Source organism: Patiria miniata, unplaced genomic scaffold (assembly GCF_015706575.1).
Source record: "Patiria miniata isolate m_02_andy unplaced genomic scaffold, ASM1570657v1 HiC_scaffold_7, whole genome shotgun sequence".
In the NCBI taxonomy this organism is placed as follows: domain Eukaryota; kingdom Metazoa; phylum Echinodermata; class Asteroidea; order Valvatida; family Asterinidae; genus Patiria; species Patiria miniata.
This window is the reverse complement of record NW_024037074.1, coordinates 14,320,246-14,593,510: the sequence shown is the minus strand read 5'-3', so window position 1 is coordinate 14,593,510 and position 273,265 is coordinate 14,320,246. Positions and strand designations below refer to the sequence as shown.

Sequence of the window (273,265 nt, the reverse complement as noted above, 5' to 3'; positions counted from 1 at the left end):
TGAAAATACGACGCTCATTAATTACTTATTTTGCGAGCTAATTAAAAAAAAAGGCACGTTTACCACAATTGTTCTGTGAATCGGCATCAGTCATCCGAAACGAAAAACCATTAGACACGATTCCGACTCGGCGATATTTAGCAGAATTGGTATATACCGATGTTTTTAAGCGTTCCGCTAGATGTCGACTCTGACAGTATACAGCCAAGGACAGAGTGGTCATGGTAGCTTTTTTTATTGTTCGTTGCCATGGCTACCCACCAGTTTTTTTATCAATTACATGTATATTCATTCAGGATTACTAAATGTTATATGTACGTCTTTTGAATATTCTCTACTCATGAAATTAAAATCGCATCGAAAATAAGCGAAACAATTTTACTACATGTACCATAAAATCGCGGGTGCATCGTTTGTAATCTTTATTTTGTTCGGTTACATCGAGAAATAAATATCAGGATACATAGAAATCGCATGCAAATATGTGTGTGCATGTGCAATGGCAAAAACGTCAGATGACTCCACAAACATTATTCATGATTGCCTGAAAACATCATCTGAAAATTCGGATTTTATTGTTTTGGAATAATATTTTTGCCTCAAGCGTCGCATTTGATGGCATTAAATAAATGATATATTTTTTTTTCAGGAAAATGAAATGGATACTTTGTTATCCCTTTTCTAAATGTCAAAGTATGAAAAACCCACTGTGCTGAATTTAAAACCAGCCTGAAAATATTCAGTTATGATGGCTTGCAGGTACAATTGTGAAACAAATACTTTAATGCGGTATGTGGGAATTTCGACAGGGAGAATTTCGGATTTATATCAACACATAATAAGCTTTAAATAACGAAAGAAAACCTTCCAATTCAAGCCATGTGAATAATGAAATACGAATTCAGGGAAATCGTAGAAGGGCATGCAAGATGTAAATAAAATCTTTTGTTTCTTTTTCCGACGCGTCCGGGTGTTTTTTTTTTTCATTTTCTTCAACCACATTGTCAATCTGCTCTGAATTAAGAATCAGATGGGTTGTCGAAAACGACCGTCTATATATCAATGCAAATGACACTGGGGTCGAGTTTGAATTACAGCAATTGAAAATGCACAGTGTAAGTCAACCTCGGACCCTTTTAAACCATTGTATGACTCACGAAGCTAGACAATTCGCGGGAAAATATAAAGCCTCAAACGAGGAGACGTTACTCACACCGACGGCCCGGAACACATGCATTGCAAATTTATTGCAATCCCCCTCTTCTAACGCAATTTACTAGTCACTAAAAGACGAGACTCAGCACCGGCTGTTCAAGTGTACAAATATCCTCGAGTTTAAAGGAATAGTTTAATACCTTTGAATAGTGAGATGAAGGTATATTCAACTAAGGAGTACAGTTCAAGACAACGATTGTTTAAATTGATATCGTCTCTATTTTAAGACAGGGACCTTTCATCAAAACTGTCAAAAGACATTGTCATTGAGCAGTTGCGTTCACTGCCCAAGTTCATCAGCCGACACCTTCTTTTTTATGAAAGGATAGGCCTAGGTGCTTTGAGAAATAACATTAAAATATGGTCATTCTTGTTTGATGTCAGAGAAAAATCAAAATGTAGTATGAGGGATTCTAGACTCGGGTTTCAAATGGTTTTGTTTCATGCGGAATCAGCTGATTGCATGTTATTTAGGCCTATAGTTGATCGGAACGAAAACAAAATGGCAAATTGGAAGACCATCAACGACTCAGACAATTCAGGTAGTGACGGGTTATGATCCCGCCCTGGTCATTTTATTCGTTCAAGTAAAGAATTATTGTCTCAGGGTAAGAAACTAATGCAGTGATATATTCCACCCTATAATCTTCAATCTTTCTCTTTTATTTGGTCAGTTTATGCTTTCGTTGTTTCAGTTTTTTATACATGCATATATGATTTTGTGTGCTGTGTTTCTTGGAAGTGTGGGGGCGTGCCTACATGTTTAGATGTTGCCAGTAGCTGGAACGTACTACGCCGAGTGCTTGAAGATATGAGTCGAGTATTGCAGAAAATCATTTCTGAACGCCAAAAGCAGACCAAGCTGTGTTTACGCAGCGATGCTTATCAAGTATCATATCAACCGTGTTTGTACGTTTTTCGACTTTTCTACGGACTGTGTTTTCAGTCTATTTTTGTATTCTTTAAGAAAGCCCAAACACATGACCACACAAACAGGAGCCTACGTCAAACTGGCACCCAAAAGACATCAAATGAAAACAAAGAAATCCGTGGGTAAAAACATTTGACGTGTTTTTCGAAAGAGACTCAAAGAAAGATTTTGCTTCTATAAGTGACAAGGGTAACAATAATGTTAACATTTTGAGAAAAGGGAAACAAACGATGAACAGACTCCAGCAGGAATCAAAATAATGCACTGCTACAAATTCGAATTTCAAATTCAAATGTAATGACGTGTTGGGAATTACATGATAATCGCTTTCCCTTCAAATATAGAGGTGAAAATCCATGCACATCTTGGAAAGAACCTTAAAATCACATGACTTATTAGGATATGAGGCAGGTGGAGAGACTTGTGTGAAAGGGTTGTGCAGGGCGGGGCGGGGATCGATCAGGGGGTACCAGTATTCCGTTACGATGAAAACTTCTCATAAAAAGTCATAGGTTAAATATATAAATATTAAATTTCAAGTTGTGATTCAAAGAATATGACAAAATAGCAACCAGAAAGTACATGATGCCTTGCCTTTCGCAGAACCCTGATTATTCATGCTTTATTAATTTACAAGATTCGTTGCTCAATCACGACAGTCTGAGTTGGCAGGGAGCCAATTAAAGTGATTAAGAAACATTATCTGAAGTGATAAAGAATATGGGCTTGCTCGATGTTGCATGCAGTCAACGGGGAGTTGCATGATACGTAGTATAGCCACTTGGGAACTGTATCAATTACTTTCTAATTATTTGGAAGGAAATCATCGTTTATGATCCAACTGAACGATAAGGTGTTACTTTCACTAGATTTAATATTGCTGTTTGCAACATGATAACATATAAAAACGGTTCTTTGTGCGATAAGGTTCAATGCATTAATGAATCACAGAACATGGATAATTACTGGACTGAATAATATCGAACGGCAGCTGCCCTTCGTCAGTTTAAAAGAAAAGCCATTCTGTCGAATTTTAAATGGATTTGGATATTTGGCATTATGAATGTACAATTTGTTTACTTAAAGACATGTATCTAAACTTCCATTATTTGTCGTGGGACCTAAAGTTAATTGATAATTTAACTTGTCCGATGAATGTTTTTACAACTGGCATTTTGACTTGAAAGTACATGCAACTTTCTCCACAAAGGCCCCACAAGTCCCAACAAATCTTGAGTAGAAAATATTTTGAATGATTGACAGGTCGTGTACAGACCTTGTTTTCTCTCCATGTGACAAAGAATGTTCTGTAAGTGAGACGGGGATTCGATTTTCCAGCCACGTGTTTAGGGAGGGAATATTTAAATTAATGTATACACCGTAAAAGTGTACCGTCACGTAGAGTCGTCTCCAATAGTGAAGTGTGTCTCGTCCGCCATTTTACCATAGGGTTGAAACCTTTCATAGGAATTGCTTCTCAAATGATTTGCTTCTAACTACTTAAAATTATCATTTTCTCAGACATTAAGAATAAGACCGGGATATGGGACGGTGCTTCGTAGCTGACTGCAGTTATCACTCAGAACAAGATGGAGTCCTTTATTTTTCTATTTTATTAAAAGGATGAAAAAATTATGAAAACGTGGGCACCATTGCGTATCGCTACTTAAGGTCAGTCATCTCCTCGGCCAACGCGTGACCTCGGCGGCGTATGATGTAACCACTTCTGCGGCGTGTTCAATCCTCATTCAGTGTTTAAGGAAGTTAACAGTGATGGTGAACTCAAGTTAAGAGAATCGAGTTAAGAAAAATTTTTGTCTTTATTACATACATCCATGTATTGCCAGTAGGTTAACGAACATGGACGTTCCGGATGTTCCATCATTAGATGCACCACCGATGGGACAAGCACACATTCTTAAAGGGCAGTTTTCTACATTGAAGATTGCCTCAAAAAGAACAATAAACCTTTGTTCTTTTCTTCATACATGGTTGTCCTCAGTCTGAATGTGACAAGTCTACAAAATTTTCCAGACGTCTTGTCATCATTCTGATGGCGTCATTCGAACTGTCGAGCAAAAGAAGACGCACGCGCTGCACAACAGAGAGAAAACGAAACGTGGTCAATGAGTGGAAGGGTTCAATGTAATCCATTGTTGGTTCTCATTATAGAACCAGCGATTTCACGCTTTGTTGTTCCGCCCACAGGCAATTTCTGGCACCTACCGACGGCCACTCTTCCTCGCTATCAATTTGCCCATCTCATTAACATTAACATTAACAATGTAATGTCATTTTGTGCTGAATTTCATTTTCTCTCATTTCACCGTGTACTGAGTCAATCTGAATGTACCGTATTCTCCTCGGAGAAAAGAAACACTTCGAGCAACCCCCATGTGAGCCAATACTTTTATCAACAATCGGAATCAGACTTTTAAAAACAAACAAAATTAACAGAATGTTTATTTTTTTTTTTTTTTTTTTTTAATATATCGACGAATGTTTCTCTTCAAACAGTTGAAATGTATGCCCAGAGAATTAATCCAATCAAATAAAAATGACAAATCTGTTGAGCTATTTAGAAATTGTAATAATGGATTGCTCGTACCTGACAGGTGTTGACTGCTCAGTGTGGGAAGGGGCAGGAATTACAGGCCATGGGGACACCCATCCACCCCGATGTGTAGCCCAAGGTGCGATGGGTGCATCCTATAATCCCCAAGGACAAAAATTTAAAAAAAAAGCGTTCAGAAAGTGACCTATGGGTTCCGGGTAAGTTAAAATATGACGGTCGAGCAAAATCTTCACTGCAAGTGATATATGAACACGACGAATTTTGCAATTCAAACAATCAATCAAGTAGCATGTTTGATTCTTTGGGGGGGGGGGGCGATGTTGACAACTTAATCAATCTTGCTGGGTTTTTGCACAGAAACACGAAGTTTTCAACAATCCTTTCTAACAGATATTAATAACGACTTGCCTGAATGGAAGTGTCCGTGTTTGTATCATTGCATGCCATTTTCTGTACCTAATTTTAAACTGTTTTACTGAGAAAAGGGATCAACAAATCTAAAGATATTGTTTACATTATTAGTGGCCTATCACCATGATACATTTGAATAAAATATTATTTCGTAATAATAATTCTTAAATAGTTGCCCTAGTCCAGCCGTAATCCAGTCCACTATGAGCGATGTCACGCTTCATAGTGTATTGTTAGGCTGCTCTTGAATTTCCTGGGGGGACACCACTGACTAAAATAATAAGAATATGCCAAAGGGAATCTTACAGGTTTCCTTAAACCATTGACAGTATGTGTCGCTACAGGTGGTTTCTCTTACTCGAAATTCACCTGTTTTGTCCTGCAAGAACTTAATGCAGATTTGAATTGAAAGTAGAAATGAGGGCAGGTGGTCCCTAGCCTCGGTTTCGTTTTTGGGCTTCGGTTTATCTGAGACTTTATATTAAAGCCTATAACGTCAAACCAAATGAAAGTACTCCAAACTTTGGCCTACTTCAGTTGCAAGATTTAAAGTGATCCTGAAAACAGAAGAAAATGGAAATAGCGTAAGACGGAGTTCCTTCATTGGTGCCCTTAAATTTCATGAAACGCGCCTTCGAACCTATCAACATTATAAACATCTGTAAACGACAGCTGGCCGACCGACCGACAGACCGACCAACCGACCGACCGACCAACTGACCGACCGACTGTCCTTCCTTTGTGATCCGAGCAGTGCTTTCGTGTAGGATTACCCCATTACGTCAAAAAAATATATAATGAATCCATAGCACGCTCTGAAGAACACATGCAGTAAAAGCCTTCCAGCGGATAGCCACTTTGAATCAACTAAATATAATTTGTGGGGTCTGCGACCAGCTTTAATAGACTTGCTAAGTCCTGTTTTAATCTATAGCCCCCCTCCCAAAAAAAAATCAGGTATGAATTCAATGATCATGTAACCCCAACCCATAACTATAACTAGCAGTCTAGCAGCTGTTGTGTGCAAGAAACGACCATGAATAGATAGCATTGAATTCCTTGTAGATTTATTATGCATGGTGAAATGACGGCAAATTAAATACATCAATTTATATCTGGTGATCTGAAAAACCATTAAGCTGTACTTTATCAAGACACGTTTTGAAGGGATCTCATGCTTATTTAATGATTTTGCGCATGCGGCATCGAAGGACTGAATGGACCAGCAACTGGTGAAATTCTTTACCGGCAATTATTAAATTTCCCCGGAGAGGTTTTCAGCTTCACGCCGGTACGAGCACAGTTCCTGGTTAAAACCACTGGTGAATGGCTGATGAAAAGCAAAGAAAAGGGGAAATGTTTAAACACAAATTCCACTTCAATTATCAAGGTGATGTGACCGTGCATTTATTTTTTTTATTTTCATGATCTTGAGGAGTCGAGGTGAATTGGGGTGAGAAGATGGAGATTAGTTCGTTAAGGGGAGCTGATGCGGTAAAAATCAATAATGCCTTGAAGAGGCTGAGTTTTTAATGTTCAAAGCTTACAAGGGAATTATAGCACTACTCTCACAGAGCTGAAAAGGGACTGGCTAAAATTCCTCTCGATTCTGTGATCAGATAGCAAAAGGGTGGTCAATAAACCTCGGGAAGGCCCAAATGTCACACATAATGAAATGAGATAATTCCATAGATCTTTGGGAATCGGAAGCATTCAAAATTAATTTCCGTTCGGCGCCGCACTTCAAGTAACTGGATGCTGGGCTTCATTTCCTAGTGTGAGAGCCCTGAGGACTATCTTCCAATTAACGGCTCTCGGTATCATGAAGCTTTCACTTCTTCACTGAAAACAGAGACAATTTACGTGTGCACACCCTGTTGATAAGGGCCTGTATTCAACATTGTCTGTTTGTACCAACTTTGCGGCCTATCCAAGGGTGCATGTAATGGCGGCGTTTTTCAGTTCCCCATTGATCTGAACAGATTTTGAATCATTCATGTTCTGGTCAAAGTTTTCGCATGCGCAGAACTCGTGCGCACTGATAATGTTACCAACAATGCTCTACGTTTCCTGCACAATATAGCCGAGACTAGGCGTCATAAGCACCCATTTGTGTTGTATTCATAGGCCTACTAGCACATTGACATGCAAGTGACACGTTGTCAGACTGGGCGCACAGTCAATGGGAATGAGGGGGGGGGGGGCATTGATTACTAACGATGAAACGTCTGTCCAGTTGAGGGAATGAGGGTGCTGTACCTGTAAATGTCCCATCTTATCGACGATACAAAAATTGCATGTGCATCCCCGTATAAACATTCCACACTAATGTTAAATCGCCATACTTCAAGATTCTTTTTAAAATACTCAGAACTCTCACAGGTGTTTACGCAGCACCGAAAGATGATGCTCAACATGTGACCTCTCTTTTTCTTTTCAGTTTTTGGTTGGTTGACCAATTACTTTTTTTGGAGAAATTCTCGCCAAAAGACGACCACTTCTAAAACGACTGATGTTTCCCAAACTGGGAAAGTAGTCAGTTTGAAAAAAAATCCCTCCACAACATGGCTAAATATAGCGCCACATTCGGACCCCATTGCCTCCAAATTGCTCAGAATTGGAAGCCCCAGGTTCAGGCCAGAGGTGCATTGCCATAATTATGTCTTCAATTCCCCATTCCATGGCTCTCAAAACTCTCTAATATAGAATTTGAGTGTATAACTTTTATACATCAGATCGGTGGACGGAGTTTTGACCTAGCCTAATTACTTGGGTGTACCCCCCTTAAAATCTTGATGACATGCACCCGTGCCAGTAGCTAAGCCTGAGGGGGTGCGTAGTGCAGTGGCAGAGTAACGCGCCAAAAGATACCTTCAAAGAGAAATCGAGACGCTGATAGAAGCAAAATCGGGACGGCGAAATCGTCGTCCTTCGGCAAAATCGTGTACCGTCGGCAAATTTGCAGGAATGAAGAGCGCCACCACGATATTGTCTTTGATCGTCCACTTTGAACAGCGCCCCCATAAGAAGATTGTGCCCCCTTCAATCCTGCAGGTATTCTGCAACACTAAATATTTGTAAATTGACAAGCTGAGTATCCAGCCTTAAAATGCAATGTAATTCATCCCAATTTGTTTATGTCTTTGTAACAAAAGAACCGTATCCTCTCCGAGTGATCACAGTTTGCTTTTTCCCAGGTGTGCAGCATTGCTAATATTGGTAGTCGTGACTATCTGGACGTGATCCCCGGCTATATACGGGTGTAAAGCTTTTGACTAGCCCCCCTGGAACAAATTAGACATTGACAAACTGGGAACTGCCAATAGAGGGCCGGATAAAGCATCGTTACGGTATTCCGAACGTTGCCAATTCAAGTTCTTTGTTTAACTTCGTATTATGAAGAGTTCTTTAACTTTTGTGTGCGTTATTTTGTACAATTGCAGTTTCCGAATGTAGGCTATAAATTATGATATACGTCACAACTTTTTGTCGAGATCTGGCTCAATTCCTGACATTCAGTTTATAATAAATTTGTTCAGTCCCAGGCCGGCAATTGACTAAATTTGCTAATTCATTAAATCAAATTTGTGCAACGTTTTGTCTCAACTTTCTCTTGTGTGTTGAGACGGTTTAGTGACGGGACAGATTTTGATAGCATGATCATGAGTGATGGCCATGCTTTAAAAATGAAGTAGCTTTTCGCTTGTATCATCATAGAGATGATTAAACCGCGGATAATTAAAAGATACTTTCTAAATATACCATAAATTACATAATACCATATTGACTGAGCTGTTTTCTTGTGATAAGTAACACACGTTTTTGCTATTTAAGCCAATGTTACCTCTTTAACACAATTGGCTTGTCCGAATACTCATAGCAAAATTACCACTGAAATTAGTGGATAGTTGTTGAAGAATCCAAGATGGCTGCCAAGACCATTTTGTACGTGACCTTTCTGCTTAGTTGTAGTCTGGCCTGCATCAGCGGGTCTCTGCTATTTGGAGCATTTAACGTTCAGACTCTGGGCGTGACTAAGATGGGAAAACCGGAGGTGGTAGACTACCTTACTGAGGTAATAATTCCTTATTCTTGGTTGTCTGTTTGTCATGCTCACACTAAACAAGATATTTAGAAAGTAAAAAAGTTAATGTTCTACTGTAGGATAACAGTCGTGGCCTAAGCATTTAATTCGTGACTTTATTTTATTTACAAATATTGAGCCGCATTTTCTGTCTGGGAGTTTTCCCCATGTACGTGTTATCGTCGTTCGTGTATCGTGTAGCCGTGTACTATGACCAAACTGCAAGTGAATCGACAATCCGTGATGTTCGCTGAGTAGTCTCATGCATAGAGATATATTAACATTATTACACATGTATCTCTATGGTTTCACACTGCTTCCGAACGATTAAGCCCGCCGCACACGATCGAGAGCTCTCTGCTGAGCTAACATTCATCCATGGCCGTTTGCTCATCAGCACGTAACTCTGTGTGTGTGGTCAAAGTTTTGCTGAGTTTTCTGCCTCACGAGACCGTGAGGCAAATATTTCCCCTGTTAGAAAAACTCACTGTGTGCCGGCAACCTGAGCTACGTGCTCAGCCTTAAAAAATGACTAGCCAATGAAAGCACATACTCTATTCACGTGATTTCAAGATGGCGGCCCCCAACGAAGGTGCGAGCGACTTTGTCAACGGCTGTATATTCGTCGCTTTGCTCACGAAGTGACAAAAACCTAAAAATTTGACAAAAGTTTATTCTGAGATAATCGCATTTGAAGTTATTCATTTTTTCAAAAGACATTTTTGACCACTTTGCAGTAACAGAATTCGGAAATTTTTGCATTGTCCGATAGGATATGATTTGCTCTTTGTTAATTCATAGTTGTTTGTTAACAATAGTTCGTAATTAAACAGTAATTCATTAATGAAACTTTTTTGCACTTCGTGAGAACATCAAAACTTTGGGTCCCATATTTTGCTAATTACTTTGTACACAGTTTTTGTCACTTCGTGGGATTTTTTTTGACGCAACAAACTTGTTACTTATGCGCGTCACGACAGTTGAGCGCGCGCGCGTCTGTTCTTTTTCAACATCGTTCGCGCGCGCGTGTATGCTCCCATCCTTCCGCGTGTAGACCATTGTATAATTTCTGGCCCTGCTCACGAAGTGACTTTTTGTCACTCGTGAGAACATTTTACACATTTTTACATTTGGTGAAAATGAAAATCACCGATTTCAGGCTTTTTGTCAATTGTTTGTTTACAATAATTAAGAAAGTAAACAATATTTTGCCTTGAAACTTGGTCAAATTGTTCCTTGAGACAACTATAATAAAATGGCTAGTAAAACTCAAAATCGAATAATTATCGATTTTCGAGGTTTTTGTCACTTCGTGAGCAAAGCGATTATTATAGAGGAAAAGCTGGTTGATTTGTGGCCATATTATCCTTGTTTGTCGCTAGCATGATTTCAAAAATAGGGACAAACGCCAGCAGGCTTTAGAAGAAATTGCAAAACAACTGGACCAGACAGGTACTATTTAGTCCGGCACTGCTATCGAGCTCATTGTACCGATTATTGGTACATCATATATATTTACGGTTGGCCAACCATTTATTCAAGGCACACGGCCACGAATGACTTTTTGCTCAGCAGATAGCTCCCGTGTGCGACGGGTTATACGAGCGTCAAACTCTAAAAGCTGAACAACATAAATCAATAACTTAATGAGCCGATTTTTCGTCAATGTAAAGTCGATAACTTTCAAAATGCTACAAAATAAGTCATATTCATGGTCGCTTAACATTGTTCCATGGTATTTTCTTTTAAATACTTTTTGGGTCTATCTCTTTGGTTTTGTTTTTATTAACACCGCCAACTACTAGTCACAAGCTTCTGGAGTCGGCGTTAGATAATGGGGCGACTTGACTTCGAAAAGGAGGAGAAATATAATGTCTATATTTGTTTTATATTTTGTAGATTCTGGCGCGTTACGACGTGGTTCTGATACAAGAGCTACGGGATGCATCTGGCGAAGCTATTGTGGACCTTCTAAACGCACTGAACGAGTAAGACAATTTTACACTTTAAAGTCATCATAATGAAATATTTTGCGCCGGTGATGATGTTTAATCCCTCATTTTTATTAGCATTTTTAGGTTACCATACAGTTTAACTTTGCAATTTATTGTTACCTCACTACCAGCGTTTATAGAAAGAATTAAGAGTCATGAAATGTATTATCCAAATTCAAAAAGGCGGTTACGTTTTCTGTTTTTGTAAGAACTTTATTAGGAAATGAAAGTGCCAGAATTTCATAACCACTATTATAGTAATTCTCCCCACATTAAACCATTGATAAACGAAAAAGCATACATTTATATTTGAACAGCGCCCCCTAGCGTATTGCATGTGAACAAAATGTGAGTTTTTATGAAAGTATAGCTGTGTGAACAGAATTGAGCCAAGGAAAGGATTCGCACAACCTCTCTGTTGCAAAACTGCAGTGTTAAATTTACAAATGGCATTTATATTCAACAACCACTCATTCAATAAACAAACAGTTTTGAGCGTAATAGGTCTATACCTTCATAATTTATACACTGGATTTTTATGCCAGACGCATTGGTTTCATCTTGGGATTGTGTATCGCATGGTGGTTTGTCAGCTGACAGTCTCTCACGCATAATGTTTTCCGGCTTTATCCAGCTCCTGATTACCTCTTAAGCCCTTTCATTTTATCTGATTACGCAGCTCCGTTGATTGACACGTCGACACAATAACGTTAATAGTCACTTCTTTGTGTTTAACATTATTATTGACATATCTGTTTATTTTTGTTATATATTTTATTTTTAATTTAATCGAGTGAGAAAAAAAATAATAAGGTCATGAAATTATGTCAAAGGTTGACGAAGGCTTATTGGATCGGGTTCGCCGGTAATAACGTTCCTCGGCAGTTTTCAAAATCAAACTGTGTGTAGAGCAAATATTTTAGTTTATAATCAAATCGTTTATTGCTGAAGTTCGTCCATTGCCCGAAGATGTCCATACACGGCCATTACCGTCTAACCGTCCGATTAGCCTATGTGAAATTTGTAAACATCCACATGTGGCGGCGGTTTGGGTCCCTGAACACACGTACAACTTGGCTTGTGATTCATTAAATTGTCACCCGCCTTAAATAATTGTAATTTTGGTGTTTTTTTCCTGAGGTCCTCTCAATCTATAAGAACAAATCATATCATAAGTAATGACTATCTTTCCGAAAAATCTAGCCTCACCAAATACGGAAAACACGCGCCAATAACTTTAGCTTGGGCTAGATTCCCGTTCACTGTAGATTTTCCTGACGTGCGATTTATACAATGAGTTTTTGTCACTGCTTTTGAGTTGCATCCACCTGATCTGCAATACCTCGACTGTTTTATTCTCGTCAAATAAATTTGAAGAGTTTACTGCCCTTCTTCTTTTTATTGTATAATTATCCAGTCTTAGGTAAAACTCCATCATAATATATCTGCATTTTCCCTAATGCTGTATTGCAGATACTCCCAACACACATACGACTTCATCATCAGCTCCCGTATGGGTCGATCATCTTACAAGGAGCAGTATGTTTACTTCTACAAGTAAGAGAAGCTCTGTTGTGATCGTTAACTTTGTCGTAGTAGATAACGTACTGTCTGTCTGTCTGTCTGTCGGGCTGTCTATACGTCTGTCTATCAGGAGGGCTGTTCTCTTCAACTGTATTCCATTCAATGTTGTCACAATCCACGACAATGTTACTCTGAAAGTCGTAAAGTTTGAGAGAGATAAAATAAACAACCTGAGGCACAACAGATCAAATAGAAAAGGAAACCTCGAAATCTTCATGTCAATACATTAATATTTTATAGCCTTTACAAAATCTACAAGACTGACAGGCAGAATTTCCAAATTATGTCCTTTAACCGACATAGTTGCGATAAAATTGCATAGATAAAGAACGAAATCCGATATTAAAACCTACATAATTTTGTATCAAGTTTCAACCAGAAGTCACATGACTAATTATTCCCTCAATCAGATTATTCCATCAATCATCCCGATATTTGGTTGGTTTGGCCGATAGAATATTACAAAATCCACGACAAGTCTTCAGTTCTTTAAAATTCTTAAGTTCTTTTAAACCTCACGACTGGACCAAAAAAAGTCATGATGATGCATTTTTTTCTCTCTTAAACAGTCCCAGCAAGGTATCCGTGATTGACGCCTACGAATATCCCGAATCTCACGATGAATTTGAGAGACAACCATTCATTGTTCGATTCCAAAAAATATGCCATTGCTTTGGTGAGTTGCATTTCGCGATTATGGAACATTTTTATGCGGGCTATAAATTAATTCAAATTCCATTTCTCAATGTTTTAGACAGCCAACGGACCCTAGATAGCAAGTGATAGCCTATTCATATCAAACATATTACTCCACTCATAGGCCCTAAGACATCAGCCTACTGCTGTATTACGGCAGACGTTTCGTTAAACCCCGGGGGAAAAGGAGGTTTAATCTAATCCTAAATAATGATCATATTACCACTTTAAAGATGCTTGTTGATTCATTGGTGCAATGTTTGGAGCAGGTCTGTCCGAGTTTGCTGTGGCCGGTATTCATATCAAGCCAGATGATGCAGTCACTGAATTGGACTACCTTAGTGAGGTGTATGACCACATTGTAGACACCTGGGGATTGCAGGTAAGTATTTAGACACAATCATAAGACAATGAAGCAACTACCGGTTTGCACCACCAGAACAAGACAAGGCAAGCCTATAAAGCTGGTCACAGAGCACTCAGAGTAACTGGTGACAGTCATTCAGTGAGTACAAAGAGGACATTCGAACTAAGATCAACAAAAGAAAATGTGAACTCCAATCAAGGGCAAGTGGAGCACTTTGGCCCACTTCTAGACAAAACATTATTCATACACATTATCAATATCATCATCCTAAACAACTTTGAGCAATTTCGGGGCGAAATAAATAGTTAACCACAGTTCGAAGTACTTCGCTCGAACGAAGGATGGTTGAACTATAGTCAACTACATGTATTTGGAACCGGAACATGCGGCACGGTTGCATCGACCATCGTTCGACTAGAGGCGTTCGCGCGTTGCCATCAGTGCGCAGGCGTAATGGTCGACTAATGGTCCTCGCCTCACCTGGCTCATTTGTTAACGTGATCTTTTCCGTCCTATTCTTCTGGTGACCTTTGACCTTCATTTCCAGTCATACTTGGTGTCTTTGTACTCCTTCTATAGGATGTGATGATAGCGGGCGATTTCAATGCTGACTGCAGCTACGTCAGTTCCTCCAAGTGGTCCAACATCCGTCTACGAACTGAGTCTCGCTTCGCCTGGTTGATCTCTGACTCTGCTGACACCACTGTCTCTAGCACGGACTGTGCGTACGATAGGTGCGGATCAGTAGTCTTTACGATTGGAAAAGGATTCGATTTGACGAAAATGGATTACGAACAACAATCTGCACCATATTCATAGGTTTGAATGTCGTAAATAAGTGACTGTATGATGATATTTTTTTTGTGAATGAGATTGGGCGTTCAAATACTAAAACAAACTTACGTGCGTGTTAAGGAATTAACCTTAAACGAGATTGATATGCAATAAAATATTAAATAAATATGCTTATGTCTGAGTAGTAAATACGTAAGCGTTACAAAACAAACAAAATTCTTTTTGAATTACAAGCAAACCATGTGTAAGTAAAGACGTTTCCGTCAAATCGACTTTTCATCCGGTCAAATCTGTATACAGTCCTTTTCCCCCTTTAATTTAGAGTATCATTATAATCAAGTAAATCTTGTTGATTTGTCAGGATTGTTGTGGCAGGATCTGGTATGATCGCTAATTCACGTGCAGCTGCAACCTACTACTTTGATTCCCAGCTTAGGCTGGACCAGACAACGGTCAGTACTGATATTTAGTATTTTTTTAGTGATTATTAAGTGTTTAATTTTAATCTGGGCAATGAACTATTCTGGAAATTGTGAACAAAATACAGTAATTATGAGATCTTACATCAAAGGATACAAACTATAACTTTCATTTTTCAGGGATTCTTTTAAAGTATAAGTCAGTATGCAGATGGGTTCGAACGAATAAACAAACTAAAAAGTGAAAGGATTGATTTTAGAAATCACATTTAGTTGTTTCCTCCAAAACATGACATTTAATGTATTAAATTCCACAGGCCAAGACGGTGAGCGACCATTATCCAGTAGAAGTGGTTATCGAGTAAACATTTCAGCCGGACCCAGAAGATTCTTCCGTTGTTGCACTGTAAATTCTTCGATAATTTCAAATTTGTCGTCAACACAGTTATCTGTTATTATCCTTCAAAGCTGAAGTGAAAACTATTTGCGATGATTATGTTGTACTGGGTTGTCATGGGAATCTGGACTAGCTGTTTCGCACTTCGTTAAAACTTCAGTTCGAAAGAACACCGAGAGAAATTCTTATTTCGAAAAAGACGAAAGCCCTACACGAACAAATCGCCCATAATCAAAAAGATAAGGTAGCATATTCGTGTAAGATGCGAACACCACACGGGCACAGCAATAAAATACAAAGCGGGATATCGTTTGCCACGACCCATTCGTAATATCCTGATATAATTCAATAATATGCTTTTTAAATTAAAAAAAAAATTAACTGACTATCTGTATTAATTTAGCATTATCTTTGCTGACGTAAATTGATAAATTATATATGTTCATGCAACGAATAAAAATGGGGAAAAGGAAATCATCGAATTCTTTGTAAAACTATACTTATCTGAAGTGGTTTTGTCGTCAATCAAATTGGAGTTATTTTTGTAATTCGTGTTGATATCAAAGTAGGCACGAACTTGCTCCGTGCTACATTTATTTATTACCACGCTAGCAGAATATGACAAGAATATCGCCGGATGACCATTACTCCAGATAACCGCAAACGTCGTTTGTAATAAAAGCAGGATACTTGGACCTGACAAGTTCATTCTCTCGCTCAAAACCTGCTCAGTGTCGGGACGACCAAAGGTACAATCAGTTACAACTCACAACTAAATCGTGTTGATTTACGAAAGTAACCAGCGGAAAACAATGCAGTTCCGTACCGTGTTTGGGATGTGTGATTTAGAAAATTTGCTTTAATTTTTTCCCTGACGGAATGTCAGAAAATTTGATGTCCATGAACGAATAATGTGGTTGTTTAGTATGTAAAAGTATATTGTGATAGGCCTATATCGAAGCAAATGCGTAACTGCAAAACCCCCATAGAAGAGCGAGATAGATAGATAAGATAGATAGATAAAACTTTCATAGATCAAAAACTGGAAATGTACATGTTGTCGTCTCTAATTAAAAATGTAAGAAATACTAATATCGTTTGCCCCTCCCCCCACACACACACACTTTTTTCGTCCCCGAATAAAAATTGTAGCCTAGGTTTGATTTTTTAGCGCGAAATGATGTTTAAATGATGATATTTTATTTACAAAAAGAAAGGGTTAAAGTGGTCGAAGGCAGGCCCACCTTGCCCCTGTTTCGTGCTGGCACGCTCATAATGCCCCCCCCCCCTCCCACAACCACCGCGGTGGCACGGTTCAAAAGTGGATATGTGTCTCTCTGCTACCGAACAGGCGGCGCTTATTGCTACACTGGTCGGTATGGGCATACAGAACCTCGCTGTGTTTTTTGTTTTGTTTTGCTTTGTTTTGTTTTTGGTTGGTTAGTTGTGTTATTTCTATTAGATGATAAAAAGCGACAAGATAAACTTGAAAAACAAATTGCGTATAAACGAATAATATGAAGTAACTATTGTACTGAGCTAAGCGCCACGTGCGGGTGTCGCGCGTGTTGTGCAAAGTACCCTGCTTCCATTTAAAGGGATTGTTTTTCATTGGCTACTTATAATTTTAATGTTAGATTCAAGAAATAATTTTGAAAATTACTAGCTGGAAATGTTTTCCTGTCTGACCCGATTTCTCGAGCGTAAACTTCCTCCGTCTCGGGAAATGATTCAAAGGACTTTTCCCTCCAATTCGTGTGTTTTTTTGTTAGCCGATGTTTTTCCCGTTGAGTTCCGTATCCTGAGCTCCAATTGTGGCAATCACTAGTGTGAAGCCTGAGAAATTCTTCATTGCCTGGCTTCGCGCACAAAACGTTCTGTGGATTGGACAGAGATTCGGGCTTACACTGTGATGACGTAACGGCGGGGACGGAGTGACTTGACTTGGAACCCACCATTTTTGGTGGGTACTAGAGTGGCATAGTTGCGTTGTGGAACGTTGAATCTGCTCAGTTTTGTAGCAGAAAAGCAAATGGCCTCTTTTGCTTTTCTGAAAGCAAAGAGGCAGACGTGAACTTTTAAACCACAGTGACAAAAGTTCAAAACTGCTTTTCTGGTAGCAGAAAAGCAGATGTTCCTTTTTGAACCGTCAGGTTTCTGGTAACAGAAAAGCCCCAAAGTAGAAAATGCATGTTAACAAAACGTTCAATCAGCTTGTCTGCTATTTGTTAGAACAAATGCAGATGTCCACTTTTGAACCTCCATGGTTTTAGTATATGTTTGTATTTAGATGAAAGTCTGGGTTTGGACGCTCAGGCTTCAATGTCGTTAATATCACGTGACGTTTCATCTACGGCTACCAGCAAAAACGCGGCAATCAACTAAATAGGCCACTGAATGAAACTCTGGATATAACATGCTCGTATGACTTTCAAATTCAATTACTTTCTAACCCTTGAGTTTAATGAATCGTTGAGGGAAAAAACTCAAAAAGCTCTTCAAAAGAATGAACTCCTTCAGCGATAAACATGTTATTGGATACGTCAGTAAAGATAATAATGGTTTATTATAATTGTCAACTTTAAAGACATTCTTACTGGCCCACATCTTAATACCTACCAGCATCACTAAACACTTCATTGTATACTTGAACTGTTGACGAACTTGAATCGTAGATGCATCTTAATTACATCTTCTGTATGTAGACAAGTTGTGAAATCTAAGAGTGATAATGTATATTCAGTTTAAACAGACACAGTTGCATTGTGAGTTACCCTGAACGATATAGGGCAACCATATTCCCAAAGCATAGCATATGGTGTTTAAAAAAAAATCACGTTGCACTCCATGCGATTGGAAAGTGGAATAGTTTGTAATATGTGAAACACGCGTCTAAGACGGTTCCTCAAACAAACAAAAACTAACATCCCAAACTTTCAACCCCCCCCCCCACGTTCACATATAAAATGTTTTATTTGCTGAAGGAGTTGATGTTTTGAGGTTTTTTTTAACCAATTCATTAAACTCAAGGATTAGAAAGTAAATTGCATTGGAAACTGCCCGAACATGTTATATCCGGAGTCTCATTTGTTAGTTGATTGAAAGATTTTTTTTGCTGGTAGCCTCAGAGGGACAGTAGAAATCACGTGATTTTGACGAGTGCTCAAACCAGAATTTGATCTAAATACAAACATGCTAAAATAATGGAGGTTCAAATGTGGACATCTGCTTTTCTTCTAACAGAAGAGCAGAAATGGTGATTGAACGTTTTGTGATATACTCTACTATAGTGAAACTATGTTTTTATGATGAAACTGTGTTTTATACTGAGGGTCCGGTTTCTACTTTTCTGCAACCCGAAAACTGCGGACGGTTAAAAAATGGACATCTGTTTTTCTACTACCAGAAAAGCAGATTGCACGTTTTGTCACGATGCACCGGCCGGGTGCCACACAGAGCATCTAGAATCCAACATTTTCGGGCCCTTGAGTGGGCCCCGAACCCCACGCCGTAGGGGCTTCGTGCTTTGCCCTCACATTAGTTCTGGTCAAGGTATGCCCCCCCCCCCCCCATTTTTAAGAATCGATTGGCGCCCTTACAACGTAAATTTATCAGAGAACACTTTCCCTACGAACAGTTTTTGTTTGTTTGTTTGGGGTTTTTTATATTGTTTTTTTTTGTAAGTCGCAGAAACAACTGACAGCCATATTTAACGAGTACACCACTATTCGGCATGCTTAAGGAATTGAGAACCTCAGAGGACAGCATTAGAATTGAGCCACCGTGCACCGATGCTATAACGAGTCCTAGTTTCCCCCCCCCCCCCCCCCCTCTTGCTTTTCATATTAAATTTGGGGCGGAAAATATTTGGACCCACTTTTTTCTGGGAACAATAAATGGTTTACCCTCTCCCCCCCCAAAAAAGTATTGTGTTCAGGATCCGCCCTTGGCAATTACTGGTTTTCATCACCACAAACCAGACAAGGCAATGAGCCCAGTATTGTCTAGTCATGTGACAGTCTGTCCGGCACAGAGGCCTTAACGACATTTGCACTTCAGCATCAACCGAACTCAAAAGAAACTTCCGTCATTGCACTATAAATATTTAAATAATTTCAAATTTGTCGTCGATAGAGTTATCCTGTATATGTCCAAGCTAAAGTGAAAAAAATACGATGATTACGTGTTACTGGCTTATAATGGGCATCTGACTGGTGCTCTTAAGCATGTTGTTAAGACGTCAGAGCGAAGGACACCGAGAAAAATTTCTTATTTCGAAAAAGACCAAAGTTCTGCACGAACAAATTGTCCATAATCAAAGAGATAAGGTAGCACACTTGTGCAAGATGCGAACACCACACGGGCACAGTAATTTCATACAAAGTGGGACATCGTTTACCACGACCCATTTGTAATATTTTGATATGCAATACTATGCCTTTTAAATTAAAAACAAAACAACTGACTATCTGTATTGATTTAGCACTATCTTAGCTGACGCAAATTGATAAATTATGCGTGCATGCAACGAATAAAATGGGGAAAAGGAAATCAACGAATTCTTTGTAAAACTATACTTACCTGAAGTGGATTTGTCGTCAATCAAATTGAAGTTATTTTCGTAGTTCGTGCATCAAAGCAGGCACGAACTTGCATGCTCCGTGCTATATTAATTGTTACCACGCTAGCAGAATATAACAAGAATATCGCCGGGTTATGACAATTACTCCAGATAACCGCAAACGATAATGCAGGCTTCCAGGTCAGCTTTTTTCGCATGTCGTTCGAATATCTTTACCGACTGTCTGTGATTTCTTTCCGATTGTCTACGACTGTTGTTTATTTCCTCGACTGATAGCTGCTTATTAGTGACTGCCTGCTGATGACTATGTCTTAGCGCTGTTTACGATCCATGCAGTAACTTCGGTTACTGTTCTGCCAAAACGCCGTTTGTAATAAAAGCAGGATACTTGGACCTGACAAGTTCATTCTCTCGCTCAAAACCTGCTCAGTGTCGGGACGACCAAAGGTACAATCAGTTACAACTCACAACAAAATCGTGTTGATTTACGGAAGTAACCAGCGGAAAACAATGCAGTTCCGTACCGTGTTTGGACTGTGTTTCCTGGCCGCCGTATTGGCGGGCCACGCTATAGCTATCGAAGTGGCGTCGTTCAACATTCAAATACTGGGGGTATCCAAAATGAGCAAACCTGACGTAGTGGCCTATTTGCACCAGGTAAGGTCTTAAAAGATGCATAACAGAAAAAATAGTACATGTATGTAAAATCTTACTATGGAGAGAGTGTATCTACTAGTAATATCCACACTCATGATACCAGCAGAATATTATTAGGATTGTCTTGATGCCCTGTAGGCATATTTGTCACAATTTAAAATCTCTGCATTCATGCATAATTTATGAAACTAAGTCCGTCATGTGTTTTCGTTTGACTTTTTTTTTAAATTTTTTATTTATTCTTCGTAGTCTGTTACGAGGGTCGTCCATTTTAAGTTTTGAAAAGATGATCTTTTATTGAACCAATTTAAAAGGTTCATACGGTGTTTTTTCTTTGGAACACATTTTGTTCAACTTTCTACTCCACGTTAATGTATGAAAACTATTTGACATCACTTTTTGATAACTTTTATTAAAAAGTGCACATTACATATTTTCCGTGCTTTCCGGATAATTGAGGGCGCTGTTGCTGTGATGTCATTCCAGAAAGACACTGTTTAGTTTAGAGGTTTTCTGTTCAAATTGTGAACCCAAAATTTGATCATTGATAACATGTGTGAGAAAGGCAGTCAGAAAAGTATTGCTCATTGGCTTGCTGCCATCACACAACAACAAATCCCAAAAGAAGAGGAAATTTTCGACAGCAAAATATAAAAAAATCTAGCAACTTTTTGTGCAATGTCACATTTCCTGATATGGATAATAATAATAATAATCGGATAACCAATTTGCTTCGGATTTCAGATTTTGAGTCGTTACGACCTCGTCATGGTACAAGAACTACGATCTTCCTCGCCTGACCCCATCAATGAACTCCTGAGTGGACTCAACCAGTAAGTTTTTTTGTGGAAATCTTGTTTTAATGACGTGGATTATACCAGAAACCATTATATTATATTTCACCAATTGCGGGACTATTAAATGACATCCCTAAAATCTTGCATATTCTTAGCGTTATTCCGCATAGTATCGGAACGAGCTCTATCCATGTCACGTATTTTATTGTAAACTGTATTGTTGCCGAGCACTCTCAGATTTTCTACGTGATCGATATTTTTATGATAATTATGTCGATATTGGATTTTTGTTTTCAGATATTCCAGCAAAAATTATGGCATGGTAGTAGGTCCGAGGGAGGGCCGTTCCTCGACCAAGGAGCAGTATGTCTTCTTCTACAGGTAAACAATTATCGGGTTGATTCTTGATCAGCATTTGACAATCCTCAGAAAATCCTAGTAGATATTGCAAACAATGATTCTCAGATCAACAATGCTCGTTTGAAGGGTAAATTTAGTCCAGAACAATTAAAATTCGGACAGTATGAATGAGCTTAAAACAATTTTTCAGTATTTATGTTCATTATAGGTCTATGATGAAGTTCTCTCTAATTAAAAAGTTAAGATATCTGAATTCATTGCGGAAACTACTGATCAAATGGTGGCAATATTGAAATTATGAAGTCATGTACATAAAAAATTATAGCTCGTCAGTTTTTTGTTTATAGGACTGACCTATTCAGAGTGAAGGACCAATATGCGTACGTCGAGAAAAATGATGAATTTGAGCGTGAGCCGTACATCGTGCGTTTCGAATCTTTGACTTCTTCCTGTGAGTATAAACTAATATATTACGAAGTTTGGTTATGCCGGGTTTTTTTTTAATAAACGGTGGAGCTTAAGCTTAAAACATTTCAAATCATTGGACTAGTAAGAGTGAAACTGACTAGATTTACGAATTTTCACTGGCGCCTGTTGAAAAAAAGACACTGAATTTGGGGCAACCATGGCAGAAATTACAGGTTCGATTGCCACTTACAGTCAATTTCTTTGGTCATAATTTACTCCTCGTTCAAACAGCTCTGCCTACGGACTTTGCCGTTGTGAACATCCACACCAAACCTGGCTACAAGTACACTCGTTATGAGGTCGACGCCCTGGCTGATGTCTATGATGATGTAGTCTCCAAGTGGGGTTTAACGGTTCGTTAAACTTTATATAGACCCACAGATATAATGATGCTACTCTGACAAATTGGCTGGGCAGTGATGTAACCAGGGGGCACGCCCCCCCCCCCCCTCCGATCGAGACCTTTTAAACCCCCTACACCCTCTGACTTTGGAGAAGGCAATAAATAGCTTTGTATTGTTTTCAACTAAATAAACCATTGTGTGCATTCCATGAGTGAAACGCACCCCCCCCCCCCCCCCTCCCCCTGCAAATGGGACTCCGTTAAGATATCGGTAATTACAGGTAACGTCCAGGATTGGGAGCTATGTCTCCATGAGAATTTTCGAATTTTCTTGGATAGAGTAATAGCTGGTCGTGACACAGTGAAACAAAAAGTAACAATTGTTGGCAATTTGAATGCTTACTTTTCTTGGAAAGTAAAATTCCTAAGATTATATTGAAATTGGTCAGCCAATGAGGGCGCTGTGCAATATCTTAGGGAATAAATTATGGCACCATGGGGTGAGTAAAACGCTTTTAACAGAAAGTTTCTTTTGTGTGTTTGTCATTCAGGATGTTATAATCACGGGAGACTACAACGCCGACTGCGATTACGTCAAAGCATCCTATTGGCCAACTATCCGGTTGCGAACAGAGAGTCGTTTCTATTGGCTGACGCCTGATGAAGCTGATACGACTGTTTCAAATACAGACTGCGCATACGACAGGTATAGACAATTTCTCTTCGTATATTCCTCAAGTTATAATTGTAACGTTTTCTTTACACCCACGCTTTTATTCCATTAACAGAAATTCGGGGTCTGCCCTGTGCAGGCATCACAGAAAGTTGAGTGTTGACGTCAACGTTGTACGTTCTCAGGCAGCTCTGCCAATCATTTTGATTAATTTAAACATTTAGATTGAGTCATGTGATGTTACGCTCTTTGTCATGGGTAACATCACAACGGTCAATATCTACAACTGCAATAAAATTTAACTAGCTTGACAACTAGCAGGGGCGGATCTACCTTTCAGGAAATGAGGAGGTTGATTAAGGTGGGGGTTAAGTTAAAGGAGTGTCGAAGGCACGCCCTGCCGGGGGGGGGGGGGGGCAGGAAACTGTTGGAGTTGACGACGATTTGTCCTGCATTCTACGATAATTTAGGGATAAATGTTAAAACTGTATATATTTATAATTTTTGCATCAGTTTAATAGTTTCGTACTGTTAGTCAGTGGCTGAACGGGGGTCGGGGTTTGTTTACACCCCCCCCCCCCCGCCTCCCTAGATCCGCTACTGAATAGTAGCTATGCATGCATGCATTAATGTTTGTTCTGTACTTCAATATTCAATTCTCCCTAGATTCGTGCTTGCAGGATCTAAGATGACCGCTAATCTCCCTAGCTCTCGTGTCTTCTACTTTGACAATGCTTACGGCTTGGATCAAGATACCGTAAGTCATCTACATGTGTTTCCCTTTCTCTCGGATTTTTTTCCCATCAGACTAAAGATTTAACGTTTTTAGAAATACAATTCGATACTCAAGCTTCCCTTTTAAGGTCTTTTATGGGACTTTTATCATAAGCCTGAGGTTCAATATGAAATAAGGCGTACCTATCCATTCATGCACCTGTTACCGAAATATCCAGATATAGGTTTTTAGCAAAAGAGGGTTCCTTTTAAATTAGCTGCATGTAATCGTAACACAATGTTGCAAATATTGTTTTTTGTATATTTAATTCTCCATCGCACGATTTCAGAGTTGTAATGACTCGAGTCAATGACTCGACTCGAGTCCGACTCGAGTCACATTTTTTGGCGACTCGACTCGAGTCCCGACGGGTAAATGACTCGACTCGACTCGAGTCACTGCGAGCAAATGACTCGACTCGACTCGAGTCCCTCATCAGAATGACTCGACTCGACTCGAGGAAGGCTAATAAGACTCGAGTCCCAAAATAAAAGCAAAACTTACTTGCGAAAAATATTTGCAATGACTTACGCTGCGCCGTTCGCGTTGCCAGTTTTTGTTCACGTCACGTTAATGTTCGCGAATAATGTACGTTTATATACAGCGGCAGTCTGTTTCCTTCCTCCATAATGAAACAACAAACATACACATAAACATGTGGTTCTATAGCATGTAATGCTAAACCCGGAACCAGACTTAAAACGCATTTCTCAATCCGTGGTTTCATCATTGGTTTCGGGCGATTTTGAAGTTCTTGGTGGAACGCTGGCTAAATTCATGTCCCGATTTCACACAAAAAAATGGATACGGACGGGCCCACCTTTAAATAATCAGAAACAGTTTTGTATAATGCAATTAGGTTTTAAAGTTGTCAGCGATCAGCGAACAACAAAATCTAGACTCGAAGCCAAACCAGTTATAAGACCGAAGTTTCACATCTTCTTATCTGTGACGTGAGCTAGCAATGGAAACTGTTGGTTGGGTACCATACAGCATACTTTATGTCTTTGGATTTCCGTAATAGACTGGTGCCTTGTATTCCTTCTCTCTTGTGTTTGTTGCTTTTTATTGTAATTTAGTGTTCAAATATTTGTGACTCGAATTGATTCGAGCTAAATACTTGACTCGACTCGACTCGACTCGACGACACTCTGTGACTCGACTCGACTCGACTCGACCTTGTTGACCTAATGACTCGACTCGACTCGAGTCACTTCTTTAAAATGACTCGACTCGACTCGAGTCACAAAAATCAGTGACTCGTTACAACTCTGGATTTCAGCTGAGCATTACCAAAAATTATAGTTCAGCTGGTAAACAGCGCCATCTACAGGACGCGTCTACCACTCTCTGATGTCTGATTGCGGACACTGTTTTCATTTACTAATGTTTCAATCTTCAAAATTGAAAAGATTAGCCTAATGTTAAACAAAGCTTTGTATTTCCCCGATTTGATTCGATTTGCAGGCAAAGACGGTCAGTGATCACTATCCTATCGAATTGACATTCTAAGCGTCCATACATCACTTACAGGTATAAAACCATCTCTTCGTCTGAGTTGATCATGAAGTTGTATTGTTTTAATCCAACATCAAGCATGCATGTTGATGGGGTTGTCGTGCCTGATTCTGTGGTTTTTATTCCGGCAAACAAACTTTAAAATATTTTGTTGTATCTTTATTTATGAATGTTTCTCTTTCTTATTTCAGTTTGAATCGATCGAGATGAGGCCACAATTCACTGATGGATGCAAACTGTTTATTGGGCTAGCAATCTTGGTTGTTTCACTGGCATATCGTATAGATGAAGTTTAAATATAGCATAGATTATCTGATCGGTTTTACAGAAATAAATAACGTTTGAATGTATCTATAACAGATCGAAAAAACTGTCAATGTTCTAAATAACAACGGAAGGAACACTTTCCCTTAATAAACTATTTAAAACTCTTCATAGGGATACATAAAACCCATCAAATAGGTGATGTTTTTAGCAAAATATTCGCGATTACGCATACATTTAAAATATGATGTATACAGTTTTAACTGAAATGATAATTATTTTATCAATTGATTTAACTGAAACTTGTTTGTCCAAGAGCAATAGAAATTCTATTTTAACAATGACCAGCCCCATTATAGATAACGTTTATAAATTATGTGTAATTCATTCGGGAAAAAATAATGTTCTCATAAATATGGTATTAAAATGAAGAATTGTGACCAAATTGTTATGATATTTTGTAATCCTTCAATGCAAGAGAAGCGATTCCTTGTCACTACATGGACAAAAGGACTCATTTATTGCGATAATGAGTCAAATTACTCACTTTGGGTTTTCTGTGTAGCAGGCCAACATCAGCAGGTGCAATTCATTATTTTCAATGAAACTGTTGATTTTGTCTACTCCAATATTTACCTTCCATACTAGAACGCAGCACATAACGGTCCTACAAATAAGCGTGTCCATGGAAGCGGCTGCAGAATTTTGAGTGTGTGTGAAGTTGATTCTGCTGTGGAGTGTCAATGCTCGTGATAAACACTAGTTGCAGAAGAATGAAGTTATCTTTTTAACTTAAAAAGAGGAACAAAAGTGATTTTGAGCTAGCTATAGACAAGGGTTTGTCATTTATACGAACTCAGTTCCTAAATATTCCTAAATCAACATTAAGACATTGTCACACCTGTATGGCTATCTTAATGCAATATAAAAAGGCTGTTGATAAGCAAAAACCTGGCCGTGACAAATTATGTAAAACTCTCCAAGGTTGAAAAAAAATTAATTAATCTAATTCAGACCTTAGCGGAATTGCACCTTCTTTTGGGCATTTATCTTCAACATAATCAATTATCATTAAAAATGTGCATTAAGAAAACATAAAATCCTGTTCTGTGACTAATTTTACACACTCCCTCAAAATAACAAGCTTATACCCCTTTCACGAGCTTGGATCCGTATTTAAATGGCTTCAAGTGCATGGCCAAAAAAAACCCGTATGAAATAATGTTGACAGCCGCAGGCAATAATATAGGCCGCCTTAATAGTGATAGGCAGCTATCGGCCCTGCTTCGTGTATTATAACATAGGACTCACATCAAAGCGCTGATAATGAAGGGTGGGAAATCAAGGGTTAAAGGTGTCAAGATAAGGTGTCGTAGATGGGGGCTTTTTGCCAATGGTAAAGTGTTTGGTACACACAACTACACTGGGTAGTTATGTTCTTCTGTGCGACTCGGAAACCAGTCTTTCGGCTCATCGTCATTTCTGCAATAAAACATGGTAAAAAAAAGCAATATTTGTCCAGTGACCGGCCTTTCAAAATCATCAGCTAGAAACAACAGTGATTTATATTTCTGAAGTTGACTAGGCCTTACATTTCAATAAAAGATCTTCATAATCGGACAAGGTATAGTCGAGTCTTGAATTGATAATCAGATCTAAATTTCTTTTACTTTATAATACTTTTTATCAGACAACAGATTTTTTTTTTTTAAGTAACTTTTAAAATCGTGAACGGCTGCATGCACTTAGTGTCAAATGGATCCCTTACGCCCCTTTTCAAATTTCCGACATCCGGAAAGTTCCAGGATTTTTCCATCATCCCCAAGTTGTCGACACAAATCTACCCATTTATAGAAGCAGAAATGTTTACCCTGCAAACACGATCTAAGCACTAATAATGGCAACTACCAACCTCGAGTAAATTTAAACTAGTATACGATCGTGTGCTGAATTTGTACAATTATAGACCAAAACAGAGCAGTTCTCTGTCATTACTTTAAAAGGTTCAAAGTCCCACGAGTGGAACACCTTGTCCATCACGTGAATTTGAAAGCACACAAGTGCTCAGATTTTGATTAAAATTCATTAGGGCGTGAAAGACGAGAATTCTGGAAACTTAATTATTTGTTTAATCATTGATATTTGGCCTATAGTGAATTTTGAGTTAAGGAAAATTGGATTATAGAATAAGAGATTTCTGCTTTGATAAAGGTTGTGAGATTTTGGTTTCCACATCGGACGTAATACATGCTGAAGAGGTCGTGTGTTGTTCCTCATTACATTCCATATCGGGTTTCGTGACGTCATTCCAGTATTTGGCTGCCATTTTGTCAATCATCCAACCGCAAGCAACCAATCTGCTTCGACCAATGTTGACAATAGCGCATAGGGTGTGTGATGCTCATCGAACGTTGTCAAGTGACGGGTATATACGGGGCCTAGCTATTCAAATAATAATTATGCAGCACTCTAACCACTTTTTAACTTATTGACGATTTGACCTGCAATCGGCCGTGTATACACCCCATAACACCTCATAAATTTACTCTAACACCATCATGGCGCAGGGCGGGGGATTGTTACCGATCATTCTACTGTTTCAGGTGAGAAATACGTATTTACAAATAACTGTGATCAAATCTAGCCTACTTAAAAGGTTGAAATGTAGTTTGTTTAGTTTCATCCATATGGTATGATTCGAACATACATGGCATATAATGTAAAGTGATAAAATTGGTACCGAAAATATACCTTGGTGAATTAAAACCGTGCACTGAAAATGATTGACATCTAAAAACCATTTTGAAATTCTATTTTAGCAAGATTGAAGTAACTATAGCGGGAAAGATTCAATGGCAACTTCGGTCTTTGCTTTCCGGAAAATATTAAATTGACACCCGTTTTAACGAAATGATCAAAATAATATCGGGTTGTTTTTTTTTTTCAGTTCCATAACAAAGCACAATTTTAAACTTGATTCAAATTATTATCGGTGATTCAACAATGTTTTAAAGATTTGAACATGAAGACAACATGGTTAAATTTAATTAGTCAACGTCCAACACAATGGAAACGCCTCAGTGGACAATGCCCGTGATTTCAACACCACAGTTATCTGTGAAACAAAGGGGACGCCATAAGCCTTTGGGGAATTGGGACCAAGCTACATAATCTTGCATGGATGAAACATGATCATTGTATACTCTTTGCTTAACATCTGGAGTTAACGTTCACAAATTTACCGTTCGCAAAATTTCATCAAAACACGCTATATGCTTGTTTATTTTTAAAAATATATATATATTACATTTTAGCAATTTATTGGTTGAAGTAGCTTTTAGATTACCGGTACCTTCTGTTTTGCCGCAGTTCATATTTGCAGCATACTCTACCACAGTTGTCTACTTTCGGCCCGTGCAATACGAGGACACAGTGCATGAACTACTAAATGGTAGCTGTTGTGATGCTCCATATGAGGATCCTTGCACAAACCCATGTGATAACCGGTTCTTTATATGCTTGGACTCAAACACGTGAGTTTGTTTGTTGGGTTGTTTGGGTTTTGTTTAATATTACTTAATAATGCAAATGTAATTCTTACTCGCCAAAACGATTAAATGATTCATGTGGACCAATTTATTATGTAACCACTCCCAAAGCCTATTCATGTTCAAACTAGGTTGGATAATGAAACTATTATGAAATGAAGAATCCTAAAACATATTATTGAGAACAAAAGGATAATTCGTGAAGGAGTGGACAGACTATTAATGCACAATCTCTTGGCCGCAATCAAAAAGACAAAGATGGGAAACCCTCGCACATAATTCGGCCCCTTGCGCTCCCTCACTACCAGACACTAGGCTAAGGGATGATGAATATAAATCGCGGTTTCTACTTGTATTCTTTTCTTTCTTTATTATTTTTTTACAGAACATCCGATTCCTTTAAAAATGATTCTTGTGATATTGCCGTCATTAACATCGACCAGATACTATCAGTCGCGGTCAATGGCGTTTTGATTTTCCCGAATGCTCCTCCGAATACACACACGTACACAACTACTTCGTCATGGACGGTGAGTCTTCACTTTGCTTTCATTGTTTTTTGCTGGCATATATATTGTTGACCTTCTTCAAGCATGACATAATCTTTTGGATTACACTTCTAAGCTCGGTTCTGCGATGGGCTGTTAAAACTGTCCTCTACAAACAGTCACTAAACAATATCAATCTTTACTATCCCCATCGATCATCATAGCCCTATTGCCTGTCTTTATCATTATCGACAGAATCAACCAATCGGATGCTTTATCATTTACTGATATTTACTAATTAATTGATATTATCAACGTTACCACCATTTATATCGTACACCGTGTACGGTATGCAATCAGGAACTAAAAAGAGTCATTCAATCATTTCAGGGCAGTTTTCGGGTGAAGGTGCAAGTATGGGATGTGGACGACCCAGGATCAACGGAAGAAAAGGTTGCAGAATTGTTTCGAACAGTGGAACAAGAGGCTGCTCCTAGGCAAGGTGAACCTCCATTCAACAGTCTTAACACCGGTCTAGGATCGCAAAGGTAAGTGAAGACTTCCGCCGAATAATCAAAGCTCAATTAAACTGGGCATGTAACAACCCTCAGATGTAACAACATGCCGCGACATTGAAAGCAAATGTTATAAAGGTTAATACATTTATTTATTACTTTAATGTGTTTCCCTCATCCCATCAACAGCCTCCAGTTTTCGACTACGGTATATTGTGAGGAGACATTCTACGGTAAAGACTGCCTCACTCAGTGCATTGCTCGCGATGATGAAACGGGCCATTACACCTGCAACATGACAACTGGTGAGAAAGTATGTTTGAGTGGTTGGACAGGTGACAATTGTGCTGACGATTATGATGCATGTGTCTCCAATCCCTGCTTAAATGGTGGTCAGTGCTTCAATGGTAGTGATGAATACAACTGTACCTGTCTGGATGGGTATGAAGGTAAGCCACATAATTATACTGTCATAGTTCTTAAAACACGACTAAGCAAGCCTATGCTAAGACTGGCAAAGATCACTCTGTCACAAAGTACACAAAATCGATTCAGAACGGTTGTTCACTAGTCTTTTTTTCATGCAGCGTGTCTACACAATTGGCAAGCTATAATCCTATACGAGAGCACTGCCCGGCTCTCTTCAGCAACATTATACAGACCTAAGTCGCAAGTGCATGGCAGTCAGTAATTCAGGTAGTCAGTCGTTCGGTCAGTCTGCGAGACAGTTACAAAGACGACACTGTGCTAACCAAATGGAAAAATAACTTAAAAACAAAAGTTGTTTAATGAAATTCCCAATGAGTTTGCCCTGACAAGGCTTAAATATCTCCTCAACACGAAAGAGATACTTTTTGCTGACTATCTGTATTATTCTAAAGGTACCGACTGCGAAATAGATGTGGATGAATGTGCGACGATGCCATGTGAGAACAACGCTACTTGCGTGGATCTTATTAACGATTTTAACTGCACATGCGCCCCTGGGTACGAGGGTGACCGATGTGAGGTTGAGATCGACGAGTGTCGGAGCGACCCCTGTCTGAACAATGGAACTTGCGTTGACAAAATAAACTCATTCAACTGCACATGTGTGGATGGTTTTGAAGGGCCAACCTGTGAAGTGGATATTGACGAATGCGCAAGCACTCCTTGTCTGAACAACGGGACTTGTACTGACGAAATCAACATGTTCAACTGCACATGTGTGGATGGTTTTGAGGGGTCGACATGCGAAGTGGATATTGACGAATGCGCAAGCACTCCTTGTCAGAACAACGGGACTTGTACTGACGAAATCAACATGTTCAACTGCACATGTGTGGATGGTTTTGAAGGGCCAACCTGTGAAGTGGATATCGACGAATGCGCAAGCACTCCTTGTCTGAACAACGGGACTTGTACTGACGAAATCAACTCATTCAACTGCATATGTGTGGATGGTTTTGAAGGCTCAACTTGTGCAGTGGATATCGACGAATGCGCAAGCACTCCTTGTCTGAACAACGGGACTTGTACTGACGAAATCAACATGTTCAACTGCACATGTGTGGATGGTTTTGAGGGTTCGACATGTGAAGTGGATATCGACGAATGCGCAAGCAACCCTTGTGAGAAAAACAGAACTTGCATCGACGGAATTAACTCCTTCAACTGCACATGTGTGGATGGTTTTGAGGGGTCAAATTGTGACATTGATATTGACGAGTGCGCAAGCACCCCTTGTCTGAACAATGGGACTTGTACTGACCAAATAAACTCTTTCAACTGCACATGTATAGATGGTTTTGAAGGGTCAACTTGTGAAGTTGATATCGACGAATGCCTAAGCAACCCGTGTGAGAACAGTGGAACTTGCACCGACGACATCAACTCTTTCAACTGCACATGTGTGGATGGTTTTGAGGGATCAACTTGTGGCACTGATATCGACGAATGCGCAAGCACTCCCTGTCAGAACAAAGGGACATGTGTTGACGCAATCAACTCTTTCAACTGCACATGTGTGGATGGTTTTGAAGGCTCAACATGTGCAAAGGACATCGACGAATGCGCAAGCACTCCTTGTCAGAACAACGGGACTTGTACTGACGAAATCAACATGTTCAACTGCACATGTGTGGATGGTTTTGAGGGTTCGACATGCGAAGTGGATATCGATGAATGCGCAAGCAACCCTTGTGAGAAAAACAGAACTTGCATCGACGGAATCAATTTATTCAACTGCACTTGTGTGGATGGTTTTGAGGGATCAAATTGTGACGTTGATATCGACGAATGCGCAAGCAACCCTTGCGAGAATAATGGAACTTGCACCGACAGAATCAATTCATTCAACTGCACATGTGCGGATGGTTTTGAGGGGTCAACTTGTCACACTGATATCGACGAATGCGCAAGCAACCCTTGCGAGAATAATGGAACTTGCATCGACAGAATCAATTCATTCAACTGCACATGTGCGGATGGTTTTGAGGGGTCAACTTGTGACACTAATATCGACGAATGCGCAAGCAACCCTTGCGAGAATAATGGAACTTGCATCGACAGAATCAACTCATTCAACTGCACATGTGTGGATGGTTTTGAGGGGTCAACTTGTCACACTAAATCGACGAATGCGCAAGCAACCCTTGCGAGAATAATGGAACTTGCATCGACAGAATCAACTCATTCAACTGCACATGTGTGGATGGTTTTGAGGGATCAACTTGTGACACTAATATTGACGAATGCGCAAGCAACCCTTGCGAGAATAATGGAACTTGCATCGACAGAATCAACTCATTCAACTGCACATGTGCGGATGGTTTTGAGGGATCAACTTGTGACACTAATATCGACGAATGCGCAAGCAACCCTTGCGAGAATAATGGAACTTGCAGCGACAGAATCAACTCATTCAATTGCACATGTGCGGATGGTTTTGAGGGATCAACTTGTGACACTAATATTGACGAATGCGCAAGCAACCCTTGCGAGAATAATGGAACTTGCATCGACAGAATCAACTCATTCAACTGCACATGTGTGGATGGTTTTGAGGGATCAACTTGTCACACTAATATCGACGAATGCGCAAGCAACCCTTGCGAGAATAATGGAACTTGCAGCGACAGAATCAACTCATTCAACTGCACATGTGCGGATGGTTTTGAGGGATCAACTTGTCATACTGAAATCGACGAATGCGCAAGCAACCCTTGCAAGAATAATGGAACTTGCAGCGACAGAATCAACTCATTCAACTGCACATGTGCGGATGGTTTTGAGGGATCAACTTGTGACACTAATATTGACGAATGCGCAAGCAACCCTTGCGAGAATAATGGAACTTGCATCGACAGAATCAACTCATTCAACTGCACATGTGCGGATGGTTTTGAGGGATCAACTTGTCACACTAATATCGACGAATGCGCAAGCAACCCTTGCGAGAATAATGGAACTTGCATCGACAGAATCAACTCATTCAACTGCACATGTGTGGATGGTTTTGAGGGGTCAACTTGTCACACTAATATCGACGAATGCGCAAGCAACCCTTGCGAGAATAATGGAACTTGCATCGACAGAATCAACTCATTCAACTGCACATGTGCGGATGGTTTTGAGGGATCAACTTGTGACACTAATATCGACGAATGCGCAAGCAACCCTTGCGAGAATAATGGAACTTGCATCGACAGAATCAACTCATTCAACTGCACATGTGCGGATGGTTTTGAGGGGTCAACTTGTCACACTAATATCGACGAATGCGCAAGCAACCCTTGCGAGAATAATGGAACTTGCATCGACAGAATCAACTCATTCAACTGCACATGTGTGGATGGTTTTGAGGGGTCAACTTGTCACACTGAAATCGACGAATGCGCAAGCAACCCTTGCGAGAATAATGGAACTTGCATCGACAGAATCAACTCATTCAACTGCACATGTGTGGATGGTTTTGAGGGGTCAACTTGTCACACTAATATCGACGAATGCGCAAGCAACCCTTGCGAGAATAATGGAACTTGCATCGACAGAATCAACTCATTCAACTGCACATGTGTGGATGGTTTTGAGGGATCAACTTGTCACACTGAAATCGACGAATGCGCAAGCAACCCTTGCGAGAATAATGGAACTTGCATCGACAGAATCAATTCATTCAACTGCACATGTGCGGATGGTTTTGAGGGGTCAACTTGTCACACTAATATCGACGAATGCGCAAGCAACCCTTGCGAGAATAATGGAACTTGCATCGACAGAATCAACTCATTCAACTGCACATGTGTGGATGGTTTTGAGGGATCAACTTGTCACACTAATATCGACGAATGCGCAAGCAACCCTTGCGAGAATAATGGAACTTGCATCGACAGAATCAACTCATTCAACTGCACATGTGTGGATGGTTTTGAGGGATCAACTTGTGACACTAATATCGACGAATGCGCAAGCAACCCTTGCGAGAATAATGGAACTTGCAGCGACAGAATCAACTCATTCAACTGCACATGTGTGGATGGTTTTGAGGGATCAACTTGTCACACTGAAATCGACGAATGCGCAAGCAACCCTTGCGAGAATAATGGAACTTGCAGCGACAGAATCAACTCATTCAACTGCACATGTGTGGATGGTTTTGAGGGGTCAACTTGTCACACTGAAATCGACGAATGCGCAAGCAACCCTTGCGAGAATAATGGAACTTGCATCGACAGAATCAACTCATTCAATTGCACATGTGCGGATGGTTTTGAGGGATCAACTTGTGACACTGATATCGACGAGTGCGCAAGCAACCCTTGCATGAATAATGGAACTTGTGCTGACGAAATCGACTCTTTCAACTGCACATGTGTGGATGGGTTTGAGGGATCAATTTGTGACACTGATATCGACGACTGCGCCCACTCCCATTGTCTCAACGGTTCTACGTGTCAGGACGAGATAGATGGATTCACATGTCACTGTCTGTCAGGATTTGAAGGTGTCTTATGTAACGATGATATGGATGAGTGTGAGAGCGCGCCGTGTTTGAATAACGCCACTTGCGAAGATGTCTTCGATGCTTTTAGATGTCTCTGCGCTCCAGGATTCGGCAACACCACATGTGACGTTGACTTGGATGAGTGTCTGATGGCTCCCTGTCGTAACAATGCCACCTGTTTAGATCTCGTCAATGACTTTCAGTGTCTGTGTGCGGAAGGGTTTGCAGGTGATCTCTGTGACATTGATATCAACGAATGTGCCTCTGCACCTTGTGAAAATGGCGGGCTGTGTGAAGATAAAATTGGCGGCTTTATATGTCACTGCTCGTCTGGATTCGATGGGTACAACTGTAGCATAGAAATAGACGAATGTCAGAATGACCCGTGTATGAATAACGCAACGTGTGTGGATGGTATTGGTAAGTTTACTTGTCTGTGTCTGGATGGATTTCATGGTTGGTTATGCGATAACGAGACTGGCTTCTGCGACAGCGATCCTTGCCAACATGGCGGCGTGTGTCGAGATGACGAGAACGGTACCAGATGCGAATGCACAGCCGGCTACCAAGGACCCAACTGCGAATTGGAAGTTGACGAATGTACCAGCAACCCTTGCGCCAATGACGCAACGTGCGTTGACGAAGTTGGCCGGTTTACTTGCCAATGTCCAAATGGTTACAACGGGACCTTATGTGAGGATGACGTGGACGAATGCCTGGGTGAAATTTGTCAGAACGGTGCTACATGCCAAAACACTGTCGGTGGTTTCAAATGTTTGTGTGCTCCAGGCTATGAGGATACTACGTGTGGAACAGAAACGGATGAATGTGCAAGTAAGCCTTGCATGAACAACTCTACGTGCGTGGATCAGCTTGACGGGTACCAGTGTTTATGTCCACCAGGCTTCAACGGCTTTCAATGCGACATAAACGTGGATGAGTGCGCCTCCACCCCGTGCGCTAACACGGCCACGTGCCAGGACGCAGTGAATGGTTTCACTTGTCACTGTGCTGATGGGTACGAGGGTAAGACATGCAGCGAAGAGATCGATTTCTGCCGGAGTTCGCCTTGCAACACGGGAACGTGCAATCCAGAATTCAATGGATACAGGTAGGCCTATAGTCTAATAAAAAAAAAATATTTGATTCATTTGTCAATTGACCTTATGCGTACCACAGCGGCCATTTCAGAGGGCATCTTTTGTTATTTGAATTCAGTAACAATGAATGCACCAGAGGCTCACCCATGCTTATTCCAGCAAAGCAAAGACATTGCCCTCTAAGATGGCTGCTGCTACGCATAAGGTCTTTTGAGGAGAACAACCGGCGCAACCATTATACCCGTACCAAATGCGTTTAGGCGCGATGCAGATCTATGTAAATGACGTCTTACGTTAAGTAATAGACCTATCAATGAAAGATGCACCCTTTCCAGTGTCATGTTGGCTAAATGTACGCGGTACAACTAAAATCCTTAGTATTTTGTGGGAAACTGCATCACACAGCATATGCGATCCAAAAAGCATCCCCATACCTGTAAAACCGTAGCATGTTATAAGTTAGATTTTGTTGTTAATTAAAACACTGTTTTTCATTGACCAGCTGTGTATGTGACAAACTTCATACTGGCCAACACTGCGAGTCCCTTATTGCCGACCCGTGTTCCGTCAAACCATGCAATCACGGGAAGTGTGAGTTATCTACCGTCGATGACAGAGGCTACACGTGCACGTGTGATGTCGGATACTTCGACAAGGATTGTGACATGGGTAAGAATTTGATCAACCCCCCTTCAAAATCAACCTTCGGCTCAAGCCTCAAGCAGCTTTAATGTCCTTTTGTGACAGCGCTGTAACGATGACATTTGGGGGCCGTATTAAGAGACGCGAATCCGAGATTGACATTAATTTAAATATTGCTGTGATTCAAAAGTTATACTTCTATAATCAAGGGCGGATCCAGAACACAATTTTTGGGGGGGCCAAAAAAATTTGGTCCCCCCAAAAAAAGTGGGTCTCAAAAATTACGGCGTAGGGTTCGGGGCCCGTGAGGGCCCCGAAAAAAATTTGGATTCTAGATGCTCTGTGGTGCGATCTGAGGCAATTTCTGACCACTTTAACCAATTTTTTTTGAGGAAAAGATGGTGGTGTACTCATTGCCTGCCTTTATTGCGATGTCACATTAAAAAAAAAAAAAAATTGGTTTCGTTTTGGGGGGGGCCATGGCCCCCTTTGGCCCCCCCCCCTGGATCCGCCCTTGTCTATAATGTGTAGGCTAATTTTAGATTGAAATGAAATTGCTGAATTGCTTTAACATATCTTGGTTCTGTTTGTAGGGCACACAGGAAATTACGTTTTTATACAACGCTCTCATCGACAAGAAGGCCGGTTAGCCTTACAGAATTACATTACAATAACAATGTTAATGTCATGATTATAATGTTCTCTTTTTACGATCCAAGATCTCAAGATCTACGGCTACATCATCATTATCATCGGCGTCCTGGACAACAAATTGCGCTTCGAGATCGGTATCTCCGTCATACTAGATACAGCCTTGTTGCAACGGAAATCAGCCATCCGCAAACGTGACGTAGTTTCGGTTAATGTTACCGTGGCAACGCTGGAGGACTTAGTAGCAGTGCCGTCTGGGTAGGAAAATACTTTTGAGATAGTCAAAAATATCAATTGTTGTTGAGCACCTGTCAATCCAAAGCACTACATGTGTTTCAAACAATGAAAACATGTTCAACTCTCTATTTCAGCTATACTTGGTGCCACCTTCTCATGGCCCCTTGTAGTTGACAGTGCCTGAGCTGATAGGGAGGCTAGACGATGGTGTTCCAATTTGATGTAGAAAGGTCATGACCATCCCTTAACAAACAACATGCGTAACGACGTGAAAGTTTTGGTTGTGCAGGCCAGTCTCGCATTATAATTCCCATGAGACGGTGCCGTTTTCTTTTTCTTCAACAGAGATAAACTGACTGGTGTGACGTTCGTAGCGTCACGTGACGGCAGCTACATGACATCAGAGAGGATCAGTGAGCTTCTGTCAGGCATATCCAATGAGGCCATCGAAGCCGAAATCGATTATCAGATCTACGAAGGGGAGACGGTTACAGAGATACCTCCTGTGAGTTTGACGTACATTTGACCAAAGGTGGCTTAAGCAGAAATACTAAAGCAGAAATGCAAATTGTCAACTAATTAAGTCCCATTCACATATTTGTTTCGGAATTGGTTTGTGTTTTCAGTGTTTTTTTCTTTTGTTTTTCGAAAACTGGTGTTCCGATCGTTTACTCATCAGTCCAGAATACAAACGTATAGGTTAGGACGAAAGATGAACACAACTCAACTAACTCCTTCATTTGATAAGAATAGGCGTTAATAGCAACACTGTCCTCATAAACGTCTCCGAGTTGAAATGGAACTTGAATAAATTAATTACATTACGGGTTGGATTCATTTTGCAAATAGTAAGTGTTAAGACGAGCCTAACTTCATTTTTTTTGAAGGTTTTGTGAGAGTTTGTTACTGTTTTGTTTCATTTCTTCTCTTTTATGATAGAGTTGGCTGTCCAAGTACTGGTACGTTATCGCAATCGGAATTGCATCAGTGTGCCTATGCACAGCATTCATTGTGTACATCATCAAAAGAATACAGTAAGTGACCCTATTATCATTGGGCGAAAAGGAAAATTTCTTTTTTTTTCTTCAATCTATTAGTGATACTCAAAAACGTTATATCTAAAGGTATATAAGATCAAGGTTAAACTTAATTCATACATTTTATGTTTGTACAACAGATCAAAGAATAAAATTTACACCGTCTTCAGCTTGAAAGGCGGCGTAGAAATGGAAAGGAAAGAAACACATCGCCCTCTTGCGACCGAGGGAACCTTCCCAAGACCTCGACCAATCATCGTGGAGAATCCCAGCTACGCCACGCCCCTCAACCCCGTACAAGGAACCGGTCTGAGGGGTTGCAACAGGGAAACCACGAGTTACATCTACGAAATGCTGTCTGGTGACGATTACACTCCCAAAAATTTGGTATTAGAATCCATAGATGACTACCCTTGAGAGGAGCGACAAGCTTATTAAGCTGTACAAATAATAAACATTCAGAGTTTTTCACATTGCCGACAGAGGGTGAGCTTTGGCCAAGTGTTCCAAAATGTATTTGTTCGAATAAAAAAAAGAGACCTATTTTATATACTTCTTATAAAACGAAGGTGGATTTGAAATTTTCATTTCAATGATTTCAGCTGTAATTTCATTGTGACAAAATATGTTTATTACTTTCAAATCGAGCTCACAATTTAACAAATGTGATTTCGCAAAAATATTATTTAATAATAAACTTTTTTCACTACTTATGCTCACCTACTTTCTATATTTACTTAAAACTTATTTTCAAATGCGTATTAGTTAAGTGCTTAACTTACTGATTTTTAAACAATGTCGAGAATAGCTTATATAACTATTTATTTTTACATTTCAATTAGCTTGATTAGTAAATAGTATACTTACGCATAACACTTCATCTCATTCCTTTTAAGATATATTTTCATACATTATATTCATTTCCTTATGGTGGATTTAAGTTCATTAAAATGTACATATTTCCTAGTTTGTCACCTTTTTAGGTGATTAGAGGAATAATTGCAAAAGACTTCGCTTGTAACCTTGTAAGATGAATATACACAATCATGAGAGCATATAACCGAACCTCTATAGTGATTATTATTCAATGTTGTACTGGCTTAGGAATCCATATGCATGTATTGCAAAATAACAACTTACAAATGCCCAGGGTATTTTTATGAAAGACGTAGGAAATATTTAGTCAATAATCCCCTCTATTATCTTTTGTCCGATTTAAAAAAAAAAAATATTGAGGTATAGAACCGTTTTGAAGAGGAACAATTTGCAATGTTTGTTGTTGCGAAACTATGCAATGAAGATTGTTGAACATAACTTACAGTTCACAATAGCAAAATTTAGTGATTTTGCAAAATAAATTCACAAGTAAAATAATATAGCATCCATGATAAATATATGCATTGTATAAACTAGAAACTTTCACATACCTGTGCGTTATTCTCTAGATTGTACAACCTATGTAACCCTGTCAACCAATCTTGCCCGTGAAATATTTTTTAACGAGATGGTAAATAAAAAATCATGTTTACTAATTTTTTAATAACATAGCACAAGAACCAGTTAGTGTTAAAAACAAATGTGTTCTTAGAAAAAGAAATATTTTCACTATTAAATCTGCATGGCAAGTCATGAATAAATTATAAAAAAATACGTAAAATAGTTGTGTAGGAAAACTCATTAAACCAATATAAAATATGTCATTTGTTAAATTTAAAGTCACTTGTCAATCATTTACATTCAATAAGTTAAATTCAAGTATACATGTTCGGAAGTATATTTTAAACATAAACAGAAATAAGCAAAGTAATGTTAAACTTTCAAAAAACCATGAAAGTCAAATTGCTTATTCTACAATTCATAAGGCATTCGTTAATTTTCGTTTGTACATTTGTAATACAGAACTGCAATCTTTCCATCATTTAGTCACGTTTATGCTCTGGCTTTTTTTAAGAAACTGGTATATTTGTGTTAGTTCAATATTTATCATTTCAAAAGCAAATTATTGAGTTACAGAATTGCGCAAATAGTACTGTGATCATTCATGTACACTATACATCACTTAACTTGCACCATATAATCCAACATAGAATTACAAAAGTACGAAGTACCCTTACTAAATTACCAAACAACGAAGTAACAAGTTTATTTGGAATAAATTCTTCATACCCTGCTATCCCGCAAATACAATTTGGTCCTAGCTACTGAAGATGAACGACAAAAATATAATTGATCCTACCCTGCTAAATTTCACCTGCCTATAAACCAGCCCTAAATACAATCAAGTAACGTAAGTGCTGTGCAATTGTGCATTTTCTAACATTTTCGTATTTGGTTATTCAAACTTGGATTTGAATATTTGAAATGTACACTGGTCAAGATCTGCTGTTGAGAATTGCACCACTTGACAAATAATAAAACCATTCAATTAATAGAATTATAAAAATATATATAAAATCGTCAACATTGTTTTTAAATGTTAAAATCCGAAACTATTATTCAGACATTTGAAGGAATTTTTCCAATACTCAAATATGTGATATAATTTGGCGCACCTGTTTTTATTCAAAATTGAAGCAATGGTCCCAAGACAAATAATAATAATTCATGGTGATCCAAATGTTTCACGTCAATTATTTGTGTTTGATTTATAATGACTAAAATGAGCACACGAGGATCAAGTACCTTGTATGTCTGCATTCACACTGCATGTATCTTCCTCGTCTCGTTTCAAGCGATTGTAGCGCTCTCGATACAACAACAGCATGACTATCGGCAGGCTTGCTGATGCTAATACTACCCAGTTCATCCAGGTCACACCTTGAAAACAAAAACCAAATGAAATTGTGACGCAAGGCTACTGACCCCCTGCATCTGAGGTCATATCCGAGGGCATGTCTGTGTTCCTCTGTGATTCACATCTGAAGACAGTTTGTACTTTCATTTTTTTCTCATGCAATCCTTTAAAATGAACTTTTGTGTCCCATTTAACGTAACTTTCAATTTTTGTTTTGTCATTTTTTTAGGGATATTTTGATCCTTTTTTGTGTTTTATGCTAACTTTCGGAATCACAATTTGAAAAGAAACCCCTAAAATGAATAGTGTCTTACTGTGATGACATCACAGCAACAGCGCCCTCGATTGTCCAAAAAGCATGTAAAATGTTTAATGTCGGAACGAATTGCACTTTTTAACAAAATTTATCAAAAAGGGATGTCAAGTAGTTTTCATATCAAAATCTTTGACAGAGTTTCAAAGTTTTGTCTGTCTGCTCAAAAAAGCGATTGTAATCTGGTCAGCGAATGTGGGTCGTCTCCCATGGAATTCCATTATCACAACTCTAAGAGGGCAGTGCAGTGGCGTCACCAGACTTTTCAGTCTGGGGGGGCACAGGGGGGGCACCAGCATTTGATGGGGGGGGGGCACTTAGGTGGATACGGATCGCCGTCCTGGGGGAGGGGTCTAAGGGGAGGGGGTGCCCCCCTCCCCTTTGGAAAATTTTCGCATACGGAGGATGGGCTAGACGAAAATTGGTGCCACATTTGATGCTAAATTCGATCTGAAGATATCTCAAGAAATTGCTATTTTTGAGGTAATGATTTTAACAACGCGCAGAATTTTGCAGAGGATAGGGGGGCACCAGTATTTGATGGGGGGGCACTCGGGGGGGCACTAGGTTTTCCAGGGGGGGCACGTGCCCCCCCTGGACCCCCCTTGGCGACGCCACTGGGGCAGTGTAGAATTAACCAAAAAGGGATGTCAATGAGTTTTTTATAGTCACTTCAAGGGCCCTTTAAGCAGTGTTATGAAATTGGACCCTGGATTAGGATGCAAGGCCCATAATGTGTCCATCACCTACCTATTCCAGGGAAGAGAGGAGGTACAAGGAACACAAGCCCCATCATGTTATTCATCAGCGTTAACGCCATCGTAGTGATTCCTTCAGCTATTGGGTACATGCCCTCCACAGTAATCTCAAAGTAGATGGGAACGGTACCAGAAATGAAGAAGCCTAATGATATGCAGGAAACATATAGGAACGCTAGAGAGAAAAACCACAAAAATAAGACTTTTATTTCGCACCATATCATTAAATATATCCTGGGAACATGGCAAGATTTTCAGTTTGTAGATATTGTATTTTCAACTTATCTTGCGTTCCATTTATGTGATATTTGATACAATTTAGTTTGTTTTGTCTAATTGATGAGTTGAATAATCTTCACGCTGGGAACTTGGGAGTGTGGTTGAGTTGTTTAAGACGTTCACTTGAAAGTCCTCGGTTCGACTCCTACCCAGTCATCCTCCTATCTTTAGCAGTAAATATGCATTGACAATTTTACAATGACAATCATAGTACTTACACAATTTGTTGATAAAGACCACTAAATTACCTTAATTTGCTAATATGAGATTGATAAGACTGTGCCGAGATTGTGAATGTTACCTATATGGAATGGGATATACTTCATGGACAACAGCAAGCACCAAAGACTGGAGCAAGTGGCAAAAACGGCCAATAGCAGTAGGACTCGCTTCATGATGCCGCCAAAATGATCCACAAACCTAGAAAGAAAGTTTTTTCATTTATTTTACAATATGAAGCTCAAATTATTCTGCATGAGAGAAAATAGTAAGTAAGTCTCAACATAGATTCAAGTTTGAAAAGGGCATATGGGGTTTATTTGAACAAAGGCAGGGGAGAAGTCAAGACCAATACAAGTCAATCTTGATATAGATCATATAGTAACAAGTACCGGAGGATGAGCACTGAAAAAAGGATGGATGCCTTTGTCATAGTTTGCTTGAACAGCATGGCGCTTCATTGGAGACTTAATGACTTGTGAATGACTTTTTTTCTGACTTGTGTTAAGGGATTTAGTGTAACAAGTGTCCACAGTTAGGTCTCCCAAATTTATTTATTTATTTACTTATTACCTTGCAAAGAACAGGCCTGCAAGGCATCCTGCAATGTTAGCATAGAAACCAATCCATCCAACCGTGTCCTAATGCACAGAACAGAACATGACCAACATCAATAAATAGGTTGTGGCATACAAGTATTTCAAGCTCAATTTTTTTCGAAGTCAAAATTATAACCCCCAAAATTTGTTTTTGCATGGTTCTCACAAGGATAATGCAAAAATGCCCAGTTTTTAATGGATGGCTGTGTGGAAGTTTATATCCTACTTTTAAATGCTCTTTCCAATTAATAACATTTTGTTTCAAATGTGTTTTGTAGCCCAATTTGAGACATTCCAGGCCATTATGTCCCTTAATAAGGAAATCATTGAACGTATCAAATCTATATGCACCTGATTGACACCATCTGTGTGTTGAAAAAGCGTGTCTAGCTGAGTACTCCATGAACTGTACACTCCTGTACTGATGCTATAGGCAAGACTTATCAGCCAGAACTGACGATTTCTGCCAACGAAAATAAACACAAGTTGTCATTCTAAGTGTTACACATAAGATTTAAGATCATAACATTACTCAGATAGTTAAAAGACCATAGACAATCACTAACCATTCAAAAATATCCATTTTCACAAAAAGAATAAAATAATCTGCGTCTGGATGAAATGAAAGGGACTGAATATGAACTTTGCAGAAAGTTATGTTCATTAACATCTCATGAAATGTGCAAGAGAGAGACATTTCACTAGAGCTTACTTTGCCAGATGAAAAGCTCCTTTCTTGAAGCTTTCTCTGGACGTTGCTGCTGAGGCACTGGGTGGCGTGGAAGGCTTAGCTGGGTAGTACACCAGGGTACACAAGGCTAAGATGGCCCCTAAACCGCACTCTAAAAGACAATCATTCCAAATGTCATGAAATTTATATTAGCATTGAACAAAAGAAACACGATTCACTACAAAATGGTAAAAATGTCTTCAATCGTTTTTTTTGTACATGTTCACAATGGCTTGTAGAATTCACAGCCACTGATGAATAACAACTTGAGTGAAATGTGGATCTAAACACGGCTATCCAGACTTTATGTTACATTCAAGAAGCTTTCTTACCAATATATATGAGAAGCATAATCTGATTGAAGTGGTGTTGTCGGACTCCTGGATCGAGGGACGTCTCGCAGTCAAACAAACCGTCACTCTTGTTACCTGGATCAATGCTAATAACAAACAAACAATCGAACATTGGCCATCTGGGTTTTCATGAGATATATCAAATCTTAAACTCTCTGAAAAATAGAGTTACGCATTTGGAAATAAAGCATTAATAGAATGTAAGTACAAATTATGAATACAACATCAAATTCACAAATTCCTTTCTCTTACTTTGTCCCATTGGCTGTTCCAATATCAGTCACGATTTGTGGACCAATCAGAAACGAGACTGCAAAACCCAAATAGATGAAGGTTGTAGACACAGCGGTAGCAGTTGTCCGTTGATGAGGAGGGAACCAAGCAGCTGAGAGGATAGTTGGAGCACCATTGAGAACTGGACTGGCAATTCCAATGAATATTTGACCCACGTTTGCTGTCCTGTAGAAACAAAATAACGATCAATGCATAACAAGGTTTTGACGTAATGTACGAGTAATACTGAGAGCTCGTGGGGAGAAAAACAACACTGCTTGTAAGAAACAAATTACAATAGCTTGTGAAAAATTAATGAACATGCTCAGTGGGACTCGCACCCAAGACCCCTACATACTTGTGAGGATGTCTTACTGTATCAAACTTATTATCAAGATCAGTTTGTATAGCTAGATGTGGGTGCTACTTGGATGGCAAAATATGATATCAAAAGTCACAGAATGCTTGCAGGCTTCGCCATAACTTTTTCATTTGTGACATAATACCTTTCAGAACTGCACAACACTATTGGAGTTTTGAGCTTTCTCTGGATCACTTAAGTTGTGTGTAAAATGCTTGTTTGTAAATAGCATACACATGGTTGATGTACAGGATCTGTTAATGAGTGATTTTAAAGTTGTATTTCAAATTAGACTCTTACCATTTAGTGTTGTTGATGCCTACAGGTAAGCATCGTATACCAAGGCCAAGGAAAAGCAGAACTGCAGCAATGACAACTGAGACTCTCAAACCTACAAAAACAAACAAGAAACATATCTCTCTTGACTCCATTAGAAACACATGCAGTTGGAAGTTAAGAGCTGGAATTGGAATCCCCCATGCCTTAAAAAAGTTTATCCAACTACAACAGAAAAGTGTAAAGCCAAATCCAGGGGAAATGAAAAGTAATGAAAAAGTTTACCTTTTGTGTCTAAAACCCAAGAAAAGAGGAGTCCAGTCAGAACATAGGTTATTGGGCCCCAGTTTGTCAGCAGGGCGATGTCGCCATCAGTCCAGTTGAAAACCAACTTGCCTGCAAAAAGTAATATCAGGGAAATTAAAAGCATCAAACCTATTCATGTTTTGCTGATCTGTTTACCAGCTGAATGACACTAACACAATGCACCAAATTTACAATGATAAATTTCTGATTGAATGTTCTCTCTTGATTCCAACAACCCAAAAAAATCATCCCAAAGAGCCTGAATAGACTGAAAACTGGTAGTCTGAGAGGGGCAGGCAGTTAGTACCCCCCCCCCCCCCCAAATAAAAAACTACCACATGGAGGGTTTACATTAAAACACCACAAGCAAAGTTCTGGTTAACAAGATGGTTACTGTCAAGGACTAAGACTTATCTTCTCTTGAAGATGCTAAAGTGAAGATGGTTACTGTCAAGGACTAAGACTTATCTTCTCTTGAAGATGCTAAAGTGAAAGGGTTCACCACTAATTAAGCCAGGATATTGTCTTGAGAGAAGTTGTATTTACTTGTGTCTGCTATAGGTCCCCATGTGTTCCAGCCAACACACTGAACCAAGTTCAGGAGCGCAAAGATGGCTAGGATGTACCAGCGTCTTGTATAGGTGATGTGTTCTACTCTGCCAGAACCTAAAAGAATATAAAAACAAAAAAGCATAATTAACAAGACCAGGCATTGCTCATTAAGCTGGGCTCAGACCAGTCAAACTCAGAATGACTATTCACTAGAAGTCTTTGCATGCACTAGTCTGTACAATGGGCCAGTATAGCCCACTCATTAGCATTACAGGGTAATCCTATACAATAGCACTGCCAGACTCTCTTCGTCAGCCTACAATCAGGCTAATTAGTCACAAGTGCTTATAAGTCGGTCGGTTGGGGAGTCAGTCCGTCAGTCGAGGAGTCCATCAGTCCATGGAGGTAGGAAACGGGGAGTCAGTCAGGGGGTCAGTCAGTCAGTCATTGAGATTTACAAAGGGGGCCCAAGGCTGACCCTTTAGGACCAAGCAAATAATTCTGTTTGATGACATGTAGCAAAAGCCACAGCCTAAAAAGTGATTGTATAGTGAGTAGGCCCACCTGTACTTTGTAATGAAACATGAGCGCCAATGGTAGGATTAATTCCTTTCTCCAACTGTAGTTCTCTTGAATCAAGCAATTGTTCCTGATCGGAATTCTGCTGGAAGGAGTTCTCCACCTGCACAGGATCTTGCATCATGGAGTCGTGAGGGTAGAGGTTGCGTTGCTATGGTAACTGTTGAACTTATTTGCATCCTTACTTTTCTACCTCAAAACTGCTGTATGAAAAACATGAAACAAGGAGGATGAAATGTAACCTATTTTTTTTTATTGTAATATTAACAAGGGGAGTCCATTCAGTTTAAGAAAACTGCTTTCCAGAGGATCCCTCACAAATTAAATGACATTGAGAGTCAGACTAATTGTCAATTTAACTATGCCGGAGCATCAAAAGTGGACAACCCTGTTTTCCCATTTTCTGCTAGTAGAATTTTAGGTATTACTTCCAACACCGTTTTTTTTTTTAATACAATTTCTGCAACCAGTGCAAGCAGAAATTTTGATTTTACTTTGACGACTATCTCAGCACTTCAAAAGTCGATGACTAAAAATCTCAAATTCATTGCCAGCAGTTTATCATTTATTGCATTTGCATGATTACGAAGACATAGGCCTTTCAGTTTCAATCATGATCAGATAATGACTTATTGACATTGGCAATTACAATCCCAAGTTACTTGTAGTTGTACAAGTTGTGATTTAGTTTGTACAGTATTCTGCGCTGTAGCTTTCGTTCGTAATTACCGTCGGCGGCACTAGCTTGAGTTGGTAACTCTCCAGCTCTAATGCCCATCGCATTAGGCATTGCTGATCTGATCATTCATGCCATCATCATCGTGGAGGTATGATGGATGGATGGATGGATGGATGTTTTGTAGATGTGCACAAGTACCGTCAGGCTTAAGATTAAAGATCAAATTAAATAAAGCAAATTAGTCACAAACTACACCGGTCTGTTTTTACCTGTGTTTACACAACATGCACCGTCCGCCGACAATGTCCGTAATATATGATTAGCGCCCTCACTTGTTTTGCGAAGCGCAAGATCGGAAGGGGCGGGGTTAGGGAACAGAAGGACAATATTTTGGTGATGCACCCTGAACGTGATCAGCATAAATATGTATAGGCAGCTGGTCACTGAGTTCCAGTTGCGAAATTATTGTAATCATTTTTGGTGTGTGTGTGGCGGGGGGGGGGGGATAAATGTTCTTGAAAAGGGCACTTGCACATATCCGTGCTGAGTTAGACATTTTTTTCCCTCCGGACACTTGGCCTCCGTGAAATCAAATTATAGGGGAGAGGGGCCTGGTACCGTCAGTCTGTCGCGGGTGGGAAAACCTACGATTCTCCGGGGCAATATAATGCATGCTTTGCAGGGCAATACACTGCGCGAAATTCCAAAAACAAAGGCACCCGTAACGGCCGACGGAACAAAAACAAGGCACAAATTTGTTTTTAAAAAGTTCGCTTGTTCAGAAAAAAAGGCACAGTTGTCAACAAAAGAAGGGCACTCTTTAAAAATATTTATGGGGTGGGGGTAAGCGCTGGTGGAAAAAAAGTGCATGGATAAGGGCAGTCTTTACAAATTATTGGGGGACCCCCCCCCATGCTACGCCTATGCACTTTGTGTAAGCTCTTGTTGATTGCCTTTTTTTGTAACAATTATAGTTGAGAATAGTGCACATCTCGTCTGAGTGGTGCAGTCGGTGTTTTCTATCCCAGTACATGGATGAGCACCCTCGTTTGTTTATGGTGTAAATCCAGATCATTGATCTTTTGTTCATACTCTGTTTTGCAACAGCATTGGATCTGCATATGTGTTCTTATCGAGGACGTCCTCGGTCAGTTGATTCCTGTCGATGTCCTCAATTTAACCGTGCCTTTTCACGTGACTGTTTCACCTCGATTTACACCATAAACAAACCCGCGCACACACATTCAGTTGTTGCCGGGGAAAAAATATGGTCACGCCGGGGCGTCGCCAGAATTTTTGGCAAAGCCGTTTTTCCGAAGGTGCGTAGCCCATCGCCTAGTTAAACATAATAGTTACATGTAAATTAACAGTATGATAATTGACCCCCGTTTCATTTTCTTTTTCTTGGCTTTATCAGGAGCTGTCTCATTTCGGTTGCCCCCCCCCCCCCCCCCGGAGGAGGAAAATGTTTAATGTACATGTATTCTCTCGGCTCACTATACTGCACGCGGGGCTGCAGGTTCGTACTTCGTACAGTATAAGACTAAACATCAATCTTAATTTTTCCTTGGTGCTTTAATAGCCATTTTACCAAATAACCTCTGAATGATATTGAAGTTTACCCAGTCAACTTGTGAACTTTATTAGCAAATATTGATAAGAGTTCACGGGCCATGCATCGCCTCCCCTTTGACTACCTGCTAGCAGGCCGTCACATGCACAACATACAACATCACGAGAACACCATGAGCGCGCCCACAGCCGGCCCCACACACGCAGTGACAACAAACTTATAAACATCGGAATTGATAAAACTGTCAACAATATTAAAATTCGGTTAAGGGTCGGGACGCGACGGGAGTTGACTGTAGCTTTGCGTAAATATTTTAAGAGAATGTACGCGTGCTTATTTTGAAGTCGTTATTTTTTAATTCACCAGCGTATGTCCTTGCAATAAGGTGAATCGTTTTGAACGTAATGAGCTCCTCTGTTTTCATTTATACGGTGATTTACGGCGACTGAGACTGATATGATCAAAAGAGGACCAATGGTGGAAAGTAGGTCAGTCGGGTGTTTTTTTAGCGTGGGCCTTATTTTTTTGAAATATTGAACAAGATAGAACTTTTAGTTTTTTTCTCCATTGCGCGCGAGGGATGGCGCCGGGAGCCTGCTGGGGGAGGCAACATGCATTGTTCAAAATGATTAAACCCGAATAGAAGAGGAATCAGTGGAGACGAGCTGTTTTAAATCGAGGCGACTCGATTCCTTCCTCCATTATAAGACTATGGATTCCTCCCATCCATGCATGGGCGACGGGAGGGGGGCACTCCCCTCCCCCCCCCCCCGGAAAAGAAAAAAAGGAAGAAATAAAAAAGATCAAATTAGGTTTTGCCCTTCACCGACGTTTTGCCCTTCACCGATGAAGGGCAAAACCTAATTTGATTTATATCACCCCGACGCAAAATTCCATCTTATAATAAATAAAAAAGAGGGGGAAAAAAGAAAAAGAGGCGCGAAGTCATAGTGGTGTAAATTCAATGGGTTGGGGTGGGCGGGGGCAAAATGTCCCCGCTGCCCCCCTCTAAAACTGATAAATTGACAACATGTTGAGAAAGACAAGAATTTTTTGGGGAAAAATATGTTTTGCCCCCCTCTAGAAAAATACCTGGCGACGCCCATGCGTCCATATATGGGCAGACCGCAGCGCTGTTCCTTGCTACCTGGGCCAAACTCCTGCAGATAAATTTGCAGCCGTTTTTAGATTTTACGTATGCCTGTCACATGGACATCAGACGCAACATTTGAGTAGTATGTTTGGTCGGGTTCTTTCACGAAGCTAGTCACAACATAAACAAATTTTGGAGGAACTTAACTTTGGGGGAACCCCCTTTTGGACCAGTCCATTCTGCTGGACGCAGATGACATTTTTGGGGGAAATATTCGTTCCATGTATAACACAGTTTTATCACGTTGTATTATTAAAGATAATTGAAATAGATTTTTTCAAGATAATTTCATAATTTGATTTCCCCAAGCAAAGTCAGAAAAGCAACGCAAAAAGTCTTTATGTTTAAGTTATCATTTGCCACCCCTTCAAAAAATGAGACCGCCTTGCCGATCCATCGATTTGCACTACGCGTACTGCGCTAGCACTGCACTGCGTGCACGGCACACGCTGATCATGTGCCTCACATGTGCCCGTTTGTGAATGAACCGTGGGAGAGTTCCGGGCGAGGTATGGTGACGTATCGGAATCGTGCGTTCTGATTGGACGACGGACCAGGATTCCACGTGCATGACGAGCTGGCAAATTTGGAGAAAATACTACGCGCTCTCGGAAAACCGTCAGTTGCAAAAACCATTGAGTAAACGGTAGGTCCATTCGACATTGCTAAGAATAATTTATTAGAAATGGCAAACTTTGACGGCCAACTGCATGTGACACCAGTGCCAGAGAGTCCGTTCACGGGGCCTCCACCGGCCTATGCCCGAGAAGCCGGCCCACAAGAGGAGATCGTTTTGGTTTCCCAAGCCATACCGGTATCGGCGGTAAGTATCTGTTTTTCTCTTTCTCTTCACTTCGGTTTAAAAAGCCGGCTTAAACTTAAGTTAAACATGTTAAATCATTCATTAGGGACTAGGTACTGATATAGCGTTCAACTTTCACCCATCGGTATCATAGGTGGAACCAATGTTGGGCCATATCTGCCCCCATTCCCCACTTGCATTGGAGACAAAGATTGACTTCCCCTTCACGACCGAAGTTCTCGGGCAGACGAAAAAGGGAGGGAATCTGGCGAGACTTGACGCTACACCTGACATGCCTGACCAGATGGTCTTGATGATGGACAGTCAACTAGGGGCACACGAGGCTAAGGGTCATCTGGATGAGGGGGTCGAAGCAATCGATGTGTGGGAACCGCCAGATATTCAGCAACTTGGGGTGAAGTGGTCAGGTAAATTTACCATCATCATCATCAAGATCGACCATTAATCATGTTCATCACCTAATGCATAAAATAGGCCTAGCATTACATCTTTTTTCCTCCACTGTCATGACTGTATCAAAATCCAAATTTGTCCAGTAAACATGGTAAACTGCACTGTTCTAAAAAAAAATTGCACACCGTTTGTCATTGTACTATAATTAAATTGTACTATAGTATTTTCGACGTCGTGCAGCAGCTGCTCGATCATGAGCTTGAACATCACACCACATATCATGCTGACATGCACACACGTGGCCACGTGTGTGCATGATATGTGGTGTGATGTTCAAGCTCATGATCGAGCAGCTGCTGCACGACGGCGCGTGGTGTTCACATGTCAAACCGCAAAAAGTAGTCTGGCATCCAGACTCTTTGAAATTAACACCACACATTCTTTTGTCAATAGTCAGACTTTCTGTTCCTACGTCATGCATGCGATTAACTGGAATTATCGAAACCGGCTCCGGCATAGTGCTGATAAATACTGCATTCGAAGAAAGCCATTTGAGGGGAGTAGAGAGCCGGATATGCTTTTTCATTGAACTGACAGCATGAAATTTTGATGTTAAAAATGATTGTCGGCTCTTAAAAATGAATGTAGCTTGTCCTACCCCGCCAATACACAGTCTAGTCAGTCACACTCACAGGCATGAGATTTTTTATAGGGGGCCTACTTAACTTTTGTCATGTTTGTACTTTTGAATCTGAGAGAAAGACCATGGAAAGACATTGTCAGAAATAGAACGCAACACATCTTTCAGACATTTTATCAAATTTTCAGATCTGTTTAAATTTGACAATCTCATCCCTGAAATGAATAAATATCGGGAAGATGAACATTTTAATTTTTAAAATGAAAAAACAATTGAGCTTGAAGAAACACGAAAAAAAAAACACTCTCAATTGTTGTCTTTTGTTGTTGACTGTTTTTTTTTTTAATTGGTTAAATAGCTCTGGAACAAAATTCTAAATTCTATTACAACATCTTTTTTTGTGGATTAATTCAGGTTTTTTGTTCAAATATATTAAGCCTGGACCTTTTCTCATTTGACTTGATGGTTTGTTTTATTTTTAATTGTACAGATTTGACGACTGGTGGCAAGGCACATCGGGTCCTGGTAGACTGGGTGCTCAAACCTGTCTGTATCCTGGCTCTCCTCTATCTCTTCATCTGCTCTCTAGATCTGATGAGCTCTGCCTTCCGTCTTCTAGGAGGCAAAGAGGCAGGGGAAGTATTGAGCGAGAATGAGCTACTTAGCAACCCCATCTGTGCCCTGATGATTGGCATCCTAGCCACCGTCCTGGTCCAGAGTTCCAGCACTTCAACCTCCATCGTTGTGTCTATCGTAGCTGCAGGAAGTAAGTTCAAAGTCTGATCATTTTGGCCTCCACTTTCCTGAAATTGAATTTTGATTGATAACCATTTCCCTAAGAACATTCCCCCCAAGATTTCAAGTCCACCAGTGTGCAGGAATTGCAAATGGTACAAACTTTTCAATGGGCATCAATGATGTTACGTGTATGTGCCCGAGTCAAAATGATGTTCTGATTTATTGCATCTGGGGTCTTCAAATGAGGAAAGATCTTTTAAATTCACTTTAAAAACCAATACCATGCTTACTTGTTTAAATTTGAAAATTGTGCTTATTTGGTTTTTTTTTTCAATTTCATTTTTCACAGTCCTTGAAGTCAAGCCTGCCATTTTCATCATAATGGGTGCCAACATCGGTACGTCGGTCACCAACACCATCGTCTCACTGACCCAGTCTGGCAACCGCAATGAGTTCCGCCGGGCTTTTGCTGGTGCCACCATTCACGACATGTTCAACTGGCTTTCTGTCATCGTTCTTCTGCCGTTGGAAGTTACCACTCACTACCTGTACCACCTGACCAACGCCATTGTTGAAGGCTTCCATATTCAGGGGACGAGCGGGGCTAAGGTGGAGCTACTGAAGGTGTTGACCAAGCCTTTCTCAAAGCTCATCATCAGTGTAAGTACAAAATATCAGTCTTAACCTCGGTTCTAGTTAGTCTCACTCGATGTAGATACTTTTTTATTTATATTTATTTATCCACATCCTGGTGATGTTTTAACCAACCAAGAAAACCTCATAAAACAAAAAACAATAATAAACACTGCCCTGTATTATAAATACATGTAATGAATAATTTGTTGGGTTTTTTGTTCGAAATTGTTATTTCTGCAGATTGACAGCAAAGTTGTCAGCAAGATTGCTACAGGAGAGTTGAATGCCACTGATGCCAAGCTATTGAAGAAAGGTCAGCATATATTTTTGGTTCATTTCAAAAAATAATTTTTAATTTAGTAGTCTATTTTATTGCTCTAAAAAAGTACTAAAACTTAGATTTGTTAAATGGAAAGAGTTATACATATAATATTATGAGTATACAGTGTTTTCAGTTTACATGTTGGTGAAGGGCAAAACTAATTTGAAAAATTGAAAGAGGTTTTGTCTTATAAGATGGAATTTTTGCGTCGGGGTGATATAAATCAAATTAGGTTTTGCCCTTCACCGACGTTTTTTTAAACACTGTATACTCAGTGTGTTACCTCCCGAGTGAAAGTTGAAAAAAATCACTCGGGTGGGACTCGAACCCACGACCTCCTGCTTTCTAGTACAGATGTCTTACCACTCGACCACCGAGCTAACGGGATCGGTTGGCCGGTTCGAATCTGATGTACATAGCAGCGGGTACCGCTGTTTTGTCTTTTTATAATGGGTTTAGTTTTGGCACTCAACTTTTTTTTTTAAATTCTGTCTTGAAGAAAATGTCTTTCGTTTTGCACTTGTCTTTCAAATACATTTCTTGCTCAAGTACTTATTATTGTTAACCTTTTCTCTTTGCAGGCAATTATTTGTTCCGTTACATCGCTGATGCTGGTCTGTCTGAGAGGGCTGTGGGTGGCATCCTTCTCGTCCTCTCCCTCACCATGCTCTGTATCTGCCTGGTCTTGATGGTCAAACTCCTCCATTCCTGTCTGAAGGGTCGCATCGCTAACATCATCCAGAAGACCATCAACTCGGACCTCCCTGGTCCCTTTGCCTACTTTACTGGCCCCCTGGCCATCATTGTCGGGGCTGGCATCACATTCATCGTTCAGAGCAGTTCCGTCTTCACTTCAGCCATGACCCCTCTGGTTGGACTGGGTGTGATCAAGCTTGACCGCATGTTCCCGTTGACCCTGGGCTCCAACATCGGCACCACTGCTACTGGGATCCTTGCTGCCCTGGCTAGCTCTGGCGACAAGTTGGACAACAGCATCCAGATTGCCCTGTGTCATCTGTTCTTCAACATCAGTGGCATCCTCATCTGGTACCCACTCCCCTTCATGCGTAAGGTGCCCATCAACTTAGCCAAGATGCTGGGCAACACCACGGCCAAGTATCGCTGGTTTGCCATCTTCTACTTGGTCGTGATGTTCTTCTTGCTTCCTCTTCTTGTCTTTGGGTTGTCTCTCATCAGCATCTGGGTCCTAGTGGGCGTTGGGATTCCCTTCCTTCTCCTCATGATCTTTGTCATCATCGTCAATATCCTCCAGCGCAAGAAGAAATCAATCCTGCCCAAGAAGCTGCAGACGTGGGAGGAATTCCCCCATTGGATGCACTCCCTGGAGCCTATCGACAAAGTCTTGACTAAGATCATTGAAATCTCACACGGTTGCTGCCCTTGCAAGAAGCAATCTGTCTCACTGAACTCAAGTTCAAGCAGTGGTAGACCGTTAATGGTTCACTATGACGAACCGAACAATGCAACCAGAACTGAAACTGTACAGCCCATAACCTTAATAAAATGCACAATTGTATAACAAAGGCTTTTTTGGTCATTCTGTACATATTGTGTAATAAATTATAAGTAAAATGCACTCTGTACCTCAACAGTTCCAGTGCAAAAAACTGTGCCAAAAGAAATAATGTACATGTCCTTCCTTTTTTTTTTTTGAGAACCAGATTCTTTGTAAAAGATTGAGGTTACATTATCCCACAACCAAACACTTGCAACGAACCGACTATAAACCATTTGTAAATGTGTTTGAAATTTGATAATGAAATGTGTTTGAGTTTTTACATTGTTCAAGACAAGTTGTATTTTATTAGTATGCATAAGTTGCATTATGTTAACTAATTTATTTATTGATTCAAAGAAGTGCCAAACATGCACAGCTATCTGTCGTGGTTTCACAAACCAGAAATATTATTCATTAAAAAGCTATTCCCACCTGCGCTAGTGTGTCGCTGAAATTATCAAGGCCTCTAAAATATTCTAAGTAAAAGATAAATCAAAGTTCTTAATTCAACAAGAAAAAAACTCAAGTACTGAGTGCAGCCAACACTTCCAGAAACTAAAAGTTACTTGGACATTTCTTTCTGACCGTGAACAAATGAGTGGAATTATTGTGTTGATGGAAAAAAATGTTTAACATTAAAGAATGGTTGTATGATATTAAAATAGTTATAAATCTACAGTTTTCTTCTTGATTTGATCCTTATGTTATGTGAGAAGTCATTTAATAATTCCTTGCATTGAACAATACAATTATAATTTTCTCTTAAACATCTCAGAAAAAGCAACAACATCAGATGTGCAGGCAAAAACTATTTTTTTTTACAATGTGGGGGGTTTTTATGCTCAATTTGGACAAGCCCCTATTTTTGAACCATTCAAATTTACAATGTCGGCCGAAATTTGGTGCTAGCTGTCTAGCAGGGTGGGGTTTAACATTTCTTTTAAATAGGTCGGGGTGTAGAATGCACGATACAAAATGAATAGAGCTTGTGTAGACTACATGTATTATCTCCTTCAGCAGTCCAAAAGTACATGTATTTCATTAAAATTTTAAGTAGGACCTCGCAACATCAGAACTCCTAACAAGATTCTTCATTCCAAATTTTTATGTGCAAAAATTTATTTTTGAATGCAATACATGTACATGTACATGTCAACACGTGGTGCATTATTAAAAGAAGTAAACACGGAGAAAACGTTAATTTTTAATTGTGTTTGTGTTATTTATTTTATTAGGTTATTTTGGCCAGAGGGGGGGGGGGGGCTGGGGTTAAAACAGAGTTCATGCAAGATAAGCTGATACATAAAGGCCGCCCTCTATTGGCTGAGTATCTTCAATCGCTTTATCATAGGGAGGGCGCTGTCTGAATTGGTTTTTTGTCAGAACTGTATCTGGGGACTGTCTGTGACGGACACGTGATACATACTTCTGTACGCATACGATTGAATTGAGGCAGGCCTGATGATACGCCTCGTATTAGGGTCGCTTGGCCCGACAAAAAGATAAAGGCGCATGGTAGAATTCAGTAATAAGGAGAATGGACGAGGAACTGTGGATTCGTGCTAGGAATGTGGAGTCCATTCCTTGCACGATCTACAGTTCCGAGTCTATTCTCCGACTTAACATATTTCTTAAATCTACAATAGTTTATGCAAATACCACTACCACAATCTCCACCTTGTGAATATTAGATTCGTACCATCTATTCAACTTTTTCTGGCCCTGCGCGTGCGCCTACATGCAAGATCCTATTGTTAACCCTTCGGATGGGCGCACATAAAAATTGTTCCATTCTTCACATGCTGCACATAATTTGTCTTATGGAAGTCACACACACATTCACAATCACACATGTTTAGTGCGAACACGCTGTTTGCCCTTACTAGCTCCCAAAGCCAAATGGAGCTTATACATGTACGCTACAGCTGGGATGATATACTGGATTCTGAAATTATCCAATGCTTTGGATGCTGTCTTTTACGGGATTGAGCTGAGGAGATTTTAACACCAACCATGAGAAAAACTTGGCAAGCGCCTCATATGTGCATAGAGCTCTTTGACTGAAGGAACCACATGTCATTGCCCATGGAGTACACATCGGAATATGACCATCTCACTCACCACAGGAAAACAGTTTGTTTGGAAAACACAGTGCTTTGGAATAATTCTGGGAAGCCTTGGGATCGGGTAAGTTTCATTGTATTTCTGTAGTTATTCGTCCATTCTCTTCCAGATTGTGGTCTTATTTGCACAGGCTAGTTCTAGTTAAATAGCACAGGAAATAATGATCAAACAAAAATTAATTGGGTTAAGACTAGATGTGAACATAAACTTTAACAAAGGGATACACATTGATTTTTAATGCAACCTTAGAGACAAACGATAAAGCAGTATGGTAAGTTAAAATGTATAAACAGTAATATACATGTAACTAGATAATCAATGTAAAACATTTAAAATAAGAATTCAAATAAAAACTGGTCTTAAGTTAAAATTAATAATCGCCACCTTACATTAAATTAAAAATATCATCGCGGCATATAGAAAATCTATAGAGAACATTTTGTGTAAAAAATCAAAGCACTAAAATGTTTGTACGCTATAGGCCTTTATCTCTAAAGCAGGTACATATGTACAATGTACATGTCAAATTTTTTCGAAAACAATCTGTTCTTCAGTACAATGATCTATGAACATTCAGACATTCAAACAAATGACATTGCGTGCTTCAAAGTCAGTGGAGGTTTCAGATGAGGTACGAATTTTGGAGAGATAACCGAACTGCAGCTTATATGGATAATATTGTGCAAAGGCAACGTCGAGAAGCTAACTGACTTTTATTTTATGATTATTTGAAGACTGCTGCATACAGTCAAGAGAACATTTCTCAGCGAATCACTCAATTGTTGCGTTTCATTCAACAGGACGGTGTTCTGTCTTCTCTGTTCAATAAATGTGTTGACTTTATTTGAGCGACTTTCCCGTGAAATTCTTTGAATTTTTTTCGGATATTAGCGGAGAATATTTACCGTTAAGTCAAGTCCAAAAGAATTCAGAGGGTTCTGAAGTTCCGGTCTTAGGAAGACCTTCTTCAGAGGCAAGGTCTTGGTAAGACCTGAATATCAGAACCTCTTTATTTTGTTGATTTGTTTATCAGTAAGCAGTTTGCAGCAGTTGAATTCACTCATTTTCGCGTTAAGTTTGGTACAACGCTATAACGACATCTTTCATTCTTGGTGAATATTGCGAATAATGTGGTATTACTGTAAATAGTGCCATGCAAATGCTTTATTTCAAGTGTTGTAACAATGTTTTGTGTGTGTGAATTGCCCATTCTTGAAATTGTAAATAGGACACTTGTCCATTTCGTGGTGTACAGTTGTATGCATGCAATTAGATGTTAAAATAATAATATCAGATGTAGTACCGTGAATAGTGATGTCATCGTCATGGATTTTCTTATCTAAAGTTTCTATCAAGTGCTCCTCAACGGTTCGATTTGTTCTCCTCACGGATTGATTTGTTTAAAGGCCTGTGTTTGATTTATTGGGGAAAATCTCCCCTTAGTTCGTCTGCAACTCCCCGTAAAAAAAGGATTTTATTTTGGGTTGTCTTCGCACCCCTGACGCATAAATTGAAATCCACCTGATTTTTTTTTGTCAGGCAGCAAAAAAATCGTAAGTCGTGATGTTCAGTGATATTTTTTTGAAGGAATTTTGGCACACAGTTATAATTGTAAAATTTAAAGTCGCACTCATCACTCACAAAGAAATCAAGATTTCTTTAAGGACTGGTAAGGTCTATGAGGTTGTCTAGTAGCCATAAGGTGAGGCAGGTATCTCCTTTACGATAATACGTGAGGCGCTGTTCCATCCTGTGTACGCATCATAATTCCCGTACCCTGGGCAGTCGCCTACGGCAAAGCGAACGATGACCTCTCCAGCTCCCACCGTATGGCAATAACCTGATTACATGAGACAAAATAATGCATTTGTCAAATTACTAATAATCGAAAGAAAGGGTCAGTATATTTCTCCTCACGTCAGCATTAACCAAAAACATACCGACTTGGAGCCAAAATGGAAATTTGGTATTATGTGTTATATTTGCCAAGAGTCTGTACAACTATGAACTATATGGGTCCCATTTCCATACAGTCCAAAATCAAAGATTTATGACATTCAGACAAAAATAAAATGATTGCTGTTGGCATGGTTTCCCGGCTCTTGATGGAGAGTGTGGAAATAACTCCACCTTTTAACAATTACCACATTTCAACAATTACATGTGATTTGGTTTTTTTTCTCATGTCGAGCAAGGTTTAAAAAAGAAATTCTTGCCTTCGATGTTGCGGTGTCTATGTAGATTCATATAGTACGTGTTGGTCTGGTAAACAGTGCCATCTATCGGTACAGGCGAGCACTCGTTGTTGTTAAAGGTGAAGTACCATCTCTTGCAACAACCGTCACAACCGTACAGCCGAAGATTGCCCCCAAAGGCGACGTAGAGGGCGCTGTCGGAATAACGCTTCTGGATGGTACACGACTGAAAATGAGCGACGGTATAATTATTGATTGATCATTTTTTATAGTCAATGTGTGTGTTAGGGTAATTTTTGTATTGACATTCTTTTTTTCCTCAAATTTGTTGAAACCATGCCGATCTGTTCCCCATCCCCAAACCCTATTCAACAATGAATGAAGTAGCTGCGATGTGGGGAGGGGAGGCATGTGTGTATTGTTTCCTTGCCCGCTCCCTCAGTTTTCCCCAACACTTTATTTACAAATAAAGTAATTACGTTTATTTTCTTTACTGTTAAGATTCATAACAAGGTGAAGTTAGAGAGTGAGTCATCGGTTCTGAGGACACATTTTGGGCCAATGAAGCATTATAAACATTACTTTGGTAGATAACACGCCACACATGCAAATTTATACAGTTGTACCGTAGATAGTGTGCACCCAAAAAATCGTCTTCGTACTTTTTGTTATACATTTGTTTAACACCATTCATCAGCTTGATTATAGTTTCTCCTTCATAAAAAACGACTACATTTCTATTAAAGTTGCTCTAGTGGCTTATTTCTCTGGACCATTGACTGCCCCCTCCAACAAATATATATATTTTCTGCCCCCCAGTTGCCCCCCCCCCCCCCCCCGGCGCCGCCACTGAGTGTCGAGGAGATTCTTCACCTGATATTTTGTTGGGGGGGACACTAGCTCAAAAAGGCTCTGCATATTACGCGTTAAAAACATGCAACTCTAGTAACATGAAATGAATGAGGCCAAATGCTTGGAGTATTTTCAAGGGATTTGGATATTACAGGCGATGAAACCGAATCAATACCTGCGGTGTAAATGCAACACCGACGGTGTAATGAGACCACTGCTGTAAAACTGAACTCCATATCTAACACAAATGTATCCAAATTAACACCACTGTTTTTTTTTCTTTTCTTTTTAGTGTGTTTATAGACAAAGAAAGGGTTAGGAAAACAACCAAACTCACGTTAATGTTAGTGTCGTAATCGTTGCCGTTAGACGAGTACCAGGCACATTGTCTCCAGTTATTATAGTCTAAGAATTCAGGTGCTCCTGAGTCACCGCTGGGGCCAGGCGGGCCCGGGGGTCCTGGCGGGCCAGGAGAACCCTGGTCGCAGGTCTGTTGAGAATAAGAACAAATATGGAAAGTTGATAATAATCACTGCCGAATAATGCCATTCAAGAATTTTGTTAATTAAATTGACAATGAAGAGGTTAACCAAAGCCCTTAATTACAAAAGCTGGATAGGTGTATACATCAATTAATCATCGGACGTTTCGGTTACGATGCTCTGATCGTCGTCAACAACAACAACAACAACATGAATATCCCCAATGTTCATTCCTCTGATGATGATGGTCAGAGAATACAGGTCGAAATGTCGAGTAAACAAATACGCATTCACCTCCCACAGACTACTGGTAATGGTAAGATAAGAGAGCAATTTAAAGACAGAACAAGTATGGATTGATAATTCTGGGGAAAGAAGGAAAGCCAAACAAAAAATATACATAGAATTTCGGTATTTTTAAGTTTTCATTTTAGCAATGCATGGAGACAAATATTACTCACCGAGCCCCATGTATCGACAAGGGAAAAGTTGAGAAGAGTAATGGCGCCGAAAAATAACAGAAGACCCAAGGTCGCTGTTGAGGTCATTTCTGTTAAAAGCAGACTGTCAACATAAACCGCAAAAACGAAAGCTCACGGACACATGAAAAGCTTCGCCAGCAGGTTATGTTCTGATTATGAAGCTAATTATTGTAAAAGCCTAGAAGCACAAAGGTTGTTCGTTATATTTACGTCGTGCTCACGGAGGGTATAAATCCACCCCAATCGACACCTCTTCATTGATTCCTAGTGCAGTGTCCAGTGTTATTTGCATCGTAATCGATAGGTCTTCCAAAGTGGGCATGAAGATGGCGATCTAGATATCGATCAACGACTTAGTCAGTAGCATTTTGTAGACCCGTATCTTGCGTGGCACCTTGCCAAACTACAAGTTACATAAATTGACAGTGTAGCCAATGTGCAAATGCAGTTTATTCATTATGTACCATGAACGCGTCGTAGTCTTCAATATTATGATGATGGAAATAAACTGTGTAGAGACAAATATTTGCAACAGATTCATTTTATCGCCACTCTTTGAAAACTTCTCAAACTAACTGAACTCTTGGTTCGGTTTATTTGTCGTTAAAGAACATAATAACAGTGTCGAATTTGATATGCCGACACTTGTCACACAGTGAGGTTCCTGCTCAATCTATCCAGCTGATAGGAATCCACTCGACGTGATGTACTCTAGTACTATCTACATGTAGTTAGTGTTATTAAGATCTGCTTGAATGGCCTAGTCAGCTTTCTCGGCTCATGAGGAAAAGGCTGTGCCATATCTAAAATAATGTGAGAATAAACCAATTCAACTACACTGAGGTTCTGATAATTACCGTGCGGTTAGGCAGTGAGGCCGGTGCCTCCCACCCATCAATTGATACCGAGGAGGAACTCTCTAATCCGACGTTTTTCTGTTATGAGGTTAGGTTATGAGGCTCAGTGAGGTTCCGCCCGATCTAGTATCCATAAGGTGTGGCAGGTACCTCCATGCACCAATCAATTGATAACGAGGAGGAACTCTCCAATAACGTTTTTCTGTTATGAGGTTAGGTTATGAAGCTCTGAGGTTCCGCCCGATCTAGTGTCCATAAGGTGTGGCAGGTACCTCCATGCACCCATCAATTGATAACGAGGAGGAACTCTCCAATAACGTTTTTCTGTAATGAGGTTAGGTTATGAGGTTCTGAGGTTCCGCCCGATCTAGTGTCCATAAGGTGTGGCAGGTACCTCCCATGCACCCATCAATTGATAACGAGGAGGAACTCTCCAATAACGTTTTTCTGTTATGAGGTTAGGTTATGAGGTTCTGAGGTTCGGCCCGATCTAGTATCCGTAAGGCGAGGCAGGTACCTCCCTAACGATAATGCGTGAGGCGCTGTTCCATCCTGTGCTGCCGTCTGCATTCCCGTATCCTGGGCAGTCACCTATGGCAAAACGAACGTGGATTTGCCCCGCGCCCAGCGTATGGCAGTAACCTGAGGCGTGGAAATAAAAAAGAATAAGTACTATAATCACAAAATAATACTGTGCTGGCTCACTACGAACAGGATTTTACACTGTGTGTCTTTTCAGGGGGGGGGGGGGGGTTCATAGAGCACATCGTTCTTAACTTGGGCCTCGCCAGGATTTTTTTCTAGAGGGGGCAAAACATATTTTCCCAAAAAAATTCCTGTATTTCCCAACATATTCTCGATTTATCATTTTTAGAGGGGGGCAGGGACAAGGAAAACTATGTTACATCCCTTTTTGGTTAACGTTATCTTTAGACATTTAAAATCTTCCCTGCTTTTGTGGGTAACAGAGGGCGCTGTTGCTGTGATGTCATTTCAGGACGACGGGTTTCTGTTCAAAATTGTGAACCCACAAATTCGCTCAGTAAATACATTTTGTGCGAAAAGTTTACTCTCTAGCTTACTGCCGTGTACTGACAATTTATGACGGCAAAATATCGAAACGTGTGGCAACTTTAGTGCTGAAATAGCTTAAACATTGAGTTTTCTGCCAAATGTAACATCACACTTTTGCTAATATGTAAAATCGCACTAGCATGAACACCAAAAAGGTACAAGACACACTTAAAAATGTCAAAACGAAAATTGAAAATAAGGTTCGGTGAGACACAAAATGTGTATCTAAAAGAAAAACACATTGCATGAGCCCTTTAAGATAATTTAGACCCGGTGATTTGTTGTCATCAGACTATTGAACCGAACTTGAAAAATGAGAAATCCAGCTTTTATGAGACGTGAGGGTATTGCACACGAAGATATTGGAGGTTTACATGGTGACGACGAGAAAGTCGCAGAAATATCTTGTGAATTTGTGAGGTTCTGGGAACAAGCAGTACCAAGTAAGAGTTTATCGTAGTTAATGTTTATAGGAACATTTATTTAGTATTTCTGGAACTGTACGTAAGGCTCCATACAATGACTGAGAACCAATGCCATCATCTTTTGGAAGAGACGGCACAACTTGAACAAACGCGATTCACCTTCGATGTTGCGGTGTCTGTGTAGATTCATATGGTACGTGTTGGTCTGGTAAACAGCGCCATCTATCGGTACAGGCGAGCACTCGTTGTCATTAAAGGTGAAGTACCATCTCTTGCAACAAGCGTCACAACCGTACAGCCGAAGATTGCCCCCGAAGGCGACGTAGAGGGCGCTGTCGGAATAACGCTTCTGGATGGTACACGTCTAATTAGACAGTATAAATTCTCAAAAAATGTTAATATGAATATTGAGCGTACTACGTGGTCACTGTTCAATCCAAGGACAGCAGGACTTTTGGCTGAAGTCATGGGCGTCGCGAGGAGGGCAAGGGGGGAGATTGCCCCCCCCCCTCCCAATGAAAAGCAAAACAAAAACAACAACAACAAAAAAGAGAGAAAAAAAGAAAAGAAAAAGAGGCGGGAAGTCATAGTGGGGTATATTTAATGAGTTTGGGGGGGGGGGCAAAATGTCCCTCCCCCCCCCTTAATTGAGAATTCAAGAATATGCCAGTTGAGAAATACAAGATTTTTTTGGGGGGGGGATATGTTTTGCCCCCCTTTAGAAAAATTCTGGCGACGCCCATGGTTGAAGTAATGTGGCGGGCATTGATTTAAATGATGTTTTCACGCGTACTTAAGAGATGAGATAGGTCTAACGACAGTGCTTACCCCTGGAACACGGCACAGTAAATCCCAAAAATGACAGTTGTGATGGAAGGTATAGAGTGTGAGGAGGGATACTGCATTGATGGACATTTGAAAACAAAGAGATTCTTTGACTTTAATCAAAACACCCCCTCAACGGTGACATTGAGAAAGAGTGCCGATATGGAAGGATGCATTAGCACTCGGCGAGCTTTCTACACAGTGCAATTGTTAATAACCTCATGAATATGGATTCAACTTCTAACACTCCAAAAATGACTTACTGTTGGATAATCGTTTCTCAAATTTAAATACTTTTAACTTCTTGGGAGCTCATTCGGTCGTCAATAGCAAAATAAATGCATGAATAAGTCTACATTGAAATGTACTCACGTTGATATTGCTGTCGTAATCGTTGCCGTTATCCGAGTACCAAGCACATTGTCTCCAGTTAATATAGTCTAAGAATTCAGGTGCTCCTGAGTCACCGCTGGGGCCAGGCGGGCCCGGGGGTCCTGGCGGGCCAGGAGAACCCTGGTCGCAGGTCTGTTGGCGAGGAAAAGGAGAATGTGCCAAGAAATCGAATAGTTTAATCGAACTGAAACGGAACACAGAGGTAACTATAAAGTACAAGTCCATAAAATATTGTGTTCAACCTCACTTTGCTTTCAGATTCTGTTTTTTTTCTAAGATTAAATATTTTATTAACTCTCTACCATATCAATTGTTTTCCCCAAACTATGACTTGGGTTATTGTGACCAACATCCCAAATCGAGGCGGGAGAAGATAGTTTTAGATTTTACGGCGTAGTCAACATGCTTCATTACTTGTAACTTACTCCAATTAAGCACAATGTTTGTTTTGCGTAACAATTCAGCAGTAAAACAAAAAGCCATGTAGTAAATTTGTAAAATCGAACCAGTGACTTACCGAGCCCCAGGCATCTGCGGGTTGAAACTCCAAAACAATCGCCACGAAAAACAGTATTCCTTGGACAGTAATTGTCGCCATTTGGGAGTGTGTTCTTGAGATAGCGGCGGGAAATTAGTGGAACCGTCGGTCCTATCTCGACCGACCTGAGTGGCACTCTGTACAGGCGAGTTTCATGCTAGATCAAGATCGGTCGACCCAATCGGTACTAGGATCCCAACTGTTGACTTATGTTGTCTAGTGAGCCCTATTGTACGTCTAGTTTGGACAAAAAAATATTGACTAATAAACAAAAAGAAATTACAATGAAATGTCTCGATCGATTTCAAGGATGAAGTCATCCGTGACCAACGTCTGCTGATCGCATGTCAATATAATTCTTGGAACTACCTTTCTCTAAGGTATTTTTACTCTTCGCACGGCAAATAGTCTTTTTACTGACTGCATGGTACTAGTTCTTGAGAACTTATTTTAATCCATCTAGTCACTATGGGTATGTATGGATATGAAACAGAACTCTAATTTTCGGCTTTTTCCTGAAGGTGAGTTTTTCGGACCGGTGTCCCTTTGGAAAATAAGCTGGCTTGCTAGCTGGCTCAGAGCCGGTCAGAGCACTAAAAAAACTGAAGCCTTAACTGGTTCCTATCCGTCCAATAGAACCAGCTGATTTGTCGGCTGGCGCCTGGCTCCCCAGCCGGCAACTGTTTGTGCAACCAAATATAGTCAATGACCATAATACACAGGTGTCACTTGGTAACGGAATGGTTCTTCTAGGATTAATTTCCCTTTAAAAACAAATTCGGTAGTTCGAGCAGTTTAATGCGGTTCCTATTTTGTATGCAAGTACACCTTTAAATAAACTTGACCCGACACTGACTCATAACGTGCAGGTGTAATGTTTTATTGTCTCGGCTATTCCACCGAGTTTCTCCGGTAATAAATGCTATGTTCTTTCCTTCTTCCTTGATGGTTAATTAAGTCCCCTCGTATTTTCAGACAACACTAATTTAAATGACTATGGACAAAATCGTATAACTTCAAGACTAGTAAGTGAAGCTTTGTCGCAGCCAACTAAAGCTGCACTCTAATAATTAATACGTTGTATATAATTCGATTGGTGTTAAAAACCTCTTTTTTGAATCTATATAGACAACAACGTAGTGCGTCAAAATATACCTATTCATAATTATTAATTAACATACATTTAGTAAATTCCGTGTAAATGTACCCTTAAGGAGACATTTTCCTCATCAGTTATACCTTAGGGAGACACCGGACATTAAGAAGACATTTCAATGTTTCCCTAATGTCACAGCTCCTATTTAGAGGCAAAAGTTTACCGTCGCAAATAGGCTAGATCGATTGCTCGTGGTCCAAAACATGCATATACCAACTCGTTGGGGTGGGATAAGGGGAAATTGGGGTTAGAGGTCATTTTGTGCACAACATTCCTCGAAATAATAATCACAATTCTTTTTCCACAAACAAAACAAAAAGTAAAGCACACAAAAAAGTATTATTTTGGGATTAACTTATCTGTTGTTCTAACAAAGAAATAAAGTTAAAGCGGAATTGATTCTCTCAACTCAAATGTAGCAAGTTTTGGTATGCGCCTCATCAATGACTCGTATGGGATTCGGGATCGTTTAAAAAGGATCACGTGAGACCATTTTGCGTGAAGACCACCTGATCACATGACTGCGATAATCACTTGGGGAAACGTCAGAGGGCGCACCTTTAGGATGGGGGGGGGGGGGGGGGTCAACTATAGGCTTCGATAGGAATTTCAAGTTATATACGTCCACAACTGAAACAAATCGGCACCACCAGACTACTCTGCCTCCATTTACGCTTAGCCATAAGGGGAGGCAGGAAACTCTTCCACCACTATCCGAGACACACTATTCCATCCCGTGTACAAATCATAACTGCCATAGCCGTTACAGTTGCCCACGTTAAAGGTGACGTCAATCCAACCGGCACTTATTCCATTACAGTACCCTGCAGTGTTTTCAAGTGGAAAGAAAATCGATTAATCGAATGACATAAACCGAACGATGAGTATCGATAAACAAATGACCCACATGACTGTGACATGTCACCTTCGATTCTGAATACTGGTTTCGTTCGTGTGGGAAGTGAACCAAAGACGCTGGCATTTTACAAATATCTCTCTGTTATGTACAGGGTTTTACATGTATCGTTGGTAATCGCCAGTTTGTTTATTGGGGTGTTGGGGCGTTTGTTTGTTTGTTTGTTAGTAGGGCTTTGTGGAATTATTCAGTGGCCATCCTTACCAATTGCAGTGGCGTAGCACGGTCATATTGATTGGGGGGGGGGGGGTAAAACAATTTAAAAGGGGCACTTGCACATCCGTGGTAAAATGTAAGCACTTTTTTCCCGGACACTTGGCCTCCGTAAAATCAAACGGCTTGACATAGCAAAGAAAGGTTCATACTTGCCTTGCACCGTTCGGTGGCGGTGGAGGTCAGCCGCAGTAAAGTGCGCCATATACACGGTCCCATCTATGACTTGAGGATTACTGCATTCAGCACCATTAATGGTGAAGTACCAGCGACCGCAGCAACCGTGGCAGTTGGTTATTCTTGTGTTACCACCGTAGGCCATGAATATGGAAGTACTGTCAAATTTCTTCTCGAACTGACAGGTCTGGTAGACATGTTAATAAAAAATGAAACATTTGACTGTTTAAATTAAAGTTAAAGTTATACTGTTTGTATGAATCATTGGGGGGGGGTCGATCATTTTCCTATCTTCAATTGGCTCTTCTTTTTGCACACTTTTGACCCAGCCCAACAAATCGCGTCAGAGCCTGTTTTGATTGACTTATTGCTAAATCTTAAACAATGAAAGTCAACCTTAACTTTGGCACGTTGGAAGTGAGTGCTTTGAGGCGCACCTCAGGCCTACCGTTAATCGGTCATCACCGGTCTTTGACACTTTCCTGTCAGTTTCCCTTTTCTCTGTTAATAATAACAAGAGTGTATCCTTTCCAAAAGTATCAACTCCGTTTGCTAGTTTTGGGGCTTGCGACCAATTAGGCAGTTTTAACTTGCAGGCCAGTCTGGTAATGGCGCACTGTATAGGCCCCTCCCCTACCTAGCCAGCTGGCTAGCTACCTCCTCGAATGGCTATCCTGCAAGTCTCGTTTTCTCATAACTGGTAACAGGAGTGTCTACATCTAATTTACACAGGTATTAACCCTACTCGCCACTCGCCAGTTCTCCTCTGGCTTTCCATCACTGCTTTTTGGTAGTGTGTGGACTTACGTAAATGACGCCAGAATCTCTACCGTCGCCATAATCCCACGTGCACTGTCGCCAGTTGCGGACGGGCAAGACGTTACGCCAGTCAGCGTCAGTTGAGTCGCCCACACCACCTTTTGGGCCTTGTGGGCCTGGTGCACCCTTTGGGCCGACACACTATATTAACAATTAAAAACCAAACCAAAAATGATTCGATCATTAGCGAAAATACGCGACTCAACATACTTTACAAAATGTGCACACATTTTCGGAATTATTCATATTGGGGAAATCAAGCAGTAGGCAATTTTTTTTATTTAAGTCGATTGCAAGGTTTTATAGAAACTGCAGCGAGGGGTTTGATAGCACTCATTGAATCAAGTTAAGTTACTCTACACAGTAGAACATTGTGGAGGCCTAAAAAAAAACCTTTGTCTTTGCATTCAGGCAGGCGCGCGTTACAAGAGATACACCTATTATAAAGCATGTAGTTTATTTCTGCCTTTATTTTTCTTTTTTTTTAACGTATATTTTAAACTTACCATAGGCCTTTGTATTGAAAGCAATTAATGATCTCTATACGCAATTGGTATGTTTCGATATTATTTTGCTTTTAATATGAAGGTCTTAAGTGAAAAAATGGAGAGAAGTGTGTAACAATACATATTTGCTCTCGTTGATATTACTGTCTGTGAGATTTCACACCACAGCTGCATCATTTTGGGGGTTAATTTAAACATACCTGCAAATCTAGAAGTGGAAGCCAACTCAGTAAGAGTATCGTCGTGAGTGTGATGACATTCGCAGCCATCTTGAAAGATTCTCAGGTGTTTTGGTTTTCAAAGATACCGTGTCGAGCGGTCCCGTACAACCTTTACAAATCGATAGCGGTATCTTGGACCCGTGCCCCTTGGCACCACCGAGGCCTGTCCTCTTGTCAGCAGGCAGGGAATTAACTGATGAATTATTAATTCCTTGTAGACGATCACTGTTATTGGAAATCGATGGAAACTTTCAGCCTTGCGTGCTTTGTGAGACCCCTCTTAACCCGTGATAGTCAGAAACATAACAACATTGCTGGTCAAAACTGTAGTGGTCCAAGATATAAATGAAACTTCCAAATTATATTTGTCTAGGATTACCCATAACAATAAATTGGCATTTGAAAATTCCATAGGTGTATGCCTTAGTAGAAAAGGGTCAAATGACGGCAGATTGCTTTCAAATGGTATTTTAGGCCTACATACATAATTATTAACCATTCTTCCTCGACTGGAAGCTATAACTTATAGTATAAGGATTGTTTTTATAATCTGGAAGGTTTTTTTCTTAAAGTACTGAATTTATTCATCACGTTTTTAAAAAAAAAAACACGATTGTTCAAATTTTGAAGATGGTGGATTTTACGCTTTTATTTTATTGCAAAAGGCAAAGGGTACGCAACTTATACCTCCACTTCATGATCACAGCGCCCTCTGCTGGAATTCCGCACCTAATGTTTTGTAAAGCTCAAGGATGATGAACATCTACAACGTGATTTTTTAAACGATACATGCATTTTGTTTACAAAGTTTTTATAAACCTATAGCAATATCAAATGAGCAAAGAAATCTGGAGTCAAAAGTGATTGATTCCGTCAAAAAGGGTGAAAGTGGGGGGGGGTGTGAGACGGGGTCCTTGACTATTAAAGAAATCATAATAAATCAATAAATTTGGGATTTGTTGAACCCTTTGCGCCGCTATACGGACTCCGTTCACAAAAACAAGTACCCCTTCAACAGTAAGAGAAGGGGAGTTGTGGGAGACCAGTCTTGGAGAGACATTCGAACGCAATGCCGACGACGCCTGACACGCAAAGGCGATATTGCTAGTGCTTTGTGCACATTCAGAATATAGTCGTGCGTACTTCCCGTTATGCGCGCTCGAACCAGTAGGCGCACGGTGTCCGGCCCCCGTCCATTGCAAACAGTCTTCTCCCACGCACTGCCTCACTATGGGACTCCTTACCTGTATCTTGTTTCCAAGTTCAAGCTGATATATTAATGCTTATTTTCTACTTAAAGTATTTTTCCCCCTTTTCTTACAATTCCTTACTTTTTGGTGTAGTCCCCACCTTGAGTGGCCATTGAGTGGGCCACTCTCATAATAGGAATAGGTAATGGAAACAAAGAGGAGGTCAAGTAGGGGCCTTATGTGACACTTCTGGGAACTGCCCCCTCCTTTTCTTGACTCAAAAAGCATGACAAAACCCCAAATAATCAAAGAAACTGTTATAACTAACAAATAAGAAAACTCGAAAGAACACTGAAACATATACATTTAATCCACACCTCTCCACACGACTGAAGAGGTTATAGGTGTAGAATGCTAAGATGTTTCAATGCAGCCTGTTAGCAAGAAATTTATACAGGAATTCTCATTCTCCGCTCTCTCTTGACGACAGAGCAAATGTCTGGACCTTACCCAGCAAGACGTGTGGTTAAATCCAGAATTACCCGCCTCATCTTGATGCATTTATACCGTTCGCTTGCTTGAGCACGCACAGACCTCCCATTAACGCCGTGCCGGCAAATTTGAACCTCCCCCATTAAGTACATTAGAACCTGTAGAAACAGTGCAGTGAAACAACGTATGTTTAACCATCCATCTAAGCTATGTTGACAAACACATTACAAAAGAAAACACACATAAACCATGCCGAATTATAAAACGCCGCCTCATCGTCGACACGCGGTTGTTGCGGGATACGGTTACCATGGGCAACGCCCCGGTGCCAAAGGTCAAATCCATTGGTCGGAGAACCTAAATACAAGCGCGTACTAATCAACAAAAGGGAAATTGCATGGAGAGAGCCAGGCCAAGCGACTGGGTTTTTTTTTCCCGTGAGGAGGAAAGTATGTTATATCGGAGATGGGTGACGTGGAGTCTAATGGCATGACCTATAAGGCCTAGACGTGCTATCATGGTGTTGAACACGGAAGAGCTATCCGTACAGTGTGTGTAGCACTATCGAGCTAGGTGACGGGTGCCGAGGCGAGCATTCTCCGCTCGATGTTTGAGGAAACACCGGTCGGTGTAATTCTAGTTGTGGGATGCTGTAGTAAAAGTCTTTGTCTATAGTGATTGAATCTCTCATAATGTCCGTCCGTGTTATGTAAATGAAGGGTAATTTCAGAGCCACATGTCGTCACCTGGTGTGTTTTACCTATTTGGACTGTTACAACTTCCATCCACGTGGCTTTCTGTGTTTTCTAGAAATCTCGGGAGACCAGTCAGTTCCCGTCCAAACGACGTCAGATTGTGATGAAAATGTGTGATAATCGTCCTTAATTCAGCAAGCGTATGTTACAGGTAAGTTGCTACAAAATAAAATGGCAATAATAATCTGAGGTCACTTCTGTTCCTGGTTATTTATAAAGAAGTCGTCTATGTAGGCTAGCCATCCCTCTCGACGCCTACGGGCAAACTTAAATTGGACACGCCTCCAACGTAGAATCTGCATTTTACACATTTAGTTCTTCAAAGAAGGAAAACTTGGAACGTTATTTTCCTTATATTCCAATGTCTGTTCGATAGTTTCCCGCAAGCAGTGAAATCAAAAATCGGATGCCATTTCCTGAACCGTGTCGAAATAATTGTACCCAATACAGAAATTTTAAATACTTGTAATTTAAAAAAATTTAAAATCTTGTAATTTTTTCGCATCATTTCTGGTTTTATGGTTTCTGTCATGTTCCCTCTCAAACTGCCTGCACGTGTGCTGTAATACACCCGAAAATGCCATAGATGTATATGTATATGTATATAGGCCACTGCTCGGTTCTACATTAGCAAAGAGTTAGTTGTTTTATTGATTTCGAAAAAAAAGTTCTTGGTGGTCCGTTTTGTTTTGTGTCCTGATGGTCCAAAAATACGCTCTTTCATTCCATTTTTTCTTCGCCTTCTCAAATATATTTTGAAATATATTTTGAAGAAATGTTTTTCCAATAAAATGTAACTGCCCATATTCTCGATCGAGTTTCACAAAAAATAAAATAAGATAGATGAAAAATTATTTTTTGTAATAAAAAAAAGCCCGCGCTATGCTCTATTTCTGAATGTAATGCACACGACCCGCACGTGTGCTTTGTTGGGAGAGTTCGTCATAATTGATGAAGTGAGCATCAATTTCAATTATTCACTCCCGTTGTGCATTGTGGGGCGTCTTTTAATGCAATGCTAATTTATTTGCCTCTTATTCAGACCATTTGCATGTTCCGAGAATATCGCAAACTCCTCCTGTATAGGCTGAGCATACGCGCACGCAGGGCGCCCATTTGCACTTGAAACAAGTCACCTGTACAAGTTGATGACTGATAAGTTCAATTTAGTTATCCCTGTGACATTTATTAAAATTTACCTCGCCTGGATGGCTGTGCTGTTCTGCGTTCAGAGAAGTAATATAAACACACGCCGAAGTGTTGAGATGTCTGTTGTCATATGGGCGCCTGGCTCGCAGCGATAGTCCCCAATTCCCGCCATCTGTATAAATTTGAACATCGTGCAGCATGTCATTAGGCTAAGAGGCCTTCAAAATGCACGCATCGATGGTAATGGCTGTCATGCTAAACGTCCAGTTTAGACTGACGAACCAGCTCTCCATGACCGCCGAGGCGCGAATGAATTCGTAGAAGTCACTTACATGTTATTTATACTTTCGTATGAAACAAACGTCTGCCTGCCTCAACAGGTCGGTGTGGTAGAGCGAGGTGTCATTATTAAGCTCGAATTTCAATCGTGATATCAATTGAAAAGAATCCCATTTCTGCGGTTCCGATGTAAGGGTCCATACATACCAAACGAATCTGGTCAAGTTGAAGGTCGATCTCAGCAGTTGTTTTGTCTTTCTACCAAATGCTTTCTAGGCCTAGCTCACGGTCTGCCTTAGAACAAATGATAAGGTTTCATTAATTGACCCGCGTTTTCTGTTTATGTTTCATTTCCATTCAAATACATTGTATATTAAAAGCCAAACATTTAAATTTAAGTACTAGGTCTTGGTTATACTTCAACTTCGAATGTCTAAACTATATATTTCTTTTTTTAAACTGCATTGAGAGTTCCTGACAACACTTTCCCCTCCATAGACTAACATGACTTATTCATGAAAGCGAAAGCTGTGAAATCGTGATGTGCGCATGCGTAGTTAAGCAAGCCTAACGACAACATTCTCGAAATTGAAAGGGTTGATTATAACGTCCTTGTTAGCGCGTCACATATCTGCAGCAAATAAAGTCATTTGCCTACTGGACAGGTTGCAACCTGCGACGCACCTTACATCGTTTAGTTGAACGAAGGCCAGCATCAACGTCATAATTATATCTCGAATAACAACTATGATTGCTTCGAAAACATGTCCAAAAAACAAACATCATTCTCATTTTTGTCTTGCGAAATGAAAACGGTGGCCCATGTGTTTTGTTCATTTAACTGGTGGTGACATTTAGGAGGAATTTGCTAAGGGCTTGGACCTTTCATGTTTACTGATACACAGCGAATTCCACCGCTAATGACTTTCTTTTAATGATTAAAAACACCACACTCAATAAGAGGGAATGTTTCCTTGTTAATTAGGCAAGACGTACGGCGATATGATGCGTAACGTTATTGTTCTCCTCGTTCGTCATACAATCAAACGGGTTGCATCTGTCCACGATTTAATTTGACCTCACCAGGATTTTTCTTGCCCTAGTAACTACACGCAACCATTTGCGTTACTTAATACGTGCCGTATGCTTCAAGCATGAACGTGCATCGCATGTTCAAATCATTTACTAATATTAACTAATTGTATAGAAATGAAAACAAAACTACAAATTAACTTAAAGTTTGTCGTTTTAGCATAATATCAATTGTGACGATTGCGATGGAAACCGACATAACTCAGTTTTGCTTTATTTATGCACTTTTATGAAATTGAAAATATTTCCATAAGACAGCGCACTTATCCGATTCATAAATATTGTCCATTCCAAAACGCCACTCGTCTTAAGCTTTATTTTGAGATATGACTCAAAATCATCCTTGCATTAAATTAATTTATTATTTTAAATAATGAAATTAATGAAAATGTTTTCTGAACATGCACGTAGAAAAAACCACATAGTTTTAAAGAATGTTACTGTATTTAATGATTGGTGAACCCTTCAATTGTGAACGCGGCTTCTTATTGACATTTAAACCCCAAGCACTATAATTACGGGCGTTATTTAAAAACTTTGCTTGTATTACGTTCTCATATGTATCGACACATGTCCTCAACCTTCAAAGTGAAGAGTTTCACAACAGATTTCCTTTCTTTCTCGTGTTGCTTAATATGGGAACATGTTTCTCTACTGAGTGCACTTCCCGTTGGCCGATTCACACGTTGCACTAACTCGCTTAATTTGATAATTATTAGATGCATATAATTGACATTGCAAGGGTTTCATTGGAAAGCCCAGGACTAAAGGGCTAACACCTGTTAGAAATCAGAAGTCTACAGTTTGCCTTCGGTTTTTAGACATTCAAATTCAATAAAATTCCTCATACTTGGTCCCGTAATCAATGTATTGGTGATAAAATGGTAACTGTGGCGCTTCATTTTTCTTATTTAATTCAATGGATATAGCCTCAGGTATGGTTGTGAGGTAAAAAGAAGGGAATATTTTCCAATTTGCAATTTAATTTATCCGCATTGCATAATAGATATCGCACATTGTAATACAATTATAGTATGCCAGCTATACCATTTTTTTATGTTCGCGACTCACAACGCTCTTTCTTACTTTTTTTCTGGCTTTCGTTTTGTACTATACTGAATCAATGCCTGGAATTGTAATAATGAACGCTATATGAAACGGAAGTTCAAGTAGATATTAGGGAAAGAAAACATCTGCTGCCATCGCTGATAGTGAATATGAACATAAATGTAACTCAGTTAACAGGGCTGAAAAAATAACCATCAAAACAAAATACAATCCTTGAATTCTTGAATTCTTTAATTCTTTAATTTAAGTGAAGTGATTCGTTTATAGCCTGCATGTCAACGTGCACACGATTCCAATCAAACCTATGTCGTAACTCTCCATTTTCATACCTTAATATTTAAGGGTATTTATATTTTTTTATGAACTCGAAGTTGTCAGCAAAAGGTTCAGTAAATCAGTCTCAGAACTGTGCCATTTTTAATTCAAGGAGAGAATGGCTTCATGCCTTTTTTTAATTCACTGTTGTATGTGCCTGACTAGGCTGGTACTACGGCTCATTGAAACAAGCACTTAGTGCCTCAGTGGTGTATCCGCTTTTAGCCACGGGCCTTGCAACCGGCCGGGCGAACACGTTTTTAGTGAACCGTGACTTGAAGGGGGAAACAGAGTTAATGTTCAATAATTTTAGTATTTTTGTGTCTTATGGTATTATTATAATGTGATCCATACTAGTCGTAATGGTGTAAGTATTGTGCTATATTTTGTTTTTACAAAGTAACTGTTCTTAAGCCGATATTCTGACCAACAGCTAGCACAATGCTCGAGCCATTACTGGAGGCCATCAACTTTCCAGTGACTTGTTCTCAAGTTTTCATGCGTGGGCCCATGCGGTGATTGTCATCGGTGTTATACAGTTCCGGGTTACAAAGAATACACCTATCTTTACATTAAACACTTGAAGGTACAGGCGCCATACATGCGCTTGATATATACGCACCATAAGAAATCAATGTATACCAAAAATAATGTTAACAACTCCGACTTTTACACGCAAATTTTCCTGTTCGAGAGGTCCGAAAGCGCGCCACCAGGGGACAACTTTCAGGCTCCATCGAGAATTAACAGCATAGCATGTACAGTATTTTCAATACAGAAAGATTGATTTCCGTGCACCAGGGGAACGTAAGGACAAATCGCAGTTCAGTGATGATACATTCTCATGTGTCTTCAATTACAAAGATTTGGGGGATTTGAATGTTATAGCAAATATTGTTAAACTGACGTGTTTCACGTTTTGGGCTTGAAGATGCTGCAAAAACAAACACAACATCATGTTCTTGTAGTCTGGTTCCCTGACCCCAAGTTAAGATGAAACATAGCAGTTTTTAAACTTTGAGGAATTGTAAGGTCAGAGAATCAGTCCGACAGGCTTGTACTCCTTCACAGGTGTGTAATCAATTGCAAAAAAAATGCGGAAAAACTAAGTATGAAAAATTAAGAGCAGCTTTTGAAAAAAAGCCAGTTTTCTCCAACGCCGGTCGGCCGACCGGCGTTGGAAAAATACCAGTTGTCAATGTTCGATTGGAGGAGAGGGTGGTAATGCAATGTAGAATTTAATCAGTTGAAAATTAGATCCCCATAGAAGAGCATTTAGTCCTTGAATTACAGATGAAGCCAAGATAATGAGATTGTTAGACTGATCTCTGTGGGATCATGATGAATCGGTCATCTCCCGCCTGATGCCAGGGTTGTACAGATTCGTTTGTGCATCCAATGTCTTCATTGCAATTGTTAGGCATAATGGTTTTGGTTATATGATTACACGTAGCACTTGTGGTGAATTTGTGTTAGCCATTGTTGTTGTCTGGTCGTGGTCTTTGCTGTAATATCGTATGGTTATATTTGTGGTTATTGAAAGTAGCAGAGAATATAATATGGTCGTGTTGGAAGCATGAATTATTTTCGTGCATGTGGAACAAGTACCTTGTTACGACCTTCCTTTTTGTCTGAAACGAAGTGTAAGATTGGGGAGATTCCACCAATACGTGTCATAGAGGTACACGGTACGAAACTCCGGATGTGAAAGGTCGCAAGTACAATTCCGTAACCCATCTCCAACTGCTTTCTCATCATTTTTTTCTGACGATTACAAGGACGTTATAACAACCCTTATGTTAAGATAAAATTCCAACATGTTTCTCGGAGTGATTACGGTTAGAAAAAATTCTGATAAAACTTATAGCAAGAGAAAGCGCAACCCCTTGAAAATGCATAGAAGGAGGAATCCGGAAGCATCGCGTACTATATCAGGCTCTTTTACGGTGGAAACAATCGTTTCACATAATTATTTTAGGGGTCTAAATGCAAACTGTTTTAGCAGGAAACGTAATGTAATCGTACCAATATCATCTGGCGATTTTTGCATGGCAAAGTGCGCTCGACTTGTATCGGCCCTGGTTTGAATTAATGAACTTTTGTTACACGATAAAAACAAAAAATGTCATGATGTGAATTATGGTCTATGCATTCTACCTTTCCCTGAAGGCTACACATCTGCAAACTATAACTCCATAGAGACAAGTGGATTATGTTATTACGTGGACAAGCGTGCTCTCATTTGCGTTCAACTGTTATAACATTGCTTAACTCGTTGGGTGCCGATGATCTTGTTTTAAAAGAATTTGGAAAACAATTAACGAGGCGTAATTTCGAAATATCGTGGGGGTGTTTTTCCAACACTTTGTGGAGGTTTTTCCGTGACCTGTTTTCACCTACGTTTCTCAACCTTTCTTGATACAAATTAGTAGAAATAAGATCGCATATAGTGTAAAACATGACCAAAGTATTGACCCACCAGAAGTATGCCATGCTGAATGTAGATTGGCCAGCTTCAGGCAGAATGGGGGATCAACTATAGCTTGCCACACAATCATAAATACTGAATGATTAATTTATTCATTTCATATTCCATCTTTTGAACTAGGAAACGTGCAACTAAGCATATAGCATATTGGGAATCGTGATAAAAAACTAATGACTATACCATGCACTGCCGGATGACCTAACAACTGGTCGTAATCTAGTTACGTTTATCAACGAATGCATGATGAGTCGGGTTATTATGGCTGATCTGTGACGCTTCATGCGCCTGCGCATCAACCTCCCAATTCAAACTGGTTGCAGTCGTTTCTGCTACGACGATTAAGTGATGCAACAAACCACGGTTGGGCCACGATTTCAGTAATAGTTTAACACCCTAAAATATATACTTCTGGCGGAACGTTCGTTCCGGTGGTTCGACTTGAATTTGCAAATGCGAAATGATTATCCACAGCGTCTAATATAGTTTCATGCTATAACAGGATTTTGAGAAGGCTTGTATTGTATTTAATGTCTGATAATCATGGAGAGAATGCTATCAGGAGATCACATTCAACTTTAACATACATGTATCCAGTTATATGCGTTTTGTCGGAGCAGCTCGAACCAAAGTGATAACATCGTTCAAGTCAGAATACATGGCATGAGACGCCAACGATACGGTGTGCATGCTAAGCGCATATCAAATTTTTAAAGCATCTCACCGCCCTGTCAGATTGTAAGTAATGAATGAGGAAAACTCGGCGCAGTACGCACAATTGCAAACAGCCATTTGCATTATTAGAAAAGACCGGCGGGCCGGGTCGTGTATGTGCATGATGACTTGTATTATTTACCTGACAACTGCCTATAACAACCGTTGGCAGGTTATGGAAGAGAAACACACGCCGAATGACAAAAGCAACAGTGCATGTTGAATCTAAATGTGGCAACGGCTATTGGATATTATTGTGTTTGGTTAGTATAGAAATTGATGTGCTGCACTACTGATCATCAACATTATTTTGAAAAAGAGGAACATTTTGTTGAAATGATCGACAGTGGTTATTCTTGAGTCACTTCGTTTGACCCTTTGTTTGGGGTAATTTACATACTTGCACCACATTAAACCGTGGAAATCATGCCTGTCAGTCGTCATTTTTACCATTTTTCCCCATGTTTTGAAACATGAAACATAAACAAGACGCAGACAATCTAGCGACGCAACTCCGTTTCATTGGATAATTATTCATATTTAACCCCAAACATAACTAATTCCATAATGTTAACGTGACTTGCATGCTTGAATCATGAGTTATAACAATATGATTCATGCAATATGTCGGGCAGAAATGAATGTACATGTATTTATTACAACCGCGCGTACTAGGCTTTTTAACTTATCAAAAAAGCCCTCAAAATGACCATATGATTGTATGTATGTCGAGAAGTAATACACTGATATAAGCTTGTTTGAGAGACGGACAGTATCAGTACTACAAGTACTGTTTATTATTCCAGTACTACAATTCCCTTTTTCTTATTTTGGGAGCTCTCAAACCCGTATGGGCTTATGTTATCAAAACACGAGTCCCCTTTCGCCTGAATTCCTGACGCCCAGATTGTTGCCACAAATAGATTTGATTCTTTGATCCAGCCAGAAATGCAATATTACATTTCCCGTTTTTTGTGGGTTTTTTTGTACGCTTTCAAAAGCAAGACATGTGTTGTCAACAACACGTGTTGTCAACTGGGGTGGAAAATAGAATCAGAGCAACGGGGCTGGGAAGTGTGACTCCCACGCGGCTGATACAGGTTCCAGCCAAAGAAACGATAACACCTACGTTTTTCAATCGACCTAAACTTGCATTTAGTTCTAACCTTCCTACTTTTTTTTCTAACAGTAGGCCTACGGCAACAAACTGCAACATGAAATAAACTACTCGACGTACTTCACAGTACAATAAAGTCTGTACCTTAGAAGTTCTTTCAAAAGGCACGTTCAATTAGAGACGTGAATTGGCAAAGTGGTGCACTTTGTCTTCGTTCCATCCAAAAGGAGGTTTAGTAATTTTTTTCTTCTTTTGATTGATCGCTTTAATAGCACCGCAAGCGCCGTGTGCATTTTATTTGACAATGTTATTGCAGTAAAAGTGTGTCGAGTCCCCTTAGCATTTATAACTTGTGGCGTGAACCAAATCAGGGTTCTCATTTATTTTATTTTTTTATGTTGTGGAGTCATTTTAAGCTGTTGTGGCTGAGCTGCGAGCGTCTCTTGTCAGCAACTGAGCCCCCCCCCCCCCCTCCTCGGCTTTCCCGGTATCTCTCGCAGTACGGTCGGCACCTGTGTCCGCTGATCCCATGAATCGATTTTCGTATTTTACAAGCGTAGATAGAATTCCTTGAATAAAGGAATGATTCTCTTCGCTTGTACCTTACGCTCCATCCACAATGAAAGCTCAGCAACCTAAAACGAAATAGTCCTCGCCTTTGCTCTAAATGGCGCATCTATACATTCGCAGTTTATACTCGTGGTGGCGCTATACTCCTAAATGTTCATACGGATAATTTTTAAAACAATGTTTCCCTTATTTAAAAAAGAAAAATGTGCATTGTACATCAATTAGTAACATGATGTCACGTCATCGCGATGAAATAAAATCGAATCCTTAAACTCACATAAATCATTTTTGTGATCGTCAAATGGCTTGTCCCGATGTAATGCGGTGCCGGCCATATCAAGTTTCAGCCGATTTTATTTCCGCCCCTCGATGAGTCCTAAGTATATTCTTTGCCTTTCATCGGATACCTTAACATAACGAAGGCGGATAACGTTAAAAGACTTAGTCTATAAAAAAATAATGTTTGCATATCCTTGTCTATTACCCAGGTGGACATGGGAATTTGGGATGAATTGGTGATATGAATCACAAGGATTCTGGCAAGACGTGAATGCTTTATACCAAGCCGGATGTAAGAATTGTTTTCATTAAGTGAGATAGCATTGTCTTGTAAAAGTCCCCGATGTCGTTTTAATACATATTTCAGTAACTATTTGTCGTGGTTGTCACTGTTCTCGTCAGTCGTTTTTTCCATAGCTCTTAGTTAAAGTAACTGTTAAAATGCTCAATATAAAAAGTCTGGACAATGTTATCATTTAATACAAAAAATATAAACATGTAAACTTGATTACTTCAAGTTTACCAAGTTAGCCCTTTTGATAGTGAGGCATAAACATAGGCCTTTGTCTATGGTTTTACAAATATACGAAGTTGGGGATATCCTGAAAAGTTCCAGCTCGTCTACTGGGGCTCTCGGGACTTCACTGCTCTTCCTGTTTTGGTCTCTGTTATGTACTATACATACATCTGTATCGAATTACAAGTTAATTTATTTTGACATTAAATGAGCTTCTTAATTCTTTCAGCCCGGCGTAAATCCCTCACGGATCAGCGAGGATTTTTGTGAAATCCTTCCGTGCTTTTGTCGCTCAGGAAAAGACTCGGAAATGTCACGAACAACGAGAATAATGGCCGTACGTGTATGCCCCTATAGCAGAAGTAAAGTCGTTGTATTTTCTTACACGTATCTTTTCTTCCCGTTGGGGGATTCATGAGAGATCAACGTCTGTTTATTTGTCGTTGATAAAGCATTCTGAAAAAAAATGACCGTACTGTTTTCATGAATGTTATCGAACTTCTTAATATTTGAAGCGTATAAGCTAAAATTCACGCGCGTGCCAAATGGCAAAGGTTATATGGCAGCTACCGTTACATAATATTAGCGAATTGGTCTATTGAATTCGATGCCAAATTTACAGAAAAATAAGCACACAAAATTTTTCAGAAATGTTTAGTCCCCGAGTCATACCCACTTTTTTATTACCTTGCTAACCGTGGCTGCAATCGCCGAGCTATCGGAAGCCCGAATTCGGCCTATCAATAATGTCAATGTCCGCTCAGTATTATTTGCTCATTTCCGAGCAAACAAACGCCCTCTACCGGCAGAACTGTTCAAACACGTCTCCCAACACAGCGTGGCTTCCGTACAAATAGTGGATTACTGCTATCCGGAGTAAAGCCCCAAGAGTCAACAAAATGAATGCAGTGATGACGGTTGCAGTCGGCGAATAAAATTTGCGCAGGCATTAGTATTGAGATGGTGGCATATAAAATCGGGCTTATTGTACAATTCCGTCTCTTGCATCATTATGGTATCTCACCTGCGAGTGCACCCTTGCCCTTTCACTAGCACATGCGTGATACGGTCAGAGAAACCGTTTTGTATGGCTTATCAGCATTTCATACAACACCGATTCTGGCTTAGGGATTGCATTTAACCTAATAATACAAACAAAATAATGCTAAAATAAACGGAGAAAACAAACCACGTAAAGAACATTATTTTCATTTCAAATATCTTTTTTGTTACGCACTCACGTGAATTCGGATTAAAGGCGATCGGATGTGTATTGCGCCAAGTGTATTTTTTTGTGCCTCCACCTACTTTATTTTCTTCAATCATCATACCTTTTTCAAAATGTATACTTATTTCCCGGATGAGCGCGTACTTTGAATGAAAACAAAAAGTAACAGTCGGGGTTTTTTTGGCAGAGTCGAGCTGGCAATGACGCACGTATTATGATTCAACTCGACTCGAATGGAATTTTACAAAATGTCAATTATACGTGCGAAACGTTGATTCGTTACTTCAGGTTCCTTCAAACACTTGTAGGGTCTCGGACACGGTTTCTTATTTTTTAATAACCAGTCGGAACCAGAATCTACCGGTACCTCATGAGAGATAAACAGAGTCATTGGTTCTCGCCATCCCGATCGACTGGCGCATCAGATTACACGAGCAGATGGCCTCCAATCCTACAGGGAACCAACCCTGTTAACAAACGATAGCAAGCATGCCAAATATGGATATTTCGTGAATTCTTCATGTTTCATTTAGGAGCCTTGAGTAAGTATATCAAAAGCTTCACGTAGAACCGCTCCCGCTTGTTCGGTTTCATTTAGTTTGGTTTCACTTTTGTTTATGGAGGATTTACAGTGATGGGATTCGTAGTTTTCGACAAACACAAATGTTTTTAGTCAAATCACACCTTCTTATCATTATAATATAAAATATCGCCTTACTTTGCAATCATTAAGGCAAAGATTTAATAACGGTACATATTATAGGTTCGTTCACTTTTTGTGTATTTTTGTTTGTTTGAGGCGACTAACTTGTTCAAAATCTTAAGGTGCGACTATTATTTAATGTTCAGCTCAGTGGACATTCTGAGACATTCAGAGAGAAAACGTAATACTAACTACAGGGTGAGTAAAACAAAAAAAAAGCGGAACCCAAACCCCATAAAATATATTTCATATTTAAAAAAAAATATGTAACACCAAAAATAATAATGACTGGAAAGCCAATTTTATAAGCCACTTTTAGATGAAAAAAAATTGCTCAATCCGTTCAAAGAATATCACAATTTAAACACCATGACCCTAAAACCTGTCTCGTCCAAAAAAAGCAATTCATTGTGTGTTTTGACTGTTTGGAACAACAAAGAAAATGCCACAGAATACTTGTTTCAACAACTGTCACCAACTGTAGTATACAATATCTTTTTTAACAACCCTGGTTAGGCAAACAATATGACTTATAAAATCTACTTTTTTTAAAGGACAGGCCTTCAAAGGGATTCTGTTGAATATTTTTAACGTTTAAACTGAGATTATATCGCTAGTGATGTTTGAAGACAAATGCGACGACCATTGAACGAGACAGGTTTTAGGGTCATTCTGTTTAAATGGTAATATTTTCTGAACGGAGTGACCAATTTCAGTCATTTTTTTTGTCATCTAAAGGTACCTTATGAAATTGGCTTTCCAATCATTATTAATTTTGGTGCTAAATACTTTTTAAATATGAAATATAATTTTTGGAGTTTGGGTTCCGTTTTTTGACTCACCCTGTATATGCACAATTTGGATGTTTCATTACTGCATTCCGTTGCCTAAGGCACGTAAAATACTGTACCTGCGGGAACATTGTTTAAACCGCCTGCAATAATCTATTTTTCTTCTGAACGACACCATTTCAGGCTGATTTAAGTTTTTAGGGTACTTGGTGGCAGTCCTATCCTCACATTGAACAGGGATTTCTCGTTCAATCTGTATAGGCACGTATCCAGGTAAAGTTGCAAATGTTACTATGCTGCATTTATGCCACCGCTTAGGGTCACTGCCCTACACTACGAAACTATGATGACAAAACCGCTATTCCTTATCGATTAGAGTGCCAGTTTGCAATCCCCATGGCAACGTATCCCCCCCCCTGTACTTTCGAATAATAAAACCCTCTCAGTACACGGTCGTGTTCCTCATAGTGGATGTCAGCAAAGGAAAAAACTCACCATATTTTTAAAGGAAATTACGGTACAGTCCGACCTGCTCTCTTGGGAAGGTAGGCACGCGTCCTGAGATCCAATGGACCGACCAAAGGGCCCACAAGGATCCGTGAAGGTTGACCACCGGTATACTGATTGGATTGTGCTTAGAGATCACAGGTTGAAGTAATTTGAAGCCATATCGGGAAGATTGCGCCGGTGTTCTCAAAAGGGAAACTTCCCGTCTTGGAGTTTGTTTCTATATACCTTGTGACACACATTAATTTTTTAAAGTCAAAGTCAATTGCTCCCCCCCCCCTCCCCCACTCAACATTTTGAACATAGCATTTATTTTATACGACGTTTATAAATATTATAATCACTGGATGTGATATCCATATACAGTATGATAGAGATCAGTGAGATCACCCCACAGGGTTTGCGCATGGGTGTTATAGTGCGTGGATGCACAACAAAAAAGCCGTCGGGAACGTTTTGCTGCAGGCATACCGTTGCCAAGAGTTTCTACAAGTTTGGCGTTACCCTTGAATACAAAAAACACAATTTGAAAAGGTATGTTACCACAAACCCTAAATTCCATTTAAAGGTCATAGCGCACGTGCCATTAAACACATTTTGTATCTTCGTTGACAGTGCGCGCGATACGCCACGTGCCAGGCATAATGGTACAAATCTTGATCAATCCGACGCGCTCTGTCAGGCATGAGAGATATATAAGAACTTAACTTGCTGCCTGACTGGACCTAATTACGGCATTCTGAATCTAAACCGAGCAGGCAACTTTATCTCATTTCTTTCTCCTTATATTTCCTCGGGCTAGTTTGCCAAGGACGGTTCGCTTCGCGCAGTCTTTCGGATGATCGGACTTCATTTTGGCCCCCTTGATCGAAATACAAAACCAGTGTCAGGTAGTCGGATATGGTGCGCATGCAGCCAGGAACGCGCCCGCGGCAAAACCAAATCGACCCGATTCGGATCGTCCACGCTAACAAGTCACTCGTCTCCATTGTGTGCAGCTTTGATGTATTATTTATTAAAGGATCAGAATCAGATTTGACCACGGACAGTTGGGTTTTATTCGTCTTTGTAAGGCCATGATTATTTCTGACGTTGTTCCATTTTCAAGTAGGTCACTGAATGGACGTGAAATTGGGGAGAAGCATTATAGTTAAACCCTGGGTGGGCGAAAACAAATACGACTCGTGCATGGTTGATTATTTGCAAAACTTGGAAATAATGAATGTAGGTCTAAGTACGTTGTGATAGCCCGGATTATAATCAGCGTTGCTGATTGAAATACAGAGCAAGGAAGCAACATTCATATTGGTAACGTTTACATGTCAGTAGGTTTGTGCTTTTGATGCCCTCGTGATTTGACATCTTGTGTAATTACGTACGGTGAGATTTTGGGATTATGATGGGAGACAATTGGAAATGTCATTGAAAGACGAATTCTGGATTCACTGTTTGTACGGTATTCTGTCGGCAATGCAATGGATTATGGTCGAGCAGAACTGAGATTTGACCCAGGATGAATGTGCATCGTTGGTCAAGCATGATGTAAAATGAATGCCATCCAATCACAGCGTACAAAAACACCCGGGTCAGAGTCAGAATCCGATTTCTATTTGGCTCAACCCTTTTCCGGGGCAAAAATGACACTTGAAAATCACACTTTTCCGGATCAAAATGCTCTGGAAAAGTGTCACATTGTCACCTGGAAAATGTTACCCCGACTTGAAGTGTCATTTTGACCCGGAAAAGGGTTGTCAGTCTGACCGGGATGTTTTTAGAGTGTACTATATTTCAAAACACGCCCACATATAATTTGTCTCATTAGGGGCCCATTAATCAGGTCCGTTATGAGCGAAATGTTGGGCGGGGATAGTCCAGTAAAGCGCTCAATTAACTCCCAATTGAAAGTACAGTATATGTCGGTAATTAACTTCGGTTCCGTAATTTTTCTGAATAATAAACGGTGTCACAGTTTCATGCAATTAAGGTCAACTGCACATCTCATTTAAGCCGCTCTAGCTCTCCGGCCTTTATTTTAGATCATTTGGTCGAATCCGAAATCTTGGATATTATTATTATCATTGAGACGTAAGTTGAATGGAGTGAGCCGTGGGAACGAGGTTGCAGCATCCAAGTTACCGGAGTATAGCCTCGGTACCTGGATTTATACCCGTCTGCAATACGTCTCAAGACATTCTCTCCATTCGTCATTCTGAATCCACCTGCAGGATTACCTCTAAGTGCCACAGCGTGAACAGCATGAATTCTTCCTCCTTTGCTTTTAAAAGCAAGCGTGTGCGTAAATTAATTGTCAAGACTTAATGTGCAGCTTCCCCTGGTTGTAACATTAACCACTGTAGACTGTGAGCTTCCGAGAGTGAAAATGTTGAGAGATGTGTCAGGCGAACTTAAGCCGGCTCACACAAACTCAGAATTGGCATTGAGGCATAATAGGCCTATAAAGTGAAAGAAGTGAAAATAATCTGCTTGAAGCAACTTCTCTGCTTTCCTTGGCAACCGTTCCGCCTCCGTTATAATGTACGTTTTAGTTACATTCTTAGTAGTCACCTCATGCGTTGGCTGTGAGTTAAAGTTAAGCATGTGTCATCTCAACTGGAAAAATAGCATTGGCTGAATCCTCTTCCATGAAACCTTTACTAAGTCTTTGGATTTGTTGGTGCATGTGAAGCTTAATTTATGGAGTTAAATCTTAACCTTGGGGTATATAGCATTGCGTCATGGTTCATTCCTCCATAGCGATTTAAAGGCTAGCTCCTATGTTTGGCTACGTTATGCGTGGGCCAATTGTCACTAATCGAACGGCGACTGACATTCTGGGTTTTCTTGAATGCTAACTACCGAATCCAATACGTCCTGACGATGCATGTCACCCTGATGTGCAGGGCATCTTGTTTTGTTGCTAGTTTGCGTCAATCGTCTTATCATCACACTGCCCGGCGACTCTGTATAGGTTTGGAAATTGATATAATTCTCCACGGCATGCGCCTATAGTTTGATTGGAGCGAGGTCACTCGTCTCAGTCGCGCGATTGGCAAATTTCCGGAGGCGATGGTGATTGAGCTGCGATTTAAGCGTCCCCAATCTGCGGAGTTATTGGGTTATCATGAGTAAAGAGATGATATGGAAAGCAGTAACGCTGTAGTCTCCAATACTTTACAATCTTCGAATGTGTTAACATCTACCGGTTACATTTGATATTTTAACATCTGATATTTGTGTCGACTGATACAAAACAGAACGTGACTATTCATTGTCAACTTGTGAATTGTTCTTTCCCAGTCAAGCCACATGAACAACACAAGAGGGCCCAGTGTTAAAAAGTGGAGAAATGTTTTGCATGTTGTGCAAGTGGTTACTGTGTTGTTGCTGTTCGTTTTCTTGCAACTGTGTGGGGTCATCACAAGTTGGGCCTATACTCATAGCAAGAAAAGACTGACTATGACTCTTTGTTTTCGTAGCAATGGTTGGAAATAAAGCCATCGTAATTATGAGATGAATCTTTAACATGATGGTATGAAAGGCAGTCAGTCTGCAAAAAGCAAGTTTCGGCCAAATAATTCAATGAGTTTTTACGTAATAGCCCAGCAATTTTTGGGATTAGCAAGATCCTTTGTTTTGCAAACAGCAGCCTTGCTTTAGTCTCAATATCGCGATTCCGTGTGAACATCCACGATCACAGACCTTCCAATTGTGTTCAAATCGCAATATCACACTCGCTTAACGAGAGCTGTTACCTTGACTCGAGTCGTCATTCAGCACATGTGAATCTTCCAAGATGTACGTTGCCTCTACCATGCAGTGCGTGGTGTGAAAGTAATACACACAGTTCAAATAACGTAAGAAGCATAAGGGACAGTTGGACTCAGTTGAATGGAGTCTCTTCTCGAGATCTCTTTCCCTATTCAAGCATCGTGACAATGTTCGTCAGCACAATGAATGAAATAAATACTCCAGCGGACAGATCTATAGGAGCGTGTGATATTACATCTACCTAGCGGACGTTTCCAAGGAACGGTTGAAATAAAATGGCTTGGCGAAGCATGGAAACGGGTTAGAGCGGCAAAAGAACTTTTCACATCAATACGTGCGTTTGAGCGTCTAAATATAGAAGGGAGTGCTGAGGTCTTGGCCTAAATCGTGTGAATAGGACAGATTTGTGTGTGGTCGATCCAAGTTGACATGCTGTGCGCAGAGCATATAATGAACGCGTATTCTGCTTCATTTATTGAACGCCCACGTTGCGTCATATTGCTCGCTTGTCTTAAAATCTGGTTTGTTTGGGAGGGACGTATTGGTGACGAACGACCATCATGCAGAGATAATGTCGTTGATATGACGTCTCTCGTTTGTCCCTTTTTGTGGCTTTCACTGCACTCCTTATACATCTCGTTATCTTCTGTTGTTATCGTTCGCTCAAAAATACAAAGTAATTATTTTTTTAATATCAATGATTCTAAATGCCTCGCGGAAGCCTCGCGAGTGACGGCCTCACATTTAAGCTTCACACGCTGGTGTTGTTGACTTTCTCGTTGTTGGTTTCTTTTTGCCAGAAAAACAACCTGCTGGCTCTCCGCTTATTGGAATTTTAGAGAATTTTCATCTGATGTTCTCATAGTGTCGCTGCCTAATGAAGACCGTGCGGCAACACATGCCCACACAATCCGCGTCTCATCATCGCACAGGACCATGAAGCAGCTATCATTTGTTTCTCTCGATATATTGTCGCACAATCTGAGATTAAAAAGATTTCGGATCGGTATTGAGTTGTCTATTCTATTGGGAAAACATGCCACAAGTCCGTTCGAGTCTTGATTTCTACACTCGTCAGCTACTCGTATGAATGGACATCAGTCCAAAACTAAGTCAGCCATGGCCGGTGAACTATTGCTACAGTAAGGGCGAGTAAAGCTTCTTGCCTGGGCGAGTTAATTTTAAATGAGGTCAGAAACCTAAAGTCGCGTAAAACACTAACCTCAGTTGTCTGCCAATTCTTTTTTTTTGGTAATTCTTTCGGTTGAACTTCTGACCTGGAGTGTTTACGAAGAAACCATGAGTTTCTCAGCGATTTGTTTGAATCGTTTTATCTGCCAATTCCACGGTTGATGTGTGGAGTGGTGTCCAATTACAGACTAAAACTCACTGCCTTAACGTCGAGAGTATGTGTTTAAGACTTGCAACGTCTAGGTTCCCGACGGGGCTAATTTGCCGATTCGATAACACAGGATCATTGGGTTGGCTCTGACGGTTCGTGGATGATCCTTTAAGACCAAAGACGGATCAGGAACAAACGAAAAACACTGACTGCAACAACTTCTTACATTTAGCTTAAAAATGCGAAATAGTAGCCGGGTCAAACGAGTCCTCCCAATGCGTGGGCTTAACGGTTCATCAGCTTCTGTAAGGACCCACATGTCCCCAGGCGCCATACGTTCCTAATCACGCCTCATCGTCGTCGCATTCTGTTGAGTCTGCGAGCATCGTTACCTAGGAAACCCAGAATGCAGACAACTAAATGTTCTGTAAAGATACAGATTATATTATTACCCGCTCTCCGCACGAGAAAAATGGCACGCACAGCGCAGAAATTGCACGACGTATAATTATGTTCGTGAACTTAATGACGCAAAAAACCCATGTCGAATTCTTTTTGAACATTTTGCAACATGTTCGTTGTTCGTGTGATTGGAACAACCCAAAACAGATTTGTTTCACCCAAGTCAATTCTTAGATTTCAACACACACAGATATCGTGAAGAAGGTTTTTCTCATCAATTGTATGATTCACTCAGAACATAGAAACTGGTCAGGTACCTTGTGACTGTTTATGGCTGGATTTATTGCAAACACGTTCTAATGAGAACGGCAAAGAATAAATATTTGCTGCGAGTTATAGCCCAACTGTACAAATACACGTCAATATTTCATCCTCAAGTTAGACCTAATAAACGTCTTTTTGTACTGTCAAGAGAACTTACCTTTTCAATATGCAATGCTGAACGCGCAGAGCATCTCCCGCATGGGGCAAAATGTAGTTATTCATTTTGAAGTTCGAAGAAAAAAACACACAATAAATAGCATCTTGTTTTTGAAAGCTCCATGCGCCGTGACGTGCATGATGAGATCTTAAAAACCTTAACTAATGTGTTACTAAAACCGATTAGAAAGTTTGAAATGATATCTCTGTGAAATAGGCACATTTTACTTCACCATGTACCGGTACGCGAGCTATACCAAGTTAAAAGTTGACACCACTAGTAATGAGCTACTTAACTTTTTCACAAGCAAATAGAAAAATTCACTATTTGGCACAACTCCACCTATACACTGATAACTTTGGTATAGTCATATAGTCGGAATCGGTATAACAAAATAAGCGTGGGACTGGAATTCAAAAGAAAAAAAATAAACCCTGATTTTCTTCATTGCAAAGTAATAGAAATGCACCTCGCGGTAATATGATGTGTGGGAGGGGAGGGGCAGGGACTCATCACGATAAAACAACTAGTTCCGGTTTAATAATATCTGAATCATGATCATGCATCATCGTTTTAAAACATCAACATTCGTTTGCCCTTTCGTGGTACGTGCTCATCAAGTCGGTAATAACTTATTTTTCCCAAACGATGATTGGTAATCCACGTTCGCTCCACGCCGCATGACAAGCACAAGTGTGTTTTCAAGATTTTTAATTTCCGTTGCTAGGCAAGGAAGACGCAAGGGAAGACGATTCGTCCAGACGGCCGCTTCCTGATTTTGAATGGATTTACATTGCTGCTAAAACAGTCGTCTAATTGCACGCATCAGTTGTCAGTGGTCCAAGAAACATTATAATTATGTGCATAAATAAAACAAACAATATTTTAAATTCCGAAATAACAAATAACATTACTAACTGATGCTATATTAAGGTTCTGTGTTTATGTCTATTGGCAAATGGAGGGCTCACATCACAGTAATGAGCACAATTTGTTCATCGTTGGAGGGGAACTAAATCTTGGGTTTAATTACACGGCAATTCCATACGTTTGGAGTCTTATTAATACAAGATGATGGAATTTGCCTGTTGTTATATCTTATCATGGTAACCTTATAACAAGGCACTTCTTCAACATATTGCTAAATTTGGCGGTATTATCGAACAACATAGTTATCAGTTCTTTGATTGGCCCGTGCTCTAAAAGTTATCTAACTATGAACATGTAACAGCCGTCGTCACGGCCTGGCCATTGTCTCCATGTTCATTGGCGATCGTCATTCGATCCAAACATGACAGGTGTGTTGATTTAGAACGACAAAAAAATTCTCCCGGGCAAATTGACGAGGGATAAATGGAACCGCTCTAGCAATCATAAATCATTTCTTGCTCATGTCATATGCATTTAGGGATATAATTGCCCCAGTTTTATCCAATACTGGTGGTTATTTTCCCCCTTTTAAAGGCACGTGATCGATTTGATCGCGGCAGCTTAGTACACATACTCCAAAGCTCTTCAAGCGCATGACCTATTTTGGACAAATCCGGGAAACAGGATTATCAATAACGACGGAACGTTAAAAACACAGAACCTTCCATTTTGTTGACAGTGGAAGGAAACGCATGCTTGTCAACGGAATCAGCTACTAGTTGCAAATACAAGCAAGCATTTGCCGAGTTGGGCACGACAAATATGGTTTTAGTCTCCAGTTTCACGAACGCCATGATCGTATATACGCGTATACCGCGCTCCATGCTGTGCGCTGCACATCGAACGAAGGCTATACCAATATTGCTCGGGTTGAATAGGTGCATAATATACATAATTTATTATGCAAATTTCATTTTGCATTAATGAAATACGACTTTTGTAAGATAGTTTTTATACTCGGCTCTTTATTAGAATTGAAGACAATCAAACCTCTACAACTTCCCCTACAGCCACACTCCAGCAGTGCCCTTTTTCTTCACCCTTCAACATCACGTTAGTTCCCCCATTTTATACGAGCAACTAGATGGATCCGAAAGGGAATTTTGCATATTCTTTCATTTGCTACCAGCCCCGCAGCTCCACAATGATTGAGTTTAAACCTAGGGCTCCAAAGGCATTCGCTCGTACCCCCGCCCTGCAAACAGAGCGCAGGCTGGGAAGGGCTGATGAGCTTCACAGAATCTTGTGAAGGAAGTGGGGATGGCATTCTGGGTAATTTATCATGACCTATAAAGCATCTGGCTGCAGCTATATAAGACTGCGGTTAGCCAATGCGCGCAAATGCTATCCGAAAACTTTCTCATAAAGAAATGCATACACACCATACCGGATGTGATTTCTTTTTCATTGCGGACCATGTGGACAAATTTTGAGCGTCGAATAATATGCATTTCGACCCTTCGTGAATTCGAAACGGAGCTTGAGCAACTGACGGGAGTTGAACATTTACAAAATCAGTTTTTTTGTACAGATTTCCCTACATTATTACGCTTTTCAACGAAAAAAAAGGGCATTTATAAATGGGAATAAAAGAGTGATGAATGACTCAGTCTTAACGGCCGTTTAAAACCTCGCAGGGTCGTGGCCGTGATGACTTGCCGGTCTCAGGTCACGCAAAATCTATCCAATCAGAGCGTGAATTCATTAGCCCTTCCCAGCGGCCTGTTTGCAGGGCGAGGGTATACGAGCGAATTCTAAGCAGTCCAATACGTAACACTACAGCATGCTCAGCAAAACAAGTTGAGAACCAATCACAGTGGATAATGATGAAAGACATGACATTTTCGCAGGTAGTTTTATATTCAAGTTCATTTAGTCACTCACTGTAGCGCCCGAAACCGCCCTTTGTACCTATTACCCAGCGCCCGAAACCGCCCGAGTGCTGCGCTCTGTGGTTGTATGGATTCCTCGGTGAATAAACTGTAGGCCTTATACATTATTACAATGTAATACAGGTGGTAATGCTGAATTCCATATAGGACCTATAGTGTTCCGCTTAACAACGTCGTGAACTAGTTGGAACGTTGATAATGTGTACAAATCCGGTAACCAGACATCTAATGCTAATAATTATGTCAGTACACTGAATGATCGGGAGATAACCTGGTGAAAATGACGTCAAATGAGAACGAACGTATAGTGACGAAGGTAGGCATATACTATAGGATTTATCAAATTAAACAAACCTTGGAAAATATACGTTTAGTATGGACAGGGCTTTATCATTAAAAAAAAAGACAACAAATACTGTGGCGTCATGTAGTAGTCCGTACCTGACACTAAAATAATTATGATCGTGTGGGTAATTCTACAGATTCTACAGTGGATGGTTGTGGGTTCCTTGCGCCGGTCACTTATCACTAATTGAACTCCCCCCCCCCCCCGCCCCCCGGAGAAAATGGCTACCTTTGCATTCGCAAAGGTCATCACGTTAGATAACTACTAACTAGCTCAAAGTTTGGGCGTACCCAAAGTGTCTCTGAAGGTTCACTAGACGATTGCAGTGAATTACTAAGATGTGAACTCACACCCACGCTCTAGTTCAGTTCCATTCCCCGACTACACTACCTTTGGGTCTCTATATTTACTCTTCGGAATGATAAAAAGAGTTTCCTTAGAACTCTTCTGTCGACGCTCATTAAAAAAGCATGCACAGCCTATTTGCACCACCCTAGCTGACAAAAGCAATTTACCACCGGCCTCCGCATTAATGCATTGCGAGTTGGCCCGGGCTTGTGCTGTGGTCGGTTCCCTGGACTTGATATCGCGCAGGTAATTTGAGTTGGGCTTTGTTCATAAGATATACCTCCGGTCGCGTAACAGCAATTATGGGCAAATATTATTATAGACAATATTGCAACGGCAATGTTGGCTATATAGGCATACCGTTATCGCAAGGGGATCGGTGCTTGTCCTCGACCCCAATGCGCGATTCTTAATTCCATGCAGGTAGACACGCACTAGATAATGGGGCACTAGACAGGAAGGTTTACCGAGTTGAAATCAAGTCTAACACTCCCTCAGCGAGCCCAAGCATAGAAGGGGCGAATGCAAAAATATAAACTCTCCAGTCCATACAAGAGGTGGGGGATGAAAATCAGTATAAGAGGTTTTCATCTTGATGTGAGTGCATTGTTTTATGTTTGACCAGCGTTCGTGACAAAGTGCCTCCTAGTTCTGCAGACGTAAGTTATTAATGGACTTTGGTTTCACGCGTTCGAGGCGATGTCATTTTGACGTTCAATCATTTTGCGTGGGGGAAGAATACGTGCATGATGGCGATATTTACTGCGGTGCTAGTTGCCGGAAAGGTTTGGATACAGACCTGTGAGTTTTGAAACAAATACAATGAAAAGTACATTTGAACTTGACTTTCTTTTTTCAAGCAAACTAGACCAGACGCTTTTGTATTTAAATTACGATAACGACATATAATAAGCATAAATTGGCAAACTCCATAATGTTTGTTTTGCAATGTCTGTTGGCGCGCTGTTATATGGATTGGCTTACGCGCATACTTGCGTTGCTGCGGGCAACGCGCTCGCAGCGAGTATAACAGGAACGAGTATGATGTATTACAGAGTATGGGTTCCACATTATGCTGTTTGCTTCGATAACAGATGTTCCGGCTTCAATTTGTTACCACTGATCTCCATGGAATGTCAATCAAGTATTGATTTGTTTCTGTTTAGAGTTCACAATCTAGCGAATCTGCCACGCCGAAAAAGCGCGATTTCCGGAGAGGTTTTTTTATGTTGCAAATTGATCAATCTTAGATACGACTGCAAAGTTCTACAATGTAAGCGAGCATGACTAAAAAAATTTCTAAGGTTCATTTAATGTCTCATATACATTTTATGAGCGAATAAAATTGACTTGTATCTAATAGTTACTGTTGAATGTTTAATATTTAATAATATTTAAATAAATATATTAAATCGGGGATGAAAATGCGTGCATTTGGCCAATGATATTAAAATCTCAGAAATAGGTTTACACGGTGAGAACGTGTCACACGATCTCTCGACCATGACTTGTCTTTGACTTCTTCATTCTTACGGTTTCCCGCATTCGCCAGTAGTTATGACTGAAGCATGGGCGTCGCCAGGATTTTTTCTAGAAGGGGGGCAAACATTTTTTTTGCCAAAAAATGCTTGTACTTCTCAACACATTCTCGATTTATCAGTGTTAGGGGGGGGGGGCAGGGACATTTTGCCCCCCTCCCCCAACTCATTAAATTTACACCACTTTGTCTTCGCGCCTCTTTTTTTTTTTTTTTTTTTAGTTTTTTTTTTTGCTTTTCAGGGGGGGGGGGGGGGGGGGCAAGTGCCCCCCTTGCCCCCCCCCCCCTCGCGACGCCCATGGACTGAAGTTTGTATTCCCAATCAAATTATTAGGAAGCCTGACGAAAATAGAAGGCTAAGATGCATCGTTGATTCCAAATAAATAAGTACTCGTTTTCCTGTCATTATTTCGAAGGTTTGACGACCACGTCAACCGATATGAGCTGGACAGTGAGGCGTCGTGTCGTCATCGTGACGTCGGCAGAAGGTGAACAATCTACAACAAGTCTGAAATGGAGGGCTAACATCAATACGATCATCGACCACGTGATGAATATTCACGGTAGAGTCCATTAAGCTCCAGGGCAGAGTGCATGGCATTTAAAGAACTGTCTACCGGCGTCGACAACGCGGAAACGCTCGGTGTCCGGGGAATTTCAGGGACGATCACGGCACAGTGACTTCTCCCGACTGATAATCATCAGTGCGGACATTATTCCCCCAACCCCGCAGTTTCACAGAACCGTGGGCACGGTGATTTCGGGACGCGGGACTCGCTATCCGGGTACGATAAGTGTGGCACGATTTTAAGTTGAGTGAACCTACATGAGCCTTTATCATCAGACCATTGATTTCTGTGTTGTAAGGATGTTAGGAATTGTGCAACGGAGAAATCGTGCGTGCTCGCCGTGTTTGGAGAAGTAGATAAGGTCATTCGTATAAACTGGACCATTCGGAGCTACACGCTGCCAAGGGTATGACAACCACGTGGACGGCCAATGCTATGACTTCACATGTGCTTTCGAAAGAGTGGTGTTACCAGGTTCGTCTTGACAAGGACTTGTCAGGTTAGGAACCCTGACGTCAACGAACACTATGAGATTATCATAATGTGTATTTATTTGGATGATGGCTCACAGACTGGTCCCACGATAAGCGGAATGACAAGAGAACCTTCACCAGAAATTGTATTTGACTTTATTGTGAATGTGACGTTCCTGTCACATCAACCGTAAGTACCTACATCACTGTGGGAAACATTGTAAGCCACGTTACATGCGCAATCTCCCTGTGGATGCGGAGTTTATTGGCTCACATCGTATTACTGTAGCATGACGGATTGCCAATAGTCGCAGCTTCCCTACTCGTTCATTTGACGGATAATGCCAACTCATGTGATATAACCTAGACTGCACTTGCTTAGAGCAAGTCGGTAGCCAGCTACCGTCTTTGTAAAACATAATTTTCTAGTGAGATAGCCATCACTTAGCCACATACCGGTACGTATATATTGGTGGCAGATTAGGAGCGGATAGTTTTCTTCTTGTCCATTCGTAACTTTACCGCTCTCATGAAGGACTATCCAATATCCGTCGTGCCAGCGGTGACGATCGTCAAAATGACTTCGAAACCCGAACGCGTTTTGGGGGAGACGGCGCTGATTCAAACCGACGGCAATGCATTATTAAAAGCCGCCTGGTTGGGGAGACTACGACTGATGCGTCTCCTAATCGAAGGCGGGACAGACGTGAATAAGACAAATGATGAGGGACGCACAGCACTCATGGTGGCTTGTCTGAGCAGTTATAAAGATACCCAAAGTACTACCAAGTCCAAGATTGTCAAGTTCCTCCTAGAGAACAAATCCGATCCCAATGTTCAGGACCGATATGGAAGGACTGCCTTGATGTATGCCTGTTTGGAGCGCGCTGGGACAGAGGTAGTCTCTGCCTTGCTGAACTGCGACTCCGACGTCCGGATTGTGGATAAGAAGGGTTCGTCGGCCCTGGTCTATGCCGTCAACGCTGGAGAGCCAGGCGTCCTGAGGTTGTTGGTAGATGCTTGCAAAGCGCAGGGAAAAGAGGTCATTATTATCACTACCAATAAAGGCTTGGGGTCTAGCGAACCGGAGACTAAGCAGTATTTGGACGTACCTCCAACGTTACCACAAAGCCCACCGTTTTGCAAGTGCATCACGCCTTCAGAGATTTACTTCGGCCGAGATTCCTCTTCGACTTTGCAGTCACCGCGTAAAGCGACGCAGCCCATATCAAGAAAAGCTCGAGACGACTCACCTGTCAATGTACCAAGCGAGCTTTGTGTTCCGGGCCTAGAACGAGCCAGATCTCTTGACGGCTCTGAAACCGAGGAAGGGGCGCCTTCCCGAACGCAGTCGCCACGGAACCGTCTAACACCGAAAGAGCCACCAGATAACCAAACCTCCACCTCCACTCTGTTCAATCATCGGCAAATCCAAAGTATAAACTCTTCAACTCCAGCCGATGACGGAAAAGCTTCTTCCCCAAGTCATGAGAAATTCACGTCTAGAGGGAGTTCGCCTTCGTTGTCATCGATTAAGAGTCTTGGAGACCTTCATCTCCAATTCCAGGATCTCCGGGATCGGACACCCAGCCCGCCGCAGTATCAGCAGCAACCACCTCATCCGCGAAGGCTACTCCGCCGACAGAGTGCAGAAGCCTTCAACACCTCTTCCCTGCAAGGACTTAGATCACCTGACTTCATCCCTCCCCTGACGGCAAAACAGCAGCTAGCCGCCACTAATTCTAATCCTCTAGAAGAGCGCGTCGAAACGACCAAGAACATATTGCCCATGACTGCCATTCTTGCAAACCGGCGGCGGTCGCTCCCCGGTATGCCACCGCCGCTTCGCAAGAGCCAAACCGTCCATTCCATCACTATCCCCTCGGAGCTGTCATGCAGCCAGCAACAGCTATCGACAACCTCATCCTACGCAGCAACGAGCTGCCCTAAACTCCAAGGTAGTCAGTGCGATCTCCTGGAGGAAACTGAACACAGTGAGGATGAAAATAATTCTGGAAATGAGGACTGCGACACCAACGGCTTGGCAGGTTCGGATAGGGGCAACCTTCCACGGGAAGGACTCGCGGACGCACCGGCGAGTCTGATCGCTAGGCATCGTAGGCAGTGCTTTAAGCAGAGAAGGGGCTCTGCACCGTTCGTCTTGGACGATGAACTGGCACACACCAGGCCCGGGAGACTACCTCCTCTCAAGGTGAACCCTAGTGTGCCTCTACCAGACATCGGCTGCATCCGGGATCCAGCGATTCGGTCAGGACCCTCCAGCCCCTGCAGGAGCTTGAAACTGGACCGCAGACACTCCATGCAGCCAGAAGATCTGCGCTCTCTCACATCCTTTGCATCAAGGAGTAGAAGTAATCTTCGAAATAGCAGGAGCCACAGCTCTGAGTCCACCGAAAGTAACTGATGTACCGTAGGTGATCGCAAATGAGAAATAGCCGTACATGTGAACAAGGCGGGCCAAACACTGTGTACCTATATTCCACACTCAAATCAGTCTTTTCTATGGCATCAGATCACCGTATGCATGCGGAAAAAGTCCAATCTCGAAACACTGTCTTGTTCCTCTTTTCAACAGATACACTAAATCTAATGGAGCTGGTCCCGTCCTTGTTCATATGTATTCAATTCTGAAACCAAGTAGAACTACAAAGTCGGAAAAATTGGTCCGAAATACAGAGTCACAGGCGCGGTTCTACGGGGGGGGGGGGGGGGGGGGGGGGCTAGGGGGGCTGTAGCCCCCCCAAAATTTTGTCTAGCCCCCCCCCAAAAATAAATTCCGTAAAAAAATGATTTTATGATTGTATTGGCGCTCCCCATTTAAAATATGGCATGAGCCCCCCCCCCCTACCTATTGATTTTCTCGGAGGCCTAAGTGTCTGGAAAAAATAACCGGTCAACATTTCAGCACGCCTCCCTGAAAAAATTCTGGATCCACCGTGCTAGCCCCCCCCCCCCAAAAAAAATATTGGTTGTAGAACCGCGCCTTCAGAGTCATAATAATTTTAGATTATTTGTGATATTCTTGATATTCATTCCAATGCGTGCAAAATTGAAGAAATGGAACACTCCTAAAATGGTAACACCTACATCGTATAGTTTATTCAAATCGAAACGGTTAAGAATCTGACTTTGTGATTTTGGTCCATAGAAGGCGATGCGACGTTTTGGAGAGTGGTAATTGAAAATGGAATGACAAAAATCTCCAATTAGTAAAAAGCTTAAAGCTACTGTGTTTGGGTGGAAATGATACGAAAAAAGGGATGCTGCAGATTGCGCGTAATTTTTATTTCAGTTGATCCGCTTTCATCAGTATCGGAGCTCTTGAAGATTTTAGCCGTGGCTTATATCTCAACACGATTGAGTTCGAATGGCATGGGTGCCTTTTCCTATTGCAGTTCTATAGTTTACTCATTAAGGTAGTCACAATCGACACAAAAAATGTGTATGTCATGCTACAAATTTCATACAATTATTGTTGTATGAGGTGGGCTGTATTGCTGGCTGAAGGTGCCTAAATATTTTGTGTCAAAGTGTATCGCGGAACAAAGTTATACAGCCATATTTGGCAATGTTGTTTTGGTTTGTGTTGTGTTGTCAGCCATGACATACCATTCCGCTTTAAAAGTAAACTGGACACCATAATGATGAGAGGCAACATCCTCGCATCTTCTCGATAACACTGGTTGCTATATACGCCGTCCTTCGCGTAAAAACATGCAATGGTACTATTTTTTTCGATAGTTTTTTATATAACACACAGCCTGATTGCCTGAATGATTCATACATTTCTTTTTTGCTACTTGTTAATTGTTTTGTTAGTTGGACCGGGGTCCAAACAGGGTCTCCGGCAATACTTTTTTTTTTTAAATCAAATTAGTCGGTCGGTAATGAGAACCAAAGAATCAAAAAAGGCTGCCCTAAGATTCAGGGCAATTGCTTACGTCTCATGTGACGTAATAATAAAGGTCTTCGTGAGCTATTTGATCTCATATCTGCTTCAATGTAGTAAAAACTCCTGGTCCAAGATTGTTGTCTCGTTTCCCAGTCAGTTTAATAATTAAAAAAGTGGTTAAATTTTTCTTCATTATTGAAAGTATTATTAGTGTGCGATTTGGGCCCCTAAATGTTTCAGCTAACTCTGACGTTATAGGACAAACTTGTACTTGTATTGTTTCGGTTTTGCGGTAACACCATGTGGTAATAACTACTGCTTAGAAGATATTAGTTCTGAGAAGAACTTGTCCTGCTTATTATCAACTTGCTAAGTAGTTTTTTTTTTTTTTTTTTTTTCTTTTTTTTCTTTTTCTTTTAGAACTTACAGCAGGACTGTTCTAAACAGAACAAAAAAACAAAAAAAAACAAAAAAAAACTACTTAGCAAGTTGATAATAAGCAGGACAAGTTCTTCTCAGAACTAATATCTTCTAAGCAGTAGTTATTACCACATGGTGTTACCGCAAAACCGAAACAATACCGATACCCCACCATGCAAAGCCTCAAATCTTATAAACTTGTACTTATTATCCACGTTTAAATTAGTTTTTAATTTATATATAGAACAACAAACCAAGTCGGAATTACGATATGTAAACAGTTATATCACGTGTGCACAAAACGTTCTTGCCAAGTTAACAATCTGCAGTTTGCGTGTAAATTCAAAGTGGGTATACCAACGAGAATGAAAACAATAAATTTCTGCGAAGTTGGTGGACTTACCATATTTTACACCTTGCTCGTAAAATTTTCCAATTATTTTGTAAAGTTATGCATTCATCCTTTTGGTTGAATGCAAATTTGCAGGTTGTGTAGATATATTATAGGTGCGCCCCTTTTGCCGGCATTGACTTAATATGTGCTGTTCTTATCCCGACGTCAAAATCGTCCAATTTTTATGTGCGCATTCGCAATTCCGAACCTGCTTATAGGCCTATGATAGCACGAGTTTGATAGGGTGAGGATAATCCCCATAGCACAGAGAAATGTTGTGTGTAAAAATAATATATTCATGTTGTGTCTGTTAATATCTTCCGAAACTTCCAGGCACCGTAACTCAATGGAAATATTTATTTAGTGTACAATTTCGCTCGTCTGTCTTGAAACGCACTGATAGGATATTGTAAACACGGACTGAATGTTACACTATATTTATTTTTGCATATTTTATTTTTTACGAGTCTGTATTTTTTTTATTTACTAAAAGATATGATTTTCGAAATGGTATTAAGTTGTGAACATTGCTCGAAATCTGAATATAACGAAGCTTTTAATTTGTACTATATTTATTCAATTGTGAACTGTCCATAGTTGGTGTGTATGTATATTTATGCCAGTGAAACTGCTATATGAAGTTATATTATATACGAATAAATTGTATATACAATAATGTAAAAGAGGAAAGGACTGATTTAAATGATAGTTGCCTCAGATTGCCTACTCTTCATTGTGGATGATTCGACTTGATTTTTTCCCCATTATCTCGTTGCGTTCCGTGCGGTTGCGTTTAATTGCATTCAATACAGTTTTTGTCAATCCTTTACCCATCCCCAAAAGCCAACGTTTAGATTTTTTTACAGATCTAGCATCATGCCACACTGGGAAATGTGGGTAAAAGGAAAAAAATACGCCGTGTTTGTCCTTGTCTTGATGAGTTCTTGGTGAACAACATTTGAATTGTCCATTATTGACAACATTTACAATCAGGAACATCAAAACCACTAGACCTTAGTAACATCCGTTTTCGTCACAATGACGTCATCATATTGATGTTTCAAAACCACAGTATACGTCACATTTCACAGGGTTTACTTTAAGAAGGCACATATGTTCTTACTGACGTAACGAGCATAATGAAGTCTTCCTGACTTGTTTATCGTGCCTGAAGGCCCATCGGAAGAAATTGTGCGGAAGTGAGAGGCGTTCGGGTTTGCTTCTTACAAAGAATCCATCCTGAATGAATCAAATTCTGGATGCATTCGTATCACAGGAAAAATTGACAACGGACAGCTTATAGGAGAAAAAAATTGTCGCAGTCGAGAAAACGGACACTACACACAAAATCCCAAGGTCGCTTGATCCTCTTTAATAACAGCAACTAAGACTCATCGATCTGGTTGGACTGGAGTTTAGTTACACAACTACATCATCGAATCATTTCAACTTATCGATAACCGCAGAAAGGCGTAAGTCTAGAAGCACAGAGGCCCGTTGCTGGGTTACTATAGGCCAACACACTACGGTACGACGGTTGATAAAATCAACTAGCTTTGTATCATCATCAATCTTCATCAAATATTCAGTTCGCTGATTATGGGAGCTATTTTTAGCATAAACAATGGTTAACGTGCATTACATGAATTACTTGCCATTGATCTATTTGTTTCTACCCATAAAGGGCAAGGACGGTATAGGCCCCCTAAATAACGGAATTGGGTACAAATGCATTTATTGGGAATTAAAAACTTTCAGATTTTGGTATCAATTGTCCTTATAGAAGAAAAAAAACTTAAAATATTTTTGAAAACGGGTCACAGTATCAGACCCACCCCATCTTCGGATACCCTCCCAATGTTGAAAAACCCCGCCCCTCCCCTATTCCAGGACCACATTTCTACTTCAGGACAGTGCATGTTGTACACTAACGCTTTTTTTTTCTTCAAAATCACTGAGCATTTCTGTGAATAAGTTGTCATGCAAAGGTGACAAATTCGTCGCCAAAGAAAAATTGACATCTGACCTCCTGTGGCTACAGAATGCATTCAATAGCAACTCACACAATGCAAATGACACCATAAAACCGTCAAAGCTGCATCCCTTTGAGTCCTCATTTTAGGAAACTTTGCATCTATTTCTGGTTCCAGTACAAGTACAGCGTTTAATGAAATGCTACACTCATTGCTCCGTCTCATGAAAAGTTCCATGTTCCTCTTTTCCCCAATATGAGTATCGTGGGTTTCTGAAACTGCTGGAGTATTTAATTCCAAGGTGTTCACTTCCAACATTGGGGATGGAGGGAATGCGTAACGATAACGGGATATTGCTGGCTCAACAAAATTGAACTTCAATAAAACCGAATGAGGGCGCTATTCATGCTGCTTTTTTAAAGTTGGACTTCCACTCTGTATATCATTTCATGCATAAAGGCGGTTCGTGCCGTATGATGACTACTGTCGGTTTCAATGGCTTTGAATAAAGACCGCCACCAACGATGACTGCTGCAGCTGGTGCACAAGGTCTGGATCCAAAAATTGGCCTTCAATTTAAGCAATTTTCTTATGAAGGTACACATAATGGTGAAAGGAGATAAAACAGTTCTGATCACTAAATTACTGAACCAGCAAATACATGTACTGAACCAGGAAAATTACATTTTATTTAATAGCTCAACCAAGGGTATGGCAAAGATAGGGTGTACTGATATTATATATCAATGTCAAGTTCACAAAAGTTTGAACACATTCAGTTCACTCCAGCCATTATATTTTCAATACAACAACAAAACCTACATGTGCATGTAGCTGTTTCAGCTTTCCATAAGTTCACTTCATTTCTCCAAAGAAAATAAAAATACAACAGAAATTGAGTAAACCCAAGCACTGATGTTAGTTATGATGCGGCCATCAGATTAGAACAAGACTATATATTATGCAAGCCTGGTAAAGCCTAATCACTGGGAGTATTTTCATGCATGTGGCCTTCTCAATGGGCCAGATGCAGCCTATTCAGTGGCATCAGGGGTAATTATATTTCAAACTTTTTGGTCAGGGTGACACTTAAGCAAGTCTAATTCACGTGACAGTCAGTCAGTCAGTTATCGGTTGGTACCTCTCATCTAAGACTAATAAACAATGTGGCTATCATTGGTGACCACTTGTCAATTTTAACATGTACATCTATCAGGATGGTAGGCATCAAAGAAACTGCATATGCACTATAAGCCTTGTGACCATGGACCACTTGGCCATTGTTGCCAATTCGGGGCAATGCATAACATTAATGAGAGCCATAAAAAACATTTGGAGGGTCAGCACTTATTGCAAATACAAAGACCTTAATTGGTAATAGTGGTGGTGGTTACTGACTATTTGGTCATTTTGATCAATTAGCGAATTGATCAAAACGACAGGTGAAATGATAATTTTACATGAGCAAGGAGAGCTATCACACCTACTGCATATGCAGAACCTTTGCCTACTAGCCACCTGACCAATGTGGCCAGTTCACTGTGGTCTACTAATGAAGGCTCGATCAACTCAACTTTTAATGATTCATTCTTGGCTAATTGACAATCATAGATGACAATGGCCAGTTTGTTTCAAAGGCCAACAACAGAGCTTGGACTGCACCGTGGAAAGCTTTTCTCACATCGTGTCATTCTTAGAGTTTATTTAATGGCGCCCAGCCAAGCAACCACTTATCTAATTGGCACAGGAGTTAAATTCACAATGCCATAAAACACTGTCATGCATGTGGATACCACTGGCCGACCATGAGATTTCTCACGGATATTCTCATTGCTACAATAAACATTGGCCACTGTGGCCTCTTAAATCTGGCCGCATGAATACAGGTTGTCACCCTGGTAGCCAATTCACAAAGCAACAACAGAGCCTGAGTACCATCTATGATGCTCCATCACCCATCCTCTCCATCCTCACCCTCCAGGAAGTAACGCTGACGAATCCGCTCACAGAATCTCATCAAGTTGTCATATTTTTTGACAATGTCTGCCAGCTTGGCACTGGTCAGCTCGGTGGTGAGCAGGTTATACAGGTGAGCAAAGACTAGAGCATCCAATTCAGTTGGACTGAGGAGCAAAAGGCAAACAAGAGTGATTTTAGTCAGGGGAAGACCTATTTTAATAAGCAAGTGTATTTAAACAAGGACCAGGGATCATTCACATAATTCAACTCACGAGTGGCTCATTGCGGTAAAGTAGCTTCCCCGTGGACACCTAGTGGGCTTTGAACTCACAATAAGACTGCATTCAATAAATCTGGATTCACCTCATCTACAGACACTAGACATTAATGGCTCTTTCCTTGAACATCTTTATATTCAATGTATCTTGATAATACTCCAAGCAATGACAAAGACCCATTCATTTCTTTGAATGCTCACCGATCCAAAAAGAAGTAATACTGGTCCTCCAGCTTGTCTGATAGAGCTTTACAGCACATGTCTACCTCTGTGTATACCTGAAGGACGAAAGAAAAGGTTGAAAAGAAAATTCCACACACAACTCATGATTTTCAAGCAGCAAAATTTTACCCCCAACAGTGAAAATAAAACTAAAACCAACAGGCACAATTTGGCTTGGGCATAATGGTTGATGTGCAAGTGTCCTTCACATGCTCTCGTTTCTGATTGTTTGGTTGTACAGCCCCCCCCCCCCCCCTTTACATGTAAGCCTTGCCCAGATCCTCATTATCACAGAACTACGTGTATCTGGCCAGCATGCTTCTACCTTTACTAGGGGCCTCCCTGAGTGACAATAATTGCCTGTCTGGATGAGTTTGTGTGGTCACGTCAATTCAAAATATGGGAAAGTCTGATCACCTTGTCTCCTATCAGGGGTGTGATTGGCCACTGATAAAAATTGCTGAAAACAGCTGAAAAAGGTGAAAAAAAAGTGAACTTTGAAAATCTCCTATACTTTTGTACATAGCAAATGAGGGGAAAAAGCTGAAATCCCAAACAAAAAACTGAAATCACTGGCTATTAAGCTGAGATTTCACAGCCTTGCCTATTCTATGACCTTTAATCTGTGTGGTTCTTGGGCTTACCTGGTCTATAGTCTTGTTGTTCCACCCTTGGGCCTCTAGATACCTCCCGACTTCCTGCTGTTTTAGCCACGGCAGGATCCTGGTTAGAGGCCAGGAGTAGGGTGAGCCATATCGTATCTTGGTGATCTCCTCCACTGTCAACTTGTCACACCAAGTTATGTAAAGCTGTAAAGGTGTATGACATTAAGTTGGCTGTAGGGTGCAGTGTCATACTCATAGTTGAGTCCAAAGAAGTCCAGTCACAAGTCCAGTCACAAGTCCAGTCGCAAGTCCAGTCGCAAGTCCAGTCACAAGTCCAATCGCAAGTCCAGTCGCAAGTCCAGTCGCAAGTCCAGTCACAAGTCCAGTCACAACTCCAGTCACAAGTCCAGTCGCAAGTCCAGTCGCAAGTCCAGTCGCAAGTCCAGTCACAATTCTATGACCTTTAATCTGTGTGGTTCTTGGGCTTACCTGGTCTATAGTCTTGTTGTTCCACCCTTGGGCCTCTAGATACCTCCCGACTTCCTGCTGTTTTAGCCACGGCAGGATCCTGGTTAGAGGCCAGGAGTAGGGTGAGCCATATCGTATCTTGGTGATCTCCTCCACTGTCAACTTGTCACACCAAGTTATGTAAAGCTGTAAAGGTGTATGACATTAAGTTGGCTGTAGGGTGCAGTGTCATACTCATAGTTGAGTCCAAAGAAGTCCAGTCACAAGTCCAGTCACAAGTCCAGTCGCAAGTCCAGTCGCAAGTCCAGTCACAAGTCCAATCGCAAGTCCAGTCGCAAGTCCAGTCGCAAGTCCAGTCACAAGTCCAGTCACAACTCCAGTCACAAGTCCAGTCGCAAGTCCAGTCGCAAGTCCAGTCGCAAGTCCAGTCACAAGTCCAGTCACAAGTCCAGTCACAAGTCCAGTCACAATTCCAGTCACAAGTCCAGTCACAAGTCCAGTCAAAAGTCCAGTCACAAGTCCAGTTGCAAGTCCAGTCACAAATCCAGTCACAAGTCCAGTCACAAGTCCAGTCAAAAGTCCAGTCACAAGTCAAGTCACAAGTCAAGTCACAAGTCCAGTCACAAGTCCTGTCACAAGTCCAGTCACAAGTCCTGTCACAAGTTCAGTCACAAGTCCAGTCACAAGTCCAGTCACAAGTTCAGTCACAAGTCCAGTCGCAAGTCCAGTCGCAAGTCCAGTCACAAGTCAAGTCGTAAGTCCAGTCACAAGTCCAGTCACAAGTCCTGTCACAAGTTCAGTCACAAGTCCAGTCACAAGTCAAGTCGTAAGTCCAGTCACAAGTCCAGTCGCAAGTCAAGTCGCAAGTCCAGTCACAAATCCAGTCACAAATCCAGTCACAAGTCCAGTCACAAGTCCAGTCACAAGTCAAGTCGTAAGTCCAGTCACAAGTCCAGTCACAAATCCAGTCACAAGTTCAGTCACAAGTCCAGTCACAAGTCAAGTCGTAAGTCCAGTCACAAGTCCAGTCACAAGTCAAGTTGCAAGTCCAGTCACAAATCCAGTCACAAATCCAGTCACAAGTCCAGTCACAAGTCCAGTCACAAGTCAAGTCGTAAGTCCAGTCACAAGTCCAGTCACAAATCCAGTCACAAGTTCAGTCACAAGTCCAGTCACAAGTCAAGTCGTAAGTCCAGTCACAAGTCCAGTCACAAGTCAAGTTGCAAGTCCAGTCACAAATCCAGTCACAAATCCAGTCACAAGTCCAGTCACAAGTCCAGTCACAAGTCCTGTCACAAGTTCAGTCACAAGTCCTTTCATAACTTGTGTTGGACTTAACAACAATTAGGAGGTATAGAATCTACATGTGTACATATGGGCACTTATTAGAGACAACCTGTGATATTCCTGCTGTGGGATCTCTAGGTGACACAGTTCAGGCGTGGTACTACATGGACTAGAATATCGCTTTAGGAGTTGAAGGTACATGCATCACGACACAATCTGACTTACCTCGGCCAAATGTAATCTGTTGACAGTCAGAGACATGTACGCTTTCAACAGCGCCCTCTGAGAGCCACTGAGTTCACCTGATAGACTCACACCCTGTCAATAATCAAGAAAAAACTCAAAAAAGTAAATATAACTGTCTCGAGCTGCTTACCGACTGGATTGATCCTTGAAGGATATTCCTCAAGGGTCTAAAGATGAGACAAATGTACCGGAAGTCACATTAAAATATAATTGGGCTCATGGTGAGGTAAAAGACATTTCATTTAAGGGTCTCTAAAAGCACTTGTAGCTTACTTTAAGGTGAACTACTACCACTTACCTTGAGTGACAGGTGTTCTACAATGGGCTCAAACTCAGAGATAATCTGTGGACCCATTTTGATGAATGGCAGACCCTCTGTAGAAAGACAAATATATAAGAAGCTTGGGTAGCAAACTTGAAGCGTTTGAAAGTTTGGAAAACTGTGGTTCATAAGATATGAATGAGTTTCCCACAGGTTGAGATTGTGTAAAGACAAGAAAGGAATGTGTTGTAGACTAACTGGATGGTGACATCTGTTCAGCATTGGAGCGCATCTTGAGATGGAACTTGACATTGCACATGTGGAGGAATGTCTTGACTGCCAGACACTGAGTTTGCTCTGGTAGGAGAATCTGATCCACTGTAAACCATGAGAAACAACAACGAATGGTGAGTGTTAATTTAAAAGTTATTACTATTATTGTTTTGTTTGCTGACATTTGTCCATTACAACAGACATGACAGATAAACATGATAAAACATCTTTTCTCTGGGTAAAGTTAGAAAATTTGTTTATTTTTGTCTCTACATTTTCTCAAAGTCTGAGGTTTTTCTTGGCATTGGTCGTCCTTTACCATTGTGTTGCATTGGTTAACTAACCTTCATTCTGCTGGTAGAGTTCCAGATATTCTGCAATGATAGGCTGATCACCTGCAGTACGGAATATTCAGAACGTGTTTCATTGAAAGTAGGCCCACTGCATTTTTGTCTCTTGAAACTAAATCCTCTGTTTATTTCATAAAAATAGGGCTTAATCCAGCCAAACAAAATTCAGTATTTAAAAAAAGTACTTACTCATCCAGACCCAACATGACTTAATTTCAGCATTACTACTCTACTGTACATACATCCATGACATATCATAATGTGGGACTAATAAAAATAAGATAGGCTACATGTGAACATGGAGATCTGTTTTCCTTCCTCCGTAATATTGAGTACAATACTTTGGGGGGGGGGGGCGTTATCCTTGCATTTCCACTGCATGGGGATTTTCTAAGTTTTATTTTAAATTTTTTGTATGATTTTTGATAAATTTTGATGTGAATTTTGTTTAGCTTGAGTAACTCCATCTTAACAAGCTCATCAGGAATTCACATGTTATGATGTTTTCCTGATGAGCTTGTTAAGCTGGAGGTTACTCAAGATATGTTTTGTTAAATCTTAACTATATTACATGTATATTCAAACTGTATGATCATTCTTGGAAAATGCAAATAAATCAAATCAAATCAAATACTTGCGTGTACATTTTGTATACATCATTTTAAATAGCACCAACAATCTCCGCTCCTGCACTATTACAATACAGTCATTTATATACGGTACATACATGTATATAGCATGGCATATGCTGCTACATTTGTATTGACAATGTTACTCATGCGGGATATGCCCGCGCCCGGCCCCAACATGGAGCTATTTTGGTACTATGCATGGTAGGATCAAATATTGAAATAAGAAATTGTTTACCTCTTGATCTGTTGTGTATTTCAGCAGCTTGTCTTACAAGAGGAGTTGCCATGTCTTGTTCAATGACGATGCTGTTTTCTTGTCTTTTTTACGTTGTAATTTTTGTATGTTCAACTTCAATCGCGCCAGTCTGTAATGTGATGTCAAAACTTAAATTCAACGCTCCTCTTTTATTCGACGATCTTCATGATTCGTTCATTCAGTGATTGGTAATCAGCTATTTCTTTGTAATCGTGTGACCATGGAGCTAGCTATTCGCGGCTGATCTGCAGCTGGGAATCACCTAATCGGAAGGCTTTTTGCGACTCGACTTTGCGGCCCGCGTGTACTGCACACCACACCTTTCCAAAATTTAAGTTGTCTGGTACCCAACCAATTTACACAACGAGTTAGTGGATAATAGGCTGGGGGTCCGGTACCGGCATATACCGCGCCGGCAGCACTTACGTCAGTGGTTTTCATGAGAAAATGGATCCATGAAATCGCCCTTTGAATTGGTATTCAGTCGCCGAAACCATCTCTAGTAAGTATAGTTCTTGGGATGGCTAATGGTAGTCACTACACGTATAGTCGATGGTGCCATCAATACCCCCATGAATTAGATTATGGAGTCATCAAGTTAAAACTTTTCGCTTTTAAAAAGTGCTGGTCATGCTACTGCTACAGTGCTAGTGCTAGCTATAGTGCATGTAGTGCTACATGATGGGATAGAGTACTATTGGGTAATTGGTGGTAGTAGTACATCACATCATTATTGGTATCATGTAGGCCTACTGTTTGTTACATGATAGTATACTTCTGTCAATGTATCATGTGTTTTGTTGCATGGAGGAAGGAATAGACTTCCTCCATGGTCACTGTTAATGGTTAAACTAATAAAGGGACACTAGGTCCTGAAATCCCTGATAATTTTATGTTTTGGATTGTTTACTGAGCCTATTTCAAACATCTGGTTGAAAGGAAACAACCTAATGTCTTACCGTTCTCGAGAAAAGAAAAAAAAAACATTCCACTGGGACAAAGAAAATGTCCTCAGTACCGGTATTTCACCAACCAAGTTTGCAGACTCAATTCAATTTTTAAAGGAGACTTTTCTTCAATATTTTGCACATGAGAGGGAAGTCAAGTAAGGCCTAAGCACAGTATTTTCTTGTAGTGGTAAGCAGGTTTTTAAAAATGTTTTGCTTACAGTAAGCAGAGCCATAAAATTGGGCCCAGAATGGAAGGTGCAGAAGTTTAATCAAAATATTCTAGGCCTACTGCCTGAATCTTGCTTCCCAAATCATGTCAATGTGCATCATATGTGCTAAATTTGGATTATTTTTTTTTCAATCTGTCTTTTTTATAATACTCCCTTTCCAGAGTGGTGCTGTTCCAGTCTGAAGACTAGTCCTAAGTATTTGTCCGGTCATCACCTAGAGTAGGTTCCGTCCACGGGGGGTCCATGAAGGGAGACCAATGGCGCCCAAGGAACGCCAGATACGAATCCTAGAATGGGACGACTTGGACAAGCGCAAGTTTTACACTTTTGGCTTCATGATGAGCATGTTCATCCGTGTGACCATCTACCCAACCACCTTGATCAAGACACGGCTCCAAGTACAGACACAGAATGCTCTGTACTCGGGCACATGGGACGCCTTCAAGAAGATCACCAAGTATGAAGGGATACGGGGGCTCTATAAAGGATTCTTCATCAACACCTTCACTGTCTTATCCGGCCAGGTCTATATCACCACCTATGAAGTCACCAGAAGGGCCTTTGGTGACCATGCCAGCAACATGACCAAATCATTTGTGGGAGGGGCCTGTGCCTCCCTGGTTGCCCAGAGTGTAACGGTACCCATCGATATAATATCACAGCACATAATGATGCAGGGCTCTGCACTGAACTTAGAGGCTGGACGGAGGAAAGTGACTTTCAAAGACGCTCAGCGAATCATTCATAAGATATGGCACAAAGACGGACCAATTGGATTTTATAAAGGCTACACGGCCTCCATTATGACTTTCATGCCCAACAGTGCACTGTGGTGGCCTTTCTATCATTTTTATGCAGGTAGGTTGAAAGGGGGCAATAATTTCATCGTATCTTGGGCAACATTTTGACAGTTATTACAGATTTATTGGGGAAACAAATTATTAACTTTTGACCCAACATTAGTTTTTTCTCCTTCAACAAGTTGGTCTTGGGGTTCTTTCGGTTATATCCCAACCAAGCAGATTTTTCCCTCCAATTTAATTACGGCAGTGAAAAATGTCAAATGTCTACTTTCTTAGATAGGAGATGATATCTGTCCAAGCAATAGCTTGCAAATCCTCCTGAATAGTTGACAGAAGTAGGGAACATGGTATCACCTTGTGTGGGAAACTGTGGATCAGCAAAACATGGAGTAAATACTGAAAATCTCTTCTTCTATTTTAGCCTAGTGCAAGACCAAAGGATAGAATAAATTGTATCACCTTGTGTTACACTTGTGTGAATTGCATGCAACAGGCAACATAATGACTAAGTTGTGTGACGTCTGCGCTCTGCATTAAGCAGAAAGTTAGGCATTCAATCTTTTTTTGCTGAAGAGCAACTGAAACAAAATGGGATTGAATGTGTAAGCTTTTTATTTTACTATAAAGGACACTGGTAAGCACCCTTCACTCCTGGTGAACCTGTTTCAAATCCAGCCAGATACATGCAGATATGCAAACAATATACATGTAAATTGAGTTTTTCTTTCCCTACTTGTTTGCAAAGGTTTTCTTTAAAAGCATGTCTAAAAAGTTTTATTTTGGGGGGAAAACGAACAACCATTACACCCTTTTTTCGTTCTTGGTTATGTTTTTGAAATATTTGTTTTGTTTCGTTTTTGTTTACAGAGCAGCTAGCATTTTTATTGAATGCCTCTTTACATGTATCAGTGCCAGCAGTGGCAATCCAGGCAATGTCTGGACCCTTAGCCAGCGCTACAGCTTCGATCCTAACAAACCCAATGGACATTGTTAGAACACGATTACAGGTAAGTAGTTCCTAGAAAATAGTAATACATGTATCAGTATTGTGAATAATTGGTCATGTATTCAAAACACAGTTCTCACAGTCAGAAAACTTGGCTTCTGTGTACAAGTGTACCAACCCTAACCCACACTGTTGACAAAGAAAGACGTGACACTGACGGTTTCGAGTCAACTTGGTCCCAAACCAACTCAGTCCAAGTCAACTTGGTCCCAGATCAACTCGGTGCTAAGTTAACTCGGACTCAGATCAACGGTGACATTTTAGGGGAAAAAATGCTCTAGCAAGGCACAAGGGGCGAAAAATTTAATTGTGCCATGTTAGGGGAAAGATACTTTAATTTATTCAATTATTGTATACATACATTTTTTTTTCATGGGGACCGAGTTGACTCAGACCGAGTTGGTTTGGGACCGAGTTGACCTGCACCCACACTGAACACCATTGTCACCAGTTGCTAGTCATTGCAAAAAGTGAAGGAGAAGGCTGTTTTTGATCCTCCATTTTGTCAGCAAATTTCAATAAAACCTGAGCACAATTGAATACCCTGTATTTCAAACCAAAGCAACATTAAACACTTGCATGTAATTTTGAAATGCGGACTGAAGTTATTTATTGGAATCCTTTTAAGGTAACAGGAGGTGACTCTATCTTGGGAGCATTCAGAAGACTGCATCAAGAGGAAGGCATATCAGGCTTCAAGAAGGGACTCTCAGCCCGTCTGCTGTCCACTGTACCTGCTGGTCTAGTCATCGCCGTCTCCTATGAAATCCTCAAGAGACTTAGCATCAAACCAGAGGTTGACTACAAAGTCCAGTGGTAGGCAGGATTGAATGTTTGAGAGAAAAGCAAGATGGTACATGTCTTAGCAAAACAGGAGGTTAATACATGTACATACACGTACATATACGTTGGTTGCTAAGCTACAGTTTGATGTAAGGAGCCCATGTTGACAGTCAGCGCTTACATCAATTTAGAGGGAAAAATTGAAGTGCTGAGAAACATTCTCTGAGTACCCTCCATGGGTATACCCCACTTATTGTTTTTTTTTATACAGATTTGTTTTCATTTAATTTTTTTTTTTTAAATCCCTGTGCGAATGCTATCACACATCCAAAAAGCAAGCATCGTGGAGACATTTCTCCTCTGTAAGTCATTGTAGGCCCATGAAATTGAATGATTGCTGTTCATTTGCTTTTTTTTGTTTTGGGGCTTTTGAAATGGGGAGATTATGACAAACCTACATTGTACTGACTGAATGCTGATAAGGTTAATGTATAAATTGGGAAGATAGGAAGATTGTTGCACTGTGTCTATTTATGTGAGAAGCAGTGATCTTGCAAGATACAGACACATATTGCAGTATTTGTACATTGCAATGCTTTTACGATTTTAATTGAAATCAATAAATTTAGACCTAAATTCCTTCCATACTATCTAAACTGCTAGAGTTGGTTAAGTCTTTGTTTCTGAAAACTTGTTTTAAATTCAGTTATTTTAGATAGCTAAATGCGTTCAAACTTTGCTGCGTTTTACAATGTGGGTTCAACATGTTCAATAGTTTTGTGCCATGATTGGGGCAGTGTTTGAATAGCATGAATACTGAATAGTGACAGCAAAGTTTGTTCAGTATTCAGTTGTTAGTTTCAGGCAAGTTTTTTCCCCTTAATTTCAAAGAATGTTTGTTAATCTGGTTTTTTTTACCTGTAAGTTTTAATGTTTGTTTTCTCTAATCACTGATCATAATCACCAAAAGAAAAAAAAAATTCAGAATGAAATCATAATATTCCTATACATCATACATGTATTTGTTAGTAACCTAGATAATAACAAAAACGTTTCTTGATAAACAGGACAGTCACATTATTTTATTGATGTCCAATCATGTCAAAGAAAAAAATATGGAATTAGGTCAAAACAATGATTGTTTCATTTAAGTCTTCCAGTAACCATTTCCCAAAATTAAAAAATAAGCTTAATAGCTTATAAATATCAGGTGAATATAACGCACAAATGTAGGACTTCAGTATGCCATTTAGTTAACAGTATTAACTTTGTAATGTAGTAGTCAAGTGACAAGTGACTAATGCATCCCTATCATTCATCCTGTATAACATGGGATTTGTCTTGTGATTTTGACTCCATTAACAACTTTGAATATAAGAAAACACAATTGAACTTGCAGTAAAGTTGGCCTATCTCTGAATGGCAGTAATTTACATGTACGTACCAGACAGACTCTGCATTTAATGTGGCTATTTTAAAATTACCAGAATGGGTCTGATGCTGCATCAAGAGATATTGTAATCTGTGGATGATTCCAGTGACATGCAGTTTGTCCCTGCCACTAACAAAGTCATACAGGTTTCACACCAAACATATGGGTGTAGGTTTGCTGTCATATGCAAAGTATCCACTGAGCTTTAACTTCAATAGACATCAGACTACATGAAATACACATTTTCCTGAGTGTCTTAATGACAAAGAAATCTGCAGATCTGACATGTTCTTGTAAAAACAGACAGAAGTGGGAGTCACTAGGTATAAACAGTAACTGAGAAAACACAACTAATTTGGAGACTACCAACACAGGGCTTTTTTTCACCGAGCTCACTACATTGTATTTTAAAGGTGCTTCGTTTTTTGTTAAACCCTTTCTTTTTTTGTTTTAAAACTACAACTTTCAGTCCATTTATAGAATTTGAGGCTTTTTGTTCACCTTGTGCAATGTACATGTATGTGGTACACATAATATTTTCCCCACCCTTGTTCAACCATCTTGGTCCACACTATTAAGGTATTGTGGTGAGGGTGAGTTGTGTTGTACCTTACTGAATCAGGTGCTGAATTTATAGACTACAAGTGGCCCAAAACAAATTCAGAAAATCAGTGTACTGTAAAATTCTGCGTAATCAATGATTCATTGTTGCATTGGTTTTTTAAAAATTATTTTGATGATTGATACAAGTATCAATTGTCAGCGAAAGAAAAATATGCTTAGCAGTTTGAGTAGAAATAAGGGGTTTTTTTTTCAGAAAAGACTTACTGTTCAGAAACAGTGTATTTGTCATAGCAATGTATTCCCTGCTTTTGTTTATTTTGTTTGTTTTTAATTAAATAGGAAAAAACATTTTCACTGAACTCTTTATTTAATCTTAAAATTATTACATAGTCAAAATACCACATTTTCAATTTCTCAAACTTTGGCAGAACGCAAGTGATTTGAATATAGATGTGTGTTTCTTTATTCAGTCTGTTCAATATTTAGGATTGTGATCATTATGGTGATAAATGACATCAATCAAGATTATTGTATTTTTACGTTTTTTTGCTTGTAACTTTTGCACCTTTTGATGTACATGTACTGTTTTCTTCCATGTACAATGTACCTATCTATTTTGTGTTTGTCTCGTGGAGGGATCACTGCACTGCTGTTGTGTTACAATTGGTTTTGCCCTATCCTTTGATCATTTGATGTGCTTCTTGCAATGTATAAGTTTATAATTGTCAGTGTCTTTTTTTAAATAAATGATTTAAACTTTATTTGATGAAGCTGTAGCTAATGTAAGGATTTGAACATGTAGGTTTTAATAATTCATGTGCATAACATTGAGTACAGTAAAAATATATATTTATCATACATTTTTTTAACAATAAAGTATGAATATTTCAAATTGACTTGGTTTTTGTGTAGTAATTTGTACCGGCATTTTTTTTTAATGTACGGGAAAATTATAGTATTTGATATAAATGGTTTTAGAAGGTAAAGGGCATTTGTCGGGGTGGGCCTAGCTCCGCCCATGGTAAAGTTGCCTAGCTCATTACGAAGTGTCACGGGGAAACATGACTCATCGTAGAGGGCGCTTGCTTTGAGTGAACATCTAGTCTGGTTCTTATGTTTTCATGAAGCGAGAAAGCTGTACAAACGGTGCGGATTTTATTAAGTACTGGCATGGGCTCAATACATTTTGTTACGGATATTTTTTGATATGACGTATTTTGTACACATTTTGTGAAGACTTCGCCGGCTCCTGACGCGTTCAAACAACTAAGAAATTTTTCTGTTCAACTATACCTGCGGTGAATGATTGCATTAATTAAAGATTGATTTAACCTTTTGTATTTCGTATTCCTCGGCAGTTAATTAGTGCATTAATTTTGCAACAATGAACCGGTTATTTGGATCGAGTAAACCCAAAGCACCACCACCAAATCTTCAGAACTGCATTGAAAATGTGAGTGCCATTATTCTTGCTAAAGCCAGGCCTAGTAAAATATCATGTTCATGCCATAATAACTTGGCTATTCATATTCATATTTATTTCTACTTAATCAATTTGGACAGAGGTAAGACAATAAACAGGTGAAAATAATGCGCCTAGTATCATTGGGTATCACTAGATAGCCTGTATCAAAAATGTAGTTATGATACGGGCCCTGTTGCCTGTCATGCCTGTTCCTATGCAAAAGAGAACGAAACATCCACTTTAAAGTTTGATAATGGATATTTTGCCGGAGGTAATGACGGCAAACTAACGTTTACTAAAGGTTTGCCGGCGGCAATCCATATCAACAGAGGGCGCTGTACTCTTTAAGATAGGGCTGAATTATAAGATGTATTAAATTCCCACCAAAAGTTGTGTAGCACGTTTGGTGTAGTGGTTAAGCAAAAGCTCTAGAAAGCGGGATGACTCGGGTTCGATTCTGACCGCAGCACATTTTAAAGTTTTTTTTTCTCATCCCCAAATAAATAAGAATATTCTTCTTTTATTATTTTAACATGTCTCAAACATTTTTTTGCAGAGTATTACATTTTCTTTTTCAGATTTGTGGCTCTGGAGGATTTTTTTTAAAAGGGAAATAAAGTCCGAAATTATAAAATGGTCTGATTCCCATCTTGTGAATACGAGGTTACAACGATAATTTTGGCATGGAGCCAGACTAAAGTTTGTCACCGGAAAATGTTTAAGTACAAAAAACCAGTAACTGCGCATGTTCAGTAAATATCCGGCAAACTAACGTTTACTAAAGGTTTGCCGTCTCCGGTAAAATATACACTGCCTTAAAGTTTTTAGAATGTTTTTTCCACAACGGCTCGGCCCAGCCATGCTCACCCGACTAGTCATCATGGTCATTCTATATCATGTCAAATGTATTTGTTAGCGATGTTTACAATAAATGTTTTGTTTGGAATTGGAGTTTCGAGATAAATTTTGCGGTTAAAAAAACAACAATGAAAATACAATTACAACGCAATACAAAAATAAAGGTAATCCACAATGAACGTAACAAACTGCATTGATTCGCACGGTATCATATTAAAAATGTGTTAAATAATCACAATAAAGAGACAGACAGACGTCATTTACATGATTGTGGAATGATAAAAACACTCTGACTCTGAGGACTAAAACAAAAGAAGAAACTGTACACATGTAACTATACAATCACCACGTACCACTACCAGCCTAGATCAGTATTTATTTATCTATTTATTTATTTCTTATTTATCCTGGGTAATCCATTCAGTGAGAAAAAACTCATTGATCTCCCATGGATCCCAGCTCACACAAAACTACAATTAAAATGCAATAAAAATATTAAGAGTACAATAGATGATGATAGATGATGTTTTTGTATGAGGACTGTGATGAGAAGTTGAGAAGGCCTAGTGTAGGATTTGTGCTTTTGTGGTAAGTTCTGACTTTGAGTACATGGGACTTGTCCAAAATATGGTAGGAGACATTGACAAATAAATTAATAAGAACAAAAGTCTAGCATAATTTACAAATGAAAGTGCTTGAGATTTGAGGCCTAAAGGCTAGAATTACAAATGTAACATGCTTAAGATTGGCCATATTACCTCAAATCAGTACACATCATTTACATGTATATGATTGTAAGTAAATTATGATCTGTTTCTTTCCTTGTTTTTACAAAAGGTTGACAGTCGGTCAGAATCCGTGGAGAAAAAGATCTCAAAGTTGGACATTGAGCTAAAAAAATACAAAGATCAGATGAAGAAGATGCGAGATGGCCCTGCCAAGGTAAGATTCATCATTTAATAGCAACTTGGGGTATTACTGGCTATTAAATGAAAACCATAAATCTTAAAAGAATGAGCAGTCAGTTTGTCTTGTTTTGGGGGTTTTTTTTGCCCACTTAACCAACAGCAAGTTCAAAGGTGGAGTCAAGGGAGCTTTGTCGGTTTTGTTGACAGACGTTCAATACACACTGACATCATGACTTCGGTGATATCCCGAACACTAACTAAACATTTCTAGTATTATTCTAGCACACAAGTCATTTTTTACAATGTTCACCAGGCTTGCCAGTGTGTGTTTTGTCTGTTTGTCTGGCCATAGCGTACTTCTTGTGAAATGTATCTGGTAGCCAACTGTACTTAGTTAGCTAAACATTCCTATGCTTTGACCCTGTTTTAGAATATGGTGAAGCAAAAGGCCATGAGGATTCTGAAGCAGAAGAAAATGTGAGTCACCCAAATGCGATAGCCTGTAGTGCTGTGCTTTTTGATAATGATTTATCTTGTTCACTCACATCTTACAGATTCAGACCGTGGGGCTTTGGGGTCCCAGATCTAGAAAGTATACTGGATTGGTTATGTGTAGACCAAAGACTAACCATATTCATATTGAATAAGGGCAGACATTGGCCTCAGAGCCTCTGAGATTTTGTAATACAGACATGGCATGCAGTTTTACAGAACTTATCATGCTTAGATATATGATGTGTTGGCCTCTTTGACCCCCCACCCCCTGCAGTCCTCCTCCTCTACCTGGTTACCACATGATAAATGGCTACTCATGAATCTGTTCAAATCTCTCGATGCATAATATACCTCACTTCAATAAAGCACAAATTTCATGGTTTACCAGAACTACTCTCAATCACCTACTTGTTAGTATCTGCTCTCTGCCATTAATAATAATACTCACAAACATTGGTATAGCGCCACATAAGAGACGTTCAAGGTGTTTTTTGTTCTGACATGTACAATGTAAGCACGAAAGTTCTTATTATACCAATCCTAGCAAATTTTTGCAAACATCTAAGGTGTTTGCTGCTCATAAGGTTTATTGCAAGATCCTGACATTGCATTCCTGCAACCTCCCCATTTGTTCAGGTACGAGAACCAGTGTGACAACCTGAGGCAACAATCCTTCAATATGGAGCAGGCCAACTTTGCCACTCAGACCCTGAAAGACACTAAGACTACGGTGGATGCAATGAAAGTGGGCATCAAGGAGATGAAGAAAGAGTACAAGAAAGTCAATCTCAACCAAATTGAGGTGAGCCTGGTGTTAACACCCACATCTCCCCGTCCCCCATCCTCCCATCCCCCTCTGCCCATCCCAGTCTGGAGACTTGTCTTCCTGTCTTCCATATGAAGGGAATATTTTAGTTTGGTAACCCTTGCCATAATAGGACAGCAAATGATACATTTGAGAAAGTCACCGTCCTTTCTTCTTCAGAATAAACACATTACACTTCTTGTCTTTATTCTTTAAGACTTGTGCTGGAAAGGTTGTGTGTGAAATAGGGAAAGTAAGTGTTTGGTGTTGTCAATGGTATAAACTACAGTGTATATACAAGCTATAGCCAGGCTAAAGTGACATACACGTGTTGTGTACACCTGACAATTTGGTCATCAATCTGTTGCTTTCATTGTTTTTGTTGTCAACGGATAGGATCTGCAAGATGATATGTCAGACATGTTGGAGCAAGCAGATGAGGTTCAAGAGATCATGGGTAGGAGTTATGGAATGCCAGAACTAGATGAGGCCGACCTTGAAGCAGGTACGATAGATGGGTAACTCTCAAATAACCTGCTGATTCTTGTTAGTCTTAAATGAGCGTTTGGTTAAATTGATTTCCCACATTCAGATTTGTGAGGTAACATGTTTAACAAGGATGCATCATCTTGTTTGTATTCTTTTGGCACACTGTTTCATCTTTGATTTAAGAAAGTCTTTTTTTAATACTCTTAATTAAACTTCTTAGAAAAAGGCTTCAAGGAAAAGGTTAAGATTCAGAATGAAGCAATACATGTACTTAAGTTTTTTACGTGTATAATAAAGTGTCAAATTCAAAACTTTGACATTGTTTTTAACTTTGAAGTTATCAAGAGAATAAAAAAAATTAGTGCCTTTCCTCAAACATTTCTTGTTAATATATCCACTAACCCACTTTGCAATGTCTCCTGCACAGAACTGGATGCACTTGGGGATGATTTCTTAATGGATGAGGACACATCTTACTTAGATGAGGCCATCAGTGCCCCAGCGGCTCCAGAAACCAACCCAGGGGCGGAGTCAGTACAGGTTTGTGGGAGGATCAAATTTCAAATTGTACTTTACCTTTCACTGATGCCAGTTCTTAAGTGTTGCTTACTGAGTGCGCTCATAGAGCTTTGTGAGAAAAGCTAACTTGGTTGTGACTTGAACCCAAAACCATCTACATGTACTTACTGGCAAAGACATCTTATCACTTGACCATCAAGCATGCTTCAAAGGGACTCAAGAAAGTAGCTGCACACTGGTTCTTTTTTTAGTGAAGAAGTATTGTTGTAATTGTCACTGATTTTGAAAACTCCTGGGGCTCAATTAGTTGCTAAGCACAAGGGATTGGTCAGTTCCAATTGCTTAGTTAAAACACGTTACATGCCAATGAAGTTATGAAGTTGAGGATTTGTTCATTGCTTGGAACTGGTTTCCTGTTTAATTTTCTGCTGTGCAAATGTGAACAGTTTCATGAAAGTGAACTAGGGGTTTCTTCTTCCTGAACAAATTGACAATCTGTTTGAACTCTTATTTTGCAGGATGGAGTCCCAGTGGATGAGTTTGGATTGCCTCAACTCTCATCAACATGAAAGGTCACTTATTGATTATTACCAATATCTATAATATCGCCATTCTACTGTCAGCTTCAAACGTATGATTGATTTGGTCTATCAATAATGTACATAAAGCAAACTAATATTTTTATTATAAAAGAAAAGTCAGTTATACTTGTAGTATATTGTTTTGAAATGCGGACAGCCAATTGTCAATATAGTTTGATTTTTTTTGCAGATTTTTGCAAATTGTGGAAGTTGTTTAGCAGTCACTTGGTTTGTAATGGCTTGCATTAGCTTGTTACATCTCACCATCTCAGCAGTTGCAATATTATCAGAAGTATGACAATTCTTGATTGAAACCCAGATGACGAGATAATCTTATGCCTTTGAGATAAACACATGATAATTAACTTGTACTACATGCGTTTGTGATCTGTGGAAATGGCAACAGTGATCGCTGAGTCTGGAGTGAAATCAGGAGATGCTGGGTAATATAAGGACATGGTATCTTAGTGGTTGATGCCAAATAGCTCATACTGCAGACCCAGGTTGCATTGTGGATTTGTTAATACTGTGTAATGTTTCCAGGGAGATCTTCTATTCCATTGAACATACGTTTGTAAGGACATTTCAGCCATGTTATCCTCCATCTTGTAAAGGTATCCTGTCCAAGAAATTGCTGACAGCACAGGATGCGTATTTGTAGCAAGTTGAAACTTAATGTTGCTACCGGGTTGAAAAAGACCAGTTCTTGGTGTGTTTTTCTTAGTAAACAAGCCAATAGTTAGTTAATACATGTAGCTACATTTGTAAAAATGTCCACATTGTATAAAAGCTGTAGCCTTTCCATGGCATAATATAATCATGTGTAGCAAGTCAAACGTTTCACATTGCTTTGTTGTATGAAATCACACTTGCTACTTAGTGTACTTTATGAAAATTGAGTCAGTTCATGTTTGTTTGTTGGGTTGTTGGGGGTGTTGGGTTGTTTGTTTGTTTGAACCCGACGCTGTAGATGTTTTCATATTTGTATACAAACTTAGTGATGTGACCCCAAAAAGACATGTAAACCACTCAATCAATTAGTGATGGAAAATATTGACATTACTAGGTTAAGTGTATGAAACAAGGATGGGTGGCTTATTTTCTGTGAAGTATGCTTTTGCTTAATATTGCTAACATGATACTACATGTACTTGGGCATGGTTCATATTGCTACATCCAGTACCACAGATACTTGTAACAAAATACACTACCGACACATGAAACTCTTGCAGTTACAAAAACGTACTGTACATGTGCTGTTTGTCAAGAAATATTGCACTGTTGTATGCAATGTGTTTATAGATAATTACTAAGATAGAAATATGTAAATAGAATCGAGGGAAAGAAAGCAAAATTAAAATGCCAATTGCATCAAGGTAGATTTCTGTTTATTATTTAACATTTGGTGGTGGAGTAGCTACATGTTTATCTGTGCCACCTTTAAGAAGAAATGTTTGTATCAACAGATACTTATATCACAAATTGTTCCATAGATTCTGTGTTATTCATTGAGGTAATACAGATGACCATGAATGATGCTGCATGACATCATGGAGTCATTTTTCAGTTGTCATGCTTGTTTTTCTTTTTATTTCAGGTTTTTGGATGGTTGACGTTTCCATTTTCAAAGCAATTATAATATCTAACTTGAGTTGTTTTAAATAAATATTGAATTATAAAACATGAATTAGTTAGATATGTACCTGAAAAGAAACTCTTAAATTAAACCCAGACTTTTTATACTCGTTTCATAAATAGGCACCTCATACCATGATCAGTTCTAAATATAGGAGCTGGTTTGAAAATGAGAAAAGATAAAGGTCACAAATAACTTCATACCTTAGTAGGAATTGGGTTCACATTTAGAGGATGGAAGTCCAACAATTATTAAATTTCTTGGTAATTACAAAAAAAGCCAAAACAACACTTTTCAAGTGATATCAATATGGAAATTATAATTTGTGTTAAATTCACAGGCTGATCCAATAGACATGTAATCTCTGGAGTTTTCTTTCGCCATCCCAAGACAGAATGTATACAAATTGAGTTGTTGTTTGGAAGTGCAAAAGATGAGGTTTCGGGAAATCTCATGATTGACTTACAACAATTAATTCATCATTTGTAGAGCCTTTATGTGACTTCCCTTATTTCTAATTAATTTATGACTCTAGAAAAATACAATCACAGTATTTGTTCATCTTATAAAAATCTAAGATAATCACATTGAAATAATTAAAATATTCACAAACAGTTGTACTCCAGCTATGTGTATAACTCTTTCTTTACAGAAATGCTTTGCTAAATTTAAACAGTGGCCTCATCCAAAACCATTTTATACCAATTTGTGAGGTATAGTTTAGAAAGTCCTAACGTTCATCACCAGTATTCATTTCTTTGTAAATGGCAAGTCGCAACAAATACCAAAAAAAAGTATGCTAAGGAACAATAGTAAATGTATTCAGGGTTTCCGTAAATGAATAAATAACATCTCGGGCAAGGTTTTCGACTATTTACACAATTCCAAAGAATAATAATTAAACCATATCACTAAAACACCAAATTGTCCTGAATAAAGTCACATGAATGCATTGAGAATGACATGCAATATAAAAAATAATGTGACAAAAGATGGACCTACGTATTTCTTCTCAACTGTAGACCAACAAAACCAAATTTACGTAACTGACCAATGAATTGTGTTAATTCGCCTGCATTCCAATTTCTTGCCTACGGCTTACGGCTTACAATAACAGATTGGCCTATGAGAGCAGTTAAAGCACTTCCCATAGACACCGGCTTACAATAACAGATTGGCCTATGAGAGCAGTTAAAGCACTTCCCATAGACACGTGTGTAACTGCTAGCCATAGCCATTTCATTTGCATACAGCCCTACCTTCTTATAAAGCTTATATGATTTTGGTAGTCTTGATTCAAGACTAGAGCACCAAAGAGGAAGCTACTGATATGATTGACTAAGGTCTGCTGTCTTGCTCAGACTTATGTCTATATAAATTTGGCTGAGCTTTCTGGAAAGTTCTGAGGTTACCAAACACCACATACAAATTCTGGAACTTGGAAATAACAATGAAGCACCACAAAGTTTTTTCTCGGGATATTCCAGAAATACTGGATTACCTTCCTTGAGAATGGGCACATACCCATTAATAATTATATGTATATGGCTAAAAACCAGAAATGTACAAAAGCTATGTAATTGTCTTTTAATGTGAATTGCAAATGCAAACCAGAAAGCAGTTGCTGTGTGAATTCTGACAAGTTTAACACATTTTAACTCTGGCTAATTTTTGCCATGAATGTTCAAAGAGGTCAAGTTTGTGTAACACTTGTTCATATTAACATGACGTATGAACTGGCCTTCAAATTAGTCAAGACTATTATTTCAGACTAGATGACAAGTTGGCTATGAAAGGCTGCGCTAAGCATCAGCCTGGTATAAACTAAACTCTTTGTTGCATTTATTAGAACAATGAGGAACAAACTGAGCCAGTATATATTTTTGTTATCTCCAGTGGGCATCAGTCCAAGCCAATAAACTGGCTTGTTGCAGGCAAGGAAATAAATACAAAGTCTTGCAATAAGATCCACAGATTTCTAACATTACTATATCAGTGTTGGTCTGCCTTGCAGCCACCCAAGTTATGCCTTCTCATCAGGTCAGATACAAATTCGAATCGGTCGGCCCGGTTGTTCAACCGATACAGAGGATCCAACAAGAAACGGATCTTAGCCGAGCTCTCACGATGGGGGACATGGACGGCCCACACATTGGGTAGCACCATGTATTCATATCTGTAAGATAATATAGGAAGATTTCTATTTTAAAAGTAGTCAATTGGTGCATGTAGTTTAAAAATTTACAAGAGTATTTTACGGTACGGCACAACCAGTACAGCAAAAATAACATATTTTTCTTCAGTTTGAATTGAAAAAGGGGTCAGTTATTTTATTAAAAAGATTTCAGGCAAATAACGTGCAAGAATGTTCTTCAATGTTACGAATCATCACTAGGAACCAAAAAATTGAAACAGTTTCTTGTTATTAAAAATATTTATTTTGTTGTTGAATTGCAAAACCAAATATTATAATTTACAAGGCCTTGCCTTGTCCACTTTGCCAGGGAGGTGGCTCATTCTCTGTTTTTGGAGCGATCAGTTCGTTCCTGAACAACTTGTGAACACAAATACACACACACACTACACCTTTTGCATTTTAACATTATAGCGTTGATATCTGCTAAAATTTCCATCCAAATTTCTAAATATGTAGGTTGCTTAAGAGAACAAAAACGGTTGAAGATTTTAGGATGATAGGATGCATTATTGAATCTACCAAAACATATGATTCCAAACTTTAATAAAACTTTTTTTCAAATGCCAACTTTTTAGAGGCACATATCGTTAAAGACTGTAAACATTAAAATGAGTTTAACAGCAGTCTTACCCACTGGCATGAAGCTCCATTGCGTACGTTACTTTATTCATCCCATAACCTGTGAAGCGTTCATCAAACAGCGGTAGATTCTCAGTGTTTCTGAAAGAGAAATTTGTCAATAATCAAATTAACATTGAGGCTGTCCATATTGCCCAAGAAAAAAAAAAACACACACTACAGTGCTTGTGCACACACATCACTGCAAAAAACTTGTCCCAAATTGTTCAATGGTATCAAGAGGTATAAAGTGTGCAACAACTTAAAGAAGAATCTTTGGTCTTCAGATGAGCAAACTGACCTTGCCTGTTCAAAAATGAAAATGTTCTAGAATTACATGTACCTGCTAAACTCACTCACGGTTGGAGGTCAGTTTAATGTCGCCCTTCACAACTGTAAAATGTGTGAGGGGCAGCCTGGTATAATTGTTATTGTAGAAACCTCAGTGTTGTTTTGAATTGTACTGTAGCCCTGCCTTACCTCAGAATGAGGTAGGGTTCATATTTGTCCTGATAGGTAGACACTTTGTAAGGCCGAGTTGCAGAGTACCAACTCCTGTAGTCTGTGGGCCTGTGAGCCTCGGGAGCCGTTGAAATCATTACAGTGAAGTTAAGGTCTTCTCAAACAGAAAGGTTCAAAACTGAGAGTCACAAGAGTGTCATAGCAGTCATCAATGTTTATTTGACTTTTAACTTTACTCTTACTTTACTGTCTTACAATTGAAGACAGCATTAACTGTGACAATAGCTGAGATCCCATCCGAAGTGAGCCTCCAGAGCTACGGCTAAGTCAACTGTAACTTGTTCCCATGTAGTTGTAATTGTCAGAGACTAGTGCCAGACAAGAGATTGGGATGCAGTCTATATCATGGTATAATTTTGGTCAAGGATATTGAAGGGAGAGATGATAGCCCCATCACTAAACAGCTTGTCCTTCAGGTCCTGCTTATTCTTGGGCTGGTCGACTGGAAAATCCTGGAGGCAAACAAAATCAACCCAAAACATTAAAAAATAGTTAATTAGATACTGTTAAGGATAAGAGACAGGCTCAGCTAATTTTGGACTAAAAAGAAAAACAAAACTTCAAGAAGCATTTGAGATGTGTGATCTCTGATAATAATGTACATTTTAATGACAGACCCACTCAGATTATTTAAGTCCGCTTAAATCAAGACTATGCTTTCTGCTGAAGGATCAGGCTCATGCTTTCTGTGTGTTTTTATGCAAAGTATGGTTCCCATCCTACCTTAATGAATTCCTGCGCATACTCAAAGACAGGCACCACAAAGGCAGTTTTGTTAAACTGCGGGGTTCTCTCGATCATAGCCAGGGAGGTCTGGAAGCTTGATTGGAAATCTGGAGCAGGGACAAAATCTGCATCCAGGAGAAAAATGTACTTGGTCTTGGCTTGTCTGGGAAATGAAGTAAAACAGATACAAAAGTGAGGCCAATTACAGTTTTGATTTCGTGTTCACAGGTAGTGATTTTAAACCTTTGTAAATGCTAAGACACTTTTCAGATTCTCACTTTTGAACCTCAAAGCAATAATTGACTTAATCAAACTTACATACATGAAAAATTGCCCTATTTTCAACTTTATGTAACAAGTACGAAACTTACTAAAGATGCATACTGCATGCTCTTCAATTTCTTTTTGTCCTCCTAATAAACCAATTTTCAATTTGTATGTTTTATTTTGTTTTAAAGCAAAACTACTTTATTCCTCTGAAAACAAAAGGCTTTCATTTTGTGCATAAATAATCGGCCCTGTGCAAGCTGAGTTATCGTCTGGCAGCCAATAATTCCAATTTTGTGAAGAAATAAATTAGTAACTGAACATTGGTGGATATTTTTGTTTAGTATCTCATTCAAAAGTGAATAACTTTTAATCTTGCTAGGAAAATAATACTTTAATAAAGGGGAGTACATCTGCAAGTCAGAAAGATGTTACAGATCAAATAAAAGATAACGAAAATGCATCTACCTGATGGCCAAATTCCTCAAGTAGTTGACTGGATACTCATCCTCTGACTAAAATGGCGATAACAAAAACGCAAATTAGTCATTACCGGAGGCTTGAAATTTGTCATTTTGAAAAAACAAAAACAAATCCATATATATATAACATACAGTATAGCTTGATGTTCTTTTCCTTGCAATGTTTTAATGACATTGCTAAGCAATTCTGCTCTCTCATGATCTGTATGATTAAACATATCCCGGCTGGTGCATACATGTAAGGAGTAGATCATCATCATGTTTGTTGTATAGATACCCACCCGCAATTTCTTCTGAATTGTCCCGAAATGTACAATGTATGTGAACTTGAAATACCTTCCTTTTTGTTGTTATAACTCGAGAGTTGTTGCTCACCGTTTTAGCGAAGACAACCACCATATTGCATCTACCCTGTAAATGACTGTTACGAAGCTTCTTCTTGATATACAACCTAAAGAGTACAGAAATACTTAGGTTCACCATGTGATTACAATATGAAGCCATTACTGATGTGGTATCATGCTCAGCTGCAGGTTGTATGTGTGCAGTCAATGGTGCTTCAACCAACGGATTCTTCCATTCCCTGCAGCAGGGATGTAGTAGAGTCCATCACAAGTCCAGTCCCAAGTCATTCACGAGTCCATTCCCAAGACAAAGGAATGCCTTTGTCATAACTCAATAGCTTCTGAGTTGAGTTGGGACTGGAGGACTTGTGATGGACTCGTCTACATCCCCGCTCTGCAGTCTGGCCAATCTTTGAAGTATATGAACATAAAAGCACAGTGCCAAACATTCACCCATGGACAATTTTAAATTGAGATGACCCCGTGTCACCCTTTTTCGGGACTGAAATAAAAGTGGACAATTCACCTTTTCCATCCGTGGTCGTTGTCGGTTTTGGAAGATTTTGTCGGAATGAAGAGCGCCACCGATATTGGGCCCTGCCAATGCTCAAGGGCGGATTCCAGCAGGTCAATCCTGTCCAGTGACACCTGGGTTACTAAGGTCAAAGGTTGTGACCCCTCAGTTAACTAGGGTTGGGAGAAAGCAGGTAGACCAAACATTAAATTTGATTACAAATACTATGGACTCTGTGCACAGCTACCCCTTAAACAGAGACGAGTGAAATATGATTGATAAAACCTTGAACACCACTATTGCCATATGTGTTCAAACACCCTGGTGCACAATCAGATTAATATAACAGTGCCCACTTCATGAAAAAAGCCAAAGAGTTTCTTGCCAAATATAGCACACAATTAAGAAATAAGACAAAGTAGCTCCTCATGAATATTCAAAATAGCCTACCTGCGTCCCATCTGTTAGGAACTGCTCCACGTCAAAATCAAACCTGGAGCTGGTCTTTGATGACCTGCAATATTCAGGACATTTCTGGATGTAGTTTTTGGTGACCATGACTTGTGAATGGTCCTCTGAGATTTAAGTAAACAAACACTTTTCTTTACAATTGATAAACTTACAGCTTTCTTTACACCATATTGATGTCACGAACAGTAAAATACGTTGACAAGAATAAGACAGAATGTTTTTATTAAATTTCTTACCTAAAATTGGGCGTACTATGACATCCATGAATTTGATGGAACCCTGGTAACCATGGCAACACAGCATGACAGTGACACTCTGGAGCACTTTGTCTACTGGAAAAATCTATCAACAAATCAAATTTCATGATAAACATATGATGCTTGATCTCCACTGCATATTCCAAACACTGATTGAATGTAACAAACATTAGTTATTAATTGCAATTTTGTTTCCGACACAATGCCTTTCACTCTCTATACCAAGACATTTTTGCAAGGAAACTTTTTAAATATGCCAAAATCCAACACTGTGCAGAAACCTGATGGAAGGCTTTTTTATGTTATAAAAAAATAATAAAACTAGGACATTAAAACCAAATGTTAACAGTGGCTGAGCTGTACAGTCACAACTCACAAATATACCGCAACAAAACATATGTGGGAATTTCAGGGGTTTAGTTGGGTTTCAATGAATATTTACAGTGGAGTGATAAACAGGATCATTTGTGTATTTCCTAAATATTGCTTGCCTTGTCCACTTCAGCTGATAAATAGGGGTGTGTTCCTGCTGGAAAATCGAGTCTGTTGAAGAATCACAGAGTAAAAGAGAATTATCCGATGTAACAGAGGATGAACAATGACAAAGGAATATCTTTGTTACAGTTTACTTAATATATCTTGCCATATTACTTGAGACTGGAGAACTTGACTGCAACACTAAACCGGTCCCTGGCCCTCCTTTAGTTTGAAAGTCCAGAACATACAAAGGATGGCTCATTAAAAATAATCAACAACAACAACCAAAAGACAACCAATAATGGGATACTTCACCCCTTACCTTATTCTGTCTGATGCACCATCTTTGTATCTCAATAAAGCTATTGCACTGTATGTGGCATCACTTGCCTAAAGTGAAAGATCAAATCAAAAACAGGAATGAACACAATTTGAATGGTTAGCTCAGACACAAAAATGTGGAAAAGGTTTGCTTACACGTACTTACCACTTGTTTGTCTTTTGTCAGCTTTGATGCTGCGCTTTTTGCGTGAAAATAAATACCATCAATGGGTTTATCTTGATTAATCTGGGGGAGAAAAGAACATTGAGCATGATGAATACATCTGCCTGAAATAGCCTATACCATTGTACATGTGGTAGACAACTTTTTTATATATTTGCCGTATACATGTACATGTATGTCTATCCTACTGTCTTTTATATAAAGGAATCTTTACCATTTACTTACAGGTAAAAACTGATATATTGCTCTAACACTGTCTGGCTTGCATTTCACACTCAGGACCTATTGAGGAGAAAGAAATAATAAATGTCACTGAAAGAAACCAGTTTCTCAGAAACATGGTCCAAAAGTCCATTTCCAAATGTTCCTTGAAACACTTAGATTTGAATCAAGTTGCTTTCCAATTAACTCTTTCACTCCACCTATCACATTTCAAGAGACAGCCAGATCAAAGAGTTGGAAAACTTCATGCAAATCATTTCCAATTTCTTCCAATTCCTTGCAGAGGAGATGTGATCACATAGATTTGTGGGATCTGAAGGTGTGTGTTCTGCATGTAAGACTGAGTTTAGGGAAACGTTCCCTCCATCATGGTCGGTTACCCACCTTACCACAGGTACCTGGCTGGTCGGGCAGACTACAGTCAATCTCTGGATTCCATCGGACCTGAGGCATCCACCAACCAGCAATCTCCACTGCTGAGGAGTCAATGATGTGGGATGAGATCAGATTACCAGAGGCAAAGGTCTGAGCATCCTCCCCAGGCACGATGCCTTCCTGAAGGAGCAAGACTTCATCAACTCCATCAGCAACCGGGAAGTCCATGTCATTTTCCCTACACAAAAGAAAGTTGGAATAATATAATTTGTACAATGTACATGTAGCCTACTTCTTAATGCACGCACAAACATGTTCCTGACCCAATGCTTCGTTTTTTTCCTCCTGCCTCCTTTATTTACAAAAAAATTGTTTTGTAAAGATATATAAACTGTCAATTATTAATGGTAGCCTAACATGCTCAGTGCTAGCTATAGTACTACTAGTAGTACTAGAAGTGGGGTAGTATTACATTACTTTTGTATTGCCATGTTATGTATGTCCGAATGTTAAACACTGTTAAAAGGCGACAAGTTGGGTCCAAGTTACTCGGACCAGACCAGGGCTAGACCTAGCTGGAGTTACCCAGCCCTGAGTTCTATCATTGGGTTGTCTATTAGGGCTGGAGCGCATTTTTCTCAAAACTTGTAGTATTTGCAAAAAAAATTTGGAAAATGTTCAATTTTGTCCCCTTTACACACTAATTGCAACTGCAACTCACCCCAAACTTGCCTGGAATAACCATTACAGGGTCATTCCATGCCAACTCAACAAATGTTGCACACCATCACCTCTTGGATTTTTTTCTTTTTTGGTGTACTGAAAGATACTTAGGAGAAATGCAAATTCTGAAAATTTGGGGTCTCTACGACTTTTCGTTCTTGCGCAACAGCATTTTGAAATTTGAGGTGGGCGGGGCCAAAAGTGCGTCGCGTCACGAAATTCAATGTTTAAAGGGCCATATATTTAAAACTATACACCCCAGACATTTCAAACTTGGTAATCTGGGCTATTTTTTGCTGTAGATTTCAAATATTTTAACAGAAAGAAAGTAGCTTGTTTCATTTTTAAGTTAAAGGGGCCCCAAAATGGCCCAAAACTCATCTGGACCAATGTTCGGGGGGGGTGTAAGTCAAAAATTGAAAATATTTTTTTCACCAATTTTTTTGCCTGTAATAGCCCCCAAGTGAAACTACTTTCATGTAAAATCTTACACTTATATTAACTTCATTGAATGAGATATAGCCCTTGCAAAAAGCAAATTTCTTATTTTTACGATAACTTGACCCCCCCAAAAACCAACGTCAGACATTCCGCCCCAAATTTTGCTTCACATATGTTTGAGGTTGGTCCTTAGTGAAGTCCTCTGAAAAGTTTCATGTTGGTGTCTAAATGTCTTCAGTGGATAGCTGGGCTTTATAATGAGTCTATATCTTACGATGCTGCAGGTTCCGTAACATACAAGTACATGTACATTGTACCAAGAATAACAGCAGTCGGTACATAAAGAATAAGTTGGGTATGAAACTTAGCTTACATTTGTACATGTAGACTTTTGATCAGTTGATATAATTGTTTACAGTTTCACAGGTGAAATTATGCATTCCTTGTGATGTAGTTTTGATGAAGTTGAATGAGTTGCATGATGGTTGGCTCACTATGTTTGTATTGCCTTCCACCACTATGTAGAAGTTCTGGTGTTGGTACGCAACACAACACATCAACAAATGGAATGTTACATTTATCTTCTCTTTGTGGCCAATAGAGAGTATTTGTTGATTCCGTCCTGTACATGAAGCGGACATACACATCCTCATGAAGTTGTGATACATCTTCTACAATAGCAATGTACCAAACATCATCATAGACCACACAAACATATTTTCCTGGGTTGAGGTCAGCTGCTACAATTGGTGCATGATGAGTTTCCTGCATGAACTAGAATCCCCTTATCCATAATGAAAACTAAGATCATCAGGTTAAAACCATAGACCCTTTACTCAAACTGAATCACTTCTCTTTGGTTCAGGTTAGTGCTATACTATGCTGTGCAAGTGAGAACTGGTTATATTAAATGTATACATGACATGCATGCTGTGTGATGAGCACATGGAAAGAATAAGACTCTCAAGTCATTTAACCTAATTTGCATATAATGCACACATAGGTCTACAAGCAACTGTTTATTGAGCAGGAAATGGGTAGTCTTGACCCAAGTCTATCAACAGTCTATCAACAGGGATTTTGTTGTGCTGGTTCCGTAAAATACAAGTACATGTACTTGTATGTTACGGAACCTGCAGCATCGTAAGATATAGACTCTTTATAAAGCCCAGCTATCCACTGAAGACATTTAGACACCAACATGAAACTTTTCAGAGGACTTCACTAAGGACCAACCTCAAACATATGTGAAGCAAAATTTGGGGCGGAATGTCTGACGTTGGTTTTTGGGGGGGTCAAGTTATCGTAAAAATAAGAAATTTGCTTTTTGCAAGGGCTATATCTCATTCAATGAAGTTAATATAAGTGTAAGATTTTACATGAAAGTAGTTTCACTTGGGGGCTATTACAGGCAAAAAAATTGGTGAAAAAAATATTTTCAATTTTTGACTTACACCCCCCCGAACATTGGTCCAGATGAGTTTTGGGCCATTTTGGGGCCCCTTTAACTTAAAAATGAAACAAGCTACTTTCTTTCTGTTAAAATATTTGAAATCTACAGCAAAAAATAGCCCAGATTACCAAGTTTGAAATGTCTGGGGTGTATAGTTTTAAATATATGGCCCTTTAAACATTGAATTTCGTGACGCGACGCACTTTTGGCCCCGCCCACCTCAAATTTCAAAATGCTGTTGCGCAAGAACGAAAAGTCGTAGAGACCCCAAATTTTCAGAATTTGCATTTCTCCTAAGTATCTTTCAGTACACCAAAAAAGAAAAAAATCCAAGAGGTGATGGTGTGCAACATTTGTTGAGTTGGCATGGAATGACCCTACACAGGTCCTTGAAGTAAAAAACGATCCACGATGAAGATTCAGCCTACAATTGCAGTGAAAACAGGAGGAATAACCGCTAACTTGACAACCTTGCTGGATTGGCCAGGACCGCTATTGGTTTGTGCACACAAAAAATTGTGTACAATGAATGGCGGTCGATTAACAGGCACAGAGAGCGATCGCTGTCAACTACACGGTTTTGCCGGCTGCGCTGGCTGTTGGCGCATGACGTCACGCGGAAGCGTAACACCCGATGACTGTTTCATGCACTAGTATAAGGTTTACCACTCGCATCACAGCTTTGGTACTGGAACCGCAACCAATAGTGCATGAAACAGTCATCGGGTGTTACGCTTCCGCGTGACGTCATGCGCCAACAGCCAGCGCAGCCGGCAAAACGAGTAGTTGACAGCGATCGCTCTCTGTGCCTGTTAATCGACCGCCATTCATTGTACACAATTTTTTTTGTGCACAAACCAATTGCGGTCCTGGCCAACCCAGCAAGGTTGTCAAGTTAGCGGTTATTCCTCCTGTTTTCACTGCAATTGTAGGCTGAATCTTCATCGTGGATCGTTTTTTACTTCAAGGACCTGTGTAATGGTTATTCCAGGCAAGTTTGGGGTGAGTTGCAGTTGCAATTAGTGTGTAACAGGGAAAAAATTGAACATTTTCCAAATTTTTTTTGCAAATACTACAAGTTTTGAGAAAAATGCGCTCCAGCCCTAATAGACGACCCAATGATAAAACTCAGGGCTGGGTAACTCCAGCTAGGCTAGACCCGTGAACGTGGCTGTACAATTATACAAGTCACGATACCTTAACGGGTCTAGCTGTCTAGGTCAGTGCCAGGGACATCATGATTCATGGCCATGGATGGTACTGCACTGGCCAGGCCTAGTCCGAAAATTTTGGACTCTCAACTCAGTTTAAATAATAATACTGTGTATGTATGCCCGGCTATATACGTACAGATTTTTATCTCTGGTTCTTTCGTCATCATCCAGATAAAACACAAAGCTGATATATGTCACCATAAGCGAGAATAGAGATATCATGAAAAAAATCCAAACGAAGAAAGCAATATTAAAAAGACACAACCGATGGATGCAACGATATATTTTTCTTTTCATCTGCATGCACGCAGCCATCTTGAAAATTGTTTTGGTTCAGAATAGTATACCGCCCTCTGTTGTTTTAAGACAGGCGATTCACAACGTACATAAATGTAAATCAACGGTGAGGGCAGTGTTCAAAATGGCAGACAGAAAGTCGACGTTCAAGTCAAGCATCCTTACAAAAAACCTCACAAGAACGAAGGAAAAGGTCAGTGAACGAAACTTTTTTGTCATATTTATGAAATGGTTTTTCATCTTTATTCACATGAAGAATTGTCCAACCGATGTTGAGTATGGCAACTTTTTTAAAGTGAAAAGTGAAGGCAATACTTTGTCCGGAAACTTTTTGGGCGGAGCGGCCGGCGGTATGACTGGGCCGTCCGCCCGGCTTTACGAGTGGGCGGTCTTTAGAGTCATTCTAGTCCGAGTAACTTGGACCCAACTTATCGCCTTTTTAACATTCGGACATGGTCTGGCGATAGTGGGGTCCAAGCTAATGATGTATGCCGAGCAAAACAATTCTGTCAAGTGTCAGTGTCATTCAATTGACCCAAAAACCCAACAATACATTTACCAACAAAAACATCAGATTTCACCCTCAAAACGGCCTCCAAATTACTAGATGGGGGGGGGGGGGGGGGGGGGGCCTACGCCAACTGAGCCTGAGGTACAAGTAGACATCGATAATTAAGATGGTTGTACTGAAGTTTACTTACGATCCGGATGGAAAGTGAAATTTCCCGTTCAATTCCGAGAGCTCCCCTCGCGATCTAGCCCCATAAATGTGGCCTATTTACTGGACTGCCTCCGTAAACATAGGCCACACATCCACATGTACAAAAATCGTGTCGACGGAGCCAAATTTTGATTTTCACATTTAGGCTTAGTTTGTAGGGTTTTTTTGCTTTAGAAGCATACTCACCCTCTTTACAGGCTAATCAGAAAGTGCTGCCTTTTTCAGATGTATATTTTTCGTGAAATTTCCAGATTCATTTTTACACGTTTGCGTATCAAAATTTCAACATGAAATTTCACAAAAATTAGACATCTGAAAAAGGCAGCACTTTCTGATTAGCCTGTAAAGAGGGTGAGTATGCTTCTAAAGCAAAAAAAACCCTACAAACTAAGCCTAAATGTGAAAATCAAAATTTGGCTCCGTCAACACGATTTTTGTACATGTGGATGTGTGGCCTATGTTTACGGAGGCAGTCCAGTAAATAGGCCACATTTATGGGGCTACTCGCGATCGTGAACACGTTAAATTTCCGATTCGTGTTAATGTTTGAACGACGCGATGTGGTCTTCATTCCCAGCATACATTCGATGGTCCCCGTATCCCGAGTGCGATTCCGTTACCGAGCGCGCACGATGCATCGATTATGATAATGAGTAGACTGGATCGCGTTAGTAAACACAAGTGCATTTCGAACGATAATAGGGGGTCGGGAACTAGGGCAGCTTTTATGGACGGATACCAGTTCAAGCTGGTTCCCGATTCCCTTTTGCATGTCTAGAGGCAGGGTTGGCGATTTTTTTTATTTTATTTTTTTAAATAAAAAAAATCGGATTTAGGCCTATTTGATTTAAATCAGATTTTTTTGTGTAAATCAGATTTTTTTGATTTTTTTAACTTTCAAAATATTGATTTCCTTTCAAAACTTTCAAAATATTTCTTTTACATGTAGTCTACATGTATATCATTGGCTCAATGGTACATTAATACTGAAGACACTTTAAAGGTGCATTGCTTGATTGATACAGCTGAGATATGTTGTGTGTGGATATGAATGAAAACTTGATTGATGGTACATGTACATGGTATACAAAACAAATATGACAGTTCTCCATGGGCATGTTGATTTCAAAAGTGGCGGCACTGATCCTTGTGTAACTTATAGTGTTTGATTGATGGTCCAAGGTGGCGAACAGAAATCAGGCCTTACACCTTTAAAAGGTTTTATATAAATCTCAATCTAAATTTGTAGGGAGAAACGTTGGGAATAAGACTGTCAATTGGGACTTTTAATACACCTTTTGATGGTTCATGTAAGCATACACCAGCACAGTTGATTCACAATATTACTGTAAACAGATCAAGGAATGATTAAAGCAATCGTGAGTGTGCTCTTTTTAAAATTAAAAACTTTGAAGAAAAACTTTTAAACTCAGATCTTGACTTAATCAAAACAACGATTTTGGGTAATTATGCAAAACCTAAATTGAGTCGATGGTGATGAAATAGGGGTGTTTGAATGTGTTTACAACATCTTACACTTTGTAATTAAGTGGAATCAGTTGATTTAAATGATTAAAATGACCCTCAATCAATTGATTTTGCCAAAAATAAGATTCTTACAAAAAAGTGATTTAAATCGGTGATTTTTATAAAAAAAATTATTTGATTTAAATCGCGATTTAAATCAGTGATTTAAATCAACGTGATTTAAATCAGCCAACCCTGTCTTAGAGGTACATAAATAATAATAATTGTGCTTATATAGCGCTTTCCATCGTGTCAACAATCTCAAAGAGCTTTACATGTACAATTATTAAACCAGGTGCGTATCTTCCATGATGAATATCAAGTGAAAACAACAGTTCCCATTTCGATTTCCTCAACACAACTTTCCCACACACCAATGCATGCATTTATAATCATGTGCAGCTAATACAGAGGAAGTCCAGTACGTCATGTGTGTAGGATACAATACATGTAGGTGATGTGTGCAGGATACACTGTATGTACGTGGTTTATTTTAGCTAGAAATTTAGCATGCATTGCTGTGTGGCTAAACAATGCAGAAGAAGTCCAGTATTTGTGACACATTCATAAGGCAGTGTTAAAATGGCAGACAAAAAGTCAGCATTCAAGTCAGGTACACGTGTTCTAAATGCTACAAAAACCCTCTCAAGAACAAAGAAAAAGGTGAGTTAAATGAACATGTTGGCCACGATTGTAAAACAGTTATTTCCTCTGTTTTTGTGTCATGAGGAATTTGCTACAAGTAGGCCCTAACTGTATCATGTTTATGAAAGTGAAAGGCATTCTGACAAACCATAGTTTTTGGTCCAGGAACTTTTTTCCTACAATATCAGGAGGGCGTATGCATCATGTACATGTACAGTGTAGTACAATGTATGGAATGGTCTTTGAACGTCTCATCCATACAATTCACTTTTGAGTTTGATTGAGGCAAAGTTGAAAGAAGAGTTGTCAAAAGATATGACACGTGCAGTGTAAAAAAAACATAATTCTCTGACTATGCACTTTGACAGTCTCATGTGACATAGCACCACAAAAACACATCTTCACGGGATTCAGGAAGTTATTCAACTAAGTACTTATAATGCATCAAAATCCATTCAATATTTACTATATATATGCTCAAGGTTTTGGGTAACTGTTGATACATGTACCCATGTACTTTGACACAATTTTAAACTTTTTCTGATGTCAGTCCGAGCCTCCGAGCATACTATTAAAAATGTTGGAGTTATATTTCTAGTTCTCATCAAACCACTCCCCCTTTTTAGGTAACATACACATACAGCATGCACTGCTGTGCAATTTCCTTTGCTTAGCAATTCTAATTACTGGTGTTCACAATTATCTGTATTATTATCAATTAGGGGTCATCGCATTGGTATTCCATTGTATTCAAGCCCCTTTACAGCTACATGTACATGTACATGCACCCAACATGTACAAATGTATGCCCTTGGTGATTGATTGTCCACACTTTCCACATGTCACTGCCATTTCGCTGCAGATTGACCCAAATGTACGCAGCCTGCAGTTGACATGTGTGCAATGATGTGTCTATGGTGGTGTAGTGTCATACTGTGACAGAGAGATGTTGTAAAATAGTTTAATATGAGAGTTGATGCTTATTAGACAAATGAAAAACTTCCTTCTTAATCTTACAATGGTCAGAAGGCAATTTGCTTTTTTGACTGTACATGTATGTTGTTTATCATACATGTGTACTTCTTTCAGCATTGTGAACACATATACTACTCGCCCAGGCCTAGTGTACATACATGTACATGCTATACTAACAAAACAGTTCTGCATGGCATGGCTTTCTTTGCATCACTGCATTATCAGCAATTGTTAAAACCAATGTACGTGTACTAGAATGTGAACTTCTCATAGTCAGAGGCTGAAGGCTTAGAGATAGTTGTTAGCTCAGTCATCATGACTCAGTCCAGTCAGTCCAGATTGGAGACATCAAGTTTGAGTGTTTTGTCAGTTTCGATGTGTGCCCGTACTTCCGAGAGTTGACAGGAAACCTATAAATGAACCCTACGTAATCAGTTGTCATCATTCAGTCAAGTAGAATCATTGTTGATTTCTCAACCAAATGGTGTCTACTGTCTAGTAAACTAGTGTACAGTGTATGACCTTCCAGTATGTAGAAAAAACTGTGGGGCTTGACCTACATTTTGTTTCACGCAAGTAAATGTACATGTACAATTTACATGTATTAGCTAATGCAACTGTCCACATGTTTACTTTAGTCATGAATTTAGAATTCAATCAATTCCATTTTCACAGGTGAATGGTAAGGCAATTTAGTCATATGAGAGTGTGTGCTCGTTGATGTTCTACATGTGGATGTACTGGGCAGACACATGTTGTTAGACAACAGCATTTGATCACATCATACATGTACGGGCCCTTTTCTTAGAAATGTATTTAATGAAGGAGAATGTATTGAACTAATGTTCAAAGCTATTGAAAGCAAATATTACAAAAATCCCTAACAGGAAACATTATTTTTGGTATCAGTACCCTGTTGTTTTTTCTAAGCAAATCTGACGGTTTTGATAAAATTGTGTTTGGACAGCTACATGTACATTGTACATGTACAGTCAACGGTACACTTGAAAATGAAAATAAAGAGTGATAAAATAAACAAAATTCCTTCTTTTTTTTCCCTTTCTTTTTTCAGTATTGTTTCTGAGATAATTACACGATTTACAGTATGGCATTGTCCTGTTTAAATTTCTGTGAACCTAAAACCCTGTTCCTTGATTAATCATAAATGCATCAACTGGCAAAAGGCAATGCATGCACATGTCTGGAGCGCACAATGTGTATTGTATACATGTACCGGTACATTGTAAATACATATATGTACACGTACAGGATCTGGTACACGGTATCCTCTGGAGACATCATGTGCAAAATAGGGAACAAAAGATTGTATAGTCGCCACAGAGCAATTTCTGTATGTCAATACGTCTCCACAAGGTTATCACGAAATATATGGATTTTACTCAAAAACTAGGAATTTCCAAGGTGTGTTGATTTGTCGCAAATTGAAGTATTTTATGTATGGGAAATTCAGTCCAAATTTCAGCCCAGGAAATTAATTCTGTTTAAAATAGCAGCATTTTGAAAGTACACTTTCAAACTCGACAACTTTAGTACACGAGATCAAAGAAATGACTCCACAAGGATACAAATTCCAGTATGTACATGTACATGTATGTACACAGCCTGTAAGTGTAACCAAACCTCAGTGATCACATGGTAAATCCAAACTAGACCAACAAAAATCCCACACAGTCATGACAGTGTGGTGTGGCCCAGCTCACAATCTGTTAATTATTTATCATATTATTTGACCTTGGAGCAATATACATGTAATAGAGAGCAGATCTACGCTAGAGCTTAGCAGGTGTATTGTATTAGTGTTTATTTGGATTTCCATACATGAGCTTGGGTACACACACGTCTAAGGCATTGACACTGTGCAGATTGTACAATATTGATTTTGGCAAATGGAGTAATCAATGAGAAATTCCACCACGTGCTGCGCAAAAACTGTGATTGCTGAAAAAAAAAACATTTATTGCCATACTGGTGCATCGTTGAATGGGATTTTCATTTCAATGTTTTTGATTTTTCATTTGAGTTTAAAATTAATATTAAAAAAGAAATTTTGTTCAACATTTTAAACTAGTACCACCACCAAGGGACATTATCATTTTCATTGCAGGGTTCATCAGCATTCTTGAGGAAATGTACATTAGAATTATCTGGAAACCACCAATCATTTAATTTGCTTGTTAAACAAAACTGATGTTTACTCCCTATGTGCATACATGTAAGTTACATGTTTACTGTATGTTGAATTTTTACACAATAATGACAACATTTATACAATTTACATGTTTGTGTTTGTACCTTTAAAATGTATACATCTCAGCTGAAAAAAAACTGTATTTAACTTAGAGCCCAGTGAAGTATTAAAGGGAATGTACATCATTGGCTTTTGCTGTAATTTTTCAGAAATGAACTATTTGAGGGGTTACTATAATAGATCAAATATTGTTACACTGACATGTTTGAAGTTTTGTGTTCGAAAATGCTGAAAAACCAAGAAAAACACAAATGGTGGAGTAGTCTGGTTCCCTGACTCTACTAAAGATAAAATGGATCAATTTATAGATGCCGGAAAATTGTAAGGTAAGGGAACCAGTCTACCTGGCCTGCACCCGTTCATAAACATGTAACCAATAGCAAACAGAATTTGGACTGAAAAAATGGTGAATTTGGAGGAGAAGTTGAAAAGTAGTTAGGTTTTTCCAACGGTGGTCGGCCGACCACCGTTGGAAATTTATACAAAAATACCATTTTCTTAACATGACTTGACACCAGGTGCCATAATTGTACAGGATGCTTTAGACTGTCATTTACCAACATCCTAGTAAGGTATTTCGTAAAAACATGGTAGTTCTATTTTTTGATGTTTGCAAATGTTGTATATAAAGTATTCCCTTTAAAGCAAAAAAGAAATGAGAAAGAAATGTGTTACGCCCAATTAAACTGACCTACCGGTACATACATGTACATTGTACATTACATGTCAGTACGGTCTGCACCTGTACATGAGTACAATAATGTGTATAGTATACATACATGCACTGATAAATCACGGTCTCTAAAACCTGAAAAGAAGAGGATTTTTAGATGTCAGACATATAAATAGTTTTTGTGCAGCATTCTTTATCCTTCCTGTTCTATATGATTTCATGTGTGTTATGCCTTCACTCTGTGAATGGATTGTGGTTTGTGCCCAACACCAGTATTGAGTACATTGTATTGGCTGATAATATTGTATGCAAGAGGGAGTTGATCAGGGAATCACCGAGAATTCCAGCAGTTTCCTTGTTGTTGCGTGGTGTCCATTGAAACATGTTTGAAATGGTTCCAGGAAATGAGTGGCGTGGTGCAAAATACAGGGTGGCCCCCAAAAAACCGAACGGCATACTTCCGCTACCTTGAGACTCAAACAACCTACATTGTACCAATGCATGGGGAATTCTTTTAAAAGAAAAAATGATAACAAGATAGCCCGATTCAGTCCAGTAGTTTTGTTCTAGAGCCCATTTTTGAAACAAAGTCAGGAGTCATTTTGTCCTGATGAATTACTAAACCGGGCCCGCGAAATTGACTTAAATTGGATAGTGGGCCATGGGCCAAAATCTGTATCAGGTCTAGAAGTTGAGGTTTGTCTTAACTTTTTGTTGTCAGCTTGCAATAAGGTCAACTTAACTAATTCGATAGTGCTGAATCTGAATCCGGCTGTTCACATTGTCCCAAAATGCACATTAAAATTATAACAACATTTTTTCCTCATTATTTTGCCAATTTTTGGTCATAAATAGTATTTTTGCCATAACTTCTGTATGTTTTAAGTTCAAACGCTTTAAAATTTGACACAACAGATAATAGGAAGTCGGCATAAATAATATAAGTCATTGTTTAGTGCTCGACAGTCGACACCGTGCTTAAAGTTTTTTGTATAATCGAGCCTTTCAAACATGAGCATGATGAGATTTCGACGTGGTGTATAATGATTTATATTAAATTTATGTACCTCTGTCGTTCCTTTACAACACAAGTAAATCACAAGTCATTCAGTTTCAATTAAATAAGTGACACACTATTTTTTTTTTTCCATTTCTTTACCCAGAATACATGTTTTTTCGGGTGTAAAACTGGGCTTCCGGAAACCAAATCGAAAAGGCATCGTGCAATCTTGAAAAAAAATGTGTATGTTACTTGACGTGTAGGAGATGTGGGGCCTGCAGACTCAAAGTACGAGCGCAGTACGCTCTGTTTTAGCCAGTCAGCGTCGCCTTACACATTCCCCATGGCTAAGGGTTGATGGAGGAACGCGCATGCGCCCATGGGGGCGAGGCTGGTACGGAATGGCAGCGATGCATCGCGATCGCCCTTATGTGGTACAGTTACATGTACATTGGGGGAAACAGTCCCCTTTATTTCTAATTTGTGCAAACGGTATGATGTGAACATTGTAAAATATCAATTAACATGTTCCAAACAACTTATAACCGAGAAATTAAGTTGCCACTAAAAAGTTAAGACGAAACTGCACATTACAGGCTTTGGCCCACGGCCTATAGAGGGATTAATTAATATGTAGTAGGCCTAATACCCACATGAAAGATGTGTGCTTCACAAAATAGGCTCTGCAGCAAAAACTACTGGACAGAATCGGGAAATCTTTGGAATCATATTTCTTCTTAACAGATTCTCCACCCATTGGTACAGTGTTGTAGTGGAAGTATGTCGTCCGATTTCTTTTTGGGGGGGGGGGGAATCTTGTATTTAAAATGTGGTCTTGGTTTCTGTGATCTTTCCCTCGAAAATATGTACATTGTGTACATATGTTCTGTAACATTTTGGAAAACAAAACAATGTGTCCATAGCTCAATTTATCTTCACATAAAATTTGTTTATAAATGTACCACATTTCTTTATTGAAAGAAACTGATCGTTGTGGATCACTTTATGAATTGTTTGTATCCCTGCAAAGTTATGATGCATCACATATTCCAGTTTATCTGCTATTTGATACTAAACGTCACACTTTTTGATTTTGTTGAAATTAAAAGACTTCTTGGAATTGCACTTGACATGTACTGTACACACATTTTAAGTACCGGTATCAAAGTTGCTCTCTTTGTACCTCTGCTGATAGTCTTTCCCTTATGTTATTTGCTTTCTCCCCCTCCTCTCCCCCTCCTCGCCCCTCCCCCTCCCTCTGACAGGTTCTCTTGAAGCTTGGTAAGGTAGATGAGACCAGAGATGCAGCCTTTGACCTCTACGCACAGAACTTTAACCAGCAGCAAGCGGCCGCGTCCAGGTTACAGAAAGAACTCAAGAACTATGTGTCCTGTGTACGAGGTAAGCATTCTATGGGAGTTAGTTGTGGGTCCTTTTTCACTGATCGTGTGGAACTTTGCTACTTTGACAATCTTTCTGAATGTGGATTTGAACCCCGCCAGGGATGGTGGAACCTGTGTTCTTGAGTAAGACACTTTACTCAATATTTTGGCAAAGTTGATCGTTATGTTAGATTGGTTGATGCCAACAACGTAATTAATAGTTCTCTATGACATGATGAACTTAACTTGCCCCATAGGAGTGATTGGACAGGTTTCAAGAGTTCTAGCGTTTTCAGCAGGAACAAAAACTTTATTTAAATTAAAATACGGATTAATTTCATAATTCATGTTACTTTTTGTTTGCTAGCAATGAGCACTGCCAGCCGGAGTTTACACGATGCACTAGAGAACATCTATGAATCAGACTGGGTCAAGAGTAGTCAGATACCTCAATCCAAAGAAGTAAGTAGCTGGTGTATACAGTGAAGGCTACATCTGGACTACTTGGCTGTGGCTTGCAATTACACATGCCTCTATGGGAAGCGGCTGAAGCCACTTGCAATAGACATGTGTGTTACTGCTAGCCATTGTCATATAAAATGGGGTTGGGTTCATTCGGAGTAAAATTGATCATGCATACGTGCCATACATGTGTGAATGCATACAAGCTCATGTGGTGTGTCCCTCCAACTGGGGTTCCTGAATTTGTCAAGGTTTTTTTTTTTTTTGAGTATTCAAACAATGACATAAAACTTCATAATCATCGGAGAAACACTGCTGACATGACTGACTTCTTCAGTGTACTTAGTGTTACAGTGCCTGTCATTGTTAACTATGTAAATTTCTTTCTCTACTGTCTTTTTAGACCCTAGAATTACTATGGGATGATTACCAGAAGAAACTGAATGATCAGGTAGTCAACCCGCTGTTCACGTACCAGTCCAAATTCCCGGATGTAAAGGTGAGTGAACAGACAGATCGTGTCAATTTAGAAATAGCAACCCTTGAAAGTTTATTCAGGAACACAACCAGTACAAATAGTCCAGGGAACCAGTAGCTCAGTTTCAGCTGAGTAAAAGACTATTTCACCAACAAGTGGTGAATAATTATATTGTACATTATGCCAAAATGGCTACTGCAGTAGCAGACTTCTTGAAATTGAATCTAAATGTCATGCAGATATTGATGTAGATATGGTACCGGTATATATTTTAAGATTTTTGCCCTTAGCTGTCATGTTGAGTATAACAAAGTTAACAAGGAAAATACAACATCAAAATTTGAGATTGAAGAACACTTACCATTTTGCCATTCCTTTATTTTGAAATGTGAAGTGGAAATCAGTGGTGTGGTCTTATGACATGGAAACTGGAAACAAGTTACCAGAGTGGGAAGGATCAGCATATTCAACATTGTAACATCTCTGTTTCCTAACTTGGAACCGGGCCTGAAACAGCTCACGTTGTATTGAATGGTTCTTTGTAGAAACGAGTGGAGAAGCGAGGCCGGAAGATGATTGACTTTGACAGCGCGAGGCACAACCTGGAGACACTCAAGAAGAAAGATGATCTCAAAGCCACCAAGGTATTGCCTCTGATGATATTCTGGCATGATGGAATACTAGAAATAAAACATGGGTGTTGGAATTATCTCTAGCTCTGTCAGTTTGTATCAAATAAAGGGCTTGACCTGTTAACTGGAGGATAACTGTGTGGACTTACATGTAGCAACAGTATCCCATAGAATCAACAGTTCTTCTCACTGGTTCATGTTAACTGTTCAGTTAAGATGTACATAGAGAGGTAGGTAGAGTAGTTCTTTTCTGACCTGAGTAATTATGGAGGGGTGGGAACCTGTCTTGAGAGGCGGGGCCGAATAGTAAACTGTTTTGTGAATATGTTCATTGTAGTAATACACTTTCCTCTTTCCTTTCTAAACAGGCGCAAGAAACCTACAATGAGGCCAAGAAAATGTATGAAGACATCAACAATGAAATGCTAGAGGAGCTTCCTGCACTGTATGACAGGTAAACCTAGAATTGACCATCACAGTCAGTGCCAGATACAGCTACTTACAAAGTAACAGAATGTATCATTGCTCAGTACTAAATGAACACAACCGTGGCCATGATAAAGTGGGTTAAAGGCACCGGTCTGTTTGGCCTTTTTGTTTAAGACTCTAACTTTTAAGTACTGCTGCTGTTTGACAGTTAGGCTGTTCATCTTTGTTGGACAAGTCCAAAAGCAGTCTCCAGGATAATTGGTTAGAAGAATGAAAGATCATGGTGCATCTTTTTGTCTGTAGTGAAGTCTTTATTTTATATTTGCTTTAGAATTTGCCATAACCCTTATCTTTTCATATCCTCCTCATCATCACTTGTAATCAGTGTTATCAACTCATCGTGATTGTCATCAGTGGTGGCATCATTGTCATCTTCATCTAGTAATTATTACAAGTTTCATTATTATTGTATCATCACCAGTGTCAACTTACCCTATATCACCACTATCACCAAAACCACACTTCGCCAACACTAAACGGTATTGTCGCAATCACCATCTTTTCCACCAATATCACTGTTGTCAAGAAATAACATGACAGTATCACCATCTCTTTCTGCAATATCACTAACACCACCAGCACCACCACATCATCATCAACATCACTACCGTCATATTTATATCCTCGCAATCATTACCAACATCATATTTATTTTGATTGACAGTTTTATTTTACATGTTTGTTTGATTCCAGTCGCATTCCATTCTACGCTACAACGTTCCAGCTCTTCTATGGTGCTGAGGCCACACTGCATGAAGAGCTTGGTAAGATGACGCTAGAGCTCAGTAATATCATGGAAGAGCTCTACGAGGAGACATCCAAGGGAACCTTTGACATCAAGAGACTATCAACCATCGGGTAAGCAAGCAAGCAAGCGATCTATTGCCGACTTTTATGGGACATGCCACATAAAAGTTGAAATGCTAACATCTGTGGGCCATTCCACATTTACATGTAATAGTTGAAATGCTAACCCTCCAAGTTCATTCACCATTCACTGGTAAAATTTGGAGGATTTTGAAGTACTGAGGATCAGGGCCAGCCACTAGGTGAGGCTTGATACCCCTTAAAAACCTAAGTACAAAGAAAATTGACATAATTGCTTTTTAGTTTGTAGTTAAATCCACGATTTTCTCAGGCTATTGGTAAGCAGGAGGTTTGACATGCAAGTCCCACCCAGCAAGCTTCTGGTCTTTAATTTCAAAATCTCTCAGATAGCACTGAGAATACACTTCTTATAAAATGAAGTTAGTGAAATGTAAAGTCCAATATCAACTCCGTGTTTTCATTCTGTTTGTATGTCGGTAGATCTCCAGATGTTGTTGGCAACGCCCATCCACCCGGGGTCTCTACCCCCGACAACTCAATCTATGAGGTCCAGATTCCTGAGCATTACAATGAGAGGGAGGTGGCCCCACGGCCTGAAGCCCAGCAACAACCACAGCAACAACAGGAAGCAACAACACCAGCAGCAGCAGCAGCAGCTAGGAATGAGGAGGACGATGAAGACGATGCCTTTGAATATCAGGTCCCTAGACCAGCAGAAGCAGCACCCATTGAGGTTAGTATCAGGTCCCTAGACCAACAGAACCAACTCCCCTTGAAGTAAGTATCAGGTCCGTAGACCGACAGAACCAACACCCATTGAGGTTTAGTATCAGCTCCCTAGACCGACAGAACCAACACCCATTGAGGTTTAGTATCAGCTCCCTAGACCGACAGTACCAACACCCCTTGAAGTAAGTATCAGGTCCGTAGACCGACAGAACCAACACCCATTGAGGTTTAGTATCAGGTCCCTAGACCGACAGAACCAACACCCATTGAGGTTAAGTATCAGCTCCCTAGACCGACAGAACCAACACCCCTTGAAGTAAGTATCAGGTCCGTAGACCGACAGAACCAACACCCATTGAGGTTTAGTATCAGGTCCCTAGACCGACAGAACCAACACCCATTGAGGTTAGTATCAGGTCCCTAGACCGACAGAACCAACACCCATTGAGGTTAAGTATCAGCTCCCTAGACCGACAGTACCAACACCCCTTGAAGTAAGTATCAGGTCCGTAGACCGACAGAACCAACACCCATTGAGGTTTAGTATCAGGTCCCTAGACCGACAGAACCAACACCCATTGAGGTTAGTATCAGGTCCCTAGACCAACAGTACCAACACCCCTTGAGGTTTAGTTTCAGCCCCTAGACCAGCAGAACCAACACCCCTTGAAGTAAGTATCAGGTCCGTAGACCGACAGAACCAACACCCATTGAGGTTTAGTTTCAGCCCCTAGACCAGCAGAACCAACACCCCTTGAAGTAAGTATCAGGTCCGTAGACCAGCAGAACCAACACCCCTTGAGGTTTAGTTTCAGCCCCTAGACCAGCAGAACCAACACCCCTTGAAGTAAGTATCAGGTCCCTAGACCAACAGAACCAACACCCATTGAGGTTAGTATCAGGTCCCCAGACCAACAGAACCAACACCCCTTGAAGTAAGTATCAGGTCCGTAGACCAGCAGAACCAACACCCCTTGAGGTTTAGTTTCAGCCCCTAGACCAGCAGAACCAACACCCCTTGAAGTAAGTATCAGGTCCCTAGACCAACAGAACCAACACCCATTGAGGTTAGTATCAGGTCCCTAGACCGACAGAACCAACACCCCTTGAAGTAAGTATCAGGTCCCTAGACCAACAGTACCAACACCCATTGAGGTTAGTATCAGGTCCCCAGACCAACAGTACCAACACCCATTCAGGTTAGTATCAGGTCCCTAGACCAACAGAACCAACACCCCTTGAAGTAAGTATCAGGTCCGTAGACCGACAGAACCAACACCCCTTGAGGTTAGTATCAGGTCCCTAGACCGACAGAACCAACACCCCTTGAAGTAAGTATCAGGTCCCTAGACCAACAGAACCAACACCCATTCAGGTTTAGTATCAGCCCCTAGACCAGCAGAACCAGCATCCATTCACGTTTACTTGTTTTACTTAGATCACTGATCTCTATATAAAGACTGGATAGCAGATGCCCATACACCCGATCTTCCAAACATGGCCGCCGATATACAAATGTTCTACGCACATACAGCGCGCACTGTATCAAGAATTGACGCGCATTTTGGTCATGTACATGTGTGCAGGATATCCTATCAAGGAGTTTGCACAGTATTCTACAGATGCAGATATAAAGGACAAGTTTCCGTCGTGATTATATTTCCAAACGTCACGAAAAGTGAACTGCAGCATTCAAAAAGTGAGCCACATTGTTTCAAAAGTGGATCACAATTGCCTAAAACAGCAACTTGTCCTTTATACACCACCAGCCGGTCTCCCCAAAATGGCTTCAAATTGTTTTGTTTTTCTGTGGTTCTCTATACTGCATACTATCCAGTCTTTTAGATAAGCACGGAGTGTAAAGTGCTGAGGAGAAATCTGCATTGGTGAAGAGCAACTCCAATATAAAACATCCTGTAACCTCTGTCTAGTCACAACAGCAAAGTAACTTATGAACAAACATAAACAAGTCAGCACACAGAATGCTCTATTTATCAGTAACTTGATTGCTTTCATGGTTTATTTTATTCCTTCTTATCTTTTCTCAGATGAGGGGGACGTCACAGAATGGGGAGGAAGCACGGGCAGCCCCGCCCCTTGCATCCCCGGAGACTGTATCACCTAATAAATCCAACAGTGAACTACCGCCTGGCGTTGTTTACAGAGTGAGTATCAGTCACTCAGAACTGTACTTTGATGGGTAGTTATTGAAGTGGATACACATTGCCACACTGGTTGGAACAATGTGATTATTAAATATGAGGCACATAGCATCAAAAATGTGAAATGGACTCTTCCCTTTGAATTCCAAATTGAACACATTATGTCCAAATTCAGAAGTAGGTAAGTTGCTTCGAAAAGTTTAAAATGAGTTGTTAGTTTGACCTTTTGTGAAACTAAAATGATTTTCATGGTATGAGTCTTTACGTGGTTTACTCTGAAGTGCAATTCAAACTTCACCCAAGATTCCCCTTCTCTGACGCCGTGTTCTCTTTCACTGGTTTTTGGACATTAATAGGTGAGAGCCACACATAACTACGTGAGGAGGGACTCTGACGAATTGACTTTTGATAAAGGAGACACTATAGATGTACTGCAGTTCGATGATCCAGATGATCAGGTAAACAACAACAGTAAAGAGAGGCTTCCCTTCAGTCAGAGCTGGGGGTTAATATACAAATATCGACTGCTCTGAGTGATATAGTTAAATCTCCCAAAATGATGTGTAAGCTTAATATTATTCTGTGGTAAAGTGGAGGGAATGTAAATCCTTACAAGTGTTTTGATTAACTTGATCTTCTTGACAGGATGATGGATGGTCACTTGGAATAAAGACAACTGATGGATCTAAAGGTGTCTTCCCTGACAACTTCACAGTGCGCTTCTGAGCCAAGCTGCAAATTGTGTCCCCCTAAAACATGGGCCAGAGATACATGTTTCACCATAGTAAGCATACAAGCTCAGAGGAATAAGCTACAAGGGGGTCTCCAGAACAGGGTTAGTACATATGCGCTTCTTAAATCAGAAAGTTTTTGCCCAGAGTAATATTGGGATTGAAATTGAGAAAGCCATGCAATTCATACTGTTTGTTTCTAATGGACTATCATGCTCCACAACCCTGTTAGGAACAGGGGGGGGGGGGGGGTATTGTCTCAGCATTTATGCGAGGGGTAGTGGGGCTGAAGTATTAACAGTTGATTGTCTGTATAGGAAGTGTAAACATGTTCAGTAAACTGGCCCTTAATTCTAATCTTGTGATCCATCTTGAAAATGTAAAAAAATGAAATATTGATCAAGTTAAACACTTCATCAATATTTCTTTTCTGTCATAAAAACCTTGAAGAACGTGATCACTTTATAGTTCCCCTCAAGAATTTCCCAGGAAGTATTATATGTTTTTTTTTTCTGACCATGACAATCACTAAATGAATGATATTGAATGATTTTGACAAACAGAAACATAATTTTTGTATGGTAACCTAGATTTAAATACTTCCATGAAGCTACTTGATAAATATGCATTATATTTGGTGGCAGTCCAACTTTCATGTACTTTCTTATCATCAATATGAGTCTGTTTCTAAAGAAAGCAATTTCCTACCAGTAAACAGCAGAGAACATGCAATTCTGATTAGGGGTTTGTTGTAGTTGTAGACCATTGTAAGAGTGCACGTTTCTGCTCGTGAAGTTTTGGTTTCTGGTCACGATATAAAAGAATATCCCCTCTTGTTTTATGAATGCTGCCTGGTGGGTGTAATTTAGCTAACACAAGAAATGCAACAGACAATGTGTATGCTTATCCAAAAGTACTGTTATAGTAATAATTACAAAAATTAGTTTGTGTATTAGGACAAGGAACGTATTTAACTCTTTGATTGCTGCAATTTGACCAATGCATTTGCACAGGTTTTGGTGATTTTTTATGGGGTGTAAAAATCATTACTCCAGGGTTCCTGCAATAAGGAAAAATCATGGCTAGAGTTTTTTGATTTTCTGAAGAGACTTCTTGGCTTGTGAGTAATTTAAGGAAAGATGAGTCCAAACTTGACTAACTTGGTTTCCAATTGTGAGTGAAGAAGTTTGCTGACACAGTTCCACCTTGGAATGTAAACAAAAATCCTTCAATGAATGGAGTAAAAGATCTGACTGGATGTGATTTTCAGGATTTTGTCTGTGAGGTTATAGTAATAATTTGTTAGTCCTGGAAAGGTCCACTTTTTAAAACTCTAAACAGCTAAAACTATGGCGGAGAGTTAGTGATTCCTTGTATCAAAACGCCGGATTATGTTTCTTACCAGTTGCATGCATTGGGAAAGCACTGTGAATTGCCAGTTTGTGGGCTCTGTGTGTACTGAGAGAGCAAATTATATCCAGATCAATGATAAATCAGTTATGTATCGCAACTGGACTTGACTTGCATAGAATGCATTGTAGTAAGCGATGGTTGGACACGACTTGTGAACTTTCTGGGACTTGTCTGTGGAGTTTGGTTTCATTGCTGGTAATCAGTAGCTTGTTGCTATCTGTGTATTACAGTAGCAGGGAGCCAGGACCATAATGGCATACACGTACATATTGCTTGGCTATGCCAGTACTAACACGTGAGTCCATAGGCGTATGTGTTAACCCATTAACCCTAACTCCCTACTGTCTTCTACTAAGTTCAGGACCAAGTCCGTAAAAACCCATCAATCCAATGCATGCTTTGCTTTAGGCCTCCAAGCCCAAGGTCTTCACACTCCATCAATATTTAGTCAAACCAGGCCTGCAGGACGAAATCCACCAAACTGGGGTGGGGGGGGGGTGGATTTTGACATGTTTGATGGAGTTGTGGAGGTTAGGGTTAATTTACTACATTGTATTACATTGTATTTATTCACTGAAGAATCAATAAAGCCATTGCTTGGGCAGTTTCAGGCGCAACAGAGAGTTATAGGCAGGGCGATTTGGGGCGCTACATTGCCTAAGGGGTTAATGTCACCCTTGACCCGGAACCAAGTAATTCGGAGGCAGTCATTAAGCTTATTCACCTAATAAATGAGAACTTTTGTGATCCAACTTGCTGTGAAATGCACTGACATTTGTTTGCTGCCCTCAAGAGTTTCAGAGTGTCTTATTGCATATACGGTATGTGATGCGATCAAGCTAAACGAGTCGTTTGTTGGGAATTTTTATTTGGAGATTCAGGCTAAAATAGGGCCACCTCATCACAGCACTTCATCACAATAGTTTTTTACTAAAGATGGTATCAGCATGCGGTTTTCACAGCAGTAATGATGACATTGTGCGCTTTTTAAATTTGTAATAAAAAATAAAAAAATTGACCAGGGTCGACAAACAACTCATGTAGCTTGATCACATCACATATGTAGATTTTGTACATAACTTTTTTTTTAATATTTTAATGCTTTTTGATATATTTCACCATGTCTCGCTTGTCAGTATAAATTTAGCTGGTAGATAATAACAATTTATGCTTACATCATTTTCGGGCATTACAAACGTATTGTGGATTTCAACACTTTATTGCACTTTATATCAGGGCCTACATTGTTTTCAGGGGTGCATATCTCTGTTCCCCTATGTTCACCAGTACCGATGTTCCCCGAAATCCTTACCTTAACCCTAATCCTAAGGATTTCTGGGAACATCGGTATTGGGGAACATCAGGTAGACCCCGCTTTCAGAGAGGACCAATATGCGGTGGTCTTTCTGTCATTTGAAGCATGCAATGCAATGGACTGCTATTGCATGCATGAATAGTAGATGCTCTCTGTGACCACTTTCAAGTGCTTCAAGGGGAGACACACTCTCTGTGCATACACTGCTGGTTTGTGCGCATATAGCACAAAGCACACATAGTTGCTTGTCCTGAATGTGCACGGGCATTGTCCTGAATGTGCACGGGCATTGTCCTGAATGTGCACGGGCATTGTCCTGAATGTGCACGGGCATTGTCCTAAATGTGCACGGGCATTGTCCTGAATGTGCACGGGCATTGTCCTAAATGTGCACGGGCATTGTCCTTGTGGCTGTAGCATCTTTGCATGAATCTTTCTCCCAGTAGTCCCCCCCCCCCCCCAACTCTCCCTTTCTACCATTGAGGGGGTACTTGGGCAGGGAGTCCATAACCCAAAATTGGTTGGAAGTACCAACCTGCTGTCATTCATGCTGATATTTAAATGCCGAGGATGATTTTTATTATTATTGTTATTCTTATTATTTTTTGGGGGGGGGGGGGATAAATGTTCATCATGAAGCAAGAAGACTTATGAATGCACTTTATTACTGCCAAACACAAGGAACAATGCACATGGTTGACCTAAGATTGGTTATAGGTTTATTTTTTTGTATAACGCCACACAAACAACTGCTTACATTTTTATATTTGAGGACGGGATTACTGTTATAACATGTAAATTTGCTAAAGATTTCCTGCAGTATGTGTAATTATATGGTGTGGATTTTACCTTGAAACTCCTGGTTTTAGAGAATTTATAGCAATGGTAAGTTTCATACAATTTTTGGGGGGTGATTTTTTTTATTTTTTTTTGTTTTCCTTTTTAAAAAATTTGAATTGTGCATTGAGTAAAGCCATATAAACTGTACATGTAGATGTAATGAAATCAGAAGAATGTACTGCCACGATATTGACTTCATGGCTGTTATAAAGCAACTGTGTTTTTGTTTATTGAACTTGTGTATTTATGTGTAAAGCAATATCAGTTGTGTGATGTAGATTGTCCATAATGCACTTAATGTAAACAAGTGCCTTTATTTTTTACCCCTCTGCTAGTACTTTTCTTGTTCTTTTTATTCTTGTGTGCTGTGTATGGTACTGCTGTATGATTCTGAAATTCTTGTAATCAGCTGATAGATTGACTTGAACTGATTTATGCTATGGTAGCTGGAACCCTGAACTTTTGGTTGTCCTGGATAGTCTCTTTTCTTTTTTAATTTGCACCAGTTCTATTTTTTTATGACTTGTACTTCTAGAGCTGAGACAAAACTTAACTGGACAATAAGTGTATTACTGTGTAGAATTGCATGTAACTTCTACTGTAGACAACCTGTAATGTAGAATGTCCTAGAGCCTTGATGATTTGTGGTCAAATAGTGGGTTGTTTCCCTTAAGTAAAACCAAGGATATGAATTATCTGTATCTCTCCCTATTAATCTCTCCCTGAAAACCATTAACATCCTTTTTTTTAAGAGAGAGAGAGAGAGAGAGCTGCAAAGCAGATGAAATTACAACAAAATTGCTCTAAGAAACAATCAGCAGTGACGTATTATTAGGGGGGGGGGGAGGGGCACATGCCACCCCCAGCAGATGTCTGCACCTCCCAGCCCCCCCCCCCATTTTTACAATCCTGAATAATAAAAAAGCTCAGTGCCTCCAATGTCTATGTGTAAATGTCACTTGGGCTGGTAACCATGGTAACCAGAGCATACTTAAAAGCAAAGCAACCGACCACATCACCAAGAAAAAATATTAAGTAATCCTAAAGCCCGTCTGACACTACAGACCATTTTCATGACATCATAATCCTCAGAAATAGGAGATAGTACACTTGTCTGCTTTTGCTTCTCCTTGTTTATTTCCTTCCCCGAACACCCATAATTCTTAGGCAAACTTTGAATGTACTGATGATTTTTTTTTATTTGAATGGAAATTTAAAATGTAAGCATACCTTAGTGTCTGTGGTAAACGCATCCTGTCAATTCCTGTATCAGTTAAACTTGTGTAGATCTGTCATTAACTTGAAGTCTCTATTTCATTTGTACAGATAAAACAGAACTACCCTGAAGTAGTGCAAAATAATATTTAACAATATTCAATTTATTTGATATACAAAAATCAGAATAAAGAAGCTTCAATGTATCCATCACAATTTTTATGTGACATGGATTATACAAGCACAATTTTTGCTCCCGGTTTCTGGGTTTTTCTTTGGTCAATTTGTCTTGCTTTCGATTTTTTTGTCCCATGAAAAGTGCTTAAAAGTACGCTATTCATTACATTTGCAGAAAGAAATACATATCCTTGTCGAAAATAACAGTTGTTGAATTGGCAACCGAATATTTTTAGGGCAAGCACATATGGGTTGGGGTATTAAGTCAGTAAACATGTAGGTTTTAGATGTAGATTCTTTTACTGCCAGTGACCGTTGAGGGCGGTGTGCTGAAGCGAGAAGCTGGCTTGACTTGGATCGAAGGGCCTTTGGATTCTGCACGAACAACGGACACAGATTTGTAATCGATTTAAAATTAGAGAAAAATAGACGACAGATAAAGAAGTTCTGTTAGGGGGAACTTTTTACTGTGAATACTGATCAACTACCATTTTTCCTTACATTTCTTGAGCACCATCATTAAGCAAAGCTTTGAAATTGCTACACAGAAGACTTCTGATTTTTATGTTCATTAAGGAGCTCCTCGTAATTAATGTCACGTTTTCCTTCTTGATATCAATATCCATTCGGTTTGGATGTTATGGACTTTTATTAATCTGGTTTGTTTTTTGTTATTAAATAGCTGGATTTAGCGATCCCAGAATACTTTTCCTAATTTGTGCCAAACACTTACGAGGAGGTTGGCTGCTGTATGCGCCACCGATCAATGAGCCAGGTCCACGGTGCCCTAGCCCTGCAGCGAAGGGAGACACGGCCATACTAGCAGCCGGCGGCCCTCGTACCGGTTCCTTCACTTCCAGTTTTTCTTGCAGTTCGCGAGTCAGTTTGATCTCACGTGAGGTGGGCGTGTGTTTGGTCTGCGATACGATGTCCATAAGTACCTGCGATACCTTTTTTTGGCCGAGACAAAATTAAACCTGGTTGATCTTTGCTCCGAGTTCATGAAAGAATACTGCATTTATTTTGAACTGTTGTTTTGCTTTAGGTCGTGATTATTCCGGTGTTATTCCGGTGTCATCAACAGAAACACGGTTTTATTAAAAAGTGAAGAACAAGTAAGAAAATCATACCTTGAAACTTTCCGAAAAAAATACGTTTTGTCCCCTGAACATTGCCCCCAGTACCGAAGTGTTGAATTCACTCGATCTGTTTGCGCTGAATAGAGAAAAAAAATCAGGATTATTCCCTTACAATAGAAACAAATTTGTATCATAATATCTTGAGTCCGTGGGAAATCAGTGGGTTTGCTTCTCATGAATTTCTTAATTATAGGATTACCAGATTTTCTAAATGTGCATAAAGATTCGTTTGGCCGCGACAAAGCTAAATTATGAAGGGGAAAACTCTTCAAGCTACTAAAAGGGAACCTTTAAAAAAAAGGTGGAAAGGCCATACGCTATCCAGATGTCTATGTTCCCCCTCTCTTCCAAAATAAAAAGCCCTAATGAAACGCCTTGGACTGGATAATGTGCATTGCCATAGATATTATGTCAAACTCGTATGTTTCGGCCTTTTATTTTTGTTTTAGTTTTTTAGATGCGTCTATAAATTTCTGCGTACCTTGATACATCAGAAGAGTCTGCCTCTCCATTACCGTAATCATGGAGGTATTGACGTAACTGATCCTGAACATCGTCTGTATCCTTGATAAAGTTTTCAACCAGAGTGTTTTCATCCTACGCAAAACACAAGGAAAACCTCGTAGTGATGAAGTTCTCGTCAGAAATACACGCAAACGAATCATTTATTGTTTAGAGTTGAAAAGAAAAGAGACAGCTACATTTTCGGTTTATTAGTTCTTGTATCAGGAATTCTGATGATTGTGCAGAAGCCTGCGGGCAAGTATGCTTTGAAGCCTGAACAAATCCGGCTGAATTCTGGCTGATGACCAATAGTTAAATTGTACGAATCTACACTTATTCACAAATGTGGATATTGTGGAAAACCAGGGGCCTTATTTGCATATTATTAAGTCGGAGAATAGACAGGGAACTGCAGATTCGTGCCAGAATAGACTCGGCTTCGCCTCGTCCACACTTGGCACGAAACTACAGTTCCTCGTCCATTCTCCTTAATCAACTTTGCCTGGCCCTAGTGCTTTCATCATGATCCTATTGTTAACCCTTCGAATGGGTGCACATCAGTTCTGTTCCATTCATCACATGCACAGTGCATTTGTCCTAGTGACACACACATTCACAATTACTGGTGTTTAGTGCAAACACACTGTCTTCCTTACTCCCAAAGCCAAATGGATAGTATACATGGTATATGTTACAGCTACGGGATTATACTGGATTCTGAAACTACTACATGCTTTTGACGTTATCTTTTATCTGCTATGAGGAGTTTTAACACCAACCACAAGAAGACGTTTGGCAAGCAACTCATTATGTGCACAGAACTCTTGATTTGTGGAACCACATGTCATTGCCATTCAATGGAGAACCACATTGTGTACCTTGATATTTATTATGGAGTACACATCGGAATATCACCATCTCACTCATCAGAGGAAATAACTTTGTTTGGAAAATACATTACTTCGGAAAATACATTACTTCGGAATATATTCTGAGAAGTATTGATTCGGTAAGTGCCATTTGATTTCTTTAGTTATTCGTCCATTCTCTTCAGGATTGTCCTTTCGTTAATGGTCTTTGTTTCACAAGCCAGTAATAAATAGACAGAGAAATAATGATAAAACTGAAATTAAATATGTGAACATAAACTTTAACCAAGGGATATCCACTGATTGATTTTTTTTTATAATGCGAGTTTAAAGACAAACGATTAAAAAAATCATTGAAACTTTAAACATAAAAATAGATAATATTTTTTTTTTAAATATAAAAATAAGATTAAAAAATAATAAAGAGAATTGAAAATATATTCAATAGAATATTTTACACTGGATTTTAAGTTAAAATTTATAATCGCCACTGTAAATTAACTTAAACATTTCAGCGCGGCAAATTAAACAATCCAAAGAGAACATTTTTAAATCGGCTACATGTCAAATTCTTTCGATTAAACTCTTTCGGAATTCGTACATTTTTGAGTTCCAATGAAACTTCGATTTCTTTTTATTTTAAAGTGGACTGTGACTTTCAAAAATCTCGTAGGCCCCTGAGTCCCGTTTATACATGGAATTGTTTGCAGAGGTTATTCACAACAAAAACTGTAGATTCTTAAAAATAATCTACAGTAAAGTGTAGATTCCTAAAATTATCTTCAGTAAACTGTACATTCGTACAAATAATCTACACTTTTAACAATAGTACAATAGTGTGTTGTCACAGAAATAGGTTAATAATTTCTAAAGCACTATAATTTTAAAGAACTATACCTGGAGAGCGCGTTGGAATTCATTCGCTCGTGGGAGAGATTCACTGTACTGCTCAGCCACTGTTTCATTCAGCGCTTTCAGGCAGGTTTGCATCTCTTCAGAATAAATCGTTTATATGAAAGAAAATTCGCGGTATAAAATTCAAAGGTTATTCAAGCTTCGAGAGTGTTTTCCTGTAGTTTTTTTTATGTTAAGGAAAGTAGAGCGGCAAAACCTGATCAGCACCTTCGCATGTGCATGAGATGTAAGGCAGGAAGAATACTGCACAAACCATATCAAAATGTGATGCCATATTTATCGACATAACATATTTTTTAATGCGAAATTTTATTCCTCTGATCTTCCAAGTCACCAACAGATCGTTATCAAGAACTGCTGTGTGTGCATCCAGCCGTCAATGATGCCTTTATGTACATGTATCAGATCATTAAGCTTGATGCCGGCCTCGTATGGGCCTAAGTAAGGAGGATCATGGTAGTTACAAGGTGACGAATTTATAGCCTACCTTTCACACTTTGCTCAAAGCGGGAAAGATCCTGCTTGAATTTCGACTGCGCCTACAAAGTAAACAGCAACCATGGATTTCGTTGGCATTGAAATGTGTTGATTATTAAACTAGTAATTCCGTTGGTGCCAGGTGCGGTTCTAGAACCAATATTTTTTTTTGGGGGGGGGGGGGGGGGCTAGCACGGTGGATCCAGAATTTTTTTTCAGGGAGGCGTGCTGAAATGTTGACCGGTTATTTTTTTCCAGACACTTAGGCCTCCGAAAACCAATAGGTGGTGGTGGTGGTGGTGGGGGGGGGGGGGGGGGGCTCATATTTTCAACGGGGAGCGCCAATAAAATCCTAAAATCATTCACACTATAGCAGGGGCCAAAAAAAATTTTGGTCCCCCAAAAAAGTGGGTCCAAAAAATTACGGCGTGGGGTTCGGGGCCCGCTTAAGGGCCCTGAACAATTTTTGGATTCTAGATGCTCTGTGGTGCGATCTGTGGCAATTTCTGACCACTTTAACCAATTGTTTTTGAGGAAGAGATGGTGGTGTACTCATTGCCTGCCTTTATTGCGATGTCACATAAAAAAAAATTAAAAATTGGTTTCGTTTTTTTTGGGGGGGGGGCGATGGCCCCCTTTGCCCCCCCCCCCCCCCCCCCCCCCCCCCCTCCTGGATCCACCCTTGCACTATATTAACTAATGCACCCTTGTCACAGCTATTTCTTCTTTAAGGGGAGACCGTTCACATGTACATCACAATCCTTCTTTTTGCTAATGCAATTTTTTTTATGGAATTTATTTTGGGGGGTTAGACAAAATTTTGGGGGGCTACAGCCCCCCTTAGCCCCCCCCCCCTCCTGGATCCACCCTTGCACTATATTAACTAATGCACCCTTGTCACAGCTATTTCTTCTTTAAGGGGAGACCGTTCACATGTACATCACAATCCTTCTTTTTGCTAATGCAATTTTTTTTATGGAATTTATTTTGGGGGGTTAGACAAAATTTTTGGGGGGCTACAGCCCCCCTTAGCCCCCCCCCCCCCCGTAGAACCGCGCCTGGTTGGTGCGGCATGTGAAAGTGTTTTAAGGAAATTAAAGTAAGAATCTTTTATGAGAAAACTTCTGTCTAATATAGCCACAGGCCTGTGAACCTGTGAAAAGTTATTGAAGACACGTAAGAATGTATCAACGAAACAGCGAAACGATATCAGGCTTTCAAGCAGACCCAGATGAAAAAAGGAGAAAAGTTGGTTCACAATAATTTTGTTAAACAATGAGACACAAGAAAGGACTTATTTTGCGGGCTATATGAGTAGCTTACGTTGTACTCGCCCATGTCCACAGTATCCTAAGCCTCATTTTGGCACGTTCTGTACTCACAACACAATTAAAATATTGTTGTACTCCATCCTCAACTAAGCTCTTGGAAGTACAGTTGCAGAACTCCTACACCCACGCCGTTCATTGTATAGTACATGACAGTAACATATTCCATGACATTTCATTTTTCGGAGTTGTGGAACAAACAGTAGGAAGAAATAGGAAAAGTAGGAATTTAAAAAAAAAAGTACAAGCAGGAAAAGTAGGAGCGAGGTAAAATAGTTAGAAAAAGTAGAAATGCTGGAAATGCACCCACTTTATCTCCTTTTGTCGAAGATCCCGGACCTTCAGCAACCCTCATACTGTCTTCTGTGATCGTCATTAATGAAAATTATCTCTTTCGGAATAAACTTCGATGCTCTGTCTGAAATTCACAGGGCCTGATTTCTCACCCAATTCGAAACAAAGTTGAATCATAAGTTTGTTCTTCCAAGTTTATGTTTGAAACAAACAGTGTAACAATGAAATGCAAGCGCCCAACATGGGGCGCAGGCCACGTCACAGTACAAGATGATGACGTCACAGTTAAGAAGATAGCCCCGTGTCCGAAAGGAGAGAAACTTATTAGGCCTTCTCCATAACCGAAAGCTACAATTAAAAACCAAATGAAAACATACCGCTTCTCCCACTGCTTGTTGCCTTACAGGTTTTCCAATGAATGCCATTTTTAACAGCTGTAGCCGTAGTAGATCTAGATCATTAATTGAAGCGGTAATCGTTGGCTTCCAGTTGCAAATTTAACAGGCGAGATTTGGGAGAGCAAAATGAAACATGTTCAAATTTGTGTATAGTATCGAAGTGTGACGTCATTTAGAACCAGAAAGTGTAGTGCAAACGAATGGAGTACGCGCGCGTTGCTGAATCACGCGCCAATATCTTTCACACGCATTTTGTGCGCGTGACGTATTCACTTTGGTACTCGGACACAACGTACGCGTTTCACGCAACGACAGCCAATGACTTCACAATACTTTTCATAACATCTATGATCCAATCATTGCGTCTTTATTGTTCCGCGAGATGTGACGTCACTAACATAAAATGTGGGTTGTGACCATACAGCTACACATACATGTATACTAAATTACTGTGACGCATAGGGATGAATTTTCGGGCATCTAGGATTAACTTGGAACACGAGGCTGGTGTCCACATCAATCGTCAGATACTACAAAGTACATTTTTTTCCCATAGAAAAGCAACAAATATTATACTAAAATTAAGTAATCAACTGAAGAACATCGCTCCATTAGATGAAGATCCACAAGAAACACATCAAATTAAAACACTCAACGCAAAAATGATGGACGACTTATTGCTCACTTTATTCGATCCACAAAAAGTAATATAACAGCATGATGAAACGGTATAATAGCATGCATTTGAAATTTAAAATGCGAATACAAGAATGAAAGTACAGGTATAGCTATTTCATCTCTAATCTATAGTTTATACAATTTAGTCTCATACAGAGAGAATAAAGAATTAATGTTATTAATGTAAACTTGAAAAGAATGTTGTTCATCAAACGTTACTATAAGCTTATATTTGATATTTACTACACATTCACTTCAAGCAAATACAAACCAAAAAGTCAACCTTTTTAAAATTGACAAGCTTATGCAATAAAAGAATATCTGCAACAAAGCACAAGAATTATTCATCTTGAGAATCAATCGATCCATCTATTTAAGAGCTAACCTAAGACAGCTACTTTAACAATTAGAATATATTTCTAATAGACAATGTTTTCCTTTAGAAATTTCTTTACAGAGACAGCAGCTCTTTTAGTTAAAAAAAATCTTATATAATGCTTGTTTGGATTGATTGGTTTAATTATCTGCAACATATGGTAAACATAATTACAGAATTTACAAAATATTTGCTGGTTACATGATAAGGTTAAGCGTTGAAAAGAAATTAAATAAAAATAATGGGATGTGAACCTCCAACCTCAAGAATGCCATACAGGTACTGTATTTCGCTAAAAATACAAAGTTAACCCCTTACAATCTGAAATTTTTCATAAACATCTGATTTTGCCAATTTTTAACAAAAATGCAGAGTTAACCCCTAATCTGAAATTGTTCATATAAACCTGATTTTGCCAAAATTTTGCTAAAAATGCAAGTTTGTATTTTTAGCGAAATTGGGCAAAATCAGATATTTATGAAAAATTTCAAATTGTAAGGGGTTAACCTTGAATTTGTAGCAAAATTGGGCAAAATCAGATGTTCACGAACAAGTTACAATTGTAAGGGGTTAACCTTGAATTTTTATCCCGAAATTTGACAAAGTCAGATGGTTATCAAAAACCTCAAATTGTAAGGGGTTAACCTTGCATTTAAAGCAAAATTGGGCAAAATCAGGCGTTTATGAAACATTTTTAATAGTAAGGGGTTAACCTTGCATTTGTGGCAAAATTGGGCAAAATCTGATTTTTATGAAACATTTCAGATTGTAAGGGCTTAACCATGCATTTTGAGCAAAATTGGGCAAAATCAGGTTTTTATGAACAATTTCAAATTGTAAGGGGTTAACTTTGTATTTTTGCCAAAAATGGGCAAAATCAGATGTTTATGAACAATTTCAAATTGTTGGATTTTTATGAAAAATTTCAAATTGTTAGGTTTAACTTTGTATTTTTAGCGAAATGGGCGAAATCAGATGTGTATCAAGTCTTACTCTTGTCAATTTACTTTGTAGATTCTCCTTCTGAATGACTTGTTACTGTTAAACAGTTTCATTACAAATTGCAGAACTAAGTATTGTTACTGTTTTGCATCATTCAATTTTTTTTGGTTATCTTAACTCCCCAGGCAAGGATATCTTAAAAAGTGACATTTATAATGGCCACATGAGTCTTCAAATTGTAGAAATACAATGTAGTTTAATTTGCAAACTAAATGAAATCTGAAATCACAAGAATCCTGAAAATTTGATTTAATATGGATTGATTGAATATTTGTACAATTCAAACATATTTGTGTATTTGAGTCATGTTTGTTTTTGTTTATGCTCATTGTCAATCCTTGTGTCCAGCTATCAATGCAACTGCATTTCATAAAGACACTAAGGATATCATCATAGGAATTGGGTGATCAGACGGGTGCCCAGATGCTGTTCCTACTGACGCAAGGCACTGTGAAGACTAGAAACTTCTTTAACGTCTGGCAAACAAGATGACAGCTCCAGTCAAGAGGATAGACAACCATCCAGCAACTGCACAAAAAGAAATAACATATGCATAAGTTCACTGACGGCTGCTGCTACTGCTACGTATATGGACTCATCTGATGAATGCAGGAGTACTCCCTTGACGGTTTAACACAAAGAGAGAGTTTTGTGGGATTGAAATGCATTTTTATCAGAAAAACTTCAAATTGTAAGGGGTTTGTTAACCTTGCATTTTTTGCAAAATTGGGCAAAATCAGGTTTTTATGAACAATTTCAGATTGTAAGGGGTTAACTTTGCGTTTTTGTCAAAAATGGGAAAAATCAGATGTTTGTGAAAAATTTCAAATTGTTAGGGGTTAACCTTGCATTTTTAGCAAAATTGGGGAAAATCGGATGTTTATGAAAAATTTAAAATTGTTAGGGGTTAAACCTTGCATTTTCTGCAAAATTGGGCAAAATCAGATTTTTCTGAAAAATTCAAGTTGTAAGGGGTAAACCTTGCTTTTTGAGTAAAATTTGGCAAAATTGAATGTTTATTGGAAATTTCAAATTGTAAGTGCTTAACCTTACATTTTTAGCAAAATTGGGCAAAATCAGATTTTTTTTGAAAAATCTAAGGTTGTAAGGGGTAACCTTGCATTTTTAGCAAATTAAGCAGAATCAGATTTTTATGAGAAATCTAAAATTGTAAGGGGATAACCTTGCTTTTTGAGTAAAATTGGGCACAATTAAATGTTAATAAAAATTTCAAATTGTAAGGGGTTAACCTTGCATATTTTTGCAAAATTGGGCAAAATCAGATGTTTATGAAAAATTTCAAATTGTAAGGGTTAACCTTGCTTTTTTGAGTTAAATTGGGCAAAATTAAATGTTTATGAAAATTTCAAATTGTAAGGGGTTAACCTTGCATTTTTTGCAAAATACAGCAAAATCAGATGTTTCTGGAAAATTTCAGATTGTAAGGGGTTAACCTTGCGTTTTAAGCAAAATTGGGCAGAATCAGATTTTTATGAGAAATCTAAAATTGTAAGGGGTTAACCTTGCATATTTTTGCAAAATTGGGCAAAATCAGATGTTTATGAAAAATTTCAAATTGTAAGGGTTAACCTTGCTTTTTTGAGTTAAATTGGGCAAAATTAAATGTTTATGAAAATTTCAAATTGTAAGGGGTTAACCTTGCATTTTTTGCAAAATACAGCAAAATCAGATGTTTCTGGAAAATTTCAGATTGTAAGTGGTTAACCTTGCGTTTTTAGCAAAATTGGGCAGAATCAGATTTTTATGAGAAATCTAAAATTGTAAAGGGTTAACTTTGCATTTTTAGCAAAATTGGGCAAAATCAGATTTTTATGAGAAATCGAAAATTGTAAGGGGGTTAACCTTGCATATTTTAGCAAAATTGGGCAAAATCAGATTTTTCTGAAAAATTCAAGTTGTAAGGGGTAAACCTTGCTTTTTGAGTAAAATTTGGCAAAATTGAATGTTTATTGGAAATTTCAAATTGTAAGTGCTTAACCTTACATTTTTAGCAAAATTGGGCAAAATCAGATTTTTTGAAAAATCTAAGGTTGTAAGGGGTAACCTTGCATTTTTAGCAAATTAGGCAGAATCAGATTTTTATGAGAAATCTAAAATTGTAAGGGGATAACCTTGCTTTTTGAGTAAAATTGGGCACAATTAAATGTTAATAAAAATTTCAAATTGTAAGGGGTTAACCTTGCAGTTTTAGCCAAATTGGACAGAATCAGATTTTTATGAGAAATCTAAAATTGTAAGGGGTTAACCTTGCATATTTTTGCAAAATTGGGCAAAATCAGATGTTTATGAAAAATTTCAAATTGCTTTTTTGAGTTAAATTGGGCAAAATTAAATGTTTATGAAAATTTCAAATTGTAAGGGGTTAACCTTGCATTTTTTGCAAAATACAGCAAAATCAGATGTTTCTGGAAAATTTCAGATTGTAAGGGGTTAACCTTGCGTTTTTAGCAAAATTGGGCAGAATCAGATTTTTATGAGAAATCTAAAATTGTAAAGGGTTAACTTTGCATTTTTAGCAAAATTGGGCAAAATCAGATTTTTATGAGAAATCGAAAATTGTAAGGGGTTAACCTTGCATATTTTAGCAAAATTGGGCAAAATCAGATGTTTATGAAAAATTCCAAATTGTAAGGGGTTAACCTTGCTTTTTTGAGTTAAATTGGGCAAAATTAAATGTTTATGAAAATTTCAAATTGTAAGGGGTTAACCTTGCATTTTTTTGCAAAATACGGCACAATCAGATGTTTCTGGAAAATTTCAGATTGTAAGGGGTTAATCTTGCGTTTTCAGCAAAATTCGGCAAAATCAGAATTCATGAAAAATTTTAAATTGTAAGGGGTTAACCTTGCATATTTAAGCAAAATTTGGCAAAATCAGATGTTTCTGAAAAACTTACAATTGTAAGGGGTTAACCTTGCATTTATTAGCAAAATAGGGCAAAATCACATGTTTCTGGAAAATTTCAGATTGTAAGGGGTTAACCTTGCAGTTTTAGCAAAATTGGACAGAATCAGATTTTTATGAGAAATCTAAAATTGTAAGGGGTTAACCTTGCATATTTTAGCAAAATTGGGCAAAATCACATGTTTATGAAAAATTCCAGATGTAAGGGGTTAACCTTGCTTTTTGAGTAAAATTTGGTACAATTAAATGTTTTATAAAAATTTCAAATCGTAAGGGGTTAACCTTGCAGTTTTAGCAAAATTGGGCAAAATCAGATTTTTTTATGAGAAATCTAAAATTGTAAGGGGTTAACCTTGCATTTTTAGCAAAATTGGGCAAAATCAGATTTTTATGAAACATTTCAGATTGTGAGGGGTTAACCTTGCATTTTGAGCAAAATTGGGCAAAATCAGATGTTTCTGGAAAGTCACAGAAGTAAGGGGTTAACCTTGTTAAGTGGGTGCACATTTTAGCAAAATTTGGCAAAATCAGATGTTTCTGAAAAATGTACAATTGTAAGGGGTTTCACATGTTTCTGGAAAATTCCAGATGTAAGGGGTTAACCTTGCTTATTGAGTAAAATTGGGCACAATTAAATGTTGATGAAGATTTCAAATTGTAAGGGGTTAACCTTGCATTTTTAGCAAAATTGGGCAGAATCAGATTTTTATGAGAAATCTAAAATTGTAGGGGGTTAACCTTGCATTTTTAGCACAATTGGGCAGAATCAGATGCTTCTGGAAAATTCCAGAAGTAAGGGGTTAACCTTGTTAAATGGGTGCACATTTTAGCAAAATTTGGCAAAATCAGATGTTTCTGAAAAATTTACAATTGTAAGGGGTTTCACATGTTTCTAGAAAATTCCAGATGTAAGGGGTTAACCTTGCTTTTTGAGTAAAATTGGACACAATTAAATGTTTATAAAAATTTCAAATTGTAAGGGGTTAACCTTGCAATTTAAGCAAAATTGGGCTAAATCAGATTTTAATGAGACATCTAAAATTGTAAGGGGTAAACCTTGCATTTTTAGCAAAATTGGGCAAAATCAGATGTTTCTGGAAAATCACAGAAGGGGTTAACCTTGTTAAGTGGGTGCACATTTTAGCAAAATTTGGCAAAATCAGATGTTTCTGAACAATTCCAGAAGTAAGGGGTTAACCTTGCTTTTTTGAGTAAAATTGGGCAAAATTTAATGTTTAAATTAAGGGGTTAACCTTACATTTTTATGAAAATTCTAAAATTGTAAGGGGTTAAATATAATATATATAAATACACATTCGGTCACACACTTTTATTGTTGTACTGTATACAAATCATGAAATCATAAACACAGACATTTGGAGAAATGAATCAATTTGAAACAAACATTGAACAAAAATGTATATAATTTCCTTCATACCTGTCCCTCTAATTTTAGAACACAAATCCATAATTATAAGTTGAAAGGCCATGTAATCTGACATAGGTACAACCTCCCCCCCCCCGCCCCCCCCCCCCCCCCGCCCCCCCCCCCGCCCCCCCCCCCCCGCCCCCCCCCCCCGCCCCCCCCCCCCCGCCCCCCCCCCCCCCCCCCCGCCCCCCCCCCCCCAAAAAAACCCCAGTTTACCACTACATAGTTAAAACAAAACAAAAGGTAAGTAAGATTTGAAGCTTTGCATGGTGGAGATACTAAATAATGGAAGGTTTGCGGAAACACCATGTGTGAATAATTTCTCAACTAAGAGAATGGTTCTGAAAAGAACCAGAGGTATAAACTCGACGTACCGGTCAGTATGCTCTGACCGTCTTCAGGAGAGTGAAGACGGTCAGAGCATACTGACCGGAACGTCGAGTTTATACATGTACCTCTGGTTCTTTTCAGAACCATTCTCTTAGTTGAGAAATTATTCACACATGGTGTTTCCGCAAACCTTCCATTATTTAAAACAAAAGGTAAACAGCAATTAAACCAAGATAAAACTGAACCAACCTACCTGGTTTAATGGCTGAACTGGTTGGTTTGGGGGTGGGAGGGGCTGGAACTGGAAGAGGACCAAATGACACATAAAGATTCATGTTACTTTCTACAGTCAAACTAGCAGCTGACCCCAGCAAGCTGAGTCGTCCAGTGGAAGGTGGGTTGAGACATCTGAACTTTTAAATGATTGGCTGTGGGTTCTAGTCCGTACTGAGCAAGCTTGTAACCTTTTCATTGCAAGCCCTGAATAATATAGTGCTAAGAAAAATATGTTGGTTGAGGCAAAACCCAATACTATGGAAAATAGAAAATTGGTACATGTACATCGTTAGCGTTAAAATGAGAAGCCTGAAATCACTGCGCTTGGTAAAGTGAAATCTATTTGGAGGATATTGCAGAATTCAGCAAGCAGACCCCAGCCCAAGTTACTTTAAATGGGGCTTGAAAGTTGGTATGTGCACCCTCAAGTGGAAAGCGGCCTTATCAGGCAACATGATTTGAATGATGCAAATATAATGCCAACACTGATTCATGTCATATAACAGCTGTGAATGCTGTGAATGTTAAGATTGAAAATGTTTAAATTGAAAATGTGCATTCAGATTGAACTGGCCGAGGGCAAGTGATTCCTACATTTGGGAGATTTGCAGATGTAGTTGTGTCTCTCAGTAGAGGCGACGTCACTCCATCCGCCATTCACATCCAACAGGACGCCATTGTTGTTTGCATTGTTATCATCAGTAGGTTCACCGGCATCCCAGTTCACGTAGTCCATCAGACTCTGATCAAACCAGGTATTGAAGTCATCTGAAGGAAGAAAAGAGTAAGCTTCAATACTAACTGATCAATTTACACATGACTGGACAACACGAACAGCACAAAGAGTTGCACCCAGTGAGCAAAGATAAGTGGACATTCTGGTGTTGATGGCACTCACGACAGAAGCCTTACAAGATATCCTAGCCATACGTGGACGGTAAGTGCAGCTGAAGCCCAATGCCTAGATGCATGTGGTCACCAGATATGGCTGCGCCTTCTCGTCCTCTCTTAGCAAGACATGGTGACAAATTAGGACAAGATTATGAGAACATAATAAAGATCCAAAATGGCTACCATTATACCCTTAAATTGCACGCATTTCCTTTTTCTTCAGATATCATCAAGTAGTCTTGCCAAACCTCAGTATTGATGAGCTTCAAATTCACAAAGTTACTTACTGGCAGAGTTACCCTTACCAAAATAAATGGGAAATCACATGAAAAATTGTATCATCTTGATATTTAGCCCACAAAAACAAAAAAAAAGAGGGGGAAATGAGGTGTCCGTAAATGGGCTAAAAATTAGGCGAAGGCTAGCCAAACATGGGGACTTGATCAAGTTCAAGGACGAATCCCCAAACTATTAGTTATCGTTTTTTAAAATAATGATGTCTACGTCCAAGCGTTTTCTCACCAATAATTTTGGGTGTTTCCTTGAACTTGTTTAAGTCCCCTCGTTAGGCAACCCCTCACCTACTTTTAGCCCAATATACGGACACCTTGTTTTTCCCTGTTTTTGTTTTCTGGGCTAAATATCACAATGTTATCATTGTTCACATGATTTTCCATGAAGTTTTTATCGAGTAACTGTGCCAGTAAGTGATTAAGTTACAGTGATTATTTGGTTCAATATCATTGAGCTGATAGCAGAAAACATAATACACTAATCAGTAGTTTACAACCTCAAACAATAGTCGAAAGATGGTAAAGCCAAAAAAAAAAGTCTCTGGTTTCTGGTATGCGCGCGCATCGCCGTAGCCATGCGCGTTGGCAAATGAAAAAGTTTTTTTTTAAATGAAAGATGATGTTTAAAAACCGCCAAACTCACTGGTTTGACTGGAAACCTGCTGCTGCACAATTTTAACGTGTTTTTAGAGTGGGTTATGGTCGAGAATAAGCTTTATGTGGCCTCTCCGGACTCCCATATATTTGCACTAAGTTTAGTCGGGCACCATATGCAGTCATCAGCCGACATTTGAAGCAAAAAAATCAGGTAAAAAAAAAAAAGGCAGCGTCGCCGCACCACTTTTTGGGCAAGCTCCATACCAGAAACCGGAGACTTTTTTGGGGGGCCTAACATGTGACACATACTGCAAGACATTTTGGGTGTTAAACCTGTTTTATATAAGAACATTTTGTCTATGCTTAGCAAGGTTGTCTGCTTACTAACCCCACAGGGCACTTCTTTTATCCATCATAATGCTTTACTCTGACATATAGATCAGTAGTCTGTGCTTACAAGCACTGGATATTGTGCAATAGCACTGCGGGCAGCAGCAAATATTCAATTATCCAATCACATGGAGATATTCAAATAACCAAATTCAAATGGGGCCAGTCAAAGACCACATATACTTACCTGCATTGCGAGTTACGCCCAGCCAAATCTTGGCGTTTTCTCCTAAGGCTTCTTTGGTTTGGGCCTTAATGAAATCTTCCTCTGCTTTGCTGTGAATGCTGGGCAATCGGCCCCCGTTGTGGTTAGTGGCACATGTTAGATCTCCAGCTTCGTGTTTTATCGTTGTGGCCGATGTACCAAACAGGTAGCAGTCATCTGATTCTGGGAATTCCACATAGTCAGGAGGACAGATCCCTCCCTTCAGCCCTGGAACTTCTGGCGGAGTAGCTGATTGCACAAATGAAAACAGAGAAGTTGGTATGTCAAGATGCCTGTCAGATTTTGGTATTTGTTTTGCCATTCCAAGGGATGTACAAAACTGGAATGATGACTGCATAATAAATTAACACTTTCCAACCAATTACTCTACCAAGCTCACAGACCTAAAACTTCAAAGCTGGTCTTTGCTGCAAGTCAAGATTAATTAGTTGATGGTTGCTCTGTCATCCAACTTACAGGGGTATTTGCAGAAGTAGTAGTTGTTATCGTAGCACTGGCGGACAGCCCAGAAGCCATCACGAGTTAGTGCCACACAATCTCCATTGTTGTTGTTTGGTTCATTGGGACCCCATCTGGTAAACTGCAGCGGCCACTTGTCAACCCACTCAAATACTCCAGTATCCTAACAATTTAATACAGAGAATGACAGTCCTGTCAATATGTAGCTTAGAGTGTACTTTGTTTCTTATCAAATGCTAGGTTTCAACATGTGTATCGACTTTACTAGAATGATTTCACACAAATATTGAATTGGAGTTGACATACATTGTACATACATATTTGGGTCAAGGATTTGCACTACTGATCAAGAAGTTGTGTCAGGATCTTCAACAATAACAGAAACCTGCCAACATGTTACCACGAGTACATGTATTTACTCGTCTTCTGGGGCAAAAATTTAAAATAGGTAACTTCAAACACACAACTTGATCGCCTCAGATATCCTGATGATAAATATATAGCACAGTGTATATTCCCTGCAGCAAGTATAAGGCTTTTTACTTTAATCCACTGTCCCACTCATGTGTACTTACAGCATTACGCCTCAATCCCAACCAGGCTTCATCATCTGTTGCATCAGTACCAGCTTGGTACAGGAGGTACGTGAATAGCGCCCCCGCATATTGGTTATTCAGTGACAGCAAGCTACCATCCCTACTCTCGCAATCCTATTCAAGACAAAACATTCTTGAAGTCAAATGATATCAAATCAAAACAAACCCTATCTGGTAAGGCTGTGTCAACATTTAACCAATCTTGAATATGAAAATTTGACGATTAAACATTCATTTTGCCGGACTCATAACAAACTGGACATCCCTCTGACCGTGCGATTTAAAAGGACAGGAGGTGGACTCAAGCTGGACAAGCAGGACTCAAGACCACAAACTGCAGGATTATTCAGATTAATCCAGTGCTGTTACTGTCTACTCTCCGCATGCACATCTAATACCCTTGTTTGCTTTATGCATTTTGAACTATATGCTCAGCCCAGTTTGTAATTGATGGCAAATTTTAGAGAACAGCAGATTTGTTTGGGTTTGCAGCTTAAGTCACGTGAAACTACTACCGATGACCTCACAAACATATTATATTGCATTTACCTCAAAGTTAATAACAATTTGATCAGTTGTTGATGTTTCATTGTGTACAAACCGTTTTGGCCAAATCAAATGAGTTCTTCTTAGCGCTCTCCATAAGGAAACATGTGTCAAAGTAGTTGGAGTACTTGATGTCTGTACATGGGTTTCCTGGTAGGGGAGGAGGATCACCACCAGATGACACTAAAAAGATTGAAAGTAAAACAAAGGGTCTGCATGAAAAAAAATGGACTTGATTTGTCATTCAACACCCCCCCCCCCCCTCCCCTACACATGCAGGCAATTGAGAGACCGTGTGTACACAACATAGAACAGAAACAAATATACTCAATGGTGGAATGGTGTAAGGCAAGTTCAGGGAGTAACTTTAAGTGACATGAGGGACACATGAGAACATGAGGGACAAAAGAGAACAGAAACTACTACTACCTAATGGTGACTGACAGAGGTAGGCTCGTGGGGTAGTACACATGGCATCATTCCACAGACCAGGGTCGTCGGGGTCATTCATCATCGCCACACAACTAGCAGAGTTCTGTCAATGATAAGAGTACATTCACTTTAATAAACCTTTTTTCATCTATCTTTTATAACAACTTTACATGGGCTTTGCATGGGAACTGGGTACTTGAGTATCCGACCGCTTTTGTTAGGAACTGAGTCCAGATTATAGAATCGAGTACCTGTAACCAACTTTATATATTACTCAGTAACTTCTCAGACAATGAAAAAAACAGGTGTTGAATGTCATTTGTGGAGAATTTTCAAAATGAAAACCAGGCTACATGGAAAAACAAAAGATTCATGTATATAACTTCGCAATTTAAAAACTCAACGGTATACTGTGATAAAATACCGGGTACTTTTATAGGCAAGCTATCACATGTATGTCATTAAAATAATGTATATGGTAATAAGCCTGCGCAGCTGCCAAAGCCTACACTGAGCTAAAAAAAATATAAATTTGACACTTGTTTCTTCCTCTGCCTATAAACATTCCTGTGATATCAGGGGAGAAAATACTGTCAACCATGATCATCCATAAAGTCTGATGAAAATTACATTTAGTTACGATCACCTAAACAGCCACGGCTTGTTTTAAGAAGAGAACGTGTATTTTGCAATTGGTACCCACAGTGTGAAAGTGCCATGCCAATGTTCTTCGTCAACCAGCAACGACAAGTACAGCAGCCACAATCACAAGATTCAATTGACAGGACCAGTGCATTCTGCATTTGTTACTTCGAAAACACAGCTACAGGCTATTAAATTCAACTTTAATACATGCCCTTAACATTACAGTTTTTTTCTAGTTCTTTCCAACTCTGCGCAGGGCACTTGTTTATATAAGTACATGTTTGAAGTCCACATATTGTATGCCAGATTAATTAATTGGAATCTAATAACACTTTCTTACTCCTGAAGAAAACGTCTCGGACATCAAGTCCCAATGGTTATTGTACCTGGGATGCACGGGCCTGAACTCATCAAATTGCTGCCAAACAAAACAGCTAATTTTGGAGTGGTTAGAGTTAAGCTTGTTAACTCCTCCTGTCTACAAATGGCAACTATTGAATAGTTGATTATGAAATGATTATTTCTATGTGCTCCAAGTGTAGTAAGTGATAATGGCCTAATTAAACTAAAGAAGTTGCTAAATTTTGCCGAATGTGCTAGTGTGCCAAGTATGTGTATGACCTACCGGATCAGTAATTGGCAAAGCATTGTCAGGTTGGTCTGGTGCCCAGCTCGTATAGTCCAATCGTGTTGTATCAGTCCAATGATATTGATCGTGGATGCCTATACCGTTCAAGCCAATCCACATGTCTGCACCTACTCCCTGAATTATGGCCGTCAACAGAGCTGATGCAAATACAAAACAAAAAGTAAACAGCATATAGTGTGAATTGGATTTGTATGGGTTGTTTTGGGGGGAATTTTCACAACAAAGAGTCACTTAAGGTGGCTGCTCCAAAGCAAAGAAAGAAACAAGAAACACATGCAATAGGCCAAGATTGAATGCAAAATTGACAAAAGATATCATAAATTTGGACTAAATAAGGAATAACTGGTGTAGTTAATTACGATTAACCCTGCCAGACACAACAGTGCATCAGGCGTAAACGTCTGTGGGACCTTGGTGCACTGAGCCACCAACACCAATGCATAAACGGCCAATTCTGAGACAATAATGAGAGCTTGTATCCTGCTACAGATAATATTGACCACAGACTAGATCTGCAGCACTCTAGCCTTGAGATGGACAGACCACATCAGCAACATCGACCTTTAGGAAGACATTCCACATATCTCAGACAAGATCAGGAAGAGAAGGATGGCTCTGGCAGGCCATTGCATCCGCGCCCGGGGCTAGCAGCCCACAACACCATCCTGTGGGAGCCGACTCATGGAACTGCCAGGAGGGGGCAGAGACGAGCCACATACATCGACACGCTGCGGCGGGACGTTGGTCGCAGTGACATCAGGGAGCTGAGGACCCTAATGCTGGATAGGGAACAGTGGAGGGCGGCGACCAAGTCCCGAGTTGGTGTAGGTTAGGCTGCACCCTCGCATCACATCGCATCACATCGTATAATAAAAAAAATTAATAGACCGATGGTTTCATCACTGGACTCAACAGTCCTGGAAGATTTTGAACTCTCATACATGCTGGTGCAAATGCAACGCACAAGCAAATGTACGAAAGGAGGCATTGAACTATGAGGCTTCACCTCGCACACTTCCTGAGGTAGGCTGCTTTTGTTGCCTGGACCACTTGCAGGTGTTAAACTCAGAACTGCTTTGCGAGCCAACCACTTTCTGGGACGATTAAGTCATAAACATAAACACGTGAACAAACACACCTTCATAGAGGTCATTCCAGCAAAGTTCCACGCTAATGTCAACTAAAGTGAATTTCAAGTAAACACTTAACTAGTTCGCGTCTGGATTATTTGAACATTGACCGCACCCACGGATTTTTTTTCATGAACCTAAATGCCAGATGGATTCAGGCCATCATCTGGGGTTAGCACACCCTGATATTTCTGGCCTCGCTCGCTGCGAGCTGGTCGCTGACAGTTATTTCCGTCATGCGTTCCGAATACTGCAAAACCTTTGCGTGTATGCACGTCATCCAACGTGAACTGGTTAATAAATACTCAGTCAAAACTTGATGGGTTTTTCTTGTGTGTTTTTGTTTTGTTTAAGTGGACCTTACCTTGCTGTCCAGGGTTGCTAACTGTGGCAAGGGTTGTCCCTGCAACTGAAGGCGTCTTACAAGCATCTCTAGCATCGATCCAGCCCAAACGTTGACTTTCATCTGTGCCTCTCAAGTTGAAGCACATGTTGTCCAGTCTGAAGTAATCCTTGGGGCACTCGCCAGAGTCTGGATAGCCTGGTAAAGGCGAAAGTGGTGTAGTTGAGGACTCCTCTCGTTTGCAGACAAATTTGAGTAAATTCCCACAAGCACTTCTTCCCCACTCTCCGTCTGTAAAACAAGACAAACCCCAAAGCATGTGTTGAGGGTTGCGAACCATGGAAAGACTACATAGACCAGTGCAAGCTGAATATAACTGCACACTCATGACCCCCTTCGATTGTAAAAGCATTGTGCCAGCTATTGCTCAGATAATCCGGCATGGGGTAGTTGCTTTGTACAATAGCTTGCACAATGCTGTTGCCATTGGAAGGGGCCTCTGTGCATGTACAGTGATTGTGTGTTTGGAATAATGGTCTGCAGTGTTTCCAAATGATATCCCATCGGATGCACACAGAAAAAGAGGTGGGCATTGTTGTTGCACTGCTCACATACAAAAACAGTAGAATACCGGTATACTCCTAGATTGACACAAAGTACTGGACCTAAATTTGGATGATGCAATCTCAAAAATAGTCAGATTTATTGGTTTGATATTAAACTACGTACAGTTCATGTTCCTGAAAGCAATTGTCCTGCAGTTGATGATGATTTTCACTGTTTACATGCAGTGCCAAACACATTCATATGTTTGTGGGGTAATGTTCTCTATTGTTCCCTTTTGTTCTCTTTTGTGTGAGTACCCATCAGCTACCGTCTCATAAAACACAAACATAATTACATCCAGATGCCAGGCCACTAAAACTGTGTATTTTGATATTAATTAACACTCTCCTGTGACGTCACACTATTGTTTTTTCTCGCCATTATTTAGCACGAATGGGCACGCGTGCACCATTCAGCATCCAACGAATGGCGTAGCCACTTTTGTGTAATTTCACAGAATCACAGCAAGCCACTTATGTTTTCGTTCCCTTTCTTTCCCTCAGTTAAATAAACTGTCGCTGGAAAAATGGACATAGCAGGATTAGAACCAGGGACCACTCCATCCATAGCTCATCTCGTTAACCATTAGGCTACTGTGGCAGGTTGACGACTGCCATTCTTTTAAATGTTTTAAATGATATTCACTAAATAATAACAGTGATGACACATCATTGTTCTTTTTTCATAAATAAACAAAACTGATTTTACCATTTTGACAAATTCAATAATAAAGATGTACAAAGGCCTTTCAAGCAATAATGAAGAATTCTTGGAGAGTGTTAAGTAGGTTAATACACTGGGTAGTGCGCTGTTGGTAGGTGATGAATCGTCCTTGGGCCAATCTCACCCACGAACGGCGCGCTCCTCGTGGAGGGTGTCAAGTAGATTAATACACTCGGTAGCGCGCTGTTCGTAGGTGATGAATCGTCCTTGGGCCATTCTCACCCACGAACGGCGCGCTCCTCGTGGAGGGTGTCAAGTAGATTAATACACTCGGTAGCGCGCTGTTGGTAGGTGATGAATCGTCCTTGGGCCATTCTCACCCACGAACGGCGCGCTCCTCGTGGAGGGTGTCAAGTAGATTAATACACTCGGTAGCGCGCTGTTCGTGGGTGATGAATCTTCCTTGGGCCATTCTCACCCACGAACGGCGCGCTCCTCGTGGAGGGTGTCAAGTAGATTAATACACTCGGTAGCGCGCTGTTCGTAGGTGATGAATCTCCCTTGGGCCATTCTCACCCACGAACGGCGCGCTCCTCGTGGAGGGTGTCAAGTAGATTAATACACTCGGTAGTGCGCTGTTCGTAGGTGATGAATCGTCCTTGGGCCATTCTCACCCACGAACGGCGCGCTCCTCGTGGAGGGTGTCAAGTAGATTAATACACTCGGTAGCGCGCTGTTCGTAGGTGATGAATCGTCCTTGGGCCATTCTCACCCACGAACGGCGCGCTCCTCGTGGAGGGTGTCAAGTAGATTAATACACTCGGTAGCGCGCTGTTCGTAGGTGATGAATCGTCCTTGAGCCATTCTCACCCACGAACAGCGCTCCTCGTAGATGGTGTTAAGTAGGTTAATACACTCGGTAGCGCGCCGTTGGTAGGTGATGAATCGTCCTTGGGCCAATCTCACCCACGAACAGCGCTCCTCGTGGAGGGTGTCAAGTAGATTAATACACTCGGTAGCACGCTGTTCGTAGGTGATGAATCGTCCTTGGGCCATTCTTACCCATGAACGGCGCGCTCCTCGTGTTTTTATCCTTAACAGAAAATCCAAGCAAAATCATGTATATCAAAAAATACACACACCACACGAAGCAGAACTGCGTAGCACTGTAGGTAAGTATATATGATGAAAATAAGTTTAAGCAGTGCTCACCGGGAATTTTGTAGCTGAATTTTCGGCCTTACCTGGCCTTCATTGGAGCCTAGTATGGCCAAAAATTCAGCTAAAAAATTCTCTGTGAGCACTGCTTGAACTTATTTTCATCGTATACATACACCACATGTATATATACATGCACCAGCGGGTACATAAATAATAATTAAAATGATAAGAAATAATAAAAAAAAAACATAAACATCCCCGAAACACCAAATCATTAATATGCCTTAGTGGCTCATGCAAAACTGTTTGGATACATGTACAGTTGAACGCCGCTATACCGAACACCGCTATACTGAACATTGGGCTATACCGAACATCCTCCTTGGCTCCCGGTGTTGATGTACAAAACGTACAGAACATTATTGTTGAAAAGAGTCAACAGATTTACACAAAATCTACCGGTTGTATTAAATGCTATTTGGTCCACTTTTAATTCCCGAACATCAAACGACCAATAGTTACATCGTGTTTGAATGTTGAACAGCGATAGATGGCTATTATTTCCCCAAGGAATAAAAGGGAAAACCACCTGTTGCTAAATTTTCATGACGACTGCTCGTGCGGCCGCGGGATGTGGGAATGCTAGTTCACTATTGCTGAAAAGGGGCCTGCCGGTTGAAAATCGCTTTACCAAACGATCGTTATTACGAACACTTTCTGTGCATCCCACGATGTTCGTTATAGCGGCGGCGTTCCACTGTATGTCAGGGATGAGATGCTGACCTCTCTCCCATGTCACCCTGCTAGTAAAGCAGGATTTGTGTCTCCAATGACACAATAGCGTTATATTGCACTGCAAATCTCTTGAATTGATTAATAGACCCCTAGCATCTGACACCACATGCGAGGCAGACCGACATTCCTCTGTAATCTACACGAGTAAACAATTTGTAAATTCATCAGTTGTCACTGAATATAAATAGCAAACATCGCCCTCAGTGAGGGGGCACAGAGCAAAGGGTCTATGCTTACTCTGCCATATACGCAGTTCTGTACAATCTTCTTCACCGGCCAGGTTGTCTGGAAGTTGACCACTAGGGAATGCCGAGTAGTCGGTACTGATGTCAAACGCAGTGCCGTCACTCCAGCTTTGTGAAGTAAAAAAAAAAAATAGAACAATGTTGGAAATAAAAATGTAATGCCATGCCCCAATTAGACATTGTTTTTGTCACAAGTTTCCAGAAATATTAAAATTCTTGGCTAAGTTTTATTGAAATTAAAGATCAGATCCGGTCCTAAAACACTGACAGGTATGTGTTCCATGCTTGAGTGGTGAGGACGCTTATATTTAGGAGTAAGGATTGATGAACACTTTTGACACAGCTGATTGGATACACATGTACATCTGTTTGAATGGACTACGAGCAGAAGTGCCCACTCAACAGTGACAATGGGAGAGTCAGATACACCACGTTCACAAAAGGTGGATCAAGATCCGGCACTTTGGTGTGATCGCTATCTTACTGCAACGAAACTGAAAGTCCCGTTCCCACTTATGCTTGATCCGCCTTTTTGAACGGAAATGTCGAGTCCGAAAGGTCACTGAGTTCGGTATTTAGCTTGCTGAGCACGCGCTCTGTAGGAGTACGAGTGTTTCATGCTAGGACATCAAAATTACGCAAATTGACCGACATAAATCACGAATCCGTATAAAGGATCTGTGCATTAATTAACTGGTGAAATTGAATAGCACCGCTCATTGTGTGACGTCACATTCGCACGGCAGAAATCAATGCATCAATAAGGGATTCCCTGGTTCTGAAGCTTCTCATTGGTTAAAAATGGTCACATGATGTACTACGACGTCATTTTCCAATTTTCTATGATCAATAATACAGTTTTGTCACCTCAGTTTGTACCGCGTTAATTGGCTATATTCTCATCGCATACTCATAAGCTTTTCCATGATTCTGTGCCAAAGTGAAGTGTTTTGGTGAATGCGGGCTTTACACTAACACAGAGTTATTTACGGATGGAAACATAAGTAAAATTTCACGAATGAAAAAGGTTTAGACATGGACCAATACGCAACGAAAATTGTAAAAGGCCTAGCGTAGTTTTAGGATATACCACTTGCGCTGCATGCATGCATGCATCGTGCATTCGCGGTGCTAGCCCATAGTTCAGTGGTTGTTTATTGTTCATGTTGTGCATGTTGGAAATTTTCACATGAGCTACCGGTACATGCCTAAAAACGTGTTTCTTCATTCATAAGACCGCAACATTTTCACGCCACTCATGCAGCAGGCGGATGTTGACAGGTCAAATTTTATTTGATCGTGATCCGCCAATTGCCGGATCTAAGTGATAACCATTCGGGGGATCTGTATCCTGGTCCAGAGGTGGATCAGGAAGGTGGATCTGATCCTGATCCATCTTATAACGGTTAGCGTTCCCACTGCACACAATTGCCGGATCTGATCCACCAATTGGGGGATCTGATCCGGCAATTTGGCAAAAGGTGGATCAGATCCCCCAATTGGTGGATCTAGTGGGAACAGGGTCATAGACTCTTGACTGCTATCACAAAGGCAAGGTTTAGCACTTAGGATCAAGGGCTGGTTACAAGTTTATTCTCCAGGAATTGGAAAGAGGATGAGTGGTTCGTCTGGAGGTAATATACAGGGGTGAGTCAAAGAGAAAGTGACCTGGATCAATGACTATTTCTCCTCAAAAGCAATTCAATTTGGTACCTATGAAGCCCTTTAGCATTTTCTTCCACTCTTGTGAGAAAAAATAATTACTGACATTAATCTATGCTATCAGAAGTTATGCATATTTTACCAATAGAACCCATTTGTACAGCTGTTCATATTGATATATTTTGTCATTTAAGTGTTTTTCCATTGCTGTGTCATTATTAATAGTTGTGTCATTTTCAATATTAGGTTTTGCCCTTCACTGATGTATGAACACTGTACACTCGGTGTGTTACCTCAGTGTGAAAGTTGGAAAAAACACTCAGGTGGGACTTGAATCCACGACCTGCTTCTTTCTAGTGCAGACGTCTCACCACTCGACCACCAAGCTTGCAGGATCGGTTGGCTGGTTCAAATCTGATGTACATGTAGCAGTGGGTACCGTAATTTATATTCATAAGATGAATGTGTCATTTTCATATAAAATAAAATGAAGATGCATCCCACAATGTAAAGTAGCAAAAGAGTTTCATGCCAGGGATTGTACACAGGATTTGTTCGTTGAGAACATTTTTAGAATGTCCTGTAGCTGCTGCTGTTCTTTATGTCAATACATATCACTCACCCAAAGCCTGCGCCTTCATCCCGCAAACCAAGCCAGTAACTCCTTGCAAAACCGAAAGACTATAAACAGTAAAAAGCACAAAATCATATTACCAAATCATGAACAAAATATCTGTTGGATTTAAAAAAGATCAAATGTGTGCATTTTTTTAAAATGACCTTAAGTCACCGGTAGATGACCTTTGACCTCCAATTTTGGAAGAGTTGTGATAACCCCCCACCCAAGGATCACTCCATCCAAGTCACATTAAAATCCATGAAATTCTGTGACAACGACTCATTTGAATTTGAACAATGACCTCTAATAACCCCTACATGACCTCAGTAACCCAATGAAGAATTGTGTCTTCCCACCCAAGGGTCACTGTATCCAAGTTTCATCAACATAAGTTCAAGTTACTCTTTTTAAAACTTAACGCAAACTTTAACTATCACTATCGCACTCTATTCCAGCAGAGAGGAGTTGGCAGGAGCATTGTTGTCCTTGTATCCCTTTTTCTAAAGATTTCACTTGCAGGGCACCATTTTTCTAAAACTTTCTTTGTACGAGTGCCCCACAAGTAGCTCTGCACCTGATTTACGCGTCGCAACTCGAGTTACGATTTGTAACACGTCGCAACTCACAACGCGTCCTACAATCTATTTCACGAAACATGCGATGAGTTGAACACACTGTAACTTAAGTTCTTTAACAACCTCTACAGACACGTTGCAAGTTATGACGTATCTGGTGGTCATTGCAAAATAAGAAGAGTTCTTTTCTTAGCCAGTTTGATGCCACAAACATTACATTAACGAGATTATAATACCGAGGCAATGTGTGTTAAGTTGTAAATAGAAATTCATTGAATAATTATGAATTAGCCCGGAATATTGCAGACATATGTTCCCCAAAAGTTTGCAACATAAACACCAGGCTCCCAAGTTGGACTAAAGGTTGTTTAGGTGTTAAAGGTTTAATTTGTTTGCTCTGAGGCCAGCACCCTGCAACATCTGAGCACTGTATGGACATTCATCTCACTAGTAATAAAATGTCCATGTAAGAGCCTTTTAACCATGAAATCTAAATAATGAGCCAAGTATCTGAGTGTGTAATCTTCATGACAATTTAAGATTTGAAAAGTACACGTTAAGATTCATTCAAAAAGCTCATAAAGTACACAAACAAGTGCCTGATTTATAATGTACATGATGCTGGAATTACCAACTAGCCAATAATCTTCACTAAATATATTTTGAACATAATGTGGGCTTTACACATGCAAACATGCTTTGTCTATGGATTTAACACAGAATTATGAGCACAAGTGAAAAACATATGCTTGGTAAAGCTATGGAATTGGGACCTTATAAGACAACATCGGCTATTACCTGCAATGATCGTAACAAAAATGAATTAAAAAAAAAAAGATTGTATAAGTCCGCAGCAAAAAAGAGAAAATGTCTTTGTCCAAGTGCAACAGTCACACCTTACCACTTTCTTTGATTTGTTTTGTCTGATTATTAGGTGCAAAATAATATCAAGTTATGTGGTCAATGCATGCCAACTTCCTTGTATTGCGAAGCACAAGAGTCTAGAGCATCAATGAATTGCACAAAGAGTTAGTAGTAAACAATGCATTAGAGCATGCCGACTTTGAGAGCAAATCAACCCACACTTGTGACACAACGGTAGATATCACAAGGCACCCCCACAAAGTGTTCTGAGGTTTGGCACTATATAGCTTTCAGTTGGGTGCCCATGATTGTGAAGCAGTTCTATACAATCAGCATAGAATAATATCTCATGGATTACTTACCAATGTCCGCACCAAGTTTTGCTCATCCAGATCCTTGACAGTTGTCAGGTGGCCACCATATTCGCGACATTTATTCTCTGCTTCAGTCCAGGTTTTGTCAGACTGTGTAGGTCCCAAAAGAGTACTTGGAAAGTAGCACTGATCTCCAACTTTTAACTCTTCAACATTCCCGCCACAAACTGTATTCAGTTATTCCAATATAGGCACAGTTTTAAACCCAGTCATCAACAATACGAGTCCAGAGATTCCTCTATTTGTTTCCTATTCATCATAATGCACCTGTCTTTTTCAGCACATCTTCATAAAGGTTTAGCCGCATCATGTGAAATTCAGCAGATTTCTTGGAATAGTTTCAAGACTTCACTTTAAATTTTTGAAAATGAGAGCTTGCATCAATGGATCGTTTATGTGTATAATCTCAGCTATTCTTTGGAGGAAAAACTGGCTCGAATATTGTTTTAACATATACCATAAAAACTTAATAAATTGGTAAGTTTGCAACCGCTTCTTCTTTTATCATGTATAAATAACATCTGACTGATCTAAAGCAAGTACATGAATAACTACAAGCATTAAAATAAATATCAATTCTGTTATCAGAAAAAAAAACAGTCACAATTGTTCTACACATATAAAGGTCTCAAAATGTCAACAAAAATGTTCCATATGGAAAAAATAGATACATGTATATTATAGAAATATAAAAATCTATGTGACTTACTCCGTGCCTGATAAGAGTTCTCTGAAACGCAAAAACAAAAACAGATCCAATAATTAAAAGAATAAATGAGCATCTAGAGTGGAAAATGATTTGATGTGAATATGAACGTTTCACAAACATTTTAAGATCGTCAAACAAATTATCTCAGAAATTTAAAGACCTGAAAATGGGTGGCTACACAATCAGGACCCCCTCCTGAAATTGTTGCATGGAAATGAGGAATGCTGAAATTTACCATTGTCCTAATTTCATCCAGTGGTCATGGTGGTCAGTGAGGTATTTGGAAAGCAGCATTCTTTTACCACCTCTATCAGAGCATATACCACTTGTCACACTTGTATTTTATTTACTGCTGCCGTAAAGAAGTATATGATTTGTAAATTTAAAATTTTAAATCTAAAATTTGAGTCAAAGCAATGCAGAGAGAAAATGTAAATGGTTTCATGTTGGTCGAAGTTCAGAATATTGACTGTGATATGCTCACGTTTGGGCAGTTTGCAAACAGAGTAGAGGAGACTGAACTGGCAAATTTCGTCCAGCCAGGCCCCTGCACCTGCAGTGTTAATGGACATGGCAACACAAGACTCCAACAGAGCTGCATTTGGATCGTTTCCGTCAGGCTCGGCTGCACTCCAGAGGGCGTAATTCAACTCTTTCTGATCAATCCACTCAAATGTACCTGAGAATAAAAGACAGACAATACAATGCATGTTCACTCAAAACAGAGAAATGCATGGAGCACTTTAAAGGCAATCCATAACACAGACAATGCACAATAATCAAAAATGACTTCCAGAAATGATATAGAAAGCTAGTGCACATTTTGCATTATAGGTGTAAAGGTACCACAAAGGAGACATGTTATCGTAATTTCTTTGCACGATGGAAGACATCAGTCATTAGGAAAAATATTTAGGGAGACATTTTCATGTCTCCCTAATGTCACAGCCCCCCTTTAGAGGCACAATTTCATTTTCCCAATTCAGTTATATTTGTTGCTCGTGGTCTTATTAGCAATCATACCGAAATTTGTGGACAAAGGACAAGGGAATATTGGGTTAGGGCACAATTAAGTTTGAAAAATTTTGTGCACAAGTCTATGGGGATGTCTCCCAAATGTCCATCCAGGATAATACTTATTACTATTATTATTATTATTGTATATGAGTGCAGCTGTAAATAGAATATATACATGTATGTATAAGCACAGTACATTTCTCATCTGGAAAAGAGAGACTGATGAAATGGCACACTTCAGCCATTAACTCTCTTAGTCTAAATTATTTTAAATTTAAAACAAATTTCAGAATTTGCCTTTAATGGTCTGCCCAGGTAGAACCCACAATCCAAATTCCTTTGAAGAAATTGTAAGTTTTTACTGGTATATGTTAAGGAGTTAAGGTTTAGCTACTGTGAAGCCTTGCTTTTTTTTTCAATTATAACAATTCTGTTAACTTGGAGTACCCCAGTTCAAATGGCGCTATTACCAGGGAACAGGAATGCTCCAATATTATGAATTCCATGCATCACCAAAGATTGTAATAACAACAAGATTGTACTTTCACTGGTGACAGCTCATGTGCAGGCCGGACACACTACATACGGTACACACATTATTAATGTGTGTTCAATGATCCTATCTCAGTTTCTAACTGCACAAAAGTTAATTGTGCAGTACAGAGTCATAACTGACTCCAAGTTGATTTAGTTTATCTCCACAGACAGCAGTCAATGCTAAATATGAACAAAGCTTGTTACCACTTACCCCAATTATCATTGCCAGTCTGTACACGTGTCAGTCCAATCCAAACAAATTGTTCTGTTGGGTGTTTGGCTTTCATTGTTGTATAAATGAATTCGTTGTCAGCTGATGAAGTGATGCTCGCAAGCATGGCACCTTCATACATCCGCATGCATCTTTGTATGAAGAAAAAATTATATCCTAAGCTAATTTGGTATTTCAATTACCCAAGATCATTTGGGATAACATCGTTGACAGGATGTCATCGATGTAATTATGCGCACGCCCATTCTGCTGGTAATTTACACGCTAGCGTCATGCACCCGCGGTAATGTGCATTTGAATTGTTTGATTATCCCGAATGGCCCATGACCCATATCAATGTGCACATGCCCAGTTGAAATTCTGAACTGGCTTGTTGGCTGCATGCAATGAGACATAAGTTTGTAAACATTGCTTTCATCTACCACTGCAATGTGGGATGGGAATTTTCCAAAACAGATAGTTCAAAAGCCTTTTCACACTGTCCAAAATCTCCGGGTTGGAACCGGTTTTAACTTGAGATTTTTTTCAACCCTTTTCCCACTTCTAAAATTTCAACCCGGTTCTGACCGGGGTAGCATGCTCTAGCCGGATCGAAATCAACCCTGGGAGGGACCAGGGTTGAAAATCTCAACCCGGATCGAAATTGCATTTTTCGGCCTGAACTGAGTCGAAAATGATAGTGTGAATCGCTCCGAGTTGGGTCACTTGCGGCCGATCCGTGTTGAGATGAGGCCGACATTCTACCGAAAATCTGACACGCCGTGCATATTTCCCTCCACCATCATCGCCATCACAAACACCAATCACGAAACGATCGCTCCCTAATTATCATCCAATACTGCATCGGAGTATGGAGCATCCTTTAACAAGTCTGGGCTTGTATTAGGTCTGCAAAATGTACCCCAAAAAAGTACATTTCTAATGTTAAATAGAATGAATCATCTAACGAAATGACCGGAGCCATTTTGGAAATATTGCACACAGCTGCGCTAGTGTCATACGTGGAAATCGGACTTCCATGAAAATTGGATTCCTTTACTCTCTTATTGGTCAAGCCCTCTCATGTGGCAGGTCCTTCTCCTAATTATCATACTTACGCATGTGCAATATTACCAATGAGTCCGTATTCACAGAGTAGTAAATTCACGCTGCACACCGGCCTGTCCTTAAGCCTCGTGCGCGCAGCTGCGTGCGTTGCAATGCATTATGGGATTGAGAAAATTATCACAGTGCCCCATGCCCAATGCGATCCGTGTTGAGAATATGTAGTATGAATACACAGGGGCCGTAGCCGGATTGAACGTTACACCGTTCCCATAAAGAACAGTGTGAACGTTGCATCTCTCCGATCCGTGTCGAAAACAACTTGGGCTGAACTGGGTTGGATCCGGGTTGGTTTCAACATGGTTCGAAACAGAGATAGTGTGAAAAGGCCAATGTTTTTTAACATTCCGGGTCAAAAATGGGCTTTGCCTTAATTCACTGTAAACAAGTCACGATTACATAGCCTTGATTGCAAGGCTGTGCTGTATCAGCGGGCAGACATCTGTGGCATGTTTGTATGAAGCCCGCTGTATAATCAAACCATACCACATTACATTAATTAATGTAATGTGGAATAAATAAGCCTGATGTATATATTTAGCTAGTGAAATCGCATGACAAGTCAGCTTGAGATAATCGCAAGTCAGCCTGTCAAGTGGAGAGTCATCCTATTCAAATGAATAATAGACAATAGACGCCTTGCACAGTGCACCCTTGAGGAGGACAAGTTTTGTCATTTAACAGTACGTGCGTTCGTTTAGCTCACCCAGGTCGACACACATGTCATCCCCGTGCCATTTGATTGTCTCTGACGTCATTCTCGGGACTCACCTGGGGCAGCCACCACAGACCCTACTTGTGGGGCAGAGTAATTGGTGGCAATATGTCACACACATGTTCATTCCTAGAAGCACAGAGATATGGCGGCTGGACAATGAAAACCTCAAGTGGACTGAGAAATTAATTTAATTTGTCTAAAGTCTAAAGGTAATCATTTGTTGAGATCATTGCGGCTTTTGAGGCTATAATTCCTACCCAATTTTTTTTTAGTTTTGCAGCTGACTGAGAAACAGTCAGTTTCAAACTAAGACCCAGTCTGAAACGGGCATTTTGTCACTGGCTACAGCCAGGGGCATCTCGTGAGGATAATGATGGCCCACCGTTAGCGTTCCACTAGCCTGGCCGTCATGGCTAACTCATCTACTTTTACCCCGAGTCAATCCAGGTGAGCTACTCCCATGCACCTTAAATTTACATAATTAGATGACCTGTCCTAATGCTGTACGGGGTCGTTGCATTTCTGTGTCACTGTTCCTCTCCTGGCCTCACCTGTAATTGGCCTCTCCCCAGTCTGTCTTTCTGTCAGAGAAGTAGTAGCAGTTTTCACCTTGGGAGATCCAGTTATTGGGGCAGGGTAAAATCACTGTAGCTGGGTCAGGAGTTGGGTACGTCATAGCTGAAAGAATGACAAAGAATTGCAGAGTTCAGAGTTGCCAGTGGAATGACTGGGTTGGGTGGGGCTTAGACAGAGGAATGGGGACTGGGGTGGGGGTTGGATGGGGCTTAGACAGTGGAATGAGGACTGGGGTGGGGTTGGGTGGGGCTTAGACAGAGGAATGAGGACTGGGGTGGGGGTTGGGTGGGGCTTAGACAGAGGAATGGGGACTGGGGTGGGGGTTGGATGGGGCTTAGACAGTGGAATGAGGACTGGGGTGGGGTTGGGTGGGGCTTAGACAGAGGAATGAGGACTGGGGTGGGGGTTGGGTGGGGCTTAGACAGAGGAATGGGGACTGGGGTGGGGGTTGGATGGGGCTTAGACAGTGGAATGAGGACTGGGGTGGGGTTGGGTGGGGCTTAGACAGAGGAATGAGGACTGGGGTGGGGGTTGGGTGGGGCTTAGACAGAGGAATGGGGACTGGGGTGGGGGTTGGATTGGGCTTAGACAGTGGAATGAGGACTGGGGTGGGGGTTGGGTGGGGCTTGGACAGTGGAATGAGGACTGGGGTGGGGGTTGGGTGGGGCTTAGACAGTGGAATGGGGACTGGGGTGGGCGTTGGGTGGGGCTTACACAGTGGAATGAGGACTGGGGTGGGGGTTGGATGGGGCTTAGACAGTGGAATGAGGACTGAGGTGGGGGTTGGGTGGGGCTTAGACAGTGGAATGGGGACTGGGGTGGGGGTTGGGTGGGGCTTAGACAGTGGAATGGGGACTGGGGTGGGGGTTGGGTGGGGCTTAGACAGTGGAATGAGGACTGGGGTGGGCATTGGATGGGGCTTAGACAGTGGAATGAGGACTGGGGTGGGGGTTGGATTGGGCTTAGACAGTGGAATGAGGACTGGGGTGGGGGTTGGGTGGGGCTTGGACAGTGGAATGAGGACTGGGGTGGGGGTTGGGTGGGGCTTAGACAGTGGAATGGGGACTGGGGTGGGCGTTGGATGGGGCTTAGACAGAGGAATGAGGACTGGGGTGGGGGTTGGATGGGGCTTAGACAGTGGAATGAGGACTGAGGTGGGCATTGGATGGGGCTTAGACAGTGGAATGAGGACTGGGGTGGGGGTTGGATTGGGCTTAGACAGTGGAATGAGGACTGGGGTGGGGGTTGGGTGGGGCTTAGACAGTGGAATGAGGACTGGGGTGGGGGTTGGATTGGGCTTAGACAGTGGAATGGGGACTGGGGTGGGCATTGGATGGGGCTTAGACAGTGGAATGAGGACTGGGGTGGGGGTTGGATTGGGCTTAGACAGTGGAATGAGGACTGGGGTGGGGGTTGGGTGGGGCTTGGACAGTGGAATGAGGACTGGGGTGGGGGTTGGGTGGGGCTTAGACAGTGGAATGGGGACTGGGGTGGGCGTTGGGTGGGGCTTACACAGTGGAATGAGGACTGGGGTGGGGGTTGGATGGGGCTTAGACAGTGGAATGAGGACTGGGGTGGGCATTGGATGGGGCTTAGACAGTGGAATGAGGACTGGGGTGGGCGTTGGATGGGGCTTAGACAGTGGAATGAGGACTGGGGTGGGGTTGGGTGGGGCTTAGACAGAGGAATGGGGACTGGGGTGGGGGTTGGGTGGGGCTTAGACAGTGGAATGAGGACTGGGGTGGGGGTTGGGTGGGGCTTAGACAGTGGAATGAGGACTGGGGTGGGGGTTGGGTGGGGCTTAGACAGTGGAATGAGGACTGGGGTGGGCGTTGGGTGGGGCTTAGACAGTGGAATGAGGACTGGGGTGGGGGTTGGATGGGGCTTAGACAGTGGAATGAGGACTGGGGTGGGGGTTGGGTGGGGCTTAGACAGTGGAATGAGGACTGGGGTGGGCGTTGGGTGGGGCTTAGACAGTGGAATGAGGACTGGGGTGGGGGTTGGGTGGGGCTTAGACAGTGGAATGAGGACTGGGGTGGGCGTTGGATGGGGCTTAGACAGTGGAATGAGGACTGGGGTGGGGGTTGGGTGGGGCTTAGACAGTGGAATGGGGACTGGGGTGGGCGTTGGGTGGGGCTTACACAGTGGAATGGGGACTGGGGTGGGGGTTGGATGGGGCTTAGACAGTGGAATGAGGACTGGGGTGGGTGTCGGGTGGGGCTTAGAAAGTGGAATGAGGACTGGGGTGGGGGTTGGGTGGGGCTTAGAAAGTGGAATGGGGACTGGGGTGGGGGTTGAGTGGGGGTTAGACAGTGGAATGGGGACTTGGGTAGGGGTTGGGTGGGGCTTACACAGTGGAATGGGGACTGGGGTGTGGTTGGGTGGGGCTTAGATCACAGAGGAATAAGGAATGGGGTGGGCATTGGATGGGGCTTAGAGTGAGACCGAGACCGAAACCAGCAAAAAGTGGTCTCCAGACCGAGACCGGTCTCGAGACCTACAACACTGATTATTGTTGTTACAAATAAGCCCCTCCGTAGCACACACTTAAGTTCAAATGAGCTGTTTTCATTATTAAAGGCAAAAGCAAAATATAAGTAGCTTGGTGCAGCTACAAGCCCATACTTGTAAGTAATTCATCTCAGTCATGTCACTTTTTTTTGCCAGACAAAGTCACAAACATTCTACACGCATCAACATTTTATTTTCTATTAGTTCTTGTTCTTACCTAGTTTATCGAAACGGCAAATGTATGCTGCTGTGTCAGCACACGTTGTGTCATCCCAATTGTCCCCATCGATCCTGGCACGCACACATCCTTCACCAGTTTGACCGCTGGGTTCATCCGTCCCCCAATTAGTATAGACTATAGGGTAGTCAATCTCCCATCCAAATTCATTCTGGACATTCAAAGAACAGTAAGTGTAATCATATCCATCACATATTAATAACAGCAAACAGTCAATGCATCTTTGCTTGTAACTTGAGTTTACCTCCCTATATATGGTCTTTCAAAGAAAAGCAGGCTTTGTTGGAGAACACTGATGACTAATCCAATCCTTAGTCCCTGACATGTGTAGTTAGGTCTATCTACAAAATAGTGGGGGAAAATGCTAAAATATTGAAAATATTAAATATCGGTGGGGGACGGAGAGAGGGGGAGGCATGTCCCGCCCCCCCCCCCCAACCTTTCAAAGTGGGGATATCATATTGTTTGGCCCCCCTCCCCCTCCACTTTTTCAACCCAAATAAGAACTGCAGCCTACATTAGATTCTATAGCTCAGACAGAAAAACAGATTCAATGACTCCAAACTCGAATATGATATTTAGATGATGATCTTTTGCTCCAAAAATTGGTTAAAGTGGTCAGAAATTGACTCAGATCATATCAAAGAGCGTCTAGAACCTAAAATTTTCTGGGGCCCGCTTAACGGCCAAGTGCAATTCGTGCTCGCATTAGTTCTGATCAAGGTATGTCCCCGCCCCACTTTTGAGAAGCCATTAATCCCCTTGTGATTGGTTACTATAATATTATATTTCATATTATTACGAATTTCAAAGTCAAAGAGTAAAAAACTGCTTGTTTAAGAAGAAACTCACGTTATTTGATTTCAATCCAATCCAAGCAGATGGTACATCAAATGAGTACATTAAAGTCTCCACGAGCGCTGACTCGTAGCCACTCAGTACTGTTGCAAGATTCACTTGGTATTGGGGCCCTGGGTTGACGGCCCGACATGCAGCTTGTGCATCATCATAACTTTTGGCTGCGTCATTGTACAAGTAAAAACATGCACTATTGCCAAGCGGAATGAAATCGTTAGTGCATCGAGTCCCAGGTATTGGTTTGTTATTGTCGCTATCATCTGCACAAAAACAGAGAATACAAAAGGAAAAGGAAAGACAAACAGAAATAAGGTTGTTTACGTACACATTAATTGTCATCCAATATTATGCCATATCAATTTGAGACATCATGTCTGAGTCAACTGAAATATTATATAGGTAGAAAACTGTTAAGATCATTTAAAAGAAACTATGCAACTATGCAGAAAAGCGGATTTCTCTGCATTTGCATGGCCTATGGTAATGTTTTTATACATTTGATAGATATACCAGTACAGTACTTCCCTTGGTGGTGGTACACAAGAAAAATGGTGCAACCTAAGCCAATTAAGAAAAATATGACAGTAATGGTGGAAAACAAACTACGTTTTACCCATTTTTCTGCTGCAGATGTATCTATGCTGCTCAGTGCAGGGCACATCATACCAATAGCCAGGCTGCTTCTCGTTGCTGTTATCCAGTACCACACAATACTCTGTATTGGTCTGCCAAATTTTCCAGAAAATATACCAATCAAAATTGGTAGCTGCATTACTTGCATGAAATGTAATTTAACATCCAGTTTGTACCCCATAATATACATGTGCCTGGCCCATATCCATGTGGTTGCGAAGGCCAATTTCTAAAGGTTACGTAATACTTTATTTTGCATGAAACAACATGCACACAGACATGTGGATGTTCGCCCACGAAATCTTTGAAAATCAGTTTCTCCCATTTGGAAGACTGTATCTTCATGCAACTTTCAGGGTTTGTTTCCCTTATAATGATTAAACTATGTGCTAAAAATCGTTATATAATTTTCGTTGAAACTGGAAAAAAATAGGCTTGGGTATGTTCATTATTCAAAGCTGTAACACTGGGGTTTACAATATCTGTCAATCTTTTCAAGCCTCATGATATAATGAGGTTCCTATCCATTTTGGTGTGTACTAAAAATGTAGTATATCGCCTCCTTCATGAGTTATGAATTAATAAGTATCACCCTTTTTGCCGGCTTCCACTGGTCGATACACCCACACAAAGTCACGCTGAGTCACGCTTGTGAATATGCTAATTATGTACTTTGTCAGCATTGTCGCCCCACAATCGGCCATCCTAAACACCATGCACGTGTTTGGTTGGCAAAAAATCTCTCCTAAATTTGCCTTGGAGATACATTGTAGTCGAGGTTTAACACAAGTGTTTGCAACAACAGATTAAGCTGAAATGCAGAGTATACTTAGATGATATAGGTGTTCAACTACTCGTGAATTAACTTGAGGAGATTCCTACATGTAGAAATTGAGATAACAAGTCAGGTGTGTTTACAAACACAAATGCCCCGCAACCATGACTGTTCCCATGACATAACACCACTCTTTTAACATCAACTTACATGTACATGTATATTGGGTCACATGAAACGTTCATTGACATCATTAGTGTTTTCTGTAGGTTTTATATGAATCAATCCCTATGATCTCAGAATAAATACAAGATTTCTATTGTTTTAGCCACTGTGACCTTGACCCTCGACATTTCGGCCCCAAATGCAATAGGCTTCTTAGGATTACCAAGAACAATCCACAAACCAAATTTGAAGTTCACAGGTAAAGTATTTCTCAAGTTATCGCACTGACAATTTTTTTTTTTTTTTAGCCACTGTGACCTTGACCCTTGACCTTTCGGCCCCAAATGCAATTAAGCTTCTTAGGATTACCAAGAACAATCCACAAACCAACTTTGAAGTTCGTATGTTAAGTATTTCTCAAGTTATCACGCTGACAAAATTTGTCCGGACACGTCACACCCACCCACCCACCCACCCACCCACCAACGGAAGGACACGGCGGAAACAGTATATGCCCCTTAGGCTTCGACACAGGGCAATTAACACTGCTTGTTGTTATTTTTAAAAAAAGGGTGGCCTGGCCACCGGTGTTCTAACAATTTAATAACTGAGAGATTAAGTCCATCTTACAATGAGTCCAATAAAAATACAAATAAAATACAAATAAAATAACAAAATCCCCTTGACTTTTAAAAAGCAATAACCCATGTAACATTTAACATCTATCAGTATTGGACAGGTTGCTAAAGGGAAGGTTGTATGTTTGTTCCATTTGCATGTAAGTTGTAACCATTTGCTACATTACCAAGAACGCATATCCATCTGGCTGCCCAACGCCCCATCGAGTAAACGACACATCTAATGCCGTCCCATCGCTCCAAGTATAGAAGGGGTTAGCAGGGGTAGCTTTGAGTCCAATGTATACATCCTGGGTGTTGTCCAAGGACATAAATGAAACAATTTGAGCTGTGATAAACAATAAAAAAAAAAACCACAATCAGTCTTTTGACATGTTAAAAGAGAAATTACAACACGAAAACTAGGTTTTCAACCAAAAAAAACTGCTTATTACTAGTATGGCTTGCTTTGGTGTGGTTCCTTGAGTTCCAATTGTTTTAGACGTTCGATCATGTCAGGGTTTTTTTCAAGCAGTCCAAGACTGTATGCACATGGAATGGGTAATTTTAATTTGGTTACACGATTTAGGCCAACACATATGTACCGGTACATTTATGTATAATTTAAATGAAGCAGACTTCAAAAGGACTTCAAAAGAATTGTCTCACCTTGTGTGCGGTAGTCTTTCACAATAGCAAGCGTAGCCTCTGAATTGAGAGTCTTGCATTTTGCCTCAGCATCAGCGAATGTCTGGTCATCTTCCTGCAAGAGGCTCAGGCATATGTCTCCAATACGATAGAAGTTAGTTGGGCAGCCTGCACAGGTAAGCAAAATAAGAAACTAGCTTGCAGCTCACTTCTTGTGACATATATGCCCCGATTTTAGAAACATTCATGTTATTGGCTGGTTTGGTGTATTTTGTGCAAGTTTGTTCGATCCAAGTAGATCCTTTCTGGGAGGCAGTAATTTCCCCACAAACACAATGTCAGACTATCAATTTACATGTACAATCATCAGTAACCAGTTTGAAGAAAGGTTTCTATAATTTAAATATAGCTAAAAGTGTTTTAAACAAAACTTTAACATTAAAAATGGTTTTGCGAGCATTCCGATTTTTCAACAAACATTTTTGCGTTGCAAACCACCTCATTACAAAATACTTATTTTATTCAAGTTCTGTACATCTACCACATCAACCGGACCATGCAATTACAAACAGCTTGTCCATGGGTTCCTGCAGTTAGGCAGTGGTGAATTTGGAGGATTCAGAATGCGTATCTAGAAAATGCTTTCAATAGGTTTATAGTAGGGCCTATACAAAAGTCAACTCACCAACACCGTAGACCAGCGGTACTGTGAAATAAAAAGAACAAAAGAAGCAATTTAACAATACAAATCAGGCCTCGTATTAAAACTGTTCCCAGTGTGCACAAGTTTGATTCAATTGATTCGGAATTGTTATTGACTGGAATTCATTCCTGTGGCTGGCTTAAAATTTCCAGCTTTCTAGGCTCATGAATGATACTTCTGAAATCAGAAGGCTTCCTCCGTCTGCTGAAGTCTTCTGATTTCAGGAGCAGGCTCATGACATGGGGAGATTCGCTAGGAAAAGCTCCGTCATGAGCTAGCTTGAGTAACTCCAGATCTAACGCCTATCGCATAGTCTATAATCTGGAGTTACTCTAGCCCCATAAATGTGGCCTATTTACTGGACTGCCTCCGTAAACATAGGCCACACATCCACATGTACAAAAATGTGTCGACTTTGCCAAATTTTGATTTTCACATTTAGGCTTACTTTGTAGGGTTTTTTTGCTTAAGAAGCATTCTCACCCTCTATATAGGCTAATCAGAAAGTGCTGCCTTTTTCAGATGTCTAATTTTTGTGAAATTTCATGTTGAAATTTTGATACTCAAACGTGTGCAAATGTATCTGGAAATTTCACGAAAAATGGACATCTGAAAAAGGCAGCACTTTCTGATTAGCCTATATAGAGGGTGAGAATGCTTCTAAAGTAAAAATAACCTACAAAGTAAGCCTAAATGTGAAAATCAAAATTTGACAAAATCGACACGTTTTTGTACATGTGGATGTGTGGCCTATGTTTACGGAGGCAGTCCAGTAAATAGGCCTCTGACACCAAAAAAATTATACTGGTAATTAAAGGGAATATACAACATTTGCAAACATCGAAAAATAAAACTACAAAGTTTTTGCGAAATACCTTAATAGGATGTTGGTAAATGACAGTCTAAAGCATCCTGTAAAATTATGGCACCTGGTATACTGTTATTTCAAGAAAATTGGTATTATTGTATCAATTTCCAACGCTGATCGGCCGATCAGCGTTGGAAACAACTGGCTTTTTTTCAAATACTGGCCCCAATTGACCATTGCACTTGTTTGCAATCGATTACAAACCTATGAACGGGTACGAGCCAGCTAGACTGGTTCTCTTACCTTACAATTCCCCAATGTATGTAAACTGCTCTGTTTCTTCTTATATGGAGTCAGGGAACCAGACTACAGGAAAATGATCGTTTTTCTAGGTTTTTATAGCATTTTCGAACCCAAAACCTCCAAAAAGTCAGTGTAACTATATTTGCTTTATATTTCCAACCCCCCAATTCTATCCATTTCTGAAAATTACAGCAAAAGCAAATGATGTATATTCTCTTTAATGTCCGCCTGCATGTGCCCAAAATACGGTCAGAGCCAGCTTGGTTATGTTCTTTTTGTACACTATTCTGTAAAAGTGCTAATATTCGTCGGATTTGAACACCCCCCCCCCCCTCCCCGAGACCAAATATCCCGAGAACAAAACCTGTCTACGTTTTTACAATTTTTTTTTGCTGATACACCCCCCCGTGAAAATTCCTGGATCCAGTCGCCCCTGCAAATATGGAAACAATTATATTACACGACAGGTATTAACGATTTATGCAAATTAGGCATCCTTCCCAAAAGAATTTCAGGTGTCTTACACTCCTTCTAAATGTCTTCTCTTGGGCTATAAGAATCTATCTTCCAAGTTTGGTGCTTTCGGTCACGATCTTGTCAAAACTGAAAAAAATGGGTCTATAGCCACCCGACTATAAGTTAAACTGAGATGGAAGTAGCAATACTAGCATCGAATGTATCGCTCGCACTGTCTTGGTACCATACTTGCTGAATACTACGGAACCCGGAACGTATAACGAATTAGTGATCCGTAATAATTTACGAATTTAATCATCCGTAAATAACGTATTTAATAATAACGAATTAACTTAAATCCATAATAACGAATTAAATAATACGTACAATAACGAATTGAATAAATCGTAATAACGAATTCATAATCCGTAATAACGAATTGCTAAGTAAAAACATATACTTGCAGTGGTGCTAATGGGCTTTCGTAGAATCCCGGCAGAATCCCCCTTCTGATAAAAACACATGCAAAACCACTAAAACTGATGTGACCTATTTATTGATGAATTTCAAATAGCACTATGAAACCGATAACCTCGCTGCTGTTTTGTTGTTGTTGTTGAGGGGATTTAAAAAAAAAAAAAGGTTCATCAATGTCATACAATAGCACAGAGTGCCCCAATTCCAATTTGAAATTCATATAGGACTACATGTATAGCCCTACTCTATACGGCACGGTGCGGCGGCCCTTCTTATATTATATACAATCCCCTCTCCCCCGGTGCCATTTTCCCTGTTTACCTCATTATAGGAAGGATGGAGGTAGATTAGTAGGAAGGTAAAAGTCCCCCAGGTTGCATTGTTATTGACTTTTGAAGATACGATCTGTTATAATTACGCTGGCAGCGACCAGGCAAACAAAAAGCACCGGGACTTCACTGTAGGCCTACCTGTTGATCGCCTTACTAACCTCAAAAGTTGGCCGGGTGAGTGTTCTTTGGAACATAGATAAAAAAAAAAAAAGGCCGACGTTGGTGGCCCCTGCCCTGCGATCGGCCCCGGAGAATGATTAAGATCAGAAGGGAGGGGCGTTGTGGGAAAAGTGGCATGTTCAGATGTTTGTCGCGCCAGGTATACTCGGACTCCCTATTATCGCGGCATCCCTATTATCGCGGCATGGGAAATTTCTCTTTTTACAGTGTCAAAACTCCTTCAAGTGGCGATTTTTATCCAGTTCACCAGTCATCAAGGATTTTCACCCAAGTTGTATAAAAAGGACGATTAAAAAATGTTGTATCTTTCGGGACTTTTAACGATTTTAATAAATATTAACGTTTTCCAAAACTTGCAAAATTTTCCCTCACCGTGTCTGCTAAAAGGTACCGTTTATATTTTAACATAAATCTTTAATTGCGCTCTGTCCATGAAAGTTCCATTGTCTGGTTCCCATTCTTCAGCTGCAAATGTAAATGAAGTCGAACGACGATATTTGCAGCGCGAAATCGTAACAACTTTTACGGGATCAAAATAAGCACCGCGCGTTGGCGAAAATAAAACGGCACACCGTGTAAAGTGAATGGCGCCCTCAATCGCCGATCAGTAGACTTGCCTCCGGGATTTTGTTCTCCTTTCGGGGGAAGGGCAGGGTCTTAAGAAATCATCCTGCAGACATTTTGTCTTTAATCACCTTGAACGTTACAGGGAAAATATCAGACTTTATTCAGGGGGTGTTTTGGTCAAACATAAACTATGAACAAAAAAGTTGGGATCATTATAAAAACCACTTCCCGCATACCGCGATAATAGGGAGTCCACCTCCGTTCGCACACGCCGCGCATGTCTATTTTCACAGGCATCGTACACGGAATAAACCACACCACCCGTCAGTTTTTTTTATATTAATTTAAAAAGGAAGAGTTATACTACACATAAGACAGGACAATTCTGGAAGGTTAGTGGGCAATCTCTATTCCGAACGAGAAACGTGATAAGTACCGCGATAATAGGGCAACCCATCCTACTACAGGTTGGCTCGCCAGTGTTCAACTTCAAGTTCACAACAGTTGCAGCATTCCCCGCGATGTCCTTATCCCCTAAAATAAATTTATCAATACAAGGCCGGATCCAGAAAAAAAAATCCCGAAAAGCGGGTCCAAAAATGTTCCACCCTAAATTAAGTTTAATATGAAAAGCAAGGGGAGGGGTGCAAATGTATTGCTTTTGTTGAGTTTTGTGGGTGGTGTACGCAATGGCCATGGGCGTCGCGAGGGGGGGGGGGGGGGGGCAAGGGGAAGGAAAAAGAGGGGCGAAGCCATATTGTTGTTAATTTGATGGGGAGTAGGGCAAATGCTCCCCTGCTCATGTTCGGAAAAATGATATAAATTGAGAATATAATGAAACAATTAAGGAATTCTGGGGAAAAGTTTGCTTTGCCCCCCCCGGAAAAAATCCTGGCAACGCCCATAGCAATGGATGCCTTTTGCGACGTTACTTGAAATAACTTTCAAGTTGGGTTTGATTTTTTTTGGGGGGGGGGAATGGCCACCGTTGCCCCCCCCCCCCCATCCGCCGTTGTAGCAATACAGAAGTTAATCACCTTCGAATAGGGCCTAAGAAATCGATCATCGACCAACACATCGGCCCACGTTTAGTTACTGAATTGTTATTTTACAATTATGTCGAATGACTAATTGCGGCTCGACAACACGCGGTATATTGTTGATGTACCCTAACGTGGCGCGGCCCCTAACGTGGCGCACTTTTATTTTTCGCCTGTAGCGCCTAGCTAGAGCAAAAGTTTTAACTGAAATTTCACAGAAAGTGAAATTTCATCAAGTTCTAAACACTCCCGTTCATAAATCGTGAGTTTATTTACCCGTTACAAAGTTAAAAGAAAAAAAAAATTTGGCGTGATTTTCCGATTTTATTTTCAAGTGCAAAGTGAACCCTTTGAAAATGCCCCGAAAAATAAGAAAATAATTTTCTGACAAACATCTGGCTGGGTTTGTAAGTAAATATATTAATGATTTTATCAGAATTTATCAAGTTTACAGAAATTCTTCAATGTTAATTTGGAATTTTCTGAGATTTCTTCAAGTGCGCCACGTTAGGGAACACTCCGCCAATTTGTGCCCAATTTCCGGACGTGACCGTTTTTGCATTTCGGATTAAATTTTATTAAACCGAAATTGTTCACAGAGGTTAAATAGCAAGCATTAAAAAGGTATAAGTACCAGTATTTCACTGCATGAATTTGAGGATTATCAACAAAGAGGTTTGGCAACACTACACGAGGAAAGTTGGGTAAGCTTCGAAGTGCGCCACGTTAGGGAACACGACTATAGCCCTGTTCCTGCCCATAATATGCCTACAGACCATGCAGTAACCAGCTCTGCTTGCAAGCAGAATCTGTGTTGAACATTATTTTTATTAAGAGAGAGAGAGAGAGAGAGAGAAAAAATCGAATTTGTTGAAGAGCATAGGGAAGGCAACGATTTTTGGGGGGTAAAGTGACAAACATAATTATCTCGCCCCAGTTGGTGTAATAATATCAGGCTCCTTTCAAAGAAGTTTTAATTATTCATTAAAATTAATCAATACATTAAGCTATAAATCAATAGATTGAGCTATTTCTACTTTATCGGGACTGTAAAAGGAGCACAATTCCAAATTTCTGCTGTAAGAATTCAAATTTGGGGCGGGGAAAATAACAAAAAAATAATCTTGCCCCAATTAGTATATACATGTACATCGTCCTCCAGTGCTAAATATGGAATTATGGATGCGTGCACACGTTTCTTGAATGTTTTTCACCAGAGATCTTTCATGCAACATTTGAAAGCACTTGAGTAGCCGCAGCACAATCAAAATTATGACGTTATTGTTAAGAGAATTAAACTTCCCCCTGCCAAATATTACGGAAATCGGCGGAAGCAGACAGAAATATGGACGGGGCACAGTATTTGCCTCCCCTGCTGGCTACGGATGAAAAGACCCCAAATCTTTGGTTCTGATAGAAAAATTTGCTTTTTGTGCATTTCGTTTTCGTTTGAAGCAACATAATTAGAAGGCTGTATAGCTATACATTATGAGAACACGGAGCAAACGAATGTAAAATTTTGGGGTTCTCGTAACTGGATTCCGTTGCTGAAAACGCACGTGAAAAAAACCCTGTGCCACCGGGCACATTTTCTTAAACTTCTTTCAATGATTTTGTTTTCCTCCGCGATTGATACCATTTCAGGCGGAATAATTTTGTACCAGGTCATCCCATCTTTACTTTGAGCAAGGATTTCTCATACGTAGGCTTAAGCTTCACTATCAATATTCATTTAATCCTTTTGCATAAGCTTGGGGACGGAGGGTCGGATCTTGGCAGACACTGCAATAATCATGCAAGTAAAGCAATATATGCACGGGTTACCCACAAAAGGCGACTTTTCTTCTTAAGAAAATAACCCATTTCGCACCGGACCTAAAACTTAGATATAAATACGTGCCTGTGTTGGAAATTAAATTTTGAAATTTACAGGTCGGGATGTCATTTAGGTCCGATTTCCTGCAAAATTGGCTTCGAACGTGTGCCAGAAAAAAAGAAGCTTTTAAGGTTTGGCACAAAGGGCCCGGATGGAAAAGGGGGGCCGCTTTCACCTCGTGCAGGGTGAAAACGTGACGTATGCCCCTCCGCCATCATAACTGAGATCATACGGAATACTCACCGGCCACTGCTAACACAAGAAGTCCCAAAACACGCAAGCCAGCCATGGCGATCTTCATCAAGTTCAGAACTTTTGGTAGCTGCCTGTAGTCGTCTGTTGAGCTGGCAACGCCAGCTGCTAGTTCACGCGATATATATAGTTCTGATCTAGTACTTTATCAAAGGGGGCCATCACAACTAACTGGTTCCAAAGATACGCCTGAAACTTGAAATTAATTGTTATTGCAAATACATTAGGAGCAAAAGATGGTTGGACTTTGGAAGAAAAAACATAAAACGCCTTGTTTTCATTTCCGTGTAGTCCATATATTTTGTTTCCACCTCTCCGTTTGCGTTTTTATACATGTATCTGGGAAGGTAGAAAAAAAAATACAAGGAACAAATTCGTATAATAGGCCTAGCCTGTTTTTTTTCCTGTTGTTCTTCAAGGGTGTAATATTGAACATGGCATTTTTATACTCAAGGAGAAAACCCTTACCGACAAATTACTCAGGCCAGAGTTGCAACGAGTCACTGATTTTGAGACTCGGGTCGAGTCGAGTCACTTTAAAGAAGTGACTCGAGTCGAGTCATTAGGTCAAGAAAGTCGAGTCGAGTCGAGTCACAGTGTGTAGTCGAGTCGAGTCGGTTCGAGTCGTTTGCCCTTAGGGACTCGAGTCGAGTCACCAAAAATTGTGGCTCGAGTCGGACTCGAGTCGAGTCACTGACTCAAGTCATTACAACTCTGACTTTAGGCTAGGTTGACCACTCCAATGACCTTGAAATTAATTTTGATATCTGTTCTCCGCGACAGTTCTGTTAGATGTAAGCTTGTCTCTTTGCTCCTTTTTGGGCGGAGCACAGAGGAAGTCAGTTCAATTTGCGTTGTACTACAAGAATGCTTCCAAATTTGGATGAATATATATGAAAGTACAAAGGCGAAGGAAAGACTGGCTTTATTTTGACGCCTTGATGCTCATCGGGAACAACACTTCACTTTGAATTTCATTAATTTTGTGCATGCGTATACTATGTCCGGATGGGTTTCGATTTATGTGTTGAGTTTTGAGAAGTTCTCTGTGAAGGGCAAATAATGGAAGAGGTTCTGAAATCAAGGGTATAATAATGGACAAAGAACCCTTTGTACTGCAGTGATGTTGTCCCCTACGTCAAATTCAAAATGAAGTCCATAATTTTATACTTGAATGATATCTGCTGTTTGTTTACTTAATGACAAATTACTACCATTTCAAATCACTATCATACTAGGGACAAGGTATCAACTTTTCTAAATTTACCCTTATCTTCTTAACAGCCAATTACTGTCGATTGTGAAACATCATATGTATTCGGTGCCATGTTGATCGTTGTACCATGTTTGTTTTTCCGTTATCGGTTCTTATTGTTCGAAGTCATTGAAAGGCCCCTAGACATGGATAAATATACTAATCCAGGCAACCTGTTAATATATCTCAAAGGCATGGCGAATGCATTGTGCTAGCTACACTGTTAAAAAAAAATCCGTCATGGGGCAGTAGCTAGCTTTGCACATGTTTTGCACAATATCTTCCACAATGATTTCGCCATTGAAGGGGGCCTCGTGTGCGTACGGTGATCACGTGCTCGGGTTGTCAATATCGTGTGTTTAGCTTCCCCTGTATTAACGGCGCCAGCCATATGGTTGCGAAGGCGAAAGCTTGCCGGTTGTCAAGCAAATAGTCCGATTACGTAGGGACGCCGTAACTAACGGAGCAGTGAAATTCGTGAATCCCCCCAAAAACATGGCCTTTGGAACGTTGTGTTTCTCAGATTATGCTCAGTACGATTGAAATGTTAAATTATGACGGGAAAAGAAATTCTAAACTTCATGTCAGTGAAAAAAAAATCGCCGTCATGGATGCCGGAACGTCAATACTGGTTAATTACTGGTAAAGCTGACCTTCAAGTCTGGAAGAAATCGTTAGAAAACTTCCCGAAATCTATGCAGTTATATCAATTTCTAGGAATTTCTTCAAGTTGTTATTTCACGAGAAGTTGAACACTTATATCATCTAAGTATCTTCCGAGTTTCAGCTAAATCTGTTGTTGCAAACGCTAGTGTTACACCTTGAACATCTCCATGGAAAATTTCGACAAGGATTTTTTTCCAACCCAACCCACATGCATTGTTCAGCAAAGCGCCGTGGGCGTTTACGGTTGACCGATTTCGGCCCAGCAATACAATGACGACGGGCATATTAGCATATTCATTAGCGTCACTCGGCGTGACTTGGCGTGGGTCTCGGTATCGACCAATGGAAGCCGGTGTAGCGTGAATATCCGATTCCATGAAATGTGGACTCATTGGTAGTATTGCGCATGCGTAAGTACGAGAATATGCTACTTTTAGGATCACATACGGGAGAGTGACCTGTCACGTGCGAGGGATTAACCAATAATAGGGAAAAAGGGGTCCGATTTTCATTGGAGTCGGATTTTCATAGAAAATCTCGTGAAGGAGGCGTTTCTGCAAATCTTTACTGCACACCATAATGGATAGGAACAGTATTAATCGTGAGGCTTGAAAAGATTGACAGATATATTTGCAAACGCCAGTGTTACAACTTTCAGAAATGCACGCATAGCCAGGCCTATTTTTCCAATTTCAACGAAAAGTAATGAAGATATCGATTTTTGATACTTGGATCATTATAAGGGAAATAAACCCTGAAAGTTGCATGAAGCTACAGTCTTCCAAACGGAAGAAATTAATTTTCAAAGATTTCGCCCACCTGTGTGAACATGTCTGTGTGCATGTAGTTTTATTCAAAATAAAGTGTTACGTAACCTTTATAAATCTCCCTTCGCAACCACACTGCTGTTTACACTCGAGGAAACCACAAATTGAGGCTAATCGAATGATTGGTTGTATTCACCAAGGCTGTTGGGGGGGGGGCACGCCTCCCACTGGAAATGTTTGAATCATTTAATAAGCGACCATGGTTATAACGTCCCCCCCCCAAAAAAAAGAAACTAGCCCCCCTATGGTGACAATCCTGGCTAACTGTCTTGTGAAATTTCTGAAAAAATCAACACCGTGAACAACTGAAAACAAAATCAACTGATGATGTCTTGAGTAGCCAAAATAATTCCGCAATATACAAATCAGATGATATCGTAAATGTTTTTTTAAGTCACATTTTGATGGTGTCACTTATTTTTCAAGTCCTTTCCACGAGTGTATAACTTTGAAAACTGTTACAAAAAGTATTCATAAGAGGAATGTGCGTCGGGGTGATATTACAAAAAGAGTTTGAATTAACCATGTTTTCACAACCGCAATGCAAAGTTTTAAATCTTACTCATGTTTCGTTTGCTACATATACTGAGAAGAATTTTCAAAACCAAAATTTTAAAATTATTTTGACCATCTCTCAGCCGGGGGGGGGGGGGGGGGGGGGGTCCCCCAAGATATCGGCCATCGAGTGACGAAACACTTTGAAACTTGGTTCATGCATAGAGCAACTCATCATAAACATACCCAAGAAATTTCATGACTATAGGTCAAAGGGTTTTGGAATTATGGCTAATTAATTATTCATATGTAGGAATGGTACTTGTGCTCTGCGTACACGACGTATATGGGAAAATTACGTTTTCACGGCGCGTAGCGCCGGATGTTTTTGGTATCAAAAGATGCGCAAGGCTCCGAGGCTAAAACGTCATAACAGCTCGGGTCGCGGAATTTTTTTCCCAAAGCTATTGTGGAAAAAGTTGAGGGGGGGGGGGGCGGATTCCGCCCCCGGCCCTTTTAGGGATAGGGGGCCTAAAGTAATTTTTTTCAATGAATTTCAAAGCTTTTATACAACTATAATACACTACATGTATGTTTAATATGTGTTGTATAAAAGCTTTAAAATTCATTATAAAATAAATGAATGATGACATCATAACGTAACTTCGGATTTTGCTATAACGTGATTATGTAACGACCCACCAAGTGTCATAACCATGGGACCTTCCCTTATGTGTAAAAAAAAACCCGAAAAAAAAACGACAGATTTTGTGCAAATGTCTATGGCCTATAGTCTATGACAAAAAAAATAATTTGAATTTAGCATAATGTGTTGGCAAGATAAAAGTGCTTACTGACTGGATTGGATAAGATGGTGTTATTATTCGATCTAAGATCTGCTTTAGTGGCAATTGACAGTGGTACCAAAAACAAACAAGTTTAGAGGCAATTGTATTGGTAAAAATGCCCCAAGTGCCTGTAAGAAAGCAAATGTGTACGAATGCGAATGACAAAAAATATATCGTAACAAAAACAATTAGGCAGATTAGAGAAAAAGCCGAAAGAGAAAGAAAAATGTCTAACCATAAACAAAAGGCTCTTTCTGCAAATTGTCGAAACAGCAAAAATAACATTCTTAATGAAAACAAGGGCTCTTTCGGCAATTACCGAAGCCAATTAATTTCATTAATGAAAAGAAATGGTACAAGACATCCAAGATTTATCCAAGATTAACTTATATTTGATATTTACTACATATTCACTTCAAGCAAATACAAAGCAAAAAGGCAACCTTTTTAAAATTGACAAGCTTATGCAATAAAAGAATATCAGCAACAAAGCATAAGAATTATTCATCTTGAGAATCAATCGATCCATCTATTCAAGAGCTAACCTAAGACAGCTACTTTAACAATTATGAAATATTTGTAACATACAATGTTTTCCTTTAGACATTTCTTTACAGAAACAGCAGCTCTTTTATTTAACAAACAAAAATACTTATATAATACTTGTTTGGATTGATTGGTTTAATTATCTGCCACATATGGTAAAAAAAAAAAGAAATTAGAAATGTACAAGTAAACATTGTTAAGAGTCGATCAAATAGTCCACAAAGTAATACGAATTAACTGGTTACAGATGATGCAATGTTTAGAGTGGGCGAAGAAATAAAACTTTTCAATGGGATGTGAACCTCCAACCTCAAGAATGCCATACAGGTGCTGCATCAACTAAACTGACTAGTTGTGTCTCATTTTTGTCATTCAATATCTCCCAAGGGGTTTTGAAGAATTTTAAAAAATGAAGCAGATAAAGAGCCCAGCCTTTCTTACTTTAAATTAATTCTGATGCCCTGTGAAAGTTACATATCAAGACAGTGCCGCTGTTTTTTTCAAAGTGGACTTTGGAGGAATTAGGAATACGCCGATCCAAAATGCCTCAGGGAATAAGTGTTGAATTGGCTTTACAGTCAAATTGGGGGGACACAGCAGAATGGTAATCATCAGGTCTAAGGTTCAAGTCTCACTCTTGTCAATTTACATTGTAGATTCTCCTAGTGAATGACTTATCACTGTTAAACAGTTCCATTACAAATAGCAGAACTAAATACTGTTGCTATTTTGCATAATTCGAATATATTTGGTTATCATGTTAATATACTCGGGCTAGGAAATAAAAAAGGACATTTATAATGGCCACACATGAGTCTTCAAATGCTGGAATTTTTTTAATCTGCAAACTAAATGAAATCATGACAAGCAATCTGAAAATCTCACTCAAAATGGTTTGATTGAATATCTGTACAATTCAAACATATTTGTGTATTTGAGTCATGTATTGTTTACGCTCATTGTCAATCGTTGTGTCCAACCATCAATGCAACTGCATTTCATAAAGACACTAATAAAGGCTATCATCATAGGAATTGGGTTATCAGACGGGTGCCCAGATGCTGTTCCTACTGACGCAAGGCACTGTGAAGACTAGAAACTTCTTTAACGTCTGGCAAACACGATGGCAGCTCCAGTCAAGAGGATAGACAACCATCCAGCAACTGCACAAAAGAAATAAAATATGCATAAGTTCACTGACGGCTGCTGCTACTGCTACATATATGGACTCATCTGATGAATGCAGGAGTACTCCTGGGCAGTTACAAAGAGAGAGGTTTGTGGGATTGAAATGCATTGCCCATGTACACCTAACATTCATCACATAAACATGATGCATGATTATGCACATTCATTTTGTTCCTTGCTCTGGGCTTAAATCAACTGGTGCACACAACCTGAGTCATGCACAGGGTGCTCTTATGAGTCCTCATCAAGCACCATCAACTGTTCATGTACAAAGTCCATAACAATAGTTAGGTATAGAACTGTGACTGTTAAAGATAAAATACTTTCCAATTGTGGAATAGCCTTGTTGGGAGGGGAAAGTGATATTGTAAAAATACTCAATACTAAGGCAACACATCAGGGCAATAAATACAATAAAGAACAAAAGTTTAATAACTGACATTAAAGATCAATGAAAACCAATGAGTAAAACTTATTCTGATAACTTCATATTGGGCCACACACTTGTTTTCATGTACTGCATACAAATCATATAATCATAAACAGACATTTTGTGAAATTGATCAATCTGAAACAAACCATTGAAGAAAAATGTATATCATATTTCCTTCATGCCTGTCCCTCTTATTTTAGTACACAAATCCATAATTATAAGTTGAAAGGCTATGTAATCTGGAACAAAGGCACAACCCCCCCCCCCAAAAAAAAAATTACACCACAAACCATTAAAGGGAATATACAACATTTACAAACATCGAAGAATAAAACTACCAAGTTTTTACGAAATACCTTACTAGGATGTTGGTAAATGACAGTCTAAAGCATCCTGTAAAATTATGGCACCTGGTGTCAAGTCATTTTCAAGAAAATGGTATTTTTGTATATATTTCCAACAGTGGTCGGCCGACCACCGTTGGAAAAACCTAACTATTTTTCAACTACTGCTCCAAATTTACAATTTTTTTTCAGTCCAAATTTTGTTTGCTATTGGTTACATGTTCATGAACGGGTGCAGGCCAGCTAGACTGGTTCTCTTACCTTCAATTTTTCGGACATCTATAAATTGATCCATTTTATCTTTAGTGGAGTCAGGGAACCAGACTACTTAAACATTTTAGTTTTTCTTGGTTTTTCAAGCATTTTCGAACACAAAACTTCAATCATGTCAGCTAAACAATATTTGATCTATTATACTAACCCCTCAAATAAGTTCATTTCTGAAAATTACAACAAAAGCCAATGATGTACATTCCCTTTAAACACCACATAGTAAAAACAAAACAAATAGGTAAACAATTAAAAAACTGAACCAACCTACCTGGTTTAATGGCTGAACTGGTTGGTTTGGGGGTGGGAGGGGCTGGAACTGGAAGAGGACCAAATGACACATAAAGATTCACGTTATTTTCTGCAGTGAAACTAGCAGCTGACCCCAGCAAGCTGAGTCGTCCAGTGGTTAGGACATCTGAACTAGTAATCATAGACTGTGGTTCTCAAAGTTACCTTACATGGGGCTTGATGTCCCTATAAAGTTATGCAATGGTAACACTGGTTTGTTCACCCTCAAGTGGAAAGTGGCCTTACCATGCAACATGATTAAACATGGCGATAATGATGCAAGTATAATGCTGACCCCGATTCATTTGATAAAGCAGCTGTGTATTTTTAGATTAAGTTACACATTGGGTATTATACAAATTGAACTGGCAGAGGGCAAGTGATTCCTACATTTGGGAGATTTGCAGATGTAGTTGTGTCTCTCAGTAGAGGCGACATCACTCCATCTGCCATTCACATCCATCAGGACGCCATTGTTGTTTGCATCGTTATCATCAGTAGGTTCATTGACATCCCAGTTCACGTAGTCCATCAGACTCTGATCAAACCAGGTATTGAATTCATCTGAAAGAAGAAAAAGAGTAAATTTCCATACTAACTGTTTAACTGTCTGTGCTTAGCATTAAGGTTTTCTTTTTAGTATTAGTAATGCAGATGACTTCTTTCCTCTCTCAGAATTCTTTACTCCAACATGTGGATCATATTAACCTGTGCTTGAAGTGCTGGAGTATTGTGCACGCACTGTGAGCACTGAATCTTATAATTACAGCATCAAATATCTGAACATTCAATCACATGGAAATTTCAATATTCAAATTTTAATCAAATATTCAAATAGGCTCAGTCTACGACCCCAGCATACACTCACCTGCATTGCGAGTTACACCCAGCCAAATTTGGGCGTTTTCCCCAAAGACTTTTTTGGCTTCAGCCTTGACAAATTCTTCCTCTGCTTTGCTGTGAATGCTGGGCAATCTGCCTCCGTTGTGGCTAGTGGCACATGTTAGATCTCCAGCTTCTTGTTTTATCGTTGTGGCCGTTGTATCAAACAGGTAGCAGTCATCTGATCCTGGGAATTCTACGTAGTCAGGAGGACAGATCCCTCCCTTCAGCCCTGGAACATCTGGCGGAGTAGCTGATTGAAGAAATTAAAAGTACTGCAAGTTAAACTTGCGCGATCCCCCTGGCATGCTAGCAGTACTTATACAGTCAGTTAGTAAGCACATTTTCAGTTTACCTAACCAAAATCAACAATGAACTCATTTGACCCCTAGATGATGTTTGACCTGAAATGTCTGAAGTCATCTTAAGTCCCCCTACCCAAAGCAATTGTCACCAAGTTTGGTTGAGATCTGACTTTTCATATGACAGCACTTTTCTGTTACCAAAATCAACAATGACTTCATTTGATCCCTAGTTGACCTTTGACCTCATTTTTTTCAAGGCATCTGAAGTTCCCTGTACCCAAAGATTATTGTCACCAAGTTTGATAGAAATTGAAGTCTGATTTTTCATACGACAGCACTACACATTTAACCTAACCAAAATGTCACACACAGACACATGCACACACATTTGTTTATGGTGTACAGTGTAAATCAAGGATTTTCTTTTGTTCCTCTTCCCTTTTCCTTTGTTTGTACGAACTTTTTCGCAACAGCTCTCATTGGTTTTGTACACGGTTCCTGTCCTCGATTCAGCGATGATGTTGTGCGTGTGTGTCCTCGATTTACACCATAAATAAACGCAGACAAATGTGTATTTGCCTGCAATCGGGGACCCCCATTGTCCCTCTTTTGTTTGTACTCTAACTTCTTAGGAAGACCTCCCATATGTTTTGTACATGATCAAGCGTTGGGGTCCTTTGAGAATTGGGGACCCTATTGTCCTCTATTGTTCAACATCCCCTATTGAATCACGGATCCTCTACACAAGGATAAACGACTTCCAAATTTCTGGTTCGAGAATTGATAACGGCCTGTACGCGTATAGAACATACAATGCGCGTGCGCGAGACTAAAGTCGGCACACGACTGCAGTTGAATTTCTCAGATGAGTTGTTTATCCTTGTGTAGAGGATCCATGATTGAATGCATAAAGAAACTCTAAGGTTTGTTTATGCAGTCAATCAAGGATTTTCTATTGCTCCTCTACCCTTTTCCTTGGTTTATACTCGTAATGTTTTGGAACAGCTTTCATTGGTTTTGTACACATTCTTTAATCGAGGACGTCCTCGATTTGGTTCCTGTCCTCATTTTATTGATGATTTTGCATGTGTGTGTCCTCGGGCAGCATCAGGTCCATTGTTATCACACACACCCCATTGTCCCAAGTCCTTATAGGATGTACACACAGCTAGCACCATATCCCCCTTTCTGGCTTAAAAGCCAAGGGGATAAACAGAGAAGTTGGTTTGTCACAATGCTCATCAGCTTTTGGTCATTTTTTGCCATTCCCAGGGATGTATGTTGATTTTTTACATGTTTGCAGGAAATTTGAAGGTTCACAAATAAACACACATTGGTGCTCAGTTAACCACAATTAAAATCCGAAACAATTACCTAAAATCATGTGATTGCATAAGGAATTAATACTTTCCTACCAATTAGTCTTCCAAACTCACACGCCCAATCTTCAGCTAGAGCTTGTCTTTGTTGAGAGTAAAGGATTAAATATTTGATGTTTGCTCTGTAGTTCAACTTACAGGGGTATTTGCAGAAGTAGAACTTGTTAGCGCTGCATGGGCGGACAGCCCAGTTGCCGGCACGAGTTAGTGCCACACAATCTCCATTGTTGTTGTTTGGTTCATTGGGACCCCATTTGGTGAACTGCAGCGGCCACTCATCAATCCATTCAAATACTCCAGTATCCTAACAATTTAAAATAAAGAATCAAAGAATATAAAAAAAATCCTATAAATTAGTGGACTCAAGATAAAGTCTCTAGACAGACCTGTCAATATTTAGCATAGCGTTCAACATGTCTAGTGATAGGGTCAAGGATTTGCACTACTGATCATGAAGTTGTGTTAGGATCTTCAGTAATATCCCCGAATTGAAACCTTCCAGGAGAATTTGAAATAAATGCAGGGAACTTGCTGCATGGAATATACATCATGCAATATCATCATCAGATTTCCTGATGATTGAATTTAATTGAATGAATTAAGGGTTCTATTGTTCATACCATTCTCATAGTCCAAGGACTGAATTGCAATGGTTTACGATATGACAGAAGTCATTTTAAAAAGACTATTATACTGCGGGTACAGGTACATTAAAAATTGAAATGTTCTAAACCAGACTAACTAAAAAGAAGAGAAACCGTTAAAAAGCAAGAAAAAAAAAATCCAATGTAGTTCGTTCAATTAATTCAATAAGTAATAACAACAAAAATAAAACATATAAAATATAAGCTTTTATGGAAATATTTGGAATTGTTTAGAATCATAATCAAGAAAATAGGAAGGTTGACGTGATGAGAAAATGATACCGAAATGGGCATTTATAACATCAAAATTTTAACATTTTCATATTATCAACAAACATATAAACTACATATTGCACGGACCTTAAGAAAAACAAGAAACCATGATCTTCACGAACGAGAAGATAAAAAGATTAGCGTAGAGAACACAATACTGGAATGGCTATGTTCTGGTATAGCATCTAGACTTAACAATAATTTTTGCTTTTCATTAGGTGTCGATTAATGAGTCTGACTAGATTGAGCAGGGCACTGCTCCGCAGTCTCTAACCATGTTCTGCACCTAAAGTCTCTCAGTCGTCCACTGTGTCGAAGCTGATGAATTGAGCTCTGTGACTTGGGTATAACCAATGTCTGAAATTCTTGAACAGGGATTTCGCGAACTTGATACAAAGTTGTTCCCTTCGCTCGCTCAGGGATATCAGGCCAGTCACCCGGAAAGCGTTGTCATATGTCTCATGATATACATGCATAGTGCATGATAGCCCCTGCAGCAAGTATCGTACATAAACCTTTTTACTTTAATCTGCTGTTCCACTTACATAAATCAATGTGTACTTACAGAATTACGCCTCAATCCCAACCAGGCTTCATCATCAGTACCAGCTTGGTACAGGAGGTACGTGAATAGCGCCCCCGCGTATCGGTCATTCACTGACAGCAAGCTACCATCCCTACTCTCGCAATTCTATTCAAGACAAAAAATTTTGGGGGTCAAATGATATCTCAGCAAAACCAACCCTATCAGGTAGTGAAAATGAAAATAGTTCAATAATCTTCTTAATTCATGTTCATGAGAAACCTTGACTATTTAAATGAGCACCCACAGCCAACACGCTGGACGCAAGCCCACAACCTGACAAAGGTCAGCGTTGTTACTGTCTATACTCTCCGCAAGCACATCCAATAATATTGTCAAGCTTAGGCGTCTGTTTACTTTATGCAGGTTGAAATACGTGCTATTAAGGCTGAGCATGTGTTTAGTCTATAACATATAATGTGTTAAGACAGGGCTTAGCAGGGTTCTCCTCAGGATTTTTTCAAACTTGTGGGGGAAGTTTGTTATGATACACCAACCTGCGAAGCCATGGCGAGGGGTTCGGGGCCCGCTTAATGGCCCCGAAAAATTTTAGACTTAAGAGGCTCTCTGGTGCATTTTAGAGCAAATCTGGGGAGTCTTTAAGGAAAAGTTTTCCTTAAAATTTAGAGGAGAGCTTGTTTTTTTGTATTATTAAAGAAAATAATATCAAAATTTTTAACTTAAAAAAAATTCAACATTTCAAAACCTGTGTTAAAACTTCCTGATCTAGAAAGTATGGATTATATTTACAAGCAAGTTTCAAATTTAGAAATTAAGGTGAAGACAAAAAATAATCACTTTTGCTTCCAATTACATGCCTTTCAAAAAAGCGTCAGTAGTTCAGAAAAATTATTTCGCCAATTTTTCGGCTGCTGATTGAATCATGGAGGAATAAAAACACACGATTGAAAGAAGCATATTGAACAAGGAATCATGTAGTTTTGTGCCTGGATTGTTTTCCTTTGCACCACGAACATTATCAAGACTGACCATCAAAAGTGATTTAAACTTGCCTCACCTAATTAAAAATATATTTGAGGTGGTTGTTTACACTATATGCTTAACGCCCCTGGCGCCGTCAACATTCAGTCTGGCCGGCCATACATCGCGCTGTGCACACACGGCGCAGTATCAGTGTGCATTACTGCACTGTGTATGTACGGCCCATCCCACGTGGCCGAAAATTTTGCAGTACTGCTTCTAAGATGCACGCTACGATGTTTCGCCACAAGTTCGAGCTTTGCAATCTCGTCATTTTAATGAAAAATACATACACAGAAAATAAAGATCACGTTCTGTGAATTAATTTGCAGAAATTCTCTTTCTCCATCGATGTTTGTTTGGTGTTTTTACGATCCAACTTCGGCAGACGTCATCATCATGTATGCACGCACGAGGCAGTAGTCACTGGTTTCGGTCCTTCATCATAGCATTAATACTGTTAGCACGCGAAGGGAACCAGTGTACCATGCCGTATGCGCGCTAATATATAGCTGGGTGTGGGCGGTCGACGCAAAAGACCCTTCATCGTGTGCATTTTGATCACACATGCATCAGAAATACGGGATTTTTGTCAAGATTTTGCATGTCAAGATGAAATAATGGCATATGAAACGATTATGTTGTGCATTTCAATGGCTTGTATAATAATTATATTGTGCGTATCGGTGGCTGAAAAATGTGATCGGCATTTTTGTCGGCGTAGCGGGCTGCAATTCCAGCGTATCGGGCCGATACTCACGTTTGTACGTGGGGAGAACCCTGGCTTAGCCTAAGTGTCACATCTGATCTGAACATTCTGTATTTATGGCAAATTTTAGTGCACAGCAAATTTGGTAGGATTTGCAGCTTAACCCACACAGTGTTTATTGACTTGGCTATCCACAGAACCAAACTATTTACTCACTCATGCAGAATTCACTAGCGCATGAAAACTGGACCACAAGTTGAAAACTTACTCAACCCATTGTCACTGCCAAGGAGTGATTAAATCAAGAGTGTTGAGTGTTAAGTTTGATACTTCCACTTTACTCTTTTATGTGATGTAAAACCAAGGCCATATGTGCAAAAAATAAAAAACTTATGCTATTTTTTGTATCTGTCCCATTTACAAAACTGCAAGCCATAATTACCACATGACCAAATAGCACTCCATACTTCAAATTGTGCATGGATATACTTCTCAAGCACTTTTCCTAAATGTTTGTAATGGTAACACATGAATAAACTGTACTACAGTGAAATCTCGATAAATCAAACTCTATAAGATTTGAGGCTTTGCATGGTGGGGTATCGGTATCGTTTCGGTTTTGCGGTAACACCATGTGGTAATAACTACTGCTTAGAAGATATAAGTTCTGAGAAGAACTTGTCCTGCTTATTATCAACTTGCTAAGTAGTTTTTGTTCTGTTTAGAACAGTCCTGCTGTAAGTTCTAAAATCAAACTCTGATAATGCAAAACAACTGTTAAGTCAAACAAAGAATCCATTCCCTTCAGTAATATAACAATGATATACATCCCTGCTTAACTCTGCTTAAAGGGAAGATACAACATTTGCAAACATCAAAAAACGCAATGATCAAATTATCACGAAATATCTTACTGGATTGTTAGGGAAGGACAGTCTAAAGCATTCTGTTAAGTTGTGCCTCCTGGTGTGCTGACATTATCAAGAAAAAACTGTATTTTTGGTCAGCCGACCAGCGTTGAAGAAAATTGGCTTTTTTTCAAAATGTGCTCCTAATTTTTCATATTTAGTTCGTCTGCATTTTCTTTGCAATTGATTACACACCTGTGAAGACTACAAGACTACTAGACTGATTCTCTGATCTAACAATTGCCCAAAGAAATTGCTCCGTTTCATCTTAAGTGGGGTCAGGGAACCAAACTACAAGAATATGATTGGTCTTCTTGGTTTTTCTTGGTTCTACGAACCCAAAACATGAAACAAGTCAGTGTAACAATATTTGCTATAACATACTAATCCTCCAAATCCATTTATTTCTGAAAATTGCAGCAAAAGTAAATGTCGTACATTCCCCTTTAAGTCAAATTTTGAACCCGTTCCCTTAAGGTTTAACTTATCCAGATTTCACTGTATTAGAATATGATCTGAAACACTCTTTCAGCTGGTATATGGTTGATGTACCTGTATGGGCGGCTAAACATACCGACATGCCAGCTTGCTGACAAGCAGTGATTAAATCTGTGTTGAGGGTGATGTTCTGTGTGTGGTTTCCTGGTCGACTAAATTCACCCATGGTAAGAGGCATGGGGTAGTTCCTTGTTGACATAAGTCGCCCGTGGTATGGAAAGGGTTAACTAACATGAAACATCTACTGTTGGGCTCACAAACAAATTTCATCGCATTTGCCTCCATGTTAATTATAGACATACGGTACTCCTAACAAAGAATGTGCATTTGATCATGTCAGCTGTTGATGTATCATTTATGTACATACTATTCTGGCCTGTTCGAACGAGCGCTTGTAAGTGTCCTCCATAAGGAAACATGTGTCGTCATAGTTGGAGTACTTGTTGTCTGTACATGGGTTTCCTGGTAGGGGAGGAGGATCACCACCAGATGACACTAAAAAGATTGAAAGTAAAACAAAAGGTGTGCATGACAAAAACTGAGAGATGTGACATGACAGAGAACAATGTAAACACATGACAAGTAGTTGATTGGGAGACCATGTGTACACAACAAAGTAAAGAAGAAATCAACTCAATGGTAGAATGGTGCAAGTCAAGTTTAGGTTGTACCTCCGAGTGACATGATGAAAACATTGCACCAAAAGTGAAGCAACATGTTAACAGGTACCATATTTTGGGAGGTAAAACACATGCGTCTCCTATAAAGTAAGCAAGCAATCTTGTTTCTCTGAATGAAAGAGGAAAATGGCATATCAAAAGATAGCAGAAACTACTACTACCTAATGGTGACTGACAGAGGTAGGCTCGTGAGGTAGTACACGTGGCATCATTCCACAGACCAGGGTCACTGGGATCATTCATCATCGCCACACAACTAGCAGAGTTCTGTCAATTATAATAAAAATAGACTTTTCTTTTATCTGTAAACAATGAGTGCTATTTTATGATGGGCTAGCTACCACACAGGTATAAATTTAAGCCATGCAACAGAGTTTTGTTTGCAAAGTTGCTTCTCAACATCCTCAGTACGTATGTAAGAGAGAGGCATTTTTGTATTAAGTCTTTGGTAATGTTTGTTGGTGAGTTTTTATTTTTCAACAATCCAATAATATGTTTTGGAAACATTAAAGGGCCATGCAATGTAATTTTTCGTAATGCAATCCCTCAAAATGCACCTTAACCTTATTTTCAATGTCTGTTTTGGCACTTAAGAGTATTTTGGTGACTTTTTGTTTTTTGTGCTAATGCCAATTTCCAAATTCATGAACAAACGTGTGATGTCATTTCAGGCAGAAACTTCAATGTTACAGCTATATCAGCACCAAAAGTTGCTAGTAATTTGCTTATTTTGCTGTCATTACGTTTCTTTTCTTTGCTGATTCATTGAACGGTCAGTATATGGCAGTACTTAAGCCAATGAGTAAACTTTTCTCACAAATGTTTTCAATGAGCAAATTTTTGAGTTCACAATTTAAACAGAAAACCCCTAAACTGAACATTGTCTTCCTGAAATGAGGTCACAGCAACAGCGCCCCCAGTTGTCCGGAAAAGCATAAAATTTTTAAAACGTTAAAGAGGCCCACTTTTCAATAAAATAAACCATCACGTAAAAGAATGTCAAATAGTTTTCATGCATTTAAGAGGAGTAGAAAGTTGTAAAAAAATGTGTTCCTAAGAAAATGCATCCCATGGACCCTTAACTACATGTACATTCTTTATTTTGCACGGTTGATCATCCATAGCTTGTCAATTCCTTGGTTAACAAAAAAGTTCCAACAATGGATAGGCAAAAGGGTTTGTGAGAAACGAGAAACACTCTGCTTGTTGACTCTAATTTCCTGGGTATTTTGGCTAGGAAGCTTTCCAAGTCATTGGTGGACACTAATAACACATTCTTACTACTTGAAGTAAACATCTTGGACATAAAGTCCCAATGGTAATGGTACCTGGGTGGTACAGGCCTGAACTCATCAAATTGCTGCCAAACAGTTAATTTTGGAGTTTTGGGGTGGTTAGAGTTAAGCTTGTACATGTACATCCCTTTTACACCAACTGTTCACAAATGAAAATACTGATACTGTTGAAAACAAACGGAACATTTCTTTGACTTTCAAGCATATTGAGTGGTGACAGCATAATCACACTAAGAAGCTGCTTCATTTTGCCAAATGTTTAAAAATGATTCTAGACTGGTGTGTCCAGAGCATGTATGGCCTACCGGATCAGTAATTGGCAAAGCATTGTCAGGTTGGTCTGGTGCCCAGCTCGTATAGTCCAATCGTGTCGCATCAGTCCAATGATATTGATCGTGGACGCCTATACCGTTCAAGCCAATCCACATGTCCCCGCTTACTCCCTTAATTATGGCCGTCAACAGAGCTGATGCAAATACAAACAAAAAATAAACCATATTAGCCGTGAACCATAATACCATGGGGGGGGGGGCACAAGGCCCCCCCCCCCAATTCGCCCTTACATACAGGTGGGCAAGCGTAACTCTGCTGTCAAATATGGGACTGCAACTTGCCGAGTTGAGACACATGCAGCTCCACTGGTTGCTGTGGAAGACAGGGGAAAGTGAGCTGCCAAGGTGGGGCAGGCGCGTCTCCGCTTGACAAGACAGGGAATGAGGAGGAAGCATTGGGGAAAGTGCAAGTTGCCAAGGTGGAGCAAGCGCACTGCCATAACAACAGCAGGGGAGCAGTGCTACTCCACTAAATCTTCCTGCCAAACTGCACCAAAAATCACCTTAGAGTACTTAAAGACATCCAGAAGGAAGTAGACAATAATTACAGGAAACTTAGCATTACTAATGGCTTGGAAAGACAAGCAAAGTAGAACTGCCAATTCTGAAACAATCAGAGTTACATGTAGTCTTATTGCACAACGCCAGAGCTCAATCCTGCTACACAGACTCTGAGGCACTTTAGCCTTGAAATTTTGCCCTGGTGGATCATGCAGGCTAATTATCATGTTGACAAGCATTGCATGTTGCTACCTTTAGCAGGGTTTTTAGCTAGAATACCCTAGAGGGTAATGTTGACAACGAAATAAATTGAACGACGATGTCATCACAGGTCTTAGTTCAGCAATCCTGAAAGCGTTTTGAACTGTCTTAATTAAGGGGAAAAACAACCCAATGAAAATGTGATGCTGACCTGCAAAACTTGAGGTTTTACGTCTCCTTTGCCAGCATGAGGGCTGGCAAGTATAGTGATTTTCTTTGTTTTTGACAGCCCTTGCCCATGCAGGCTTAGGTTTAATTTGTCCTGTTATTTTTGTCTTTCTTGTACTATCTGGGTCCCTTCCAAGTTCTTTTTTTATAATTTTTTTATTGTACTGTATTTTTTTTTTTTTTTTTTACTGTTGTTATATATTTTGTGTTGTTTTTATCAATTGGCGATATAAAAATGAAATGAAATGAAAACGTTTTGGTTAAATTGAGTTAGTTACTATTTGTGGTACACAAAACAGTGACTTTTTTGACAAAGAATACAAATACAAAAGAAAAGTTAACCAACATAAGACAAACAAAGCATTCTGACCTAACAGGCATCACATTTATCACTTCATGAAGTAGGAGCTGCTTTGTTGCCTTGATTATTTCGCGTGCAAATGTTCGCTTTGAGGGTGAGAAAAGTCCTGCTTCAGAGGCCAACCAATTCAAACTTTGTAGGACAATCCACTCACCAAAGAACTCATGAACAACTTGTGAACACATGCACACACATCTTTTGTGCTTTAAAGTATAGAGGCGAATCCCTAAGAGTTTCAAATTTATAAACTCTGGTGAAATAAATACTCAGTCAACACTCTTTTTGGCTGTTTCGGCACTTTTGCCGAAACAGCCTTTGTTTTCGTTAAGATTTTTTTTTTTTACTTAATTTTTTTTCTTTTTCAGTCAATTTTGCCCATAGCATTTGTGCACGTTTATTTGTCCCCGGCACTTTGGGCACTAAAATCAATCTGATTGCCTTTATACTGGGCACACACTTGGACCAGCACCTGAAGTTGTGTGCCGAACATTGACGTCACCGTGACGTCATCATGAGTCACGTGACGTGACATTATATGCGATTTTTCTGTAGTGACCATTTTCTAGCAGAATTCGGCTAGATCTGACAGATTGGGCTATATCTCCAGAACTACCGGTCCGATTAGGTTGAAAGTTGGTATGGACCTAAACCGGAATGTGTTATAGATGAAAATTTAAGTTACGTCACGATGACGTCATCACATGACATGTGACGTCACAATATAGGTGCATACTTTGAAGGCCTATATCTCCATGACTACAGGTCCGATTGGGTTGGAACTTGGTATGTACCTAAACCGGGATGTGTTATAGATGAAAATTTAAGTGACGTCACGATGACGTCATCATGTGACATGTGACGTCACAATATGAGTGCATATTTTGAAGGCCTATATCTCCATGACTACAGGTCCGATTGGGTTGAAACTTGGTATGTACCTAAACCGGGATGTTTTATAGATGAAAATTTAAGTGACGTTACGATGACGTCATCACGTGACATGTGACGTCGTCACGTGGCATGTGACATCATATTCAAAATTGCATATTTTGAAGGCCAATATCTACAGAACTACAGGTCTAATTGGGTTTAAATCACGTGACATGTGACGTCATACTAAAAGTGCTTGTAATTGTAATTTAAAGTTGGTGAAAGATGTGAACTTGCTTTCAACGAGGTATGCTCTGGCTAAGTTGTTCTTTACCATAATATTATAGTAATAGATGAAACTTTATGTGACGTCATTATGACGTCATCACGTGACATGTGACGTCATAATTCAAAGCCCTATGAGAATGGAATCACATATTATATGCCATTTATTATAAACAGAACTACACATCCTTGGTTGATGGAACACATGTCACATGTCACAAAAAGCTTCCGAAACAGCCCTGTGTTTGTCCACAAACATAAGTCTAGTTTTAATTTATATTTTTGTGTGTGCATGTGGACCTCACCTTGCTGTCCTGGGTTGCTAACTGTGGCAAGGGTTGTCCCTGCAACTGAAGCCGTCTTACAATCATCTCTAGCATCGATCCAGCCCTTTTTAGTTTCTCTCAAGTTGAAGCACATGTTGTCCAGTCTGAAGTAATTCTGGGGGCACTCGCCAGTGTCTGAATAGCCTGGTAAAGGCTGAAGTGGTGTAGTTGAGGTCTCCTCTCGTTTGCAGACAAATTTGAGTGAATTTCCACAAGCACTCCTTCCCCACTCTCCGTCTGTAAACAAGACAAACCCCAAAGCATGTGTTGATTGCGATCAACAGCAGTCAATGGCATTTACCACTAGAAGCAATTCAGGGTTGCGAAATACGGAAATACTATATTGACCAGTTCAAGCAGACTATAACTGCACACTATAGTTAAAAAAAAACCCTCAAAAATATCCACAAAATCATAAACATGCCTTGATTGGATATGTATGTATATCAGGAATGAGATATTGACTTCTCTCCCAGGTTACCCCGCTGGTAAAGCAGATTTATTTTTGACTCCAATGGTGAAGTAGCGTTATATTGCACTGCAAATCTCTTCACAGCCAAAAATAAATTTCTTAAGCAAGAACAATATTTTTGAATAAAAAAATGATTCTTTCTTTCTTTCATAAGAAACCCTTGTTTTGGAAAGAAGAATATCCTTAAATGGAATGCACAACATTTTCTTTTGATGCAATTTTCAGATATAAATGGATTTGAAGGATTAGTTTGCTATAGCAAATATTGTTAAACTGACTTGGTTCATGTTTTGGGTTGGGAGATGCTGGAAAATCCAAGAAACCAACCATATTCTTGTAGTCTGGTTTCCTGACCCCACTTAAGATTAAACGGAGCAGCTTATAGACTTTGGGGAATTGTAAGGTAAGAGAATCAGTCTAGCAGGCTTGTACCATTTCACAGGTGTGTGATCGATTACAAAGAAAATGAGGAATAACTAAAATGAAAAATTAGGAGCAGTTTTTGAAAAAAAGCCAGTTTTCTCCAACGCTGGTTGGCCAACCAGCACTGGAAAACTACAATTTTACTTGAAAATGTCAGCACACCAGGAGCCACAATTTACAGGATGCTTTAGACTGTCATTCCCTAACAATCCAGTAAGATATTTCTTAATGTTTTACAGGGGACTTGCACTCGACAAGCCTTGCTTCTTGCGGGTCCCATCCATCCCTGCTTTATATTTCTTAACACCAACAAAATTGGTTTACTTTGTCATAGTTTTGTATAATAATAATAAAGTAGCTAATTATTGTATATATGTACCTATCTTGGATGGAAATAAAGTCAAGTAAGCAAAAAAAAGTAGGCATGCGCAATACATGTTGTACTACCAGCGAGTCAGTATTCTATAGTCCTATTCACAATGCAATGCCCCAGGTGCATTCTGCTAACATAGACGTGCATGCCAATATCAAAAAAAGGAGCGTTTACATCTTATTCAAGAGCTGGACACTCCACTATTTAGCTAGAGGGGTGTTTTAAAAAACATGAAGTGAACTTGTTGAACAAAATCAGGGTTTTTTTTTTACCGAAATGATTTGATTTTTTTGACCAAAAAGGTATTTATGAATGGGAATAAATATGTGTTTGGTCGGTATTAAGACCAAGCTTGAAAGACTCTGTTTAAGACTGCTTAAAGTCTGGGTGCTGATAATTACCCTCGTCTTCGGTTCGGGTAATTATCAGCACCCATACTCTAAGCGGTCTTAAACAGAGTGATTAAAACCGACCAAGCACATGTTTATTCTATTTATTGTTCTCACAAGGATGGCTATTTGTTTGAACTTTATTGTTGAAGGCGTTTAAGGATGAAAAAGATTGAAGTTGTGTACGTTTCAGATCTATTGTTTCAAAGTTGTGCGTATGTATACATGTATCAAATACTGCACACATAAGCCACTACGCATGAATGACACAGCAATTCCTTTTATTTTGTGGAAAGTTGCATATGAAGTGGAAGTCACTGATACGCATAGATTTCAGGTTTGTCACCTGGTCACAAGTAAATCTGAGTTTAGAGATTAGGCTCAAGAGAAGAAAAGTTTGGAGATTACCGTAGACTCAAAAGTAAGGTTAGAAGTTCAAAGTACTTTTACATTTTTGACCATGCCATCCATGCACATTGTTTGGTGAGGTGACTCAGATTCATGGGGAGGACACTCTGATTATTTTGAATTTCATGCTGATTGTTCCTTGATAGTAGGAGGCTCTATACAGTCTGTTGATTTGCAAATGAAGAGGGGGGAGCCTTTGAAAACTTTTAGGAAATTTGTTTGAGAAACATTGTTGCATGCGTACTACAGTTTGTGTGTCCCACAACTTTAAGAGTTAATTTGATCGTATTCTCAGGAATTTTGCTTGATTTCATTCTATTGAAGTGCATTACAGAAGGAATTGATCAGCACTCTAGCTGACTGAAAGGTGTCAGAAAATTTTTTGTTTGAAGAAAAAATTGTTTACATCCAAGAAAATATTACTTAATATAATTACCAAATCACAACTGATATTCTTAAACAGTTTTAATTTTTTTCCCTTATTTAAGAACTGTTTAAGGTATTTTCTTGTGTCACTCTCTAGAAAATTTCACTACAAAATATTTCTAGCTTTTTTACTTATTAGAAATTTTATAAGAAATAAAAATCTATAATGACAACATTTTTAAACACAAGAAAAAAGTCTTATATTTCTTAATATGAACACTTAGAAACTCTTGATTTAAGAAATAAAGAAAAACATTTGATTTAGGTTTTCTTTAACCACAAAATTGTGACTAGAAAGGTTTTCTTGTGTCACTCCCTAGCAAGAAAAACTTGTTTTATCTTTTTTCTTAAAAAAAAAAAATTCATTTTTGGCTGTGTTGAATCTCTTGCATTGAACAATAAACTGATAGAAATCAATAGAACCCTCGCATTTGATGCCACATGCGAGGCAGACCTATATTCCTCTGTAATACACACGAGTAAACAACTTGTAAATTCATTGTCACTGAATATAAATAGCAAACATCGCCCTCAGTGAGGGGGCACAGAGCAAAAGGTCTATGCTTACTCTGCCATATACGCAGTTCTGTACAATCTTCTTCACCAGCCAGGTTCTCAGGAAGTTGACCACCAGGGAATTCCGAGTAGTCGGTATTGATGTTAAACGCAGTGCCGTCACTCCAGCTTTGTGAAGTAAAAAAAAACAGAACAATGTTAGAAATAAAAATGTAATGCCATGCCCCAATTAGACATTGTTTTGCTACAACTCACCAGGGCCAGGGCCCAAGTTTCCTGAAATGTCAAAACTCTAGGCTAAGTTTTATTGAAATTAAAGATCATGTCAGCCCGTAAAACTGACATGTACGTGTTCTCTGCTTGAGTGGTGAGGGCACTTATATTTAGGAGTAAGGATCAATGAATGCTTTTGACACAGTTCAGACGAAAATTCACTTGGGTTGGACTCAAACCCATGAACTCCTGCTCTCTAGTTCAGACGTCTTACCCCTCGACCACCGAGCTTGCGGATCGGTTGGCTGGTTCAAATCTGATATACATGTAGCAGCGGGAATCACAATTTATATTCATAAGATGAATGTATCATTTTCATATAAAATAAAATGAAGATGCATCCCACAATGTAAAGTAGTAAACTGACTTGTGACTGACAGGTGAAAAGGGGAAATATTTTTGAAAGAGTTTCATGCCAGAAATTGTACGCAGGGTTTGTTCTATTTTAGAACGTCCTGTAGCTGCTGCTGTTCTTAATGTAAATACATATAACTCACCGAAAAGCTGCGCCTTCATCCCGCAAACCAAGCCAGTAACTCCTTGCAAAACCGAATGACTATAAACAGTAACAAGCATAAAATCATTTTACCAAAACATGAACAAAATGTCTGTTGGATTTATCAACAGAGTTGGGTTCACAAATATTTCTTGAATAACAAAGAATGTGTCTTGCCAGTTTCTCAGGGGAGGCGGCTTCACAACCTCTTGTCTGCTTTGTGGGGGAAGCAGCCACTTTGCGGGCAAACGTCCACCTGTCGCCAACATAGCAGGCAAGTCGCTTGCATAGCTAGGCATGCACCCTCCTGATCACTTAGCAGGTACCCACCTCTCACTCATTTTGTGGGTGAGTCATCTGCTACTAGCTGTAAGAGCTTGTCCATCTGTCATCAGCTAAATGGGCGATCAGCGCGAGCAAATGGTGAATACACACATACATCAGTGATACCAACCACAAGGCCAACATGCAGGTATATATAGGTTTTTAAGGTACATTTGTTCAGCATGTCATAGCAGAAACAGCAAATCTCAATGTTCTCCAAACTATATAAAGTTACATGTACCTATACTTAATTAGCATGATGTCGTGCAAACTACCCAATTCTGAAAAACTTGTACAAAAATGAAAGAGCGTATTGTCAATGTTGTCATAAACTAAACTGTGGATTAAATAACATTTTAAAAGTTCCCTGATTTTTTTTTTAATGTAAGGCAGACTAAAGCTATTGTTTTGTATAATGCATGTTGGTTATTTTTTAAAACAAGTGATCCGCAGATCGCATGTGTTGCCTTTTTTGAGGTCAATCCCTATATGTTTTGTGATCTTAAGAAAGTCAAATTTCAATTTTTCAACGACCACAATTGAACCCTAGATAACCTTTGACCTCCAATTTTGGAAGAGTTGTTCCCAAGGATCACTCTATCCAAGTTACATTAAAACCCATGAAATTCTGTAAACAAGAAATAATTTGAAGCATATTTGAACAATGACCTATAATGACCCCTACATGACCTTTAACCTCAGTATTCCGATGAAGAATTGTGACGTCCCACCCAAGGGTCACTGTATCTAAGTTTCATCAAATCCATGAAAGCATGTGTGTACAAGTTATACATCTGTTTTCAAAACTTAACCTAACCTTTAACCTACGGTCATATATGAAGAAATGGTCAAACGGCAGGGTTGGCGATTTTTTTATTTAAAAACAAAAATTAAATATCAGATTTATCTAATTTAAACTCGATTTTTTTTTAGTTAAATCAGATTTTTTAAATTTAAAAATATTGATATGTCTAAAAATGTGTCTAAATCCCCATGCACCCTTAAACCTATCACTAAGGAGTTTACAGATTGATTGTATTAAGTCACTGATTAGAAAAAAATCACTTGATTTCATTTACACGTATTGGTAGTCTACATGACCAGACCTGTAATGACTTGATTCAAGTCTGACTTGAGTCACAATATTGGTGACTCGACTCGAGTCCCTATGGGTAAATGACTTGACTCGACTCGAGTCACTGAGAGCAAATGACTCGACTTGACTCGAGTCCCTCACCAGAAGACTCGACTCGAGCGAAGGCTAACAAGACTTGAGTCCCAACAGTAAAAGTAAAAGTTTGCATTATCCGGTGCATAATAATATCAAATTATGTGGTCATAACCTGTTACACAATGGTAGAAATAACTAGGCACCCCCACAAAGTGTTCTGAGGTGTGGCACTATATGTATCTTTCAGTTGGATGCCCATGATTGTAAAGTAGTTCCATACAATCAGCATAGAATAATATCTGATGGATTACTTACCAATGTCCGCACCAAGTTTTGCTCATCCAGATCCTTGGCAGTTGTCAGGTGGCCACCATATTCGCGACATTTATTCTCTGCTTCAGTCCAGGTTTTGTCAGACTGTGTAGGTCCCAAAATAGTACTTGGAAAGTAGCACTGATCTCCAACTTTCAACTCTTCAACATTCCCGCCACAAACTGAATTTAATTATTCCAATATAGGCAAAGTTTAAAACCCAGTCACCAACAATACGAGTCCAGAGATTCCTCTATTTTTTCCCATTCATCATCATGCACCTGTCTTTTTCAGCACACCTTCATAAAGGTTTAGCCGTATCTCGTGAAATTCAGCAGATTTCTTGGAATAGTTTCAAGACTTTACTTTAAATTTTTGAAAATGAGAGCTTGCATCAATGGATTGTTTATGTGTATAATCTCAGCTATTCTTTGGAGGAAAAACTGGCTCAAATATTGTTGTCCGATATACCATTAAAAAAACTTAGTAAAATGGTAAGTTTGCGACCACTTTTTCTTTTATCATGTATAAATAACATCTGACTGATCTAAAGCAAGTACATGAATAACTACAAGCATTAACATACATATCAATTCAGTTATCAGAAATAACCAGTCACAATTGTTCTACACATTTAAAGGTCTCAACATGTCAACAAAAATGTTCCACATGGAAAAAAATAGATCTATACAAGTACATTATAGAAATATAAAAATCAATGTGACTTACTCCGTTGCTGATAAGAACTCTCTGAAACACAAAAAAACACCATATCCAATAATTAAAATAATTGAGCAGCTAGAGTGGAAATTGATTTGATGTGAATATGAACGTTTCACAAATATTTTAAGATCGTCAAACAAATTATCTCAGAAATTTAAAGACCTGAAAATGGGTGGCTGCAAAATCAGGACCCGCTCCTGAAATTGTTGCATGGAACATTTGTGGAAATGAGGAATGCCGGAATTTACCATTGTCCTAATTTCATCCAGTGGTCATGGTGGTCAGTGAGGTATTTGGAAAACAGCATTCTTTTACCACCTCTATCAGAGCATATACCACTTGTCACACTTATATTTTATTTACTGTTGCCGTAAAGGAGTATATGATTTGTAAATTTAAAATTTTAAATCTAAAATTTGAGTTAAAGCAATGCAGAGAGAAAATGTAAATGGTTTCATGTTGGTCGAAGTTCAGAATATTAACTGTGGTATACATGTACTCACGTTTGGGCAGTTTGCAAACAGAGTTGAGGGCACTGAACTGGCAAATTTCGTCCAGCCAGGCCCCTGCACCTGCAGAGGTAATGGACATGGCAACACAAGACTCCAACAGAGCTGCATTTGGATCATTTCCGTCAGGCTCGGCTGCACTCCACAGGGCATAATTCAACTGTTCCTGATCAATCCACTCAAATGTGCCTGAGAAAAAGACAGACGATGCACAATGTTCAGAGACTGCTTTCCTAAGTTGCACGTGCATAATGGGCAATTCTGCAATTTTTGCATCATTTGATTGAGTGCAAAGGTGTACTCACAATTATTTGTGTAAAAGAGTTTTCCAACTGTGGACATGATTCTACATGTTAGCACACTACTTGTCTCATCGGGAATGGGTACCATTTATAAATTTGTGTTATAAGGCGAAATTAAAAAAATAAAAAACATGTTCAGCGTCCGAGCCCGCTTCCTTTTTGGAGGTCGCCTCCTTTTCTTCATTTTTTTAACCCAAAAAATGATAAATTTTCAACAGTGACATCATTTTCGCCTCTTTATCTGTTGCATCTAGCCCATATAAAGCTTTTATGTCATTTCCTGAGTCCAATGGCGGCCATCTTGATAAATAGCCCGGTCGGGCGGCCTTTTTGGAAGAACAAAAATTGTAAAAAAAGGCCTCCCACTTAGTTAAAAAAGGTAGGATGCTAAACAGTTTCGCCGATCGAAATGGCACGCTTCAGTCAATAATAGTATGAGTTTAACCAAATACGTCAGTGTAATAACAGCAGTTTAGAATATGTTAGCATTTTCAAACCTGACAATTCTGTTTAATTGGATTACCTAAGTTCAAATGACCCCATTCCAAGAGAACGGGAACTTTGTGATCACTGATGACATCTATATGCAGGACACACTGCATACACGTGAATTATCAATCATGATGGTATGCCTATTGTTGCCATGAGCACAATACAACACATAATTGTCTTATGTGTTCAAAGCATTTAGGATTTAATTGCTCAAGGATTACATACCGTAACTGACTCCAAATTGATTTAGTTTTATCTCCACAGACAGCAGTCCATGCTACATATGAACAAAGCCACTTACCCCAATTATCACTGCCAGTCTGTACACGTGTCAGTCCAATCCAAACAAATTGTTCTGCTGGGTATTTGGCTTTGGCCCTTTCATAAATGAATTGGTTGTCAGCTGATGAAGTGATGCTTGCAAGCATGGCACCCTCATACATCCGCATGCATCTTTGTATGAACAAGAAATATAAACCCTAATTGGCTGCAATGAACTATTTATAGTTTGCGCAGTCTGTGTGGTTGTGCATACATTGATTTTATCTTCCAGCCCATCTAGTAATTATTTGGACTGCAAATCTCACTAATAACTCACAGCTCAGTTAATAAACTCTGTTTTACAGTTAAATCTGGGTACATACAGGTACCATTATTCTCACAATTTAACCGTCTTGATTCACAATTAAATTATGGGACCAAAAACAAGCGATTAAATGATGGGGGTCATTTTCAGAAACTCAGTTGAGGTTTGCTCATTAACTCTGCGGTCAGTTTTGCGATATTTACTCCCCCAGGGCCAAGCCTGCTCCTCGGTTAAAATGGGGGTCGTTTTCGGAGCCACTTTCTACGGTCAGTTTTGCGGCATTTAATATACACAAGGTGAAAACGGGTGACCCTTTGTTTGGCCAGGGCACGGAGGGGGAGAGGATTAGTACTGAACAACAATGAAGGGGTCTGGGTGAAACAAGGTTAAAACACGAACCATTTACAAGGCTCGGTGTACACGGTTAAAATGGGATTAAAACGTGGTGATATGTTGTTAACTGTTTTTAGTCGAGATATGGATTTTTTTACCGAGTCGATGTTCACAGTGTCTTGGATGGGAATTTTCCACAATAGGTAGTTCAAAATGACGGTAACATTCCAGCTCAAAATTGGCAAGTTCAGGCCTTGCCATCATTCAGTGTCAGCACGTCATCATCACAGCTATCACCGCTTAATCCCAAGTCATCATTGGTTACCATTGTCCGTTACTTATAGTCCATGCCATGGAATGCAATCATAGGTCAATCACGAATCAATCTTGTCTAAATGTTTATCAAATCAAATCAAAGGGGTCTTTGTATTTCTGTGTCACTGTTCCTCCCCTGGCCTCACCTGTAATTGGCCTCTCCCCAGTCTGTCTTTCTGTTAGAGAAGTAGTAGCAGTTTTCACCTTGGGAGATCCAGTCATCATCGGGGCAGGGTAACTTCACCAAATCCGGGTCAGGAGTTGGGTAGGTCAATGCTGAGAGAATGACAGAGAATTGCCGAGTGTCAGAGTTGCCAGTGGAATGACTGGGGTGGGGGTTGGGTGGGGCTTAGACAATGGAATGGGGACTGAGGTGGGGGTTGGGTGGGGCTTAGACAGAGGAATGAGGACTCGGGTGGGCGTTGGATGGGGTTTATACAGTGGAATGGGGACTGGGGTGGGGGTTGGATGGGGCTTAGACAGTGGAATGGGGACTGGGGTGAGGGTTGGATGGGGCTTAGACAGAGGAATGGGGACTGGGGTGGGATTGGATGGGGATTAGACAGTGGAATGACTGGGGTGGGGTTGGGTGGGGCTTAGACAGTGGAATGAGGACTGGGGTGGACGTTGGATGGGTGGTGTTGGATGGGGCTTAGACAGTGGAATGAGGACTGGGGTAGGGGTTGGGTGGGGCTTAGACAGTGGAATGAGGACTGAGGTGGGGGTTGGATGGGGCTTAGACAGTGGAATGAGGACTGGGGTGGGGGTTGGGTGGGGCTTAGGCAATGGAATGGGGACTGAGGTGGGGGTTGGGTGGGGCTTAGACAGAGGAATGAGGACTCAGGTGGGCGTTGGATGGGGTTTATACAGTGGAATGGGGACTGGGGCGAGGGTTGGATGGAGCTTAGACAGAGGAATGGGGACTGGGGTGGGGGTTGGGTGGGGCTTGGACAGTGGAATGAGGACTGGGGTGGGCGTTGGATGGGGTTTAGACAGTGGAATGAGGACTGGGGTGGGGTTGGATGGGGCTTAGACAGTGGAATGAGGACTACGAAGTTAATAAGCTGTTTTCCTTACGGCAAAAGCAAAACATACGTTACTTGGTGGTGTTCAACTCACATGATTTTTGTGCGTCATTATAACTTTTTGTGCCAGATCAAGTCACAAACATTCTACAATCCATCAAGGCCTAGCATCTTCTCACCATAAAACCCGGAAAAATGAAGAACAATTGTGAAAGAGCATTTGCATGTGGGGCCCTAGACTTTGGAATTCTCTCCCACTGTCACTGCGATCAGTAAGTGACCTGGCATCGTTTAAGACCAGCCTTTATTAAAGCTATAGTCCATCATTTGCAGCCATCCAAAAAGTAACTGGCGTAATTACTGTTGAAAAACAAACTTGGTTGAAAAATAGTAAGGGAACTAAACTCCCTGTGAAATTATTCTTTCTGGGAAACTGTCATTTTGAAGTAATCAACGAAAGAAGGCAAAGAAGGCGCGGTTGTTATAATTCGTCGGATCAGTGCGCGACACCGCGTATAGCTGCAATTCAAAACAATTCAAAACATGATTCAGTAACTTTTGATTTGAAATTGAGATCTTAGAATGCTGCTTTTAACGGAATGTACAGCTGAAGCTTAGCTGAAACTTCATCAGGTTAGTTGCTCAGTATCCTTCATTAGATTTTGAACACTTTTGTTGCTTCAAATGAACAAAATGCACTAATTACAAATGATGGACTATAGCTTTAACACATTTATTTGAAAATTGTTTTCCTTAGTCATATATTGAATTGTTTATTGTAAAGCGCATTGCGAGCTCCGACGGTCCTGAAATGCGCTATATAAGAATGTATTATTATTTTTATTATTACAAGCACCAACTTTGTTATTTTCTGTTCTTGTTCTTACCTGGTGAATCAAAACGGCAAATGTATGCTGCTGTGTCAGCACACGTTGTGTCGTCCCAATTGTCCCCATCGATCCTGGCACGCACACATCCTTCACCAGCTTGACCGCTGGGTTCATCCTTCCCCCAATTAGTATAGACTATAGGGTAGTCAAATTCCCACCTAAATTCATTCTGGACAAAGAAAGGTAAACACTTATCATATATCCATCATATATACATAATTACAGCAACCACTCAATGCATTTTGATTGTAACCTTCCTAGTTCATGTAGTTACCCTCCTTCTATCGGGTCTTTCGGAACTTGTTATAAAAATATGGCAGCCAAATTGGCCAATCAGTAGCTAATTAGTCCACGTTTCTGATGAGAGTATGGGGAGGATATATCCCCCGACCTTTTTTAACCAGTTGATGGGCTATTGGATCAACCCCCCCCCCTCCAGATTTTTGCAGTGACAAATACAATGAATGGCTGTGGAAGTTATCGTCCCACTTTGAAATGGTCCTTTAATTTAAACACTTAACATGCTTAAAAATGAACCCTTCCAATGTATAAGGTCAGTTGTAATGAGTCACTGATTTTTGTGACTTAAGTCGAGTCATTTTAAAGAAATGACTCAAGTTGAGTCGAGTCATTAGGTCAAGAAGTTTGAGTCGAGTTGAGTCGAGTCACAGTGTGTAGTCAAGCCGAGTCATGACTGCCACCTCTTTCATATGTTCATTGCTTACCTGACTGCAGCAAGTAATAAGCATACACATTGACTGCCACCTCTTTCATATTCATCACTTGCTTGACTGCAGCAAGTAATGTGCATACACATTGACTGCCACCTCTTTCATATTCATCACTTGCTTGACTGCAGCAAGTAATGTGCATACACATTGACTGCCACCTCTTTCATATTCATCACTTGCTTGACTGCTGCAAGTCATGTGTATGCATACCGACTGCCACCACTTTTACATTCATCGCTTGCTTGAAAGCAGCAAGTAATGTGCATGCATACCGACTGCCACCTCTTTTACATTCATCGCTTGCTTGACTGCTGCAAGTAATGTGCATGCATACCGACTGCCACCTCTTTTACACTCATCGCTTCCTTGACTGCAGCAAGTAATGTGCATGCATACCGACTGCCACCTCTTTTACACTCATCGCTTGCTTGACTGCTGCAAGTAATGTGCATGCATACCGACTGCCACCAGGAGCGGTTCTAGAACAAATATTTTTTTTGGGGGGGGCCAGCACAGTGGATCCAGAATTTTTTCAGGGAGGCATGCTGAAATGTAGACCGGTTATTTTTCCCTGACACTTTGGGGAGCGCCAATAAAATCCTAAAATCATTCACACTATATTAACTAATGCATGCATACCGACTGCCAACTCTTTTACATTCGATGCTTGCTTGACTGCTGCAAGAAATGCGCATGCATACCGGCTGCCACCTCTTTTACATTCGTCGCTTGCTTGACTGCAGCAAGTAATGTCAACACATACTCACTGCAACCTCTTTCATATTCATTGCACACTTGACGGCAACAAGTAATGTAAATGTATATCCACTGCCACCTCTTTTACATTCGTCACTTGCTTGACTGGAATGTGCATGCATACCGACTGACACCTCTTTTATTTTCATCGCTTGCTTGACTGCTGCAAGGTTATTCTGTCTACACTTTCAGATAATAGAAAACCTTCATATGTTTTGGTTAAGACAGATTCTAGAAATTTGAAATATGGCGACTTGAAGTTGTGAGCAGCTTTTAATCTTGGTGACAGTTACCCAAAGCGTGGTGGTACCACCAGGCTTGTTATTTACATGTAGGTTGGACAATACTGCTAACTATGCCATTTCTCTGTCTCTTCCATGTGTAGTAAGGCCTATAGATACATAATGATGAAAAACATTTTGATGCCAGTACATAGCTTTCATATATTGAAATAGTGTCTACTAGAGATAATATTGGCTTAAAATGCCAAGAGACAGGCTTAAAATAAGACTGGTTAACACCATCTAGTATATTTAAGGCAGTCAATTTGAGAGAGTCAAAAAACTGCTTGTCCAAGGAGAAACTCACGTTATCTGATTTCAATCCAATCCAAGCATAGGGTACATCATATGAGTATAACAAAGTCTCCACAAGTGCCGACTCGTAGCCATTCAGTACGGTAGCAAGATTCACTTCGTATTTGCCCCCTGGACTTATGGCCTGGCATGCAGCTTGTGCATCATCATATTTTTTGGGTGCACTATTGTACAAGTAAAAACATGCAGTGCCTAAGGCGATGAAATTGCCATCACATCGGCGGGCGGGTATCGGTTTGCCAGTAGTTATTGTGTCATCTGAGCAAACACAGGGGAAGAAAACAGCAAAGGAAAGAAAAACAAAATTAAATTTACTGTACATCTGTGGTTCAACTGTCATCCAATAATGCTAACACAGTGAAATCTAATCAGTCAAAACCTGTTCTAAAAATCTAAAAAAAACTTCTAACTCAAAGTAAAAACTTATTCCTGTCAATTGTCGTTGAATAGAAAATCCATTGCATATCTGAAAACTCTGCGTAACTCAAAATTTGAGCCCATTCCCCTGAGGTTTGACTTATGGAGATTCCACTGTATATCAATTGAAGACATTGTACGTCAGTAAACTTGAATGTTATACTTGATCTTTAACCACTTGGCACCGGGGAGTGGGTATAGCTGCAAAATAAAAACGCTTTCTGCTGATAAAGGCTGCTGTGCAGTCATGCATGTAAGCCGGGCATTTAAAACCCGTACACAAGATGTTAAGAAATATTATTCACTTTGTAGGATTTTCTCTCAAAAGAAACGACCCCAAAGTGCAACCTAAAACAAGGAAAATGTGAAAATGTGACAGTACTGGTAGAAAACATGATGAACTTACCTACTTCCATGCTGCAGATGTATTTATGCTGCTCAGTGCAGGGCACATCATACCAATAGCCAGGCTGCTTCGCGTTGCTGTTATCCAGTACAACACAATACTCTTTTTCGGTCTGTGAAATTTTCCAGAAAATATGCCAATCAAAAATGGTAGATGCATTACTTGCATGAAATAAACAGCCACGTTATGCCTCACATACCAGGTTCATATATTAGAGCAAAAAGTAACCCTGGTTAAGGCATTTGTCAATAGTAGTGTACAGTAAGCCGCTAAACATAGCTAAGCTAAAAGGGCTATGCAAACAGTGACCTTAGACACATAAGCCACTCAGACAAAACCAATTTGAGTTGTAACCTCCAGAATATGACATTCCTTTACTAACACAGCATTATCTTACAGCACAAATCTGACTATCTGACCTTGTCTATCGTACTCTGTTTCTGACAAATATGGTTAAATGCTCAAACAATGTGATTATCTCATGGTCATGTCATTATCTCTTGAAATGTCCCATTAGATTACAAAGATGGTGGTATCTTTCAAAAGGTCCACTTTTCTTTTAATTTTAGAGATATATTAAACCTTCTGAAGGGGTGATGAAGTTTTTGGGCAGAAACAGAAAAAGCTGGAAATTCGGAATCCAGCAGACGTTTGACCAAAATCCGGAAAAATCCAGAGAGACCTCACCCCAGATAAGTTTTAGTGCCCATCAATTTAAGAAAAAAAAAATGACATATTGGATGAATTGTCACGTTGAAGTTTGCCTTTTCCTTCAACCATTTGCTACATTACCAAGAACGCATATCCATCTGGCTGCCCAACGCCCCATCGAGTAAACGACACATCTAATGCCGTCCCATCGCTCCAAGTATAGAAGGGGTTAGTAGGGGTAGCTTTGAGTCCAATGTATACATCCTGGGTGTTGTCCAAGGACATCATAAATGAAACAATTTGAGCTGCAATAAATAACCAAAAAACACTGTCAACCTAGGCAATGGTAAGTATGGCTTGCTCCCACTATATACATGCTTAGAGTTCAATGGTGATGGTGCTATCTGACATTTTGGAGCTAATATATCAAACATAATTATAAGCACAAGCTGCAGAAATTTTATTGCGGATTCACAATATTTGTTAATGAACTTTAACAAAACTAGCACTTCAGAAGACATTGTGGTCTCACCTTGTGTGCGATAGTCTTTCACAATAGCAAGCGTAGCCTTTGAATTGAGAGTCCTGCATTTTGTTTCAGCACCAGCAAATGTCTGGTCATCCGTATTCAACAGGCTCAGGCATATGTCTCCAATACGATAGAAATTATCTGGGCAACCTGCACCAACAGAAAGTAGCATTTAAGTAAGACTGGTATCTTTGTGTGATTAACATACTACATTATGCATAAATCTAATTTGTACACAATCAGATTTTTCTATAGTGGTCACAAAACACCATCCACATATGCACCAAGACCACAAATAATAAGATGCTAGGGGTATATAATACTTCGTTTATAAAGAGTAATAAACAGAAACACATTATCGTAAGTGGTACAACCTGGACATCTTGCCCATGACCGTGACAAATTTTCCGGATGAAGGGTCACTTACTGAGGTCAGGGGCTACAAGTTCTTTTTAAAAGAGTTGTTCTACTGGTGATCTATGGTGTCGGCACTGCAGGGAAGAATACCTTTTTCCTCAGCATCCCAAATCCTTCTTGGGGTCAAGGAAAAATGAATGACAATAAGAGTTCCTTTGACCAAAAATCCTTCCTCCACTGCATCAGTGTGCATGCACCTACACTTGATGCTGTCAATTAAACTAAAGATGTCTTGTATGGGAACTTGACTGCACAATAGGTAGCACACCAAAAAGTGATAATGTGCTCATCTTCAGGGACTTCCGTGCACATGTAGGAGCATCATCCAAGTCACTGGGTGTCATCGCATCTCTCCATGTGCTAAACATGGACTTGAGATAACAAACACCATCTTCCAGCAGGCAGACAAATATAAATCTTCCTAGATACATTTCAGGCCCGGTCACTGTCATCGGCCAGAATCATTAATTTCACAACTTTTCATAAGAAATCGTTGAAACAGCAGGCTCATGTCTCATCAGTGCAACTTATTTGGAATCTGCCATATGGGATCCTCACAAATAAAACCAGATAGACACACTACAAAGATCCAAAGAAGAGCCATACGATTTATCTGTGGCAACTACAAGAGAGATACAAGTGTCACGGCCATGAAACAAGATCTTGGTTTTCCACAATAGGAAGAAAGACACAAACATGCTTGCCTCACCATGCTCTACAAAATCACAAACAACCACATCTCCATCCCCATACTAGACTATGTCAAGTCAAGAGCTAGAACAACATAGTAGTAAAAACATTTATTTCAATGTTGCCATTTCCACACAATAAAAAGTTTCAATGCCGTGTAAACATATTATACAGAGCAAAATGCAAGGAGTTAAGTAATTGTGTATAATAATGTACATGGATCAATACTAGAACAAATTTACAACATTTAGGTATAAGGTGAAGCGTCACGCTTTTGTACCCTAACCTATCAACAGACAAGTGGACATGACCAAGAAAAACAGAGACAGTGACAAAGGACAAAATGGACAACAGTGAGACACACAAAGACACAACCTAGAAAAACACAAACTGGTATGAGACGAGGGCATACATCTAGATTCATAAATTATAACTAGTTCTTCGAATAAACGTAGAAAAAACACAAACTGGTATGAGACGAGAGCATACATCTAGATTCATAAATTTTAACAAGTTGTTCGAATAAGAATTGAGTAGATGTGATCTAAGGTTTTTAACAAAGACAGAGAAGAAGGGTGATGATTTTAAGAAGTCATCTCGACTATTCCAGTATGATGTACCACGTTGAATAACGCTATTTTTAGACAATGTTGTTCTGTTGAATTGGACATATAAATTTCTCCTAGTGCTTCGGGTATTATACAAATGAATATCAGATGTGAGCATAAAGAAGGGGTTGAAACAAGTAGGTAATGCATTGTGTGTAAACCTATACATAAATTTGCCCAGGTTAAAGTAGTATAAGTCATTGAATTGTAAGAGTCTCAAATTTGCAAATAAAGGAAGGGTATGATCACGATAACCAGCATGAGATATTAATCGGACCGCTCGCTTCAGTAACATGAGCAGTTTGTTGCATTTGGATGGTGAACCACCCCAAGTCAAAATTGAATAATTTAGATATGGCAACATAGTAAGATTCTACTGGGGAGGTAATATTTTAAACCATTCATTATGCCAACATTTTTTTATATTTTTGTCGCTATATCATCGATGTGTTTTTTCCGAGTGAGATTCTCGTCAATAGTTATGGCAAAGAATTTAGTGCTTTTTACTCGACTTAGATTGGAATCGTTTAAAATTAAGGGAACCGATTGAGTGTATTTATACTGATGGGAACAAAAAATCATATAGTTCGATTTCAACAAATTAATGCAAAGTTTGTTAGCTAAGAGCCACGTACTAATTATTTTCAATTCAACATTAAGGTTTCTAATAGCAGTATCAACATTTTTATGAGTATATAATAAACTAGCGTCATCGGCAAATAAACAAAATGAAATAATGTCATAGAAAGAGACAGAGACAAAGTAAGAGACACTTAAGAGACAGTCCCAGGAGACAGAAATAGAGACTGAGAGTAAGAGACAGAGATACATTAAGAGACAGAGACGGACACAAATAAACCAAAGAAAACTGAACCTACAAACCTGGTTTTGGTCGGGACAAAAGACAAAGACAAAGTAAGACACAGAGACAAAGTAGAGACACAGCAGGAGACAGAGAAAAAGACAGAGACAGAGACAAAGAGACAGACACAGCGACATAGAAGACAGACAGTGAGAGACAGAGACACAAAATTAACCAAGATAAAACTAAACCTACAAACCTGGTTTTGGTGGGGAAACTGTGACAATTGGGGGAGAGGTGGGAGGGGCTGGATCTGGAAGAGGAAAAAATAAAATATAAAAATCAACAGTTGTCTTGCACACATTGGGACAAAAACAGATACCAAGATGTTTACAAAATGGCTGCCATTTAAAAAAATGGCTGCATTATTAGTCACTATCAAACAGAACTGTTTGTCATTTTGTACATTAACTGCAATGTTAACAGCTACTACCAGATTCAAACCAGGCTGAACCCATAACAGCAAGCTGAGTGGTCAATTGGTTTAAGAAATCTAAACTAGTAGTCAGAGGCTGTGGGTTCTAGTTCCATCTTATGAATAACCACAACTGAGCAAACTTGTGATTTGTTTCATGAAAAGCTTTGAGATTACATACATTATCAATTTATGTTGGTAACCCAATATTCAAGAAATAAGAAATTTGGTACACCATCAGCATAAAAATGATCAACTGAAAATTTGTGCACGTGGGACAATAAAATATATCAGGACAATTTGGAGGATAATGTGGGATTCAGAAGGCAGACCATTAGAATTTGTGCGCAGGCAATAATAGTTTGTACAAGCTCATTGAATATAGCCTCATGCAGCATGATTTACACATGAAAACTGTGCACTCAATCTTTACTCGGCTTTATGAAGAAAAATGATATGTCACAGTTGTAATCCGAACCCTAATTCTTTGATATAGCAGCAATGTATTTAAAAATGGGGTGTTAATGCACATCAGCTTAAACTGGCAAACAGCCATTCATACATTTGGGAGATTTGCAGATGTAGTTGTGTCTCTCAGTAGAGGCGACGTCACTCCATCCGCCATTCACATCCAACAGGACGCCATTGTTGTTTGCATTGTTATCATCAGTAGGTTCATCGGCATCCCAGTTCACGTAGTCCATCAGACTCTCATCAAACCAGGTATTGAAGTCATCTGAAGGAAGAAAAGAGTAAGCTTCAATACTAACTGATCAATTGCTGAATTGTTCAACGAAACGTCAGGAGCTGAAAACAGCAGAAAAATGGTCACAAGCGACATTTACTGCAAGACAATTTTGCTATGAACCTGTTTTTACAAAGCAAATATTTTCCATGAGGCTTCGTGATCTAATGGGCATTTCAATGTTCACATTTAACCAAATAATCAAATATCCAAATGGACTAAGCCTAAGACCCCAGCATATCCTCACCTGCATTGCGAGTTACACCCAGCCAAATTTGGGCGTTTTCCCCAAAGACTTTTTTGGCTTCAGCCTTGACAAAATCTTCCTCTACTTTGCTGTGAATGCTGGGCAATATGCCTCCGTCGTGATTAATGGCACATGTTAGATCTCCAGCTTGTTGCTGTATCTTTGTGGCCGTTGTATCAAACAAGTAGCAGTCATCCGATCCTGGGAATTCTACGTAGTCAGGAGAACAGATCCCTCCCTTCAGCCCTGGAACATCTGGCGGAGTAGCTGATTGAAGAAACAGAAGTGGAAGACTTGGCTTATTACAGGGATTTGGATATTTAGTGGACTCTTGCCAATTTCAGGTTTTTTTCAGGACATTTCAGGTTTACATGACAAGCACACACATATTTTTGCAGCAAGTAAATTATCTACAATAAGAAAAACAAAGCCAGCCTGAAACCTTGTCACAGCAGGGAGAATGAGCCTAGAAAATGGTAGATATTAGCCTACCAAGCCCATAAAGGCCTAGCCTTGGTCAAGATATTCGTTATGAGCTATTCGCACGGTAACCGTCGGCCAAAAATTATTTTACTGCCTTTTAACTCGCTAATGCAGTTGAAATGTGGGTGTATGTGTACATGTGTGCAGTGCAAAAATACAGAGCGAACAGCGAACTCATGCAGCCCTATTTATATGCAAATCAACTGGACCCAGAAAAACGCCTTGGTCCAACCATAAGCGTGAGGTTTTGGGGGTGAAGCTCATTATGTTAATAACCTAAGCCGACCTTTAAAAGACTTGTTCTTATTGGTTGATTGGTGGGTAGAGATTGCATGCTATGGCTCTGTGCCTTGCGCATGGCTGAAAAAATGGTGGATTTCTCCAAAAAGCTGTAAGCAAATTCACAAAAACGTTGTGACGTTTGAAAATATATTCTAAGGCCTTCCGCTCCTCGGGTTGAGCATATTTCAAGGAATAATTTATCCACTACAGAATTCAAGCAACACGACAAACATTCGGATGACAAATGACGCTGAATCTCTGCCACCCTTCATCAACTTAATGTTGCAAATTAGCTGCATAATAATTTAATGACATTGAGATTAACCAAGGTGTGATTGGACACTCCACTGGCCCCGCCTACACTTATCTGTATTCGTGTACGAGGTTGTGTGCTAGAAATCTAGCGCAAACATAAAGAAACACAACTTTATTTTGTTCAATCAGGTCCAGTTGATTAGCATGAGGTCAATGTTCTTTCTGTATTTTGCACCGACACTAGAAGCTAGCGAGCGAGTGAGTGGCAGGGATATTTGGTCGCTGGTTACTGTGCCGACGACTAGTGACAAATGTCTTGACCAAGGCTAATGAAGGCCTCAATTGCAAACAATGCAGATGGACATTATGGAGCCTGTCCTGACTGAGACTAAAGAATTAAAGAATTGGCTTTGTGTCTGTTATCCAACTTACAGGGATATTTGCAGAAGTAGAACTTTTTAGCGTCGCATTGGCGGACAGCCCAGAAGCCATCACGAGTTAGTGCCACACAATCTCCATTGTTGTTGTTTGGTTCATTGGGACCCCATCTGGTGAACTGCAGCGGCCACTTGTCAACCCACTCAAATACTCCAGTTAACTTTCCATTAAAAAGTAGAGAATGAAATTAATCAATCCAAACTTATTCAAACTCAAAGGAAGATGTAACATTTTTGTGCATGCATGCATGCATATTGCTGTGTGTATTATGTATATTTGTACTAAATTTAAAAGTCCAAATGTTTTGTGAGGATTTTCAGGAATATTTCCAAACAGAAACCTACTAAGACTATACAACGTATACAAAGAGTATGTTTCTCATTATATTCTGCAGTGAATAAATTCAAAAGAGGTAACTTCACACTCAAACTTGCTGAAGGGAATATCATGTACATTGTCATCAGATTTTGTGATATTTGCTGTATGATGTACATTCCCTGCAGCAAACGTACAAGCCAATTTACTCTAACCCACTGTCCCACTCTAGATCTTCCACCATAAATTAAAGGTACTTACAGAATTACGCCTCAATCCCAACCAGGCTTCATCATCTGAAGCATCAGTACCAGCTTGGTACAGGAGATACGTGAATAGCGCCCCCGCGTATTGGTCATTCACTGACAGCAAGTTACCATCCCTATTCTCGCAATCCTATTCAAGACAAAACATTCTTGAGGTCAAATGATATCAAATCAAAACAAACCCTATCTGGTAAGGCTGTGTGAACATTTAACCAATCTTGAACATGAGAACGGTTAAATAATCTCTTTAATGTTCAAACAAAGCCTTCGTTCTGACAATCAGGTCTAATCATTTTCACTGAGATTGCTGGGCTCATTTCCAGCTGACAAACTTGAAATCAATCCAACAAAGATATTCAACAACAAAACATAGACCCTTCCAGGCGGTGTAGTGAAAAGTAACAAAGTGTCTTGACTATTAGCACCTATAACCGCACAGGCTGGACTTAAACCCACAATCTTAAGAAGTATTCAGACAAACTTCAGTGCTGTTTCTGTCTACTCCTTTATTTATGCAGCTTGAAACACATGCTAATTGATTCAGTTTATTAGGGTTTCCAGCAAGCACGGAACTACTTTTGGTGATCTACTGAAAACATTACATTGCACTTGGTTCCATGATAATTATGAACATGCTCCTAACAGAGTATGCACGCTTGACCAGTTGTTGATGTTTTTGTTGTGTACGTACTGTTTTGGCCGCATCAAACGAGCGTGTGTTAGTGCTCTCCATAAGGAAACATGTGTCAAAGTAGTTGGAGTACTTGGTGTCTGCACATGGGTTTCCTGGTAGGGGAGGAGGATCACCACCAGATGACACTAAAAAGATTGGAAGTAAAACAAAGGGTCTGCATGAAAAAACTGGACTTGATTTGTCATTCAACACCCCCCCTCTCCCCTACACATGCAGGCAATTGAGAGACCGTGTGTACACAACATAGAACAGAAACAAATATACTCAATGGTGGAATGGTGTAAGGCAAGTTCAGGGAGTAACTTTAAGTGACATGAGGGACACATGAGAACATGAGGGACAAAAGAGAACAGAAATTACTACTACCTAATGGTGACTGACAGAGGTAGGCTCGTGGGGTAGTACACATGGCATCATTCCACAGACCAGGGTCATTGGGGTCATTCATCATCGCCACACAACTAGCAGAGTTCTGTCAATGATAAGAGTACATTCACCTTATTTATAGAGCTTTGTTTTGTTTGTAAACATTGAGTGCCATTTTTTTATGGGCTCTCACATTGGCATACATTTAAGGTATAAACAAGCTCGGGCAAGGAATATGGTTAACTTTATCTTGAATGCAGGATGGCCGACTACTATCTAGTCGACCATTTGGAATTGTTATACTACGGTAATAGATGGTGATTTTTTTTATTGGTAGAGAACCGAGCACGTGATGAGCCACAAATAAGCATGTACTGTGTCAGGGGCGTATACCCCCTCGTACATGAGTGATGTACCCCACAGGGTACATTACCTTACATGTCCCCACTGTTTAAAGTGTTGTTTCCATTGCCTTGTATAATAGAAATAGCCCTGGTAAGAAGCTTCAGACAACACGTACACGCGCGTACGCAATGTCGGATGGACGCGTAGGCATTATGTCGGTTGGATGCATATCCACGGTCGCAGCTATGATTGGTTTGCAACAGGGCAGGGATTAATGGATTGGTCTATTCTGAAAAAAGTTAATTTAATTTGTGTTCCTGTGCAATGAAAAACAAAATTCTGTGCGAATATTCACAGTGCAGTAATCGCAGATCTTTTCAAAATAATACTTCTGCTGTTACTGCATGGCAACTGCAGGAAACCCACAATTTCAGACGCTTGGAATCTATTACCATGGTATAACAAAACAATTGTTGCCTGCCGTGATTGGGGATGCATGGGTTTTGTACACCCTCGGGTGCAAATGTATTTGCACCCTCGGGTGTACAAAACACCATTGACCCCTTCACAACAGGCAACAATTGTATAATGTACCACAGGTTACCAATAGCTGCACACATCATAATGCACAGCAGGAAGCCAGGACCCAGGTTGGTGATGACCAGAGTTTGACTTTAGACGGTCACACATGGCATCAAGTGCATACATATCATAGATAAAACCAGAAGAACGATCAATCCTAGGGAAAGGTTTGAACTTTGCAGTGACACCACGTAAACTCCCGATAGAAGAGTTGATCGTCAGCAACTTGATGTTTCTTTATTTTTACAAAGTTGATCTTCCACAATTTGTCAACCCCTTGGTCAGTTGGTTAGCAAAAAATGCCAACCATGAGGAAGCCAAAAAGGTCTATATAGTCAGGTGGCTTAGACCCAATTTTTGACACGATTGTGACCAAATGGTCCAATGCACAAAACTTGGCAGACAGATATTTACAGCCCTAGAGAAGATACTACGTGTCAAAAAAAAAAAAGTTAAATAATTCTAGACTGGTGCCATGTACGTGTATGACCTACCGGATCAGTAATTGGCAAAGCATTGTCAGGTTGGCCTGGTGCCCAGCTCGTATAGTCCAATCGTGTTGTATCAGTCCAATGATATTGATCGTGGATGCCTATACCATTCAAGCCAATCCACATGTCTGCACCTACTCCCTTAATTATGGCCGTCAACAGAGCTGATGCAAATACAAACAAAATTTAAAACACAAGTAGTCTGTGAAATTGATTTGTATGGGTTTGGCGGAATTTGCCAACAAGGGGCCACTCAAGGCGTCTGTTACAAAGAAGGAAAGAAAAGAACTATGAAACATGACAAACACCAGCTGTTTTGGCTGTTTGAAATGACTGTGTGACATGTGATGACGACATGATGACATCACTACAAATTTCACATTTGACTTGTATGACATACCGGTAGATTTGAAAATGCCCCTTCAAATGTAACATGTAATGATGTCATCATGATGTCACTATAATTTTCATCTGTAACATCCCAGTCTAAGTACGGTACCTACGGTAACTTCACAATGACATGTGATGACGTCATGACGACGTCGCTTCAATTTTCATACACAACACATCCCGGTATAGGTACATATTATGTTACAACCAATAGAATAATGCCCCTTTAACCCACTTGCTATTCAAACAGTCACAACTCACTTCCACCTCCCCTGCTATACTTTTAAAAAGGATAGTCACCAGCAGTCAGATCATATGTCAATCAAGCACTGTGACTAGTCAAACTGGGTTAACAGACAAAGCAGGCAAGTTGTGGTAACAGCTGTTTTATCACTCACCTAGAGTCAAAACATAGCTGTATCAAGTTACATAAACAGTCACAGCCAGTCAATCCTGCTTTATGCAGGCTGGGAATTCTAAACTGTTGAAAACAGTCACTTGTTTGATTTTGACTGAAAGGACTTGGCACAAAATGTATGTTTGCATAGGAGGATTAATGTGACGTCACATGACTTGTGATGACATCATCACAAAGTTACTTGAATTTTCATCTATAATACGTCCCTGTCTACATACCAACACATTTTTGACCCAATCTGACTTGTACTTCAGAAGATGTATAAGGCTTTGCAAAATTCACATTTAATGTGAAACTTGACACCTGATAATGTCATGGACAAATATCTTCAGAGACCATCAGGGCTAACTCTAAGTATGTGCCAAGTCTGAAGTCGAAAGTGCCAAAGTATACTGGTGGAAGAAAAACGTGTACAAACCCCATAGAAAAAAAAAGACTAGATTTACAATGTAAGTCTGTCCAAGGAACAGAACATAGGGCTTTTCCGCATACTGGTATATGTTTATTTCTTATGAGTTTACTCCATGACTATTAAGCTGTTCTAGTAGTTTTCCCGATATTGATGTCATTACTCATGACATCAAAATGACGTCACTGCAATTTTTGTCTGTAACACGGCCCTGTTTACATACCAAGATCCAAACCAACTGGACTTACAGTTCTCTAGATATAATTTTTTTTTTTAAATATAGACCTTTAAGCATGTTAAGGTGACGTCACATACCATTGATGACGTCATCATGCGTGGGCAAATGCCGGCTTTGTGGGTTCATGATATCTCACTTACTGGGTAATGAACTCACTAAAGATGAACTCATCAACAATTCATGGAGACACACAGCCTTACAAACGCATACTTACATGTATGAGGAAGACTTTTGTTGCCCTTCTTGTGTTTTTCTTTGTTCCTACTGAAATCTCAAACTCCATAGCATTTCCCTTGTGGGGAAGATCTAAAGACTTCCTTATAGGATCTACTGTTCTATTGTGTTTTATACCTGATAAGGAACCCTGTACATACACACACAAAAACACGCATCTTTGTAAACAACGGCAATCATGGACCCCCAATTGTCCCTAATCCTCATTCCTTTGTTTGTACTAAAACTTTCTAGCAACGGCTCTCATTGGTAATGTACACTAATTCAATCGTGGACTATCGGTCAATTGTGGACCCTTTGTTTGTGCCCTGACCCTTTTGTCCCTACTCAATAATAGCCTGTGTTTACATACTCACATACACATACATGCAGGTTGTTTACGGTGTAAATCAAGGTGTCCTTTTGTTCATCTTCCCTTTTCCTTTGTTTATACTTTTATAACTTTTTTGCAACCTCAATTTGGTTCCTGTCCTCAATTCATCGATGATGTTGCACGTGTGTGTCTTCGATTTACATTGTAAACACGCACAACTGTACACCTTTTGTGCTTTATACATGTAGTATAATAGTCACTTTCACAAGTTTACATCAACCCTGGTGACTTGTTCATCAGCAAACACCCAGTAAATACTCAGTTGTCACTCAGTAGTTTTTTTTATGTGGACTTTACCTTGCTGTCCAGGGTTGCTAATAGTGGCAAGGGTTGTCCCTGCAACTGAAGGCGTCTTACAATCATCTCTGGCAGTGATCCAGCCCACACGTTGACTTTCATCTGTGCCTCTCAAGTTGAAGCACATGTTGTCCAGCCTGAAGTAATCCTTGGGGCACTCGCCAGAGTCTGGATAGCCTGGTAAAGGCGGAAATGGTGTAGTTGTGGTCTCCTCTCGTTGGCAGACAAACTTGAGTAAATTCCCACAAGCACTTCTTCCCCACTCTCCGTCTGTAAACAAAACAAACCCAAAACATGTGTTGATTGTGATCAACAGCAGTCACTGGCATTTTACCACTAGAAGCAATTCAGGGTTGCGAACCATGGAAAGACTACATTAATCAGTGCAAGCTGACTATAACTGCACACTCATGACCCCATTCGATTGTAAAAGCACTGTGCCAGCTATTGCTCAGATAATCCGGCATGGGGTAGTTGCTTTGTAACAAAAGCATTGCACAATGCTGTTGTCTTTGGAAGGGGCCTCTGTGAATGTACAAGGTGTGTCAAAAAAGGTGCAAGATTCAGAAAACGAATGGTTAAAATTGTTTAAGGTTTTTTTCAATGAAATTATATATTACACTATAACTTGACTATTTTTCAATCCACTCGTTTTTACCCCATTTCTATTGGGTCCCTAGATCCAGAAACACAGTCAATTAAGGGAAAGTTGTTAATTTTACTTGTGCCACTCTCACCAGGGCATGCTGAATCTAAATTATTGCATTGAATAGGCATTGAAAAGACATTGAAGTTTGCGACATCACATACGGGGGGAAGGGGGGGGGGGTTACACTTCAGTCACAGAAAAAAAACCAGTAGAATACAATCCTGGATTGACATAAAGTAGGGAAACTAAATTTTGAGGATGTAATCTCAAAAATAGTATCACCAGAAACTTTAGACGGTTAGGACTTAAAGTGAGATCAATTGGTTTGATGATAAACTACATGTACATACATTTAATGTTCCTGAAAGCAATTAAGTTTGTGATGATTTTCATTGTTAACATGCAGTGCCAAACACATTCATTCCCTCTTCTGTAGAATACAGTCAGATCTTCAGATCCCACTGTTCTCTTTCATGTGAGTAATCAACAGCTACAGTCTCTTAAAATGCAAACATAATTCCTTCCTGAGGCCAGGCTAATAAAACTTTGTGTTTTCATATTAATGAAATTCCAAGCAAAATCATGAACATAAAAAAAACAATATGAAAAATCATCTTCACTGAATTTATATGACAAAAAAATGCCCTTGGTAAGGAGTCACAGAGCAAAGGGTCTATGCTTACTCTGCCATATACGCAGTTCTGTACAATCTTCTTCACCGGCCAGGTTGTCTGGAAGTTGACCATTAGGGAATGCCGAGTAGTCTGTACTGATGTTAAACCCAGTGCCGTCACTCCAGCTTTGTGAAGTAAAAAAAAAAATAGAACAATGTTGGAAATAAAAATTTAAAGCGATGTCCCAGTCTGACATTGTTTTTGCCACAACTCACCTGATTTGGACATGGCCCAATTTTCCTGACATGTCAAAACTCTTGGCTAAGTTTAATTGAAAGTAAAGATCAGATCTGTTCCTAAAACACTGACAGGTTTGTGTTCCATGCTTGAGTGGTGATGAGGAGGCATATATTAAGGAGTACCTTTTGACAGTTCATTGGGACACACGTGTACATCTGTTTGAATGGCATTGAATGGTATTACCAATACCATTGCCAATACATACAGGTTTGAACACATAACACCAATATTACGTCAACTGCAATGGTTACCGGTTTTATACAGGATTAATTTTAATATCATTATATTAATATTTAAAGCCATTCACTGTCTTTTTCCAAGATACTTTCAGGATCTTGTTACTGTTACGAAAAAATCTAGATACCGTCTCCAGTCAGGGAACAACGGACCATTTTTGGATTGTCCTAGCGGCAAAATGTTACCCTCACTCGGTGACAGGGCCTTGGCACAAACATGTACGTAGTAAACACAAACTTGCTTCTTTTAAATGTAAAAATCAAACCTTTCTCTTTATTGCAGCATTTGTAAATGAAGGTATTTTTCAGGGTTTTATGCATCTTAGTTTGTATTTCTAGCGTCATCGTGCCGGGTAAGTACAGATGCTTAATTCGTAGGTAGGGTTAGAGATGTCTGTCTCTGGGGAAGATCGAGACATCACCGATGTCAGTAGGGTTAGGCTTACGTAATATAATCTCCCTGTTGGCGAGACAGATGTGTCCCCATACTTCGGTTTGGGCAATGGCGAGGTGACATGATTTTTTTACCATAATCCTTTTTTTTTTTTATTATAAAGTAGTTACATGTATAGATTCTCTAAAACGCTTTTGATCATTTTCATGCAAAAGGCGCATTATAAATTTTAAATCAGTATTAGTATTATTATCATTTTTATTATTATTAAAGGGCTGGGAGCACAAGTGCCCACTCATCAGTGACAATGAGAGAGTTTGACAGACTCTTGACTGCTACTACAAAGACAAAGTTTAGCTTTAGGATGAACAGGCTGGTTGCAAGTCTGTTATCCAAGAATAAGCCATTTGCGATTTAAATTTGAATAAAATATGGAACGCTGACTCAATCCAATGCTTTGCACGTTTTAAGTTTGCATTCTCCCAATCAAAGAGACTGTTACTATATCACGTGATTCGGGGCAAGCCTTATGCTAGCAACCCCCAGCTCCGGCATGGTCTGGTGTCTTTGTGCCATTTCTCACCCATTGTGAACGATGTATTGGTGCCGAGCATCTCTTACGTAACTATGCAAGAGCTTGCCCCGAATCATGTGATTAGCAACAGTGTCTTTGGTCTGGAGAATTCAAAGTTAAAATGTACCAAGCATTCTGAGCAAGTCTGTGTACCAGATGTTTTTCAAATGTCCCTCAAATGTCCCAAAGGGTATAGGTTACTCGCAATGGCTTATTGAAAAGAGGGTCAGTGGCCCGTGTGGAGGTACATATAATACACATACAGTGCCTAGGCCACTTTCAGGGAATCCTTGGTTTCACTTCCAGAAATAAATAAATAAATTAACAACAACAACAAAAATAACAATAGTAAATGATCAGTGGGGACAGCTGAATGTTGTGGTATTTCCATTAAAATACAAATATCTTCTGATTAAAGCGTACCGGTACACGTATGCAAATTACGTAAACAGTTCACTGTTACTACCAGTATAGTTAAGAACATGTACTTTATTCCTATGTTATTTTATAGTAAACTGAGTGAGCCACATATTTTAAATGTCTTTTTTCTAAATCGATCACTTTCTGTTTGACTCTGTATAGCACATGCCTCTAGGCCAGCAAGCATTAGAACAAAAACTATTGATATAATTTTCAATTAATCAAAGATGGACTATATTTAATTACGTTTGTTAATTTGATTTTTTTTTCATTGCTATGTCATTATTGTTCTGGTTCATTTTCACATAAAATAAAATGAAGATAATGTAAAGTAGTAAACTGACTTGTGCTTGACAGGCGAAACGGTGAAATAATTTCGAAAGAGTTTCATGCCAGGGATTGTACTCAGGGTTTGTTCTTTGAGAACATTTTTGGAATGTCCTATAGCTGCTGCTGTTCTTTATGTCAATACATATCACTCACCCAAAGCCTGCGCCTTCATCCCGCAAACCAAGCCAGTAACTCCTTGCAAAACCGAATGACTATAAACAGAAAAAAGCATAAAATCATTTTACCTAAACATGAACAAAATATCTGTTGGATTCAACAATAGAGTTTGGGTTCGTAAATATTTCTTGAAGAACAAAGAATGTTTTAAGTAAATTCACCTGTCAGTTGATAGTCTTGCAAGTTTCTCAGGGGAGGCGGCTTCACAACCTCTTGTCTGCTTTGTGGGGGAAGCAGCCACTTTGCGGGCAAACGTCCCCCTGTCACCCACTACGCAGGCAAGTCGCCTGCATAGCTAAGCATGCACCCTCCTGATCACTTAGCAGGTACCCACCTCTCACTCATTTAGTTTTTTTTTTTGGGGGGGGGGGGGAGGGGCGCCCACGTCATCCACTATCTTAAGAGCGTGCCCGCCTGTCATCAGCTTCTTGGGTGAGTCGGGTATGATCAGCGCAAGCAAATGGTGAAAACACACACATCCTTAACTTATATTAATTAGAAATAAACAATGCATTGAGCATGCAAACTTTAGGAGCAAATCGATCCACACTTGTGACACAAAGGTAGATATCACAAGGCACCCCCACAAAGTGTTCTGAACCATGCATAAGGTTAAATAATGAATATTTGTGAGTGCAATGGTAAGAATTATTTCATGAAGTGACAGGTGAAATGTTCCATGGAATTGAACATTTCAGCTGTCATGAATGAAACATTCATTATTTGTTTCATATAACACCTGAATAAATCCTGGTCATCTGATTGGTTGACTTTTAATAGCCATTTAGTCAGATTAAAAACTGTTAAAAATTTCGACAAGTTCATCATATTTAATTTATGCAAACTGTTCAACAGGTTGAGAACCATCATGTTCAATCTCGATTTAAAACAGTGCCACCACCAGCAGCAGTGACACCGTGCAATGGGAGTTCTATTCACCGTGCAATAGAACTTCCATTGCACTGCGCGCCGTGCGTGCACCGTGTGTTGGGACGAATAATTCAATGAAATGTGATAAAAAATCCACCAATCAGATGACGGGGATTTATTCAGGTGTCGTATAATACTATATATCTTTCAGTTGGATGCACTATGATTGTTAAGCAGTTCTATACAATCAGCATAGAATAATATCTGATGGATTACTTACCAATGTCCGCACCAAGTTTTGCTCATCCAGATCCTTGGCAGTCGTCAGGTGGCCACGATATTCGCGACATGTATTCTCTGCTTCAGTCCAGGTTTTGTCAGACTGTGTAGGTCCCAAAAGAGTACTTGGAAAGTAGCACTGATCTCCAACTTTTAACTCTTCAACATTCCCGCCACAAACTGTATTCAGTTATTCCAATATAGGCAAAGTTTTAAACCCAGTCATCAACAATACACCAAGTCCTGAGATTCATCTCTTGATTTGTGGTTCATCATCATGCATGTCTTTCTCAGCACACCTCCATAAAGGTTTGGCCGTATTTCGTGAAATTTTGATTTCTTGGAATAGTGCTAAGACTTAAAATCAAATTTTGAAAATGAGAGCTTGCATCAATTGATCTTTTATGTGTATAATCTCAGCTATTCTTTAGAGGAAAAACTGGCTCAAATATTGTTTTAACATACCATAAAAACTTAATAAATTGGTAAGTTTGCAACCACATTTTATTTTATCATGTGTAAATAACATCTAACTGATCTAAAGCAAGTACATGAATAACTACAAGCATTAAAATAAATATCAATTCTGTTATCAGATAAAAAAACAGTCACAATTGTTCTACACATATAAAGGTCTCAAAATGTCAACAAAAATGTTCCTTATGGAAAAAATAGATACATGTATATTATAGAAATATAAAAATCTATGTGACTTACTCCGTGCCTGATAAGAGTTCTCTGAAACGCAAAAACAAAAACAGATCCAATAATTAAAAGAATAAATGAGCATCTAGAGTGGAAAATGATTTGATGTGAATATGAACGTTTCACAAACATTTTAAGATCGTCAAACAAATTATCTCAGAAATTTAAAGACCTGAAAATGGGTGGCTACACAATCAGGACCCCCTCCTGAAATTGTTGCATGGAAAGGAGGAATGCTGGAATTTACCATTGTCTTCATTTCAACCAGTGGTCATGGTGGTCAGTGAGGTATTTGGAAAGCAGCATTCTTTTACCACCTCTGTCAGAGCCTATACCACTTGTCACACTTGTATTTTATTTACTGTTGCCGTAAAGGAGTATATGATTTGTAAATTTAAAATTTTAAATCTAAAATTTGAGTCAAAGTGATGCAGAGAGAATATGTAAATGGTTTCATGTTGGTCGCAGTTCAGAATATTGACTGTGATATGCTCACGTTTGGGCAGTTTGCAAACAGAGTAGAGGGCACTGAACTGGCAAATTTCGTCCAGCCAGGCCCCTGCACCTGCAGTGGTAATGGACATGGCAACACAAGACTCCAACAGAGCTGCATTTGGATCATTTCCGTCAGGCTGGTCTGCACTCCAGAGGGCGTAATTCAACTCTTCCTGATCAATCCACTCAAATGTGCCTGAGAAAATAAGACAGACAATACAATGCATGTTCACTCAAAACAGAGAAATGCATGGAGCACTTTGAAGACATATATATCCATAACAGAGACAATGCACTGTAATCAAAAATGACTTCCAGAAATGACACAGAAAGCTTGTGCACTAATTGCATCATTTGCTTAAATGCAAATGCACCACTGTGCATTGCATCATTTGCTTAAATGCAAATGCACCACTTATAGGTGTCCCTTTCTTTAGTACAAGAGTGCAGCTGTGAATAGATTTTTATGTAAGCACAGTACTTTTCTCATCTGGAAAAGAGAAACTGATGAAATTGCATACTTCAGCCATTTACCCTCCTACATGTAGTCTTAATTATTTTAAATTTAAAAACAATTCAGAATTTGCCATTAAACATTTGCCCACGTAGAACCCACAATTCAAATTCCTTCCAAGAAATTGTAAGGATTTACGTTTGAAGGAGTAAACGTGCAGCCTGGCTTTTGTTCAATTAGAACAATTCTGTTTAAATTGGAATACCCCAGTTTCAATGGCACTATTGTAAGGGAACAGGAACGTTTCAATGTTATAATGAATTCCATGCATGACAATTTGATGGCACTTTAATTTTGCGATCGCTGGTGACAGCTCAACATGTTTGTGTAGGACACTCTTCATATACGGTCATTATAGATCTGTGTTCAAATTTAGGTCCCACCTCAGTTTGTAACTGTATAGGAGTTAATTGAGCAGGACAGAGCCATAACTGACTCCAAGTTGATTTAGTTGTATCTCCACAGACAGCAGTCAATGCTAAATATGAACAAGGCTTGTTACCACTTACCCCAATTATCATTGCCAGTCTGTACACGTGTCAGTCCAATCCAAACATAAAGTTCTTTTTGGTGTTTGGCTTGCATTGTTGTATAAATGAATTCGTTGTCAGCTGATGAAGTGATGCTCGCAAGCATGGCACCGTCATACATCCGCATGCATCTTTGTACAAAGAAGAAATATAAACCCTAAGTGGCTGCAATGAACCATAAGTTTGCAGACATTGCTTTCATCTACCAGTCCATCCATGGTTTGGACTGCAATTATTTTCCAAAACAGATAGGTCAAAAATGAGGATGATATTCCAGCTCAAAAATTACAAGCTCAAAAATTACAAGCTCAGGCCTTGCCATCATTCAGTGCAAACAAGTCTTCATTACATAGCCTAGTTTGCAAGGCTGTGTTACATCACGGACCATTGTGTAAATAGTCTGTGGATGCATCAGCGGGCAGACATCTGTGGCATGCACAGCCTGTTCCCTAAAAAAATGCTGCAAGCAGAAATGGGCCTAGCTGTGTCCTTGGAATATTGAAAAATGTTTCATGATGCTTATATGTTAAACCTGGAATATTCAGCTTTCAAATGCTATTTGTTTATCAATTTTGCTTTTGCCGAACCAGAGATATGATCTGTTGAACACAAACTCTCAAAAATCAATTTGTGCCACTTTCCGTAAGTTGATACTATAAACAGCAGCATTGCCATTATTATACACATGTATGATCGTGCAGAAAAACAATTAATAATGAATAGGTGAAGAAACACTTTTGTTATTCATATTATAATGTTCTTTTCATTATTTGTAACACACTCTCCAAATCATCATAATAAAAACATATCTTCTAGAATTGCGAACCTCAATTGAAGTCGGATTTGAACAGGTGCCATGTCTTGTCTTGTCATTATTACTATTAGGCCTAATAATGTAGAAAGTGGCACAAATTGATTTTTGAGTGTTTGTGTTCAATGGACCATATCTCTGGTTCTGCCCCTGAATAGGTAAGACCTCGCGGTACAATGCGGTAACAGTGAATTTGTGGTTTGCGGTTTTTCATATATATCGCCATACCGAACAGGATTGGATACCGTAATAAGCCTGAAAGTGAAAAAAGGAGTGGTGCTGCGTGCTTATATAAGAGTCTACGGTTGAATGTCTTTTCTCATTCCAGTTCAATAAAGGAATTCCCTGCATATCAGAGGCCAGAAGTCTACTGGCCGAGGGGAATGTTGCAATTGCATTGAAGTCAATCAAACAAATAAAACTAAATTTCTGTGTCACTGTTCCTCCCCTGGCCTTACCTGTAATTGGCCTCTCCCCAGTCTGTCTTTCTGTCAGAGAAGTAGTAGCAGTTTTCACCTTGGGAGATCCAGTCACTATTGGGGCAGGGTAAAATCACTGTATCTGGGTCAGGAGTTGGGTACGTCATAGCTGAAAGAATGACAAATAATTGCATAGTTCAGAGTTGCCATTGAAATGGGGACTTGGAGACTGTTGCTATCAGGAATTAGTAAAAGAATATCTGGATCAATTTTTACACAAGTAGCTATCAAAGCAGAAAATATTGCTAATTAGCAGATAGAAGCTGAGAACATTCACAATGTACACTTTGGCTGGTACAAAACGCTACATAAAATTGGCCCCTGATTGTAAACTTAAGTCAATGTTAAAAACCTTCTGATAAATACAAAAAAGTGCACATACAGTTAATTGGTTTTGTGTTTTTCTATTTCACTTCTTCTTTTTTGCGAGCCATACCACTCTTCTTTTTTTTTCTTTTTCTTTTTACAGATCCCAGCTGTTTCCTTTATCCCTGCCATTACATGTATATTCTATTAAAACCTATATGAATTCAATATTGGGGGCTTTGTCGTCCTTTACCACCATATTTTATAAAGACTGCATACTCAGTAATGTCCCGAGTGATTATGAGAAAATATTCACATTATTGGAAAAAAATATGTAATTTACATCACCCTGATGCAAATTCCATCTTATGAAGAATTTTGTTGCATTACACACTACCAGACTTCTGCACTAGTAAACAGGAGGTCGTGGATTCCACCTGAGTACATGTAGTTTTCATGAATTTTTTCTCATAATCACTTGGAACATCACCGAGTAAACACTGTTTATAAACCATGCCAAATAAAAAAAATCAAGCTATGGCTATGTGAGCCTGTAGCTAAAGCAATATTTGAAAATATAATTTTGGTCTCTTACTGTAGGCCCACACATGTATGTAACTCATTTTGTGATCTTTGTCATCACTTTTTTCCAGATCATCAGGTCACAAGCATTCTACAAGCACCAACATTGTTTATTCTGAACGTTAAGAGGTTTTTTTTCTTACCTAGTTTATCGAAACGGCAAATGTATGCTGCTGTGTCAGCACAGGTTGTGTCGTCCCAATTGTTCCCATCGATCCTAGCACGCACACATCCTTCACCAGTTTGACCACTGGGTTCATCCGTTCCCCAATTAGTATAGACTATAGGGTAGTCAATCTCCCATCCAAATTCATTCTAGACATTCAAAGAAAGTAGACTCAAACATGGTCAACTTTAATTAACTCAAAGCGTGTTTGCTAGACATGTGATCCTCTGGTGTGCAAGAATCCAGTGGCACACTCTTTGAACTTTAAACTTTCAAGCTGCATCAAGTCCCAAGTTCTAATGGCTGGTCCATACCAATCCTGCCAAATCTTCATAATATCCTGGTATATTGTGAACGATCTGGCCTACAGGCTCCACATACTAGGCTTGTGCGGTTCCAATCTTTCTGGAGCCAGTTCCGGTTCTCAAAAAAGAACCGTTTCCGAGTCAGAACCGGCTCCCAGAAATTCAATGAAAAACATAAGCTGTTGAAATTACATGTAAAGAATAACGGTGTCACCTTGTGAGGTCCGTGCTCGGTGGATTAATTCGGCAAGCAAAACATGTTATTCCACTACGTACTTGGTTTCGAATGTGTGGTTTTTTTCATGTGAAACTAAGTTTAATGTGTTATTAAAAGCAAGCTTGTTCCTTGCGTATGTTTTTTTTACCAGGACGATCTCCATGCCGCCAAGAATAGACTGATTCACTGCAAAGCACAAGTAGTTAAGTACATGTACATATATGCACACGGTTTGCATGTACACACTGGTACCCTCCTTTCAATGAACACCATATGTACTTATGTAGGGTGGAACCCGTCGAGTGCTGGAATTGGCTCTGATGGACCCGGGTACAAATTTACCCGGCTCTAATTCGAACAAGTCACGGACGGTCACGGTCACGGTCTGGATCGAGTCGACTGCATTATTATCTAGCAGTTACATATAGGGGGCCTATAGCAGCCCACGTGTTTATGCGCAGCTGCGCGACTTTTCATTTTTCACCATGTGCACCGATCAGAAAGAGCCGAAGCAAAGGATTAATTCATTTTCATGCAACGATGGGTACTTTGTACCTGTACCCCACGGCCCGCGAAATCCAAATCTCAAAACAGCACTGTACCCGGGTCCGTACATTAGTAGTGCCGATTCCCGCGGCATGCTGAGCCGGGATGTACAACCGACTGCCACCTCTTTCACATTCATCGCTTGCTTGACTGCAGCAAGTAACGTGCATGCATACTAACTGCCAACATTCATTGCTTGCTTGACTTTTTTTTTCAAACGAGGTTAATTATTTTGCACGAATGAGATTTTGTCCACACTTTCAGATGAGCCTTTTCGCTATTCAACTGCGTGCGTGCATATCAAAATGAATAATTTATTCTCGGGAGATAAACAAAGCAGATGAATGCACAATAGTCTAAGAGAGATACGGTAACTGAATCCGCATTCTGCATTTATATCTTCAAAAGGAATAGAAATTTTTGTTCACTCAAAAGTTGGAGCATACAAAAACCTTAAAACTGTGGTGCGGTAAAAAAAAATTCACAATTTGGCATTCACTAAGAACAAGAACTTTTCCTTTGATTTTGATGTTCCCCCGCTACGATTCACACACCTGTGGTAAACTATTTAGGCCCTACCTTCAAAAACTGTATACATCATTGAACATGATGCACACACACGCAATTTTTATAGCGAAAAGGCTTATTATAGAAAACCTTCCTTTTTTTGGTTGCAACTTGCCAGGATAGAGTGTAGAGTTTAACATCCTGCAACTTGATTTGGAAGGATGGCAACGACTAATCTATAATCTAATGTCGGCAGTTGCGTAAAGTTTGGTGGCGCCACCAGGCTTTGTTGGAGAACACGGATGACTATTCAATTTTTTAGTCCCTTACATGTATAGTTAGGCCTATCCTTGAGACTGGTTACTCACTGTAACATTATATTTCATAAAATTATGAATTTCAAATTCAAAGAATGAAAAAAACTGCTTGTTTAAGAAGAAACTCACGTTATTTGATTTCAATCCAATCCAAGCAGATGGTACATCAAATGAGTACATCAAAGTCTCCACGAGAGCTGACTCGTAGCCATTCAGTACTGTAGCAAGATTCACTTCGTATTGGGGCCCTGGGTTGATGGCACGACATGCAGCTTGTGCATCATCATAACTTTTGGTTGCGTTATTGTACAAGTAAAAACATGCACTACTGCCAAACGGAATGAAATCGTCAGTGCATCGAGTCCCAGGTATTGGTTTGTCATTGTCGCTATCATCTGCACAAAAACAGAGAATACAAAAGGAAAAGGAAAGACAAACAGAAATAAGGTAGTTTACGTACACATTGTCATCCAATATTATGTCATATCAATTTGAGACATCATGTCTGAGTCAACTGAAATATTACACCGGTAGTAAACTGTTAAGATCATTTAAAAGAAACTATGCAACTATGCAGAAAAGCAGGTTTCTCTTCATTTGCATGGCCTATGGTAATGTTTTAATTCATTTGATAGATATACCAGTACACTACTTCCCTTGGTGGTGGTACACAAGAAAAATGGTGCAACCTAAGCCAATTAAAAAAAAATATGACAGTAATGGTGGAAAACAAACTACGTTTTACCCGTTTTTCTGCTGCAGATGTATCTATGCTGCTCAGTGCAGGGCACATCATACCAATAGCCAGGCTGCTTCTCGTTGCTGTTATCCAGTACAACGCAATACTCTGTATTGGTCTGCCAAATTTTCCAAAAAATATGTCCATCAAAATTGGTAGCTGTATTACTTGCATGAAATGTAAGTTAACATCCAGTTTGTGCCCCATAATTACATGTACCATGTGCCTGGCCTATACATGTACATATCTATATGCCATGTGGTTGCAAGGGCCAATTTCTAAAGGTTACGTAATACTTTATTTTGCATGAAACAACACGCACACAGACATGTGGATGTTCAATGGCGAATTCTTTGAACATCAATTTCTCCCATAATTTGGAAGACCGTATCTTCATGCAACTTTCAGGGTTCGTTTCCCTTATAATGATCAAACTATGTGCTAAAAATCATTTTGATTTGTTGAGTATTTTTTGTTGAAACTGAAGGAAAAAAAGGTTTAAAATATGTCCAGTTTTCAAAGCTGTAACACTATGGGCCAAGTTCGGGCAAGGACCATTAGTCGACTAGTGGTTGATTTGTGACGTACCTTACGACTGCGCACTGATAGCAACGTGCGAATGTCTCCAGGTCTCTAGTTAAACACTGGTCAAAATGTCATCGCAAAACTTCTGGATCCTGGCTCTCTGCTAGCATTATGAATGCGCGCGGCTATTGGTTACCAGCGAAGCAACCAACCCCAGTAGGCTGGTTCCAAATAGTCGACTAGCGTAGTCAACCACCGTTGACTAGACAGAGTTCGGGCAAACGTTAGTTAACCATTGGTCAACTATAGTCCTTGCGCGAACTTGGCCAGTGTTTGCAATATCTGTCAATATTTTCAAGCCAGACAAATATTAATAAGGTTCCTATCAGTGTTCGAGGTCTCGAGGCTGGCCTCGAGGCCAATTTTTATGACCTCGGCCTCGGCCTTGGAGCCTTCTGGCCTCGGCGAATCAGTCAAGGCCGGCTCCAGGCCGCCCATTTTGATTTTTTTCTATTTCAATTAATTTTAATTTTTTTACCGTATCAAACCTTCAACATGTTCAAGAATCTGCCGTAGTGGGTTCCGTGAAACGAAAGCATACACACGAATGAACACTGGTAATGGTTGCATTGAACGTACTTACGTACGTAGCATTTTCGCCTAGACTGTGCTGTGGCAGTATAATATGCGGGGACAAAATCGCATCCGAAGATCAGAACAGCCAATCAGAGGGCGCCTCGATTATTTATGCTGAGTTGTAAATGTAACTGCCGCTCGCAGTATTACATTAGACATACACAGTACAGTCTGTAGACCAAGGGCTGTTGGGTGTTCTACACGGCATTAATAATGATACGGCTCTGTGATTGGCTGTTGTGAATAATAATAATAATAAACTAGACGGACGTTGTGTTTGTAGGTAAACAAACACCGAGCTGTTTCGGTGTTTTTTCTGTCTTTGAATGAAAAAGATTGACGTGGCCATCGGCAGCTATCGAACCCAGAACCTTTGTGTGGGGATTCCAAGTTTTTGCCGTGTGTGACAAGTGTGTGAAGTCGATTTATGTCAGACGTCCTAAATCCACGTGGTTCAATGTGTGCACAGTCCTCTTTTCTTTGCGTTTGGGAACGGGTGCGCGTGCAAAGCGTAGGTGGGTGATTCCATAAATTTAGGGTCCAATTTTGGTGTCCGAGTTACATCTGACTTGTGTAAGAATTTGTAATTCAGGACACATGTCTCTGATTCTAAGAGTGATTATGTAAAGCAAACTACCTGGTAAACAAATGAAAAATAGTGTGAAGTCATTTTTATTGACACTTGAATGGCAAACAAGGATGATTTTTTCTCACATGGTAGGCAATGGGCATGGTTGTGCAATATGGGGGGGGGTGCTTCTATGTAAATATTGTATTCTTTACATTTACAGTTTACTAAGCACCTCTGATTTTTTTTAAAACGTTATCAGCCTACATGTATATGACTGCCCAAATCATCACTTGGTATCCAGTTTTGCCCTTCTCTGATGATATCCTTTTATCCCCGCCCCCTGCATTCGTCACATGACTGTCTCCTTTTAACTGCACACATTGATTCCTCAGATTGTATGTAATTTTGCCCCTCGAAATATAATCCTGACAATCTCGAACGTTTCATTATAGGTAGATCATTTAAAACACTAGAGGGCAGCAAACAACTTTAACAGTGCCACAGTTGTGTGCGAGGTCTGACAAGAATACAACCAAAATTAAAGCGAAAAAAGCTGAACATTTCACGACATCATTATCAAATTTCTTAATTTTTTGTACATCTTACATCCTGGTATACAATGTAGGCCTACTTACATGTATGTTTATCGCAGGTCAAAACCCAATCCGACGTATAGTTCAGACATTATTGGCCTCAGAAAAAAAATGTCCGTTTAATGTGACATCACTTCCAACGAGTTGACATTATGATGTCAGTTGAATTTTAATCTATACCACACCCCGATTTCGGTACATATCAAGTAACAACCAAATCAGATGGAAATCCACCATTTTAACGACACATTACGCGACATGTAATCAAATCATGGAGATATCGCAGAAAAAAAGGCACCACCAAAATTGGAACTATTGTTCTATAGCTATACGTCTCAGACATACGCCCTTTAATGTGACCTCAGATGATATGTAACGATGTCATGACGTCATCTTGACCTATATTCTGGTATACAGTGTACAGTATAACTTATCCAAGTTTGTGTGAATACAAAGTTTCAACCAAATCGTAAGCATATACATCTGGAGCCATGGGGATGGAAATGATGCAAAGTCAGGGTGCCCTCACATGACAGCAAATAAAGTCACTATGATTTCACCTATCAAATATAACAGATCCCAATATCAACCCTATGAAGAATAGAACGTGTACAAACCCTATGGAGAAAAGAACGTGTACAAACCCTATGGAAAAAAGAACGTGTACAAACCCTATGGAGAAAACAACGTGTACAAACCCTATGGAGAAAAGAACGTGTACAAACCCTATGGAGAAAAGAACGTGTACAAACCCTATGGAGAAAAGAACGTGTACAAACCCTATGGACAAAAAATGCCCCTTTAAAGTTACGTAACTTGACACCTGATGATGTCATGATGACAATTTTCTTCTAGGACCCTCTCTGGATGATTGTCTAAGTATGTACCAAGTCTGAAGTCGATCAGATTTACAAAAGTGCCAAAGTGGCATGGTAGAAGGAAAATGTGTACAAACCCTATGGGCGAATTGACTGAAAAAGAAAACTAGAAATGTGTTTGTGGACAAACACAAGCTGTTTCGGATATTTGAAATACTCTGTGCACGTGATGAACATGTGATGAAGTCACTTCGAATGTCATCTGCCAAGTGAAAAGTCAATCAGACATACAGTGCCAAAGTACATGGTTTGAAGAAAAACGTGTACAACACCTATGGGGAAAATGCATCTTTAATGTGAAGTAACCTTACACCTGATGATGTCACGATCACGAATTTTTTCTAGGACCATCTGTGGGTGGTAGTCTAAGTGTGTACAAAGTCTAATGTCGATCGGATTTACCAAAGTAGAATGTTTTAAAACGTGTACAAACCCTACGGGGAAAAATGCATCTTTAACGTGACGTAAACCAACACCTGATGACGTCACGATCACAAATTTGTTCTAGGACCATCTGTGGGTGATGGTCTAAGTGTGTGCCAAGTGTAAAGTCCATCAAATTTATGAAAGTGCCAAAGTGGAGTGTTTTATGAAAACGTGTACAAACCCTATGGGGAAAATGCATCTTTAATGTGACGTAACCTGACACCTGAGGATGTCACGGTCACGAATTTCTTCTAGGGCCATCTGTGGGTGATAATCTAAGTATGTATCAAGTTTGAGGTCGATCGGATTTACCAAGAGGCCAACGTGGAGTGTTTTAAAACGTGTACAAAACATATGGGGGAAAATGCATCTATAATGTGACGTAACCCGACACCTGATGACGTCACGGTCACGAATTTCTTCTACAACCATCTGTGGGTGGTGGTCTAAGTATGTATCAAGTCTGAGGTCGATCGGATTGACAAAGAGGCCAAAGTGGAGTCTTTTAAAACGTGTACAAAACATATGGGGAAAAATGCATCTATAATGTGACGTAACCCGACACCTGATGACGTCACGGTCACAAATTTCCTCTAGGACCATCTGTGGGTGGTGGTCTAAGTATGTACCAAGTCTAAAATCGATCGGATTTAAAAAAGTGGCAAAGTGGACTGGCTGAAGAAACGTGTGTTAAACCTATGGAGAAAAAGTCTGAAAAAAAAAAGAAAAAAAAAGAAAAAAAATGTGTTTGTGGACAAACACAAGCTGTTTCGGATATTTGAAATACTCTGTGCACGTGATGAACACTTGATGAAGTCACTTCGAATGTCATCTGCCAAGTGAAAAGTCAATCAGATGATACAGTGCCAAAGTACATGGTTTGAAGAAAAACGTGTACAAAACCTATGGGGAAAATGCATCTTTAATGTAAAGTAACCTTACACCTGATGATGTCACGATCACGAATTTTTTCTAGGACCATCTGTGGGTGGTAGTCTAAGTGTGTACAAAGTCTAATGTCGATCGGATTTACCAAAGTGCCAAAGTAGAATGTTTTAAAACGTGTACAAACCCTACGGGGAAAAATGCATCTTTAATGTGACATAAACCAACACCTGATGACGTCACGATCACAAATTTGTTCTTGGACCATCTGTGGGTGATGGTCTAAGTGTGTGCCAAGTGTAAAGTCCATCGAATTTATGAAAGTGCCAAAGTGGAGTGTTTTATGAAAACGTGTACAAACCCTATGGGGAAAATGCATCTTTAATGTGACGTAACCTGACACCTGAGGATGTCACGGTCACGAATTTCTTCCAGGGCCATCTGTGGATGATAATCTAAGTATGTATCAAGTTTGAGGTCGATCGGATTTACCAAGAGGCCAACGTGGAGTGTTTTAAAACGTGTACAAAACATATGGGGGAAAATGCATCTATAATGTGACGTAACCCGACACCTGATGACGTCACGGTCACGAATTTCTTCTACAACCATCTGTGGGTGGTGGTCTAAGTATGTATCAAGTCTGAGGTCGATCGGATTGACGAAGAGGCCAAAGTGGAGTCTTTTAAAACGTGTACAAAACATATGGGGAAAAATGCATCTATAATGTGACGTAACCCGACACCTGATGACGTCACGGTCACAAATTTCCTCTAGGACCATCTGTGGGTGGTGGTCTAAGTATGTACCAAGTCTGAAATCGATCGGATTTTAAAAAGTGGCAAAGTGGACTGGCTGAAGAAACGTGTGTTAAACCTATGGAGAAAAAGTCTGAAAAAAAAAAAGAAAAAAAAAGAAAAAAAAAATCTTAACGAAAACAAGAGCTGTTTCGGTGTGTCACCGAAACAGCTAAAAACTAGAAATGTGTTTGTGGACAAACACAAGCTGTTTCGGATATTTAAAATACTCTGTGCACATGATGAACACTTGATGAAGTCACTTCGAATGTCATCTGCCAAGTGAAAAGTCAATCAGACATATAGTGCCAAAGTATGATTTGAAGAAAAAAGTGTACAAAACCTACGGGGAAAAATGCATCTTTAATGTGAAGTAACCTTACACCTGATGATGTCACAATCACGAATTTCTTCTAGGACCATCTGTGGGTGGTAGTCTAAGTGTGTACCAAGTCTAACGTGGATCGGATTTACAAAAGTGCCAAAGTAGAATGTTTTAAAACGTGTACAAACCCTATGGGGAAAAATGCATCTTTAATGTGACGTAACCCAACACCTGATGACGTCACGATCACACATTTCTTCTAGGACCATCTTTGGGTGGTGGTCTAAGTATGTATTAAGTCTGAGGTCGATCGCATTTATGAAGGTGCCAAGGTGGAGTGTTTTAAAACGTGAACAAAACATATGGGGAAAATGTGCATCTTTAATGTGAAGTAACGTGACACCTGATGACGTCACGATCACGAATTTCTTCAAGGACCATTTGTGGGTAATGGTCTAAGTGTGTACCAAGTGTAACGTCGATCGGATTTACAATAGTGCCGAAATGAAGCGTTTTAACACATGTACAAACCCTATGGGGAAAAATGCATCTTTAATGTGACGTAACCTGACACTTGATGACGTCACGATCACGAATTTCGTCTAGAACCATCTGTGGGTGGTGGTCTAAGTATGAATCAAGTTTAAAGTCGATCGGATTTACGAAGATGCCAAACTGGAGTGTTTTAAAACGTGTACAAAACATATGGGGAAAAATGCATCTTTAATGTGACGTAACCCGACACCTGATGACGTCACCGTCACAAATTTCTTCTAGGACCATCTGTGGGTGGTGGTCTAAGTATGTATCAAGTCTCGAATCAATCGGATTTGAAAAAGTGGCAAAGTGGACTGGTGGAAGAAACGTGTGTTAAACCTATGGAGAAAAAGTCTGAAAAAGGAGAAAAAAAAAAAACTAGAAATGTGTTTGTGGACAAACACAAGCTGTTTCGGATATTTAAAATACTCTGTGCACATGATGAACACTTGATGAAGTCACTTCGAATGTCATCTGCCAAGTGAAAAGTCAATCAGACATATAGTGCCAAAGTATGATTTGAAGAAAAAAGTGTACAAAACCTACGGGGAAAAATGCATCTTTAATGTGAAGTAACCTTACACCTGATGATGTCACAATCACGAATTTCTTCTAGGACCATCTGTGGGTGGTAGTCTAAGTGTGTACCAAGTCTAACGTGGATCGGATTTACAAAAGTGCCAAAGTAGAATGTTTTAAAACGTGTACAAACCCTATGGGGAAAAATGCATCTTTAATGTGACGTAACCCAACACCTGATGACGTCACGATCACACATTTCTTCTAGGACCATCTTTGGGTGGTGGTCTAAGTATGTATTAAGTCTGAGGTCGATCGCATTTATGAAGGTGCCAAGGTGGAGTGTTTTAAAACGTGAACAAAACATATGGGGAAAATGTGCATCTTTAATGTGAAGTAACGTGACACCTGATGACGTCACGATCACGAATTTCTTCAAGGACCATTTGTGGGTAATGGTCTAAGTGTGTACCAAGTGTAACGTCGATCGGATTTACAATAGTGCCGAAATGAAGCGTTTTAACACATGTACAAACCCTATGGGGAAAATGCATCTTTAATGTGACGTAACCTGACACTTGATGACGTCACGATCACGAATTTCGTCTAGAACCATCTGTGGGTGGTGTTCTAAGTATGAATCAAGTTTAAAGTCGATCGGATTTACGAAGATGCCAAACTGGAGTGTTTTAAAACGTGTACAAAACATATGGGGAAAAATGCATCTTTAATGTGACGTAACCCGACACCTGATGACGTCACCGTCACAAATTTCTTCTAGGACCATCTGTGGGTGGTGGTCTAAGTATGTATCAAGTCTCGAATCAATCGGATTTGAAAAAGTGGCAAAGTGGACTGGTGGAAGAAACGTGTGTTAAACCTATGGAGAAAAAGTCTGAAAAAGGAGAAAAAAAAAAAAAAAAAAAAAAAAAAAAAAAAAGAAAAAAAAAAATCTTAACGAAAACAATAGCTGTTTCGGTGAGTCACCGAAACAGCTAAAAAAAAAAAAAGAAAAAAAAAGAAAAAAAAAAATCTTAACGAAAACAAGAGCTGTTTCGGTGTGTCACCGAAACAGCTAAAAATCTTAACGAAAACAAGAGCTGTTTCGGTGTGTCACCGAAACAGCTAAAAAAAAAGGAAAAACTAGAAATGTGTTTGTGGACAAACACAAGCTGTTTCGGATATTTGAAATACTCTGTGCACGTGATGAACACTTGATGAAGTCACTTCGAATGTCATCTGCCAAGTGAAAAGTTAATCAGACATATAGTGCCAAAGTATGATTTGAAGAAAAACGTGTACAAACCCTATGGGGAAAAATGCATCTTTAATGTGAAGTAACCTTACACCTGATGATGTCACGATCACAAAATTCTTCTAGGACCATCTGTAGGTGGTAGTCTAAGTGTGTATTAAGTCTAACTTCGATGGGATTTACGAAAGTGCCAAAGTAGAATGTTTTAAAACGTGTACAAACCCTATGGGGAAAAATGCATCTTTAATGTGACGTAACCCAACACCTGATGACGTCACGATCACGAATTTCTTCTAGGACCATCTGTGGGTGGTAGTTTAAGTGTGTACCAAGTCTGACGTCGATCGGATTTACAAAAGTGCCAAAGTAGAATGTTTTAAAACGTGTACAAACCCTATGGGGAAAAATGTATCTTTAATGTGACGTAACCTTACACCTGATGACGTCACGATCACGAATTTCTTCTAGGACCATCTGTGGGTGGTAGTTTAAGTGTGTACCAAGTTTGACGTCGATCGGATTTACAAAAGTGCCAAAGTAGAGTGTTTTATAACGTGTACAAACCCTATGGGGAAAAATGCATCTTTAATGTGACGTAACCCAACACCAGATGACGGCACGATCACAAATTTCTTCTAGGACCATCTGTGGGTGGTGGTCTAAGTATGTTTCAAGTCTGAGGTCGATCGGATTTACGAAGAGGCCAAACTGGAGTGTTTTAAAACGTGTACAAAACATATGGGGAAAAATGCATCTTTAATGTGACGTAACCCAACACCTGATGACGTCACGGTCACGAATTTCTTCTAGGACCATCTGTGGGTGGTGGTCTGAGTATGTATCAAGTCTGAAATCAATCGGATTTGAAAAAGTGGCAAAGTGGACTGGTGGAAGAAACGTGTGTTAAACCTATGGAGAAAAAGTCTGAAAAAGGAGAAAAAAAAAAGAAAAAAAAAAAGAAAAAACTAGAAATGTGTTTGTGGACAAACACAAGCTGTTTCGGATATTTAAAATACTCTGTGCACATGATGAACACTTGATGAAGTCACTTCGAATGTCATCTGCCAAGTGAAAAGTCAATCAGACATATAGTGCCAAAGTATGATTTGAAGAAAAAAGTGTACAAAACCTACGGGGAAAAATGCATCTTTAATGTGAAGTAACCTTACACCTGATGATGTCACAATCACGAATTTCTTCTAGGACCATCTGTGGGTGGTAGTCTAAGTGTGTACCAAGTCTAACGTGGATCGGATTTACAAAAGTGCCAAAGTAGAATGTTTTAAAACGTGTACAAACCCTATGGGGAAAAATGCATCTTTAATGTGACGTAACCCAACACCTGATGACGTCACGATCACACATTTCTTCTAGGACCATCTTTGGGTGGTGGTCTAAGTATGTATTAAGTCTGAGGTCGATCGCATTTATGAAGGTGCCAAGGTGGAGTGTTTTAAAACGTGAACAAAACATATGGGGAAAATGTGCATCTTTAATGTGAAGTAACGTGACACCTGATGACGTCACGATCACGAATTTCTTCAAGGACCATTTGTGGGTAATGGTCTAAGTGTGTACCAAGTGTAACGTCGATCGGATTTACAATAGTGCCGAAATGAAGCGTTTTAACACATGTACAAACCCTATGGGGAAAAATGCATCTCTAATGTGACGTAACCTGACACTTGATGACGTCACGATCACGAATTTCGTCTAGAACCATCTGTGGGTGGTGTTCTAAGTATGAATCAAGTTTAAAGTCGATCGGATTTACGAAGATGCCAAACTGGAGTGTTTTAAAACGTGTACAAAACATATGGGGAAAAATGCATCTTTAATGTGACGTAACCCGACACCTGATGACGTCACCGTCACAAATTTCTTCTAGGACCATCTGTGGGTGGTGGTCTAAGTATGTATCAAGTCTCGAATCAATCGGATTTGAAAAAGTGGCAAAGTGGACTGGTGGAAGAAACGTGTGTTAAACCTATGGAGAAAAAGTCTGAAAAAGGAGAAAAAAAAAAAAAAAAAAAAAAAAAAAAAAAAAAAAAAAAAAAAATCTTAACGAAAACAAGAGCTGTTTCGGTGTGTCACCGAAACAGCTAAAAAAATCTTAACGAAAACAATAGCTGTTTCGGTGAGTCACCGAAACAGCTAACTAGAAATGTGTTTGTGGACAAACACAGCTGTTTCGGATATTTGAAATACTCTGTGCACGTGATGAACACTTGATGACATCACTTTAAATGTTATCTATAACACAGCACATTATACGTACATCAAGTTACGTACAGCCAAATCGAACATATAGATATAGACCTTTAATAGAAAATAATATACCCCTTTAATGAACGTCACACGACATATGGTGACGTCACTTCAACTTTCATCTGTAACACATCCTTGTGTATGTGCATACAAAGTTTCCACCCAATCGGACATGTACTTCAGAAGTTATAGCAATTTGAAAAATGCACGTTTAATATGATGTCACGTGACACATGATGACGTCATCGTTACGAAAATCATCAGGACCATCTTTGGCTGCTGGTCTAAGTGTCTGCCAAGTGTAAAGTCAATCAGACATATGAAAGTGCCTAAGTGTGTGGTTTGAAGAAACACGTGTACATGTACAAAACCTTTGTTGAAAATGCATCTTTGATGTGACGTAACTGGACACCTGATGACTTTACGATCACAAATTTCTTTTAGTTCCATCTGTGGATAGTGGTCTAAGTATATGTACCAAGTCTGAAGTCAATCAGATTTACGAAAGTGCCCAAAGTGGAGTATTTTGAAATGTGTACAAAACAAATGGGGAAAAATGCATCTTTAATGTGATGTAACTTGACACCTGATGACTGTACGATCACGAATTTCTTTTAGGGGCATCTGTTGGTGGTGATTTTAGTATGTACCAAGTCTGAGGTTGATCAGATTGACAAAAGTGCCCAAAGTGGAGTGGTTTAGAATGTGTACAAAACATATGGGGAAAAATGCATCTTTAATGTGACGTAACCCGACACCTGATGACGTCATGATCACAATTTTCGTCTAGGACCATCTGAGGGTGGTGGTCTAAGTATGTACTAAGTCTCATGTCGATCGGGTTTACGAAAGTGCCAAAGTGCCCTGGTAGAAGAAAAACGTGTACAAAACATATGGAGAAAGGTGGAAAAATAAGAAAAAAAAAAAAAAGAAACTAGAGATGTGTTTGTGGACAAACACAAGCTGTTTCGGATATTCGAAATACTCTGTGCATATGATGAACAATCAGTGACGTCACTAAAAATGTCATCTATAACAGCACATTATACGTACATGTCAAGTTATAACCAAATCGAACATAAAGGTCTGTAAATATAGGCCTATGAAGAACAAAATGCCCCTTTAAGGGACGTCACATGACATTTGATGATGTCATCACATGAATGTTCATTTATAACCCATCTTGGCATTGGTACGATCACGAATTTCTTCTAGGACCATCTGTGGGTGGTAGTCTAAGTGTGTACCAGGTCTAACGTCGATCGCATAATTTACAAAAGTGCCAAAGTAGAGTGTTTTAAAACGTGTACAAACCCTATGGGGAAAAATGCATCTTTAATGTGATGTAACCCAACACATGATGACGTCACGATCACGAATTTCTTCTAGGACCATCTGTGGGTGGTGGTCTAAGTATGTATCAAGACTGAGGTCGATCGGATTTACGAAGGTGCCAATGTGGAGTGTTTTAAAACGTGTACAAAACATATGGGGAAAAACGCATCTTTAATGTGACGTAACCGAACACCTGATGACGCCACGATCACAAATTTCTTCTTGGACCATCTGTGGATGGTGGTCTAAGTATGTTTTAAGTCTGAGGTCAATCGCATTTATGAAGGTGCCAAGGTGGAGTGTTTTAAAACGTGTACAAAGCATATAGGGAAAATGTGCATATTTAATGTAAAGTAGCGTGACAACTGATGACGTCACGATCACGAATTTCTTCAAGGACCATCTGTGGGTGATGGTCTCAGTGTGTACCAAGTGTAACGTCGATCGTATTTACGAAAGTGCCGAAATGGAGCGTTTTAATACATGTACAAACCCTATGGGGAAAAATGCATCTTTAATGTGACGTAACCTGACACTTGATGACGTCACAATCACGAATTTCGTCTAGAACCATCTGTGGGTGGTGGTCTAAGTATGAATTAAGTTTAAAGTCGATCGGATTTACGAAGATGCCAAACTGGAGTGTTTTAAAACGTGTACAAAACATATAGGGGAAAATGCATCTTTAATGTGACGTAACCCGACACCTGATGACGTCATGATCACAATTTTCGTCTAGGACCATCTGAGGGTGGTGGTCTAAGTATGTACTAAGTCTCATGTCGATCGGGTTTACGAAAGTGCCAAAGTGCCCTGGTAGAAGAAAAACGTGTACAAAACATATGGAGAAAGGTGGAAAAATAAGAAAAAACTAGAGGTCTATGTCTGTTTGCAACAGAAAATAGGGCTTTTCCGCATTATGATTTTTTTAATCAATAATATGCCCTGAATATGTATGAACATAAAATCTGTCAAAGTTAGCCGAAAATCGGCTAAAACGGTCACTGTGGACAGGATTTGAACTCGGCAATATGATGTATGTGCGTGTGTACATGGTCTTTTCTTGGACAAAGAGTAATCTAAATGAATTACTGGCAAAGAGTCGAAAATGCAC

The 273,265-nt window shown here is 39.7% G+C and overlaps 15 protein-coding genes across 22 annotated transcripts in view; 7 read left to right on the top strand and 8 right to left on the bottom strand.

Annotated features, from left to right (window-relative positions):
• The first annotated feature begins 8,982 nt into the window (after positions 1-8,982).
• LOC119744978 (deoxyribonuclease-1-like) lies at positions 8,983-25,875 on the top strand. The gene is made up of 15 exons (XM_038221201.1): positions 8,983-9,207; positions 11,116-11,204; positions 12,684-12,767; positions 13,364-13,470; positions 13,760-13,872; positions 14,437-14,591; positions 15,014-15,104; positions 21,452-21,540; positions 21,802-21,885; positions 22,212-22,315; positions 22,564-22,685; positions 23,227-23,381; positions 24,015-24,105; positions 25,591-25,656; positions 25,833-25,875. The coding sequence occupies exons 1-14, from the start codon at positions 9,058-9,060 to the stop codon at positions 25,633-25,635; spliced, it is 1,479 nt and encodes a 492-aa protein (XP_038077129.1). The 5' UTR covers positions 8,983-9,057; the 3' UTR covers positions 25,636-25,656; positions 25,833-25,875.
• A 2,588-nt stretch (positions 25,876-28,463) lies between these two features.
• On the top strand, positions 28,464-37,271 carry LOC119744976 (neurogenic locus Notch protein-like). The gene is given in 8 exon segments (XM_038221200.1): positions 28,464-28,508; positions 29,275-29,438; positions 29,839-29,983; positions 30,332-30,489; positions 30,646-30,905; positions 31,338-33,062; positions 33,065-36,551; positions 37,043-37,271. Coding segments are annotated over 8 exon segments (6,213 nt in total).
• Positions 37,272-39,703: 2,432 nt separating this feature from the next.
• LOC119746131 (solute carrier family 49 member 4 homolog) lies at positions 39,704-48,496 on the bottom strand. Its single transcript, XM_038222929.1, has 13 exons — positions 48,448-48,496; positions 47,485-47,702; positions 46,915-47,034; positions 46,348-46,458; positions 46,087-46,177; positions 45,405-45,611; positions 45,132-45,238; positions 44,782-44,911; positions 44,421-44,532; positions 44,044-44,111; positions 43,553-43,671; positions 42,965-43,147; positions 39,704-41,924 (listed from the first exon to the last, which is right to left on the bottom strand). The coding sequence occupies exons 2-13, from the start codon at positions 47,621-47,623 to the stop codon at positions 41,782-41,784; spliced, it is 1,530 nt and encodes a 509-aa protein (XP_038078857.1). The 5' UTR covers positions 47,624-47,702; positions 48,448-48,496; the 3' UTR covers positions 39,704-41,781.
• Positions 48,497-51,476: 2,980 nt separating this feature from the next.
• On the top strand, positions 51,477-56,904 carry LOC119745304 (sodium-dependent phosphate transport protein 2A-like). The gene is made up of 6 exons (XM_038221578.1): positions 51,477-51,727; positions 51,861-52,134; positions 53,251-53,526; positions 53,848-54,158; positions 54,375-54,447; positions 55,038-56,904. Exons 1-6 carry the CDS (start codon positions 51,590-51,592, stop codon positions 55,994-55,996), a joined length of 2,031 nt encoding a protein of 676 aa, XP_038077506.1. The 5' UTR covers positions 51,477-51,589; the 3' UTR covers positions 55,997-56,904.
• Positions 56,905-58,060: 1,156 nt separating this feature from the next.
• On the bottom strand, positions 58,061-66,461 carry LOC119745305 (collagen triple helix repeat-containing protein 1-like). 3 transcript variants are annotated; one of them, XM_038221581.1, is made up of 4 exons: positions 66,202-66,461; positions 65,664-65,816; positions 64,626-64,830; positions 58,061-59,939 (listed from the first exon to the last, which is right to left on the bottom strand). In XM_038221581.1, exons 1-4 carry the CDS (start codon positions 66,280-66,282, stop codon positions 59,788-59,790), a joined length of 591 nt encoding a protein of 196 aa, XP_038077509.1. In that variant the 5' UTR covers positions 66,283-66,461; the 3' UTR covers positions 58,061-59,787. The 3 variants fall into 3 exon arrangements, with proteins under 3 accessions (XP_038077509.1, XP_038077507.1, XP_038077508.1); XM_038221579.1 differs by lacking the exons at positions 64,626-64,830; positions 65,664-65,816; positions 66,202-66,461 and adding exons at positions 60,316-60,520; positions 61,484-61,636; positions 62,090-63,439; XM_038221580.1 differs by lacking the exon at positions 58,061-59,939 and adding an exon at positions 62,674-63,609 and having other exon boundaries at positions 66,202-66,460.
• Positions 66,462-67,081: 620 nt separating this feature from the next.
• Positions 67,082-70,408, bottom strand: LOC119744277 (collagen triple helix repeat-containing protein 1-like). Its single transcript, XM_038220145.1, has 4 exons — positions 70,210-70,408; positions 69,492-69,644; positions 68,664-68,871; positions 67,082-68,202 (listed from the first exon to the last, which is right to left on the bottom strand). Exons 1-4 carry the CDS (start codon positions 70,276-70,278, stop codon positions 68,054-68,056), a joined length of 579 nt encoding a protein of 192 aa, XP_038076073.1. The 5' UTR covers positions 70,279-70,408; the 3' UTR covers positions 67,082-68,053.
• A 26,542-nt stretch (positions 70,409-96,950) lies between these two features.
• On the top strand, positions 96,951-100,284 carry LOC119718831 (ankyrin repeat domain-containing protein 34C-like). Its single transcript, XM_038188249.1, has one exon. It carries the CDS (start codon positions 98,099-98,101, stop codon positions 99,992-99,994), a length of 1,896 nt encoding a protein of 631 aa, XP_038044177.1. The 5' UTR covers positions 96,951-98,098; the 3' UTR covers positions 99,995-100,284.
• A 3,361-nt stretch (positions 100,285-103,645) lies between these two features.
• LOC119746077 (metaxin-2-like) lies at positions 103,646-111,449 on the bottom strand. Its single transcript, XM_038222866.1, has 8 exons — positions 111,086-111,449; positions 110,213-110,263; positions 109,854-109,973; positions 109,632-109,708; positions 109,313-109,405; positions 107,822-107,986; positions 106,707-106,783; positions 103,646-106,392 (listed from the first exon to the last, which is right to left on the bottom strand). The coding sequence occupies exons 1-8, from the start codon at positions 111,135-111,137 to the stop codon at positions 106,221-106,223; spliced, it is 807 nt and encodes a 268-aa protein (XP_038078794.1). The 5' UTR covers positions 111,138-111,449; the 3' UTR covers positions 103,646-106,220.
• LOC119746075 (solute carrier family 25 member 44-like) lies at positions 109,926-117,770 on the top strand. Of its 4 annotated transcripts, none has more exons than XM_038222863.1 (4): positions 109,926-110,002; positions 112,448-113,144; positions 113,957-114,096; positions 114,724-117,770. In XM_038222863.1, exons 2-4 carry the CDS (start codon positions 112,544-112,546, stop codon positions 114,913-114,915), a joined length of 933 nt encoding a protein of 310 aa, XP_038078791.1. In that variant the 5' UTR covers positions 109,926-110,002; positions 112,448-112,543; the 3' UTR covers positions 114,916-117,770. The 4 variants fall into 4 exon arrangements, with proteins under 4 accessions (XP_038078791.1, XP_038078790.1, XP_038078792.1 ...); XM_038222862.1 differs by lacking the exon at positions 109,926-110,002 and adding an exon at positions 111,458-111,608; XM_038222864.1 differs by lacking the exon at positions 109,926-110,002 and adding an exon at positions 111,669-111,807.
• Positions 117,771-118,258: 488 nt separating this feature from the next.
• LOC119746079 (charged multivesicular body protein 5-like) lies at positions 118,259-125,255 on the top strand. Its single transcript, XM_038222868.1, has 7 exons — positions 118,259-118,327; positions 120,035-120,139; positions 120,536-120,582; positions 121,237-121,402; positions 121,802-121,910; positions 122,322-122,434; positions 122,932-125,255. Exons 1-7 carry the CDS (start codon positions 118,259-118,261, stop codon positions 122,980-122,982), a joined length of 660 nt encoding a protein of 219 aa, XP_038078796.1. The 3' UTR covers positions 122,983-125,255.
• Positions 123,928-136,769, bottom strand: LOC119746073 (LARGE xylosyl- and glucuronyltransferase 2-A-like). 2 transcript variants are annotated; one of them, XR_005273690.1, is made up of 17 exons: positions 136,575-136,769; positions 132,617-132,845; positions 132,236-132,292; positions 131,993-132,073; positions 131,828-131,895; positions 131,520-131,571; positions 131,008-131,113; positions 130,751-130,875; positions 130,313-130,473; positions 129,818-129,893; positions 129,429-129,475; positions 128,691-128,856; positions 128,338-128,419; positions 127,926-128,043; positions 127,458-127,547; positions 125,786-126,806; positions 123,928-125,721 (listed from the first exon to the last, which is right to left on the bottom strand). XR_005273690.1 is itself a non-coding variant. In XM_038222860.1 (16 exons), exons 1-16 carry the CDS (start codon positions 136,751-136,753, stop codon positions 126,623-126,625), a joined length of 1,821 nt encoding a protein of 606 aa, XP_038078788.1. In that variant the 5' UTR covers positions 136,754-136,769; the 3' UTR covers positions 124,349-126,622. The 2 variants fall into 2 exon arrangements, 1 of the variants encoding a protein (XP_038078788.1); XM_038222860.1 differs by having other exon boundaries at positions 124,349-126,806.
• A 58-nt stretch (positions 136,770-136,827) lies between these two features.
• On the top strand, positions 136,828-157,468 carry LOC119746074 (myc box-dependent-interacting protein 1-like). The gene is made up of 11 exons (XM_038222861.1): positions 136,828-136,928; positions 145,811-145,946; positions 146,295-146,389; positions 146,793-146,888; positions 147,413-147,511; positions 147,868-147,953; positions 148,682-148,846; positions 149,297-149,549; positions 151,594-151,710; positions 152,064-152,165; positions 152,353-157,468. The coding sequence occupies exons 1-11, from the start codon at positions 136,860-136,862 to the stop codon at positions 152,431-152,433; spliced, it is 1,299 nt and encodes a 432-aa protein (XP_038078789.1). The 5' UTR covers positions 136,828-136,859; the 3' UTR covers positions 152,434-157,468.
• Positions 157,469-157,681: 213 nt separating this feature from the next.
• LOC119746078 lies at positions 157,682-163,519 on the bottom strand. Its single transcript, XM_038222867.1, has 7 exons — positions 163,302-163,519; positions 161,313-161,364; positions 160,808-160,902; positions 159,019-159,134; positions 158,529-158,613; positions 158,132-158,348; positions 157,682-157,773 (listed from the first exon to the last, which is right to left on the bottom strand). Exons 1-7 carry the CDS (start codon positions 163,347-163,349, stop codon positions 157,682-157,684), a joined length of 705 nt encoding a protein of 234 aa, XP_038078795.1. The 5' UTR covers positions 163,350-163,519.
• Positions 163,520-165,255: 1,736 nt separating this feature from the next.
• LOC119744975 (macrophage mannose receptor 1-like) lies at positions 165,256-203,468 on the bottom strand. The gene is made up of 24 exons (XM_038221199.1): positions 203,423-203,468; positions 197,123-197,143; positions 196,459-196,605; positions 195,978-196,138; positions 194,213-194,324; positions 193,594-193,859; positions 192,721-192,892; positions 189,968-190,094; positions 187,574-187,725; positions 186,293-186,487; positions 185,809-185,829; positions 185,088-185,266; positions 183,290-183,348; positions 180,998-181,113; positions 177,557-177,826; positions 176,039-176,199; positions 174,766-174,871; positions 174,392-174,519; positions 173,770-173,904; positions 173,192-173,357; positions 172,697-172,963; positions 170,933-171,106; positions 170,316-170,363; positions 165,256-165,906 (listed from the first exon to the last, which is right to left on the bottom strand). Exons 1-24 carry the CDS (start codon positions 203,466-203,468, stop codon positions 165,848-165,850), a joined length of 3,288 nt encoding a protein of 1,095 aa, XP_038077127.1. The 3' UTR covers positions 165,256-165,847.
• Positions 203,469-207,891: 4,423 nt separating this feature from the next.
• The window catches only part of LOC119744597 (macrophage mannose receptor 1-like), a 75,246-nt gene continuing 9,872 nt past the window's right edge, over positions 207,892-273,265 (bottom strand). For both annotated transcript variants that reach the window (XM_038220604.1, XM_038220605.1), the window contains exons 5-45: positions 260,608-260,719; positions 259,992-260,257; positions 257,948-258,119; positions 256,896-257,025; positions 255,606-255,757; positions 254,584-254,778; positions 254,100-254,120; positions 253,384-253,562; positions 252,210-252,268; positions 249,872-249,987; positions 248,540-248,809; positions 246,184-246,344; positions 244,763-244,868; positions 244,394-244,521; positions 243,698-243,832; positions 243,116-243,281; positions 241,664-241,930; positions 241,234-241,407; positions 240,456-240,509; positions 237,683-237,829; positions 237,292-237,455; positions 236,500-236,611; positions 235,669-235,934; positions 233,591-233,762; positions 231,825-231,954; positions 230,746-230,897; positions 229,645-229,839; positions 229,148-229,168; positions 228,422-228,600; positions 226,613-226,671; positions 225,895-226,010; positions 222,815-223,072; positions 220,037-220,197; positions 218,598-218,703; positions 218,124-218,251; positions 214,643-214,768; positions 213,299-213,464; positions 211,463-211,729; positions 210,985-211,158; positions 210,575-210,622; positions 207,892-209,231 (exon numbers count right to left, since the gene is read on the bottom strand). In XM_038220604.1, the coding sequence (XP_038076532.1) occupies positions 209,173-209,231; positions 210,575-210,622; positions 210,985-211,158; positions 211,463-211,729; positions 213,299-213,464; positions 214,643-214,768; positions 218,124-218,251; positions 218,598-218,703; positions 220,037-220,197; positions 222,815-223,072; positions 225,895-226,010; positions 226,613-226,671; positions 228,422-228,600; positions 229,148-229,168; positions 229,645-229,839; positions 230,746-230,897; positions 231,825-231,954; positions 233,591-233,762; positions 235,669-235,934; positions 236,500-236,611; positions 237,292-237,455; positions 237,683-237,829; positions 240,456-240,509; positions 241,234-241,407; positions 241,664-241,930; positions 243,116-243,281; positions 243,698-243,832; positions 244,394-244,521; positions 244,763-244,868; positions 246,184-246,344; positions 248,540-248,809; positions 249,872-249,987; positions 252,210-252,268; positions 253,384-253,562; positions 254,100-254,120; positions 254,584-254,778; positions 255,606-255,757; positions 256,896-257,025; positions 257,948-258,119; positions 259,992-260,257; positions 260,608-260,719 (6,069 nt within the window). In that variant the 3' untranslated portion in view covers positions 207,892-209,172. The remainder of the gene's footprint in view (positions 209,232-210,574; positions 210,623-210,984; positions 211,159-211,462; positions 211,730-213,298; positions 213,465-214,642; positions 214,769-218,123; positions 218,252-218,597; positions 218,704-220,036; positions 220,198-222,814; positions 223,073-225,894; positions 226,011-226,612; positions 226,672-228,421; positions 228,601-229,147; positions 229,169-229,644; positions 229,840-230,745; positions 230,898-231,824; positions 231,955-233,590; positions 233,763-235,668; positions 235,935-236,499; positions 236,612-237,291; positions 237,456-237,682; positions 237,830-240,455; positions 240,510-241,233; positions 241,408-241,663; positions 241,931-243,115; positions 243,282-243,697; positions 243,833-244,393; positions 244,522-244,762; positions 244,869-246,183; positions 246,345-248,539; positions 248,810-249,871; positions 249,988-252,209; positions 252,269-253,383; positions 253,563-254,099; positions 254,121-254,583; positions 254,779-255,605; positions 255,758-256,895; positions 257,026-257,947; positions 258,120-259,991; positions 260,258-260,607; positions 260,720-273,265) is intronic.

Coding starts and splice junctions, on each gene's coding strand:
- LOC119746073 (XM_038222860.1), bottom strand. CDS start 136,753: ATGGCTGCGTGCATGCAGATGAAAAGAAAAATATATCGTTGCATCCAT. Junction 130,474..130,750: donor TCCTAACAGATGGGACGCAG/GTAGGCTATTTT, acceptor TCCCAACCCTAG/TTAACTGAGGGGTCACAACC. Junction 128,420..128,690: donor ATGCGCAGGAATTCATTAAG/GTAGGATGGGAA, acceptor GTTTGCCTCCAG/GATTTTCCAGTCGACCAGCC.
- LOC119744975 (XM_038221199.1), bottom strand. CDS start 203,468: ATGGCTGGCTTGCGTGTTTTGGGACTTCTTGTGTTAGCAGTGGCCG. Junction 186,488..187,573: donor GACTGGCAATGATAATTGGG/GTAAGTGGTAAC, acceptor TTTTATTCTCAG/GTACATTTGAGTGGATTGAT. Junction 174,520..174,765: donor CCTCTGTCAGTCACCATTAG/GTAGTAGTAGTT, acceptor CAATCTTTTTAG/TGTCATCTGGTGGTGATCCT.
- LOC119746131 (XM_038222929.1), bottom strand. CDS start 47,623: ATGATGCAAGATCCTGTGCAGGTGGAGAACTCCTTCCAGCAGAATTCC. Junction 46,459..46,914: donor GGGACCTATAGCAGACACAA/GTAAATACAACT, acceptor TACTTTTTGCAG/GCAAGTTGGTTTTCAACTGG. Junction 44,112..44,420: donor ACACAGATGGTGTCAATCAG/GTGCATATAGAT, acceptor TCTGTGCATTAG/GACACGGTTGGATGGATTGG.
- LOC119746079 (XM_038222868.1), top strand. CDS start 118,259: ATGAACCGGTTATTTGGATCGAGTAAACCCAAAGCACCACCACCAAAT. Junction 121,403..121,801: donor TCAATCTCAACCAAATTGAG/GTGAGCCTGGTG, acceptor GTCAACGGATAG/GATCTGCAAGATGATATGTC. Junction 121,911..122,321: donor TGAGGCCGACCTTGAAGCAG/GTACGATAGATG, acceptor TCTCCTGCACAG/AACTGGATGCACTTGGGGAT.
- LOC119746075 (XM_038222863.1), top strand. CDS start 112,544: ATGGCGCCCAAGGAACGCCAGATACGAATCCTAGAATGGGACGACTTG. Junction 113,145..113,956: donor TTTCTATCATTTTTATGCAG/GTAGGTTGAAAG, acceptor TTTTGTTTACAG/AGCAGCTAGCATTTTTATTG. Junction 114,097..114,723: donor TTGTTAGAACACGATTACAG/GTAAGTAGTTCC, acceptor AATCCTTTTAAG/GTAACAGGAGGTGACTCTAT.
- LOC119745305 (XM_038221579.1), bottom strand. CDS start 62,176: ATGACCTCAACAGCGACCTTGGGTCTTCTGTTATTTTTCGGCGCCATT. Junction 61,637..62,089: donor TTGTCGATACATGGGGCTCG/GTGAGTAATATT, acceptor TATTCTCAACAG/ACCTGCGACCAGGGTTCTCC. Junction 60,521..61,483: donor ATTACGACACTAACATTAAC/GTGAGTTTGGTT, acceptor GCTCATTTTCAG/TCGTGTACCATCCAGAAGCG.
- LOC119744978 (XM_038221201.1), top strand. CDS start 9,058: ATGGCTGCCAAGACCATTTTGTACGTGACCTTTCTGCTTAGTTGTAGT. Junction 13,471..13,759: donor AAAAATATGCCATTGCTTTG/GTGAGTTGCATT, acceptor TGTTTGGAGCAG/GTCTGTCCGAGTTTGCTGTG. Junction 22,316..22,563: donor CGAATCTTTGACTTCTTCCT/GTGAGTATAAAC, acceptor TCGTTCAAACAG/CTCTGCCTACGGACTTTGCC.
- LOC119746078 (XM_038222867.1), bottom strand. CDS start 163,349: ATGGCATTCATTGGAAAACCTGTAAGGCAACAAGCAGTGGGAGAAGCG. Junction 160,903..161,312: donor CTTTGAGCAAAGTGTGAAAG/GTAGGCTATAAA, acceptor TTTATTCTGAAG/AGATGCAAACCTGCCTGAAA. Junction 159,135..160,807: donor AATTCCAACGCGCTCTCCAG/GTATAGTTCTTT, acceptor TGTTTTGCGTAG/GATGAAAACACTCTGGTTGA.
- LOC119746077 (XM_038222866.1), bottom strand. CDS start 111,137: ATGGCAACTCCTCTTGTAAGACAAGCTGCTGAAATACACAACAGATCA. Junction 110,264..111,085: donor AATACACAACAGATCAAGAG/GTAAACAATTTC, acceptor TCCGTACTGCAG/GTGATCAGCCTATCATTGCA. Junction 109,974..110,212: donor ACTCTACCAGCAGAATGAAG/GTTAGTTAACCA, acceptor CATGGTTTACAG/TGGATCAGATTCTCCTACCA.
- LOC119744277 (XM_038220145.1), bottom strand. CDS start 70,278: ATGGCTGCGAATGTCATCACACTCACGACGATACTCTTACTGAGTTGG. Junction 69,645..70,209: donor TTCCACTTCTAGATTTGCAG/GTATGTTTAAAT, acceptor TTGTTAATATAG/TGTGTCGGCCCAAAGGGTGC. Junction 68,872..69,491: donor GAGATTCTGGCGTCATTTAC/GTAAGTCCACAC, acceptor CATGTCTACCAG/ACCTGTCAGTTCGAGAAGAA.
- LOC119746074 (XM_038222861.1), top strand. CDS start 136,860: ATGGCAGACAGAAAGTCGACGTTCAAGTCAAGCATCCTTACAAAAAAC. Junction 146,889..147,412: donor CCAAATTCCCGGATGTAAAG/GTGAGTGAACAG, acceptor GGTTCTTTGTAG/AAACGAGTGGAGAAGCGAGG. Junction 147,512..147,867: donor ATGATCTCAAAGCCACCAAG/GTATTGCCTCTG, acceptor CTTTCTAAACAG/GCGCAAGAAACCTACAATGA.
- LOC119745304 (XM_038221578.1), top strand. CDS start 51,590: ATGGCAAACTTTGACGGCCAACTGCATGTGACACCAGTGCCAGAGAGT. Junction 51,728..51,860: donor AAGCCATACCGGTATCGGCG/GTAAGTATCTGT, acceptor TCGGTATCATAG/GTGGAACCAATGTTGGGCCA. Junction 54,159..54,374: donor TCTCAAAGCTCATCATCAGT/GTAAGTACAAAA, acceptor TTATTTCTGCAG/ATTGACAGCAAAGTTGTCAG.
- LOC119718831 (XM_038188249.1), top strand. CDS start 98,099: ATGAAGGACTATCCAATATCCGTCGTGCCAGCGGTGACGATCGTCAAA.